Source organism: Canis lupus, chromosome 21 (assembly GCF_011100685.1).
Source record: "Canis lupus familiaris isolate Mischka breed German Shepherd chromosome 21, alternate assembly UU_Cfam_GSD_1.0, whole genome shotgun sequence".
NCBI classification, from domain to species: domain Eukaryota; kingdom Metazoa; phylum Chordata; class Mammalia; order Carnivora; family Canidae; genus Canis; species Canis lupus.
The window spans coordinates 38,524,721-38,813,078 of record NC_049242.1 but is presented as its reverse complement, the minus strand read 5'-3'; the positions used below and the strand labels follow the sequence as shown (position 1 = coordinate 38,813,078).

The following is a 288,358-nucleotide window of genomic DNA, read 5'->3' as shown; positions in this document are numbered from 1 at the left end:
GGAGTCCCTGTCTTTCTTTTTATCTGAGCTTTGATTTGAAACTATGATTATTTAATTAAATCAATTTGGAAATTTGTGAAATATTTTCCATCTTCTAGAAAAAATTGCTGTAATAATTTGACAATTGAAAGAAAATAAGAAAAATCATAATGGCCCAGGGTTTTTATTGAAGTTAAAGCTTTGACAATGATTGAAAAATGTTATTGTTATTTCTTGTTCAGGATTTTTACTTTTTTTTGAATAAATTCTGATGATCTTAAATTTTCCCAAAACTAGCAGAAGTTTTATTGTGACTATCAAAATGATAGTTTAGATCTTAATATATTATTCATTTTTTCCAGATGTTACATAATTGATGATGAAATTTGTAACCTGACTCAAGTCCACTATTTTATTTTTAATTTTAATATGGTGGCTGTGCTGTACATTATTATTCATTTTCAATCAATTTTGGTAAATGTCTCATGCTTTGTCTTCATCAGGTTTTTTTCTTTGTATAATTTTAAACATTGTTGACAGTTATAATTTTGTTGTATTGTAAAACTTATATAAATAAAAGTGTACTTCTCATCCTGTTTTTTCTTAAATTATTTTGATTTTTAAAAATAACGCAGTCTGGGGGATCCATGTGTGGCTAAGTGGTTTAGCGCCTGCCTTCAGGCCCAGGGCATGATCCTGGAGTCCTGGGATCAAGTCCCACATCGGGCTCCCTGCAAGGAGCCTGCTTCTCCTTCTACCTGTGTTTCTGCCTCTCTCTCTCTCTCTCTCTCTCTCTGTCTCTCTCCCCTGCTCTCTGTGTCTCTCATGAACAAATAAATAAAAAATTTTTTAAAAATAACACAGTCCCTGATTTTCTTTTATTTGCATTTGTTTGACTTATATTTTATTCAAACATTTGTTTTGCTTCTAAGTCACTTTCTTCATATATGATTTTTTTTCATAATTTGAGGTTTTCACTCAATATAATCATGTAACCAATTTGTATTTCCTATAATAACTGTTGAACTTCTATCTTTTTTTAATGTTTCCTGGGGTGTTCTTATGCTCTGTACAATTTTATATTTTAGTATTTTGGCTGAGTTCTTTTACTGATTTAAAACAGATAAATTGTGGTTACCTTAATACTGTAATAGCCTTTATCAAGGCTAATGATATATGAGTTTCATTTTATAACCAATTTTAGACTTGATTCTGGGTTTAAAGTCAACCACTGATATTTTCACAGAACATATTTTCCATTTGTAAGTACTTTCTGTTGTTCAGCTGGCTATGGCCCAGGTCTTCAGAGCTGGTTATGTTTACTTTGGGGAACGCCACGACTTTTCGAGGGCTAACTGGGTATAGGCAGTTTGAATACATACATATTCCAGATCTTCAAATTCTGTGTACACTTTTTTTCTATAATTTATCTACTTGAGAATTCATCTCTCAATGAGGCTTCAGACAAGTTCTCCTTCCCATTACCCTTTTACACTCATCTTTAGCCATTTTCTTCACACATTTAGCATTTTCTATGGTGTATTCCTCTATAATATAAACCTGTTAGGCATGAAACATGTTATTTTGAAATATGTGGTAACAGGGAAGCTCACTGAGACAAGACACCATGAACTCACCACTTCTGTCCATCTTAAGATCCTTCCCGATAAAACTACTTTATGTGTTTATTTTTTCAAATGTTTTAATACATTTATGTTTTTGTGTCATGGACACACCAATAATTATAATAATGATAAGTCAATTCAGAATAAATCCTTTAACACTTAGAGCCATATATTTCTAGGAAATAAAAAATAAGAATATTTATGTACATCTTTTTCCCTATGGAGATGTACAATGGGCAAGTTTTATATATAGTTCTAATAGTCCATAAGAAGTCATAATAGTCAATAAAAGACTCTCAAGGCTAAAAATGTATTACATTGGGATATAACTCTGGAAGATCATAGAATAAATGTTTAAGGGAAAGCAGAAAGAGAAGTGATACAGAAGTTCTAGTAGTTTTAAAAAGCTTATTATTTTATTATAGACAACAGCATGTAGCAAATCCCTGTGATTTTTATATCCCATTTGGATGCATTTTAAAACAGTGAAGAGTTTATTTTAAAAATATTCATATGACCCTAACCATCCCTCTCCTCAGTATTTATCCAAGAGAAATGAGAACATATGTCCATACAAAGACCTGTATGCACAAGTTCATAGAAGCTTTATTTGCAATCATCAAAAAACAGAAATAGCCCAAACAAATGGTGGCACAGTCATACAATGGCATACTACTCAGAAATAAAAAATAACTCCTGATACATGTAACGACATGGATGGCCCACAAATGCATTATGCTAATTGGAAGAAATGAGAGGCTACAGGCCATGTGCTATGTGATTTCATTTATATGCCATTCTGGAAAAGGCAAAACTAAAGAGACAGAAATCAGATCAGTAGTTGACAGAGGCTGGGGTGGAAAAAGAAGTTGACTACAAAGTGGAACTTCTGAGGATGATAAAAATATTCTATATCTTGCTTGATCAACATAGTGATTACATGACATGACTACACAGATTTCTCAAAACCCATCAGACCATACATCTAGGAAAGGGAATTTTACCCAATGTAAGTTATACTTCAATAAAGAAGACTTTAAGAAAAAAGTCAATATTTACTTTTTATATCATTTGCAACTATTATAACTTGTGATGCAAAATTTCAATGACAAGTTAAAATATGCAAAGACATCATAGTATTCTTTTTAAACAGTAGGCAAGTAAAAAAACTGAAAACCACTAGGCTTCCTAAAAAATGAATATCTGAGAATGTACTTCTGCTGTACCTATAGTGAATGATAACTTAGCTGGATATAGAATTTCTGACTCTTAACTTGCTGTCCTTCATAATGTAACAGTCACTGCTGTCATATGAAGTTCACTTTCGCACTGGAGAAGAATGTGGCCAGGCTAATCTATTTTAGGGAATTTTATTTTGTTTGTTTTCTGCCTGGATAAATATAGAGTGTTTTCTTTGCCTTCAAAACTCAGGTTTTCAATTGGACAAATCTGTTAATTGCTTTCAAAATAAATTTTGCCTGTATAGTTCTTTAGTTCTTTTCAGTTTGAAAATTGAGAATTCGTTTTGTAGATTTTGTGTCTTTTATTACTGCTTCAGACCCATTTTTTTCTGGTTCCTATTTTGGAAATCTCCAAATATCTGTATATTAGACTTCTACTCTCTGCCTTTCATATCTACCAACTTACAGCTTGTTGTTTTCATCTCTTTATCCTATTACTTCACATTTTAAGAGACATTCTCACATGTGTCCTCTATATCACTGATACGTTTTCTGCAATGCTGATTTTGGTCTTTAGGATTTCTAATACAATTTAAATTTTGCCATGACATTGTCAGCAGTCTTTGTCTTCTCCAGCTCCCTTTTGCAGTTTTGCCTCTCTCTGTCAGCTTCATTAGTTTCTCAGTCTTGTATCCTCTCACGTTGAATTTATCAAAACCCAAAGCGGGAAAAATAAACCGTTTACTTCTGCTTTTGCTTTTATTCTGCCCATCCAGAGCTATGTTTTTCTTTTTTATGTTGTAGATCACTTTGAATAGATGTTTTCTGTTATTGTCATCTTCCATATTCTTATTCTTGAATGATAAAAGCTCTTTCAAGACCAGATGTTTATCAAAAGGGAGAGTAGTTGGAGACATTCCCTTTGGATTGTCTCACTGTCCACCTGATATGGCTAGAATTTTCCTTTCAGATTGCAAGATGTAGGTCTGGCAGATGTAATTTTGTATGATTTGTTCAGAGATGCAGCCTGGGAGCCTCAGAGTTAGGGCCTGACCTGAGAGTACTCCCAGTGGGAGGAAGTATCTCTGCACATTCTGGTGTTTGTTGAAAGAGGCCACAAGGCCACCGGTCCATATTAGGCTTTTGTTTGGACTCACCTATGTTTCAGATACCCCTAACCTCTGGCTCTGAACCAAAGAAGCTCTGGCACCTACCAGCTTTTCTGTGGCTGCCTTATGCAACTTATTCATACATTGGTGATCTACTGCAGCAAAAGTGATGGCAGCTCGGCACTCCTCATTGTCATGAAATCATCCCCACAGCGCACCACTGCCATTAGAAATTAGGAAACAGCAGAAGTTTCTCAAGTACTGCGCTGCCAGGCCACTGTGTCACTTCCTCAGGAGGATATGTGGAGATCTGACTTCAGCCTTCCCTCAATTTGGCCCAGGATACATTCATTACATACAGCAGAAATTTCTTGAAACTTCTGTAGATGACACTCTCTCCGGTTTCTAAGCATAAGTTTCTATTTTATTATTATTTTTAACCATTGAAAACAGTGCTTAAACATTTAATTCAGGACTTGAAAATGGGACATTCGGTGTCACAACCCCCTCTAACTCAAAAATCTGTGTCTGCTTTTAAGCATGCACAGGTAAAAGTTTAGGTGAAAAATCAGAGGAGAAAATGGTGCCTGGATGAGAGCTTGGAAGCACTGTTGTGATAACCATGACAAAAATGTGATTTGCCATGGTGAAAAGAAATGCTCAGACCCCCAACCAGCACCTGTCCCAGCCATGCCTCCTGTGTAAAGTGCTTTTATCAGACCCCCATTTAACTGACTTACTGGATTAAGACACTCTCCAGTCCCTGTGAAACACTCTCACTGATTCCTCCCCACCCTGAATTCCTGTAGCCAATAATCTGCTTGCTGGCATGCTGCACACCACTGCTCCTATCACTTCGGTGTGCGTACACATATTCCCTTGTGCCAATTTCACTTGTTTTTAATTGTATACTAAATAAAATATCACACAATCAATTAAATGCAAACATAAGAAAGAATTTTGTTTCTACAAAAATTAAGTTAAACACTTTGGAAAAGGTGGAAACAAGAGTCACTGAACATACATATATTGATGTGAATTAAAAGCAAGACACTTCTAACAGATCTAGGAAGTTAAATAGTAAAAACCTAGAAGGATTCTTTTTTCAGACAGCTTTGAATGTATTATTAAGTCATAGATCCACTTTATTTTTTAAACTATTTTATTTATTTATTCATAAGAGATACAGAGAGAGAGGCAGAGAGACATAGGCAGAGGGAGAAGCAGGCTCCATGCAGGGAGCCCAATGTGGGAGTTGATCCCAGGACCCCAGGATCACGCCCAGAGCCGAAGGCAGACGCACTTAACCACTGAGCCAACCGGAGGCTCCATAGATCCACTTTAATAGAATGAAAACTGAATGTCAGGATGATGTACTATAGGAACTATTTGGGCAGGAAAGATGATTCAGAAATCCAGGTAAATGAGCACATACACAAGATCTTCATGGAAATTATGGAACTAATTGTCTTAGTCTGTTCAGGCTGCTATAACAAAATGTCACTACAGCATGGGTGGCTTATACACAACAGAAATTTATTCCTCATAGTTCTATAAAATGAGAAGTCCTCACGTGGTTGAAGGGGATTGGGATCTCCCTAGATCCTCTTTTACAAAGGCACCAATCCAATGTGTGAGGGCTCCACTCTCGTGACTTAAGCACTTTTCAAAGGCCCCACCTCCTAATACCATCACCTTTGAGGGCTATAATTTCAATATATGCATTCTAGGGGGACACAAATACTGTGCTATAGAATGAATGGATATTTATTTTGCTGGCTATCATTACCCCAGTGTAAAACAGTCCAAAGGTAGCTCCTCTGGACCAATCTTTCTTATTCCTGCTTCTCTCTGTCTCTGTCTCTCTCACATCTCCATCCCTGTCTTTCACACTCTGTCACTGATTCTATTACATTTGCTCTGCATTTCTCTGTATGTAACTTGTGTATTTTCACTTCTCCCACCTCCTCCCTCAGACACCAAATAATTGTTCCTTGTTTCAGATAACCATAGTATGACTAATGACGCATGAGTAGCAAACTATTAACAATGTAGTCTTTGAAGAACCACAAACTCAGTCAAAATCCACAGGAATTTTCTGGTAAACCACTGTCAAGCCAGGCTCTACCCCCTCTGTATCCAATATCCCAGCTCTCTTATTCAGAATCAGACCTGCATCTTGGGGTCATTACCTAGAATTCTGGCCTGGAAGTTTTGAAGAACAGACATAGAGGGGGCATATACTAGAAATCTGCATTAGTTGTTCAAAATGTCTATTAAAGTGTGGAATCATAACAATATACATATGTATTTCAGTCTATTTTGATGTGCAATTAAAACTAGTAAAAGATGTCCTTAAGGAAACACTGCCCTTCCCCCTAGGGGCCCTACTTAGACCTAGAATCAATCCTCTGCTCAACAGGTCTGGCTTTGATCTATACCTGTATTTCTCATGTGATTTTGTCTCAAGTCTAGAATCCAAACATACAATTTCTCAATCAAGGTGTCCAGTGTTGTGGAAAGAGTATAGAATTCCATCTGTAAGACCCTAAGACATTCTTTTACTTATCTCAAATTCCATTTTCTCATCTCTGAAACAGATATAATTTGCCTCACAGAGTTGTTGGGATTGAATTGAGAGTAAGATATGCATGATAACCAATTAGTTTGGCTTTGCAAATAATAGATCCTATAATAAGTATCTTTGCAATATATCCTGAGAGAATTTTCCTCTCTCAAGATTAGGACCAGTGTAGATTCTAAACCATGTGATCGAAGAACTTCAAATGCTGGGACTACCTGGGTGGCTCAGCGGTTGAGCATCTGCCTTTGGCTCAGGGCATGTTCCCAGGTCCAGGGGTTGAGTCCTATGTAGGGCTCACTGTGAGGGGCCTGCTTTTCCCTCCGTCTGTGTCTCTTATGAATAAATAAATAATCTTAAAAAAAAAAAGAACTCCAAACGCTGAGGTTCACTGTATACAGAGATCACAACATTAGGTACTGTGTATAGGGAGGCCTAGCAACTGAGTTCAGGTTCCAGTCTGATCCTGTGTAACGTGGTAGTGTCTGGGCTGACCATGTGATAGTAAGAGTTTTGCCTCTCAGATTCTTTCAGAAATATGGATAATATAATGGACACCACATGTGTTACACAGTGGTAAGGATTTGGGACAGAAATTCCCCTTCCTCCCTGCACAACTCTACACAAACATGATGCCCCAGAGGAAGAAGGATCATTTTTTTGTCAAGGGCAGGTAAGTAACTGTGCTGCCTTGATGGAAAATTCCAGACTTGCTCCTCTCTCTTCCCTCTTGAATACACACACACACACACACAGCATCTTATCAGTTGTATAAACAAAAATGCCTCTTAAAAATAAATTTCTGTGATAGTAGAGCAGCTATAGTAGAGCAGTAGAGTAGCTCAGAGTGTGGACTTTAGACTCAGATGCATGTGGATTTGAGTCTAGATTCTGCCACTTAACTAACTGTACAATGTCAGGAAAATTAGTCAACCTCTCTGAGTCTCAGCCAAACACCAAATGGAGCTAATAATACCAATTCTGTAGGACTGTTGTTTATTTTTTTTAAGATTTATTTATTTATTCATGAAAGCCACAGAGTGAGAGACAGAGGCAGACACATAGGCAGAGGGAGAAGCAGGCTCCATGCAGGGAGCCTGCTGTGGGACTCCATCCTGGATCCTGAGATCCCAGGATCATGACCTGAACCAAAGATAGACGCCCAACCGCTGAGCCACCCAGGTATCCCAGGACTATTGTTTAAATGATGTGATATCACAGCACTTGGTTTACAGTACTTGACACACATAGTAATATTTGATAAGTAGTAGTTGTAGTAGTAGTAGCAGATGCAATTCTCTTTTTTAAAGCTTTATTTATTTTGAGAGAGAGAGAGGGAGAGAATACATGGGGTTGGCAGGGGCTCAAGGAGAGGGAGAGGGAGAGAATCCTCAAGTAGACTCACTGCTGAATGTGGAGCCTGATTAGCTGCTCGATCTCAGGACCCTGAGATCGTGACCTGAGCTGAAATCAAGTCAAATATTTAACTAACTCAGCCACTCAGGCACCCCAGTAGATATAATTCTTACTAGTGTTGCTGCTGGTGTCACTGTCTGACTTGGGATCTAGGCAGCTCTTCCTCAGGTAATGAGTGAGGAGGAAACAAGGCAGCTCTAAATATGCTATCATTCCAGAATGAGGGCTCACTTGGACTTTTTCCCTTTTCTCCTCCTCTTTCAAAGGAGAATAGTGGATGCTTTCATGGTCTCCACAGGATGGGCACAAAATCTGCATCTAGTCCCCATGCCTGCCACCCATCCCAGGGATACCTGGAAACCTCGGATGCTTTGTGAGCCTCACACTAGCATTTTGGACTTTGAAATGAAAATGTTGGATGACTTTATTCTGTGCCCTGGCAATCTCAGCCCTACCAACAGTTTCAACAGCTTCTAGTCATAACCCTGTGATTTGAGAACAATGAATCTTAATATAATTGAGTTAACTGTATCATTTTTAATGTAAGACAATCTTGATTACAGCCAAAGGGCACCATTAATACGCTGAAGGAATGGCCGAGATTTTAGCATGTGAATGTTGTACAGAAAATAGAACTAATTAGCACTAATTTAATTCGAAGATTAAAGAAAATTCTGCTTTTAATTTTTAATTTAAGACAAACCATTTTACTCTGAACAAAGAAAGAATAATAAGTACATTTTTTCCATCTGACAGGCAATTTTTACTTTTGCATTATTACACTAATATGGGACTGTGGGAATCCTGACCCCATTAGAGATCAAATAATCAGCATTTAATTATTGACAGCAAATTAATATTTAATAAAGACACAAGGGTTCCGGTATATGAAAGAAAGGCACCAAGGTTCTGCTGACCCAGAAACGTCCAGAAGGTCCCTTAGTCAAGACGTGATCTCCTAGCCAAGGGTACAAGTCTGGATCCCCAAAGGGTCGTAGCAGTTTATTTCCATCCCAGCTACCAAGACGAAGAGCAGGAAGCTCAGAGTCTGAGCAATTGCCCCTTCTAGTTCCTGCTCCACCCCCCACCAGGTCTTCCTTAATCAAGCACTTAAGCTAAATAATACATCGAATGTCATAACCAAAAGGAGGACAGTCATAATAAAAAAATAATAAAAGAAGTGGCCAATCCCTCTTTTTATTCTGCAAAATAATACTGACTTTTCTTTGCTGTGGGACTGCTTGTCAGGGATAATTTCTAACCAAAGAAGACATAATGGATTTACAATGAAACGCTGATGCTTTCCCCCAGCCTCACAAAGATTCTGAAAATAAGTACTATTACATTAGCAGTCCTAGGAAAGCCAAGAAAAAGCTGTTAGCTGATTTCCCGAGAAAGCCAGAGCTGTGTGCAAAGAATGGCCTGTGGGTGACCTGGTATGGGCTCTAAAACCTACTCTGTACTCCCTTTAGATTTCAGCAGCAAAACTCAGACCAGGCCTCCTTTGACCTGTTGAACTGATGGCAGGTGCCCTGGAGTGGAATGTGCTTGAACCAGGACAGGGGGCTGAGTACTCACCATGGGCTGCCTGGCCCCAGCCCTCAGACCTTTAAATGATTTTTCAGGTAGCCACCTTCAGAGCTTGCCATTCAAACATACAAGACAGATCCAGCCTGACTGCTTGGACAGGCCACATTAGGTGGATGTGCTAGTTCTGTGCTCATAATGACCTAGGGGAGCTTTCACTGGGCCAATTCATCTGAGCCTCTGATTCTACTCTGTAGGACACCTCTCCTGAGCTCCACACCATGGACCCAGCACCTACTGGTATCTCCATTCAGGTGAGCCCTGGGCTCCTCACATTGACCATGTCCAATCCTGAGCTCCTACACACTGATGAGTTCTTCCTGTAAACAGACAATATAAGTGCATATCTTCACACTGCCTCCCTTCATTTAGAGTAGAGGGTATGGGATATTGCCTAGAAATGCAGTTTACTCTAAGATATAGTACAGAGTGCTCATTTGAAGACTTCTACATGGAGTTTGTGTGGCTCTTTACAGAGACTCTACAGGGAGTCAATACAGTATTGCCCAGAGTGCAGAGTCGCTGGGTACACATCCTCCCTCACTGCTTACCTGCTGTGTGACTTGGCCAAGTCATTCAGCCTGTCCAAATATCACTTGTTTCATCTATAACATGGGGATATGCATAGGTAGACTTGATAAAGTTAATCCATGTAAAGTGATGACATATAGTAAGTGCAAAGTTTACATTTGTGATGTGCAGAGGGGCCCCAAAATACATTCTATAAACCAAAGACAAAGGAAAAGAGGGTCTGACACTGCTTGGCACACATATGTACATTCTATTCCCTTTGGGGCCTAAGTGTCTAGACTATACTTCATTTAGGGAATTATTTTCCCTCAGCGTGGATCCAGACTTCTGCCTTTGGGATTCACATCGCTTTCCACTGCAGTGACTGAGTAGTGGAAGGGGTCGGGGAGGAAGCAAACTGGTACGTGGAGCTCCCTGAGAGTTCTTCGCTCAGACAGAGCTTCCAAAGTGCCCAGGGAATTCATCTGCCATGGCAAGAGTTAGAGGACTTTCTGCAAGTTAATGAAATTACTAAGCCTCAGCTGCTTAACCTCTAAAAATGGGATGATAATAGCACATACTTAGGGCTATTAGGAGGTGCCGAATTGGGTCTGGGAGACAGAGGGACAGCACACACCCCTGAGTATGTGCTGAATCTCAGGAGCCTTAAAACTGATATGCTCACTCGTGCCAAACTTTAGATACCCTGCGTCTTACTCCTACCACTTCCTCATTGACAAGCTATACAAGGAAAGTTAACAATAGGTAAATGCTCTAATGAGATGCTCTCGGCCAGGCTGCCTCCTTCTGTAAAGACTAAGGAAGGAATCATGTACACAGAAGCACACAGCAGGTGAGCTAACGGAGCGCACGTATTGTGGGTGTTTGAATTAGGGGAACAAAAGCGAGATGCATTGATAGTATTTTGTTTGCCATCTCAGTGTGTTAACTTTATAATGTTTGAATAAAGCAGGCACGGGATTTAGACTGAGAAAGCAATTGAATCTGAAATCCCAAGAGGCTCTGATGGATCCAGAAGCTGACAGTGACAGCAGCCTGCAGTAGAGGTATTGTGTACAACAGGCAGCTGCCAATAAGATCCCACAACTCAGCAGAGTCTCCCAGATCAAGACTCAGAGCCAGGGCGCAGATCTGCACTGCTTCGACCCATCTGGAGTTTTCACTGGGAACATCCCCCTTCCCCAGCCTGGGAGCTGTGGAAGTCAACTGATAAGGGAAACTGGGGCAGCACCAACTTGGATGCTGGATTGTGCTCTGTTTCAACTGGGGTTGGACTCCATACTCTCCAGGGACATCCCCAACTCTGAAGCCCTGTCTCCCTAGAGCACCCCTAACGTATTCCCGTGGACCCACTAGCAAAGACCAAGGACAAAATGGAAAATGCATCTGGAGGAGAATTCCCAAATGGTCATTTCTAAGGAACAGAGTTTTCTGGGTTGAGAGAGCACTGCTAGTGAACCAGTTCCTGGAACCCCCAACCACCTGTCTTTTCCCACAAAAATGAGCTCCAGAGCCAAGAGAGGCCTCATACTGTCATGAGCCCATCTGTCCAGTTTCATTCTTGCATAAAGTTATAGTTGTATCTGAGTAAAGCCCAGGCCTGAAGGTGACATGTATAGAACTCTGCAGATAAATTACCAGTTTTTGCCCAAACACTGCTAAGGTATCTGCAGGACTCTCTAAAGATGGCAAACTGATACGACTCAAGCTTTATTTACTTATTGCTCTACCCCAGGGGTTAGAAGCCTGTGGCTTATTCATTCCCACTGTCAACACACTATTGTCCTAGGCCTGTGTACCCTTGCCTTTTGTGCTGTGGGGGGTGAGGTGGGGGTCCTCTGGTCTTGTATCACAGAGGTCCTGACTCTGTAGGCTATCTTGCCAGGTTCCCTTATCCTCTAGCTTCTAGATGAATTCAGCCAGTGGGAGGCACCACAGGGAGACTGGAGGGCAGAAGGAAAGAGGGGCCTGATGTTTCTCTGCCTCAGGTAGCTTCTCTCACAGTAGCTGCATTTCTTCTTTGGTACCAAGTCATACTGGACAAGCTTGCCTTGGTTCCACATTTTGTTGGGTGACCCAAAACGCTGCCTCTTTCCTCTGTTGCTCCAGCCCCAGAACAGTGTAGTGCCTTCCTAACTTGCTAAGCTCTGGTCACAACACTGTCTTCTGTTTGACTTCTCAGCAGCTCCCAAATTTCCTACATTAAAACCCATCTACCATAAACACTTGAGAGTCTTTATTTTTACTGATTAGGTCAAGATTGATACAGTGACTGGGATATGGTATATCCAAGATATAATATTTGTATTTATCTTCATGTGAGTATATATAGGCCCTTATGACATCCATCAAAGGTTATAACTGTCAGCCCACCTCCCTAAGGAAAGGGAGACAGGGAATGGCACTTATTTAGTATTTTTTTAGACCAGGCCCTGCAGTAACTTCTCCATCCATCATATTATTTAGTCCTTATAACAATATCAAGAGGTAGACTTTAGTATCCAAATACTGAAGAATGAGAAAACTAGGGCCAAGAAAGATCAAGGAGCTCATCAAATGCTGTGTTGCTGGAGAATAAGGATTTAGAACTTGAACTCGCAAGCAAGCCAGTATCCTTTCTTCTATACCAGAATTCTAAAGGTATGCTCACTTTTGCTTTGTTTTATTTTTGTTATCATAATTGGCAGTCCAAGCCACTGGGCAAATATAATCTTAATCTGACTCCACTTCACAAAATTAATAAAAACTCCTCTGTTCTGATAGCTCTGGTAGGATCAAGGGTGGACCCTTAAACTTGGCCATCTCATCTCCCCACCAGCAATACCACAAGGGCTACTTGAACCACCTTGGAACCACTTATTCTTGCCCACTAAACTGACATGTATTTGGCTTCCTTGTATCATGTCTCTCAACCATGCTAGACTCAGCTGCCCAATTAACTTCCCTAAATCTCATCTTTAATCATGTTGCTCCTTGCTCAAAGGTGGCTTCCCTTGTGCCACCAGACCAAGAACAAATTCCTCTTACTGGCACCAATGACCCAGAACAGGCCGGTCGTTTCATGATCTACACTCTTTGTCTCCACCAGAAGAATTACATCTGCATTCCAAACATTCCCATATTTCCTATCCAATCTTCTTCCATATGATGTTTCCTCCTCCTGGAATACTTTTCCATGTACTTCAACTGGCACCTGCCAGCCCACCATTCATCCTTCCAGGGTCATTGTAATTCACTTCCTCCATGAAGCACCCCATCTGGGTGTGACCGCTCCTTTATGTTGGGTCCTAGATCACTTTTCCTGATATTCTCATGATAGTTTGACTCATATCACAGTTATCTGTGAGCATTTCCTATCCTTGCTTGACAGTTGAGAATCATGACTGTGTTTCCCACTGCTCCTAACAAACCTTGCATATTTTAGGCTTTCAGTAAGGGCTTGCTGAATTGAACAGACTTGGCAGTTACCTAGTTTAACCTAGTGGCAGGTCAGGAAAGCACTTTCTCCTAAATTGTAAACTAGGCCAAGTTTGACATCCCTCATACCATCCATGTCTTCTTTCCCTCCCCGATGTCCCTCTTTTTTGTCCTTCAAATTGGCCATTAACAGATCCCTGAAAATAAAACATAAGTTTAGGGATAACTAAAAGCTTGAAACTGGGAAGAGCCTTTCTCCAGCCTGCCAAGGAAGGTATCATCTGAGCCTCTCAGCCCTAATGAAGAGAAGCTGGCTGCTCACCACCACACACCAGAGAGCCCAAGTTATTGATGCTTATCATGCCTCCTCCCAATGATGGGCACCCTCACTCTTTTAAATGGGTCTGGGTACTGGCCTGAGGCATTCCAAGTCCGAGGTCAGTCAGGCTCCTTCCACTGTCATATTTGTTGTCCCACTGGTAAAGTATGACTCGTTCTGCTTCATTTTACAATCTTCATATCCTTGAAGAAAATGCTCCCTTCCTATTACTTTCACTCTCCCTTAGCCTCGTTCCCAGAGTGACTAGTTTGCTCACTCAGGGACTTTTTTGTTCGCTTTAGCAAAAGGACACTTAAAGTACAACAGGCTTCATGAAAGACAGAAATTCACTTGGAAGAGCTTTGTGTGTCACTTTCTTTCTCTCTCCACGTGGCTTCTCATCCCTGCTTGAGGCTGCTTCTCACTGCATCGTGGCTTTCTCTGACATTTCAATTCCCATTCTCCCATCACAGTGACAGAGAACACTGCCTTTGGTGTCTTGACATCAGTTCTTGACCTGACCCTACATGACCTTTTAGCTTTAGACCCCCCCCAGTATCTAATTTGTGTCTTTCTCTTTAGAACAGAATCTCACAATAGGGAATCTGGTTGGCTTGACCCAGCTCCTGAATCGATTACCACTGGCCAGTCATGTGTTGTCAAGGTCTTATGATTGCAGGCAGGGATGTCCAGACTCCTCTCTTTGGTGGAGGCCCTGGCTGAATTGTAATTTCAAAGGTGAAGCTATAGGTACACAACCTGAGGTACTAGTAGGGATCTCTAATGAGACTACTCAGCTTATGAAAACAGACTAGAGGGTGAAAGAAGAAAGGGAGAAAGGGAAGGAGGCAGGAAGGGAGGGAGAGGAGGGAGAAGGAATGGAAGAAAGGGGAGGGGAGGAAGGGAGAAAATAAGCCTAAAATGTGTTGAACCTCTGCTATGTACTAGGCACAAGTCAGGCTCTTAAACTTCTATCATCCTATTTTAGCCTCACAATAATTCCTCCAGGTAACTATGACCACTTCCTCTTCCCATATGAAAGGACTCAGACTCAGGAAATGGAACTGGATCATCCTGCAGTCAGTGTAAGTACAGCCGTTTGAACTGGGGGAGTATCTGACTTCAGAGCTCAGGCCTGATAAGAGTTTCATCAGAGGTGGAGTTTCTGTGTGATAAATTTGAAGAAATCACATCCAGAACGGTTTTCCTTAAAACAAAACAAGAGTGATTCTTGAAGACTGTTAATTGATATCTCACTGCACTGGTTACTTCTTTCTGCCTGATGGTTTAATTATTAGTAGCTCAGTGAGTTTCATCAGAGACCTATTGTGCCGCTGTTGGCAAAACAACACTGGCATCTCATGTTCAATAATTAAAAGCAGGAAAAACAAACATTCTCTTTGGAGCCCTGGATTTATAAATAGCAGTGGTATGTGATTCCTTTAATCAATAACTAGGCTATCTAGCCTGGTTTGGACGATGTAGACAATGTAGACGATGGGCCTTCTTGTTTCTTAATTCTCCTCGTCTGCTCTGAATTTACAAATCCAACTGGGCAGAGACTGGGTGGTTGGGAAGCCATGTTATCTTGAACCCTCCCTTTTGGCCACATGGCTGTTAAAAGATAATATTCTAAAAAGGCAAAATCATGACTTTCATATACACATGAATATAAAATATGTAATGAACATGTGCAAAGGAGCTGGAAAAGAGGCTACAATCTTTTTTTTTTTTTTAAGATTTTATTTGTTTACTCATGAGAGACACAGAGAGAGAGAGAGAGGCAGAGACCTAGGCAGAGGGAGAAGCAGGCTCCATGCAGGGAGCATGATGCGGGACTCGATCCCGGGTCTCCAGGATCACGCCCTGGGCTAAAGGCAGCACTAAACCACTGCCTGCTACAATCTTTTCAAAGGAGAAATCAAAGAAACATAAATTGATATAGAGGAAAAGAATGTTGAAATAAATTTACAAATTCTATTAAATTGATTTGTTTTGTTTTGTTTTTGAGGGTGTGAAGGGGGAGAGCTAATGAAACCTACACTGGACAGAATGCATTTGCATTTCTATTGACAATAATGATTTCGCATTGCTATCACCGATCTACAACTTATATTGTAAAATAGCTCAAGGACAACGAAAGGGCAAAATCAGATAAGCCTCAAACAAGTGTGCTCTACACAACCCATCACTTTCTGTCAGTTGTATCTGGTATCTTTCTTGTTTATTCCAAATTTCCTTACATGATATAGAAGATAAGTAAGATAAGGATTTCTCAGCACTCAGAGGGGCTGTGACCACAGATGGTATGTGTCTTAGGGTCAAATCTAGGTTGAAATTAAATATACTGCTGTTGAAATTAACTCTACTGCTCATTACTCAATTTCTATAGGTGACCTTTGATTGATTAAAGCTCTCCGACTCTCAGTTTTCTAATCATAAAAGAGGGGTAAAGTAACCCCTTTACAAGTTTCATCTGTGGATCAAGTTAATAACCAAGATCTTAACATAGTATCCAACACAAAGTGGTGTTCAGAAAGTGTTTGATCCCAGAAGCCTTTCCCCTGGCCATAGCAGCCCAGAGACTACAGAAATCAATCTTCACTTGGTGGTGGCCAGAGGGTTAAGTTAATAAAGTGGACATGAGACACCCCAGGGTCCCTACCTCTCTCCTGCCCTTGGCTAAATAACACAGAACCATCACATCATAATAAGCATGCTCCTCAGCCTGGAGCTGAGCTGAAATTCCAAAGGGAGCACACAATCAGATGCTCCTAGAAGCCTCCATCCTTGGAGAGCAAGAAGGGAAAGAGGCAGGAGAACCAACATGGCTCCCTGAGGCCCTTCAAGTGCTCAGAGTCCATACACGAGGGATTCAGTCCTGGAGAGGAGAGATACAGAAGAAAACGGAAATCCACCTGGTGTGTCTACCTGTCAATCCTAGCAGTGCTAACTGTAAATGCTATTAAACAGATGCTATTTCATTCAACAAATGCATTCATCATGCACTCTAGGACCAAAGCTAAAGGGCACTGTGGAGATGGTGAGACCCCAGAAGCAAGTAGATGGGGATTAGCTTTGCCCCTAACTCCGCCCCAGATTATCTCTGCAATCTTAGGTGAGTTCGGTCACCTCCTCAGCCTCAAGTTCCTTCTTGGGAAAAGAGATTAACAATAGTAATTACTTCAAGTACTTGCAGTATTCATGAGATCATTTTTGTGATGGGTATAGCAAGTAGATGAATCATGAATGGTACCTAAAATAAATAAAGATGGAGAGGGAAACTCTGCTCCACGCTGATCTGTGTTGACATTTGGTTAGGAGTTTTTACCACCAAAGTTGAAAACAGGACTTGAAAATCTAAGGGAAGAAGAACTAAGAAAAGGAGAATCTCCACTGTTATAGTTTCTCACCAGTACACAACCAGTGTGGTGGTTCTGAGGCTAAGGTAAGGATTTCTCAGCCATTCAGAGGGGCTGTGACCATGGATGGACAGCCGTATCCACCCTGGACCAACCTCGGTGTTCCAAAGGGGTACAGGAGGCTGAACCATTCTTCTGATTACTGAACAGGTGGCTAGAAGGTCTTGGTCCCAAACCAGAAAATAGGCACTATTGGAAGCAGGGCTAATGCCTCATGTCCTCCTGTGGATCTCAAGCCAGTAGTCCCCTCTGAAAAATCATAGTTTTGTTCTCACTTTCCTAGACCACTGATGTTGAAAAGCATCTGCCAAGCTATCTGCTAGTTGGGTTTCTGGTGCTCTGCTCTCAGCTGGGAGGTGACTCTGAGGGAGGGAGCAAAACCTCCTTCTGTGCCCATCTCTCACTTGCGTATGAAGCCCCTGTCCTTCCTTCTGGTACTTTGTATGTATACTTCATCTTTCTACCTAAGGCCTGTACCCCCTGTCCTGCTACCCCACAATGACTGATGAGTGAGTCCGGGGAGCAAACCCTCTGAGAGTTCAATGACACTGGCTTTCTAGTTCACTTTGCCTCTGTCTCCCCTGTACCATCCAGTGTCTGTATTCTCTTAAGTGTAGACACCAAGAATAGATTTTCTAGGCATGTCTAGTGAGCCATTCCCTCGGATGCCCACTCTTCAACAAATTCCAAATGTCCCTCAGCCTTGCTCTGCTAGGCTAGGTCCAAGAACCTTGGATGCCACAGTGAAGTGTTTACCCCTAATTCTGCAAGTCCCAGGGAGATACTAAAGACTTCCCACCTCGAGACTGGCACTATCTGAATAGGATTGTTGGGTGTGTCGGTGAAGGGGATCTGTTCCAAACCAAAAGGAAGAAAGAAATTTAAGTACTTAAAAAGGTCAAATGAGAAGGCCCTGTATGGGCTTGTTTATTCCAGAAAGGAACCAATGAAACTTAAACAAATGCTATTCTTCACAATGTGAAAACAAAAATACTTTCAGAGATAAGCGGATGACTTCTCTTTTCTTGTACATGTGACTAAACTTGCCCAGAAATCCAGTCATGGAACAACAGATCGTTTTGCTGAGCTAAAGAGCCAGGGAGAAAAAGAGTCAACAGATTCCAGAATGGACACCTTCCCCAGCGGCTGAGCCTGGAAACACTGGTTCAAAAGGCCAGACAAGTCACTCTACCCCTCTGTGAGCCCTGGGGCTGCTCTCGGTCTCCCTTTGCGGTCTAGCCCAGTGGGTGTCTGTGGATGGGTGATAAGTTAAGCAAAGCTAATGTCAGATCAGGCATGATGGAGAGTGTATATCCCTTCTTGAGACTCTTTATCACTCAGAGTGAGTGTTTTATAGCCCTGCATAGAGGTTGCCATAAAACACTATTTTAAGGAGCTTGAAACCATATTTCATCCATTAACGTCCTCTTGCCCCAAGAGGCAAAACAAACTAGCAGGTGGCTCAGGATTAACATCTTTATTACAGATGACCTCACTATTGTGTTCTCTATAAAGAAAAAATATTACAAAGCATTAACGCACTTTAACTATTAAATTAATACAGATTTACGGCTCATATCCGGATCTAAATTTCTTAGCTTGCAGGGTCGTTATTTTTCTGTGATTTTTTTTGACAATATTGCTAATGGGGACCAGAGCAAAATTGATATGAACTGTAATGGTGGATGCATGCATTCAGGGAGGCAGTAGGTTATGTCTCTTCATAAATCATTCGGATGGTAGTTTTGCACTAGAACTTACACAAGTATTTTCAATATTTGAGCAATAGCCACAGAAGGATATTTAGCCAAGAGGATGCAAGTATTAAGATTCCAATATTTACTTTGTTCTGACAAATGGCAAGGCACGAAGGCTGCGCTTTCATTACTTGGAGAGGCCTTGGCGTGTAACTCCCCCTCTCCCCACTCTCTCTCACTCACGCTTAAAGTAGCCATTACTTATCTTATCTCCATGCATCGCTATTGAATGTTGTTTGTTTTCATATGTGCTATAGATTGAAGTTGCCTTCATTCCCACACCTTTCTGGGATTCTGAATGATGGTAAACGCTGGTCACCAGTTAAGTAGGAAGCAAACTATCAATCACACTGTTGATGGCCAGCAAGCACCCAAGAACCCAACGTTGGGTAAAAATGGACTGTTGAGGGATCTCCAGGTGGCTCAGTGGTGGAGCGTCTGCCTGCAGCCCAGGGCGTGATCCTGGAGATCCAGGATCAAGTCCTGCATGGGGGTCCCCGCATGGAGCCTGCTTCTCCCTCTGCCTGTGTCTCTGCCTCTCTCTCTCTCTCTCTCTCTCTCTGTGTGTGTGTGTGTGTCTCTCATGAATAAATAAATAATTTTTAAAATAATAACAAATTTTTAAAGAATGGGCTGGTGAACAGGGCTTAAGACGGAGGCTGAATAGGGTCTTCCTCCTTCCCCCGAAGTGTAAACCTTGGGGACCTCACAGTCATCCGCACCTTAAGAAAGCAAAAGAGACAAACGACCCTCTTGCAGGCCGGCCTACTGATTGGGCCACGCAGGTGAGGAGGAGGCAGGGAGCTCCGGAGACCAAAGGTTAGAGACCCTTCCCACCGGAGCAGCACTGTCCTCAAAGGTAAGGATGTGGATCCTGGGCTCCCCAGCTTCTCCGCGGGGACAGGTGCGTGTGCACAGAGCTGCGGGGCGGGGAGACTGGGGGCCGCTTGCATCCTGAGGGAGGGCAGAGTAGGGGCCTCGAGAGCCAGCTTTGGGGATAAGACCTCGTAAAACCATGCAGTCTCATCTCCAACCCACCACCACCTAGCCCGAGTTTCCTGCGGGCGCAGAGCACATGCACCCTGGAGGTGCCTTTGAGCAGCTGGCTTCTTCCCGGGTCCATCTCTAAATTGCAGAAGCCCATTCGAAAATTGTCACAGCCAACAAAGCACTTTTCAAAAGGACATGTGAGACAGAGGCAGCATTTTTGTTTAGCCAAGAAGTAACTTCTAGAAAGGGGGGGGATACATATATATACATATATATGATTTTGCCAAAACCCAGCACTGATAATAATAGCTGCCATCAAAGGATTGAAAATCGCAGCTTCAGGAGTTTCCGAGCATGGAGGCCTCCTTCTTGCCCTGTGAGGATCGAGAATCCCTTTCTTCTTCCCCTTTCCATCCCCATCATGAGCCGGTCTGAGACCAGTCAGAGGAGAGAGCTTCAGAAAACATTTGAGCCATGCAAAGAAATTTTGGTCTCTGCAAAAGAGGTGAACAGGGGCATGCATGAGAGCTTTGGCCCTTGGTGTTAGGAGGCCAACTGAGAAAGAAATGATTAAAAAAAAAAAAACAATTGCATCTTCATGAGAGACAATATGGCATGTGAAAAATGCCTGTCGCTGATATTTCTTGATCTATCCCAAGAATATAATCTCAAGCAACATAAGAGAGCGTTCTCTTCCTTTCTCGTCCTAATCCATGGATATCTGTGTGCACGTATGTGTGCACACTGCATGTGAGCACATACTGCCTTCTGTATTCTGAGCACGCACGGGGAATCGGATGCTATCGGTGTGCTTGCACGTGTACCCCAGGAATAGCCAGGCATCCGTATGTCTACATGCGCATTGGTGATTAATGTATGCCTCTATGCGGATACTTTGTGCGCGCAATTCTTTATGTGTACACACCCAAGTGTGTTGTGTGTGATCTGGTAGGCATGTCATCATGGACATGCACAAGGGCACATGAGTCCTGTGTGTTTGTGTGAGTCTGGGTTCCTAAGCCCTACCACGCACCAGGCTGTTTGCAGCCAGTGTTGAGCCGCTAATGATTTTAATGAGAGTGCCTTCTGGATTCATATTTTTTTCATAAAATACATCACACTAAAACCAAATCAATGAGAAACATTAATTAGGGCCTTTGTAGATGCCTTCTGTGGTGGTGTTTTTCTTTTGAGAAGCACCAGACGAAGAATGCTGGGCTTTATTTAAGCTAAGTTGTTTGACATTTAGATGAGAGAAAAAAGGGGAAGAAACTAGCCAGCCCAGGAACCGTTTTTGACAGCTCTTTGTCATGCAAGGGAGAAAAAAGGCACTGGCTGTGAGAGTCTACTTTGAAGCCCTGGAAATTTGTAATGAAAAATTTAAGATACAAGAGAGGCAGAAAGATGAGCTATTCACGGGGCTCTGCATATATTAACACTTGTAATGCAAACTAAAGGTTTGCTATGTGTTTTTATAATTTGGCCGCTAATAAATATCTTCGAGAAGTGCTTTGATTTTCGAAGCTTCGGTATGGAGTTCGAATCCATTAAAAAGTAAAAGAAACAATTGGCATTGGACTCTGGTCCCTGATTAGGGGACCGTGCACATCAATTATTACAGACAGACCACTGACTGATTTCAAAGGAGGCTGGATGCCCTTGCGTGCTCAGAGGAAGCCATGCGTCTGTGGACACATCTCCTCCACTGCAACCAGCCTCCATGCTGACTTCTAGGTCAACTGGTCCCAAGCACCTTATCGCTTCCTTCCTCGGCCACCTGGGCATGATTACTGACAATTCTCTCCACAGGGACAGTCAGAAGCCAGGAATCCACTGAGGAAATTCTCAAAAAGTTAACATCTTCATTACCGAAAGGGTAGAGTTTCTGTGACATCAAGACAGCCTTTGCAAATTTGGGATACCGACAGCAAATCAATTTCATCCATTCATTACATCTCTGTGGGCCTAAATCACGCTCCACCTGCCCAGCCCTTTCAGCCACTGACCCTTCTGCCATGATCAGCCCAAGGTGTCTTGGCCTCCTCTTTTCTTTTTAGATAGTCCTACCCACCCTTTTAAATTCGTTCTAGAACTTCTGTTGTTAAAAACCCAACATCTTCACATTCATCAAAATTCTCTCTTCTTTGCCATATAAGTAGATATGCAGAAGGAGTATGGACTCGGCAGTCAGACTCACATTTCAACCTCAGATGGGTTTGAGGGGGTTAGAGCATGAGGCCAAGGAGTGGGGGAGGAGCAGGCTAGCAGGTTCCAGGCGGAGCTCAAAGCTTTGGCCCCCATGTCAGTGAGGCTCTGGGTAAAATGGATATTCAGTGCCCGTGGATTTCATGTCTCAGGTTTAACACTCAATTTTCTGACTCATGCTCTGTCTACACTGATTTTGGTCTCTCTTAGAAAAATTTTCATCCAGTATACTCTGAGTCCTTGAACCTTACCGATCAATCCCAGATGATACCTCAGTGGGTTTCTTCTGATCCCTCAAACAGAAACAATATGGCAGAGCCAGGTTTCTCAACCTCCCTTCTATTGCCATTTGGGGCCAAAAATTGTTTACTGTTGGCAGGGAGGGGCTGTCCTGTGCATTGTAGGGTGTTTAGCATCATCCCTAGCATATTTGTCTTCAAAATGGACAACACTAAGTGAATTGCAGGCCCTTTTGGCTATTCTCATGAGACCCAGTGTTGGGATCCAGGGTCCAGGCATGTCCCTCTTAATCATAATCATGGTTTGCTAGTCTGGAGAAAAATTACCAAAGGGTATAAACTAGAAGGAGTGGCATCACTCAGGGACCTGTAAGCAGAAGTAACGCTGAACTGGTAATTTAAGGGGAGTTTAGCAAAAAACAAAAACAAAAACAAAACTAGGTATAAAGAAGTGAGCAGGGTTTAAGGAAAGGAGAGACAGCACTCTAGGGCTGAGAACAGTTGGGAGTCGCTATCACCTAGACCTTAAGGGGATGGGAAGGTGGTGATTAAGCAAAACATCCGTATGCTTACAGATGTAAGAGGAGCTATGGAAAACAGGAGCTCTGTGAGGAGCTGTGGAAAACAGACAACCCTCAATGATCCAGAAGGGAAGGAACAGAGAAGAAAACTTCTGACTCCTATCTTCCCCAACCTCTTTCACTCCTCCAGAAACAAGGGAGACACGACAAAGTTCTGATGGGTCAGACCCCCAGAGAACAGAAGAAAGTAGAGGTAGAGGGAGTGAGGGATCCAGGGCAATGGAAAACATCCAACACAAGTGAAAAGAAGAAGAAAAAGGTGTCCAACAGATGATTTCTGGGCTGCTGCTATGGCTAGGGCATTGTCAGGGAAATTTAGAGAACAATTAGAGGCAGAGCCCAGATGGACAAAAGGCTAAAGAACCAGCCAAAAGTGAGTGGTGAAAAGTGACCTGGTCAAATTTATAATGCCTGGACCCAGCAGGGGTGGCTCTGTGTTAGCTGCAAAGCTCACTTGCCACAGGGGCAGGTTTGTTGGAAGGAGGCTAGAATGGAGGAAGACATTTCCAACCCAAACTCTTGGGCTGTTGGCTCAGAGTTTCTTGATCATATTTTATAATTGTCTGGCCAAAATAGAATTTTCTTTAGATTATACCTCTCTGGACGGTGGAAATCTTCTCTGATTTGTCTGTGTGTATTCCCCAATGCCTGATAGTTCCTGGCCAAAAAAAAAGTGCTGAGCTTTCAAGTGTGAATCTGAAGGTAGAAGCTCTGGGATTCTATTATCTGCCACATATAGTTCACCATGTGTGAGAAGATTCATAACATCCTTAAATAAATACAACTACAATTTGTTAATTACACCTCACTAGAGATAGAGGAGGGCAGGGAAGAGTCCCTGACATGTTGTTCTTTCTTCCCCTTCAGCAGAAAGGAGAATCCTTCCCATAAAGTGTGCACAGTTGAAGCAGGGTGCTGCAACCTGCCCACCCATCATCTATTTCTATTTCTCAGAGTACCTAGTAGCAGGGCAAGGGGTAGAAACTTGGGATGGCAATGTTTCTTACCCCACAAACTGAACAAATGGTCACTGGAGCCCATAGTTGGAAGTTCCAGAGTTTGGAAGGCCACTCAACTGCCCTTCCAAAATCAGGCCTTATCACTGTGGCTGGTCCAGCTGGTAGGAGGGTAGACAGAGGTGTACTTTTCTAAAAGAGCAGCACCTTGTTCTTTAGATACATGTCCATTTCTATGGCACCAGGACACCCAGGCTCCCAAGAGTGACAAGCTTCCCTTGGCCTTGACTCCTGCAACAAGCCTTGCCACGGACCACGCCAGCCTCCTGGAGCACGTTCCAATTGTCTGAGACTACTACTGCAGGAACTCTTTCTCCAAGAATTCTTTCCCTGGGCAGGGGGCTAGAGCCATAGCACAAATTGCCTCCACACAAAGTCCTTGTGTGTATCTGGAATCCCAGATTAAAAACATTTATTGCATTGAGCTCAAGTTCAATATGATGGGTGTCACTGAGAGATTTCAGAAATAATGTGTTGGTTCAAAGGATTATAGTCGAGCAGGAAAGGTTTTAAAAAAACTGTTTAAATTGATTCCCAGCAGAAAGGGAACAGTAGGGAAGTGCAGAAGAGAGACATCGGATAGGTAGGAGTCATCGTGAGATGGTGGGTATGGGCAGGTATGGAATTGGATAGAGAAGCCATACCTTGCCTATGAACAGACTCATCAGCGGGGACGGCCACATCTTTTGAGTCGTATCCAGTATCGAAGACCTTCCCATCCCTTCCTGCTGTCGCTTCTCCTAATTGTGATCACTGGAAAAATTTTCAGAGGGAAAAGATGTTCTGGCAATGTTGGTTAAATAGCTGTCTCTGGTTCTCCATTTGAAGCTGACTTCTTAATTAAGGCACCATTGCCTGGACATAAATGCATTTATGTATATTAATTTTTGCTCCACTTAGCAGAGTGGTCACTTAATTAGATGTCTTCAGTTGTTTTATTAGAAAAAAAATAATCCATCCCTCCCCCCCAAGGCATCCCTCCTGCCCACTTAGCTCCTCTGTTGTGCTGTGAATTTAAACATACTATTTGTTGCTTTCTGTTCAGTTCATTTGTAACTCCGATGCCCCTGCATTTGTAGAAACTGATATTAAAAAGTAATATCCGAGACTAAAGTCGCTAGACTGTTTAGTAGATTTTTAAATTGAAACCAAAATTATACAGATTTTTCATTCTGATAATTCCACCAATTCACTAATTCTTTAATCTTTACAGGTCATTGAACAGTTCTACATTAATGAGATGTAGTTAAGAACAAATTTTACACTTTTTCCTTTTTTTTTTCTTGAAAAATGTTTCCTATCATTTGTAAATTAGAAAGAACTTGTTCCATTTATGGTCCATTTATTTAAAATAATCGAATGCATGGGATCTGACTGAACACTGTGTGTAATGATGCTTTTAAACAAATTACCATTTATTTATAAGCAAGAAATAGACTTTTAAAAAGCACCCAGACTTGGTTACATTATTGATGGCTTTCTCCAAGCCCAACAGCTCTGGGGGTGTGTGTGTGTGTGTGTGCGCGCGCGCACGTGCATGTACATGTGCACACACACGTGGGTATGGATTTTATTTCCGTGAGAAGGTTGAGGATTTGGGAGTCAAAACAAAAATGACTGCTAGAAAAGCAGCATGTTTTTCCTTTTCAGCAAGTTGCAAATGTTGGTGAAATCCACCTATGATGAACCACCCATCTCAGCACAAAGCACCTAAAGCTCAGACCAGAATCAGCCCTCGTCTAACCTGCCCGTTACGCTAAGGGTATACAACGAACAGTACAAGTCCTCCAACCCAGCTGATGGAAACATGCAAGTAGGCAAAGCCCATCACTTTCACCAGTGGCCCAGGGGCTCCTACTTACAGAACAATTACATTTTCATAAAATGCTGTGGAGTTAATTGGTTGGACTCAAGTACTGTAAATTATTATTATTCCTTGCCATACTAGTGCAGGGAAGGAAAGTGGTTGTTTGTTCTGTGAAGTGATAGTTAAAGAGCTGGTGTTGCAGAGAACCAGGGGAGAAGACAGACTCCTCTAAGAATTAATGGGGGAGAGAGATGTCTGGCCTCCTCAGCTTTGGCCCTATCCATTCATAATACTGTTCTCATCTCCTTTCTCTTATTCCTTTCTTCTATACTGACCAACTGAAGAATAAATAAATAATAAGTAGTCCCTGCAACTTCCAATATTCAATCCCAGCCATATTCCCCCAACTTCCAACAAGAGTGCATTCCCCAGAGATCACTTGCCAACTCCTGCAAAATCAACTGAAATAGCCCTTTTTACAGATTTTTTTTTCTTTGAAAGGGGGAGTCTATAAGCCTGGAAGTGTGCACAGTTGAAGTGTTAAGGAAAGGAGTTAAGGAAAAAATGCATATACACTTATTGATGAAGATGCAAAGAGGAAGAAGAAGGTGGAAAAATATACATAAATCTAGGATGCCAGACGTATCAAAGCTGGTTATCAGAGCGATGTTAAGTTTCCAGGACTGAGAGGATGTGTGACTGGGATTGCTTCCCTACAAGGATTTTTAAGAAGCCATGAGAACAAATAAATAAATAACCAGAAGGAAAGGTGCTTGAAGACAAGATGAATGTATATAAAGACAATTCTTGTATTGCTAAGCACCAAGAACTATCTGATATATAAGAGATGAATGAATGTCTGATACGTATGAATGAATGAGGTTGTGTTGACTTTCAAAAAAGACAGAGGCAGATCTAAACACTAACCAGTTACTTCAACCACTAGCAAACCAATAATTGTTAAATCAGTGGTTTTGAAAGCTTAGAAAATAAGCAATAATGACCAGGTCCCATAAGGACAAATCTTACCAAATAAATCTAGTAGGAATTTTTTTCATTGAGTTGTCAGACCAGTTACACCTCATTTTCAATCAAGTGTTTGACCAAGTATATGTGATATGTCTGCAATCAGGAAATTTGCAGAATAATTGGTTGAACATTGAAAGTAATAAATAATAAAATTAATTAGTAAATTAATTGAAACGAAGGTGATAAATAATGACTATTAGATAAAAATCTCTAGTAGAATGCTGTAGGTCCATTGGCTATTTGTTGTACCAATAACTGAAGATACTAGAAGAGAGTTTTTGTGATTGGGACCTTCATAAAAAGATTCTGGTGTTTATGGCCATCCTTAGTAATAGGATTCTGTCCTTGGTGCCAATGTACTTTGTATTTCACCCGGAATCTTATATCAGATATAGACAGCATACCCATCAAAACCTGCAGATGACAAAAAATGGATAGAGTAGTTAGATAACTAAGTGAAATAAATCTACGTATCAACCTGACAAGGATAAACATCGTGTTTTCAATAGGTTCAAAAAGTCAACTTCTCATACATAGACATGGAAAATCTCTGGCTAAATGGCAGCCATTGTTGGAACAAACAAAAGCTTAAGCTATTTTATTTAATTAGTTACAAGTTTGATATACAAAAGCTGTATGATGTGATTGCCAAAAATCCAAGGTTGTTGGTGTTTTTATCCACAGAGACTATCCCTGGCAAATGGCAGTTTCAAGAAACCGAGAAGAGATGTGATACAGAATGGAGAAGACAAGCCTTTGGGAGGATATGGCTGCTGTTTTTAAGTATCTGAAGGATAGTCTTTTGGAAAAGAAAAAAATCGTGTTCTTTGTTGTCCCATAGGAAAATGTCCCTAGTGGAAATGTCTAGAAATGGAATAGGATGCTTTGTGAGAAGTCATGAGCCACTCCCTTGGTTGGAGCCTGATATCCTTTGTCAGAACTGTTGAGATGACCTAGTAGAGACCTTGTACTTCATTGCTAAGATCTCTAAAATTCTGAGATTACTTGATTCTCTGACTATTTCAAGATGCTCAGGATAGACTAGTGTCACATAGACTTGGAATTATATGTTTGTGTACCATTTAAAATAAATAATGAAGTTGGAGGCAAGTAATCAGGTTTTAATTTTTTCAACTTAGTACACTAATATTTAATAATAAAAATAAACGTCCAAATACCATATTCATAATTTTACAGAAAATCATTTTAAACACCAAAATCTAAGATGAAGAAAAGCCCAGAAAAAGAATACTTTTTTATATTGAATATCTTTGTATCATGAAAACCACTCTCTTTTCTCTACTTTTTTTTTTTATACTGCCACAAAGCAGTAGACATTCCTTCAGAGCCAACACTAGCATTTGAAAACCAGTGATACAAGCAACATCAGTGTGGCCATGCAACAGTGTCACTCATGAAGCTAGAATAAAAATGTTGGCTCATCCAGAAAGGATAAGTGTGGTTTCACAGTGGCTTCCCTCTGCTGTAACCACTGGAGGCTATATAAAACCCTTTCCTTAGACTTAGCTCTGTGTCTTGGTCCTCATCAAAGCAAATCATCAGCTTCATGCCTTTTTAGACATGTAGATCAAGAAATAGTGCAAGGTGGGAAAAATAATTTCATATCCAATGGGACCCTGTTATACTTCTCAAAAATAATTGCCAGTTGTGTCAACATTTAACCTTACACTATTTATAGAAAAATACAACTATTACCCTTTGGTCAGAAAAGTTATCTTTTTCATGTACTAAATTATCCTATATATATTATATTATATTATATTATATTATATTATACTTATCCTTATATATTCAGGCATATTTCCGGGATTCTATTTGATCAATCCATCTATTACTGCATAAGAACCAAACAATTGCAATTATTATGACCTTATTCTATGTATTAATGCCTATGTCTTGGTCTAATTAGGCTGCTATAACAGAATACCACAGACTGGGTAAAATTGGTTTCTCAAAGTTTGGAAGTTGAGAAGTCCAAGATCAAGGTACCAACAGATGAGAGCGGCTTCCTGGCTCATAGATGGCCATCTTTTTGCTATGTCCTCACGGGGCAGAAGGGGACAAGGGAGCTCTCTAGGATCTTTTTCATAAGGGCACTAATCCCATTAACAAGAGTTCTGTCCTCCTGATCTAATCACCTCTCAGATATCCTACCTCCTAATGTTATCATTTTAGGGTAATCCCCAATGAATGGGGAGAATACAAATATTAAGTCTATAGCAGACTGGAAGGGAAAGTTCACTGTTGTTCATATTTTTCAAAAATTTCCTAGTATTCATCAACATATATTCTTATAGATGAACTGTAAAATAGCTTAGTCACATTCAGAGAAAAAACTCTCCTTATATGTTTTTTAAACTATTAAAATTTACAGATTTAATTAGAAACAGTTCATACCATTCCCTGTTAAATCTTCCATCCAGAAACATGGATATTGTTTTACTTCCATTTATTCAGGGCTTCTGTTAGGCTCCTTAATAAATTTTGTTTACCTAAAGGTTTATATAAAATTTTGTTCAGATATAAGATGTGCAAAATTACTCTTAATATTATTCTCTGTCTTTTAAGTTTTTCTTACTCTTACAAATGGTACAATTTTTCACTACTTTTTTTTCTGGTATAGAAGAAATCCATTTTTCAATATCTTTTATAAGTGACCTTCTACTGAATCTCTGTATTAAAGTGGTGCTTTTGCTTGATTCACTTGGATTTTCAAAAAAATCTTTATGTCTATTCTTTGCTCATATTTATACCTTTTTATTTCTTATTCTTCAGCTAGAACTATTCAAACAATGTGGTAGAAGAGTGATTATGTGGACATATTTTAAAGGCTCATATTTATTGGTATTATTGCATTGTTTCTCCACCAAGGGGATATAACCATTGGGGGCTGTATAATAAACCCTTGGTATAGGGGAAGTGGAAGTAGAGCTATATGACATTCCCCATGAGATTTTGATAGGCTGCTCTAGGAGCGCTGACAGGCCCAATTTAGAATCATTGACTATTGATCTATCATCAGTACAATTTGTTGTACCATTCAGGTGTACCTGAGTAGAAAAATGTTCAGAGACTGAGAAGCCTGTGTTTTTGTACTTTGCTATCCATTTGCTGTTTGCTCCTCATGTAGAGTAAACATTCTATATGAATCTGTATGAATACTGAATATCTTCAGTACTAAGAGGATTTGGGGTTTTGTTTATGTTTTTCAGTATGGAATAGATGTGGGCTTTCATGAAATGGGTTTTGGAAATCTGACATGATAACTTAATTCATTTCCAAATGCTTGAAGAGTAGGTTCCTACAGTAAGCTGGTGGTGATGTCTTCACTACACAGTTGCTCACAGCTTGCCAGCAGTTTGTTGAGTTCTGCAGTTCTGTTCATCTGTAGATCCTACATTTCAGCCAACCTGATGTGTATGCTCTCAGTGTATTTTCCAATTTCTGGACCTTGACTTTGTTTACTTTCCTTCATTCACTTTCTTCTTCATTTCCATGTGCCCAAACCCAAATCAAATGCCACTGCTTCCATGAAAGCCTTCCATGACTGAAAACTTCAGTCATGTGTGATTCTTTCCCCTTCTACACTTAACCTTGTTTCTGCACTTTCCTAGTGACACTTATTTCTAGCTGTCATAATAGTTAATTTTGCTTCTGTATTCTCCTCGATGGTGAACTTCTTGAAGGATCCATGTCTTTTTTTTTTTTTTTTTTTTTTATGATAGGCACACAGTGAGAGAGAGAGAGAGGCAGAGACACAGGCAGAGAGAGAAGCAGGCTCCATGCACCGGGAGCCTGACGTGGGATTCGATCCCGGGTCTCCAGGATCGCGCCCTGGGCCAAAGGCAGGCGCCAAACCGCTGCGCCACCCAGGGATCCCGAAGGATCCATGTCTGAGTAGCCTTTATCTTCCTCACTGTTTTAGGATAGAGCTGAATAAGTATAGTCTGGACTCAGAAAACAGGCTGCCTAGCTTCCATTCCAGCAGTGCTTCTTTCTAGCTATGTGGCCTTGGGCAAAATACTTGACTTAGGTTCTTCTATAACATGAAATATCAATAGTGTCTACTTCATGGAGTTTTTGTGAGGATAATGAGGTCATATATGTAAAGCCTTTGGAATAATTACTAGCATAAATTTAGCCCCCAGTATCTTTTATTTATTATAACCTATTAGAAATAGCTTCAGGAGGGTGGCTGTCTCCTCTCTTTCACCACTTGCTGATTCTTAGCACCCAATACAGTTCTTAGCACATAGTGGGAATTCAATAAATATTTATTTAATAAAGTTTAAATGACTAAATAAAAGTGTGGGTGATAAAATTGTTCTCTGCAAGTTAGATTTTTTTTAGATTTTATTTATTTATTCATGAGACACAGAGAGAGAGAGAGGCAGAGACACAGGCAGAGGGAGAAGTAGGCTCCATGCAGGGAGCCCCACGTGGGACTCAATCCTAGGTCTCCAGATCACGCCCTGGGCTGAAGGCAGCGCTAAAATGCTGAGCCACCCGCGCTGCCCTGCAAGTTAGAATTCTAATGCTGGTTTCACTTCCCTATTATTTAACCCACAGAAAGTAGATCTCACACGTCACAGAACCCACAAAGTTCCACCCTATAATTTCTCTTTCCCTGGAAGCCAGACACTAGCCATAAGATAAACATGCAGTCAGGACAGAAGAAAAGGAGTTGGAGAAACTCTGATACTCTACTGAGCAAAGCTGGGACCTGTCTTCCAGCTGAGAAATACAGCTCTCTTGTGCCAATCAGTATCTCTGTGGTTATAATAAATAAACCCCTTCTTTTTAAAGTGTCATATGATTCAAGTTATTCTTCTGCTTTCTCAAATTCATAGAGGATTAAAGTTATATGGCAAAGGAGGGCGGGAGTAAGCCAAGTGCTAAGAAAAGAAAATAATCCTTTAGTAGCAAGGCAGTGGTTAGGACAAGGAGTCTTTGAATATAGACCTTTTTACTAACCTGTGAATAGTTATATCATGAACTACTTCAGGAGACTGGCACACAGAATTATTAAAAAAATTCTTACTTGTGTTCTATTTTCTTCTCTTGCCTCTGCATTTCTACATCAATATAAAAAAGAGTAGTCTCTAAAATCAGACCAACATAAAAATGAATCACATACAATCTTAGAAAGTAACTTTGGGATATATGGGTGTCTCAGTTGGTTAAGTGTCTGAATCTTGATTTCGGCTTAGGTATGATCTCAGGGATCAAGTCCCACATCAGGTTCCACGCTGTTGAGTGAGAGTCTGCTTGGGATTTTCCCTCTCCCTCTCTCTGTTCCTCTCCACGCTCATTCTCTCTCTAAATGAATTGAAGGGGGCGGGGAGGAAAGTAACTTCAACCAACTGAGGCTCTGCTTCTTCATCTTTAAATATCTACGTCATAGAATTATTGAAATCACTAAATGAGTAACATATATTCCTGGTCCAAACATAACAGGTGTTTTCCAGTTGTTAATGCCTTTCTTCCTTCTACCATTGTCACTTTCAATGTCAGTAGGAATGACATATGCTCGCCCTTCAGATATTTCCTCTTTGTTATTGTCATCACTACATTCAAAAAATTAAGGATTATTCTAATTCAAAGTACTGGAGCATAAAATACAGCAGATACCAAACATATTTGGCTGTAACTTTTGTGCTTTAAAATAAATGGTTGATTTGTATTGATCATTGATTATTTTGCTCTTAGATGGAACATGCAAAAAATTTTCAGTCTTCTACTTTTTTTTTAAGTGGAACAAATTGAAAAAGATCAATCATCCTTTTGAGTCAACACAGAATATTTTGAAATGACTATGAAAATACAATATATGACATTCTGTGGGATGCAGCCAAAGCAAAGCTTGGAAGAAAATGTATAGCATTTCGTGCTTAAATTAGAAAATAAGAAGAGTCTCAAATCAATAATCTAAGATTCTACCTTATGAACCTACAAAAAAGAGCAAATCAAGCCCAAATAAGTACAAGGAGGAAAGTAATAAATATAAAAGTAGGAATAATGAACTAAAACAGAGGGGGAGAAGAGAGAAAATGAAATCAAGAGCTGACTCATTGAAAGGAAAATTAAAAGATGTCAGGCCTTTCCAATTTGATCTATAGGTTTTTTGCAATGCTGATAAAAATTCCAGAATATTTTTTTCATGGATATCAAAAAACTGATTCTAAATTTATGAGAAGAGGTAAAAGACCCAGACTTTAAGACTTACTATAAAAATATAGTAATCAAAACAATGTAGTATTGGTGAAAGAATAAACAAATAGATCAATAGAATAGAATGGGGAACCCAGATGTAGATCCATATAAATATAGTCAAATGATCTTTGATAAAGATGCGAAAGCAATACAATGGAGGAATGATAGTTTTTTCAACAATTTGACATCCACATTTAAAAAAATGAATTTAGAAACAGACTTTACACCTTTCACAAAAATTAACTCAAAATGGATCATAGATCTAAATGTAAAACAGAAAACTATAAAACCCTGAGAGAAAACATAGGGGGAATCTAGATGACTTTGAGTATGGCAATGACTTTTTAGATGCAACACTACAGGTATGATCCTTGAAAGGAATAATTGATAAGTTGGATTTTGTTAAAATTAAAAACTCTGGTCTGCAAAAGATAATGTCAAGAGAATGAAAAGACAAGCCACAGACTAGGAAAAAAACATTTGCAGAAGTATTTGGTAAAGAACTATTACTCAAAATGTAAAATAACTCTTAAAATTCAACAATAAGACAAGAAACAGGGGGGCCTGGGTGGCTCAGTTTGTTAAGCATCTGCCTTAGGTTCAGGCAATGATCCCAGGGGTCTTGGAGTCAAGCCCCACCTTGGGCTCTCTGCTCAGTTGGGGGGTCTGCATCTCCTTCTCCCTCTGCCCCTCCCCCTGTTCATGCTCTCTCTCCTTCTCTCTCAAATAAAATCTAAAAAGAAAAAATAAGTCAAGTAACAACTTGATTTTTAACATGGGCCAAAGACTTAAACAAATACTTCATCAAAGAAGATAAGCAGATGGAAGACAAGCATATGAAAAGATGCTCCATATTATATGTGATCAGGGAAATGCAAATTAAAACAACATGAGATAACACTACACACATATTAGAATAACGAAAATCCAGAACACTGACAACACCAAATGCTGGCTAGGATGAGGAACAACAGAAATTCCCACACATTGCTGATGGAAATGTAAACGTACAGCCACTTTGGAACACAGTTTAGTGGTTTCTTGCAAAATTAAACATACTCTTACCACATGATCAGCAATTACACTCCTTGATATTTACCCCAGGGAGCTGAAAACTTAAATCCACACAAAAACCTACATATGGATATTTATAACAGCTCTATTTATTATTATCAAAACTTAGAAGAAACCAGATGTCCTTCATTGGGTAAATTGATAAATAAACTGTGGTATACCCAGACAATGGAATATCATCTAGAACTAAAAAGAAATAAGCTATCAACTGTGAAAATACATGAAGAAACTGAAATGCATATTACTAAGTGAAAGAAGCCAATCTGTAAAGGTTACAGGATTCATACTGTATGATTCCAACCAAACGACATCCTGTAGAAAGCAAAACTATGGAAACGATAAAAAGATCAGTGGTTGTCAGGGCTGGGTAGTGGTGATGGTGGCAGAGTGAATAAGGCAGAGTGTGAAGGGTTTTTATGGCATAGAAAATACTCTGTATGATACCATAGTGATGGATACCTGTCATTATACATTTGTCCAAATCCATAAGATTTATAATATTAAGAGTGAATCCTGAAGCAAAATATGAACTTTGGGTGATTATGATGTGTCAATGTAAATTCATCAATTGTAACAAATGTACCACTCTAATGAGGTATATTGATAATGAGGGGGGCTCTGCATATTTGGGCAGAAGATATATGAGAAATCTTTGTGCTATATCCTCAATTATGATGTGAAGTTTAAATTGATTAAAAAATAAAGTCTTAATTTTAAAAAGCTAGCAAATCAAATGTAGTGATATGTAAAATGAATAACCCATCATATCCAAGTAAGATATTCCCCAAAATGCAATAATGGTTTAACATTTGAAAATAAATCAGTGTGATTCATCATATTGACACACTGAAATAGAAAAATCACATGACAACTTCAATTGATGTATAGAAAGATTTAACCAAATCATTCATGATTTGTGAAAATACCTTCAGTGTCAATTTATTCAGAGTACTATAACAGAATACCATAGACTTAGCTTAAACAATTTATTTCTCAACAGTTCTGGAGGCGGGAAGTCTAATATCAAGGTATTAGCAGATTCAGTGTCTGGTAAGAGCCTGTTTCTTGGTTCATAGGTAGGCTTCTCCCTCTGTCTTAATATGGTTAAAGAGAAAGGGAATTTTCTTCTCCTTCTGGCTGTGTCTATGCCTCTCTCTGTGTGTCTCTTATGAATAAATAAAATTAAAAAAAAAAAGGCAAGGAGACTCCTAGGTGGCTCAGTGACTGAGCATCTGCCTTCAGCTCAGGGTGAGATCCCGAGGTCCTGGAATCAAGTCCCACATCTGGTTCCCCAGAGAGAGCCTACTTCTCCCTCTACCTGTGTCTCTGCCTCTCTCTGTGTGTCTCGAATGAATGAATGAATGAATGAATAAATAAATAAATAAATAAATAAATAAATAAATAAATAAATAAAATATTTAAAAAGAGAGAGAGAAAAGAAATTTTCTTGGATTTATTCATGAGGGAGCTAAACCCATTCATGAGGGATCTACCCTTATAACTTTTTTTTTTTGCCCTTATAACTTAATCATTTCTCAAATGCCCACTTCCTAATACTTTGCACTAGGGAATAAGATTTCAACATATGAATGTTGGGTGGAGGCATAAACATTCAGTTTACAGTACTCAGCAAACTAGAATAAAAAGGGAGCTCAATAGAAATACCCAGAACTAGAATAGTATTCCATGGGAAAAAATATATACATTTTCCCTAAGATCAGGAATAAAGCAATGACACCTTCTATTCCATATTTTGGGTGATAGCTTCTCTTCCATATTTTCCTATAGTCCATAGCTAGTAGGAAAACAAATGAAATTCATACAGATTGAAAAGAAAGAAATGAAACAGCCTTTATAAAAAGATGGCATGATTTCCTATGTAGATAAGCCCAAAGAATCTATGAAAATAATAAGTGAGTTTAGCAAAGTTGCAGGATACAAGATCAATATACAAAAATCAATTATATTTGTATACACCAGAAATAAATAATTGGGAATTGAAATTGAAAACAATATTACACAGCAACACCAAACCCCTAAAAACTTAGAGATAACTTTAACAAAACATGTTTAAATCTGTGTAGAGGGAACTATAAAACATTACTTAGAGAAATTAAAGAAAACCAAACTAGATGACAAATAATACATATTTATTGGTTAGAAGACTCAATAATATTAAAACATGAATTCTCCTGAAATGTATCTGTAGACTCAAGGTAGTCCCAATAAAATGTGAATTTTTTTTAGCTATAAATCTAGGCCAGCTGATTCTAAAATTCATATGAAATTGCAAAGAACCCAAATTAGGCAAAACTATTTTGAAAAATAATATTACACTCCCTGATTTCAAGACTTATTACAAAATTGGGACATTGATACAATGCAAAAAAAAAAGAAATATAAATTAGTGAAATATAATAAAGAGTCCAGAAAGCTCATAAATATCCTCAAATCATTTTTGACAAAGATGTGAAAGTATCTTAATGGAGAAGGATAGTTTTTTTCATTGGTAGAACAATTAGATGTTCCTATGCAAAAAAAAAAAAAAAGAAAAAAAAAAAAGAAAAAGAAACAGGAGGTAACAGAAGGAAGACAGAAAGGGGGCAAGGGAAGTGGGAAAGCAGAGATGAAGGAGGAGGCAGAGCACAAGGAAGAGAAGGAAAGAACCTCAACCCTTACCTCCTGTCACATATAGAAATTTGACACAAACTGGATCATAAACCTAAATGTCGAAACTAAAACTACAAGACTTCTGAAAAAACAGCATAATATCTCTATCACCTTGGTGTTGGTAAACATGTCTTTCATCTGCATTTAAAACTTAAAAGCTTTTGCTTTTTGAGAGGCACTGTAAAGAAAATGAAAAAACAGTTTACAAACTGAGAGAAAAAATTTGCAAATCACATATCTGATATATGACATGTATTAGAATATACAAAGAAGTCTCAGAACTTTTTTTAAAGTAGTATCTACACCCAAAGTGGGGCTTGAACTCACAACCCCAAAATCAAGAGCCACATGCTCCACTGATGGAGCCAGCCAGGTGCCCCAGGAATTCTCAGAATTTTAAATAAGAATGAAACAATCAATAAAATAATGGACTGAATATTTATACTCTTACCAAGGAATATATATGAATGGCAAATAAGCGCGTGAAAAGATGTCCAACATAGTTAGTCGTTAGGGAAATGCAAAGTAAAAGCGTGAGATCCCAACACACACCTGCTAGCATGAGTACAATCAGAAAGACATACATTTTAGGATGTAGAACAACTAAAACTCTCACAGCTGGTGGAAATACAAAAAGATGCAGCCACTTTGGAAAACAGGTTAGCAGACTCTTATAAAAGTAAATTTACGCTTACTGCATGACCCAGCAATACTATTCCTTGTATTTCCATATGAAAATATATGTCCACATAAAAATTTGTGCATTAATGTCCACAGCAGCTTTATTCATAATAGCCAAAACCAGGACATCACCATCAACTGGTAAATGGAAAAACAAATTGTGGTATATCCATACAATGCAATGTTTCTCAGAAATTAAGAGAAGGGACTACTGATACATCCAAAAATGTGAATGAATCTCAAGAGTATTATGGTAAGTGGAAAAAAATCAGATGAAAAAGACTGTTGTATTTGATCAATTCTTATGAAATCCTGGAAAAGGTGAAACTATAGTCATTGAAAGCAGATCGGTGATTGCCTGAGCTGAAGGGTGGGAATGGGAATGAGCTGTACAAGGGCATAAAGAAACCTCTTGAGATATGTTGATTGTGTTGGTGTTTACATAGTGTATACATTTTTCAAAATTCATCACACTGTTCATTTAGATTGGTGAGTTTTATACCTCAGTAAAGCTGATCATCAACCAATCAAATAATAACCACAAGTTAGATCACGTCATTCTCATCCTCAAAATCCTCCAATATCTTCCCATTCCAACTTATAATGAAATCCTAAGTCCTTGCCCTGGCTTATAATGCTGCACATGATCTGGCTCCTACATACCTCTCCAGCCTCCTCCAACCACTCCCCTCTATATGTTTTCTGCCCCTTTCGCACCATCCTTGGGGACCATAGAACACACCAAAGGTATTCCCACACCAAAGGTATTCCCACACCGAAGCATTTGCACATGCTGTGCCCTCTGCCTGGGATAGTCCTCTCCCTCATATTGATTCCTCACTTCTCTCGGGCCTCTATTTAACTGTCAGCACATCAAAGGGACCTTTCCTCAACATCCTTTTTATAATACCACCACCTGCTTCATCTCTTTCGTCTGCTTTATCTTTTTCTTCACAGCATCTATCATCAAGGACATTATTTTCTTCACTTACTCGTTTTCTTTCCCCCATTTGAATTAACTCCATGAAGGCAAAGATGTCTTAGGAGCCATATGTCTAGCCACTAGCACAAAACCTGGCACAACATAGGTCCTCAATAAACCCAGGTTATCCAATGAATGAAGGATAATGAAATCTCTACATATTGGAACCTATGTAACACAGCCAAAACGGTGCATGTAGCTAAACTCATACTCCTAAAAACTTGTATTATTAAATAAGAATGAAACTGAATGAATTAAACACTGAATTGAAGAAATGAAAAAGTAAATGAAACACTCCTAAGGAAAACAGAAAAAGGGAATTGATAAAATAAAAAGCAATAAATTAGAAAATAGACTAGGAATTGAAGTAACAAGTAAGTTCAAGAGCTATTTCTTTGGGGAGAAACAATAATGAAATAGGTAAATCACAAGCTTATTTATTCCTGAGTAAAAGAAATAAAATAGAAAGTAGATATAGAAAAAATTAGAAATGAAAATCAGGGAAATTATTATAGATAGAAGGGAATGTTTTTAATTATAAGAAAAATATTTGCTCCATATGAGACAAACATATTTGAAAACACAAATCACATTGACCCCCCAACCTCCCCACTTGGTTGTACATTCTTTGGACCCCTTCCTAACCACAGGCTCTCATGTGGCTTCATTCTGTCCTGTGGTCCCTGGGCCCATCTCTGCAACATGGGCCAAGGAGGGAGCTTAGTGTAGCAGCTATCTTAAGTTAGGTGATGCATGATAAGAACATCTCAATCAGGCTCCTGAGTCAGACCATTAACCAACCACATGACTTTACGTGTATCTCCAAATCTCAGCGTCCCTATCTGCAAATGAAATAGTAACACCTGCTTCACAGGTGTGGCTAAGTGAGGTGATGCAGGCAAGGTGTTGTGTGCATGAGTGCTCATTAGATGTGAGCTGGAAGACAAGTACTGTATGATATCACTTTCAGGTAGAATCAGAAAAAGTTAAACCTGTAAAAACAGAGTAAAATAGTGGTTACCAGTTTACTGGTAATCTCAATGGGGAGGAAGAGGAGATAAGAGTGCTGGTGTTTAAGGGTATAAACTTGTAACTACTGGTACATAAGCCATACAGACCTAATGCACAGGATGATGAGTATAGACAACAATAGTGCCCTGTAATTATGTATCATGATAAATGCTGCTATCTCAGAAATTATATTGGGATATATCAATATATCAAAGTAACACATAGCACACTTAATGTTGCGCATCAAATTCGTTCAATAAAAATTTCTTAACTAAAAAAATAAAAATAAAATGAAAACCTAAATGTCAGTTAGTCTTTGGTTGCAGGTGCGTTTCAAGTCTGGGTGGCAAAGGGTACCCTGGCAAGTCTGGAGGAGGTGATGGAAGCCTAAATCACCATACTTTCCTGGTCCTCTAACTCTTCAGCTAGCATTGGATACACTGCTCCTACAAACCTGTTCTGGGATGTTTAAGATGCACAGGCCTTGGTTCTAGCTAAAGAATGCCTCATCAGCCATGGCCTCTGCTCTCTAGGGACCTGGGCCTCCAGAGCTTGCAGAATATATTTACAAAGATGTTTTCTGGCACAAGCCACACCACCCACTGCCTCTCTTAAATGGAAAAGAAGAAATCTTACCAAGAAATGCCTAGAAGGAAGGCTCCCTTGATGTTTCCTCCTGGCTATCTTACCTCACCAGGCCACATGCATCTTTTCTGGACGGACGCAAGCACACACAAACACGAAGGGGGCAGTTAGCATCCCTCAGAGCCGCGCAATATTCACTTGTCCTGTGTGTAGTGCTGTGCAGAAATTGGACAGGACGGTTTCTAAAGCTTTTGGAGATTGTTAACAAACACAGCCAAGGAGAAACCAGCAATCTAAATAGGCATGTCCTAAGGCCGACTCACAGACTCCTGAGTCCTCCAGGGCCTGAACCAAACGGAAAGTTCAAGAAAAATGCTTTTTCCATCCCAAGCAATTTGCTTCCATGGGGTGTCAAGTAGAATTGAGTTGACAGTTCTCTGAGCAAGAATGCAGAGTAGAAGCTTCCAAAGGGACACAAGTTCAAGTGCAGTCATTCGTTTTTGAAGTTATTTAAAAATAAGAATTTAAATAAATGAGAAAAGAGAAAAAACAGTTGCCCCACAACCTTCCTGGAATCCTTACTCTCAATAAACTAAGAGCTCCAGCCCATTAAATGTGCCTTCAGAAAGCCCCTCCTTTTCACCTCTCATTTCAGAGCAAGGAGGCTGGGGCTAGAGCAGCGACCTGTGCGGGGTGTACGGCAGGTCAAGGGATGGGACCAGAGGGGAGAGACAGGGTCTCCCAGCCCCACCACACTGCCTCTCAAGGACACCACTCCACAGGCTTGCAACGACATAGCTCAAAAACTGCAAATTCTGAAATCAAGTGACCTGAACCACGTGGGAGCTTGAGGGTACCAGATGTTTGGCTCTTGGCCAGACGTTGTCAACTTGCTGGAGGAAGTTCTCAGGTAATCCTGTGATAAAGTGCCTTGGAGGTGAAACTGAAATGTGAACTGGGTGAATTTGATGGTCTATGTATTTCAGGTGACCCCGGACCTCCAGAGTCAGACAGTTTCTACATTGCCTCTGACTATTTCTTATTACCCTACTGCTAGCACTCTGGGGCCAGACACCCCTGTCCCTAACCTCTGTGCCTTACTACGATCCCACCCAACTGATCTCCCTGCTTCTGCCCTGGCCCTCCTACAGTTGATCGACACAGTAATCAGAGCAGTCCTTCTCCAACACATGCCAGCTATGTCATTCCTCTACCCAGAATCTTCTTGGAGAAAGAGCGTTCTTCTGTGGTCATGTATATCCCAGTGGTGGACACGCTCCCTTGCGAGGATATACCCCCTTTTATGGCAATAGTTTGCGTGTGAAAGTCAGATGCTTCCGGAGCCTTAGTTGGCAGAGTCATCTCCTTTGCTTCCCTCTCGCTCGGTGAACCTTCATGTGTAAGCCCCCCGACCGGAGGCCGTCCTCAATGAGCTGAACACAGGGGGAAAGCCTGGGCTCCCACTCTCTGACCATATTTAGCAGCGCCATCCTCAGAGCCCATTGCATCTACACATTGGAGAGAGTTTTTCTGATATTGGTAAAATGAAGAGGTTGTCATCTTCTGCTTAAAAATCCAGAAAAACCTATAGAAGTGCCACCTGTACGGTGCAGAGCACCACAGACACCCAAGCCCAGATGTGGGTTTGGACCCAGCTTATTAGAGTGAGTGGAAGAGAGGGAAGGACAGAGATATTCCCGTGATCCTGGGTGTTATACTCTATGTTGGCAAATCGAACTCTAATAAAAATACACATATATACAAAAAAATAAAATAAAAATTTAAATAAAAAGATTATGTCCCCAGTTTAAAAAAAAAAAAAGCAGTTATTTTTCAGAAGGAGATCCCTACAGAAGAACCAATATACTTGAAGCTCTAACATTGCTTGGATCTTTGCAGCAGAACAATCCAGAGAAAGGATGGACACAGCTACTGCTAGAAATGTTAAGCTATGCTTAAGCTGAGAAGTTGAGGGTGGAAAGACCGCGAATGACCTGCAATGAATAGCCATGTTGGCTACAACACAGCAACAAATTCAACTGATTTAGTAGAAGATGTGGAGGAGAAAGAAGAGCTGAAAAGAATTAAATAAAAGGGAAGCAGGTTGATACGGTCAGAGGGTCCCTGTGGTGACTGACCAGAGCTGTGCGTTGCCCACCATTAGCTAAGGGTTCCACCAATACTGCGATGAGGAAGGATTGGGGGTAAAGCCTGAATCCCCTTAAACTTCTCCTTAAGGGCTCCTGATGCTTCCATGTCCCAGTTCTGTGACACATTCGCTGGAGACGCTTGAAGAAGTGCAGATTCCAGGGCCTGCCCAGATCACCAGATCAGAACCTCTCCTGGAATCTATCTCGTTAATGAGCAAACCAGGTGTTTCTGAGGCAGCTGGACCTCATGTGGCTTGTAGGTAGACCCCACCTCGAAAACCTCTGTTCTCTCGTGTTTGTCATCTGTCGTATAAATAACGTGGTCCTGTGTATGTGCTCTTACACGAATAATTGCTTTAGGGAAAGAGTCACGAGACACACTGTTTTCAGTGATTACCCTTGAGGAGACAGGGTGAGGGCCAAAGGTGGTATTGGCAGCATTTTCCTACAATCGTTTCTGTTTAGCTTAATTTTTATTTAATCTATTTATATACTACTCATATGGGGACAGTAGGAATTATCTAGACAGGGAGCTTAGGGCCATCATTTTGTTTTATATCCTCTTTATTACTTCACAAATGGTAGCAAGTTTTAAATTCAATTTCTCTTTATTCAAAAAGTACTTATGAATGCCTCCTCTATGCCAGGCGTTGGTCTAGGTACTTGGGCTACAGTACAGTATTTCTTTGCTGGATCAATATGCAACGGGTCTAAACTACCTCCTTTGTAAATTAACTATAATTCAACCCTTGTGCATGATTAGCTATCAATGCGTTTATTTTCTTTGTAGGGTCTCAGGTTAAAAGACTTCCTCCAGGTGGAAGCCAGCTGACAAGTACAATCGTGACCCACGAGCCAAGGGCGTACATATCTGGGAGAGGCACCTTTGTCTACCCTGCCTTCACAAATGACATGTGGAAAGGGCTTACTCTTTTCTGCTGGGCTACATGTTATTCATACAGTAGAGCAGACTTTGGAGAACTGGAGTTATAGACTTCTGGCATTGGAACGTTTTGAACAGGATAAAAGGTGGGTAGAAAATGAATGAAGATGGGATTTTGAGCAACTTGCTCAAGAAAGAAGAGTCCAAATGTTTCTTCCTTTTTTCCCCTCCAGATTGAGCATTATTCATTTTATTTTCTTCAGAGAGAGAAATCAATGGCAGGAGGTGAGAGGGAAAGTCCCCCTTTGCAAACGAGCCCCTCTTCCCATAGTACACTCACCTTCAAAACCGTGTGCCAACCTCCCTGAGCAAGTAGATTTTGTAGTACATGTTGTGCAGTAAAAGAAAGGACTTCCAGGGTCTTCTTAGAAAATGCTAAATGCAGAGTTCTCAGAAATATACAGGTTTTTATTTATTTATTTTTTTTATTTATGATAGGCACACAGTGAAGAGAGAGGCAGAGACATAGGCAGAGGGAGAAGCAGGCTCCATGCACCGGGAGCCCGACGTGGGACTCTATCCTGGGTATCCAGGATCGTGCCCTGGGCCACAGGCAGGCGCCAAACCGCTGCGCCACCCAGGGATCCCTATACAGGTTTTTAAATTGAAATAGAAGTCATGAGTTAACTGAGCTCCCAGAAATAACAATCTTTGTTACCATAACAATACAGCTAGTTGCTATAATCCATACATACATTTCATCTTATTTGACCCTCACAGTATTACAAGATAAATATTGTTATCATCCCCATCTTTCAGAAGGGGAAACTGAAATACAGAGAAATTAAGCAACAGGTCCAACACCATTCACAATATTCACCATCAAATCATTGGCTTGTCTCCAAAATCTGCAGTCTTACCCACCAATTCTCCGTGCCTAATTTCCCATATAGGAAGGAACCCAGACTTTCCATGAATGTGTGTCCTAGAGCATGAAAGAGGGGTGGATGGACCCATATGAAAAAAGAGAGGGAAGACCCAGCTGTCAAGGGCCCCCATCATGGTCACAGCCAACTGAGCAGATAAGACTTCAAACAAGTCTTTACCAGGTAAAGCCACGCTGGACAATTGCTATCATTGGGCTTCATGAGAAACCTGTCATTGTCAGTTTATTTGCTAGCCAGGCCTAAAGCAGTCGGAATTGTTTTTCTGCAATCCAAAGAACTGACACTTTTTTCATCTCAATTCTCTCTTCTCTCTCTCCTATCCTCTTTTCCATTCTTTCTGTTTTCAATGACCAAAATATAGATCAGCAAAAGATACTTAAATTGTAGATTTAATGTTTTCAGGTTGAATACACCACCTGCATTCTCTTTTGCCTTAGAAATTTTTACCTATTTTTAAAAATTATTTAATCCAGGATTTCCCAAATTGTCTTACATGAAACACTGTTCCAGTAGATGATATCTTCTAGAGTGACCCATGGTCAAATAAGTTTGGGGGATAAGGCATGCCAGGGCCTCTTCTCAGAGCTCTACTATATACATGAGCATAATAAGACTCTGAGAAGTCATATGGTAAAGAAAACTGAGTTAAATACAATATTTAATTTGAAAGCATATTTTTGGTGCCTACTATGTGCTAGGCTCTCTTTCAATGCTGGAAGCACACAGTACACAAGACAAAGTCCCTCTTTCCATGCAACTTAATTGTACACAGAATTTTTTTGTGACAAACAAATGTCTTGGTCAATGTGTTCCATTGTTCACCAGTTTTGTAAAGGCCTCTCTAGAGACATGCAGTATTTATGTAATTTGAGTTTAAATCTCATGATGCTTGGTCTTGCATTTATCTGGAAGCTTTTTATGTGCTCACATTTCATAAAAGCCAAAGAGCTCACAGAAAGCAAATGAGATGTCTTTTCTTATAAATGAACATTAGAATTATTTTTTAAAAACAAAAATTACCAGATAAGACCTCATTGAAGAAAAATGTTCAGATTAAAGACAAAAATCACATCTGTAGCCTTACTTCACTTGTCTCTTCCTATTATGCCTCCACTAGATGTCACAGAGGCATCTTTTACGAGCTTTTTTTTCCCAAAGGTGTGGGCGACCACCAACTAGCTGGAGTAACTGAACCAAACCAGGCCCGGACTTGAGTCCCTCATTCACTCAAAAGGCTCGGGAGCCTAAAGGGTGAATAGTTGGTAGACGCTTGAGAAAGGGCTTGAGCAATGGTTCTCAGGGCTCGCTTGTACGTGATCACGTAACACAATAGATACAACTTATTCTGACCTAGTCATAAATGTAAATAAAGGTCTGTCTGTCCTTGCTGGTCTGTTTACCATACCTAGTATTCCTTTGAAGTATGCACATCTGGAGCAACAAGCTTATCTATTTACCAAGGTCTTCTGGCACCCGTGAGTCTGTCTTGCATGCTGAGAAAGGGGAACTTTGGAGGGTTTCACAAACCTGCTAAAAATAAACACTTTCTTGGCTTTGTTTTGCCCATGCTATAAAATGTTGTAAAACCTTGAATAAAGCTGGCACTGCTTGGACATCATCCACTGTGTCCCTCCTGTCCCCATCTCTTTACTTTTATTTTCCTCATCCCCTTATCCTCAAGACCCTGATCGTGTTGCCGCAGCGTGCGCAACACAAAGGTACTTCTTGGAGTAAGACACGGCATTGAGTTCTTGCTCCTACAGGTATGATGCCTACAGGTATTATGAGGCCAATAATATTTCCTAAGAATCTTTGGATTAGATTGCCCCACTTTTCTGTTATTCTTTATCTAGAAAAGTCTTTAGCTTTACAACTGAATAATGAGGAACACTTTCCTCTCTGCTACTCTATGCTGATTGGTGAGCACTGGTAAATCTGGGACTTTGGGCCAGAGCAGGTGTGAATAAAAGCAAATTGTCTCAGGTAACTAGGCATAAAAGAGGGTTAACGTCTACAAGGAGAATGGCCGCAAAGGATCAATAATTGATTAATAGGGCAACAAACACTCTCTTCACCTCCACCTGATGGTAACCCATGTGCATTACCCAAAGCTCCAAGCGAGGATCCCAAATGTTTTCCAGTGAGGGGGCAAGCAGGAGATGTTCATGGTCCCATTTGCTTTGAAAAACGATCCTTCAGGATCTCCTTCAGAGCAGGAATGGAGTGAACCTTAACCAGTACAATGGAAACAGAAGTGTTGGGGATCCCTGGGTGGCTCAGCGGTTTAGCGCCTGCCTTCAACCCAGGGCGTGATCCTGGGGTCCTGGGATCGAGTCCCGCATCAGGCTCCCTGCATGGAGCCTGCTTCTCCCTCTGCCTGTGTCTCTGCCTCTCTGTAACTTTCTCTCTCTCTGTCTCTCATGAATAAATAAATAAAATCTTAAAAAAAAAAGTGTCAGAGGCAGGAGGTATTTTAGAAATCTAGTTCATGGTCTTTCTGCTAAAGAAAGCTGTGAGAGACCCTTGTGTTCATGGCATCATTCATTCAGTTTGGAAAGCACAGATGTACGCAGTGCTCGACTGTCCAGCGACTACTTCTTTCAGTAAACTCTCTGACATCGAAGTCTCAATCCTAAGGATGAGCTTTTCTCCTTCACATCACAGTCACCTGAGTTCTAAATACCTGTTCTAACCTGAATCGTCCAGGTTTAACCATCTTCTGAGCCCGAATCCCATGACTCACAAAGCCTTCGCTCTTACTTGGTCAGCCAGTTGGTAATTCCTCCCAAGTTTTAGTCAGAATACAAAAGGAAAAACTAGACCAGTAAGAGCCCAGCAGATGCAGACAGCAGCCGAGCTTTTGTTTATGCAGTCAGTCATTCAAAACCATGTATGCGGCACCTGTTAGCATCCGGATGCCCTGCCAGGTGCTGGTCATGAAGTGTTGGCTAAGAGAGATGCGATCCCCCTCTCAGGAAGCCCACGTTGAGGGGAGGGCAGGCATTAAGCAGATGAACAAACAAGACAATTTCAGAAAAGTGACAAAAGCTCTGAAGACCATCAAACAAGGACAAGTGAGGCAGCACGACGGGATGGGTGGTTCAGAGAGGAGGGTGCCAGCGCAGGCAGCAGGGCCAGCAGGTGCAAGGGCTCGGAGAGGAACAGGCTCAGCGTGCTTGGAGACCAGGATGGAGGGCAGCAGGCCCCAGCACACCTGAGGCTGGCTCAGGAGCAGGTTGGAGAGGCCAAGGCCAGATCACGTGGGGGCTTTGATGGCCACGGTAAGCCCCAGGTAAGAATTCTATTCTGAGTGCAGGGCGATGTTATGGGAAGACATTTAAGGAAGGGTAGGATGTAATCTGTTTCATATTTCGAAGGACCATTCGGGTTGCTGTGGAGGGGAAGGGATATTAGTACAGTGAGGGTGAGGGTAAGAGAAGTCAGAAATGTGATTTTTTTTAATTAGTTTCCCATAACTCTGTAATGAGATGAGGGTTGCCCTTAAAATGAAACTAAACCACTAATGTCAATACTGATAAGACTTTTAAAACATACATTGACACACATGACATTAAAAAACATAACTTTTCCTATAAAGAGAAAAAGTCTTATTTTTTTCAAACTGTGTTTTTTTTTGGGGGGGGGGGGTGTTGGTTTTTTTTTTTTTTTAATGTATCAGTTGATCTGATAAAAGGCCTTTTCCCCTTGGATCTTTCATGAATACTTCACTGATAATTGCTTAGGTCCCTTCACAACAGGAAGAAGATTACCCAGCATGACATCCACTGCTGTCAGGAACACACAGAAATTGCTGATATTGAAGAGATAAATGGGGTGAAAATCGCTCCCACCACCGCCCACCTCCAAGGGGTGGCTGGGCCTCACCATCTGTGAGGGCTGGGGCCCACTTGGGAAAACAGTGTGGCCATTAGGTGACGTTCAAGTGGTCTAAGACCGTGTTAGTGAGGCCACAGCCTTCCACCTTCCAGATTTCGTTCACTGCCACTAACATTAGGCCACTGTTACTTCAGGCAAAACTGCAATTACAGAGGCCATGAGGATAAATCTGTTAGATCTTCCAAGAATTTCAGGGAATATCCCAACTAGGATAACTGAGGCTTGCCTAGCACGAGTCCTTTCAAAACCTGCTTTAACGCCTAAAGAACACATTTAGTGACTTCACTGATTTAATTCCCCTTTTTTCAAACAAGAATTTGAAGTGGCTTCTAGTATTTTGCTTACATGGGAAAAAAAAGTATTTTGCAAATGGTGGGACTGGATCATTTTAAGGGGGTTCACGGGTTTCTTCTTGATCCCTTTCACTATTTTCCTGTGTTGGTTATTCTTCAGAAACATTCTGGATGCAACATTCAGCACGATGGCAGCGTCAGTCCCATCCAATTCTGAACTTTCCGAGTCCCAGTGAAGGAGACATGGCATCATGTACACTGGTACGGACTACACATAGGTCCCATAGACAAAAGGCTTACAATTGCTGGGAATGTTTACCAAGCATTGATGAAGTATAATGAGGCTGGCACATAATCCAGGAAGGAGGACCTGCCCAAATAACTGAGGGACCAATGTTCCAGTGAGAAAGACAGTCAAGCCCTGAAAGAGAACTGGAGGTGAGAGGAAACTCAAAGATAATAAAATCCGAGCACCTCCTGGCATGAATAGCAAAATTGAGATCCAGGTAGCAGAAGACCCTTGCCCAAGATCACACAGGCTTAGGGACGCAATTCAATCTAAACCAGGACCTCCTGATTCCTGGGTGATTTCATGATTCTGCCTTTTCTTCATGAATCCTCAGATTTCACACCCCATGTCCACTTGGAATGGGCCCATCCTAGGGAAGGTAGGACCCACCGAGCATCCCATGAGCTGAGGTGGCAAGAGACAGTCACAGCCCTGTAACACATGGGAGACCGGAACTGATTGCTGCAGACATAGAAACCTCACCACTCCAACAAGGGCTCCCCAGCCCCCACAGATCCACAGGGAACCCCCACTGAGTTGCCACCACCCACCATTACCATCCACGGGGCTCCCTGTGGGTGCAACACTGCTATGAACCGTTTTCCTATAGGGTCTAAGTTGTCTTCACAGAAACCCTACAAGGTCAGACAGGTTAAGAGGTGGGCTCCAGACACAGGCAGGCTGCATTTGAATCCCATCTGCCCTGCTTAATAGCTCTGGGGACTCTTCCCCATGTCTGCTTCCTCTCTGTAAAATGGGTGCAAAACTGGTACTGATTCCAGGAAGCGGTCTTGACAAGTAAATGAGTGAGTTCGTAGAAAATACTTAGGAAAGTGCCTGATACGTGGTAAGTACGCTGTCACTGGTGTGATCGTTACTGTCTGTTTTACAGATGAGGAAGGAGGAGCTAATCACGACAAGTTCAACACCGCCAAGTAGCAGAGCTGCTGTTGACACGTGGTCCATGTGACTCCAAAGCCTGTGTTATTAACTGAGCTTCTAGACCACATACATCTGTCTAGGGAGACTCGGGTATAATTGGTGCTCTACATCCCCTGGGTTGTTAATCCACAGCAAGAAGAAGGGAGTGGATCTCCATGTGCCCCACTTGCCTTCCTTCTCTGGCCCAGCCCACCGTTTGTCTTCCTTCTAGCCCCCGCTGACCTCATCTTCCATGAACTCAGGGACACCACCTACCATGAATCAGCAGGCTCCATATTTTCATAATTCCATGCTTTTTTCTCAAGAGATCCCGCCTGCCTGGAGTTCCCTGCCCACTTTTTCCACCCAAAAAACTCCCATTTATCTTAGCCCCAATCACAGACTGCACAGCCACCGCCACCATCTGAAACAGAATTAGTTCCTCCCTCAGCAGAGCAGATAAGTGATGAAAAGAGAACTCCTGGGATCCCTGGGTGGCGCAGCGGTTTAGCGCCTGCCTTCAGCCCAGGGCCTGATCCTGGAGGCCTGGGATCGAGTCCCACATCGGGCTCCCTGCATGGAGCCTGCTTCTCCCTCTGCCTGTGTCTCTGCCTCTCTCTCTCTCTCCTTCTCTCTCTCATGAATAAATAAAATCTTTAAAGAAAAGAAAAGAGAGCTACGGTCAGTAGGGCAGACGAGCATTCAAGCTCCATTCCTGACACTTCCAAGCTAGGTCATTTAAGCAAAATGCTTTCTCTCTCAAAGACTCAGTTTTAGCACCTGTAAAATGGGGCTGGTATCTTCCTTTCTAGATTTTGTGGAGATTAATTAAATATGCTGTACATAAAACTACCTGGCATACAACAAATTCTCAAAATAGGATGGGCATTATGAGCAGACTTTCTATAGAATTTTGCCAAATGCCTAATAAAGAGGTAATACGTTGTTCACTCATGTTTTCACTCTGTTTCACACGGTAGACCATGAACTTCTCAAGCACAGGACAGTAACAGCTGCAGGACAGGGCACAAGGCCCGGCATAGAGTGGACACTCCATACATGTTGATTAAATTGATTTAAACAATCCATCAGTTCATTCGTCCATAAAACAGCCATTCAGAACTGTAGGAAAGAATGGTTTCAATGGGACTGTAAAGAATTAGAATAGACATGAAGTTACTTATTAAAGAATCCCCTAGATCAGGGGTTTTCGATCTTTCTTGGGGATTGGGATCACCAGGACGGCTTGTCAAAACACAGATTGCTAGGGCCCCACCGCTGGAGCTTCTGATTCAAGAGGTCTAGGAGTGGGGCTTGCTGATTTGTATTGCCAAAGGTTCCCAGGTGATGCTCATGCAGCTGGTGCAGGGGCCACACTGCGTGAACCATTGGCCCAGCCATTATGCCTGGTGCTATCTTTAAGCATCATCTAAGAAAAGCAGTTCAATTCAGCTCAACTGAACAAAGTTTCATTGAGAACCTAAAGCGTGCAGGCAGGGTGCAAAGGGCAGCCTTCAGGCTTTACTAGTTCAGGAAAAAGAACAAATCAATACACAAATGAGGTTAGCACCATAATTTTAAAAGGCCCCTCTTGAAAGAAAAGATCACCCTTATAACACCACCACCCTGGTATTAATTGCTGCAGGCAAGATTCACTGAATAATGCTAAAAATAGGTGAAACATCAAGGAAAAATAGGGTTTTTGCACAGTCTCAAAGTTTTTCCCCCAATTTATTTATTGCTGGTGTGGTTTTAACATTTGCTCACAAATTGTTTGATATTCCTCCCTCCTGGGGTGGGCTAGATTTAATGACTCACTTCTAACAAATAGAGTATGGAATGGGAATCATGGTAACTTCATAATGGAGAAACCTGGGAGATGCCACCCTCTTCCAGGGGTCACCGTCAAACTGGAGAGGAGTCATGTGGCTATCGTGCACCCCCTGACCTATTGTGCCGAGGGCCCTTCACCCCTGTGGTATTCTTCTCCTATACCCATAACCTCAGTCTAATCAAGAGAAAAGATAACTCAAGTTGTGGGGGTGGGGCATCTTATAAAATAACTGGCCAGAATTCCTCAAAACTTTCTTTTTTTTTTAAGATTGTATTTATTTATTTGAGAAAAAGAGCATGAGGAGAGGAGAGGCAGAGAGAAGCAGACCCCCCACTAAACAGGGAGCCCAATGCAGGACTTGATCCCAGGACCCTAAGATCATGACCTGAGCCGAAGGCAGATTCTTAACTGCCTGAGCCATGCAGGCACCGCCCCCCCAAAAAACTTTCAAGGTCAAAGGCAAAGGAAAAACCACCACCAGGTTAGAGGAGCCTGGAAGACATGACAACTAAGTATCACATGGCATCCTGAATTAGATTCTGGGAAGGAAAAAGGACAGTAGTAGAAGAATTGGTAAAATCCAAATAAAGTCTGCAGTTTAGTTACTAATATTATACTAATGGTAATGTCTCAGTCACGATAAGCGCACGTGGCTGTGTAAGATGTTAACCTCTCGGCAGGACTGGCTAATCTGGAGGGCCTAGTGTAAAATAAACATGTGGGGTCAGGGGCAGTCCCATGGCTCAGCGGTTCAGCGCCTGCCTTCGGCCCAGGGCATGAACCTGGAGTCCCAGGATCGAGTCCCACGTCGGGCTCTCTGCATGGAGCCTGCTTCCCCCTCTGCCTGTGTCTCTGCCTCTCTCTCTTTCTCTGTGTCTCTCATGAATAAATTAAAAATCTTTTTTAAAAATGTGGGGTCAGAATCACTAAGATTTCAAGGCAGTGACAGAGAAGAAAACCAAGTTGAGGCCCTCCTGGGCCTGGGGCCCTCCAGGGAGCCTGCCCGCCGAGCCACGCTGCTCTTGGGAAGCAGGGAGAAGGGCCTGGGCAGGAGGCAGGCCTGACTTCAGGGGAGCCTTCATCACTTGCTGTGCTAATCTCCGACAGGAACCAGCACTCCCCAGTTCCATTATGCCCCGTGGAACACTGAACTGGCCGACGGTCAGGGGAATGGGTACAGAGGTGGGGGTCACCCACTGTGGAGGGAGCCTGAAACCAGAGTCCCCGGCAGCTTTATGGGAGCTGGGGTGGGAGGGAGGGCTCTGGGGAAAGAGGTACTGGGTACCGAGTCCAGTGGGGAACAGAGTCTTCAAGTGCCCCCCTCCTCGGTGGGATAAAGAGCACCCCCTGAGCAGGAACGAGGGTCCCCGGGCCAAGAATGCAAGTGTGGGAAAGATCACCACCGGCCCCTTAGGAAGGCTGGTGGGACAGTCCCCCCCACGCCACCCCCCGAAAAGCCTCTGTGATTGTGGCTGCCCTCAAAAATCACAGGCAGATCTTTAACCTACAGCTGACTTGCATGTCATGCAAGAATTCTTCGTACTATTTTTGCAACTCTTATTAATCTGTAATTATTTTCAAAATAAAGTGGGTTTTTTTTTAAAAAAAGGCCCCTCTCGCCCTCCATCATTCTTCATTTCCCAAACCTATCAGCAGTGCTGTCTGCAACCAAGCCTCACAAACTAATTTCCTTTTTTTTTTTTTAAGATTTTATTTATTCATGAAAGACACACAGAGCAAGGCAGAGACACAGGCAGAGGGAGAAGCAGGCTCCATGCAGGGAGCCCGGTGTGGGACTCGATCCCAGGACCCCTGATGACGCCCTGAGCCAAAGGCAGATGCTCAACCGCTGAGCCACCCACGTGCCCCTCACAAACTGGTTTCTAAAACCGAGTTGGTCTGTCTTTCCACGGGGTCTTAGGCATGAATCGGAGGCTGGGCTGGGGGTCTGGGCAGATGTGGAACAAGGTGTGCTTTGCTGCTTGTCCCCTCCTTACAAATAAGCTCCTTCCCAAATGCATGTGATCAAGCCTGTGAGCCAGCGGCCCCCCATTCCATCAGACATCCCTGGACAGGTGGGGCTCGCCTCGGAGTCCGCCGCCAGGTGTTCCTGCAGCCGGCAGCCCTGGCCTCTCTGCACCCAGCTGTCCTTCTCCACCTCTGACTTCTCCTCTAGGTTCCCCGGAGCACCTCAGGGTAGGGAACTCATCAAGCCCAAATGTGCCCAGGAAGGTAGTTACCGCATCACTACCCACACAAACTGCTTCCCCCGACATCCGATCCTTGATGACAATTCCACCTTCCCAATCACCTGCAGCTTAGAACCTTACCTGCACCTTGACCTCACCCTCTTCCCACCACATTGATCCTGTTATTCCATAATTTCTGCCTCATTAAGGTCTCTCACCTGCCAACACCCACATCCATTCCTACGTCATGGTTTTGGAAATCTCTTTCCTGGCCTATTACAATAGCTCTGTTATTCATTCTATCATCAAACCTTGATGCTACATCTTTTTTTTAAAGACATATTTTATTTATTTATTTATTTATTTATTTATTTATTTATTTATTTATTTATTTTTATGGAGACACAGAGAGAAAGGCAGAGACACAGGCAGAGGGAGAAGCGGGCTCCCCGCGGGGAATCTGATGTGGGACTCGATCCCAGGATCCCGGGATCACACTCTGAGCTGAAGGCAGAAGCTCAACCGCTGAGCCACCCAGGGGCCCCAACATACAGTTTTGATAGCAGCATTTATTGAGTGGTTGCTATGTGCCAGGGACTAAGCGTTTTTCATGTATTAACTCATCTGATCAGCACAATAATTGTATAAGCTAGGTACGATGATTATCCCCGTTGTTAATGGGGAAACTGAAACAAAAATTAGTAAATTGCTTACAGTTGTACAGCTAAAATGGTGCAGACCGGGGATTCATAATAGCCGAGAGCAGGAAATAACCCAAATGTCCATGAGTAGGAACGTGGGTGAACAAACTGTATTGCATTTCCACAAAGGAATACCACTTGGCAGCAAAGAGCAATAAGTCACTGATGCAACAAGGGTGAGTCACAAAGATTTTTGTACTGAGCAAAAGAAGCCAGACACACACACACACACACACACACACACAAAAACATGTGCAATTTGATTCCATTTATACACAACTTTAGAAAAGAACATTAATGTATAGTGTAAGAGAGCAGATCAGTGTTTGCCTGGGGCTAGGGAATCGAGTGGATATTGACTGGGAAGGGGCACGAGGGAATCTTGGAGTGATGGAAATATTCAATATTTAGATTGTGGTAATAGTTACGTGGATGTATGTGTCAAAAATCGCGCTATCATGCCTTTAAAATTAGTGAGTTTATTTGATGTTATATCTCCATGAAGTTTAAATTTTTTTAGAAAGTAAAATTTAAAACTCAAGCAGCCTAACCTAACTTCAGAGTCCTTGTATTTAACTGCTATGCCCTCTAAACAGTGTGATATGTTCATTTATAGACATTATATCAAGCATCATGATACATAGTTTTGTTTCTGCCACTCTGGTTGACTAGTTTTCCCTCCATCTACCAAAATTAACATTGAAAATTTTGTAGAAGAGAAAGATATAGGTCCTAGGAACTAACAATAATAATGGTAACGAAACATGAGCTCCCTGGGAATGGTGCCTGGCAGAGTCATGTGTCTGGAGGTAGGTGGCTGCGGCTTAACGCTGAGAGCACTCAGAGATGGTAGCCACCAACATGTGAGAGGAAAGCTTCGGAGTTCTGTTCTCATCTCCCTCTGCCCTGCCTTGGACAAACCGTCACCTGCCCTTCACATCCCCTCCAAACCAACACAGGGCAGAGGGAAAGCCCCACTGGGGTAAAGAGCTGAGGAATTAAAACAGCGAGACACACCTACTAGAATGCCCAAAATCCAGAACACTGACAACACCAAATGCCAATGAGAATATGGAGCAACAGGAATCCTCATACATGGCTGCTGGGAATGGAAAATGGTACAGCCACTTTGGAAGAGAGTTTGGTGATTTATTAACAAAACATAAGCCGACTTTTACCATTTGACTGAACGACCATACTCCTTGAGATTCAGCTAAGGCTTTGTCTCTACAAAAACCTCCACATGGATGGCTTATAGCGGCTTTAAGCTTTCGTAATTGCCAAAACTTGGAAGTAACCAAGATATCCTTCCTTAGGTAGATGGATAAATAAACTGTGGTACATCCAGACAATGGGACATCATTCAGCACTAAACAGAAATGAGATATCAAGTCATGAAAAGACATGGGGAACTTTAAGTACATGTTGCTAAGTGAAGGAAGCCAATCTGAAAAGGGTACATATTGTATGATTCCAACTCTGAGACATCCTGGAAAAGGCAAATGGAAACAGAAAGAGATTACTGGTCACCAGTGGTGAGGTGTATGAAAAAGGGATAAATAGAACATTTTCAGGGCATTGAAAATACTTGGTATGTTATTATAATGATGTCATTATATGCATATGTCATTATGCATTTGCTCAAACCCATACAATGCGCAACACCAAGAGTGACCCCTAAAGTAAACTGTGGATTTGGGGCATTATGATGTGTCAGCGTAAGTTCACCAGTTGTAACAAAGGCACCATTCTGACGAGTCATGTTGATAATGGGGGAGACTCTGCATATGGCGGGGGGCAGCTTATGAGAAATCTCTGTATCTTCCTCTTAATTTTGTTGCGAACATAAAACTGCTGTAAAAAAAAAAAAAAAGTCTTAGGGAAAAAAGAGTTGATGAGAACAGGTTGGATCTGCTCCATGGTCCTTAGGCTTCTACATCTCCAGCCATCTCCTCCCCGACCTGGGCCTGGTGGACACAACCGAAAGAGACCACCTTCTCTCCGTGCAACTTCAGCCTACAGGTTTAAAAGTAAAACTCCAGCCGGTAGGCCTATGGGACCTTGACATTCTGCCCTGGGACTCATCTGTTCCCTCTTCTTAAACCCATGCAGACAAACACTTGAACTTGTCCTCCCTCCCCAGTTTGCATTATGAAAAGAAAGTAGATGAGCAATAGCCTCAGGGAAGCATGACTTCATAAACCAAAATAACTAGATTTGAGGATATAATTACTATAAAGAAAGACAACCCACAGAACAACACTGAAAGCAGATTTATTGAAACAAATGATCCAAAAATGTGAAATAACCATGCCAAAGACCCTCCAGGAGACATGGGACGACATAGTAGGAACATAAGCAAGAACAAGAAACCAATAAGAGATACCAAGTGGAAATGCAAGTATAAAAAATATAACTGAAGTAAATAATGAGATAAATGGCAAGATAAATTTGAAGAAAAATGAAGTGGTAAATTAGAAAATCAGATGGAGGAAACCATAGAAAATATAAAAGGAAAGCGTAAGGATATTAAAAATAGACTGTAGGTAGGGCAGTATCGTGAGACAGTAAAGAAGAGAATCCCTAACTTTGCCTGGAAAACCCAAGAAAAGCTTAAGGAACAGAACTCTTGAACCGAGATGTAAAGAATGGTAGGAGCTCGCCAGGTGGGCATGGAAAGCAAAACCATTTCAGGCAGAAAACACCAGTGCGCGCAGATGCATGGAGGCATGAACGAACATAATTGCTGTGATTTGGGAAGGGCAGGGAGGCTGGCGTGTCTGGAGCAAAGGCCACTCAAAGGAAAGTGACGATGGCTGATGAGGAAAGGCAAGCAAGAGTCATGTTGGGAGGATTCTGGGGAGGTACATAGTATAATTGTCCCCCATTTTAAATCTGAGGAAGCTAAGTGAAGCTCAGACAGCTTGAGTGAGTTGCCTCAGGTCAGGCCTCCAACTTGGGGGCTCAGGCTTTTTTACTGCCTCACAGGTCCTGAGGTTACTTAGCTTGGATCTTCAGGGTTGGGCAAAGTCGGCTAAAAAAAAAAAAAAAAAAAAAACCCACAAAACAGAAATGAGGCTGAGAAGTAGGTGAGCCATGAATGAGTTCAGGATCCAATGGGTTGTTCTGAGGTGTGGAGTGTCTGGCTGATGACTAGAAGTTCAGGGTTGAAAGGAAGAAGACCAGATCTGGCCATCACCAGCATCCGGAGGTAGGAGCATTCACGGGAGCAGTGGAGTTGCAGCCATAGGGCCCCTTGTAACGTTGGCAGACATTTTCTCAGGACAGAAACATTTCCCTGAAGAACTAGGGCATCACTGGCCTGGGGAGGACCCCGGAAAGGCCCACAGTCACAATGACTTGGTGCTTCCTCTGTCAGACCCCCTGTCCAGTTGTGGCATCTTCTCCCAACTGGACACTGCTGGCACGTGAGCTACTCCTGGATGGGACTGGAATCTGATGGCAAATTGCCTCTGTCAATCACCCGGTGAACCTAAAGTGTCCTTAGACCCGGACCATCAAAAGTCTTTTGAATTCTTTTGAGTCACAGCCCATCCTGGGATGCAGGAATAAGGCGTAACAGAGTCCCTTGGGAAGCCCAAGTGGGGAGGAGGTGTCTCTGAATTCCTGCGATGCAGAGAAGCATCCTTTTATCCAGAAGGTAAGTATCATTACTTCTGCCCTGTAGGCAAAAAAAAAAAAAAAAAAAAAAAAGTCTTAAAGAGGTTAGGAGACCTGCCCAAGGTCACACAACTATTAAAGGACAAAGTCAGGACTCCCATGGAGAGAATGATGGCCCCAGAGCCTAGGGAAGGGAAATGAAATTAAACTGAGTATCCAATGGACCCGGCACCCATTCTCGCTCTTGCTTCTCAAAGCCTGGTGCTCAGGGTGGGTCGGGAGGGAGAGGTCCGTGTCTTCTTTCCCAAGAAACTGGAGAATCCAGGTCACCATTTGATGAAAAGAGAGCCTTGCCCTGCAAGTCAGAAGAGCTAGGCCACAACTGGCTGTTGGACCATGACCAAGTCACTTCCCCTCTGTGGTCCCCATTCTCTCTGCATATGGAAGACTCTGGAACCCCAGGTCTCCGGGACTGGCAGGGAGCTTCCCTGAGACCCTGAGCCCCAGCTACCAGGGCTGGGAACACCCAGTTCTCTCCTCCCAATGCCTTCCCTCCTCTCCATTCATACCAGCCATTCCTGCTCGGGCTTCCCAGCTGAGGGCCGGGTGTGGATTGTTCGAAAAGACATATGGCATCCCCGTGCAGCCGAGAGTCCAATCTCGAGGGGAAACCATTGTTCATTCATCTGGACCGAGTGACATTCTTTATGCAAGAATAACTCTTGATTAAAGGGTGAGTTTTAATGGAAACTAATTAGGCAAACTCTTTAGCCTGGGCATAATGATCAAATGAGCTGTCACACCGTACCTGATACAATGATCTCACTCGCTACAAGATTTTATTCCTTAGCAATTACACTCCCACATGGCACTGCGTGCCGTTATTGCCTGGAGCACACATGTCAAATTAAAGACCAACTTATGCACCTGATATTTAATTATTGCCTAGTACTACAGACACCCGGGGAATGTCAAAGTGAGCAGTCCTGCTTGGGAGAAACGAAAACTGAAATCTTCTGCAAGGGAGTGAAAAAAAAAAATAGGGATAAAATATGTATAGGCTACTATGGTTTCTTATTCAGCCGTCTTACAATTCACAGTTACAAAACCTGCTCTCCCCAACCTTGAATAATTTACCATTTTTTTTTTCTTCATCCAGAAAAGTCAGCAGAAGGAGAGTTGTAGGTAAAGGCACAGGGGCCCTATTGGTATTTGTTTACCGATTTGATTGATGCGGTCCGGGTCTGGTCAAAGTTGAACTCTTTGTACAAGTCATTCTTTCCCTAATAGGCTCTGACAGGAAAGAGGGTGCCTCATATGCCTCTCTAGCCCAAAGGGAAATGTTTGCCCTCAAGGCTGAGCACTCAGGAAGCCCCATCTTGCACTTCAGTCACACTCAGTAACAAATCTGAGAAGTTGACCAAAGTTTCTCCCTGATGCATTTGTCCCCAGGTTGGGACAGTGAGCAGCCATTGGGATGTAAGGATTGGTCTCTACTTCGACTGTATGTTAGAAGAGTCTGGAGAACTTTTCAACTTACTGATGTTTGAATCCTATCCCAGACTAATTAATTAAATCTGGATCCTAATTATATCAGGATCTGGAGAGGAGGACTGGGCAATTTGTTTTTTTAAGGCTCCTGCGATGATCCTGATATTCAAGTGGAGCTGAGAACCACTGGTGGGGAGGCCACCAGCCAGACACTAACCAGTGCGGAGTGTTATGGGAGCTGCTTTCTGCCCTCAATAAGACAGACTTCCAGGCCTCCGTTCTTCACACATGCTGTTCTCGCCTCTGGAATGCTCTTTCCCTGTCCCTTCTTCCTACCTGGGAAACAAAAACGGTCCTCCAGCACCAAGTGCAAATGTTTCTTTCCTATGACGTCCCCCTGGGTTCCCCAGGAAGAGTTGCTTCAGCATCCCCCAAGAGCCAGACACAGAGCTCAAAGGATCATTGAACCGAATTGCTTTCCTTGGTGGGGGTTCAAGAAGAGAATCCCCATGTCTCTAGCAACCATCTGTGTGTCCCAGCTGAGCAAATTCTAAGAATGTCTTCGTCCCTTTTGCTCCAGATAAAGAAATTCAAATTACCCATTATCAGAATTGCACTGCCTAATACTAAAATGCCTTAATGTGAGTGCTTTTGTATTTAGTAAACTGCACAGCTTGTGAAAACCCCCTCCAAACATCTGGCAGGAGGCCCAGCAGAGGTAAGGCTGGAACCTCTAATGATGGCAACATGTAAACAAGTGTTTTGTCTCAACTGATCATCATTAACTTCCAGTGTCAGACTCACCCCCAGAGGTCTGGCTCCTCAGCCTTGCAAAGGCCTCTGGGAAACAGCAGCTGGGATGGGGCCTGTGCACAGACGATGGGGAGGGAGAGGGTGGGCAGGCTTGTCACTACCAACGTGGAGAAGCAGGAGGTGATGGGAGCAGCCTGGGAGCAGGTGCCTCTGATGAAAGGCAGTAGGAATCGGGGGGTCCCTACTATCCTCTCAGTGACTTTGGTGCCAGGCAAGGATTTACTCTCAATTATGCCATCGGCTGGCCGTGGGAAGAAAACCTCAGTTTCTCTGTCAAGTAGAGGCAAAGATTCCTGCTTTATAGGACAGTCGTAAGAAGTATGTAGGAAAATATGTGCCGAGGCTTCTGGCACAACACTGGCTTTCAAAAAGCAGATGACAGAGGGAATTTCTTTCTCCGTTCTTCCCTTCAGATGTTCCTAAGGGGGACCTACACCAGTCTGATGACCCTTTACCCAACTCAGAAAGTAAAGGGTCTGATCCTCACAGTCACTGGGCTGAAGTTTGTCATGTCTGTGCACATGGATACTTAAATAAAACTCCATAACAAGAGAACATTTTTATTCTCTCTGACTATTAACAAATACTGGTGCTAAGTAATCATTCACACTATATTCAAATCCAAATGTGAATTCATTGAGTAAATATTAATTAATTACTATGTTCTAGGCACTATGTGCACCAAGATGATTTAGGAGTGTGTCCACAGCCCGGATTCCTCAGAAAGAAAACCCTGAGACAGGCGTCTGCAGGAGGAGGTTATTACAGAATGTGTTTAGGGTCCGCACCTGTAAAAAAGAGAACTGTGTCCCTCCAAACTTTATGTGTTAAAAGCCTAACCCCCAGTGTGACTGTATCTGGATACAGGGCCTTAAAGGAAGTCATAGGGTGGGACCCTCACCTGCCAGGGCTGGTGTCCTTATCAGAAGGGGAGGGAACACTGGAGCTCTCTCCTTCTGTGTTCTACAGAGGAAAGGCCACGTGAGGACATGGTAAGAGGGTAGCTGTTTAAAGCCAGGATGAGAGGTCTCACCAGAAATTAAACCCACCGGCACCTTGACATGGGATGTATATAGCCTGCAGACCTGTGAGGTGACAAGTTCCAGTTGCTGAAGCCAACAGTTGGTGGGTATCCTGTTACAGCAGCCTGATGAAGGAAGCAGGGAGGGGTGGAAGCACACATTGAGCTATAATGCAGGCCCGATAAAGACCTCAAGTGGAAAAAAAAAAAAAAAAAGACCTCAAGTGAAGCCATGAGGAGCTCTGGAGCTAGACTGGCCCTTCAGAGTCATCTCCGGTTAGAATGAGGGCCCCCTAGGGCCTCTGTCGTTGGAAGCAGGCTGCTCTCGAAAGGAGGTGGTGTCTTTCCACCAAGGCAATCCCCAAGAAGGTCTGGCAAGACTCAGGCCATCACACAGTCCACGGCAGTGAGGGTCCCTAGGGACCTAATGATGAGTGCCTTTTCCCAGCACCCACCACGTGCCAGAAGCCCCACAAATGTCATTGTATTTGCTCTTCACAGCACTCCTCTGTGATGCTACCTATTTCCCAGAGAAATGAAACGTGTCCAAAGCCACAAAGCTGATAAGTAATGAAGGCAGAACCGAAGAAGAGGCCCCTCTTTCCCAATGACCCTACTCTTGCATTGACATCATGCTGCCTCCCCTTTAGAAGCTTCATCTTTTGCAAATACTCTCTGTCCTTTAGAAGTCACATGTCCCCACAGAACCCCGTGCCTCTCTCTCTTCAAAGTCTATAGAACTTTGCCCTATAAGAGTACTAGTTAACACTTAGTTAGCATTTACCATGTCCCAGGCACTGTTCTAGCACTTTCCAGATATTAATTTATATCATCTTTTCAAGAAGTATTTCCTCTGAGGTATTATTTTCATCACCCTCGTTTTACTGATGAGAGGGCTAATAAGACAAAAGCTGTTAAATAACTCTCCCAGTGCCCCCAGCCAGGGTTTGAACCCACACGATCTGGTTCCAGGTATTCTACTACTGTCTTGGGGAGCTTCTGCCTCCCTCTAGTCTACAAGCACTTGGAGAGCGTAATCGAGTCTTGTTCATTTTTTCCACCCTAGTGCCTTACCTGTGACATACACTAAGCTCTTGGTAAGATTTTCCTAAACAACTGAATGATGCCTTGCACGTGAACATTTTGAAAATCATTGGACTTGACGTATATGGACAAAGCCTAGAAGAAAAGACAGATGAATAAAATATGTTAGTTCTGTTGAGATAATTGATATCATGGGTGAATTGTTATTCCTTTACTATTTGGATATTGTTAGAATATTGGTCTCTAGGAGCTCAGATGGATGATGGCAAACTTTCTCTACATTCCCTATCACGTCACCAGAGCGGACACCTATTACATTTCTGATGGCACTGCCGCTGGGAATGCGGGCTTCCCCAGGTCTCTGGGAATCTGACCCAGATCACATCTCAGCATCACAGCATGGTGCAATGCCTTCCCAGGGATCCCATAACCAATTCTTAGATGAAAAGTTCAAAACTCCCAATGTCTCAACTCAGAGTGATCGATACCCAGCAATGACGTAAAGAATAGTTCAGTGGCCGTTTAAACCTACTTCGAAGTGAACTTAATGACCGAACATATTCCCAGACCTTCTGTCCACTAGGATGTTTAGATGAACAGAGCCTTATACACACCGTGAAGCTGATAATCAAAACGAGCCAATGGCCGGAGAGGCTCTCTGACAGAAATTACATGGTCTCCTCATCTCGCTCCCATACTTGCTGTTCACTTTATATTCACTCCTTCGTGCATGCGTGCATTCATCCATTCAGCAAATGTAACTGGGATTCTACTGTGTGGCTCTAAGGATACAACAATAAACAAGCCAAACGAGCTCCCTTCCTTCACGGAGCTTATAGTCCAGTTAGAAGATAAGAAAAATTAGCAAATAATATAACTTCAACTCGTGATCATTTCCACAATGAAAACAAAACAGGGAACTATGATGAAAAGTAAGCGAGCTGCAAGGAGAAACTGATTTTGAACGGATGGTCAGGGGAGGATTCTCTGAGGTGACGCTTGAGTTGAGACCTGAATAACAAGAGGTGCCAACCTTTGGAAAATTTGGGAGAACAGCATGTCAGGCAGATAAAAAGTACAAAGCCCTTGAGGGCAGGCTAAGCTTGCCAGTGTTACAGGGAGAGAAAGCAAGCCAGTGTACATGGGGCAAGTGGGCAGCAAGGAGAACTCGAAGATACAAGGCTTCAGAAGCAGGCAAAGGACAGACCATCCGGGTTCCTTCCAAGCCAAGGAGAGGAGTTTGGATTTTATTCCTAGCACAAGAGGAAACATTGGAGAGCTTTAAGGAAAAGAGAAACGCAATATGATTTAAGTATTTAAAAGATCACTCTGGCTGCCAAGTGAAGAATAAACCATAGGTAGCAGATGGAATTTTGGAGTTTTGGTTCACTTTCTATTAGAGGTCTGGTCTACTGATTTGGCTCCTGGTTCCAGCCTCAGAGGTCCTGCTGAGAGGTCACATTCTCTAGCACCCTCCCTCCCCATAGTACTAAACTGTTGCCTCTAGCCACTTCAGCCACCAGCCCACCTGCCCAGCTGGTGCTGCACATGTGGGGGTCAGATAGGTCTTCTGGATCCTGAAAGGCATTGGGTTAGCTTATAAACACACTTGTAAGATCTGAAGGTGCCCATTGCAAGATCCACGAAAGCCAAGGAACGAGTTGATACCGTTCACCAAGATTTTTCCAATGCTATACGGAGTGGGTGCTCCAAAGATACTGGTTGGGTGAATGGATGGGTACAGATGTGCTGGGAGTTCATTGTCAGGTTGGGATGGATGGGATGGAGGGGGTCTTCACTGGGAAGAAGTCAAAGGAGGCTGCAGTCCAGCAAATATCCCCTTATCTTAATGGCTCCACACCGGCTGGGGTAAAGCTGCCCAGAGGCCCCTTCTTGGATCAGGTGGGAACCACGAGGCTGCCAGGCTGGTTCATTAGTGGCCTGACATCACACATCTGCAATTGGGTAATTTCTATGTTAACTACTACCTCCCACTATAATGAGTGCTCATAACTATGTTTTATATGAAGCCGATTGTGCATTTGCACAGAGCCCATAAAGGGGCAGTGATTATGAACTGTGCTGGTAGTCTGTGGGACACCCTTCACCTACTACCCAGTCCAGATCCACCCTGCGCCATGCATGTGATCGACAAAAAATGGGTAGTTTGGAGGGGAGGCAGCGTGAGTACAGGATTCCTAGCAGACCAGGGAGAGTTTCTGGGATGTGCCCCTCTCCTAAAACACCCTAATACAAACCTATTAGTATTCAAGACAGATTCAGAGCTTGATAAAAACATTAGGTCTAGGAAAAGGTCATTTAAATTTTTTTTCTCTTTTTTAAATTATTTATTTATTTGAGAGAGAGAGAGAGAGAGCAAATGAGAAAGAAAGAAAGCAGGAACAGGGTAGGGGGTGGGCAGAGGGAGAGGGAGAAGCTGACTTCCCCTGAGCAGGAAGCCCAACTCAGGGCTTGATCCCAGGTCCCTGGGATCATGACCCGAGCCGAAGGCAGACACGTAACAGACTGAGCGAGCCACCCAGGTACCCTCCAAAATCTGTTTTTCTTAACTTCCCTGTTACTCTCTCACACAATTATATATAAGTGTAAAAACATATGCAGACTTGATTCTGCTTTTACTGAATTTTGTTCTTGAAAAGAATCCCCCTTCCTTGTGTCTGGGCTTGGCGATGGGACAATAAAGGGCCTCAGAGGGCCGGCATAAGGTCGGAATCCATAGACTTGGCTTCTGTTATAATGTCCATACTTCCCAGCTGTGCCACCGCACACAAGACCACCCTGGGTCTCAGTTTCTTCATTCATAAAGTGAGATCGCCATACCTGGCATTTTTGGCAGGGTTGTTTTGAGGATTAAAGCATAACAATGTGTATTGAGATTCATCAGTTTCAGGCACTTTCTATGTGTCCATTCATTCAAACCTCTCAACGACCCTTGCAGTAGATGCTGGTGACACCTCCGGTTTTGACATGTAGCAACTGAGAAGATAGGAGGCTCCTAAGTTAGGGAGTTGGCTCTGAAGTTAGTAAGTCATGGAGCTGGTTGATGGAGCCAAAATCTAAGCCCAGGCCGTCTGATGCCAGAGCCAAAGAACCCAGTATAGTGCCTGGAGCAAACGCTAGAAAAATAAATGACAGTTCTTATCGTCATTTTTACCAGCTTCAGGCCAATCCCAGCACAAATCATTATTACCATCATCAGACCTTGGGTCTGATTCCAGGTCCATATTAAAGGATATGGAGACACCCTGAGGGGCCTTGGCAAGGCAGAGCCAGAGCTACCTGGTGCCCCCAGAGTGTCTCCTCTCAGCCACTGAGGGGACAGAAAAAGCCAAAGGAGTGAGGCAGAGACCAGGACAGCAGGAAGAGGACACAGAGCAGATGACCAGAAATCTGGCTTCCAGTCCCTGACCACACTTTCCTGCCATGGCACCCCGAGCAGTGTCAGCTGCCCTCAGGAGGATGGCAGGGCTCTCTGGGCTGGCTCTAGGCCCAGATAGGAGGAGTGAAACTTGGGGCTGAGAAGTCCAGGATGCTCATGCTGAATTAGGACTTCGACTGAGCAGGGGTCATGGACCCCATCTTCCTGAGTTTTCTTCGTGGAGGTCACCCATCTTGACCAGATGGTCCAGCTCCTTCATCCTTCCGTGTCCATGCCAAAAGGTCAAATGTGGAGATCTTCCTATACGGGGTCAGAGAGCCGGAACTCTGGCCCTGCCCACCAAGGATCTGTGGCATACCCCAGCCCAGTGACAGCCCCTTCTGGCCTCAGTTTTTCCCATCTAAAAAATGAGAGTGTCAATAAAACACATTTTAATAGCTCTAACATCTTGAAAATTTCACATCCCAAACCTGACTTCATCCACAACCGTACACTAATATCCTTGGGGCAGAGTGATTTCATTTAGGTCAAATGATTTCCCTGCACATAAACAGGAGTGAAACAAAGGCCCCCTTTCTGCAAGTTGTTAGCTCTCTCACACACAGGCAGGCACGCATGCACACACACACACACACACACACACACACACACATACACCCTCCTAATGCTTATATAGCCCACCCCCCATCCCAGTCGTGCACAAAGGCACACACACAGCTCACAGAGGCACAAACACCTGGACTCTCTAAGCTGCTCCTTCCCCCACCCCACTCCTGCTTGCTCCCTGCCCCCCAACCCTTTCCAACTCCCCTGCTGAGAAGCTGAGCGCCCTGGTGGCTCTGTGAGCTACCTAACCTGATGGGCTGGTGCCACCCAATGGTCAGGCTCAGAAATGCAGCCTTGGTTCCAAGAGTCAAAAGGGATTGGAAAGGGTCCAGGTCACTGGGTCCATCCCTCTCCTAACAAGGCTGTATCCAGAGCTGCCATAGACAGAGAAAGCTTCCATGGTCTTTAAAACCCTTCAAATAAGGCATTCCTTACATGACATCCCTAGTTCTTTCCCAAAGATCAGGAGATTGCCATTGACACTCTGGGCAGCCTTGCCCTAGATCCTAAAACTTTTGGGTACAAGCTGCATTCAGCACCATTCTAGAAGCTTTATATGTGACATCTGTTTAATGCTCACAACAGCTAACAGCTAGCTTTTCAGGGAATATATTACCATCTTCATTTTAAAGACCTGTAACCAAGAAGGAAGGGTGCTCAGGTAGGACTCTGGCTCTAATTCAGTAGCCACTTGGCCATCCTGGACCTCAGTTTTGTCATTATTATATGATCGGTTCCAATCACTCATTCAATCATTTATTTCTTCAATGAGCATTGCCTGAGCACTTATTATAGACCAGGACCTGTGTTTAGTAGGGCTGATAGCAAGTACGTAATGTGTGATCTTTGCCCTCAGGAGATCCCAGACTTCTAGAATGGATGACAGCTTATGCGCTCCTAGGTCCTTGACTCTATAACCTTAGTGGCTCTATAACCTTAGGCCTTGCCTAAGGAGAAGCCAAGGGGAGGAATGCAAACAAGCTGTAGTGCAGAGGGACCAGGTAGCCAGCCCACAGAGCAGGAGGGAGGTCAGTGTCCTATCCAAGAGTTCTGCAATCCATGTCCTGCTGGTCCGGGGACTGGTGAATCTGAAAGTGCCTCAAACCTGTACAGGGCCCAGATCCATTTGAGAAGGGAGGGAAAGAACTGTGGTCATCTCTGGCTTCAGAGAAGGCACCAGAGGCTTCTGGGGGTATACAGAGAGGTCAGAGCCAGAAGAGGGGAAGCACATTAGAAACTGGGAGATGAACAGATAGAACAAAGCTTTAGCGATACCTGTGCTTACTACACCTGTGTCCTCCCAGGTTCACACTGTCCTATACTCTAATCCCTCACGGTTTACCAGTTCTTAACCTTCACTCTTTCTCTTACTAAATAATAGACAAAGTAAGAGAATAAAAGAATCCTAGAATGCCAAGCACTGGAAGACATCAAGTCCAAACTTTGTGAATGAGGAAAATAGGACCAGAAAGTGTAGAACTTGTCCCAGGTCACGCAGCCAATGAATAGTATGGTTGGGCCTAGCATTCAGATGTGAAGACGTTCCAGTATGAAGAGTTTTTCCTACTTTTTCCTCCTTCTTTTCCATTTATATGCAGTTAGGCAGTAATGAGAGTCTACTTCAATTCTGAAATACATTTTTATCCCTTCCTCTCTCTTAACTTCCTCTATAAGCCCCTTGAAGATAGAAATCTCTTTGTCCAAAACCTTAATACTTAGCACAAAGATTGGATAGATGAATGGATGGATGAATGGAGAGAAGGAAGGAAGGAAGGAAGGAAGGAAAGAAAGAAAGAAAGAAAGAAAGAAAGAAAGAAAGAAAGAAAGAAAGAAAGAAAGAAAGAAAGAAAGGAGAAAAGAAAGAGAAAAGAAAGAAAAAAGATAAAAGAAAGAAAAAAGAAAAGAAAGAAAAAAGAAAAGAAAAGAAAAGAAAAGAAAAAAGAAAAGAAAAGAAAAGAAAAAAGAGAAAGGCATAGAAGCACGGGCAAGTGAAGTCCTTTACATGGAATTTCTGTACCCAACTCTTACCTGATCTCCCTGTCTCCATTTCCCCCACAATCCAGCCTATCCTCTATGATGATGGTAAAAATCCTTTTACAAATAAAACAGAGTATTTCTATTTCCTGTAATAAAAGCACTTGAAGACTTTCCTATCATCTAATGAGTAAGTCAAGGCCAGTTATCTACAATACAGTCTAAATGAGTCTCGCAGCTACCACACCAGGGTCATGTGTTATTAACCATATAAACACATATATATTACACACCCTAAGCTCTAAAAACGCTTAACTTATTGTTCTATGAAGGAAGGATAGATGGCCTCATTTCCAGAACTTTCTTGTGCCATTCCCATATTCTCAGATTCCTTTCCTGCCAGGAACAGAAGCTGTTAAAATCCTAACCAACCTTCAAAACCCAATTCAAATGCCACCTCCGTGAAGTCTTCCCGAATTCCCTTGATGAAACTGCTATCCTCAGAGCATGCAGTCCTTCAGGCTTTGGTAAGCATAGCACACTTCATTCTGCCCCTCTGAAAATGACCTTTCAAGACCTTTATGCTGGACATCATAGTTGGTGGTTTTTATGTCCATTGCTCCCAACAGACTCTTGGCCACGGATCTGAGGATATGACACAAAGTAAGTGCTTATTTGGCATTTGTTGAATGGACCTTCTTCTTACTACACCATATGCTCCAATTGTCCCTGAGGGTGCAGTTATATTTTATTCTAAAACCACTTAAGCTACTTCCTATGCCATTAGAAGCAGGAGTCCTAGAGGAGCAGAACACAGTGTCTCCAAAGAGCCACAGCTCTAGGGCAGGGACAGGGTAGGGCTGTAGAGCTGGAAGTATTATGTAAGCCAAGGCAGATCGCTTAGGGAGGAGAGGCGTCCAGGGAAAAGAACTGAATTCCATTGGCGGAAGACCTGGGGAGTCCAATTTTGTCTCAACGTGGGATCTTATTCACGATTAGAGCCGGACAGCTACGGATCAGGCTGCCTCAGGGACTCGTGAGCCCTCTGGTCCTGCGAGTACATATGTAGTGGCTATAGATGACCACTGAGGACAAGTACGAGGATACAGGATGTTGCATAGGGGACCACAGCAACAGGAGTGAGGTCAGACCACGTGACTTGTAAAGCCACCGTCAGCACTGAGATTCTGGGATCCCATGACACCTTCCAAGAGTGGTGCAGCAAAATTACCAAAAGCTACAGTCGTCTTCTATTGCCTTTTCCCACCCTTAATTTCAGAGCTCACTCTGACCCTCCAAGAACTCTGTCACCACAGAGTTGCTAGGGGTAGGAGATGCTCCTCTTGATGCCCCTCTAATATTCCCATAGCCCACCCTGGGTGTCTCCTGAGTCTTGGTGGACAGTTATCATATTCACTGACCTCTCAAGAGGCCCTGGTGGGATCGGGGCCCAGGTACCCACAGCAGTGACCCGCTCACTAATTCAGCTTTCCTTGGCTTCTCTCCTTTCTTTGTTCATTCCCCCTGCTCTCTCACTGCTTCCTGGAATCACTTTCTAAATAATCTACTTGTACCCAAATCTTTGTCTCAGGGTCTGTATTGGGGGGATCCAACTCGTTCTTCATGGTCAGGGGCCAAACCACAGATTTTGTGGTTACTCAGCACTGAATAGAAAAGCCAGTTTGGTGAACTTGGGAGAGGTAATAAACCTCTCTGAACCTACTTCAACAGGTAACAAGAAAAAAGTTGCTGAGGCCTACTTCTCAGACTTCATAACGTTGTGTGTGACAGCTCTCTACAGTTACATTCGCGGAGTCCTTACTATGTGCTAAGATAAACACCACATATATAATCTCTAATCACTAAACCTTATACCAAACAGAAAGTCCAAAGAAGATTGTAGTGGGCTGATGGTGCCCACCACTGCTCACTCCCTGCCAAAAGATATGCCCATAAAAATAAAACGAAAAAACAAACAAACAATGAAAAAAAAAAAAGAGAGAGAGAGAGATGCCCATGTCCTGACCCCTGGAACCTGTGATCTTATCTTGAAAAAGGGTCTTAAAAATGGTAATGAAGTTAATGATCTTGAGATGAGAACATCCTGGATTACCCAGGTGGACCCCAATTCAATGAAGAATGTCCTTGAAAGAGATAGACTAGAAGACACAGAGGGGAAGGCGTGAAGGCAGAGGCCGAGATGGGAACGATGCGTCCACAAGCCAAAGGATGCTTGGAGTCACCATAAGCTGGAAGAGACAAGGAAGGATTCTCCCTTAGAGCCTTTAGAGGGTGTTCAACCTCTTGACCCCTTGCTTTTGGATTTCTGGCTTCTAGAACCATGAGGGAATATATTTCAGCTGTTTTAACACACCAAGTTTGTTATCATCTCATACGGTGTCCCTGAGAAAATAACATAGTAGTATTACTGTCCTTGTTTTGCAGGTAAGAATACCAAGGCTTACAGAAAAGTGACCTACCCAGAGTCATCCAGCCAGAATATGGCAGAGCTGGGATTTGAACCCAGGTCTATTTGACTGCATAGTGGCCCCTCTTAACCACCACATGACGGGAATTAAGCTGTGCCGTGTGCCTAGCACTGTGCCAGGTGCGTTACAGATGCTCGGAGAGTGTTCATTTCCCCCCTCTACACTTTTCCTTCCTGTTACCCAGACCACCCACTGACCTTTACGAGGTAGTCAAGAGTTAATCAGATAACCCTGTTCCTGCTAATCCATGAGCTGTCCTGGAGTGGGTTCCACTGGGATAGAATTACACATGCCGAGAAGGTCCTTAAGAATTGACTTGTCTGGGAAGCATTTCAGCTCCATGGCAGCTGGTGGAAAAGATAGATTGGGGCCTGTGCCTTGAGTTAATGTCAGTCTGAATTGAAGATGTGCCAGCATCATCAGGATAGATTCTTTAATTAACCTGCTAATCCTGTCAGGGATTGGGTTCACTCTCTTCCTCCAGAAATGTGTTAGGTGTCTCTTCTTTCACCACTTTGTCATTTGCTCTATTTTAGATTCAAGGTGTCCTTTTCGCTGTGCTGTAAAAGGCGCTCTGTTCCTCCAAGTCAACAGCTGTTGGGAAAGTGGCCCCTCAAAGCAGCATCTTATTACTTACCCACCACAGCTCCTCTCACGCTGTCTGCAAGATGCGACTCTTCAGCAATTTTGATGCAATGAATACATTTGAGCAACTATTTTGTGCTCGGCCCCGATCCATGTGCTGCAGAAGACCAATGAGTAACACTCAAGTCCCGCCTTCAGGCACCTGCCTGCAGAGAGAGAGAACGGAAAGCAGACAACTGTAGTGTTTGCCAGTCTTTTTACTTCATCGTAGGCATAAAAAGGTGGTAATAATTTTAAGAGGAAAAGTAAGAGAAATTCATAGGCTGCTAGTGGTCAGAGGCAACCGGCCCAGGGATTCCAATTTCCCAGGCCCCACCAAATCACCCTACAGGATTAGGGAACTAGTATCCCTCACCCACTAGTAATCCACTCCCCCTGTACCCTTTGGGAAGGCATGCTGGTAGAAAATCATAGCTTTCATCTGGACTCATTTGTGTTCCACCAGTTGAAAGTGGATTCTGCAGTTAAAATTCAGCATGGTCATGGGGATCCCTGGGTGGCTCAGCGGTTTAGTGCCTGCTTTCAGCCCGGGGCATGATCCTGGAGTCCCAGGATCAAGTCCCACATTGGGCTCCCTGCATGGAGCCTGCTTCTCCCTCTCTCTCTGCGTGTGTCTCTGCCCCTCTCTGTGTTTCTCATGAATAAATCTTTAAAAAAAAAATCAACATGGTCCATTCTTCCCCAACTTGTCGAATATGTGATATCAGTGATGAACTTCTCCTTAACTACAACCTTTTCTGCACCCTCTACCCCCACAATTTTTTTTTCTTTACAGCTTCAGACCCAGCTATCTCTAAGCTGCTAGACTGGGCTCACAGGAAACAGAACAAATGGGCCAGGACAAGTTATCAACAGGAAAACTCAAAGACAATAATGTTTGGTTGAACAGCTTGTTTTGCTTTTTGTTTTACTTGCAGACATGGGGGTGGCTTTACAGTTTGTTTTCTGGTATTTGCATTTAGAAAGATGATCTTTCAAAAATCTATAAAAGGGGCCCCAAAGCCAAGCATTCTACAACCTGAACAGTTTTTTGAAATTCAACGAAACAAAGTAAGAACTAATAAAATTGTCCCCCATTAAAAATACAAAGAAAGATGCTCTGGAGACTATAACATTCCTGTGTATGATGAAGAACTGATTTTTCCTCTCAAAGGTTGTATTTAGTTGTACTCGGTATTGCCCTGTCATTTTGGTTTTTTTTTTTTTTTAATGTTTTAAAACTTAAATTCTCTGTCATTTTTATCTACAGAGTGGGGGGCGGGGGGACAGGAAGCTAATGAGACAAAGCAGAGTCACGTGTGATGTGTTGGGAAGAGCACGCCAGAACTTCAGTGGTTTCCTGCCAGCGACGTACACTTGAATCTAATCATGAGAAAACATCAGGCCAACCGAGAGTGAGGGACACTCTACAAAACAGATGGCTTACACTCTTAAAAATATGTCAATACCCTCAGCCTCAGAAATCATTCCAAATAAAAGGACATTAAAGTTTCAAGATCCTGAATTGGATCTTCATCCAGAAAAAAAAAAATGCTATAAATGACATTGTTGCCATCATTGGTAAAATTTGAATAATGTCTATAGGTTAATATCAATATTAAATTTCTTGATTTGGGTAATTATATTGCAATTACATAAGGAAATACCCATGTTGTTAGGAAAAACACTCTGAAATAAGGGAGGAATATAGACATGTAGTAAGGAGGTAGGTAAATAGGTGGATAATGGGTTATGGCAAAAAATGTGGCAATTGTCAACAATTGGTAACCCGGGTGTATGGTATATGGGAGTTCTTTCACTATTATTGAAACTTTTCTATAAAAGTTATATATCCGTTATATTGGATTAAAGCACACCCAATGACTTCATTATAACTTGATTACCTCTGTAAAGACTACCTCCAAATAAGGTAACATTCCGAGGAATTAAGCATTAGGATTTCAACATATATGTATCTTGGGGGGCACACAATTCAACCCCTAACACCCACGTGTGAATGTGAAGTCCCAGACTCCATTATTTCCCACAGTCCTTGTAGCATTAACATTTTACATTTCTAGAAGTTCAAGAGACCCCCAACGTCCAATCAATGCTTATTGGCCGGCCAGACCTCTACTCCGACCCATTCCAAAGGTACTGAATTTCACATGCCCAATCCTGCAATGAGAAAACAAATCAAACTTTGGAGAAAACAAATTAGCAGCCCATCTCTACATCTTTTGAATTTTCAAAGTAGTACGATGGTGATGTTTAAGAAGACCATCCGGGCTTGATATCCACCACAGGTTTTTTAGTATACTTCCTGTGGCTGCTGGTTGAAAGATTAGCAAATCCTTTCGATCATTCTTTGCACGCAAACTTACCGAGTGCCTACTATGGGTCAGGCATTGTGCTAGTTCTGAGGCAAAGGCGAACAAGACCAACATTCCAGGAGAGCTTGCATTCTAGTGAGAGTAAAGAGGGCCATGCTTAATTGCCAACTAAACCCTTCTGTTTGGATGGAAGAGCTAATTACTTCCACATGAGGCTATTCCACTCACAAGGTGTGCCCTGGGGGGAGCTTGAAATGGGAAATGGCTGTGAATCTACCCCTCCCTCAGCGAGCTCAGTTCCCACTGACTTCTAATAACGGAGCTTCTTAACTTTCTTGAGTGTGACGGTGGGTGATTCTCAAGGATAATGTTGACTGAGGTTTGCCTTACACTGTGGAACTAAACACACACACACACACACACACACACACACACACACACACACACACACACTTCCGAAGCTGCAAACCAACTGATGTACCTAGTTTATGGGACTGTGATCAATCACCAACTTTGGTGGTTAAGGGTGAGAATGAGAGAAAGTGGACAATTTATAAGAAAGAGATAGCAAACTAATAAACTCTCTATTCCTCAATCTCACAAACTAGTGTTTTCTTGTTTGTCTGTTTCTTTGTTTAAGCAAGCAAAGACCCGTGCTTAGGGTAGGAGCTCCAGATATCGTGCCAAAGGACTTGACGTCTCCAAGTATAAATTACAGGGTGTACGAAATGGAAGCCTAACTGCAAAGCCAGAAAGTTCGGACAGAAATAAAGCCCGGACTTTTCTCGCAAAGGCATAGGGGTTCTGTCCCAATTCTGAATCCATCACAGGCCCTTGATTAAAATCTGTTGGTTAAAAAAAAAAAATCACCTTTCATTATGATGCATTTGCTCATTTTTCTTCCGTATTGAGAGTGACAATTTCCATTTGCGACGATCAGCCACAACATAGATGCAAATGCGCTAAGTAAAATTAGGTGTATCAGAGCGACTGTCTTATAAAAGACCATTTTACATCCTAACCCAGCAAGCGGAGAATTAGTCCTGCTCTCTGTACTATATGCAAATGCTCAGATTATAGCTAATTATATTGTTGCAAAGCAGAGCCAAGAAACTGCTACAATACTCCTAGTCTCCTTGGGGAACACGCCATGAAAAGAACTTTTTTTTCCTCCTTTGTAAATTACACTATGATATAATTGGGTCTCACTGTTCATGTAACACCCCGCTCCGGGATAGCGCAGGAAAAACGAACAATGTCTTACTAAGTCCCTGTTAAGATCATTAAATGTAGATCACAACACACTAGCAGGCGCCCAAATCTTAATGTGTCACAGTAACAAAACCGGGAAAAGAAAAAGTGACAAGTTGCGTCATATTATTTTTCTCCTACAATGGAGTTTAAGGTAATAAAGTGTTAATGAATTCGGCCCTGCGTAGTTGGCATTGTGAGAGAACTTCTTTTTATTTTTTACTACATTGTAGGAAAAATTGTCATATTCTGTTAGGCAGCTGTTTAGAGAAAAGCTTTGACAGTGTATAATTGACTCTATTTTTACTGCATTTTCATACGGCATTGTTAGGTTTATATACTGTACTGAGTTCTGCTTTTCAGTTTTACACACTAAGAAATTTTCCCCTTAGACAATTTTTTTTTTTTTTTTTTTCTGGGGAAGAAAGAGAGCCCGGCTAGCCACTCAAAAGTAGCACTTCCCCAGCTTCTCCCATTGGCCACCTCCAAGAGAGTCCTTGAATTATTGTCAGCGTGCTTTCCAGGAGAGGGGACCTCTAAGATCGTAGGCCCCCAGCCTCCAGCTGGAGGAACATAGAGGTACATTTCTAAAATGACACACGCACAGCGCACCACAATGGCAACTATAGTTCTTGGTTGGATGTTTTCTCCGGGAAATACGCATCGGGGAGGTGCGGGGCATTTTTCCTCTATGTACAGATGTATTTTTGCCCAAAGCCTCTTTCTGGGAGGGGGGGGAGTTTAGAAAGCCAGCCCCCCGACTCCTCTCCCTCCCAGGCTCTCCCTCCCAGGCTGAGTGGGTGCCGCAGACACACCTGGCGGCTGCTCTAGTCCCAAGATCGTGTGCATTTTCAAGTTTAGTTTTATTTCGGTTTCGATTCAAGTCATAGATTGGAAGATATTCCACATTTGTCTCTTTTTTTTTTCCTCCTATCTCCAATGGTAGCAATGTCACATTGCCTGCTGGGTGAGAAGAGCAGCGACAGGAGAGACCTTGACAGCCAGGACAGCAGGGGCCCACACATCAGTGGCTCCAAACTTCTAGTGCTGCCATCGGCATGTGTCCTGTTGGAACATCGGGCCGAGTGAAGACTCTGACCTTTTTTTGTTTTTGTTTTTGTTTTTTAAGATTTTATTTATTTATTCATGAGAGACACACAGAGAGAGAGAGAGGCAGAGACACAGGCAGAGGGAGAAGCAGGCTCCATGCAGGGAGCCCGATGCAGGACTCGATCCTGGGACCCCAGGATCAGGCCCTGGGCTGAAGGCGGCACTAAGCCGTTGAGCCACCCAGGCTGCCTGACTCTGACCTTTTGGAGTCAGAAAGGCCTGTGTTTTCATCTTGGTCCCATCATATTCCGACTGTGTGACCCCAGGCCAGTTAATCTCTTAAAGCCCTTTCAGAGGGTACCGACCACTGAACTACTCGCTAGGGTGTTCTGAAGATTAAATGAGATAACGCACTTATAAAGCACTTAGCAACATGCCCGACACATAGTGAGCTTTCAATAAGGCATTGCTCTGGCTGTTATGATCCATGACGGACAAGGACCCAGCGCATTAATTTTTTTTTTTTATAAAAGGGAGGCATTAATACTCTGATCTTGACAAACTGTAAATTGATTCTCTGACTCTTCCACCCCCACCCCCGTTTGTGCACCTTCCCCTTGTCTATTCATATTTTTCTGTGAACTTGTGGCTGCTGCCAAATGAGTAGAGCAAAATGGGAACTCAATTTAATTGAAAACACATATGTCAATGTCACAATGTGAGAAAGGTGCCATCGTTTGGGCCATCACTGGCCATCACGCACACACACACACACTGCGTGTGTCTGAATCATTCTGTGGGTCTCCTGGGGGGAAAAGAAACACCACTATTTCTCAGTGTAGGGGTGATCACATGCGGAGATAAAATGAATGCCTTTCTAACGGTCATAATAACAGCTACAACTTACATAGTGCTGTTACGTGCTCTTTATACAAATTAATAGATTTACCACCCACTGCAATCCCAATATCTATTTTACAGATAAAGAAATTGAGGCGCAGAGAGGTTAAGTGGTTTGCACATAAATACACAGAAAGTAAGGGATTGGGCTGGGATTCACACCCCCAAAAAAATGTGGCTTCGAGAACCATGCTTTTACCATTCTTTTATGATCTAACAGCTGCCCCTTATTGGACATTTCTTCTACCAGGAAGTCTGTGTTTATGGTAATCACATTTGCCCATCCTTACTCAACATCATAGAATTAGTAAGGAACAGAACCCAGATCCCAATGTAGGCCAAGCCGACTCCAAAGTCATGCCGTTAGGCCCTGGAATATACAAGCTCCCAAGTGAATGAGTGGCGACTTTTGAAGAAACTCCAGGCGACCCAACTCAAGTGCCGCCTCCCTCAGACACATTTCCATCCACACCTGCTTTTACTCAGCTCGCCTCGTTGGGAACCCACGCCACCCTTAGCACCTGCATCTCAAGAGTCTGAGTTCCATAATTGTGCCACATGAGTTACTTGAAGTTTCCTGAAGAAAAATTTAAGTCAGTTGAAAGCCAGGCTCCTATCTTTTTTTTTAAGATTTTATTTATTTATTTATTCATGAGAGACACACACAGAGAGAGAGGGAGAGGTAGAGACACAGGCAGAGGGAGAAGCAGGCCCCATGCAGGGAGCCCAATGCGGGACTCGATCCCGGGACTCCAGGATCATACCCCGAGCCAATGGCAGGTGCTAAACCTCTGAGCCACCCAAGGATCCCCCAGGCTCCTATATTTCCCCTCTTAAAGCCCCAGAGCATCCGGCACAGAATGGACACTGTCTCATGTTGGTGAAGACTTGACATGAAATCTAAAAAAATGGGGACAGCAAAGAAAAAGACCTGGGCAATCCTGGTGCCTGAAATTCTCACCCTTTGTCCATGCTCCAGTTATCCCTTTAGTAAGACAGAAACTAGTCGCTTGGTATCAACAGCAAACGCACAGAGCGGCAGAGACAATGCCATTCTCAAAATGACTTCTGATGATGAAGCAAGAGCAGAATCAGAAGGCAGCTCTCATGCAAATTTCCTGGCAATTATACTACAGAATCCATCAAACCAGTGCATTATTATGTGACTTTAACTTCTGAGTTTGGTAATAGTCATGTCTAATTCTCTTATAACAGCCATGGCTACTGCTTTTACCTTGGTACTGGTTCTCATGAGCCACTGAGTGGTCTCCCCATCTTAGTCTATGACCTCTCGCTTCTATCTTATGCGTGGCAAAAATAACCTTTGTGCTCACCAAATTCCTTTCCTTTTCCTTTGGGGCACATAGATGGATAACATTCCCAGCCCTCTGCAGTTAGTTAGGACCATACGACTGGGTTCTTTTTTTTTTTTTAAGATTTTATTTATTTATTCATGAGAGACACAGAGAGAGAGGCAGAGACATAGGCAGAGGGAGAAGCAGGCTCCCTGCGGGGAACCCGATGTGGGACTTGATCCCAGGACCCCAGGATCATGACCTGAGCTGAAGGCAGATGCTCAACCACTGAGCCATCCAGGTGTCCCTATGACTGGGTTCTGACCAATGAAATGCAGACCGACATCCTGCATGCAAATTCCCATGTGGCCCATAAAAATCCTCCACTTGTGATCTTTTACTATCCTCCCATAGGAGGTTCACAGTGACCATGTACTGATGCTGAAAATAGGATCACAAAATGGGAGACCCCAGGTTCCTGAGTCACCATTTGGCAAAGAGCTGCCTACCCACACTGAACTGTGAAGAAAGAAAAAGTAGAATTTTTATCGGATTATGTCACTGATTTTGGAGGGTCGTGTGTTACAGCAGTTGGTGGTCACTCACTCACTCTCTCCATTATGGCAGATGAGTCAGCCTCTAGAGGAACTCCAATAGTATCGCTTCCAGAAGTTGTCAGGAATTTTCAATCCCACACAGGAGCGTCTTCTACCCAGAGACCATGTCTTGGTCAGCTCTGAATCCCCAGTGCTTATCACAGGGACTGACCCAGAGGAAACCACTTCATCCAGTAAGTATTTGAGAATACCCACTGTGTACCTGACATTCTCACAGGCATGGGGAGACTGGGTGAACCAGACAAATTTCCTAATCTCCCAGAGCATATGTTCTAGTTCTAGGAGGAGACACAGACCATAGCATATGAACAAAAAATACCTTAATATTAATTCAGATACTAATATTTTGAAGGAAATGAAATGAAGCCAGATATAGAGATTGAGTTAGAATGGAGGACTTTAGTCCATAAGATGATCTGAAAGAGGCTTCTCCAAGGACATGATGTTTAAACTAAGACTTAGGGACGCCTGGGTTGGCAGCGGGACGCCTGCCTTGGGCTTGGGGGTGGTCCTGGAGTTCCGGGGTCGGTCCCCACATCGGGCTCCCTGCATGGAGCCTTCTTCTCCCTCTGCCTGTGACTCTACCTCTCTCTCTCTGTGTGTCTCTCATGAAAAATTAATAAAATCTTTAAAAAAAATAAACTAAGAATTAAATTTGTATATCTATACAATCATTTAACAAATAGTTCTTGAGCATTTAATAGGTTAGTAGCTACGCTAGGAACTAAAAATTGGTAGATGTTTGCTGAGTGTACTGCTGAATAAATTTAGCATGAAATCCAATTCTTTAACTTGACATTCATGATCTGGCTTCAAGTCACCTTCAACAAAGAAAGAAGATCAAGGCAGTGAAAGGGGAGAAAAAGACAAGGATAAAAGGTCAGAGTCAGAGACAGGACACAGAGGGGGAGGGGACACAGACTGGGGGTGGTTTGACCCTGTGCCATTCCATTCTCTTTGATCTTCTGCCCCTGCAGCCAGATGACAGGTGCCATCTAAAATTGTGAGGCAGCTCTTGTCTCATCTGACTCAGTGAGGGCACCTAGGATCCCACTCCTAACAACCCCTTGGTACTAGACCAGCCCCCTCAGCAAATGGTTCCTCAGGCCCACCCAGCCCTTGGTGTCCAGATGGGTCCCCTTTTCCTGACCTCCTTCAGAGAGCTCAGTCCCTACACCCTTCAGGTCTCTTCCAAGAACTGGCTGCTTCTGAATCCATCTTGAAGCATTCCTAGCAAGCCTTTGTCCACGGTCACTAAATAGCAGGGGAAAGTCCCAGCAACATTTGTTGAGGAAGTGAAATTCAACATTACCCTAGAGAAATTCTCAACCCCTCCCCACCCCCACCCCCGCCCGACAATGTCCAGGCTACAGAGAAAGGAGTAGTGCCTACCATCATGATGTTCATGCCAAAGTTTCCTCTATGCCCTGGAGGGTCCCACTGGCAGCTATGGGCTATGACTCCTAGAGGTATGACTTCTAAACATCCTGATGACACACAATCCATTCCACAAGCAATAGAAATATCCTGAAAATGCTATTGTGTGAGAGTCCAAACCACATGCTCTAACCTTTAGTCTGAGAGTGAAATATTCCTCTCGGACCATGGATTGCTACTGATCTGTCCTCCTCTCTCACCCTTCCCCGCCTGAGACCTTGTGTTTCCACCATAGTAAACTGTTCCCAGAAGCACCCTCTCCCGTCTCCCTGTACTCTTAAAAAAAATTGTATTTATTTATTCATGAGAGACACAGAGAGAGAGAGAGACAGAGACACAGGCAGGGGGAGAAGCAGACTCCATGCAGGGAGCCCGATCTCCAGAGCGTATGTTCTAGGAAGAGACACAGACCACAGCACATGGACAAAAAATACCCTACTATTAATTCAGATAATAATATTTTGAAGGAGATATCTACTCTTCCCAATCCAGGTTCTCTCTCTGCTGGACTCTCTGAAGAATTAGGTTTCTGTAATTACAGGCTGCCTTGGCTCCAGCTGGGGCCATTGTCTTCTATCAGCATTCCAGTCACTAAGAAGGCCAAGGGTTTTAGTTTCTTTCTAGGTCTTGGTATCAAACTTAAATGGGAGCTTGAAAACTTGGGCCGGCCCCCACCCCAACCCCCCAGTGACATAGCGCTGCTCCTTGAGACCTCAGCTCCTTGAAAGAAGTTGCTGGGTTTTATTTCTGTAGCTCTGCCCACACCCAGTTGCACGCAGGTGCATGTGGGAGGCTGGCAGGGAAATATTTGCCGAGTGCAGGGCCTGTACGTGCCACTCGAAACTCTGTGAGTGCAAGAACCCTGTCTGTCTCCCAGTGAATCTCCAAAGCTCTTAGCTCATAGAATGGATGAATGAATGGTGGGTTGGCTATAGCAGTGTTCCAAGAGTTTCATACATGTGGTTTCATTTAGCCCTTGTGGAAAACCCATGAGTCAGGTATGACTTCCCTAAATCAAATGGGGGAAAAACTGGACTTCAGAGTGATCGCTCTTTAACACTAAATCAAGCAACTAAAAAATGATGGACCCAGAGCCAAATTTAGGTCTGCTCGACTCCAAAAATCCATGCTTCACAGGTTTGCCCAAATTAATCGAGCTGCACTGAACGCTGCAGGCCTGATGATGACTGGTCATCTCAGCTGGATTCGAGACCTCCAGTGGCTTCAGGGACTGTTCTTCACAGAGGCCCTACTGGACTGTGAGACATCTCAGGGACACAACTGGGGCATCACAAGTCTTTCCTGAAGGGTGCTTTCATCTTTGGGTGGCTGCCAAACTCTTATCACACCCCACAAGGGAGGAAAGGGTCAAGAATTGGAAGCCATCTTTGAAGAGAGAACTCAACAGGCTGGATTTGGAAAACAGGATAGGGAGGGGGGCTTGGAACAACAGAGTTGAAGCTATAGGGTCTGGAGAAGACAACATCTGGAGGCCACAACACCTGACTTCGCAGACCTGCGGAGTAGTCCCATAGAAGGAGGTTTGGGCGTGTTTGGTACTGACCCAAGAGACCAATGAAGAACAAAAGATGTAAGTGAAGGCTCAGTATTAATAAAGAGCTCCTAATAGTTAGCACTGAGGAGGGGGAGAGGGAAAGAGGGAAGGAGGAAGAGGAGGGAGGGACAGGAAGGAAGGGGAGAAAGGAAGGAGGAGGGGGAGGGAGAGAAGCAAGGAAGCAAGCAAGTGGAGGGGAGGAGAGGAGAGGAGAGAAGAGGAGAGGAGAAGAGAGGAGAGGAGACAAGAGCTATCGTGGGTGGGTCTCTATTCCCTGTGCCCTATCAAGCCCGACTAGAACAATGTCCTGTAAGCCTAACGGGTGCTCAACGTGGAGTAGCTATTGTTGCAGTCATCACAATTCATATTTACTGAGGGAATCTGAGCATAGGGGTGCAGTTGGATCAGCTGATCGCTAACATTCCTTGAAGCCCCAGGAGCCCCTGGGTCTCACTCAGAGAGCCCCCGAGGACGACGCTTCCCTTCTTTGTAGCAACCTTGTCATCCCGCCGCCACTGCCCTTCACCGCTGTCTCTTCAATCTTTCCACCTCACCAGTTCAAAATACTTTCCTAACACACGACAATAAAGTGCAAACAGCAAAAATCAAGCCCCAAGTTTCTGTCAAACCACCTAATCACAAAACCGCCGGAGTCAAATCCAGAAAGTCTGCTGATTAAAATTCCTCGTTACAGCAATAAACACCTGACCCCGAGCCTCAGCAGGTGGCTGGGAGTGACATCAGCCCTCCTGACTCTGGACCTAAGTGATCTTCCAGAAACACCTCCCGAAACCATGGGGTTTCCTGGGCCTCCATCGTGGCTGTTCCAACACCACCAGAGACTGGCTGGGCAGGCCTGGGCTATTTTTTTTCTTTTTTCTTTCTTTCTTTCTTTCTTTCTTTCTTTCTTTCTTTCTTTCTTTCTTTCTTTCTTTCTTTCTTTCTTTCTTTCTTTCTTTCTTTCTTTCTTTCTTTCTTCTTCTTTTTTTTTTTTTTTTTTTTGATAAAAGCGCAGCCAGGTTGAAGCCCAAGGAGCAACCTGTGACAGCAGTGTGCAAACCCTTTGGAGAGGAATGAAAGTAAGGAGTGGTCCCTACCCAGAGTCCGAGGACACCAGAGATGTCCCAGCAGAACACCTCCATGAAGACCCGATCCCTCCTCCCCACCTTGTCCTTCCGAAGTCACTGGTTGTGCGGCCAACAGGCCCACATTCCCTTACAGTACAGGGTACTTACTCAGAAAACACTAACACCTACTGCGTGTGGGCGCACCTATGCACATACCCACGTGCCACAAACGTACCTAGATGGCCGCATAGGGTTACCAGGCCACACAGAGACACACAGACACACGCCTTCCACAAACATTGGCACATATATGAATATGCACAAATACACATGCAAACATAGCAGTGTGATACGCGCACATATATAGGCGTACAGACGCATGCGTATTACATTCGAGTCTTGTTGCGGGTGACAAAAGTCCAACTCACACTGGCTTTAGTTAAAAGAGGAATCTATTGCTTAAAGAATCACGGAGTAGAACCTCAAAGCTGGGTGCAGAGCAAGGATGTGGCTGGGCCTCAAGAAGAGCTAAACCCAGGACCACGGACTTCATCAAGCTCATCACCCACTGCGGTCTCTGTTCTTCTGGACTCTATCTCCCTCTGTGCCAATTTCTCACGAAAAGCATGTGTGGAGCCAAATGTGGGAAATAAGACTTTTACCCACTTATGGGAAGCAGGTAGCACATGCCCTGACCCCTGGCCATGGATACAGTAGATGGAAATTGCTACAAGTGTTTTCTGGTTCTATGACCAAAAGTCCAAGGGATGTGACGATTGCCTCCCATGCCCATTTGGTTTAGTTAGCATATGATAGGGTAGGCTGCATCCTAACCCCTGAGATGGCCAAAGTTGACTCCCAGAAGGATTTGCTCTTACTTGTGCCATATATTCGTGGACTGACTATGGCTCTCTCTCCACGGTATCTCCTTTCTGGGACTCGGGATGATAAAATAGCCTTTATCTGAATGTCACATGGCTGAGGGAAGGAGGGAAAGAGATGGCAAGTCATGCAAAGGTTCTCAGAACTTCTGTCCTACTGTGGTATGTGTCACCCAGGCTCTCATTCCATTGGCCAAAGGAGGTCATTCTTCCATTCCTGACACCAGTGTGGGGAGGAGACAGTGAAAGTTTTGAGCAGCGATGCAACCTACCGCACCATCTCCTGACCACCTGTGTGACCGGGTGAGTAGAACTGACTCATCCCTTGACACACTGAATTGAGCCAGGAGGCAGGACCGGATCGCGCTCCAGTGGTGGCTCCAGCAGTAACGCTCTGAATCAGTTGTCCCAAGTGGGTATGGCTGGGCAGAAAAGACCATTGTGTTACAGAGATAGCTGGGATGAACCACGAGCAGACGTGTGCCCAGCCCAACAGAACCACATGGTGTACCCAAGGGCACACACCGACTGACTCCCACGCACAGACACGGGCACACATATGCAGACATGTGAAGACTCGTGACCCTGTGGCGGTACCTGTGTGTGCGCACACAAGTACATGCACCATGCTCATGTTGGGGTCCGGCCTGCCCTCATTTGCATGCCCCCCTCAGGCCCACAGGCACACTGGCTCAGCAGGGAGAGGCTGCTTCTGTAGGACGGATCAAAGGCATCTGCTCGGGCTGCATATTTAAGGAGTCCCTGCTGCTCGCTGGTAGCTCTCAAGCTGAGCCCCCTGCCTAGCCAAAGCCCCACTCTGGGAAATGCCTCCCCCCACCAACCCCACCCCAGGGGAAAGGCCTGGAATCTAATCACTTACTTCCTCAAGCCATTTAGGAAGGACCCAGAAACAAGTCCTGGGCAGCATGGAAGAGCCCCTGGGTCCCCAGCTCCAGAGGCCAGGGCTAGGGTTGGGGCTAGGGGGCGGAGTAGAGGGGCCCTCCTGGGACAGCCAGGCTCAGTCCCAGGGAAGGAAGGACTGGCACTGCCCCTTCACCCAGGGCTCGTATTTCCTCTTGAGGATCACTCTTGCTGCCCAGACTTGATGTCAGGTTTCAGTCTTTGTGAAAAAGTCCCAGACAGGGAGCTGAACCCCAGGTCACAGTCCTGGCTTTGCCACAAACTCATTTGGACCAGTCACTTTGCCCTTGGCCCTCAGTTTCCTAGAGAAGTAGAAATTTAGAGCTACTAGAAACCATCCAATCTAGGAATGGCAAACACCTGGCACACCTGCTGTCGCCCAACCCCCTCTACGCCAAGGGAGGCGTCCCTGGCCTGCCACAGCACCACAGTAGCCAAGGCCAAATGCAGCCTCGGAATACTTTTGCACAAAATACTCTTTGTTGAGTTACTAATTCATCAAAGTAGACTCACAAGAGGAAATCTATCACCAGCCCTGATCTAACCCTAGGACTTCTCTAAATTGATGAAGAAAATGAGAGGAAAAACACTTCTCCTAATCTCCCTGAAGAGAACAGGAGGTCGAAACAGGGGAAGCCACAGCCCTGGCCTCCCCTTCCCCACCCCTGTTTTTATCCAAAAAAACACAAGCTGGTTTCATCTTGTTTGCAACTTCGGATCAATTGGCAAGAGTTGAACAAAACGCCGTGTTGAGAAGACTCCTCACGATCGTGCCCGGGCTCAGTAGGAAAGGGTATCATGATCAATCACCAACATCTGCCACCAGCACAGGTGTGCGGAGCCGGCCCCAGGCCTCATTCTAGCCGTGTTTACACTGAGGGTGAATGATGCACTTTGCCACACATGCAGGATGATAATCCCCACCCGCCTGTGAAAGGAATCCGTGGGACACCTAGGTGGCTCAGTCGGTTAAGCGTTGGACTCTTGATTTCAGCTCAGATCATGATCCCAGGGTTGTAGGCTCGAGCCCCCACGTGGAGCTCTGCGCTGGGTGTGGAGCCTGCAAAGACTCTCTCTTTCCCTCTGCCCCTCTCTCTCTCTCCGAATATATGCACTTGTGCGACCTCTCTCTCCTTCTCTAAAACAAAAAGAAAAAAGAAAAGGCCACTGCTCTGTAATAAGTAATGCAAAACAAACAAACAAAAAAAAGTAATGCAAAACAAACAGAGTTTTGCATTTGGGTGGGGAATGGGTAATGTAGGTGATGGAAAAAAAAGCCAAGGAGGAGATGAAGTCTTGGGTCAGCAGGCAGCCAGCATTCTCTTATTGCCCTGGGGATCCTGCAAAGATCTGTTTCTATTGCTGATTCAGTTTGCCCATGAGAAAAAAAAAATGGACATAGTATCCATACTGTCGGGTTCCTTTATGCAATAATAATACTGAAACCTTCACACAATAATAATAATAACAATAATAATAATTTATTGAGCATCTCCTATGCATCAGGTACTATGCTTGGGTCCTTACCCAAAGTGTGTTCAATTCTCTCAACATCGCTGCAAGCTAGGGTGTGTACTCACACTTTACAGATAAAGAAATGGACACTTAGAGAGTCGATGTGACTTGCCCAGTATCATTCAGGTAGCAGAATGGTAGGATCTGAGCCTATATCTGGACACCAAAGCCTTTCTTCTTCGTATTAGATATATTTTGAATCAAAATAAAAGAAAACATGAGCTCTATGAGTAAGAATTCCACATAGCTTTGAGATGGGAGCATAACAAATGGGAGAGTAGTACCCACATCCTGATAGCATTTTTCCCATCCCTCCCTTCTCAAATTGTGTGTCTACTTTTTTCTCAAATTTAAGGCTCATGCATGGGTACCACTCAAATTTCTAGGTTTTGGTAAACATGCTATGAAAATTTTATTTAAACTGCTAAATGCTGTTTATTAAGACTTTCATTCTCTCTTTTTTTTTTTTTACCACAAAAGCATTAAGCTGCCAATGAAAAAAATACAAATAAACATACAGGAAAAAAATAAGAAATACTCCCAATTTCCTAAATGCCCTCCCCCCAAAATAGACATTGTTAATACTTCAGGATATAGGCAGAGATATATTCCAAGACCCCTGGTAGATGCTGAAAACCACAGATAGTACCAGACCCTATACAATGACATTTCTCCTATATATATATATACATACATACTTATGCCAAAGTTTGATTTATAAATTATGCACAGAGATTCATAACAATAAGTAATAATAAAATAGAAAAATTATAACAACGTACTGTAACAAGTTGTATGAATGTGGTCACTCTTTCAAAATCGCTTATTCTGTACTCACCCTTCTTCTTGCGATGACATGGGATGATAGAGGCCTGCGTGATTGAGGTGAAGTGAGGTGAATGACGTAGACATTGTGATGTAGTGTTAGGTGACTATGATGTTCTGACTGTATGTCAGAAGGAGGATCCTCTGCTTCCAGACCAAGATTGACCACAGGTAACTGAAACTGTGGAAAGCAAGATCACAGATAAGGGGGGGTTGGCTGTATAACCTTGCAGAATTTTTCCGTATATACTTTGTTTACATGGTGTATTTATACCGCAATACGATCTATTTTTATTATCTACCTTTTCCTTCATGATCCCTCATTTTGTCACCTACTGCATTACTTATTTTTTTGAGAAAGAGAGAAGTGAGCAGTGGGGGGGAGGGGGAGAGAATGTCAAGCAGTCTCCCTGCTGAGTGCAGAGCCTGCTGCAGGGCTCAGTCTCAGCATCCTGACATCATGACCTGAGCTGAAATCAAAAGTCGGATGCTTAACCCACTGAGCACCCCCAATCTACGACATCACTTTAACTGACTGGTGAACAGTGCAGTATGTGGACATTTTACTTAACCAATAACTATTATTGGACATTTAGGTTCTTTTCAATTAAATGTTATCATCGTAAAAAATATTATAACTAAATCTTTGCACATCTTCATGGTAGGTAATTCCTAGAATTTGAGGGTCAAATATATGAATACTTTGAGGATATTGTTACATAATCCAAATTGCCCTCGAGAAAAATTTCTATCAATGTACCAATTCTACAGCTTCTCCAGATCTTGGCCAATACTGGACATTTTAGTTTGAAATTTGACTGCTTCTTAACACTTGTGAACATGAAGACAGAGGGATGCACTTTGGAGGGGATCCCATGGGGCACCCCATGGGACACAGGCGTTGACTTTGAAAATGGACATGTTGATTTATTTAAGTGGACATGTGTTAGCATCACTTGAAAAGAAGGCACCAATATACCAGATCATGTGAGGACACTTCACCATGCAAGAGTACTGCATAGACCCAGATATTACATACTGTGGAGTGCTGCCTCCCAAGCCAGAGAGCAAGGAAGGGGACCTAAACCATGTCTGTCTCTGCAACCTACCAAAGCCTCATGTGGAGCCCTTGCACACAGGTGATATCTCCGAATCTACTGTCTTCATTTCTGTCAGGTATGAGATCATTGTTGGTTGAAGCATCCAGCCTGAGGTTCCCCTAGAAAAACTAGGAAGGAGATGAGTTGGCTTCAGGAAGCAAGCATAGAGTTTGCATTTAGGAGTTATGAGTTCACATCCTGGGTTCCCTGTTTATTTTGGGCAAATTCCTCAATGTCTCTAAATCTATTCTGGGGAAAAAAAAGGGGGACATGACTACGACTCCACAAGGCTAGGTTAATTAATTAATAAGGTAATACAAGCGAGGAAGCCTTGCAAATGGCAAACATTGTACTCATGTTTCTTGGACTCTCATCAAACTCTGAGGGTTGCTTTATAGATGTCCCTCACTAGGGCAAAAATGCAAATTCAGAAATAATTGCTTCAAACTTTTATCCTCCTTCTAAAGATCCCAATAGGGCAGCACCGATGGCTCAGTGGTTTAGCGCCACCTTCAGCCCAGGACGTGATCCTGGAGTCCCAGGATTGAGTCTCCCGTCTGGCTCCCTGCATGGGGCCTGCTTCTCCCTCTGCCTGTGTCTCTCTCTGTCTCTCTCTGTCTCTCTCTCTCTGTCTCTCATGAGTAAATAAAATCTTAAAAAAAAAATAAAGATCCCAATAAATCAGGGTTAAGGTGTAGGCAAACTAAGTTGAAATCCTAGCTTTACCACTCTTTAGCTCTGTGATTTTGGGAAAGTAACCTAAATATTCTGAATCTCAAGTCTCCTTGACTATAACATGAGGATCATAACAGTGCCAACTTCACAATGGAAATCATGTACCTTGTGTGAGGCCCAAAGGAGATAATATATACATAAGTGACCCAGGCTGGATGTACAGCAGGAACTCAAGAAATACCTCGTTTTCTCCAACGACAATAAGTAGGACCTTCCTACCAATCAACCTCAGCCCCCTGTCATTTTTCTTGTGTTACATATCACCCCAAACTTTCTGGCTTAAAATAGCAGCCATGCATTTAGCTCAAAGCTCTATGGGTCAGCACTTGGACTGGGATCTGCTGGCTAATTCTTCTAGGCCTCTGCTGGGCTCATCCATGTGGCTGTAGTCAGCGAGCAGTGAATGGCCTCACTCGCATGTCTGGCAATTGGCTGTGCATCAGCAGGGGTAAAGAATATCACGGGGCCATGGGTCTCATCTTCCAGCAGGCTATTCGGGGCTCATGCACATGATGGCAAGTGTATGTTTCCAGAAGTAGCAAGAGGGAACGTCACTGTGCATAAGATTACTTATGCCTCTGTGGCCAAAGCCAATGGTCAATCCCGGGCTCAAAGTGTGGAGAAATAGGCCTTGTTTCTGTTAGGAGGAGCTCCAATGTCCTGTTGCATGGGGGTGTACATACTGGGGTGGGAAGAATCCATGACCATTTTTGCTATTTACCCCAGAGACAAGTGCTTCTTCCGTGGCTGTCTATACCCTATGACCCAGCTGCTCACACAGAAAGTCAATCTCCTCCATGAATGTCAGGAAAGTCTTCCATAACTTTGCCAGCATTCCCACAAATCAGTGCCACGATGGTGCCATGATCTCCAGCCTAGAAGCCTGCAAGCAGGAGACAGAGACAAAAGAACAAATGCTTAAATTATCTGATGAATGTCAGATACATTAAACTAATTTATGTAATAATGTAAGCACAGTGATGGGAAGGTAATATGAGAGACATAAATTATACATTATTATTGTCAGTTCTAGCACTTATCTTAGTAGCGTGTCAAAATACATCCTGATACGTTAGCATTTATAGAAATGAACAAGTGCTTGTGCTCAGGGATCTGGCAGTGAGAAGCTGGGTGTCATTTGCATGTATGCACCCACCCAGCCATCATTGTCTTTCCCTGGAATGATAAGGTAATGAGACGAGGGTGCCCAGGGTTCTTAACTTCCCTAGAGAGAGCCTGGGGCTCAGATCCCCCCCGGCATGTGTTCCGGGGTATGGTTGGAGTGGGAGGCATGAGAGGGCACGGCCTTGGGTCAGACTGACAACTTACCAGCTCTTTGATCCAAGTCATTTCACCTCCCCAAACCAGTGTTCACATCTGTGAAATGGGAATGATAAACCTACCCTCAAAAGATGGCCATAAGGATAAAATGATATCACCTTGTTTTTCTTCTCACTGAGGTACCTTCTGGTGCAATAAGAGATGTAGCTGAAGCAATCTTAGACATCGGGAGTCTGGAGGAAAACCATCCTGCCCATGGGAAGCACAGTCAATGACTGCCTGACCATGGTTTTGTCTATTTTCCTTCTCTCCACAAGATACTATCTGATGTCCCCCGTTTCCTGTTGTGTTATGGCCAAACTATAATTCACATGCGCTGAGTACAACACCAGAGTGTAACACTGATAGCAACCTCCTAGGGCTGGCAAGTTCTTCAGAGAAATGTGGGTTAGCCTTGGACACAACCAGGGCCTGGGCTCTGAGGCTGATGAGACTCAGGGTCTGAGAGACTCAGAAGTGTCCAGACACTAAAGGAACCGGTAAGTAGGACAACTCCTACTGGGACACACGGCCCCGGGGAGGGGAATCCAGTATAGAGGGTCAGGGGGGTGGGCAACCATCCTCAGGAGGGATGACCTAAGGATGATAGCCCATCCCAAGGGAGTCCAGGGTGGGTCCCAGCTAAGCCAAAGCCAAGCTCTGAGTGTAGACAACCCCAGGGGAGGGGAACTGAAAGGAGGGGCAGATAGACGCTTAGCAGAGAGCCCAGGCAGAGCACCATGTACAGGCCCCAGAAGCTTATCACGTCTAGCAAGTAGAGGTAAACCAAAGCCGTTTCAGTCGTGCCTGCCCAGTGTACCCTCTGGTTGGATGCACAAGCAGGCTGAATCGACACAAGGACCCTGAGCCCAGACATGAGAAGTTGGAGATGCAGAATCCAGAGGTGGGGGAGCAGCGATGGCCCTGGGGCTGGAATTTGGGGATTGATCTCTTTTCCCTTCTCCTTTCTTAAGAGCCCCCTGGCCGGGGTCTAGTGTTCTTCCCATGGTTCACACCCAGGCAAGTCCAGGTTCCCATCTCCGCTTCTCTATTCTGAACGGCAGCCAAAAGGCCTGGCCACTTAGTCCATTTCCCTTGTGGATCGGCCGCCTCCCCAGGGCGGGGACTAGAGTAGGGCCGGCGAGGGGCCCGGAGCACGACCTATAAGGAGGTGCTCCCTCTCTGGTGTGTGCAGGTGGAGGCCCTTCGGTGTTGCACCCTGCTTTCTTCCCTTGCCTCCCCCAAGTCCTGGCCCTGAAACTCCACCCACCCCCAGGCCTGTGTGAGCAGTTCTGGGGTGGCAGCAAGGAGCAGACCTGGAAGGCAATTCTCCGTGCTGCAGCATGCTCTACCCTAACAGGCCACACTGGGAAGGGGAGAGCCACTCGGATCCCTACCCAGACAGGAACACCTTACCTAGGTCCCTTATGGTCCCTAGGGTAATAAGCAGAGATATTTATGCATAAATCCAGGCTGTTCCTCCCCTGTCCCAAGGGCCTCCATGTCAACCCCATCACCCATGGAATAACAGCCAACAGCCTTAACTTGGTGGTCAAGGTCACTGTCCCAGCTTTTAGCACACTCTTTTGCGACCACTTACAGTATGACTGGACTGGATATTGAGCATCTCCAGGGAAAACATTACCTTCCTTCCCAGTGCCTGGCTCAACTCATCCGATGAGTTACTGAGCACCTGTCCTGTGCGGGTGCTGCGCCAGGTGCTGGGTAGACCACAGAAACCGCCACGGACCAAGGCCCTACTTTCATGGCACTTGTATCCCATTTGGGAGATACAAACAGAATACAAATGAAATATATAATACCAAAAAAAAAAAAAGAGAAAGAAATATATAACACATGTACATGTGCCAAGAAAGCAGAGCCTGGCAAAGAGACAGTGCGACAGAGGGAGGGATGCCGTCTTAAGTATAACACTCTTACTGACAGAAGACAGACTTCCTTTGGTTGAATGGATTCTGCTTGCTGCCGCCAGTCCGACCCATGACTTTCAACTACAGCAGGTGTCAGCAAACCACATCCCCAGGCCAAGGACGTCCCCCACCCCCGAACCATCTCCTGTTTTTATAAATAAAGTTTTATTGGGACAGAGCAACTCCTATTTGTTCACCTACCATCTGTGACTGTTTCCACACGACAATGGGAGGGCGAGCATTGTGACATAGACCATATGTCTCCTACAGAAAACGTGTGCTGACCTCCGAATTAGAGAATCACACGATATAATGCGTGGTCAACTGCAGCCTGCTGTGTGAACAGACCCTAAATGCTATGGTAAAGGCTCTCTGGGTCATTCCCTTCCTCTGCAGTAGGGACAGGGCTTTCCTCCACTCCACCGTCCTAGGCACCGTGTCGGTAAGTGATCACAGATCCCTCACTTCCCGAGGGGGCACGAAGGTGGAGGTGGAAGGTGCCCACCATCCCCGGCTGGTGGGGAGGCCAAGCCTCTTTTCATCTGATCTACAACCCCCCTGACACCCAACCAGCAATATCATTTTCCCCATCTCCCTGCAAAGCCAAGCAACTTTGCCCACCCATTTGCCATTCGACAAAGTCTTTTAAACAGATGACTTTTAATAAGTTAATCCATTCATTGTCTGGAGCTCTGAAAACTGACATAAAAGCACAATGACGCCTAATTAAACTTGTTCTGTGAAAACTAATTTGTCAAACCCAGAAGCACAGTTCATAGATAAATGCTAATATTTGAAAGTCAAATTAAAGTTGAAAAGGTTTGTAATAACAGTTAATTAACTCTTGTTTTGTTTTCCTTCACTGCAAACTGGAACCAACTGCATTGCGGGCGCCTCTTTAACATTTTGGACCACAAAGATAAAATTCAAAGCTTTGAGATACGCCTTTGATGTTGGTATTCTCTGCAGATTCGATATTATTTTAAGTCTCTTTGTTTAAAAATTCATTTTTATTATCCCTGCATGAAATGCATGGCAATTCCCCAAATAACGAGCCATCAGTGCAATTAACATCGTCGATCGACACCAGCGTCCTGATAATTAATACAGACGCGCTGCCTCCCCAGCGAGAACTGTGAGGGCTTGATTTTTCAGAGCAACTGTTCATTTACAGACTCAGCTTCAACCTAATGAAAATGGATTGTGAAACTTTAATGAACAAGACTTTGCTGTCATAATAATAAAGACTTTGAAACAACGCGGAGGCCTCCATAGCAAGCGTCTGGCGCTGTGCTTGTTGCTACGGTACATCAAACCAATTAAGCCGTATGATGAATATTTACACCGAGGTTTTTTTCAACTCTATGACATAAGATAAACTCGTAAAAGTGAGCATTAATTCTGCATCAACAGTTTCTGACATTACATCGCAGCAAAGATGCATCCACCCAGCCAAAAGGCTGTGTCTGCCCACCTCTGTTTTGTCTTAATAAATGTCAACAAAGGATTAGAACGTTCTGAAAATCCAATTTGCATGCGCAGGTTGTGAGTAAAAGTGCAAAGAAAATATCTTCCTTGAGGTGTGTGTGTGTGTGTGCGTGTGTGTGTTTTGCTGGTGGGTATGATAGTACCCAGGTGGGCCTGTTCTCTATGTTTGCATCTCTGTGCCTGGGGGAGTGTGTGTCTACCTTACGCGCATGGATCTGGGGTGGCGGGGGAGTCGGGATAACCGTGCATAAACTCATTCCTCTGTGCATAGATCATATTTGCGTACACAATTTTATCTTTAAGAATGTACATGTGGGAATGATTTTGTGGGCTTGTTTGGGTTTATATGACTATTCCATGATTTTAATTGAGCATCTATTATACTGGGTAATGTGAAGTTACAGTGGTCATAAAATCTCTAAAAGCATCTCTACTCAAGGGACTATGGTCTGAGGTGCGGGGTGGGGGGCACTCTCTATACATCAATTACTATCCAATCACAGCAAAGCATGTTAAGTGCTAAGATGGGGAAAGGAAAGAATATTTTGGGTGTGTAAAGCAGAGGCACAGAACATAAATGAAGGGCAATTAGGAAAGACTTTTCGGAAGAAGGGGAGCTTCAACTGGACTTGAAGATGAGGAGGAGTTAACCAGGCAAAGAAAGGGAGCCAGAGGAAGAAGCTGTACCTGAATGCCTTTGTGCGCATGTATGTACCGCGTGCATGGCAGTTGGATTTTGTCTGGGGTCCGTGTGCATGCGCTTGTGTGTGTGCTTTGAGAAACACATGTGTGCATGTCCTTCTGTATGCCCAGGCCTCCGTGTCTGAGAATCATAGCACTCCGTGGCAGGAAATATCTCAAAACCAGACACCACTCCTCTCGATTGTAAATGAGGCAACCAGAGAGCAGAGGGCCATGACTTTGGAAGGCTTAGGGCAGGAACTCGGTTTAAAGAACTGTTACCGACATTTCTACTCTAACCCAAGTCTGCAAATCAAGCTTTCACATACCCATGACTGCCAGAGGTTCATATTTACAGAGGCACAGAACTTCCCAGAGGCTAATGGAAGACGGATTTACCCTCTGATTTTACGCACAAGCTCAGTAGCTTAGGAATTTTCAGGTCAGGGGTTTCCAAAAAACCTTATCCTAGAAGGAAGAGTATCAGCCATATGTAAGTCAACCAAGTTCAGTCACTTCTGAACCTAGCTGTATTTCAGCGATACATAATCGTGCACATGTGTATGGACACAAAAGCACACCTCCTGACACTAGTATGGTTAAAATACAGAGTCAAGAAGTTAGCGTTGCTCCACGGCTGCCTCTGTGCTTCTCAGACAAGCTGCATCAGAGCAGTGTAAGGTTCCACAGTTTGTTTTCCAGTTGGACAATAGGTCATTACTTACACTCTGTGGGTCCAGAGCACATCCAGGTACAAGGAAGAAAGTAATCAAGATGGGAACTGGCCAAATGAGCTGTCACAAACCCATGTATTTTATCCATGGGGAGCCCTCTGGCATGTGGAAACACATTTTACTCACAAAATTCTTGGATGTTGTTTATCCCAAGCTACAGAAGGCGAGAGGCGGTCAATTAAAATTGTAGAGAAAACTACTATTCAGAGATGCATCAACAGGAATGATGAGGTAGAAATTTGTTCTGGTTCCATTTATCATGGTGGCAAACAGTCCTACCTATCTTCCCAGGAGTATGTCTGAGTACTGGTTGATACTCACCTAATGATGATCCCGAGTTCCTAGGACAAGGTTAAATCATAGACTAAAGAAAGACACTGCTAAAGAAAGACACTAAGATCTGTAGCTAAATATTTTTTTTTTTTTAGATTTGAATACTTAAAGGGTTGGCTCTTAGCTATCCAGAAAGTTCAACTAAAGAAAGACACTAAGATCCGTAGCTAAATAATTTTTTTAAAGATTTGAATACTTAAAGAGTTAGCTCTAGGCTATCCAGAAAGCTCAACTATCCAGGTTCAGATTCCCTAGCATATACTGAGTGCCAACGAGGCGTTGGGCTAGATATTTCCACTAGCTGATCTCATAGAGTCCTTATCAGAATCCTAAGCAGAATTTACTGTCCTCGTTTTAGAGATGAGGAATTGAAGCAGAGAGAATGGGGTTGTAAAGGGCAGGGTCGCTTCTTTTGGTTCTCACTTTTTCTACTTCCAAATATGTCTTCCGGAACAAGAAATTGCCCCAGGGCTCCAGAAACATGAGGTCTTACAACAGATGCTTACAACGTCCCCATACATCAATCAGCAGGTAATGTCATCACTATTCAGAAGGCCCTCTTCTCTTGGCATTACCCAAATCCTCTGTCAGCATCATAGTCCCAGCTTGGCATCCTTTTCAGGAGCAGCAGAAATAGAGACTTCTTGAAGAAAGCTATTAGTTTACTTGGACTGATGCATGAGAGGACGCAGACCCACTTGACACACCAAAAGGGCTTGGGGAAAGGAAAGTGACGTTTATGCTTTCCCCCTGTGCTCTCTCATTTAGTCTGCACCACCTCCTTGTAAACATGTACATCCATAATGTGCATATTACAGAATTCACTATGCTGTGCCAGGCACCACACAGGCATTATCTCTACTCTTTATGATGCAGCAAGTGGGTAACAAGACCCCAAGAAATCTGAGATGCAGAGAGGTCTAGAAAGTTGCCCAAAGTTAGAAAACATGAGTGTAGTGTTGAGATTTGAATGTAGGATGTCTGCCTCAAAGTCCAGTATTGTTTCCCTTGTTCTGCTCCCTCTGATAATAAATCCCTGGGCCCAAAGGGGTTAGCACATCTGCAAAGGTCCTTCCAGTTTGGGGTTCATGATATAGAAAAAAGGGTTGATTGCCTTTTATCAGGACTATGGGGGGCGGGCAGTTCAGCTCCCTTAGACTGGAGCCTCCTGAATCTTACAGAGTGTAGAGAGAAGACCTAGTTCTGTGCTTCCTGAAGGCAAAAGGGCTCATCATCCAGCCTGGAGACTTAGGAGAGAGATTCCCAGAGATCTGTGGACCTCAAGAATCATCTTGTCCAATCTCTTCGCAGTATCTCAAGGGCCGGTTTAAAAAACTATCAGTGTTCAGGTGCCTGGCTGGCTCAGTCAGTGGAGCGTGTGACTCTTGATCTCAAGATTGTGGGTTTGAACCACAGGTTGGGTGTAGGGATTACTTAAAACCTTAAAGATAAAACCTTTTTAAAACCAAAAAAACTATCGGTATCTGCAAATTTATCTCAATGATGTTCATTCTATCTTTATAGAGAGTTATTATTCTATAGAATTAAAATCTGTCTCTAGAGTTTTCACCCACTTGTCCAACACTGAGTCAGTCTTTCCTCCATGGGACCTCTTTTCTATTCAGAGAGTGGAAGCAGTGGAAGGACATAGACCCCTTTTTAGGATGCATATCTGGGGTCTGTTGGTTTCCATTCTCATTGAGCTTCAGTGGGTCTCAGACTTGCAGACCACCAGGTAGTCAGACTGCTGCTGAGCACTTGGATGATCTGAGTGGCCCTCTCTGCAGCCAGGCTGAAGGAAGGGAGTATGCTCTGGTCAGGCTCCAACCTCTAGAGCCTCTGCTTATCAGACCCTCCAGGAAAATCTCATCCCACAAGGCCACCTCTTCATCCTCAACATTGGGGTCCAGGACCTTTGTGAACCATCACTCCTAGGGACCTAAACATAAGTTGAGTGCTTAGCAAAGTACCTGGGGAGGAGTCCACTGAGTATAATATGGTACTAGTATTATCATCGTTGTTGTTACCTGGCAATAGTATCCGAGGGTAATTAGCAGGGGCAGGAACTAAGACTCACAGAAGGCCCTACAGTGCTTTAATGAACATAAATTGTGCTGATAAGGAAGTCTGGGTTCTAATTATAGTTCTGCCATTAAAGATGAGGAAGAGGAGGAGGAATAGAGAGATCTTGATAGTAAGGGTCACAAGAGCAAGCACCATTTCTACCATGCTCATAACCATCAGGCACATTGAATTGAATGCTTGCAACAAACATGTGAGGGTTTATTTACCCCCCCCCCATTTTACAGACGAGGAAACTGAGGTCTTAAGAAGTTAAGTACCTTGCCAAGGTCACATAACTGTAAGCAATGGGATTAGAATGTCAGTGGTCCAAGAGTCCTTGAGCCCTTGCTATTAAACACTCTGTGATATTTCCTGTTACTAATTTGCTGTGTGAGTTTGGGTAAGACACTTCCCCATCCTGAGCCTCAATTCTTCATTGCCCTGGGTTTTCATAGCTCCACTAAGCCAAAGAATTGACTTGAGAAAGACAGTGGAGGTTCCAAATCTCCCCCACTGGGCATGCCAAGCTCCACCTTCCTGCATATGAATTCCCTCTTGGCTGCCAGGGCAGCTCTCAGGCTCATCTGAACATGCAAATCAGAATTAATTATTCAAGACTGGGTCTACTTTGCATACCAATTCCATTTTCTTCTGTGTGGGAAGGTTCTCACCCCTTTTAACAGTTTAGAATAATGTGCATCAGACCTCAAAAATGAAAACAAAAGTTAAAAAAAAAAAAAAAACTGGAGGAAGAGGGGATAAATTGGTTTCTTTTGCTGGTTGTTCTCCTTGGCCAGGGCTGGAGAACCAGAGGCTGGAAACCAGAGGGCAGAGGCGTCTGCAGGATGGGATGCTCTCTATCATTAATGGTAGACAAAGGGTTCGTGAATTTCTGGATCATGTATATCTTTGAGAATCTGATGAAAACTATGGAGTCTGTCTTCCAAAAAAAAAAAAAAAAAAAGCAAATCTACAAAAAGTGACATACAACCATGGAGTGTTCAGGGGTTCAGCTCTGAACACTGATTAGGAAGATAGGAATGGCTCAAATCAGAAATATTGTGGAGATGAAGGAACCCATGGGGTTCCTGGGCATGCAGGTGTGTCAGTGAGAGTTAAGGGAGATGCCAGAGACCGTGGCCCCCAACCTAGCCCAGCACAGTTTACCTGACATGCCTAACACCCCTGTGTCCTTCACTGAGACCAAAGCCAACAAGGCCCATGTCCAGGCACCAGAGCCTTGATTGGCTCATGGGGGAGTATGTACTTAAAAGAAGATATCTCCAACCACATTTCTGCAGAAGATATAAAAATAGTATTTATAAACCATGCTATTGTATATGATCATAACTATAAAACTCACCACACAGAATCAAAGATGAAAAGAAAATAAATGAAACTTTAGTGGAAGTTATTGTTGAGTATACCCATGGGTAATGTTTTTCTTTTTTGCTGATTTCTACATTTTTCTTTTTTTTTTTTTTTAATGAGAAGTTTTGCCTTATGAGGGAAAACACCAAAAACTTACACAAAAAACTACAAAGGAAGACAAGTGAGTGGCCCATGATTAGTCTCTGCCAACAGGGACAGTAGACATGTGGACAAGTGGACAGTAACATGATATCAACAAATAAATAATAAAAGTTGGATTAACACGCAGGAATGGCTCTGATGGTCTGAATGCAAGCAGAGAAAGGAAAGCTGATCAGAGGAGAAACAGAAGGATGAACTGGGAGCTCAGAGAGAACCAGAGAGCAGAGCCTACCCTACTACTCCACCCCTGAAAAAGAGAGAGAGAAAAAATCCCACCCTGGCTCCTGACTCCCTCGGGGGACCCTACTGAGTTCTGTGACACAGCTTTAATCTTTCCACTCAATCCTATTCTTGCCTCGGCTGACTTGAGTGGGCTTGGTCTCACGTAACCAAATAGTACCTAAGACAGCGTGAAGCTGAGCAGAACAAGTGTGTCGACTCTATGATTGAGTGTCCGTGACATCTGAGTGAGTGTGGATGACATCTGAGAAATTATGTGTAACATCTGCATGGGTGTGTTTGTGTAACAGGCTGAGTGTGTGTAACATCCAAGCGTTTGTGACATCTTGAGAGTGTGTGTGTGTGAGATCAAAGTAAGTGTATGTAGCACTGGAATAAGTATGCATAGTTAGCTGGAGTCAATAAATGTTTAAATCTGTGACCTGTCAGTTGTAATTTCGATCAATTTCCCCTCCACAATCTGGGCTTATACTCAGCCCGAGGGTCTCATCTTTGCAAATCTCACCTGGGGCCAGTGCAGACTTTCTCTGGATGCTTTTCTGCTCAGATCCATAGGCTTGTGGAAAGAAGGGCAGCCAGTCATGTTCACCCCCTCCCTGCTCTTCAGGCAATGTCAGCTGATTCTTTGCAACTCCTTTGGACAACTGAAGCCCAGGGCCAAGGGGCAGGTCCCCCTCGATCTAAGCAAAAGGGCAGGATCTCATCCGATGCTCAAAACAAACTTGGGTCGTCATCAGGACAGAGATGGTGATTCCTACATCACAGGTAATTAAAACTGAGATCCACAGTGATGAAAACACTTGTCCAAGTCACATTGGTCAGAAGAAGTCAGGATTTGAACTCAGTTCTCCTGACACTAGAGCCTGTATCCTTCCTAGAATGTCACACCCCTTGCAGCTAGACTATGCAGATGTCATAATCATTTTTTCTCTACCCTGTTCACTTCCTGTCTCCCATCAAGAACCCCGAGATGGGCATCTGTTGCAACACAGAGTCTATGGTAGCAGGAGTGACTTCACTTGCCGGTGGCTTTCAACTCCCTGAGGTAGGGATTGGCTTAGGGAGAAAGGGCATTGAGCCTAAAAATGTACAAACCTAAACCTGAACAGTGCTGGAAGGGTAGATTCCTTCTGCTGGTTTCTTGGGATTGATCCTGTTTGGAGAACTGATGACATGGAATTGCTACATCACAAAGCCCCACTAGAAGTGTTTCATCAAGCTGAAGCTGAATCCAGAAAGCCCAGAAGATTGAGCCCACTTGGATACTTCCTATAACAGGGGTATGTTTCTAAAGCTTGACTGGGAAAGACTCTAGCAGCATCCAAATGATGCTAAGGAGGCATTTCACTTGGCCAAGGCCTAGAAGGAGAATGCATCATTTCATCAAGGGCTGAGGCTACCGGGGTCTGTGGCACTGGGGAGCTAACCTTGTTTTCATGCTGCTTCCTTCCCTGTTGGTCCAATGAGACCTGCCCAGCCCCTGGGGCTATCTGCAGTGACCAGTGAAATTGTGTGGTTAACTCCTATTCCGTTCCTCAAACTATGTCCACCTTTCCAAGATCTAAATTCCTCCAACTGAGCTTGAAATTTCAATGGGATGTGCCATCTGGAGGGAAACTTCTGGTTCTAATCCCATCCACCCCTAGGGATAAGACGAGCAGTATCTTTCCTTGACACGTCGCTGTGAGTAAATCCATCAGAGCCTTTTTCAAGAGCAGGATTTTATGGGAAGCATGTGGGGAGCATAGAAGGGACCTGGCTAAGGTGCAGGAGAGGTGGAGAATGTGAAAACACAAAGACTGCCAGCTGCAAATCCAGCAAACTGTACCAACACCACAATCTGCAGAAGGCCTATCCACTCACACTCCAAGTAGAGGTCTTTGTCTCTGAGCACTGATGAGATGATTTCTGCATGTTGCACACAGTTGGGAGCACTTGACATCCATGAACTCTCTTCATCTCTTTTCCCTGCAGTTGTTGGGCTCGCCAGTTTGCACCAATAAAGTAATTCACGGGCTGAAAGATGAACAAAATGGCCAAGACAGAGAGCCGTGAGGTGTGATAGTGACTCATTGAAAAGGAAGAGAGTGGCCCAGGGGGGTCCCTGACACGAGTTCTGAGATTTTTCTGCCCATATTCTCCATAAGCTATTTTCAGTGGATCAATTTTTATCCTGGCTGTCTTTTCCCTACTTGGCTAGGAAACCATTACATGAAAAATGGTAGATTTCTATTAGAAATAGAAGGCGAAATCACAAGCACCACTATTAATGAGGTGATTTAAAAATATATATATTCAATCAAGTGTAATTGGGGCTGAACATAGTAAGTCATGGAAAATTATAAGCTCTGCCCACTGTAGGGCATGACTGACTATTAAAATCTTTTTCACACCATTGCCTACAAAAAGCAGCTGGGCATCATGCCACCAGGGAGGTGGCAGCAGAATGGCCTCATTCCCTAAACAGGCTTGCAAAAAAAAAAAAAAAAGAGGACAATCGGTTGGATTGCTGAATCAAACTTAACCCTTTTTGTGCCACATCAAGTGGGGTTTTGACAAAGAGCAGTCAAGAGTTAACGCTTCAAGAGCCAGCCAGGCAATGGTTTTTCATTGGAGAAACATTTGTTGAACATATTTGTTGAGTGCCCACTATGCCCTTTTGCATCTGAGTCATCCCATTTCCTTCAATTGTCAAAACCAATCCCATTTTATTCACCTTTGTTCATAAAGGCTGAAACTGGAGTTCAGAGAAGCCAGGGTGGCACCCAAGATCACACAATCAACCTGTGGCAGAGCTGCAGTTGTACACTTCGATTCTGCCCCCAGAGCTCTTGTCCACGGATACCTAGCTTCCTTGTTCTGCATCTCTAGCCATGGTTTGATAAAGACCAACAAACCTCAGTTAACTCAAACTCCTGGCATTTTCTTTAATGTTCCCCATTTTAGCTAGTGTTAAAGAAAACCACTCGATTTCAACCTTGGTAGTTGCTTAAGTTTGGAACCACATCTGGGTGTCTTTTCTGTATTGGCCAGTTCAAGGAACGTGGTGAATTACAGTCTCTCTAGGAAGGGACTATTTGCACAGACAATCTTTGAACATATTTCTCCCCACCCAGGACACGAGTAGGGGGTAGGAATCCCAGAATCCCTGAATGTCCAACTTCTCCCAACTGGCTTTTGTCTTCCTGCCATTCCTTCCTTTTGTTCCACCCCCATCTTACAGATCAGGACCCAGAAGGAGGCAGGGACTTGGCTGACTTAGATATGGGCTGATCCTGATAGGAACCTTTTCTTTCTTATTAATAAGTCCATAAGATGAGACTGCTTCATTGTGTTGTACTCCGTATTTAAAAAAAAGGGGGGGGGGCAGAAGTAAAATAAAAATTGTAATTCAATGAAGAGTTGAAGTAGCCAGGATCTGTTTTGTCAAGTTTAGAGACTATGCTGTATGATGGAAAACTCTAAACCAAGAACTCATTCACAAGGATTTCAGCCTCAAATTCACTATTGCATGTCTAACCATGGGACATTTATTTAACCTGTGTATCATTTTCTTCGACTTCAGGTGGAACTAATGATACTTACCCACTTCACAAGATGATTGTGAAGCTCAAATACTGTAATGAGTATGAAAGTATTTGGAACATTTAGATGTGTCTTGTGCTTGCGACTTGGCCCAATAGAATCCCAACCTCTGATACATGTAATTGAAGCATTACCAGGACCATAAATGGAATAGCATGAAAAGAGCAAAGGCTTTGGGATCACATTGGTGCTGGTTCAAATGTTGAATCTACCACTTGCTAGTTGAATGCCCTTGAACAAATTAATTATGCCAGCAGAGTCTCAGTTTTGAAAAACTAAGCCATTGAAAAGAGCAATACTTTTCTCACTGAGTTGTAGAAAGGACTACAATGGTGTGCCAGTAAATGTTTACCGGCTTTCTGAATGAAAAAAAAAAAGCCCTGGTTTATAGGATTTGCTGGTTCCTGTGGTGTAACTACTCTCACCCCGGCCACTTCAAGTTGCCAATATGGCGTTGCTAGATGCCGAATGTACGCACTTGGCTCTTGCAGGCCAGCCTGAGCCAGTGCCAGCCCACCTCTCATATTAGAGGAGTTAATGAATGTGAGGACCTGGGATAGCTTTCCCATTTACTGGGAAATCAACATATGTACATTGACTTTATCTTGTTTGGGCCTTGTCCTCCAAATCCCAGAATCTGAGGCAGACACTGAGGCAAGCCCCAGAGAGAAAACCTATAAGCAGATTCATTCCTGGAGTAAAGGAAATGGAGGTGATAACCAAAGGGAAGGAGCATCCTGGTGCTAAAGTGAGAACCAGATACCACAGGAAGATAACCAGCAGGAGAAAGGACTCCTTCCTCCAAGTCCTGGATAGGATGGATTGGAATTCTTACCCAGCCCAGCCTTGGTATCCAGAGCCTCTTCATTCCCCCATCACCTAGGTAACTGAGGCAGTGTGGGATTAGTTGCCTGGCAACGATGTCCACCTCTCTATCAGTATGTACACACCCACAGGAGCTCACCTCTGGTGACATTCCCTCCCCGCAGGCCACTGCCTGTCCCAACAACACAACTCTCTACTGCTACTCCTGGCCCCTGGCTACGCCGGGCCCAGGGCCCACTTAACCAGAGTATGTCAGCCCAGAAATCCATAAGCCTGCTTGTTCTCATAAAAGGAAAGCACCAGAGGCAAAGAGCCCAGATCAAGAGCCAGGGGCCTTGGAGTCCAGGCTCAGCAACTTTGGACAGGTTGCTTGACTTCTCTGAGTTTTTGTTTCTTCACCTCCCAAATGGAGATTTCCTTCTCATTTGTACAATCGGGATTTTCTTTCATCTGCAAACTGAGGGATTATAATGTTCGCTAGGCCAATACACACAGTTGTCGTTAGTCTGTGTGTGAAGAGTCCTCTGACACACATCAAGTGCAAGGGGAGATGAGGTGATTATTAGAATCACCAGCCACGCTGGCATCCCATAGGCTTCCAGCCTCTCCAGAGTTCCCCAAAGCTAGGCTGAGGCCTTGGCACCAGGAGACCAAGGGATGAATGAAGCCAACCCTCTTCCAGGACAAAGCAGGTGACATGTTCTAATGGATTCTGAAGAGGGTTTGTGTTCCTGCCCTTAACCAGTGTAGAGCCATTTGTACAGGCCACCCGGAAACCTGCCCAACAGCTCGGTCTCTCGGAGAGGAAAATTGGCAGCCCTGGGAAGTGAGCAGCTCTCAGGTTGGACTTGATTAGGGACCAATTTGGGCCTGTTAGCCGAGCCTCCAGTATCATCTCGGCCAATTACCGGCCCAGCCCGGCCTGCAGCTGGCTGCTCCTTCCAAGCTGGACACTTTTATTTCCAGCAGAGCTCTCTCTGCGCCTCAGGCAAGAGACCAGGGCGACTGTAGCCCATTAAAAAGATGGAGAGAGAAATAACTCACTCAGTAAGGTAACAGTGTGGGTGGGGCTTGAGCTGGAGCTTTAATTAAAAAAAAATCTCAATAAACAGTCTTATGCCTTGCGTGTAATAAGTATGGGAATTTATAAACTCTCCAGCTATGGGGCTCTGATGGCTATTAAACTTCGCGTCTGGCAGAGGAATTTTGGCCTTGTGGGCAAACTGTGTTCTTCACCTCTGCCAAGCCAAACAGGCTGGCAACAGGAGGGAGGCGGGAGGGACCCACTGAGACTGCCCCCCAACCTTTCGAGAGCTTCTAGGGTCAGGTTGTCCCCCAAATAGTGCTGGCCCTCAGGAAAGCCACAATCTGCCAGAAGGAGTCTCCTCCCTGCCCCTTTCCCTGCCTCCGCAGGCACCTGGCACCCCCCCCCCCCCCCCCCCCCGCCTCCGCCAGCTAGAGCATGGCTCTCAGGAATGCAAGCAAGAAGGGTCAAATCTCCGAATCGCATGTGAGTTGCCTGCCCTCCCCGGGGCTGGTGTGGCCTGGGATGTCTAACAGCCCCCAATTTCCATCAGGGCATTCAAAGCCCCCCACCCCAATCTGACCCTTGCTTACTTTGTTCCTTGCCACTCTCTGCTTCCCACTTTTCCTCCATGCACTCTCTGTGCCATCTCTTGCCTTTGGGCCTCTCCTCTGTTCCTTCGGCCTCAATAGCCACCGCCTCCCTCTCTGGCCTGGCGTAGAGTAGTCTTACGGTGTGGACTCTCTGGCCAACCCAGAGCGGACATCCCAGCTCACCAGCTGTTTCAGTTTGGGTAAGTTTAACCTGTTAATGCCTCAGGCTCCTCAACTACAGAGTGGAGATGATGATACCTACATCACAGGGTTATGGTAAGGGTTGAGTGTGTGTGTTTGTGTGTGTGTGTGTGTGTGTGTGTGTGTGTGTGTGTGTGTTTGGTACCCAGGACGCATCACATAGCTATTTGTTGTTATAAAAGTCAGCAAGGGGCTCCTGGGTGGTTCAGTGGTTGAGCATCTGCCATTGGCTCCGGTCGTGATCCCGGGGTCCTGGGATCAAGTCCTGCATCAGGCTTCTTCCTCTGCCTGGGTCTCTGCCTCTCTCTCTCTCTCTCACTCTCTCTCTCATGAGTAAAGAAATAAAATCTTAAAAAATAAATAAATAAATAAACATCAGCAAACTGTGGCCTGCAGGCCGACTCCATCTACCTGTTTTCATAAACCAAGTGTTATTGGAGCACAGCCTCAGCCACACCCATTTGCTTATAGATTGTCCGAGATTGCTCCCTGAAACAGTGGCAGGGCTGAGCAGTTGGGACAGTGACCGTATGGCCCCCAAAGCCCAAATAATATACTATCTCCCTCTTTACAGAACAATTGGGTCAAGCCTTCCTTGAAGGCTAACAAAGATGCCGACTCTAACAGCCCCCCATCCCCAAGGCTGCATTAGGCCCCATCTTTTCTGTGCCCATGCGCACCCCATCCTTTCCCTTTCACACACTCAGCACCACTATGTTCTGCTGTGGTGTCTGCTTCTACTGCTGGGCCATGAACTCTTCAAGGGAAGGAGCCACTTTTCTTCATGTATTTTTCTCCGGCAGGTCATAGTGAACAAATTAGGAATAATGGATGAATGAGGAAGGGATCACGCCCTGAGCCCCAGAGAGACTCAGGCACAAGCCCGGCAAGCTGAACAAGACTGCCTCACTGCGGATGAAGCAGACCCAGCTTACTGAGTGGGGGCTGCTGGCACATTCACAGGAAAAAGCCTAGCCTTGTCTGATTCTTGTCCGTGCTTCCCAAGGCAGAGCCATTTCAGATCGAAGCAGCTTCAAAAACATGAGATGATGAGGGAAAAGGAAGAACCAGCTTGATATCCACACAGAAGTTTTCACTATTATTATTATTAGTTCTAAGTGTTTGAAACACTCATTTCTCCTTCTTCACTGTCTTTAGCCAACCTTGGTGTCGTGCTTATGAGGCTGCTACCAAGTTATCCACCTGAGGTTTGAGGGAAGTAGATGGTGGTGAGGCAGGAAGGGGACTGGAGACCCGAGAAACACAACAGGAAATGGCATTGGGATGATGTTATTATGGCAATTCCCAAGTCCTAAGGAGGCTAAGAAAATAGAAAGATGGCCAAGTCTGAGGTTGTCTAGAACTTTCATCTGCCTAGCCTTTAGTCAAGAAAAGGAGGATAGCTTGAAGATACAAGTGGGAGGCGAGAAAAAAAAAAAAAAAAACAAGTGCGAGGTGAGAAGATGCTATGACCTTGACCTTGATGAACACATTCATACAAGCAGGAGCCACTAATTCACAGCCTTGGAAGAAATTATTCTTTTGGCACCAGATATGGGAAACCCTCTATGTGTCATAGAGGGAAGGAGGGGACTTAGTAATGCGCAGGTGAACAGATACAGGTAAAAAAGGAGCCTCGGTCCCTGCCTTCAGGGAGTCCATCATCTAATGAGAGGTTAAAACCAGTAGGACCATTATCATCCTCATAAACCTGAGTGAAAACCCAACCAACAATGTGTACAACGAACCCCAGAGACTCAATCAGTTCCTATGACTGTGAAATCTCCGTTTAACCAAAGATTCCCAGCCAGTGACGCACTGACTGTAAAAGCAATATTTGAAACAATAAAACCTCCTGTAACAGGAAAAGAATTCAAAGAAGCCCTTGGGATCTTTGTAAAAAGGTTTGGCCTATATAAACACTTGCTGCATAATTGAGTACCCGAGCACACTGGGCAAAAGATTAGGTGAGATGTAACTTCGACAAAGTTACCAGGAGGACCAAGGGCAGCAGAAATCCCAGAACTGAAAGGTGCCACAAAGTCAGCATTTTATCAGTGGTATTCTTTGGACATTTCTAGATATCTCACCTAGAAATTGTCACGTACGTGTCCTTACAGTAGAATCTTCCGTGTTGGCTTCTTACGTAGTGTGACTCTTAGCAACTAGTAGAAGATACGGCATTTCTTAACTATCTTACATGTATGGGATCAGGAAACATGGTTTCTACAGAGTATAATCCAGCTTTCATGTTCTGCAGGGAAAATGATAAAGGTGTTGGAGATATTGTGAGCTCTTTGAGTAAAGAGTGACTCATCTCATCTGGCATTGCCAGTGCCCAGGAGAGCACCTGGCACACAGTGCTTAGAACATGTCAGTGGCATGAAACCAACCTTACCAACCAAGGTAAGAGGCTGATGTCCTGAGCTTCAGTCATTGATATATCACAGCCTCATGCAACCACTGACTTTCTACAGCACAGAGAAGCCATAGAGAAGTTCAAGAAGCTTCTCTGGTCTCCAGATTCCAACTGAGCTCAATTTAGAACACAGTGTTTTCCCAAGAAACTTAAATAGCTTGCCCTACCAGCTTCAAATAAAGGCTATTCTTCCTAGAAAGACGATTGAATCAGGTTCTTCTGAAATGGCCACAACCTACGGACTCTCTTTTAGAACCCGAAGTAACCGACCAGCTCATGACTCCCCCCAAGTAGCCATTACATAAGGAAAATGTCATGTTTCTCTTTCATCTGAAGTTAAAGATTTTCTTGACTGCTAACACATGAGAGAATATTTTAGTGGAAATACTCAGGGCAGATATAAATAAGTTTCTGATAATCTCATGAACAAAATTCTATTCTATAAGATTCCTGCTATTAAAGTGCCTGAAGACTATAGAAAAATTCTTTTATCGGCTACATTAATTTCCTCTGGAAACACCTCCACATATCAACTCAAAATAAATCATCAGAATTCTGCAGTTTCGGGATCCCTGGGTGGCGCAGCGGTTTGGCGCCTGCCTTTGGCCCAGGGCGCGATCCTGGAGACCCGGGATCGAATCCCACGTCAGGCTCCCGGTGCATGGAGCCTGCTTCTCCCTCTGCCTGTGTCTCTGCGCCTCTCTCTCTCTCTCTGTGGCTATCATAAATAAAAAAAAAAAAAAAAAAAAAAAAAGAATTCTGCAGTTTCATTTAAATATGTTAATAATCATAGGTAAACAAACCCAAGGCTGAAATTGTCTACAAAGAATGGAGGGCAGCTTGTTGGAGGTTCACAAACACAATGCAGGATAATTATACACCAAAACACTTAACCTTGGGAACACACAGAAAATTTATGAAGATCAATTGCTCACAAAAAAGAAAGAAAGAAAGAAAGAAAGAAAGAAAGAAAGAAAGAAAGAAAGAAAAATTAACCAAATGAGAGAGTTATCTAGTAGATGGTTAGAAAACTTGATGGGAATTCCTTTGATAACACCATTTTTATTTGATTAGTTGTACTATTTTTATATATCTTTAGTAAACAGAATTTGATTATTCTACTGAGCTCCTTTTTCTGCAGAAATAGTATAATCCTGTGAGCGGCTAAGAAGAAAGTGTAGAAGGAGAATTCAAATACCTTTTGAAAATTATGACCTACTCTTCTCTCTCTACTCCTTGCTTTTTTAAGTGATACTAGTTTGTGAAGGCTGAAGGTGTCAGCAGGGTGGGTTACTTCTGAGGACTCTCCTTGGCTTGTACATGGCTCTCCTTGTGTCTTCTCGTGGTCTTCCCTCTGTATTTACCTGTTTCCAAATGTCTTCTTCTTATAAGGATACCAGTCATATTGGATTAGGGCCTACCCTAGTGATTTCATTTGAATATGATTACCTCTTTATAGACCCCCACTCCAAATATAGTCACATTCTAAAGTACTAGAAGCTAGGACTTCAAAACAGGAATGCGGTGGCGTAAGGGGAAGACACAATTGAGCCCATAAGATTAGTAGGTAGTAACTTTTCCTTTCTCCATCTTTTAAAGGAGAGAACTTCAATGGCCTTAAAAAAATCTCCTCTTAAATATTCACATTCACACCGCATCTTTCACCTGTATCAAATTACAAATACTTCTATTGATTTTTTTTAAAAAGTTATAACTGGACATTTGTACCTCTTAATCCCCTATTTCTATTGATCTGTTATCTCCTAAATTTCTTATTTCTCTGCTTCAAGTCCTCATCACCCCTCAGTTAGATTCCTGCTGCAGCTTTTGCCCTGACTTCTAACCAACATCCAGCTGCCAGAATGATCTTTCTACATAAAAATCTTAGAGCCATTTCCCTATTTAAAGCCTTTCCTGGACATTTAAATGTCCAACTTTCTAAGAAACTATAAATTACACTCCTATGGGTTTATCCAAAGGAGGGAATCAGAAAATTATACAAAGATTTTTGTGACAGAATTATTTTACAGTAGAGAACATTGAAAATCTAACAAATCCCCAATAATAGAAAACTGGTTAACTAAAATCTAGATGTGCATCCATGCAATAAAATACTATATAGTCATAAGAAGAATGAGACCAGGGAATATGGTTGTTGACAATGGAAAAATGCCTATCCCGTATCAAATCTTTTTTTAAAGCTGAATCAGTAATCGTACATTTAGTATGGTCTTGTTTGAAGATACAAGTGGGAGGAGAGATGCTATGACCTTGACCTTGATGAACACATTCATACAAGCAGGAGCCACTGCTCCTGATGGATGAAAGATAGAAAGATTGAGAGATAGATAAACAGACCAACAAATGGAGCAGAAAACATACAGATCAAACTGTTACCAGTGGCTGTTTGGTGGTATTACAAATGATTTTTTAAATGTACCTGTGTTATCTAATTTTCCAAAAATAAATATATTTGCTCATGTAATAAAGAAATTAAAGTTTAAATAGAAAAACTCTGCTAATCCCCCCTTCCTCGCAGATAGAAGTCCAAGCTTCTTAGCCTGACATCCAAGCGTCTTGGCACTGAAGCCAGTCTGCCTCCCAGGTGCATGTCCTGTCACCCCACCTCACCATGCCCACCCCTCCACACCACCGCTCCCTATTCCCCCAGCGTGCTGTGTTGCCTCCTACCTCTGCGATTTTTTACATGTTTGCTCACTACTACTGAATTATCTTTCTCCATACTTTTTGACTGGCAAACTCCTATTCATCCTTTAAAACCCGTATCAAACATTACCTCTTTTGTGAAGCTTTTCTCCACCTGTCGGAACATAATGGTTTTCTCTTCCAGAACTTGAAAGCTCTTCATTCATGCTTCAGTCTCAGGATGTAACCTCTTTCATCTTGAGTATTCTTTTATGTTCCTTTCACAATTCTGGGGGAGCTTCAAAGACTATCTTAAGATCTTAGGAGCTAAAGAGGAGTTGGGCTTAGGAGCCCATGAGAAGTTGGCTCTCACTGCTGATGTGGTATCCTTGCTGTGGGGCAGAGGAGTGGGGGACAAAGGAAGTCTTTAGAACCCAGATCTAGTCTTCCTTCTGTAGGGCAAGCTTTTTCAGACCACCCTCAACCTTTCCTCCTGCCAGCCATCCCTCCTAAGACTCTTTTCTCCCGGGGGGGGTGGGGGAGGAGGTGCAGGATCCATGCATGCCCAATATGTTCTCCATTACAGCCCCAAGATGCATCACTGTAGGCGGGCAGGTATTTCTTGAGTATATGAATATGTGAGTAAAGCGCCCAGCCAGCTGCCTGGCCCACAACAGCCTCTAGGCAATGTGTTCTCTTCCTCTTGCCTTCCTCTGGTATAACCAAACCTGACTATCCCACACTCTGTTCTGTGCCTGAAAAAATCTCCACCCTCTACAGGAGGCCCTAGAACAAATCACATCACTATTCTCTTTCAGGATGATTTTGAAATATTTCCACCAGAGACCATTCTTCTGAGGCTGGAGGAAGCTCCGGCTCATGCCCCATAATGGACTGTGACATTTCTTTATAGCTCTTCCAGGAAGGACCTCTTTCAGGGGCATTAAGAAGAGCGTGAAAAAAAAAAAAAAAAAAGAGCGTGGACAAGAATACATGCAGCAGGAAAAAAAAAAAAAAAAAGGACCAGAAGGAAATACAATAAAGCGTTAACACTTTCTCAGGATGATAGGACAGTGTGAGAGATCCTTCTCCATACTTTTCTGTAATCTTTAAAATTTTCAATAATCAACATGCATTGTGTTCACAATAATAAAACAGTATTATTAAAAAAAAAAAAAAGACAGTCCTGGTAAGTGTCCAATGATGCATGTGTCAAATTGCTTCTCTTCATTGATATACATGGACACAATCCCACACCCTAGGAAAGTGAGTCCTTATTAGACAGCTGAGTGGGCTGCAAACGACGTCGGGTCAATCCCCTTCCTAGACCGTGGGCTCCCGGCCCGGATCAGAATCTGAAAGCCTGGGCCAAATAAGCCGGGGATGGTCCCTCCCCCCAGGAAAGCTCCCTGAGCCTCAGGATGAAGGTCACTGAGCTTCCGGAAGCAGAGAGAGTTCTCAGAATCCTGCAAATATTGGAGAACAATTTTCCTGGCCTCCACTCTCAGGTTGTCTTGTTTGCTTCATCTTTGCCAGACTAAACCTCCCTCGCTTGCTTCAACCCATCCCTTTCCTATGAACTTTTTTCCATCGCTGGTTACTTCCATCTGGCGCAGCTCCCAATATCAATTATCACTCTGAAAATATGCCTCCAGGGGCTCCTGGGTGGCTGAGTCAGCTAAGCATCTGCCTTTGGCTCAGGTTGTGATCCCAGGGTCCTGGGATCGAGTCTCGCATATGGCTCCCTGCTCAACAGGGAGCCTGCTTCTCCCTCTGCCTCCTCCACCTGCCGCTCCCCCTGCTGTGCTCTCTCTCTCTCTCTGACAAATACATACATAAAATCTTTAAAAATAATAATAATGATGATAAATAAAAATCAATGAAATATGCCTCCAGATCTGTCTCAACTGTGACAGGCTGTAATAGGGCCGTCGCTTCCCTTGCCTGGAACACTGGATCCTCACTGATCTCAAGATCCAGCTACAATGGACAGATTTGGAGCAGAAGTTCTGGAAGCAGACTGCCCGCTTCAAATCCCAGCTCTGATGCTAAACCGTGTGACATTGTCCAAACTCCTGGACATCTCTGTGCCTCCGAGGAAGGGCGATGATAACAGTACTGACCCCCGAGGGTAGCTGAGAGGATTAATGGGGTTTGTCCACGTAAAAAAAGTCTCTGGAACACTCCCTGGCACACAGAGGGCGATGCCAGGATCAACTATATTATTATGACCCCAACCCTCCCCACCCCAGTGTTCATCTGGGCCCTTCTGTTTTGCTTTTGCGATGACAGAGGAGTTTAGCTGCTGAAACTGCCCATTGGCTGATACCAAGCTTAAAGTCAAACCCCCTCAGACCTTGGACTTGCCCCAGTTTGGAATAACGCAATTGATTTTGGAGCCTAGAGGCAGCAAAAGGAGTTTGCATATTTCCCAAAGAGATTCCAAAGAGAAAGTGAGAGAGAAAGTGAGAGAAGGGCAGAGAAAGAACAGTGGCAGAGAGACAGAGATAGAGAAACACGACAGATTGAAACTGCTAGCCCGGCATCAGGAATGAGGGCCTCAGAAAAGCTGTTCATTTCCCAGCTGGGTTTTTTTTCCTTTCTTTTTTTTTTCTTTTTCTTTTTCTTTTTTTTTTTTTTTTTTCCTTTTGGCGCTGTCCTTTTTTCCCATTTGTGTTCATATTTCCCCCTCTTGTGGCTCATCAGAAAATCACAAGTGCTCTGTGCCTTCCAGTGGATTTCAAAACTGCAGAACAATCAAGGCTGGCGGTTTGGGCCAAGGCAGCCGGGTCAGACCCAGGGAGACGAGGCCTGGCTGGGTAGCAGCCACACGTGTCACCTGCTCCCTCGTGGAATGTCACCACAGGCTCCTCCCTCACATCGTTAAAGATTGAAGAGCTCCAGCCGTGAACACCGGTTCTTCTGGGGGAATGCCCCTAAAAGGCTTCGGGGTACAGGTCATGGGCTTATTTGGGACAGGCCAGTAGGAGAGAAAAACTGATAACAGCAAGTGCAAAGGAGAAGTGGACCTCTCACTGCTCATAGCACCCGGTTCCAAGTCATCCCCGTGCTTTTGCCACACTGTCCCCTACACTAAGTGCCCATCCTTCTAGGAGTAGGGTACATGGCACCCCTTTGTGATACTTTTACCAGCCTCTCCCCAGTCCCTTACCCCAGGTAGGAGTTTCTCTTCTCCCTCCCCACAGCATCTTATCTGGGAATCTACTGTGGCACTGGTCGGGTCTGCTTCTATTGCAATCATGTGTGTCCTTGTCATACCACCCTCCCCAACCCCCAAAGAGTGAAGAAGAAAGGGAAGAGGGTGGGTTTTATTAATCTCCAAAAAGCCAGCCCCCCACACGAGTTCTGCAGCAAAGGAGGGGCTTAGGAAACATTTGGTGAATGTCCTTTGGTCACGCACTTGGATGTCTCTGCTCCGGGAGAGAGGGGCCAGGTGAGGCTGAGCCTCAAAGTGCATGCATTCCTTTCCAGCAGGACTTCGGACAAAAATAAGTCCAGTTCTCTACATCCCCATCTCAAATGTATAGCCTGCCTGCATTTAGAAAGAATTTAAATGATCTCTTCAACTTCTTTTTAAACAATTCAGAAGAGAAGGATGGAAGGGAGGGAGGGAGAGAAGAGGGGAGGAGAAGAGGGGGAGGAAGAAAAGATCAAGAAGAAGAGGGGCTGGAAGAAGCAGAGGTGGGGGAGGGAAAGAGGGGAACAAGAGGAGGGCAAATATCGCAAAATAAAACAGTTGGTGACTCCACTTGCAGGACGTATGGATAGCCATTGTATCGGTCCTTCCACTTCTCTGTGGTTTTGAAATTTTGCAAAACAAGAAGTTGGGGGAAATGCAAAAAGCGAAAAGCCCAAAAAAATGCCATTTAGAAACCATTGGCAAGTTTGAAAATAAAGTAAACGTTGGCTCAATAAGAAATAAAATCAGGACACAAAAAATATTGTCAACCTAGGAGGCCTGCATGGACTCTAAGGGGTACAAAGCTCAGGAAATCTTAAGTACAAATGCTGCTGGTGCCTCTTCTAGGAAGTTTGTATCTTTCATTAGATTCTGGAGGGATTTATAACATCTCCTGCGCCTCGAAAATGTTAACCAAGGGAACCAAGAGAGTCACAGTGACCCGACACAGAAGCGGCTGTGCCATTGAAAAGCCTGAAGTCATCGGATTTGAGAGACAAGAAATGCTTCAGAGATCATGTAGCCCAGACCTCTAGGTCCAGATGGGGAAACCAAGTCCAAAGAAAGGTCAGGGAGTTTGACTCCAACAAATTTCACATGTTTCCCTGGCTCATAAATGACAGCTGGGCTCACGATGCTGCCCTTGCGCCCTGGGGACTTTTGTCCCCCCAGAAAAGCCACCCCGAGAAACATTGGCAGACGAGGGCCATCTGTGGGCCCTCCGGACAAGGCCGTGCACCTTGGTCTGAACGAGATGACCGCAGGCTTACAGAGCCGATGGCGGAGGGAGCTCTGTCGCGAGGGTGGCGGGTGTCTCGCTGGGACCAGGGCCACTCTCAGCTCTAGGGGAGAAGCGGGGCCGCTAACTAAGATTGATGGATGGTTCGAGCCCTGGCAGGCCGAACACAATGCGGGGCCGGCCAAGTGGGGGAAAAAATTAGTTTGCAAGATTAGGACGTATTAACACAAGTCAGACAACTGTCATGTCACAGCTCCTCACCGTAATGCTGATTGGCAGGCAAGCATTTCTGATTCTGATGGCCACGGAGGCGAGGCGTCTGCAATCTGTCTCGCATGACATCCGCCGGCTGGCAAATCCCCCCCTGCTGGAGAAGTCAGCTTCTCTTAGAAAACTGTGTCCCCCGGGTCTCGGTGGGCAGGCCCCAGGCCAAAGGTGCGCGGGAGCTGGGAGGAGGCGGGGACCACCAGCCTGTAGCCAAGAACTGCAGCTGAAGGGGAAGGAGCTGGGCTGCCTGAGCTCCAAGCCACAAGTCCTTCTGGATCTCTCCAGGCCCAGAGCCAGGAGGGGTCAGCAGGCAGGTGCAAGAGGCACGGGGCCCCTGACTCGGGGATGTTCAGCTGCCTGGGGGAGCCCAGTCCCTGCCGATGGCCGAGGGCCACAGTGATGCGACACAGGCCAGAGGCAGCAGGGCCACGGGTGCCAAGCCCCGAGCAGCCGACTCTGATGACACCCGCTGGCCTGGGCCCGCTCGCTCTTCTCTGGGCCCAGCGGGAGCCCCACAATTCCGGAGAGCAATTCCCACTACCATTTGATCCTGAAGAATTCAGAAACACTCATGACTGACTTTACACCCATCCCGGGGGGCACTTTCTCCTTATTTGCTTGCATTGTTCGAAATTTGTAGCGTGGGCCTTCAAAACTGGCTTTATTAAATATTGAGTGAACACAGAGAAGCTTTGTCAAAGTATGTGTATGAGTCCATAGAGGCCCAGGCTAAATGCAGTGACAGGCTACTCTAAAGTGGCAGTGGCTTAGCACAACAAATGTCGCTTTCTGACCTCTACGAAATCCACGGCTGATCCCCACACCTCTCCAGGGTCAGTCCTGTAGGAGAATAAAACTCAGTAATCCAGGCGGCTTGGATCTGTGGCTTCTCCATCGCAGCCTGAGGTCAAGAAGGGGGAAGAAAGAGCAAGCTGGAGGTCATCCACTGATGTTTTCATGCTTTGATCCAGAAAGCTCACTCACGCTCACACACTCACTCACTCATTGACACACGTAGCCCGCAGCTTATTGGCTTGAACCTGTCACATGGCCCTGCCTAATTTCAAGGGGATTGGCTCTGCGAGGAACAGGTGGGCCGTGTCTGCCACAATTGATGAGCATAGAGCAAACATCTTTGTACTCACCGCTGAATTCAAGAAAAAGAACGTTATCATGAAATATGCCCTGGCTGCCCTTCTCAGATCCAGCCCCTTTCCTTCCACCTCAGTGGTAATGATCATCCTGGATTTGACATTTATTATTTCCTTGTTTTTCTATATAGTTTGAATACTATGTTATTGAAGGATACAATCATATGGTATCCAGTTGTGCATTTTTTGAACTTCGTATAAATGGATGCATGTATTTTGTGACTCTAATTCTTCTGCTCAGCGTTATTTTACATTTTCCTGCCCAGCTAGAGTTCATTCACTTTTCACCATTTTATAGATTTCCACTGAAAGAATAAAACAAATTCTTTATCCGTTATACTGTTGCATGGACATTTAGGTTGCCTTCAGCATGGGATCTTATAGAGGCTCCTGCTATATACATCCTTGCACATGTCTCCTGGTGGGCTTGGGCAAAAGTTTACATAAAATTATCTAAGAGGGGATGTTTGAGATGCAAGTAGAAATGATAAGCATAGAAATCGGCAATCACATGACTCTAAACAAACTTTAACTATATAAAACAATATAATAATGTCTCATAGGTTAAAAAAAATAAAACAAGGAGGGGGCACCTGGTGCTCAGTTGGTTAAGTGACCAACTCGATCTCAACTCAGATCTTGATCTTGGGGTCATGTTCAAGTCCTGCATTGGGCTCCATGCTGGGCATGGGTACTTAAAAATGAAATGAAACAAGGATAAATATGCCAAAACAATAATGATTGTCTGGCAAGGATATTTGAAGACAAAATCATTACCATACTGAGTTCAGTATCATTGTTTTACATGACGTGACTGATAGTTAATGGGGATATTTTATCACAAGCAGCAGATTCAGATGAATGATTGAAGCTAAAATATCCTTGTAATGTTTGGGAGGATGATAAATATATGTTTAATTTTTGACTTTCACATGTTAACTATGCATGATACATTTCTAAGGTAATCACTAAAAGGATTCAGTAAAGATAAAAAACACAGTGAAAAATAATTTTAAAAAAGCAGGAAGAAAGAGAAAAAGGATAGGTGAGCCATATAGAAAGCACACAAAATAAGATAGAAATAATTATAATAATAGAAATAAACTGGGTCTATTTAAAGACAAATATTGTCACAGCAATTTTTAAGAAAAAAAAATCTTATTTTAGAGAGAGAGAGCGGGGACAGGCGGTGGGGGTAGGGGATTGAGAGGCAGAGGGAAAGTGATAGAATCTAAAGCAGAGCCCAGCTGGGGCCTTAATCTCACAACCCCGAGATCATGACCTGAACTGAAACCAAGAGTCAGATGCTCAACTCACTGGGCCACCCAGGCACCTCATCATAGTGATTTTTAAAAATCAAATAGCCTCTCTGATGAGGAGGTGCCTCTAAGAGAAGCACAAGGTACCCACACCAAGTTCTCGAGGACTGAGAGGTGACCTCAGGTCATGGATGGGTTCAAGGTGCCAGGGACAGAGTTTGTATTAAGGCTATACTGAGTTCTTGGAATAAACTGTGACCTTTCCATGTCTGTTCCTGGACTGAAATAGTTTCTGCACCACTGGATTTACTGTTTCTTTAAATGTTAGCCCCAACTCAGCTCTCAAACTACCTGTTTTGGTTGTAATTTATAGTTTCCTCATAGATGTAGTAAAGAAAAACCAGGCCCCAAAGAATTAAGGTGGATGTTTAGATGGAAGTTGGAGATAAGCAGATGTGCTGTTCAACATACTCTGGGTTATGAGAAAGGGAAGAATCGCGTATGGATCAAAGCCTTTCAGCCTGAGCACCTGCAGTTATGATTTGTCACCATCTGAGATGAAGCCAACTGTGGGAGCACAGGACAAAACCTTCCTGTATATGGAAAAGCAGCTAGGTTATCTAATATAGAGACTTTCATCTCATGAAAAGCATCTATATACAAGTCTCTGGTGAAGAATTTCAGAATAATGAAAAAGCCAGCACTCTGAAAATGCAGAAGATTATCCCCCTTGAAGATCTCAAGGTTAATTAATTATACAAAAGAACCATGATGATTTGCAAAATTTCATGCATATAGATAATCAACAATTTGGCCCTGGGGAATTTGAGGATAATCTGGCCCAAGGATGCAGTATCAGATAACCCTGGGGCACCATTTAAGTGTGCTGCAATTAAATGATGCCCCTGGGAACCATGCAACACAGTGGTCCTGACTTGACCAATCTAATTCTACTTGAAGAGTTGGAGAGAAAGGGGAGAGTGAACCTGTTCAGGAAGTACCTGCAATACAAACCCTCCTTGGTGAAAAGCAAACTTGTCATGGAGTCAAGTCTGGGATTGGCTTGGAAAGCCAATCCGACCAGGAATGTAGACAAGTTGTCAATACTGACAGCTTGTTTTTTTTATTCCCGGAAACCTACTGATCTCAGCTATGTGGGTAAAACTTTGACTTCTATGGAGCTAAACAATGAAGACTTGAACAAAAGAGAGAAGAAGATGTCATGTGCGACGCTCTTCAAAAGATGATTTGTTTCATCCATTGCAAATCACCTTCTTTTCACAGCGGGGTCTTTCTCACCACGGCTATTGAAGAAATTTCCATGAGAGTCTTTGAAGAAAAAGAAGCAAAATCCAAAAGATATCAGGAATTGCAATCGGCTATGGATGGAGAAAAGAAGCACCATATCACAGCTGAGGAAGGACAAATGGCCTCCCGAAATGGAGCGGCTGGTGTCATTACACTGTGGGTGCCTAAGGATGGTCAGGAGGCCTTGGCCACTTGATTACAGATTAGAAAACTAGACATTAGTGCCTCAAATGGAGGCTCAAAACATGTAGAAAAAGCCAAAAAGTCTCATAACTGCGGCTTATTGAATATTTAATAGGCTACTTTAATATATAATAGGCGAAGATTTAATCAGAATACCCATTCCAAAAGGATAACTGAGTATTCTAAATGTTTGAGCACCTGGAGGGGAAAAAGTATGGCTGTACTGATATAATAATAACTCCTAATGAAATAGCTATACCTTTGAAGACAAAATCGTTGACAGACTGAGTATGGTATCATTGTTTCATGGAGCAGTGACTGATAGTTAATTGGGATGTTTTATCACAAGGAATTCAGATTCAAATGAACGGAAAAATGTCAAAATTGCAGATTATCCTGTATCTCTCTCTGAATAACAGATGTTACATTTTCTGTACCAGTTTGAAGTTAGTAACATAGGGGTTTAGGCTAATTCTTATTTTCAAGTGGCATTTTTTTCAAGGAATGAAAACAGTAAGAAAAACTGCCACAGTGCACAGGCTATCCACGTAATCATATAAAATTTCAGCCTTCAGAACCACTGTTCAGGAGGGTTAGGTTGAGTTTACAGGACTGTCCTAAAAAATGCCGTGACTGCAATATCAAATTGAGCCCGAGTAATCAGATAACCCACTCAGTCTTGGGGTGAATGACAAGTAGCTTGGAGCTTAAAGTACCTACTTTCTTTGCAGCATTGTTTCTTCTGGATGGCTGAAAACACACTCCTTATAAAATGATATCTCAAATCATCTGTTTTAAAAGATTATCTGATATTTTAGAGGCTACCATATCGCTGACTTGCTTCTCAGATTCTTGAATCCAATTGTTTCCAACCTGGAAAGAATTAATAATCCTTCACTAATCAAGGATCCTATCTACCTAAAGGGAACAGTCTGAATGGATTCCATATCAACTATCAACTGTATTTTTATTATGTAATTATGTACTGAAAGATGACATACAAGCAAGAACAGATTTTCTGAACATATCAAGTCCTTTGCAATCAATGGCTATCTGAATGTCATTACTAATGGGGAGGAAACTTCTGCTTTTGATCAAGAGGTAATGTCATGGACTGGACTTGATGCCCACTTGAAGCAATTAAGCACTTGCACAAAATATATAAACCAACTCTTTTCAAACATAAGGCATCAATGAATGCAGGACTATAACTTCTCTGAGAGAGTAGAAACAAAAAAAAAATGAGACCTTGGACTGTTCCAGTTTACTACCTAATGAGAGTTTCCAGGCCACAGTGCAAGGAGGTGGAATGCAAGCAGAGCCTGGTAGGAAGGGAGACTTCCCTTAATTGAGAAGATAGAATTAGAGTACAAGACAGCTAACGTTCACAGGGAAAATTACCAGAGAGGAAAAGAAAAGAGAGATATCTATAGATTAGCTGGTGTCCCTAGAGGTTTTGGTCACATTGTGGTCAATGTGGACATGTGAGAAAAATACTGAGGCCTTTGGGAAGAATCATTCGAAAGGATTAAACAATGTCTAGTGCTCACACAGAGCCAGGGATATTCTGTGTTCCCACCATCTAGAATGGAAGAAAGTTATATTTCAATCACAAGATATCAGATATCTCTGAGTATGGAGTGCTCAGAAGAGCATTGCTTCAGTACGAAGAAGAATTTATCTCCAAACCAGAAGCTACTCTTTCTCCCTAACAAAGATCATAAGCAAGCTTTAAAAGACCAAATTGGGGATCCCTGGGTGGCGCAGCGGTTTGGCGCCTGCCTTTGGCCCAGGGCGCGATCCTGGAGACCTGGGATCGAATCCCACGTCGGGCTCCCGGTGCATGGAGCCTGCTTCTCCCTCTGCCTATGTCTCTGCCTCTCTCTCTCTCTCTCTCTCTCTCTCTCTGTGACTATCATAAATAATACATAAATAAATAAATAAATAAATAAATAAATAAATAAATAAATAAAAATAAAAGACCAAATTGTTTCCAAATAACTCAACTGCAAGCTAGCACAAAGTTCAAGAATATTTTCATTAGGAATGAAAAAATATCTAGTACTCCTCCCAAAAAAATAAAATTCACAATGACTTACATGAATTCAACCAATAATAACCTGGCAAAGAAAGATGAAACTAGGGCCCATAAGAAGAAAAATCAATCAATAGAAACAGATCTATCAATGGCACAAATGATGGAATTGGTAGAGAAGCATATTAAAATTGTTCCTATAAATACATTCCATATGTTCAAGGAGTATGTTAAGTCAAGCAGGTGGAGGAAAGATGGAGCATGTTACAACACAGAATATACTTGAAAAGACCCAAATTGAATATATAGAGAAAAAAAAAACTACCTGTCTGAGGTGAGAAAAGTACCAGATGAAATTAATAGCAGGCTAGACACTGCAGTAGAAAATACTATTGAATTTGAAGACATAGCAATAAAAACTATCTACAATGAAACAGATTGATTTTTTTTAACTAGTAAAAGATGAACAGATCATGAATGAGCTGTGGGAAAATTTCAAGCAGCCCAGGATGCATGTAAATGAAGTCCTCAGAGGAAAAGGCAGGGAGTAGAACAGAAAACGTATTTGAAGAAATGATGGCCAAAGCTTTTCCAAAGTTGATGAAAATAATAAACAGTTCTAGGAAGATGAAAGAACCCAAATCCTAACAATCATTTAAAAAATACTTCATGAAGGCATACCATAATCTAATTGTTTACAATAAATGTTAAAGAGAAAATCTTATAAAACAGCTAGAGATAAAAGATACGTGTATAAAGAGGAACAAAAAGAAGGATGACAAACAATGCAAGCTAAAAGATGGTAGAGCAAAAATAGGGAAAAAACAAATGAACTTAGGAAAACCTGCTGATTAAGAATTATATAAGTTGTGGGCACCTGAGTGGCTCAGTCTGTTAAGTATCTGCCATTGGCTCAGACCATGAGCCCGGAGTATTGGGATTGAGCCTGAGTCAGGCTCCTTGCTCAGTGGGAAGCCTGCTTCTCCCTCTGCCCCCTCCTTGCTCATGTTCTCTCTCTTTCTCTCTCAAATAAGTAAAATCTTAAAAAAAAAAAAAAAAAAAAGAATTATATAACTTGCAAGAAAAATACTTTCCAGACATAAAGTTAAAAGAATTCAGTAGCAGCGGATTATTCCTACGAGATACCTTAAAGGAAGGTCTTCAGGCAGAAGAAAAATGATACTAGATAGAAATCTGAATTTACATACCAAAAAAAAGGAAATTATAGAAAATGGTATCCATCTTTTATTTAATAAATTAACAAAGACTCTGAAGTAGCATGAAGCTCACTGTCTCTGAGGATCACCCCTTCCCCATGCTTGGACCCAATCATGAAATATTTCTTTTCTCAATTTGCTTTTAAAATTATATGAAGTGGTTGGGAGAGTGGATTGGAGTTACAACTGGGACTTCTGGAATATATGTGGAAAGATGTATCTTTCTTCTGGGACCTTTTCCAATTCATAATGAACAATGTTCAAACCGCCCAGTTGCTGTGTGTACTAGAACACTGCGTGGCTCACTAGTCTTGGCAACTGTAATAGAGTACTTTTATATCAATGCGATGTGGGATTTTTATGTACATTTATATAATGGATTTATATAGTTCTGCAATGGCAGCCAAAGTATATGGGGAACATATTGGCCTTTCTTCTGGCCTCTAGTTCCACCCATTTAAAAATAGTTCTACTTGCCCTTCTTAGCTTACTCTTTGTAAAATTTAGTGATCCATTCCTCACATATGATGGACATAATCATCAGGAAGTCTCATTTTAATTAAATGCACATAACAATAAGCGATCTGAAAATTGTTAACAGATCCCTATAAAGGCCGGTGCAGTTCCGAAGGCATCGGTAAAAGTTTCCGTTCTAATGTGTGTCTCTGACATTCAAAGCTTGAATCATGTGCAAAGTGCCTCTTTGAAATCACATCATGTCATCCATTGTTTGAATTTCATCCCTGACCAAAAATGAACACAAGTGTGACACATCCTTTAGATCTGTAATTTAAAATGTGGGTCAAGAGCTGATCTGGAGAATGCAGGATGCCTCCACTACTCCCTAAGAAACATCTGGAGCATATGAATCCACAGCTGCCTTTGTCTATTTCAATGCTTCCTTGATAACTGTTATACACATTTCTTCTTTGGCACACTCTGGTGAATGAACGTGGCATGTTTTATTGAAGCCGGATCCAACTCTGAACTTTCCTTCTAAAGCATATGTGCCCAAAATAGAGGCTGGTAAGGGCTTCCATTTATTCCAATGGGGCCTTTAAGAAATGTTTTTTAACATTTTATATTTAAATATTCTTAACGTATTATTTACTTAGTCTTATCTTGGTGTAGTCTCATTAGTGAAGGAATAATCAATATCCCATTTTATAGTACTTCCCCTACTGTATTCCAAAATTCCGTATCATTGATGCAAAAACTGTGAAGTCTTATTCTTCTACTCTTTTTGAGAAAAAAAATCCAAGGAATTACCTAGACACATTATGTAGATCTTCTGGTCCTATGGAGATATCCAAACTACCTTATAAAACATCTTACCACATTCCACCCCACCAAGGATCATGACCTTGATGATATCTCTCTGATGAACAGTTGGCAAGGTGCTACTTTTGGCCTTAGTTTGGTGTGATATATGGTAAAACCATCCTGTTTCCCTCTTCTCTTAGTAGTAGAAATGTGCCTGGAAATGCTTATAACAGCCTTTAAAACATCAGACTGGGCCTTGAAGAGTATCAGATGATGCTTCATTGAAGAACAGTGGTATTTAAATCTCTTTTATCCCTTCTATTAGTATTGGAGTATCTCATCTGCTCTTTTTAATGATGTATAGATGTGCAAATCTCTTTTCCTGTGATTTAAAGGGCCATTCCTTATATTTATCATGAGACTGTGGATTGGACTCCACCTTTTCACTGACGAATAACTTTAGAAACTATACAACAAATTGCCATGTCCATGTCCTTGGTCTTATTCTAGAAAGGTCTTTATTCTAAATAATTTATTCCCTTCTCCAAAAATACAAATAATCTACCACTAAGGATAAAACTGACTCTTGGGTAGATTCTTAGTTTTTCTCCACGTCTAAGAAGCATTTGAAACTTCATCCCTGGGATCCCTGGGTGGCACAGCGGTTTAGCACCTGCCTTTGGCCCAGGGCGCGATCCTGGAGACCCGGGATCAAATCCCACGTTGGGCTCCCGGTGCATGGAGCCTGCTTCTCCCTCTGCCTATGTCTCTGCCTCTCTCTCTCTCTCTCTCTGTATGACTATCATAAGTAAATAAAGTTAAAAAAAAAAAAGAATGAAACTTCATCCCTGTATTCTGGTGGAACATCTCTCTGTTCCAGGAAATCATGTCAGAACTTGGACAAATATCAAGTTTTTCTGTCTGTGGTCTTGGGCCTGATAGACTCTGCTTCTGAGTACCTGCAGGAACTTCTAGCCTAGAGAATCACAAGCCTCTTGGAAAATTTTATTTAGATGAAAGCTATGCACTTCTAAGTTTTATATACATTTTACTACGATGACTGAAAAATAAAAATATTGATAAAATATAAGGATAGAGGGATCCCTGGGTGGCTCAGCGGTTTGGCGCCTGCCTTTGGCCCAGGGCGCGATCCTGGAGACCCAGGATCGAATCCCACGTCGGGCTCCCGGTGCATGGAGCCTGCTTCTCCCTCTGCCTGTGTCTCTGCCTCTCTCTCTGTGTGTGACTATCATAAATAAATAAAAATTAAAAAAAAAATAAATGTTAAAAAAAAATATAAGGATAGAGAAAGATTACAAGTTAAAGAAAATTAAAAATTAAATTAAATTTTAATTAAATTAAAAATACCACACTAAAGGAATAATAAGGATTTTTTAAAATAAAATATAAAATAAACACAAAATTGAAAGACTATGCAAAACCATGAATTAGTTCCGGAACACACTGAATAAAATTTGTAGACTTCTGGCAAACTTGATCAATATAAGAAATAAAAGTTCAAAGATTCTAGAAATAAAGAATGGTTTGTAATTCAGATTCAGTAGAATTTAAAAAAAAATAATAAGGAGATATTCTGAAATTTGTGTGCCAGTAAAAGAGACATGAATGACAAAAACCTATCATCTTTCTTGCCACCCCCCCCCAAAAAAAAAACCCGACTATGGAAAAACTTTACCAAAACTGTAGGGGAAAAAAAAAAAAAGGTGAATAGTCCAATAACCCTTAAATAAATTGAATTGAAAACTTTTAAAAATCTCACAAAGAATCCTGAATGGTCTCATTGATTAATTTTACTGATTATTCAAAGTATTCCTATCTTAAAAGTTATTCTAGAAAGAAACACATCACTTCTATTAAGAGGATAGCATAATTTTGATTTCAAAACCTAACATAGATAACACACAAAAAAAATGATTGATAATGAAGAAGAGGTCTGCAGAGGTCGGCTTGGAGGTCAACTTGAAAGACATCCTTTATAGAAGTAAATTTGTGGGAATCCCTGGGTGGCTCAGTGGTTTAATGCCTGCCTTTGGCCCAGGGTGTGATCCTGGGGTCCCAGGATCGAGTCCCACATTGGGCTCCCCGCAGGGTGCCTGCTTCTCCCTCTGCCTATGTCTCTGCCTCTCTCTCTCTCTCTCTCTGTGTGTGTCTTTCACAAATAAATAAGAATCTTTTTTTTAAAAAGTTTGTTTGCATGCAGAGAACATTCATAAAGGCTTTACAATGTGTCTAATCCACCCCACCTACATTCACAAAACTTACTGTTATCTTACACAATGTTCAAGACTCACCCACATATTTGTCACTTACTGTCCTTTTCATTTCTTCATTCCCAGATTTTCCTTCTAGGATTACATTCCTTCCACTTACAGCACATTCTTTAGATTTCCCTTTAGTGAAGGCTGATGATAAATTCCCTTAGTTATTTTTCATCCAAGAGTGCCATGCCCCCTTTATTCTTGAAAAAGCTTTCCAAGCAAGTAGTTATTTTCTCTCAATACATGGTTGGCAAAATAACATCCCCTCTAAAGATGTCCTCGACCTATTGCCAGGAACTAGTGAGTAGGTTACCTTACATGGCAAGTGGGAGTTTGCAAACATAATTAAGTTTATTGATCTTTTAAAAAAAAAAAAAAAGGAGAGTGTCCAGGTGAGTCCCAGGTGAGTCCAATCCAACCGCAAGGGCCTTTACAAGCCAAGAAAGTCAGAGATACACAGAAGAGGAAGAGAGATGTAGCAAAGAGGAAGACAGACAGGTTCATGCATGAGAAGAATGAGCAGCTCTGTGGCTGGCTCTGAAGCCTAAGGACCCACGTTCAAGGAGCAGAGATAGGTCTCCAGGGTCTGAGGGCAGCCCCCAGCTGACAGCCAGCAAAGAAACCAGTCCTCAGTCTACGTCTGCTGGGAACTGGATGGTCCCAACCCACCACAGCGCACCAAGAAATGGTGCCTTCCCCTGGCCTCCCAGTTAGAGGCCACCTGAAACCACCTTGGTTTCAGTCTTGTATAACTCAGGGCCGAGAAATCAGCTGTCCGCCTGGACTTCTGACCCAAAGACCTGTGAGACAGTACATTTGTGTTGTTTCAAGCTGCTAAATTTGTGGTAATTTGTTGTGACAGCAGTAGAAAACCAATACATTGACAATAGCATTCCACTGATGGCTTTCCTTTTTGCTGTGGAGAAACAAGCTGTTGTCCTAATGATCATTTTTGTTAGGAGTTATCATCTTTCTCGCCCCCCTCCCTACTTGTAAGATCTTGTCTTTGTCTTTGAAATTCTGTGGTTTTATTTTTATATGTCTTCATGTGGATTTCTTTTCATTTGTCCTGCTGGGAAATCGATAAGAGTTTCTGAGTGAGGAAGTGATATCTTCCGTCGGTGTTGGAAAATCTTGAGCTCTGATATTTTTCAAATATAATCACTGCCCCATTCTTTCGTCCTCTACTAGAATGCCAGTTCAACATATGTGGAGCCTATTGACATTTTTCTTTTTTCTTGACCTCTCTTCCACATTGTCCACCAAAGATTCTTCTTCTTTTTTAAAAAATGTATGTATTTATTTGAGAGAGAGAGAGAGAGAGAGCGATCACAGGGCAGAGGGCAAAGGAGAGAGGCAGATGGGGAGAGAGGGACATGCAGACTCCAGGCTGAGTACAGAGCCTGACTTGGGGCTCGTAGGGCTCGATCCCACCACCCTGAGATCATGACCTGAGCTGAAACCAAGAGCCAGACACTTAACCAACTCAGCCACCCAGGTGCCCCTATCAAAGTCTCTTCCATGTACACTTTTTTCAGATATCTCTTATATATCTTCCAGTTCATCGGTTCACTAGCGCTTCTTTTTTTAAGAATTTATTTATGTATTTGACAGAGACAGAGGGAGGGAGGGATTGCACAAGCAGGGGGAGGAACAGAAGGAAAGGGAGAAACAGGCTCCCCACTGAGCAGGGAGCCCAATGCAGGACTCTATCCCAAGACCCCAAGATCATGACCTGAGCTGAAGGCAAATGCTTAACCAACTGAGCCACCCAGGTGCCCCTATTCAGCAGTTTCTAATGTGATTTTTAAATCATCCATTGAGGGGTGCCTAGTTGGCTCAGTCTATGGAGCAAGTGACTCTTGGTATCACGGTCCTGAGTTCAAGTCCCAGGTTGGGCATGGAGCTTACTTTAAAAAACAAAACAAAACAAACACCATCTATTGAATTCTCATTTCACTTTATTTTTAAAATTTCTTTTAGAAGTTTTATGGTTTCTATTTTAAATCCATTTGGTTATTTATAATAGTCTTGCTCTTTTCAAATGTTGTGAATCCTCTTTTTATTTCTCTAAAAAAATAAATATTCTTATTTCTATTCTGGATTTGGTGATTCAAATATCTATATTCAGTGTAGGTCTGGTTCTTTCTGCCGTTGTTTTGGCCCTTTCTCAAAGTGCTTTATTGCTTTGTGTTTCACATGGTTTTTTTTTTTTTTTTTTTTTTGACTGACTTCATCTATCTTAGAACTTGATCTGTAGAAATGCTCTGAGGCCTTTGAAATTGTTTCTTTCACAGAGAATTGTATTTTTATCTGATTAAAGAACGACTTTAATCAAAATCCTTGACCTGGAGATGATAGATAGATGATAGATAGATAGATAGATAGATAGATAGATAGATAGACAGATTTCTCTCATTCTTTCTTTTTTGTTAATGTTTTTTGTTTTTATTTTTTTTCCTTTTTTTAAATAATAAATTTATTTTTTATTGGTGTTCAATTTGCCAACATACAGAATAACACCCAGTGCTCATCCCGTCAAGTGCCCCCCTCAGTGCCCGTCACCCATTCCCCCCCCCCCCCCCCCCCCCCCCCCCCCCCCCCCCCCCCCTCCTCCCCTTCCACCACCCCTAGTTCGTTTCCCAGTTAGGAGTCTATACGTTCTGTCTCCCTTTCTGATATTTCCTACCCATTTCTTCTCCCTTCCCTTCTATTCCCTTTCACTATTATTTATATTCCCCAAATGAATGAGAACATATAATGTTTGTCCTTCTTTCTTTTTGGAATCACCCAAACAATGTGAATCGACTGCAAATTCGTGTGAGCGCCATCTGGTGGCACACACTTCCTTGTATCGGTGCCTGGAACCAAGCCCAGCATTTTTCCTTCCACCCTCCTGGGTTGGAGGCTCGGACTTCTTTCTAGTTCATCCTTACACTGAGGGTGCAATTCTTTAGAGCCCCCACTTTGTGCTGCTCCAGGCACGTTCTGGACTTGGTCTTAATTCAGCAGTACCATGCGAGGCTCCTTTTTATCTGGTTTAGCAAATGCCCTCCTGGTAAAAGCCTGCCTCTTGGGTTTCTACTTTCACTTGGTTCATAGCTTCTTATTCTCTTGCCAGCTCATTAGAGCCTGTAATAAGATGTTGTCTATAATTTATACCCTGTTTTCAGTGAGGGCCAATCAGGGTGCCCGTATCTGGCACACTGCTGGAAATGGAAGTTCCAGGCGCTCTTGCCCTTTTATAAGATTCACTCCCCCAAGGGGGAGCACAAGCTACCACCTGCCTTTTTGCTTCTCTCTTGTGGGTGTCCTCTGAGGCCATCGGAGCCAGCAAGATGGGGGCCTGGCCTGCACTCCAGAGATGAGGAGAGACTCACCTGTCTGCTTCAAGGAGCTGGTCCTGCCCGTCCCCTCCATGGAGGCCCAGTGCCACTGCTCCTCTTGTGCCTGACATTCCCACCACACCTGCTCTGCAGTTCTGAGTCTTCCCCATCCCATCTGTTCTGCGGATCCAAATCAGTGCACCTGAGCCACATGCGAGGCACACAGGTGGGTGAGCCTGTCATTCCCGGGGGCACCTGGTCAATCATCGCCTGTTTCTTTTCTAGGAGCTCCCGTGAACTTCCCCATCACTCCTGATATTCCTCTGGACAAACACTGCCAAGTTCTGTATCCTAACTTGTGCTGGAACCAAGTGCTGCAGCAGTAGGTTCCAGAATGCAGCCATTTGGTAAGAAAGGAAGACGCATGGCCTTCGAGCCCCAACATGTCAAGGTTTGCATCCCAGGTCTTCCCCCATCCGTGACCTGCCACTCAAATTCTCTCAGTCTTCATTTCCTCCTTTATAAGCACATCTTTGTCAGATCATTCAAAGTACCAGAGGAGATGTGTACAAAGAATCTAGTACAAAACAGGTGATTAATTCAGTACCAAACAGCTGAAAGGAGCCAAGCAAAGGTTTCGGTGGTGGGGACTGTGTTCCTTTGTACTTTGAAGCCTGGACTTTGAGCTGTTGCCCAAAGAGTGAGAAGTCAGCTGCTAGGTGTTGGCTCTGATGGAGGACAGTGGAGTGGACTTACCAAGGCTGAGAAAGGGAATGTGCACTAGCAGGGTGCAGGAAGGGCTGACAACCCTTAACACTTAACTCAAAATTCAGAATATGGCAGGAGGAGAGAGCTCAGATCAGGGCTAGTAACAATGCCACAGAAACAGATGGTAAATACTGACGTTTCTTACATTACTCCTCCCTCCCTCAGCCCCAGCAGGGATTACTAATTAATGTTGATAATAATAAATAATAATAATAGCAAAATACATCACTATTCTAAGCTCCTTTACAAAATATTTTATTTATTTATTTGATATAGAGAGCAAGAGTGAGCGCAAGCAAGGGGGAGTGGGGAGAAGGAGAAGCAGACTCCCGGCTGGGCAGGGAGCCTGCCCTATGTGGGGCCCAATCCCAGGCCCTGGGATCATGACCTGAGCCAAAGGCAGATGTTTAATGAACTGAGCTGCCCAGGTGCCCCTATTCTAAGCTCTTTACTAAATTAACTCATTCATTCCCAACAACAATTCCATGATGCAGGTAACACCACTCTGATACACCGTCCCCGAGAGAAGGGTATGCTTCCCTCCTTATTCAGGATTCCTGCCAGTGTATCTGCGCAGGAGACCACTACCAGTGATCAGAGTTGATACGTGAAATAATATCTAATCTCCACCGTTGGCCTCGAGATTCCTGGCTTACAGCTTTATTCTCCTGAAGTGCGTTGGCGGAAGCAATAGGCCCCTGATGTCTTTAGGCCCTATAGGATGTGCAGCTTTTATATATATATAAAATATATATATATATATGAAATTATATTTACATTAACTAATAATCAAGCGTAAAAGGTGCTCCCGGAACACTGTGCCCTGACCTCAGTCTCGGGACCTGTCTCATCCTGTCCTCGGGACCCGGTATGTGTCCAGCTCTGATACTGGAGGTACACTGCTCACAGGCTCCAAGGGGCAGATTCCCTATTCTTCCTTTTTTTTTTTTTTTTTTTGTCCCTGAGTCCATCACAGGCCCTACCACATTAATAGAACACAATAATCATTTTAAATACATAATTTTAAAATGCAATAACAACCCACATTTTGTTCTATACCTTCAGTGTGCTGGGCCCTGTCCTAGACACATCCCGTATATTGTTTCCAATTCTTACAACAACCCTGTGAGCTGGTGTTATTCTCATTTTACGGATATGTTGCCGCGATGTGAAATAGTCCTAGATTAAATAGTAAGTGGCTTAGCAGGGATTTATATCTGGATCTAGATGGCACATATACCTGCATTCTGTCCTATGACATCAAGAAGAGGGACTAACCATTTATGAAAGAAATACATTTGATCACACGCTTCATTATATGCATGCTTCTCTGCTGCATTCTATTGTTGTCTTTTAAAGAACCCAGTCTGGAGGCACCTGGATGGCTCAATCAGTTAAGTGGCTCCCGTCAGCTCAGGTCATGATCCCAGGGTTCTGGGATCGAGTCCCACATCGGGGTCCCTGCTCAGCAGGGAATCCGCTTTTCCCTCTGCCCCTCCTCTGGCTCATGCTTGTTCTCTCTCTCTCTCTCTCTCTGTCTATGAAATAAATTTAAAAATATTTTTAAAATAAATAAAAGAACCTAGTCAAAAGCACAGTAGATGGAGTGACCCAGGTGATATTTACAGTTACTACCCTATGTCCTGGAAGGGAAGACTGGGTTAGAAACTTGCCTCTGGCATCTCAGGTCAAACACTGAGCAGGACTCGGGGCCTTGGGAGTGTGGGCCAGGCCTCCCCCTGTCAGGCTGGGTTAGGAAGCGTCCTCCCCACTGCCCCACACTTATAGGATCTGTGCCCACCAGCCAAAGCTCCACCTCCGTTCCCATCAACTTTTTGCCTATTGATTACTCTGCCGTTTTCACCTTTTACTTCTCTCCCACATGAGAGCGCAGAGAAAGGATTTGATTCTGAACACTAAGAATATATGTATTTCAATTGCTTAGGTGCACAAAAGAGAATTTGGCAAGTGTTTGCCTCCAGCAATTATAATCAAGTACAGACAATATTCTAGAAGAGAAAGAGCATGGGCTTTTGAGTCCCACGAAACTGGGTTCCTATCCTGGATTTGTTGCTTGCTAGTCATGAAATTGAGGGCCAACTATTGAACCTCTTTGACACAAAGTGTCTCATCTGTAGAAAGCGCCTAATAATATCCTTTAAAAATAAAATCCAAGGATGCACATAAAGTGTCAAGCACCTTGATCAATTTTATCCCTTTTCCTTCATCATGTCTCTTAAACAGAGTGGATCTGAAAACTGACTTCCATCCAATAGTAGAAAAATAGGAGTGAACTTTGCTTTGAAATCTAATTTTAACTCAAATCATACAGCTCTTTTTTATATTGGGAGACTATGGGGTAGAAGGGATAAACATTTAGATATTTGTGTCATGATCCGTAGTTTCTTTACAAGAGGGGAAAGAAAAAGTAATTTCATTATTATCTACAGAAATAGCTTTTAACGTTTATACTGCAAGGGAATGAAAGGGAATTCCTTTCATTAATTTTCAAAGATAATCCCACTTGTAGATAGAAATCTCCCTGTCAAACAAGCCACAGTTATCAAGTAGTAATTCACCTTCTTGTCTTTATTAAGCAACAACAAAATCCAATGCCTCTTAGAGCTTTTAATCGCCATGCACCCTGCATGCCCCAAGCAAAGGAGCTGGGTTTAGTTCTCTGAATTGCCTCTTTTTGGTTCTTGGGCCTCCACTGATACCTTTCCTGACTCCCACAAGGGCCCATAGAACCCAGTGGGTTTGGAATTTGATTCCGGAGAGATGTGCAGACAGTGAACTGACACCGAGAGCCCAGGGGACCAGAATCAGACAAGATTTCCTTTCCAGCTCCACAAGAGCAAGAGCGATTGCTGAGTTGGGGCCTCGAAACAAAAAGGACTCTATTTTGTATGGTTACCACATGGCCCCTTCCTCTCAGCGTTGGAATTTGACAAGCAAATTGGCATTTGTGTTGCTGAGACTGTCATAGAATAGTGATTGTTAATTATACCCTAGATGTCCTGCCTCATTCTGTCAGGGACACATTATGCGAAATGTGTACAATGAGCAAAAGATCTTAAATTTGATTTCAAGTTGCATATCCAGCCTGCTACCAGACCCGCCCCAGGGCAGAGAGCTCCTACCGCAGCCTGTCGGGGGGCTGTGCTCCAGAATTCCTGGTTCTAACTCAGACCAGGAAGTGTTCAAAAGGTCCAGCAGATGTCAGTATGAATTCTTGCATGTCTCCAAGTCGAGTATTAACACATCAAATGGCATCACTCCCTGCCCTGAAGAGCTGTGTCCACACAGGGTATTGTGCGAGCTTTAGCTTCAGAGACACTATTTTCCATAAGGATCTGCTGCTCTAATTGGTAAAACTCTGACCTTACATCTCAACCCCAAAGCAAGATGAATGATGCAGTCTCAATTATAAAGAACCTTCAAGGGACTAACAAGTAAATAGGTGGCTGCTTCTAAAACTAAATCGCATTTGTGCCAGCTATCTGGTTTCCCCCACACAGCCCCCCTGGATTTCTCCTCGTCTTCAGCCTCTTCCCCTTCAGCGCTAGAGGCAGGGCAGGGCTTTGGGTTTATTGCAGCTTTAGAATGGGCAACGAGGGACAGCATACAATGCTTGCCATAAGTGTGCTCATACACCCCTCTAAATAGCTTTTTGATGCATTTTGGGACACTTTACATATTAAGGAAAGTACAGAGAATAATATACAAGCATCCATGTGTTCACTACCCAGGTTCATTAATAGTAAGATTTTACCATAAATACTGCAGATCTTTTATGTTATTATTAATGTAATAAAGGTCTTTATACGCCTCCTCAATCTCATCCCCGCCACTTCCTTCCCAGGAGAAGAATTCTCTTGAAGTTCAGGTGTATCCTTCCCACCTGTGTTAGTGGCCTCAGGTTGCCACTGTGAAATACCACAAATTGATTAGCTTAAATGACAGGCATTTATTGTCTCTCAGTTCTGGAGTCGAGACCCCAGAGACCATTGTGTGCACAGGGCCATGCTCGAAGGATCCATTCCAGGCCTCGCTTCTAGCTTCTGCTAGTTCCTTGGCTTACGGTAGCAAAACTCCACCCTCATATGGCATTCGCCCTGCATTCCTCTGTGTCCATATTTCTTCCTTCAACAAGGTCCCCAGTCATATTGAGTCAGGGGCTCACCCTATTCCAGTATGACCTCACCTTGACTAATTACGTTTGCAATGACTCTATTTCCAAATAATGAGGCACTGAGGTTAGGACCTCAGTGTATGACTTTGGGTAGGGGATCAAAATTTAACCCATCTCGAACTGGAGGGTATTATGCTGAGTGAAGTAAGTCAGTCGGAGAAGGACAAACATTATATGTTCTCATTCATTTGGGGAATATAAATAATAGTGAAAGGGAATGTAAGGGAAGGGAGAAGAAATGTGTGGGAAATATCAGAAAGGGAGACAGAACGTAAAGACTGCTAACTCTGGGAAACGAACTAGGGGTGGTGGAAGGGGAGGAGGGCGGGGGGTGGGAGTGAATGGGTGACGGGCACTGGGGGTTATTCTGTATGTTAGTAAATTGAACACCAATTAAAAAATAAATTAAAAAATAAAAAAAATTTAACCCATCTCACTTCCCATGCATTAATATTTAAATTAAATTTAGTGTAATTTTATACTGAAATATAAAATATCTACAAGGTTCAAAATGTCACCTGATCAGCAAATAATAACAGCAAATAACAGCAAGTCTTTGGCTTGAACGACACGCATGAGTCCTTTGGTTCTAGTCCTTGTCAAGATCATGTGGATCTTTAGCTGTATTTTATGATCCTGTAATTACATGATTTCAGGCCTGAGGGTTTTCCCATCATTTGGGAATTTTCTGGCAGCAGGGGGAGAGCCACGTAACTGTTGGGGAATATGGGTAAACAACAAAAGAGAGAAGGAGGATATTTTAATTGATGAATAAGTATTAAAAATTTGAGTTTGGTTTGAGAGAGCCCTGGGGTGACAGCTAGGGGTCCCCGGCCCATGGGACATGCCAGGAGGATGAAGGCACATGCTGGAGATGAGCTCTGTGTCCCATTCCCCGACTCTCCTAGAATGGTCTTTGGGGAAGGAGGTTGACCCCACTGTGCTTTGCTCAATAATCCTAGTGAGAAGCCAACTCTACAAAAAGAAATTAAGTGGCAACATGAAAGCTCCAAACTGGCTCCTGTGTCTCTTGCAAGTGAGCCTCCCCAAGCCTCAGCTACTTCTCTGGGGTCTCCCTTGCCCGAGCCAGGACTCAGCTGAGGTTCAGCAAAGTGAAGGAGGCCTTGATCTTAAAGGCAGAAGACACAGCAGAGCTGAAGGACACACATGTGACCAATCGTGGGGAAGAGAGAAAGCACGTGTGAGTACTCCACGTGGCCGTCAAACTCAGGGGCCAGGAGATAGACGAGGGCATGGCCATCCTGGTTGAGCTCTTAGAAAAAGTGAAAATGTCCACTGGTCATTTGACTCAGAGGTGCCAGCATGGATGGGGTGATGGGAGCCTTCCTGATGAGGGACCTCAGAGAGGTTGGCTGCCTTCACCCAGGGCCATTTCTTCCTGTTTGATGGCGTGACATCTGACACCCGTGAGCACCTTCTGCTTTTGTGTCCCTACATCTTTGTCATTATCTGAAGGAACCCCTAAGAGAACTCCATGTCATTCCCAGATACTGGGACCCTTGAGGAAAATGCTGGAAAATCAGATGGGATTTATCTTTTGGAGGGGAGAAATGAGGTTGGATGTGAGTTTTAAGGAAAGACCTTCACTTCTCTTGCCTGCTATATGCCTTTTAGTTTTTTATGTTTATTTTTTAACGATTTTATTTATTTATTCATGAGAGACACAGAGAGAGAGGCAGAGACATAAGGAGGGGGAGAAGCAGGCTCCCTGCAGGGAGGACACTGGGATCATGACCTGAGCCAAAAGCAGACACTCAACTGCTGACACCCAGATGCCCCGCTATATGCCTTTTAAATGTCTTGTTCAAAATTGGAAATTCTATGGATCTCCATAAGGAAAGTGCCACCCAGGTCCAAGGCGAGCGAATTACCTTAGGTGGGTCGTATGAAGCAATTCTCATAACCATCTAAATGGAACGCCCCAGATGAACTTTTTTTTTTTGTATATTTTTTTATTGGAATTTGATTTGCCAACATATAGTATAACACCCAGTGAACTTTTAACTTTAGAAGTACTCTAAACGGGGACGCCTGGGTGGCTCAGCGGTTGGGCATCTGCCTTTGGCCCAGGGTGTGATCCCGGAATCCAGGATCGAGTCCCACATTGGGCTCCTTGCAGGGAGCCTGCTTCTCCCTCGGCCTGTGTCTCTGCCTCTCTCTCTCTGTGTGTCTCTCATGGATAAATAAAATCTTTAAAAAAAAAAGTACTCTAAACGTATAGGTCGTATAGGTAAGGTCATTATTACATTTTAATGTGTATGAAGTCTAAAGAATAAATTTTTCAAAGACCCCTGAAAACAGCATGCTCCTCCCCCACCTTGTACCCAAAGCAAGAGTGGATTTAGCAGAGAGTGCAACACAGCTCGGGGCAGTGGGGGGCAGCCAAGCCCACAAGATGGAGCTGAAAGACACCCTGAAAGCTTCTTCCCCAACTGACCTTCCCTGAGGGTGGAAGCCTGAGGAACCTCACTCATAAGTAGTCACACCCACATCCCTGGCTGTCAAAGCGGTCCCTGTGGCCTGCAGGAATGGGAGAAGTGACTGTTTTCAGGCAGGTGGTGGAGCATGGCTCAGTGAGACTAACCCAGTCTCAAAGTGGAAGAGAAGCCACAAACTTTAAAGAAAATGGCATGTAAATGCTGTAGGTAAACTGACCAGATTCTTGTTTTCATGTGATCCAAAATTTGAAAACATGCAAATAGCCCTTTATGGATTTTTCTATGGATTTCTATTTGGACCCCATGGTTTCCTTGCAGGGTCTCAAGTCAGAGACAATCTCCACCCCCCTATCTTACACACACACACACACACACACACGCACACACAGACACACACACTCTAAGGGTATAGACAAATAGGATCTCTACAAAGGGACCATCAGAAATCTCTAGCAAAAAGGAATTTTAAAACAATTGTTTTCAAAGGCTGTCATTGCTTTAAAAATGGAATTGATAACACAGAGCATCTACTTTGATTTTTCTTTGATGCTTTATTCTGAAACTAGACGAAAGAGTAGCTGTTTTAGACAATTTACTGGTATTGATCAGGAACTGCCTGGGATTTCTATTTTGATTAAGTTGTATTTCATTGTCTCACTCCTATTCTCTTTCCCTCTGAAATTAATCTTCGTATCCGTTACTGCCATTTTAAGAAGTGTCAGGGCTTAAAAAGTATTTAATTAAAAATGAAAACTATTTTTTCTCAAATAAGGAGAAAGTTTAGAATTTGATAAAACGTTGTACTTTTATTTATTTTTTTTTGTACTTTTATTTTTAAGACGAAGCATGGTGTTTGGGGTTATGTGCACGTGGATGTAATAAAATGTATGTGCGCCAAAGTGTTATGATCACGGCTTTGGGGCCAGATAGTCGTTTTCCATGGCCATTTATGTGACGTTGGGCAAGATATAAAATCTCTCTAAACCTCAGTTTCCTTATTCATAAGAGGGGATTAATAATGACTACTTAACACAGTCATTTTAGAGATTTCGTGAAGTCAGGTATGTTACAGTGCCTTGGCACAGAACAGGTGCTCCAAAAATGCCAGCTCTGGTGATAGTAGGTGTAATTTCTTGGTTCCAAGTCCCAACTCTTCCATTAATTTGCTGTGTAATTCTAGGCAAGTCTTGTTACTCCTAAGTGTAGGATGTAGAGATGGGACTAGATAGTCCCTACATCCTTTGCAGGATTAAAGTCTGTTCCTAATACACTATGGGTTTATATTTGAGGCACTGTCAAGAGGGACCAGGCAACTGAATAGATGCAAAGGTGGGTTTTGGGGGATGATAACTGCAGCCACATTTATTGAGCATTGGTCATAAGGCATTATTCTAAGCCTTTTCCATGTCTTAATACATTTAATTCTCACAAGGGCTCTATGATTAAGGCACTATCCTTGTCCCATCTTACAGACGAGAAAACTGAGGCACAGAGAAGTTATGTGCCTTTGCTTAAAGTCACACAGTGAGTAAGGGGTAGAGCCAGGATTCAAAATGAAACAGGCTGCGGAGCTCATATTTGTTTTAACCATCATGTTTTACAGCTTTTCTAAGGGCACTGGCTTATTGACAACTCAAACCACAAGTAATCCCAGCACTTACTCATTTTTACTTTTCTTTCCTGGGCCGCAGGGCAGACCCTTATGGTATGTTTGCTGAAGGATTAAGATTCTTCGAAAGTCCAGAGCTGTATCTACCTTCTAATAGGGGCCTCATGCTAAGTGCCTGCTTTCTTCCCAGTAAACAAACGTCTGAAGTTAGACAGACGTGGGTTCAATGCCTGCATCTGTCTCAACAATTCGATTTTGGCAGCATTACTTAACCTCTCCAAGCCTCATTTTCCCATCTGTAATGGAAGGTATAAATAGGAATATTAACAGTAATAACTAATTCACAAATGTGAGAATTATGAGAGGGGATACATGGCAAAATGACTGCAGGCAGAGGCCCACACTCAATGGGATCAGCATTCGCTTGGCCCCGGGGGCGAACTTCAGGTGGAGCCACTGAGCTCCACTGAGCTGGAAGGAAAGGCTCCTTCCTGCCCACCTGGCCCTGAGTCCTGGAGAGGGATTCCCTGCCCCCGGGAGCCCAGGAGCCGTCACAGACACAGCCAGCCCCCGATCTGCACTGCAGGCTGCTGTGGGATGGAGGGACGTGGAGGGTCTCCTCGGCTGAGACCACGTCACACCGTCCTGCCTCCCACCCGTTGCAGCCTGCAGAGGAAGGGCAAGGCGCTCTCCTGCTACTGTGGATTTTAACTATAAATTCCATCGTGGCTTGATGTCACCCTTTCATTCCCACTTTCAAATGTTCTTTTTCAAAAGTTCTCTCTTTCCGAATAACATTATTAAAAAGGAAAAAAAGAAAAACAAAGCCTTTAAGTCTTTGGCCTGAGTTTGGGGTCCAGCTTCTTTTTCTTCCTCCTCCTCTTTTGATTTTTAAATAAAGTTCCCCTTCTGTGTAACATCATGCATTTGTAGGTGTTACAAAAGATGTTGTCACAGGTACAGTAATCGTTCTGAAGTTGAATATGGCCATAGAAAGGACGTGAAAGAGCTGCAGTTCCCCTAGGGGCCCAGTGCTCTCACCCAAGGAACTTTCAGTTGGAAGCTTCCATTGTGCCATTTGCGTCCCAGCGCCTTTGAAGAGGCTCTTCGTTCCCTCGGTCTTGGAGCTTCTCTTCCTATTCTTTATTTTTATTATGAAGACTTTATTTCTTTAGCTTAAGGTTCACAGCAAAATTGAGAGGAAAGTACAGGGATTTCCCACATACACCCTGTCCCCACACAGATGTAGCTTCCCTACTGTCAACATCTCCCACCAGAGTGGTACATTTGTTGCAACTGATAAGCCTATACTGACACAATCATCATCAACCAGGGTCCAGGGTTTACACTGGGGTTCACTCTTGGTGTTTGAGCAAGTGTATAATAACATGATCTGCCATATGGTAGGTATCCTATAGAGCGTATCTTCACTGCCCTAAAAATCCTTTGAGCTCTTATCACTGCCCCCCAAACTCCTGACAACTATTGACCTTTTTACTGGCTCCATAGGATTTTTTTTTCCAGAATGTCATATAATTGGAATCATACAGTAACCTTTTCACATTGGCCTCTTTCACTTAGTAATATGCATTTAAACTTCCTCCTTGTCTTTTCCTAGACTAAAAGCTTATTCCTTTTTAGCGCTGAATAGCATCAATTGTCAGGATGTATCAATTTATCAACTCACCTACTGAAGGCCGTGTTACTTCCAAGTTTTGACAACCATGGATAAGCTGCTACAATCATCCATGTGCAAGTTTTTGTGTGGACATATTTTTAATTACCTTGGGTAAATACCAAGGTATATGATTACTGGATTGTATTTTAAGAATATGTTTTGTAAGAGACAGCCAGACTGTCTCATGATGTGACTAGTACCATTTGTTTTCCCATCAATAATGAATGAAAGTTCCTGTTGCTCTGTATCCTTGCCAAAGTTGGCATTGTCAGTGTCCCAAATTTGGGCCATTCTGATAGGTGTGTAGTAGTATCTCATCATTGTTTTAATTAAAATTTTCCTTAGGACATGATATAGAGCATCTTTCCACTTGCTCATTTGCCATCTACCTTCTTGGTGAGATGTCTGTCAAGGTCTTTGGCTCATTTTCTAATAAGGCTGTTTATTTTCTTATTGTCAAATTCTAAAAGTTCTTTGTATATTTGGAAATGAGACCTTTGCCAAAGGTCTTTCACAGAATTGTCTCCCAGTCATGTCTTGTCTTCTCATTCTCTTGGCATGGTCTTTCGCAGAGCAGGAGTCTTCGACCTCAATAAAGTCCAGCTCAGCAACTATTTCTCTCATGGGTCATGACTTTGATGTTGTATCTAAAAGTCATCACTGTGCCCAAAGTCATCTCAATTTTCTGCTATCTTCTAAGAGTTTTATAGTTTTGTGTTTTACATTTAGGTGTGTGATGCATTTTGGGTTTTCATGAAGGATATAAAGTCTGTAACTAGATTCATTTTTTTTTTCCTTTTGTATGTGGATGTTCAGTTGTCCCAGGACCACTTGTGGGAAAGATTACCTTTGGTCCACTTTACTGTCTTTGCTCCTTTGTCAAAGATCAGTTGACTATATTTATGGGGGTGTGTTTCTGCACTCTTTATTCGGTTTGTATAATCTATTTGTCTATTCTTTCAACCATACCACACTGTCTTGATTGCTGTAGCTTTACAGAAAGCTTTGAAGTCACATAGTGTCAGTCTTCCAACTTTGGTCTTCTTTAGTATCATGTGATATTTACCTTTTGTCACTTGTTGCTGTTTGTACTAATAGTACGAGAGCAATGGTAGGTAAAATTATACCTTGATATGATCAAGGTAGCAGTACCAACCTGTTCTTACACTCATCGTATTCTTTACTGTCACCACTTAACGTACCTTTTTCAATGACCAATTTCACTTAGAAATATCCTTGGTGAAGCAGTACAAATCATGAACTTTATTAAATATTGACCCCTCGGTAGACATCTTTTTTTTTTTTTTTCATTTTCTGGGTGCTAAAATGAGAATTACACTTAAGGCACTTCTGCTGTGTGCTGAACTAGGATGTGTATCAGTTTCGAGAAAAAAAGCCCTTGTGTGATTGTTTGAATTACAGAGGAAACTCATTGCTTCCCACGGAATACTGTTTTTACTTGAGAGAATAATTGACAGAAAAACTATGGTTACTGAGACTGCAATATTTGGCAGACATTGTCACAAAAACAAATAAAGTGAGCTTGTCACCTCCAGCACAACAACCGACAGTGTTTGTTGGCAATGATAAAGTTTGAGTTTTCAAGCCAATGGTGACATCAGAAGTGATACTAATAAAATTTGTTATCATATGAAGAAAGGTGTCAATGTCTAGATAATTTGCATAACCCAGTGAAATATATCAAAACTCTTATTCGAAGAAGCTTGGCACAAGCACTCTGAAGACCTTAGCTTGAATCCAGGACCTGCCATTTACTTACTATATCAGCTCCGTTGTCTCAAGTAAAAAAAAAAAAAAAAAAAAAAGCAATTTCCTGTTTCCTCATCTGTAAAATGGGTAGAATAACTACCTCACAGAGTTGCATAAGGATTTAATAAATAATATATAGTAATAAAATTAATGTATTAATGTATACTCATAAGAATATATAGAATGATATTAAACAATTGCTTGGCACATGTTAAATATTGTATAATAACTTTGCTATTGTTATGACTATCACCATTATGTTCATCATTTCAGGTGGAAGGACGCTGACGTCACCTTCGTCACCTAGCGTAGGACTTCAGAGCATAGGTTCTGCTAATAGACATTGCTGGGTTCAGATCCTAGCACCACTTACTAGTTAGTGATCTTGGGCAAGTGATTTAATAGTATAGTGACATCTCATGTGATTAGTATCAGAATAAACAAGATAATTGAGTGACATGCTCAACTCAGGACAGGATACATTAGGATAACTCATTTAGAATAGTAATAGGAATTCAAGAAATGTTTCTTGAATTGTATAAAATCATATCACTTATGATGATATTAAGCCTTTCAGAAGGATTATAGATTTCTGTGATACTTTCAAGAAATGATATTGGTAAACCAGCTCTCCGGAAAAAAAAAAAAATCTCTGAGTTATAACATCATCTAGTTTCTGAGATGTAAATACTCTCACCATTGCCAATCTCAGGCTACCAAAATGAGATCACTGAATGCAGAATGGGGGAGACATTCTCACAGTTGTCCCTTGCAAGCTGATATGAGCCAGCTCCAGCACACTTTCAAGTACACTCTCAAAAAGATATCATATACTAACACCTCCTCTGAGGATCCTAGTCCCCAGGAAATTATACAAGAGCAGAAAAGCATACGGAAACTGAGTTTGTGGGGACTTTTGGAAATCTTTCTGATTTCTCACTAAATTCTCAGAACTTGACGCATTCATGCACTTGTGAAAACGATACAACTCTCTACACAGTTTGAATAGTTAGAAAGGATTTTGTGACATGACACCTTATAAATTAGGAACTTAGTCTAAGATGTGATTTAATCTGAAAATACAAGACACATTTTGTACGATTTCATCTATTAAAGAATAAAACCTTCCTTCTAGTGTCTTCTGTCCAACTATGAAATTTATTTAACATCTTTTAGAAAGGAGTAAGCCAATGTTTAAAAAAAAAAATAAGCCAAAAGACTGCTGGGCAGTGAACATACTCTAGTTCCAAACGGGAGTGGAAATGAGGCAAGATTATATAGTGAGAGTAGAGAAAGCAAGATGAAGGGAAATTGCCCATGACAATAGGTCGTATTAGGCATTATGCATTTCAATATCTGTAACTGAAAAGTCACAGAAGTCAAAAATAAAAACGAAGAAGACTCCCAGGCCCACACACTGCCTGCTGGTGTTGCTAGAATATTTAGCCCTCTCTCCATTTTGTATAAAAAATAAATTAAGTATAAATAAGGAGGTGAGGAAGCTGGTGCATACTCAGGTGTGTTCACAGGTATGTACTCAGAGAGGGCAAGAGAATGGAGCCAAATGTCTTTCCTCTCCCACGCTTGCTACACAAAACTCTCCTCCATGTTGCTGCAGAGTAAGAAAGAGTCCACGAGCCGGGGCTGGACCAGCTGCTGGAAGTCAGAGTCCTGCAGGCCTTCAGGGCAGACCCCAGCCAGTCTACGCAGAGCAGCCTGGGGAGAAATAGAACAGAGGACACAGGTCAGGCCAGGTTCTCTGCTCGGATGCATGTATTCCCTTCAACTGCCCTGGGAGGTGCTTTTCTGGAAGTGGCACATTGATCAGTCAGTTTGAGTCAATCATCACCTTGGTCAGCTGGCACCTTAAGGACGTGGTCCTTTTGGTCACCTGGTCACTATGATAAGTTTATCACTTGGTCATCTGGTTTGTACCATGGTCATTATGGTGGATGTCATCTGAAAGCCCTCATGATCTTAATAATGGTCTCGCCATTTTGGTTTTTCAATCAGCTCAGAAACCTGGTTGTCCTAAAGATCTGTTATTTAAAAAGTCTGGTCAACTTACTGACTATTTAAGTTCAAGATTTGTTCATTCCAGAGACCATAACTACCAGAAGCTTCAATGGTATTACAGCCTTGTTTCCAGGTCCCTAGAGTTGCTTGAGAATAGCAAGGGATATTTATTGATTCATAAATTCAGCAAGGTTCTGACAAAGTATTATGGGAGGGGAAAGAGAGAGGAAGGAAGGTCATAAAGCTGCAGGAGATGGAGATTCTGCACGGGAAAGACAGATGCTGGCAGAATGACACCACTGCCCAGGTCCCCCTGTGCTGGGCATTTCACTCCTCGCTGAGTGCTCTATCCTGCTTTATGTCCACATGCCCTTGCTTAGCATTTCTCCATGGCACAAAGTCCCTCTTCACTCTTTTCTAGCCAGCGGGTACATTCACCCTGTGAGGGCTGGCCCACCATCATCTCCTCTGTGAAGCCTTCCCTGATTCCCTGAAGCAGAGACAGTCCTTCCCTCTTCTCTACGCTCATGGCCCCTGGGCTGACCTGAACCTTCTCACCCTTGACTGCTACTGGGTTTTTCGGTGTTTGTCTCCCACACTAGACTCTTAGCTCCTCAAAGATAGGCACTCTGTTTTATTTTTCTCTGTATCCACAGAGGAAGGACAGGGTTTGGCACAGGGCTCAATAAATGTATGTTAAATTAAAAAAAAAGAAAAAATGAAATGCTTTAAAATGGAGTTTTATTGCTAGAGCCACCTGAAACTGTAAATGTGGGCCGCGCACCTACCTCCGCCTCTCTCTCAGTCCGCTGAGGCAGTGCATACTAAGTGCTCAATGACTGTGAATTCCTTCCCTCTTCTGTTCACAGCAGGGAACAAGGTGAGAGCTTAGGGGTGCCCTTGCCCGAGAAACAAAGAGAAGGGAATATCTGGAATGGCAGAAAAAGCAAAAAAAAAAAAAAAAAAAAAAAAAAAAGGAATACTAATACTTACTGCATATCTACACATAGTATTTCATTTAATCCTTACAGGATACTACAGGGTAGGTGTCATGATCTTCAGTTTGGAAATGAGGAGATGAAGGCTCAGTGAGGGAAAGGGGCCTTCCCGAGATCACCCAGCAGCAGTCCCACTGCAGGACCCTCACACCCGTGCACACGGTAGGGATGGAGCAGACCCAGGGCACGGGGTTATACTGAGTACATGAGCCCTCATGACCTATACCTATTGCTGAGAAACCACCAAGTCAGTGAAAAGAAAGGAAGGCTTAAGTTGGTTGTTGGATGAACAGGGGCTGCCATGTTCAAATTGGATCAAGGAGAGGGACCTGAGCGGGGTTTGGAATGCTAGTGGCAAGAAGTAGACTCTAGGAGACTGTCCCTCAGTAGTGTGTCCTGCCTCTCCTGGGGGCTGTTTTCCCCCAAGGGGCTACAGAGGCTGAACTCCATAGCACTTTCTGATTCCTCTTGGCTCCAACTGGGAAAAATAACTCTATACCCTTGACTTGTCACAGTAAAAAATGGAACCTGAGTTCTTCAGCAGAGGAGCCTAGGAAGCCATTGATATATTTTACATCATAATCATAAAGCAAGAGGGAGGGAGCAGTGAGGAAAGATAAAGAAATGGAGAGAAAACAGACTCACGAGGAGAATGAGATAGAAGAAGAAAATAGAGAAACAGAGAAAAAGAGACAACAGAGAAGTGGGACAGGAAGGCAAAGTTAAAACAGAGAGGCGGAGATGAGCTGGTGAAAGAAACATCAAGCCTGACAGAGAGATAGAGAGAGAGAGAGAAAGAGAGAAAGAGAGATGGTGACAAAGAAAACGAGAGTGCCCAGGGAGGGGGGAGAGGGGCAAACAGGAGGGAGGGAGGAGAAGGTGAGGAGCCATAAAGGGAGGAAGGGGAGAGAGTGGGGGGGGCGGAGAGAGCTGAGGGGAAAGAAGGAGAGAGAAAAACTCCTGAAAGAAGTCAAGCTCTGGAGGAGAGAAAAGCAAAAAATAAAATGAAGAGGGAGAGAGAAAGGGAGGGAGAGAAAGGGAGACAAAGTGGGGCAGGGGCAGAGGCAGAGGGAGAGCATCTCAAGCAGACGCCCTGCTGAGCACAGCCTGATGCGAGGCTCCATCTCACCCACTCTGATATATTGCCCTGAGCCAAAATCAAGAATCAGACGCTTAACTGACTAAGCCACCCAGGCACCCCCTGGCCTGTGGTTCTTTTTTCTTAGAGGGAGAGAGAGAGAGGAGAGGGAGAGAGAGAGAAGGAGAAAGAGAGAAAGAGAAGAGGGAGATAAAAGGGGAGAAGAGGGAGAGGGAAAGAATGAATGAACTAGAAACAGACCTGGAAACACAAAGGTCAATGGACACCCTCATCTCCCTGGGGTCCCCAGAAGGCCTGCAGGACAGGAATCCAAAGCAACTCAGAGCACCCCCTCCTCAGCGTCCCAGAGCTCAAAGGACCCTTCCCCCTTCTGAAGCCTGTCTCTGGGCTTCTGCTTCCCAGGGAGGGTTAACAGCCAGTCATCCCAGGATCTCAGTCCCAGACAGTCTGAAAACACCCAAGCATTAAACAAGCCCAGCAGCCCACTGACAGCCGCCTCATTAAGGAAAAATCAATTCTGTTTGCGCGAGGCAATCTGCACTGCCATTCTCCCAGATGTGGGAGACAATAATTGAAATGTCCTCCCTCCACCTGAAGAGAGCCTCTGACGCTGGGAAGAAGGCCTTGGGGAAGGCAGGAGATGTAGCCTCCAACTCCATCTGCCAGGCCAGCCTCCTAGCGGCCCCTATCTCAGCAGCCAGGGGGCCACACTCAAATGTGGAACCCCTTCTGGGAGCCAAATCACCACCACGTGCAATTCTGGGGCCTCGGGGTGGGAAGAGAAGTCTATCTGTCCCTCAACCAGGCAAGAAACAGTCACCAAAGCCAAGGTCCTATGGAGATATCAAGGGCTAGAAAAGGTCCCCAGCCCTAAGAAGGTTCCAGACTAAGGGGGGGAAGAAAGATCTGCCAAGAGCCAAGGGAGCAAGACCAGTGCCCTAAGACATGGGGGAGAAGGCATGACTGAAAACAAGAAGGTCTGGCCACAAAGCCAAGACCTTCAGCATTAGGCAGGCCTGTGTTTGAATTCCAAGACCCTCCCCTTTTAATACCCAGCACACGAGATCCCATAACCTACCTCCCACTGAAGATAACAAAATCCAAGCCGGCAGGCCCAGATGCCCATGTACTCCCTGTCTCTGAGCCACAGGCATCCCCCAGGACACTTGACAGAGGAGATGGATCTGGGCCCCAGCCCTGTGTTCGAGCCAGAAGGCACGGGGCTGTAGACAGTAGGCCACAGATCATGGGGGACCATGGAAGGGCCAATGATGGAAGCATCGTGACTGTAAAATTAGAACTAGCCCAGCAGCCACAGGAAGGGTCGATTAGGGAGGGAGAAGCTCTCTTCAGCATCCCATGAGCCATCCTCCAGGGGAAATGTAATACCTTTTCCATTGGAAAAGTCCTTCACGTGACTGAAGATGGTGGCCAAGCCCTTGTACATGTTTTATTTCAAACTAACACTATGGATGGACAAAGAATTGTGGCCACAGGCCTGCATGGAGCTTTCTGGTTTCCCACTACAACCTGAGGGCGTCGTGGTGCTGGGCACTTGTGGGCGTCCCGAGCGTTGGAGATAATGGCGATTGGGGCCAACGATTGTGTTGGCCCAGCATTAACTCTCTCCACTTGACTCACTGAGCGAGACAGGATTAAGAAGTTCTCTCAACTGGGGAAAACATTACCTCGTTACACGTACTAACCTCCAGCTGAAGCTTAGCCTCCCCTTCAGTGCAGCCACCAACCATGAAGTCACAGCAATTCCTGCAACTTGTGTGCCAAGGAAAGTCACAGATCCTCTCATACCCCAGTAACTCTTGCTGGAGGTACCCTCAGATAGCATTTATGCTCATTTCTAGTCAAGGTTATAATACTCATTAGACCCACTGCTATCTCTCTTAGTTAACATGTTAATTAAAAGTACATATGTTAATTATATCACATAAATACTCCAATAATTATTGTAATAATTCCTTCTTAATTCTATATATTTTGGTTTATGCATTTAAAACATTATTCTTAGAAGGGATCCAGAAGCTCCAACAGATCACCAAAGGCACCAAAAAGCTAAAGTTGTTCTGCATGTACCAGAATCAAAGTCCCATGAGAGCAGAGATGTTTGTCTTTGTCTTTCCCACACACACACACAGCTGTGTCCCCATAGCTCAGAAGTGTGCCCAGCACACAGAATCACTCAGTAAATATTTATTGAATAAGATTTACAGGCACTTAGTGACCTACTCACTGTCCCGCAGCTCGTTAATGGCAAAACCAAGACAGGTGTGTCTGACCGCAATGCCCTCCGGTCTCTACAACCATACAATGCCTATCAGGAGCTCCCAAAAATGAGATGAGCTTCGTCTAAAAAATGATAGAGTGTGGAGGGGGCTTTACAGAGAGGAAGAGGGAGAGAGAAAGGAAGGGGGAGAGACGGAGAGAAAGTGGGGGCTTGAAGGCCCTCCAGATCCCTCACTTCCCCCCTCGAGTTCTTTAAGGACCAACCAAGAATTGGGCACTCCCTTCTGAAAGTCAAATGACCCATTTATACATTGGTTTCCCGGCCTCTTCACGCTTCCAACTGGAAGCAGCTCTGTTTGGGGATTCAGTCCAGCCCCAGCAGGGAGGAATGTAGAGACAAAGCACGCATTCCCATCGGTACAGTTGAGTCTCTCATGGTGGCTCCAAGCAGCAAGAAGTTGGGTGGGGATCTCGTGAGATGCGCTGCTTTGGTTCAAGTTGAAGATCTTGGCAAATAACACTTTCTGTCCTGTCCTATTGCTGCCAGTCCTACTCTACAAGGGAGGGGGGTGGCTACGAGGCTGGAAGAGTGCCAGTAGAGGGGCCCTGTCGAAGAGGATGGAAGGCTTCTCTCCCAGTGTCCCCTTTGGAACAGACACGAGACCTCCATACCCTACCTTCCATTGCTGCAAGTACCATGTATCACTACCACCTGCCAACATTCTCCCCACCAGCCACCCTGGTCTTGAGCTGCTGTTAAGACTCCTCAGAACCTCAAACGTTCATGGTTATTAAAAGTATGTGTGAGGGATTCCCTAGCCCCCCCATCTTTCACATATATGACCTCATATCATTATCTTTCATCTTTTTAAAGATTTATTTATTTATTTATTTATTTATTTATTTATTTATTTGAGAGAGAGACAGAGAGCGCTCAAGCAGAGGGAGGGGGAGACAAGCAGGTGCCCCACTGAGTGGGAAGTCAGAGCCTAAGATCATGACCTGAGCCAAAATCAAGAGTCAGATGCCCAACCGGCTGACTGAGCCATCCAGGCATCCCTTTTCTTCACAGTTTTGTGAATTAAATGAAACACCTTTATCACCATTTTAAAGAGGAAAGTTGAGTGCAGAGAAGTCTCATGGCTTACTCAAGCCAGCCAAGGCATCGCCAGTTCTCCTGGCCCCTGGTCTGCAGCCCCAAAGCCCAGGGCGAAAGCCGGGGGGATACGGGGAACTCACCAGGCAAGCCACGAGCACAGCATCACTGCTGTTCCTCTCGGAGGGCGATCTGCAGAGCTCGATGAGGCGGGACATACCTGCGGGAGACACACAAGAACAAGGATGGGAACGGGCCTGGCCAGGCCTGACCCAGAGGTGCTCCCCCTGGCCCCACCCACAGCTTTCTGGGTCACTCCAGGGCCCCACTAGCTCACCACCTGGCCAGAGAAAAGGTGCTGAACCCACCTGGAGGAGCTTGTAGTGGAGACTTTCTGTTCCCCTGGGTCTGAACAGACCCTGCTCAGGGCCAGTACTGAGCTTAGGAGAGCTGCAACAGAACGTACTGGGACCTCTGAGAAAGAACTTCCTGTGTCAGTACTTCTGATTTTGCCAGAACTATATTTAATGCTTATATCATTATCAGCAGGACTTCCCATTTTTCTCCCAATTGTCTATTACAGTCAGAAAATGTATTGCTCCTAAGATTATAGAAAACTCCAGATTGAGGAGGTTAATATTTCCTAGGCCTTTATAGAGGAAAGGCAAATAAATGACTCTGCTTTTCAATGTAAATTGGCTTTTTACAAACTCCAAAAAACAAAAACAAAACAAAGAGCCAACTCGTAAGATATTAATAAAAGGTGTACAGACACATTCTATGTGTTTATCTTCCAGAAAGTCTTTCTGGAGCCAGAACCTGGGGCCACCTCATGCTATTTGCCAGGTACCTGCACGATAGGCAACAACACCATCCTATCCTTGGGCCCCTTCCTGGGATACATTCCCCAACCATCACCCTGGAATAAAGCCTCAAACCACAGCTGAAGGCTCACCTCCCTGCTAACACATTCCCCGAACCACCCGGAAAAATGTGAGCTGCTTCCCCCCTGTGCCAAACGTGGCTCGGACATGCTTTGAACACTGGCCTATGGTATGCAAGGGCACCTTTGTCTTTCCATATCTGCCACCCCATGAGGCTGTAAGCCCCCGTGGTCAGGACAATGCACAGTCAGGGTGTTAGGCCGAGCACTCAGAACCGAGTCTAGCAGGGAGTGGGTGCTTCGAAAAGACTCGCTGGGGACATGTAACGAACTGAATGCACAAGTGATTTAATGACTGAATTAATAAATGAATTAAAAGTGAATAAAAGAAGCAGTGAATGAGTGCACGAATGAACAAAAGCATGAGTTCATGAGTGAATGAATAGATGAACAAGTAGATAAGTGAATAACTGAGTGAAGGACAAAACAGAACAACTGCATGAAGGGGTAGGGCTCTCAGCGGGGAGTCTTGGGTGAGTGGCTGTTCCATCCGACTTCAGCCTCCCCAGGCCCTGATTCCCTCTAGTTTTGGCCCCAAACTTACCAGCTAGATGGGGGGCCACATGCTGGGCCCCCATGCCAGCATTTTCTGGCACCTTGAGAGTGGGGTCACCTCGGCCAGCGGGGCTGTGAGTCCCCTGTCGCCACCACGAAACTGGGGGTGCTCCCATCCCAGGCCCACCTCCCCACTCTTGCCACAGCCCGCCCCACTTACAGCTCAGCCGCACGGCCTCCCGGGCCACCTCTGGGTCTCGGCTGAGACGGGCCAGAGTCACCGCGGCCTTCTGCTGGACTCGCTCACAGGCCGCCACCTCGGCAGGGGTTCCAGACCTTGGCTTCTCGGACAGCATGCCCATGATAAGCTGGACCCCTGGGCAGAAGGCAAAGGACAGTTGGCACCTGCCCCCGCGGGGAGCCTGTCCCCCACCCCGGGGCCAGCTGGATAGGTGGCTGCAAAAGCCCGAGACTTAGGAGGTCTCAACCATGGGAAGGCACTGGATGAGGCCACCGCTTCTCCTCCTGCCCTGGGGCTATCTCTGATTCCATGCCTAAGTCACTCTACTTGGAAGGGACATCGGGAGGGCCTCCCTTCTGATTTTTTAAATGCTATTACTGAGCTTTTATTATGTGCATGACACTGCACTGAATGCACAATAAATGCATGATCCCTAAAGCCTCCCAATAGTCTCTGGAACTAAGTATCTGTATAATTCACTGTGAGGCCCAAAGAGAAGCAGGGTCTCTTTTCCAGGGTCGCACAGTTAGTAGCCAGGGAGCTGGTCTCAGAACTCAGGTAATCTGGTTCTTCTCTGTCACTACTTCGCCTCTGATCCAGCTGCATCTGAGATGGGTCGAGAGGTGATGGGCCCCCCGTGGGAGGTGAGCCAAACCTTAGGCTGGACAAGCAGCAGATCAAATGTTTTAGGGGCTTCTAGCACTGGCGGAGGATGGAGAGTTGAATTGAGAGGTTTGGGTAGGGCCTGAATTTGGTCAGCTGAGCATTCTTCCCACCCTCCCATGAAACCAGATCCATCTTCTGATTGTCCTACAAACCCATACCCACATTCACTCTCACCCTCTGCCCCGGCCACCTAATTTTTCCACAAGGATATCCTTTTCCCTCTCACACTCCAACTAAGTAATTCCCATCCTGCAGGTTGTAGTAAAAGTCCGTGTTCTGTGGGAGGTACTTCCTAACTGTCTCCGCCCACACCCCCTTCCCTGCACTGGGGTGGGGGGGGATGGGAAATCTTGCCAGCACAGACCTTAAACCAGACAGGGCCCGTGGATATATTGTACTTTGCTCTGTTGCTCCACACACTAATTTTTTTAAAAAATCTTGTTATTATGAAAGTTGGGAAGTTTCCATTAAAACCCAGATTTCCATTAAAATCCAGCTTCCAAAAAATTACCTCCTATCTGACATGGGGGCCACAGCTCCTCCTGACAATGATACGCTAAAGCTTATTAACAGCTTGCTATTTTAAATGAGATTGGCCCAGTCCCTGCTGAGCCTACATCATCCATGGATAGTACCTGTCTGGTTCTATAGGTATCTAAGTTTGCAACCTCTGACTTAGACTGGGGAGCCAAAGGGCCTTTAGAGATCTAGCCCAACCCCACTCTCCACCCTACCCCCCATTTCACAGAAGAGCACCTGAGATCTGGAGAGAGAAAATGATTTCCCAAGTGCACACAGGAGTTAGCCCCAGTCCAGGACCTCAGCCACATGCCTCTGTGAATCTTACTTGAACCAGATGTCATTTCTAATTCTCCTGGATCTCAACGCACAGGGGCTGTTAAGTTACTTAGTTATGGCCCCGAGATTATTCAGTCCTGGGGAGTCGGGAGGGGTTCTCTTTCTGATGAGTTTTGTTAAGTACCCATTTCTCCCTCCTGCGGGCTCAAGGGACCCAGTCTCTAATACCTCTGCCACCACACACACTAAGCTTAGGGCAAGGTGCTTCTCTTCCCAACCCTCTCCCAGGCCACTGAATGAAACATAGTCTTCAGGCTCCCTATGCCCACAATGTCCCTAAGACAAGGTCACGACCATGAATATCCAGAGGTATGTATGTTATGGCCTGTGGGCACATGAACAGGGGACATCAAAATGACAACTTTAGGAAGTGCCACAGGCTTAGGAAGTTTTACTAACTCCGGGTTCAGGTGCCCACAAAGAAGCCACTTTCCCAATTCCCCCTTTGCACCTGCAAACTGACAAGGAATCAGATAGTTTCTCATACACCAGCAGGTAAGCTCCAGGGCACAAGGGCGTGTGTCCATTTCCTGCATGGAAATAGATGCAGTACCTAGAAAGCGGCTTCACGCAAATCTTCAGTCAAATTGCTCACTGAATATCAAATGAATGAATATGAATGCATTCAGGTGAAGAGTCTTACAAATGTATAAAATCCAAGTTTCCTATAAATATATACTTCTGTGGGAGGTATTTCCTAACTGCCCCTGCCCACATCCCCTTCCCCGCACTGGCGCGGGGGTGGGGGGGGGGGGAGAATCTTGCCAGCACAGAACTTAAACCAGACAGGGCTCGTGGATATATATACAATATATAGTATATAAATAAAGTATATATATATATACACTTCGTGTATATATATATACACATATATTTATATATATAAGTATTTATATATATAAATATGTATAAAATTTATTTTTATATAAATATAAGTTATATATATAAATATATTTATAGTATATAAATAAAGTATATATATACTTCGTCGGGACGCCTGGGTGGCTCAGCAGTTGGACGTCTGCCTTGGGCTCAGGGCGTGATCCCGGGTCGGGGGATCGAGGCCTGCTTCGGGCTTCCTGTGAGGAGCCTGCTTCTCCGTCTTTCTATGTCTCTGCCTCTGTGTGTGTGTCTCTCATGAATAAATAAATGAATAAATCTTAATATATATATGTATATATATACTTCATCTGTCTTAACTAGAAAAAAAATAAGATGCCATGAAATTGAGCTTCCTAGAAAAATCTAGACTGTGTTTCCAAAGGCCAGGCCAGGCTCAATGCCAGAAAGGTTGCCTGGAGGTTGGGAGTTACAGCTTCGGGGACCAGCCCCCAATGCCCTGTTTCCCCAACACTCTCTCCGGCTCAGTCCCAGCCTCTGAGGGAGAAGTCGAAGGAAAGCTATTGATGTCATGGGGTTGACAGTTAAGAGCTTGGGCTGCCCTGACCTGCCTCCCAGTGTAGGGGTGACAGCAGCCGGGCCTCCTTCCTCCAGCCCCATCACCAACACTCACACACAGTTCGGGGCGGGACAGGGACAAGATCACCAGGCTGCATTCAGGGCAGGACACATCAGTCTCATGCAGCCTGGTAAGAGGACTGCTTTTCAAAGTCCGGTTCTCCCGACAGCGCTTGTCCCCTTCCGCCCAGGATCCCACTGAGCTCCAGCAGGCCCTGGCTGCATCACCACCCCTGCCCTGCCGGTCCCTCCAGCTCTGCCCACTGTTGTACTCAATCTCCTCATCGAAGGCTCTTCAGCTGAGCCTGCCAGTCTCCTGAAAGAGCAGGTGCGCTTGGCACAGGGCCCATTCTGCCCTAGATACTCTTGTAACAAGCTCCGTCTTCATCCTCCCGGCACCCTGCGAGGTAGGTGCATTCCCATTTTGCAGATGGAAAAGCGGAAGTCATACAGCTAGTAACTGAGAGGGCCAGGATTCAAGCCCAGTCTGTTTCCAGTTTCCCTGGTGGCAACCCCCTGCCCTCTGCTGCAGTGTTTTATTGTCGATCTTACACTATGTCATGTTATCACTTTTGGGCTCCAGTTGGGCTCTCCTAGGACAAAGCCAAGGATTTCTTCATCTCTGTGTGCATTTGTTCAGTGCAATGCCAGGCATGTAGTAGGTCTCTAACTGCTGACTGAATGAGCCCATCAATAGCCCTTTGTAAACCATCAAACCCTCTACAGAGGCCAGATGTTCCAATCCCAAATCCATGGGCCTCTGGATATCCATTGCCGTTCACCACTTGAACTTAAGGCTCTGAGTGCGGACAGAAGGGGCTGCGAAGGATGCTCCTCAAGTCTCTCAGTCTCAGCTGGCTCAGGAAAGTTTTTCATTATTACCTCAACCACATGAAATTAACACAAAATGATGTCTTTCAATTAGTAATAGGGCAATGGAGGATGGGGAATGTGTGTGTTTGTTAAAACAGCAGGGGCAACCTGGGGGAAGGGGGATTAACAAGAGCAGAAGCAGCTGGCCCAGGGCTCTCAGCTCACTCGTCCTCATTAGCGTCTTGGGTTTCCGACCGGCTGCTAATTGCTCCCTTATTTCCCAGTCACAGGAAGCCCTCGCTATTCTGCGTTCCCAGCTGCAAGGTGGCAGACCTGTCCTGGCCCCTAGTAGAGGCAGAGACAGCACAGGGCCGCTCCCTGGCCCACCTCACCCCGACTCTGGTGACACCCTTGGTGCAAGGTGGGACCTGGGAGCCAGTGGGATGGCCATGTCCTCGGGTGAGGGGTCCAGGGGTCAGGCTTGCCCTGACCTGCTCCCCCACCCTCACTCCTCTTCAGATGCTTCAGCTTCCTAAGTGAGGCCAAATCCAATATGATAGGAACAACTTAAAGTCCAAATGCATCCTCCGGCAGGAAGAGATTTTTACTTTTTGGATCATAATGAAATACTCGTCTACCCTTCATCACCCTAATTAAAATAGCACCTGCTAACCCCCTCACCTCGGGTCTACCTTATACCCTGCCCTGCTTTATTTTCTGCATCCCACTATCGTCATCCGACATGCTCCATCTTCTCATTCATTGCCCCATGGAACTAAAGTCCCTCGAAAGCAAACATTTACCTATTGGCCCAGCTGTACACATAAGCGCACACACATATATACGTATATGTGTGTGTGTGTGTATATATATATATATATATACACACACACACACACCCTCACGTAATTGTGGAGACACACATGCCCACATTTCCATACCAGCACACAGCTCTTCACACAAACACAAAGGCCCATGGTCCTATATAAACCATATAATCCATGCCACGTGCACACTGCTGCAAAGACGTACCATTCTCCTGAATGATGTCAGAGGCACACTGCTCTAGGACAGACATGTTTGCCAAGATGGTCACAATCTGGAAAAGAGAATTGAGAATCTGAGAAAATGCGCACACCTGAGCCGAGCAGTGTTCTTTACAGACAGCTGAGCCAGGAGCAATGAAGCTTTCCTGTAGCCTGTGGTTCTTTCCCATGGTATTTTCTTCCATCCTTGTGGGCACCTGCCTCCCATATGTATTTCCCCAGTGACTGGCTCTCACTTGTCAGCATGTGGTGCTGGGATGGCCCCCAGGGGCCCCAGGACTCCATTGGAGAGAACAGCGTGCCTGAGTGAAGCGGGGACCCACCGCCTTTCTGCAGAAATGCAGACAGATTGGCAGACTGCTGGCTCGCCCTCCCCTGGACTGGGTGCCGCTCATCCTAGCCTCTTGCCCTGATAGTGAACCCCACCTACTTTCAGCCTGAAATTCATGGACAGCAAGGTCAAGTTAGAGAACATAAGATCAAAGGGCAGCATCACACCCCAAGTGCCATGTATTGTAAGGAACCTGGTGCGGAAGTTCTTGCTCAGCTGGCTTTGCAAGGCTGCGGTCCACAAGCCTTGCCTGTGGGTCATCTCTGAAGGGCTGTGTCTGTAGTAAAGAGATGCTGACACCAGGTGGGCAGCAAGCCTTGGCCACAACCACACGGGTTGGACAGCCAATAGCCCACCCCACCCCGACCCCTTGGCCAGGGTCAAGGCTGCAGGGAAAATGCACCACCCAGAACTGGATTAAGGAACAGGACCACCAAGAGACGGCTTACAGACCCCAAACTGTTAGGTGCCAAAACACCATTGGAAAATGTTGGAAACTTGGCACCTATTAACTCAGATACCACCCAAGACACTGCTCCCGGGGTAAATGGCAAAATGAAATCCACCCACTGCCACAGAAGCAGACAGCACCCTCGAGTGGTAAATAAAATAAAATAAATAAAATAAAATAAAATAAAATAAAATAAAATAAAATGGAAAACACTCCTTGCTGGTGCAGTCCTCCCTCTCTCTCGAAAGGGTTCCTCAGAGCTTGTGGCACATTATAACTGGAGACCATGTCCCCACCTCTGAGGCAGCAGCTGACAGTCTACCGAGCACGGCTCATGCAGCTTAAACTCTGGAACTGGATAATGCATAGTAATGTGAAGTTTGCCAAGAGAGAGTATTATCTCGATTTTAACTGGTTTGACACTGGCATATTATCCTGCATAAATAAATGCATATGATAAATCTCTTCTTCTACACAGAAAGGAAAAGCGTTGCCATATGAATAGATTATCTATCCCCGTCCCCACCGAACACACATGTTGAAAAGGGACCTGCGTTCTTTGGCGGCTGTGTGTCAGGCCCTGGTGACTCAGACCTGGTCAGGGGCCTGGCTGCGTAAGCATGCCTGGGATGGGCTGTCGGGGTGGGGGGGGGCAGAGAATCCCCCAAAAGCTTTCTCCCACAGGCAACCCTGCCCGACCAGATGTTCTATGAAGGGAGTGGAGGAGGGTTAATCCTTAGAAGTTTTTTCCTCCCCTTGGAAGACTGTGTGTAAGTGCTGAGAGGAAGGAGTTAGAGGAAATATATGGGTCAAAGACACAGTTTGAAGAAATGGAAGGAGGGATGCCTGGGTGGCTCAGTGGCTGAGCGCCTGCCTTCGGCCCAGGGCGTAATCCTGGAGTCTCGGGATCAAGGCCCCCATCGGGCTCCCTGCAGGGAGCCTGCTTCTCCCTCTGCCTGTGTCTCTGCCTCTCTCTCTCTCTCTCTGTCTCTCATGAATAAATAAAATCTTTTTCTTAAAAAATGGAAGGAATAAAATTTAAATTAAAAAGAAAGGAAAGTTCCCCAGGAGGCATAAAGTGCATCGTCCTACAAGGAAGCAAACAGGAGGCCAAGTCCAGGGCAGAGCGCAGCTCACTGGCCTCAGGCCTTGGGTGGCCCATTAGCGACAGCACGGAGCGCGGCCTCCGGCCACACGGAGCCACCACATGCCACCCTGAGCAGCCACCCTCAGCAGCTGGCCGTTCCAAAAAGGGGAGGGAGGACACGAGGAAGCGAGGCAGGAAGGACAAACTAAAACAGGAAAAGGAAACCTCTGTCTGCAGCCCCAGGTTCATTACCCACGATTATTAGCTGTGTCGGGCACAGGTAGGTCTTTGTGTCAGACTCATTTAGATCCTGTTAATGAAAATTACTTCCTCTTTGCAGAGCCTGTACCCCATGCGGTTTTCTGAGGTTCAGATGAAGTATTCAATTAAGCACAATTTGAATAAATGCCAATTACGCCCTGCTTGGAGTCCCCCTTCTGAAAGCTCCATGTGTGCGCTGTGAAGTAGCGGGAAAGGGGCATCAATACCTTTCCTTGATGTCAGGCCCAGGGATGGGATCTTAGGGACAACTGGTTTACCTTGTTGGGGACATGAAACAATGCTCTCAGGGGACAGAGTGCAAGAGCCAGGCAGACAGTTGCCCCCAGCCCAGGATCATTCATTCCTGTCTGATGACTTTTCAATGAAGTCCTATTCCTCCTGAGTGAAAGGGCACTAATCGCCCCGCAGTTATTTGGGGAGTATAGGGGGGTATCAGCCTCGAGGGAGGCCCTCGGTGAGAGGCAGTGCAGTATGATGGCTCAGCACATGGGTCAGCCTACTTCAAATATTGGCTCTAAAAAAAATAAAAATAAAAATAAAAAAATATATATATATATCGGCTCTATCATTTCTTTTCCACAGGATCTTGGCCGTGTTATTGAATTACAAACTACCACAGGCTTAGTGGCTTAAAACGACACAATTTTACCTTGCAGTTCTGGAGGTCAGAGAATCCACGTCCTTGCCCTTTCTGGTTTCTCGAGGCTGCTCCCATTACTCAGCTCTCAGCCCTTCACTCTGACCTCTGCTTCTTCACTCATGGCTCACTTTCTGACTCTGACCTTCCTACCTCATCCTCTAAGAATCCCTGTGGTAACATTAGACCCACATCAATAATCCAAGGTAATATTCCTATATCAAGACCCTTATCGTATCCACAAAATCCTTTTTGGCCATGTAAGGTAAAATCCAGGTTTTGGGGAATAGGATGTGGACCTCTTTGGAGGGTCATTATTTGGCCTACAACAGCAGATAAATAGATAATTCATAAGACGGTCACGAGCATTCAATGAGTTAATGTTTTGTCAAGCACCCAGAACATTTGGTGAATAAAATGAGTATAACTTCCTTCTGGGAAACAGAGCCTGAAAGTATCCAGAGCTTGAAAGATTATGTCAAGGAGTCCTAACCAATGCAATGCCCGCCGTTGCCAAATGCACTGTTAATGGGAGATCATTCCTGAAGGGAGACAAGATCCCAGAGCAGAAGGAGCCCTTCCCAGCAGAGAACCAAAAAAACTCTGGCTCATTACCTCTGTGGCATTTTTTTTTTTTAGATTTTATTTATTCATTCATAAGAGACATGGAGAGAGAGGCCGAGACACAGGCAGAGGGAGAAGCAGGCTCCCCACAGGGAGCCCGATGCGGAACTCGATCCCAGGACCCCAGGATCACGCCCTGAGTCAAAGGCAGACGCTCAACCGCTGAGCCACCCATGTGCCCCACCTCTGTGGCATTTTAAAATCATTTATCCTTTGGCCTCCCAAAGACTGACTGCCTTAGAAAAATTGAGGCGAATAGCAAACTGGCCAGAATAGCAGGGGACCTCCCTCATCACTGATTCAAGAAAAAAAAGGCCCCCATGTGGTAAGAAGAAAGTTGGCAAAGCCTTTTGATGTCAGCACACACACACCCGGAGAGAAAAAGGTTTGTTCCGGCGCTCGCCCAGGGCAGGTGCCCCTGGAACACTTGTCACTTGTCTGCAACAGATCCCAAGGCAGGAACCGGGCTTGTCTCACATCCTCAGCAACATTTGCCTGTGATCACACTCTGACTCTCTCTCTCTCTCTCTCTCTCTCTCTGTCCCTTTCATTTTCTACATCATACACTAACACTTTCTATATTGTGGACTAGGAAGACCATCCCTTATAAAAAAAAAAATCAAGTGAGGATTATTCTGCACAGAAGCAGGTGTATGACAGAAAATCTAAGACGCATTTAATGAAAAGTTATGATTGCTTCTATGCTGTGCAGTAATTAGGACAGAAAGGCCAACATTTCATATGACTGCAATTAGAATTACTCTTTAATTGCTAGATGGAGTATTTAGATGTCTACCATCTCCAGGTTAACTCCCTGAAAGCTAGCGCAAGGGTGTCGACAGCCAGGGAGAGCAGCCCGCAAAATCTCTTTCAGCCTCTAGGGGGAGCACAGTGCCCTTCTCTCTCTCTCTCTCTCTCTCTCTCTTCTCTGTCTCTCTGTCTCTCTCTGTCTCTGTCTCTCTCCCTCCTACCATCTTCCCTCCACTTCACTTTTTTTTTCCTTCCAAAAAACCAAAAGAGTCAAGACAAGGAATGGGTCTGAAGCAGGAGGGGCAGGAGGGGCCTCAGGGAGGAAGGATGTGGTCTCTCTGAACAACACTTTCTTCCCCAAGGCCAGGGAGGCGAGGCAGTGCCCGGGAAGGTGCAGCCTCTGCTGCTCTCTGCTGAGCCCCTCACTCCATCTGCTAGGAGTGGTCAGGGGTCTGGAAGCGGGGGGCTGGGGGCCGGCCAGGCAGGGACAACAGGAGCGCGCCTGCCTAGGCCTGGGACAAGCACACCGCCCCACGCTCGGCCACTCGGATCGTCTGGGCCCAGCCTGCCTCCTCACTACCAGAGAAGCCAGACAGGAGGAGGACTGGGGTTTGGGCTCAGGAGAGAGAGCCACACAGGCCGCACCAGGCGCCTGGGATGTAGGTCCCAGGCTGTGGGGGAACTAGGCCAGAGGACTGTCCCCGGGGATTGCATCGAGGTTGGGGTGTGCGCCTCCCAGAACCAGGGACCACGTGCTCTGCGCTTCGGAAACTAACCCTTGGCTCTGTAGGAGGAGCTTCTGGAGCAGGTCAGGACTGGGTGTTGCGATCCTGGCTTTACAGGCTTTATCAACACCTCCCACCTCCCACCCCCAACACACACACACAACGTGCATACACCCCCACACCCAGCCTGGAACGACACATGCATTGCCTCACTCCGTACTACACTCCCCACCACCACATCCCCTCCACGTCTGGCCCCACCTTCCTGCCCCAAAGCTGACAGTCCCTGTCACTGACCCATCCCAGTCCCTGGTTCTACCACAGACCGCAGCCCCATTCATTACTGAGTATCCACCTTGCTTCTAACTACTTTATGAGCAATCTGTCATCCCATCATCATCGTCGTCCCGACGACCCTAGGACAGAGGGAATAGATGGTCCCCATTACACGACCGAGGAGACGTGTGGCTCCAAGTTAAGCGATTTGTCTAAGGTCACACAGCTAGAAAACGGCAGAGCCAGGATTTGAAGTCGGGTCTGTCTGAACCCAAAGCCTGTGCTGTTTCTCCTCCATCATGGGCATCACATAGGTATATAAAAGGGTTTGGGGGCAGCCGGGGTGGCCCAGCAGTTTAGCACCACCTTCGGCCCAGGACCTGATCCTGGAGACCCAGGATGGAGTCCCACGTCGGGTTCCCTGCATGGAGCCTGCCTCTCCCTCTGCCTGTGTCTCTGCCTCCCTCTCTCTCTGTGTCTCTCACGAATAAATAAATGAAATCTTTAAAAAAAATAAAGAAATAAAAAAATAAAAGGGTTTTGTAAGGATTAGAGGATTAGAGGGCTTGGCAACGTGAGTCAAAATTATACTCCCTACTAACTGGCATTTCTGATAATGGACTCCTGATGGTGATATTCACGGTGAGTTTTCAGAAATGCCACAAAACCTGAACATTCTAAAATACCAAGCAGGCAATGTGTTTTGTTTTGTTTTGTTTTGTTCCATGGGAAGCATATAGCAGTACCTTCACCTCTAAGAAAGCAATTATTTCTGAAGGCGAAAAGAAGTCACGCTCGGTGAAAGCTTCTGTTGTGGCCTGGACAAGATCCCTGGGTCCCGGTCACCCTAGGGTGTCACCCTGGGAGGGTGCTGGGAGGCTGTAAGGTGGGGGAGCACAGACCCCCGGCGGCCCTCACCCCTGTCCACACCCCAGAGGTGCTGTGCAGACAAGGTAGGCGCGGCAATGAGGGTTTTTGTTAGACAAAGTAAGGGAACTGGGCTTGCTGGGGTGACAGGGGTGCTCATCGAGATGTCCATGCGGAGGTGGACAAAATAGAGCTCCAAGACCCAGCGGCTCTGCACAGCCCTGGCGTCACTGGCAGATGCATTACCGGAAGCCTCACGGCATTTAATTCCCTAAGTGTTTCAGGGGGCGGTGAGCACTTCAGAGCCTAATTCATCTTCGTTGTCTTCATTACAGAGAGCTCTGTGATCACTTTAATCCTCCCCCTGCCACAGGAAAGAGCCATTTGTTTCCTTAATGGGTGCGCTTTCACTAGCTAAGTGGTTGCTCTGAGTCACGGCAGTAGGTGGGCAGAAGGTGAAGCTGTCCTGAGGATGTGGGGGGCTGGAGGGGGGAGGATTGGTCGTGCCTGGCCCAGACTTGGGGGGGTAGGGAAGACCTAGGAGCCCGGAGAGGGAAGGAGGGAGGGGGGGGATGATGGGGTCGGGATTGGGGGATGTGAGGAGAGGGGCAGGAAAACTCTGAGCTCCAGATTCAGAAGGAGCAGCCACCTGCATAGAGTTTGACCCCATTCTCCCTGGGCCCTGACCCCCCCACCCCTCCGTCTGAGGAATCCACAAGGTTTCAGAAGGGGGCCAGTCACTTCTCATGATAAAGGAGGGTCTCTGCACACAGAGCTACAGGATGCCTGGGCTGGAAGAGACAAGCCCGTATCACGACCTGGAGGTTCCCCACCCAGGGCCATGGGCCACACATTCAATGCCACACGTCTGCATTCATTCAGTTAGTTAGTTATTTCAACTTAGTGAAGTATGTTGTATTGAACCCCATTTGCAGGGGAGAAAAGTGAGGCTCAGAGTGAATTGCCCCGAGGTACATGATTCGAATAGCAGAGGAGCTTCTTCCCCCCACCCTACCCCAGAGGAATCAACCACATGAAATAACTAGAAACGAATAAATATCACTAGGAAAGTCAACACCGCACTGTGAGGTGTGGCCTCCAGGAAAAGGAGGTGATGCCAGGTGACTGGAGCCATCAGGGAAGGCTTTCCAGAAGTTTCTGGGGTAGGAATCAAACGGGAAGCTGTGGCAGCTTCAACTAGGTGTTGAGGCTGGGAGAAACAGAGACTGGAGCTAAGAGGTAGGCAGGGATGACTTGGGTGGGAAGCTGGGGGATCATCTAATGGGGGGGATCATCAGCTGGGGCACCCGATGGAATTCACAGACGCCTAAAACCCACCGGATTGACCACCCCCACCCCTTGGTAGGGAAATGGGAGGCTGAGTATATAGCAGCAGTGGGACAGGATAGATTTCTGTAACCTCAGAGCTCAAGGCTCTGAAAAGCCCCTCATTCAATGTTTTTTGAACACGTTTAACAATAAAATCCCTTTATATGTGGAGCTGTATGTGGAGCTCAAATATACAAAAACATTGAGAGTGATAGAGGGGTTGAGGTCCTGAATGAAGGCTCTGCTCTGCAGAGGCAGAGAAGGGAAGAACCTCTCTGCAGGGAGGGAACAAGCCAGACAGGCCGCAATGAGACTGGGATGCAGAATTCCAGAGGCGGACCAGGGACACCTGGGGTGTCTGCCTTCTGGCCAGACCTTCTGCACTGATGTGGACAGAGATTGAGGAAGGCCCTAGAATGCCTGGCATGGAGGAGTGGGGCAGAGAGTGGGCTCATGAAGATGCTCCAAGGCCAACGACGTATGTTGAGAACATTTTCCTTTACCTAGAATGTGACTCACAGGATGGACTGCGTGCTGGCATTCCATGTGGTCTCCCTCTCCTCCAGAACCTTCGCCCTGGCCTCCTGACCTCTGTCTTTATGGCTACAGGCTCTGTGTCTGCTCCCCTCTGAGCCGCTCACCTGATCCCGGGTGTAAGGCGTATCCACTCTCTGCTTGTCACTGCAAGCTTCCAGGAGGACCCGGATGGCATTCAGCTGTAGAAGCATCTCGCAGGCCATCGTGTCAAAGAAGGTGATGTTGGCCAGGGCCGCAGAAGCCAGCAGGAAGACCTCCCCAGACGAGGCCTCTTGGCACAGTTCTGGATGGTGAAGAGGAGGAAATCAGCCTCCCTGCCAGTGCTCTCCTATCAGTTATCTCACTTGACTCCCGCAATTGCCCTGGGAGAAAGTCTGGGCAGCTGTTATGATGCCCATTTCACAGATGAGGAAAGCAGTTGCCAGAGACGGAAATTTATCTGTCTACATAAGTAGCAGAGCTGGGATTTGAATCCTGGTGTAGAATTTCTATTTCCTCCTGTATCCGTTTAGTCCTTTACCGAGAGAACACTACGTGTCAGGCACTGCTGGTGTCTTGGCATGGCGCGGTGAACACACAGATCAGGGCTGTGCCCCTGTTAAGTTTATGTCCTAGCAGTAGGTGAGAGAAAATGAGCTTTTTAAAAATTAATAAGATTATTGTTGCACATTCCAATGTGAGGGAGAAAACAAACAAGTGCTAAGACAGGGAATAACTCAAGGCCTGGCGGGGTGCATACGGAAGATCTCCCTAGGAATGTGACAGCTGAAACTTTAAGGAGAAAATGGGGCAGTCATGAGAATACTTGGGGATCAATATGTTCCAGACCAAAGGAACAGCAGCATGTGCAAAGGCCCTGAAGCACAGAAGAGCTCCTGGTCCGTCTGTATCTCCAGCAATGTACATTAGACTGCTCCTGAATTTGCCTTAAGAAATTTGCCTTTCTTAAGAAAGAAGCTGAAGTTAAAACCTATGACTCTACCTTTCCAGCAGCCATCAGCAGAGCTTCAGGACCTCCTCTGGTCCCAGGATAAGGGTCATATGACTGCGGAAAAGTCCTACACCAAGCCCTTGGATGGTAGGCTCTTTCTTTCTGATCCTAGTGGCCATAACCCAGACCTAACCAGAGTCCCCCACTTACCATCTCTAAATGATGAATCTGATGGGCCTTTACAGAGGAGAGAACTTCCCCCAAACCCTGTAATCCTCCACCATTTAGCCCATGTTCCCATGAGCTCCACTTGACCCAGAATGGACTCCTGCCTCGGCAGGAGGTGTGCTGGCCACCCATTCTAGTGGGCCGAACTTCTGACCCTCAGCACCAACTTGAGCATCATTCAAGGTGCTTCCTGGGTCCAGGTCCTCTCCTAGTGACAACATCTCTATGAAAACACAGAGAGAGGAAACCACACTTCAGGAAAACACCTGCAGGAAGAGTTGGGCCATGTGCAATCCTGATCCCTAATCCTGGCTCCCAGACAAACAATCTGTACTTCCAGCTTCTAACATTGAAGCTGGCATGTCTTGGGCCTTTGAGTGAATGCAGTTACTGGCCCTACCTAAACGGGGATGGAAAATAATATTAGTTGGGCCACCTGCTGTGTGCCTTGCTCTGCGTCATTAAATTCTGAGCACCCTTAAAGTAGAAGATGATCGCCTCCATTTGCAGACGTAGAAGCCAAGGCTTAGGGAAGCTAGTGGTAGCAGAAACACTCCCATATACTCTGCGTGAGGCACTGCTATACATATTTGACCCCTGAAGCTATTCCATCCTTACTACAGCCCAACTTTCTACCACAATTTCATAGCTGTAGAACTGAAGATTCAAATATTAAGAAATTTTCCCAAAATTGAGGCATCGAGGAGTATGCAGACTCAACCCCAGGCCTACCTAATCCTGGTCCCCATTCTTTCTGTGTCCCTGGCTGCCTCTTGTCCCTAAGCCTCTTTGACTTTTCCCAGTGGCACTCCTACAGATTTCGGTGTCAGGCCTACCAGGGAGGCAGGGGCTGTCCCTGGGGAGCACTGTGCCCCTCAGCCCAGGTGGGACCAACTAAGCAACTCAGCATCTTGATCTAAGCTGCCAGGGCAGGGCAGCAGATTCCCCCAGGAACTAAGAATTCTCTCTCTGATGGTTCTATTCCAATGGCTGCCCCCTCCTCTAATCTTTGGGAACCCCTGGGGACAAGCCAACCTCTTCCAGGCCACCTCCCTATACCCAAAGTTTGGAGTGAAACCACAGGAGTCACTGGCCCACTTTGCCGTAAAGATTTCTTCTAGATCCAAACACCCACACTAATTCTCATGCAGTCACGGTTGCCGCCAACGCAGCAATTATTAACACAACCACCTAAGTGCCTTTTAATTTGGGTGCACATTTATTTAAACTACAGTCTGAGTCACCTGGGATGCGTTAGGAAGATTAAATTGAGGATTCCAGTGACTCATTTATAAATGTTTCCAGGGAATAGCAAGAAATTGGAGGGCTATTTCCCACCAAAGAACAGAGCCCTGGCGTCCAGCCCAGAAAATATATCCCATCTGCTGACTCTCAGAGCAGACTCTACAATGTATCTTCATAAGGAGAAAATAAATAGAGAGGCTCCTCTTCTTCAGGGAGAAATCCAACCCCGGGCAAAGAAGTAGAGATGGAGATACGGTAATAGGGAAAAACGTGTTTCGATTATATAGATTTCGGTATGTTGATTTGTTTCAAATTTTTGCTATCACTTATGCATTGGGAGATTTTCTACAAAACTTCGGATTTTTGTCTTATCTTTAAAAATTGGCCTTTCTGGGCAACCCAGGTGGCTCAGCAGTTTAGCACCTGCCTTCAGCCCAGGGTGTGATCCTGGAGACCTGGGATCGAGTCCCACGTCAGGCTCCCTGTGTGGATCCTGCTTCTCCCTCTGCCTGTGTCTCTGCCTCTCTCTCTCTCTCTCTCTGTCTCTCATGAATAAATAAAAAATAAAAATCTTTTAAAAATAAAAATAAAAATTGGCCTTTCAAAAAATTTAAAAAATAAAAATTGGCTTTTCTTACACGGCTATGATCAACGGGAGATTAATAGTGACCAACCTCCCTTTTGTCAGGGCTTTTCAGTTTCCTACAGGGTTCAAATTTTCTTCTTTTCTTCTCCCATCTGGCCCTCTTCAATCATTTATGTATCCTGCCTGGCACTAGTGGAGGACTGACCATGAGCTTCCTGGCATAAGTGAATCCTTACTCGGTTATGTTGCCTTGAGAAGGTTCCTCAACCTCTCCTGGCCTACGTTTCTTTTCCTATTGAGTAAGCACTGAACTTTCTGGTCTTTTGAGTTCCCTCCAGCCAAGATCTTCAACAGTTGGCTTCTGTGTTTTGTCAACTTTGAAGAAACGTGGATGTTGGCGAATTGATGTATCTCAGCCTGGCTTGTGGGTGCCACTGCCCCAATGACCAGAATCAGCCATAAAACCAATTTAACTGATGACTCCTATGTTCAAGGTCCTTGCAGAGCATACAATTCTAGAGCTAGAAGGACTCAAAAGAAATGGCTCCAACCTCATGTTTTCTGTATTAGGAAAACTGTGAAGTAGCCCCACACAGGATTGCTGGTCAACAGCTCTTTGTTAAATGGATGAATGAAAAGACAAAAGCTCACACTCGAATGTTCTGACTCCTAGTCTAGTTTCTGTGCTGCCCCTACATTTGTGCTATGCCAAATCTTCCCAGCCTTGGTTTGAGAATTCCAAGAGTGAATGCTAAATTTTCTGATGAGAACAACTTTCATTCCGTTTCAATCAGACATGGATATGGAGACTGTGGCAGAGGTAAGGATAGAAGTAGAAACACATATCCTTGCCAGGACTTATAGAAGAAAGGATGTGGTTGGCAAAACAAGTCTCCTGAGGGTTTTATCCAGACAAGTACCAGCTTTGGCAGTTGCAAAAGAAAGCTGGAGGGAGAGAATATTCTAGATTGCAGACTATGATTCTCCAGTCGGGAGTACATAAGTCTGAATAGGAAAACTTAGAAGAGGGCAGCCCGGATGAGTGGTTTAGCGCCGCCTTCAGCCCAGGGCGTGATCCTGGAGACCCAGGATTGAGTCCCATGTCAGGCTCCCTGCATGGAGCCTGCTTCTCCCTGTCTGTGCCTCTGCCTCTCTCTCTCTCTCTCTGTCTCTCATGAATAAATAAACAAAATCTTAAAAAAAAAAAAAAAAGGAGAACCTAGAAGAGTCACAGCTTTCAAGGCCCCACGATGTAGGTGCAGTGGGGGCTTGCAGGTGGCAGGCTGGTGTGGACCAGTGCTTGCTGAGAAGCTGTTTGCCCCATCATTCTGTGCATTCATTGGCTGCAATAGTCTGAGACTTCAGAGACAGAGCCTACCAGAGTCTCTCTGGCCAAGGATCTAAACCTCAAAATTCAAGGTCCTCTACTTCCCCATGGGCTTGTCCCGGTCTCTATTCAGAAAGGCCAGTTAGTCCCAATGTGATCTCAACTCAAAGAACTCAGCTGCATGCATTTCAATCAGAGACTTGGCAACAAAGTTCTTTAAAGCCTGACTCTAATACTTTAACTGTGGGATTTCAGCTAGCGTGACATCAGTGTGGGAGCTACATGGGGTGCAGTGTGTGTGGGTGTGTGGAGGGGGGAGGAAGGCCTCCTTGGCCCTTCTTGAAGACAACTGTGACAAGTCCCACTCACGCAGCAGTCCCCTCCCGCCCAGGGTGACTCACTGATGAGAGCTGTCACGATTTCTTCCATGCTTTCCAGAAAGCTGCCGAGGTGCTGAGTAAAGGGCAGGTGTGGGGAGGTGACCTGGGCAACCACAGCCGCAGCTTCAGCCCGTGTGGCCTCTGGGTGGCTGTCATCGGTCAGGATGTCGGCCAAGCATAGAACACCGTCCACCTGCAGGGGAGAGAGGGCATGGCCCTGTATGTCCTGGGAGAGCACCACTGCTCATGACAGTAAGGAGACAGACACAAGCCCCCTATAGGGTCCAGCCTAGATTCCCAAAACAGCCCAGGACACTGTGTGGAGCCAGGGACAACCCTGGTGGCAAGACCCCAAAAATGACCCCAAACCTGGCATCAGAAGACGTGTCCTTTGGCTCCAGCAGAGACCAGGGACCTTTCCTGGGCTTCTTAGAGTGCAAGCATCAAGCCAAGTGCCCAGGGCTAGCCCCTGACCATCCACTACAGCAAAACACAGTGTAAAGAACAGTCACTTAGAATCCCCACATCCCCGAGCTCCAACCCTGGCACCCTCTTACTTGAACCGTATGACTTGGCCTCCATCACTTAGCCTGTCCAAGACTGTATCCTCATCCACCAACAGGGTGTTGGGGGTTAAGGTGATGAAGCAGGTGATGCGGATCCAGGAAGACAAATGTTGGCTCCCTCCTCCCTTCCTCGGGTTAGCGCTAGGCTGAGCTCAACATCCTTCCCTCCCCATCCCGTCTTCCACCACCCTCCCCACTAGAAAGAGGGCTGCTTCCCTAAAAGCTTGCTCTCTCTGCCTAACCAGAGAGGAATGAACCTGGGCGTGGTGGGATGGGAATGCCAGAAAAAGACTTCAGTTTCCCAGTTCTGCCCCAATCAGACTTACTCATGGCACAATAATAGCTTCTACTTATCAAGTGCTCACTATGTGCCAGCCAAACTTTCAAATGCCGTACATATACCATTAACTCCTTGTAATGATCCTCTGAGGCCAGTATTATCGGTATCCCCATTTTACAGATGAAGAAACTGAGACACAGAAGGATTCATTGACTTGCCACAAATCACAAATTTAAAAAAGTAGTTGGTTTGGAATTTGAACCCAAATTGTGTAGCTTCAAAGCCCATGGTTTCTATCAGGACATTATACTGCCTCCTGAGAAGTGACACCTGAACCTCAACCTCCACCTCCATCAGGGGTCACTAGATGAGGCTTTCTGGAGAATGGCAGGGGAGGGATGGTGGGTAGTAACTTATCAGTTAGCTCAGCTGGGTCCCTGCGGCTCCTTAGATGCCCCAGGCCACCAGCCTGCCTGAGGACCCTGTCACCAAGCACCAAGAAGTCCTTCCCCTGTTGGGGTGGGGGGCAGGGACGAGACCAGGGAAGAACCAGGGAGAGGTGAAGTGAGGAGACACCTGTGCCTCTGCTCCCCACACCTGCCCACACCGGCTCCTGTCCCTACACCCTTACTTCCTGCCACTCAGCTCAAGCAGCTCTCCAGAGGTCAGTGTTTCTCTTGACTAATCACCACCACTGACTTCTGGGCCTCCCTTAAATGGCTCTTGGGAGCTGTAAGGTCCATTAGCTGTAAAAGCCTTTGGCAATCTCAGACTCAAAAGGAGACGAATATGGGAACAGGAGCTGGAGGAGCTGTCCGCAATAAAACTCACCTGGATGTGCCTAATTAAAAAAGAGCAAACAGCAGCCAGGCAGCTGCGGGCAGGACTGGATTCATGCCAGATGTCTGACTAACAGGCCTTCAGAGAAGAGCCTCGCTTGGGCCCAGGTAAGGAAAGGGGGCTGCTCTGGGCCTGGAAACAGGAAGCAGCCCTATTGCCAGCCTGCCAACATAAGAAACCTCTTAGACCTGTCGGATTTTTATCCCTTTCCCCCTTCCAGCATTATCCAAGGCTATAGCTAAGGGTCACAAGTATCTGGTCTCCTCAATCTGACCTTGGATGCAAATGGAATTGTATTCTCAAACCCGGTTTGAGAGAAGAGAGGAAGAAGATAATATCATAAAGCTCCCTGTATGCAGTTTTTGATCTCAAAGCTCTGCCTTTCCCTGTTGGATGGGCCACTACCCTGAATTTTGTGCTATTATTCCCTGTTTCTTTAGAGATTTATTGCATGTGTATAGCTTTTCAAGGTTTTGAACTTGACATAAATGGTATCATGGTGTGTACAGCACTTTGCTCTTTCCCCCCAGTCAGTTTGGGAAACTCCTAAGGTCTATTTTCACTGCTGTGTGGTATCTCACTGTATAAACCAACTGTTATTCATTTATATATTCTCCTGTCGATGGTCATTTGAGTCATTCCTCGGTTTTTGCTATAATATGCAGTACTTCTATAAATGTTCTTCCAAGCGTCTTCTGGTGCATACATGTCAGATTCTCTAGGGGTCTCAATCAAGGAGTGGAATTACTAACTCATAGAGCCTGCACATCTTTAATTCTACTAGTGTTGCCACGTTGTTTTGCAGAACAGCTGTAGCAGTTTATATCCCTATCAGCAGTGTATAAACTCAACTCCATACTCTTGCCAACATTTGGTACTGTCAGATTCTAAAGTTTTGGCACTTTGGTGGAGGTGTAAAATTTTTATTTTAATATGTATGTCTCGACTTTCTACCATGAAGCTCAGAGTCCTTTCATGTTTTCATTTTAGTATGATTAGGTCTGGTTCTGATTTTGGGTTTTGCCATTTGGACTTTTTCTCCGAATGGCCTGTTCATGTGTTTTGCTCATTTTTCTATTTGGTAGATTGTCACAGTGGGTCAATTTCTTGGGCCTTTGTGTCTGATGCTTCTGATCTGCCACTTAGCCTGCTGTCAGCAAGATGCCACTAGCCCAAGTTGATTTCCCTATGCATCACCATCTCAGCAGCTCCAACCCAGCCAGCTCACTGCAGTGGGAGGCCCTGAAGGGGACCACACCACTGGACTCCAAGCTTCCCAGTGCATGAACTAGTTCCTGTAGCATCAGAACATGCACAGGCTCTAAAGTCACACCTACCTGGATCTGAATCCAGCTTCTGCATCTTACTAGCTGCACAATTTTTGTACTTATTTTGAGTCTTTATGTATAAGTGGGGGTAAAAATACCCACCTCCGAGGATGTTGGAATTTAACAAAGATAATGCATGTATAATACCTGCCACATGGTGGTGCCATCATCCCACCTCTTCTGCATCTGATGCTTGCAGCTATCTAGATCTGGGGCCCAGAGTCCTACTCACTTTTCTATAGGCTCCTCTGGGACTGACACTCCGCTGGGAACCTCAGCCCTTCGTGTTAGGGCCCACAGGCTTTCCTACTTGTTTGGACATCTCAACTCATGCAGCCCAGAACTAGAACTTTTAAAAGGAGAGTGACTCCTATTTCAATTCCTGACCAGCACCAATAAGATGAATAACTACAATAGCTCGGAAGAGAACAAAGAGAAAAGTAGCACAATCCCTGCATCTCTTTATAGCTCATCAAACATTAATTGTGCACCTACCTTGTGATGGGCACTGAACTAGGCACTGGTACAAAGATGAATCAGGAATAAATAAGAAATGGAGAAGCAAAGACAGGCACATAGAGAAATAAAAGATGAAGGAGGGAGAATGAAAGAGAGAGAGATCATATATTTAAGAAGGATTTGGGGACTTGTCTGGTGCAGATCCCAGCCTCCCTGTCCCTCTCTGACTTGGCCTCTATAACACCTCTCCCTGCTGGGAACCCTCTCCAACTTGGTGCTCTCTCCTGCCTGGGACTCTATGACATTGTAGGGGCTCATCTCCGCCCTAACTACCACTTATCATTTGCTCCTTTAGTCTGTCTTTTGCATCCACCTAAAGTAGCTTACACCAGGCTCCCCCAACAGCCCACTTTGTACCATCTCAGTCAATAGCACCTAAGTCAAGTGGCCTCAGTGACTCACTAGGATGACCCCAAACCTAGCTCTCCAGCTCTGACCTTCTTTCCTGATATCCACATATACATTTCCAACCTGCCACTGAATCTTTTTATGTTTAACTCCAAAATTAATTTGCCTAGATATTCCACAGGGACCTCAAACCCAGTTCACCTAAAGCTTGGATGGTCTTCTGTGAACACATGCCTGCCTCCCTCAGACAGAATGTCTCTGTCCTCCCAGCTGCCATACCACTCCGATCTGATCACAACTAGAGCACTTATGGTGTCAGGTTGCTCTCATAGGTTTGTATGTCTACCCTGCACTAGATGTGAGCTGCTCTGGACAGCTCCTGTACTGAATCATCTCTAGTCTCCAGCACCCAACTGAAGCCTGACACATGGCAGTTAACACAGCAGGCTGAATGACAAAGAGACAGAGGCCTGGGGAAGGAAAGAGATCACCAAGGCCATGAAGCACATTAGTGCCAGGGCCAGGACTCCCACCCTGGTCTCCTCATTCTTTGCCCTGTGCTCCTCTGGACAGCCTCTGGGAAGGGCAGTAAAGGGAGAAGTTAGTGAAAGGGTCAGGTCAAAGAGAGTTGCTTAACTTAGCTCGTATGATGGGCCCAGGAGTGACCCAGCCTGAGGCCAGCTTCTTCAAACACTAGTCTCATTTCTGGAAAGTCTCCATCCTCAAACCACCCCCTTCCTATCCCTGGACATAAACTTAATGATGCCAGGAGAACAATCTAATCAAAGCACTTTCACATCCCTAAAGAAATTGCTGTTGGAAGCACTTATATGTAATTAGCTTTTACATGGAAAAGGATGGGCCTGGGCCCAAGGCCAAGCTTTCCTCATGGGAGAGCATGCAAGTGGTGATGAGGATGGTCTAGCCTGGTCATCCCCTGGGAAGCAGGGCTGCTGCACCTGGAGTCTGGACATAGAGGGAGCTGGAGAATGCTGGGATTCTCCCTGAGGGGTGTTTGAAGGAGGATAAAACCCATGCAGTTGAGGAACCCAAAATATACAGTAAATATCACATCATATTTAGAAGCAACATTCTCTTACTAGTTATTAGAGAAGCATCACTGGTACCTTTTATGCAAATATCTCAAGAAACGGGGCTAGTCCATAAAGACCCATCAGATATACCGGTGCTGGGCTACTATTCTCCAGTTCTGTTCTGCATGTTTAGTTTTTAGGGAAAGGCAGAAGGGTTGTTGGTTGCTGGGTTGTAACAGTTAAACAGAATCACCCAAATATGGTGGTAACTAGCCACAGGAGAGGGAGTGTGATCTAAAGATCTCCAAATTTCCTCCTTCACCTTTCTGTCCACTCAGACACCTAAAGTCTGTAGGGGGGAAAAAAAGACAAGTTGGGACTACAAAGCAGGTGGGATTCTGCTCATGTGACCAGACAGGGCAAATCTGTTTGCCCAGGGTATATTTTGCCCAGAGAAAATTCAATCATAGAGAGGGAAACAAAGGTCATGTCCAAGAAAGCAAAGACAAGTATAGAGCAAGGGTCAGGGCACAGCATTAGGTGTGATAAATGAATCCATCCCTCAGAAGCAAGATCTGAATGTGGAATATAAGCCAGATCACAGCACAGAATCTGTGAACAATGTAAACAGTTAAAGGCTCACTTTACAAAATGAGGTATTTGTTTTAAGGAGTGTTGGTAGAGCTGACAATTTAGTAGAAAGCAACAGAAGGTAAAACAGGCCTCCAGGAGGATAATATGATCCTCCTCCCAAAGGAACATATCCCAGACAGCGCTCAACCTCCTTTACTATTTCAAACAAGAATCTCTGATTAAAAGCTAAGTGTCAAAATGGATAAAACAATTATTAATATGTAATAGGGAATGGGACAGTGGATGAAAGGGATTATATAACCAGTTTGGAAAGCAAGTCAGTGAGGTAGAGAGAGGTGAAATATTGCAGTGGAGGGAAATCAGGGATTGCATTCCTTTACTTTACTGACAAAAAATCATTTCAGACGATTTTCCTTAAGGTGGACTGTCAAACGGATGCAAAATGAAGGCATTTGAGGGTAGAAGGAGTGGAGTTTGTGAGAAGGTATCAAAAGGCCAGTAAAAACAAGTTCACTTCCCTTTGGGTTAGGGTTAGCATGCCTGAGCTGATGTAAAAACATTAAGTTTTCAAGCAAAGCACTGCGGGGCACAGCTCAGGCGGGAATTGTACTAAAAGTACTTCTAGATCTTAGCCTGGTTCTCAGATGATTAGAATCATCTGGGAAATTTTTAAGCTACCAATGCCTAGGTTTTACCACCAGAGAATCTGATTTCATTGATTCAAGGTGATGTCTTGGTATCAATATTTTTAAAGGCTCCTCAAATAATTCCAATGGGGATCCTAGGTGGAGCACCACTGTTCCAGAGGCACCTGTGGTTTTGTAGAAGCTGCATAATTTTAGGAGAGAGAAAAGTCTGGCTTCACAATTCAGCTCTGCTACTTGCTGACTTGGTGAAATGAACTAGTTACTCATCTTCTCTGAGCTTGTTATCTAATCCTTGAAATGATACTGATATCATGGTTAATAATGAAATCGTTAATGAAATATTGAAAGGATTCCTCCCAAATCAGAAACAAGACAGATATCTATTATCACCACTCCTATTTCGCATTTTACAGTGGCCCTAGCCAACGAAATAAGACAAGAAAAAGAAATAAAAAGATAAAATCATCAGAAAAGAGGAAGCAGAGCTGTAATAATTTACAGATCCCATGACTGTGTACATCTGCACACAATCCAAGTCTATTTAAAATCCAAAAGACTCAGTATACCATTATATTCAAACTTGTATTTTCGGGGTGCCTGGGTGGCTCAGTCAGTTGAGCGCCTGCCTTTGGCTCGGGTTGTGATCCCAGGGTCCTGGGATCAGACCCCACATTGGGCTCCCTGCTCAGCGGGGGAATCTGTTTCACTCTCTCACTCCCCCTGCTCATGATCTCTCACACTTGTTCTCACTCTCAAATAAATAAATAAAATCTTAAAAAAAAAAAAAAAAAACCAAAATTGTATTTTCTATGTATCGGCAACTTAGGGAAAAAAAGGAATTCTAAAATAGCACTTAATTACCATAAAAACATATCCAGAATTAAGTCTAAAAAAGATGTGCAAGATGTTGACACTGAAAACTCAAGATATAGCTGAGAGAAATTAAAAGCAGTCTGCATAAATAGAGGTGCGGTACATTTATTGATTGGAACACCCTATACTGTTTAAGATGTCAATTATCCTAAAATTTATTTATAAATTCAAAGAAATCCCATCAAAATCTTAGCAGGAGTTTCTGTGGAAATTAACAAGTGGATTTTAAAATGTACATAGAAAGGCAAAGAACTTAGAATTACAAAGATAATATTAAGGAAGAACAAAGTTGGAGGATTTATACTACCAAATGTCAAAGTTTCTTATAGACTACAGAGACTCAGTGTCATATTGGCACAAGGATTGACAAAAGGACTTATGGAATACAAAAGGAAAAAAAACCCTCCAGAAACAGACTCATGCATATATCATCACTTTACCAATAACAAAGGCACCACTTTCATCACAAAATGATGAAAGGTAGTCTTTTTGGCAAACAGCACTGGCTCAGTTGGATATCATATGGAAAACACTGAACCTCAAATACCATTAAAAAATTAATTTAAAATGTATCATAGACCTAAATGTGGAGTGTAAAACAATAAAGCTCCTAGAAGAAAATATAGACGATCTTCATGTTTTGGGGGTAAACAAACATTTCTTAAATGGACAAGAGAAGCACCAGCTACAAAAGACTAGATCAACAAACTGGACTTTATCTCTGTTAAGCATTTCTATTCATCAGAAGACACCACTAAGAGAATGAAAAAGCAGCCCACGGGCTGAGAATGTATATTCTCAATACATATAACCTGACAAAGGATTCATATGTCGAATATTTTTTTCCAAGTTTATAATTCAAGTACAAAAACACAACAAGGTCACTTTTCTTTTTCTTTCTTTCTTTCTTTTTTTTTTTTAATGTGTAAAAGTCTTGGACAGACATTTCACAGCTGATAGCCAAAGGGTTGATAAGGATGTGGAAAAATGTTCCAAATCATTGCTCATCAGGAGAATGACAGTGAAAACCATCATGCGAGGTCCCTCTATACCTGAGCAGCTCATAATCGGGGCACTCACTGCAGGCCCAGCTATTGCAAAGCTGCAAACTGCCCCAGACCTCTGAAGCAGCCCAAAGGAGAATGAAACACTCCTTTTGGAAACTTTGTGCGTTCCTCTGTCTTCCCGTCTCCCCTCCCTCCCTCCCTCATGCTTGTCTCTTCCTCTTTCTCACCACCCTTCCCTCTCCTGGTCTCTTTTTACGTCTTCCTGGAACCTGAGAGACACCATTGCTTGCTGGCAGGGGTGGAGGACACTGGTTCTGGCTCTGAGCTTTGAGAGCAGGCCTGACCCCCCCCCCCCTTCCCGTGCCTGACTGTTCCCAGGAAGTGGGTCTTCCCTAGTCAAGTCTGCCCCAAACCTACACCTTCTGCAGTCCCCTCAGCCTCCTCACTATCTCCCCTTCTGGCCCCAGCAACTTCCTTTCCCAGGCTCACCTCCAGACTAGCACCTGTCCCTCTTCAGAAGCCAAAGGAGAAGGCAGTGCTAGTGGTAGAGGCTCCAGCCCTACACCCCGTCCAGTACCCCAAGGAACCCTCGCTTCCCCATGGCACAGCTTCCCTTCTCCCCAGCACTAGCATCATGTTTACATCTGACTTCTTATTTATTTTCTGCTCTCACCAGATTGCTTGGGGTACAGGCGGGAAATGCACCTCAGCCCACCCCACACATGCACGGAACCCGCAGGCCTCCATCTGTAAATTCACAGGGGAGAGAGGTGCCCTGGCAACTCCTAGAGGAACATCGCCCCCTCAACACATACCCAGTCCTGGAGAAGAGGCACCAGAATTCCCAGCCCAGCCAGCTCACCGATTCTGACTTGTGTTCATCACATTTGTCTTCCTGAATGACTTCATATGCCAAACAGTCCCAGCAGAACACACATGTCCCTCCACCAAATGAGAAAAATTGAGGTTCGTAAGGGCTAGAGAGCTTGCTTGTGAGTTCTCAGCAAACCAGTGGTAAAAGGAAGGGCTGGCCTGGGTTCAGTGCACTAACCCCCTACCTGGGGATGGGTCTGTTGGGGACTCAGGAACATGAGCTCAGGGCCAGAGGGGTGAGAGGGAGAGGAAGGAAAGCTGAAACAAATGATCAGGGATAGATGGTACAAAAGGGGGCTCAGGGAAAATCCCACATACAGATTTTGGGGCATTATGTCCTTACTGAAGGGACGCATCAGTGTTTTCATTCCCCACTCCCACCCCATACCCGGGGCTGAAACAGCTCACAGAGGCCTGGCCTGGCTGTGGCTGAGTAAAGTCACATGACCTGCGCTCTGACCTCAGATGCGCTGCTCACAGTGGGAATGTGGGTTGCACATCACCTCCCTTCTCTGGGCCTCTGCCCTCTTATCTGCCACGGGCAAGAATGCACCAGAACTCTTGCAACAGTAGTTATCCCCACATGCAGCCAGCAAGCACTGTTGCCCTGGATGTGAAATCTGTTTCCCCGATGGGCTAAGGGGTAGGCGATACAGCTTAGGCAGGGCTCCGAGGCTGGGCAACGTGGGGCACGCTCCAGGGGCAGCACCCAGTACAGTGTGAGCACCAGGAGTGAGGACAGTGGTCGGGAAGGCTGACCAGGGAAGGGCATCCGAGCAGAGCGCCCGGGCCAGCCCCACCTAGGCAGGTCCTCCCCGGCAAGGAAGCCAGGAAGACATGCAGTGGACGACTCTGATGGGAAAGGGAAGAGAAACTCACATTCATGGCACGTGGACTCATTTCCTCCTCACGGCCTGCAAGGCAGGGACTGTCCTTCCACTTTACATATGACAAGACCAGGGCCTAGCGGGCCGCACAGTCAGTATCCCCTAAGTGCTCAAACCGGACGTGGAGCCCAGGCCCGCTCACCAAAGGGACGAAGGGCTGGAGGCAGGCTGCTCACAGGCACCTCTGTGCCAGGATGAGGGGTTTGGGGCCTAGCGAGACCTGGGGGCTGGGGGTGCTTAGGGAGGGCTCTGGGGGTCAGCCCCATGTTAGATGACAAGATGCCTCCACATGGTCCTCCTGGAGGAGGCTGGGTTGGCACGAAGATGCTCCCGTTGCCTGGAATTTGCAGATCTCTCCCCCCCAAACCCCCCCCCACACACACACACACACACACACACACACGACATACGGGACACACTGTGCGGGATCAGTAGGTTGGGACCCCAGCCCACCAGCCTCGCCAGCTCCAGGAGAGCCTCCCGCCGCCGCTCTCATCCACCAGGGGCCGCTGTCACACAGCCCTCGGGGACCGACTGCGCCCGACCAAGAGAGCGCCAGCCCAGTTGGCAGCTGCACGGTTCAGGCTGTCGGAGGGCTCGTGCCTGCCACCTCAGGCTGCAGCCCCCCAAGCCAGCCAGGGCCGTCCTTCAGTGTGAACAATACTGGCCTGTGATGTCAGCGTGAGCTCTTGCAGGAGGCTGGGGCGGGGTGCAGGGAGGTGGGCCCCCTCGCATCCTGGCCGCCGTCCAGTCCCCGGACCCGGCTCCCCAGGCAGACGGACAAGGTTGGGAGCCTCGGAGCTCAGGGCAGCAAATGAACCCCGCTCCCTCCAGACAGCCCCCTAGCGGAGACGGGAAAGCGCCCGTGGGGGTCCCCACCCCTGTCTGCCTGCGGTCACAGGGGGGACAGCTGACCTGGCACCCTGGGGCTCCTTGTGCTGTTCCAGCCCATCCCCAGGGCAGCTGAAGGGGTGGGCAAAGCTGCTAAGCCCTGCGGGCTGAGCCTGGGGCGGCAGGGGTGGAGGGGGGCGGTGGGGTCGGGGATCCTCCACTCACAGGTGTTCTCTCCCTGGGTAAAGAAGGGGCTGCGAGTTAAATTCAGCAAAGATTTCTTGCCCCACTCTCCCCACCCGCCCTTACTGACATACCAGAGCTAACTCCCCCGGGGGCAGAGCCGCCTGGAGGCCTGGGGTCTGCACCCCACAGCCTTTCCAGCTAATGAGAGATGGGGGAGGTTGTTGCAAACAGAACCTACAGCTGAGAGCAAAAGATCAGGGTTCTCATGCAGGCTCGGCCTCCCCCACTGTCTCAGCACCGTCCAGCATCACCTCTCCCCTCTGTCAAATGGGCACGACCATCCCTCTCGGCCTTCCTTACAATGTGATTGCGAGAATCAAATGAGCAGGAGAAAAGAAAAACTGGCTTTTGCGGGGAGGGGCGGGGTGAAGAATATGATCTATTTATGACCATCTGTAACCCTGCAGGGAACAAGCGGTGGAGGGAACGTCCTCACTGAAATGCCAGCGGGAACAGCAGACTCTCCCCCACCGGCCCCCTTGCACCCTGCTCCCTCCTGCCGAGGGTCTCTGGGATTTAAATAGCTGGATCCAGGCCCCCCTGCCGCCAGCCTAGCCCTTCAAATGTCAGGGCATCTCAAGCCCAAGAAGCTGGCCCAGGAGACAGGGGAGCGGTGGCGGAGCTGCGTGGAGAGGCAGCAATTTTCCCATCCGTCGCCACTGATGGTTTTCTTCTTGGACTTGAAATTGAGCTTGAGCCCTCGTTCCCTCCCTCCTGCTCAGCTTTAATTTCTCTCCATCTTTAATTTCTCCATCGATTTTCATTAAACTCTCCCTTTGGCTCCAGCACAGGGTGAACTCCTTATTTGAAAAAAAAAATGAAACTGGGGGTGGGGTGGGGTGGGGGGAATAAAAGGAAGCTCTTCTGAAAGCAAGATTGTCTCTGGTCTCAAGGCTGGAAGAGGCACGGACTAGGACTGTGTCTGAGGCTGTCTCAGCATCGGGCTTTGAGTGCCCCACATCCCCCCCTTATGGCCCCAGACCCATAGGTCCCTGCCCCTCAGATCCTCAGATTCCCCCCCACTCCCAGACCACAGCCCCAGTCTCGCTCTAGCCCCCAGCCCCCTGCAGCCCCAAGCTGCACCCTGGGCCTGTCCAGCCCCTGAGCCAACGGTGTCCCGACCATCCCTGTAACCACGCGGAACGTCTGGAACTCTGCTAGCACTGTTGTAAAATCCCCAGGACTCTGCCTCTCTGGGGGTAGGCAGAGTTGGTCCAGGTCAACCTGATGGGATGGAGACGAATGGGCCAGGAGGAGGGACGGGAAGCAGACACAGGCCGAGTGCTCCCTCCCGCAGCTGCACTGCATCATCTTCATCCTGGCAGCTCCACCAAGGAGGAGTCATCTCCTTGTTATGAAGAAACCAAGGTTCAGAGAGGGATGACTTGCTCCCTAGCCCCCTGCCAGCCTCTCTAATCCCTCTAGTCCCCGCCCCCTTAGTGATGCCAGTCCATCCACCTTCCCTGGCCGGTCCTCCAGAAAGGCGGCCATGACCAGTCCAGGCAGGCTGGGTTGTCTGGCCACCCAGACCGAGTGGGGGCCATCTGCTCTCATTGGGGCTGTGTGTCTCTGGGGCCCTCACTCCCTCCTGGACCCTTCTTTTCTTCCTCCGGTCTTCTCCAAGGTGGGGTCCAGAGAACACTGTCTCTTCTTCCAGGCTCCCCCAGTTCATTGAACACAGAGCTCCCAGAAGACCTCCAGCTCCATCACCAACCGGTCAGCTGTGGTGTCCCCCTGCCTTTGCTGAGGCCACTTGCCCTTGGTCTGCCTGGCCCTCCTTGGCCCTGTGAGCCCAGCTCCACTGCCTCCTTATTGCTGGCCCCACCAGGACCCCAGGCAGAGGTGGTGCCACCAGTCCTGTGGCCTCTGATGGCCATGGGACAGCCCTTTCCACTGTCTGAACCCCTGGGCTTCTCTCCAGCCACCCCCACGGGGAGGCAGGGAGCATAGCTGCTTGTCTCTCCTCTCCAGAGCCCAGCACAGGCTATGCGGAATGAGGGGTGATTGTCTGCCAATGACACAAGGGAAATAGGATGGATTTCCTGAAACTCACTGGTTTGGAGGAAACACAATGCGGGGGAGGCTGTGGCCAGGCTGAACCAGGCCTCTGAAAAGAAAGGATAGATTCTTGAAAGACCCTTCAGACACCTCTGGAGAGGTCCTTTGCTGTGTTCTGACATCTTACCCCTCCAGCTCTCTAGAGGGAGTGTCCACGTCTGCCCCTGGCCCAAGCCAACCCCCCCGGCTAGCTCCCAGGAAGCCATTCCTCTGCAGTCCCCACCTCAGAACCAGCCAGCTACAGTTCTGAGCAGTTTCCTCATCTGTAAAACAAAAAGGATATAAGGACTCGTGCTCCAGCCCCACCCAGCTTCTCCATACTATGCACCGAGCAGCATTCCCCACCATGCTAGCCCCACCTCTCGCCAGGCCAGCGCTCCCCCGTCTACCAGATGGTAGTCTTCCCCAGGCCACTGATTTTCAAAACCTGGGCAATTCGCTTGGTACCAGGCCCAATCACAATAGCCTCCCTGTGTCATGTGTACAGCACCATGGTACTGCACATCTATTCTCCTCTGACAGTCCTAGGAGGTGGATTTCATCATGCTCCTTTAACCGAGGACACTGACCTCTGGGAAGGCAAGCAAAGTCCTCAGGGAAATGTGCCCAAGCTCATCGTGGAGAAGCCTGGGCTCCAAACCAGGAGAGCCTGACCATCAGAGGCCATGGCTTCCCCCACTGTGCTGGGTGGCTTCTCAGCGGATGTGCTAGGAGGGAAGAGATGAGTGGCATGATTGGTGGGTGATGGACTGAGAAAATGAATGAACAAGCGAGTGGATGACCAGATGACAGAAGGAATGAGGACTCGGGTGCCTAAGTGACCTCATGGAGTGAATGAATGAATCCATGGCTGAATCTAGGACCACATGAATGCCCCAAGCCCGCTAGAGCTCGGGCGTCACCAGGCATCACGCGGCAGGGTGTCTGGTGCCCTGGCTAGACCCATGCCTCTGACAATGGGATCTGTGCATGATTTAATGGACATCTCCAGGGTTGGAGGGAAGTGGGGAGCCGCATGACAAAGATGAATTTCACCAAATCTAGCATATTTCTCACTGCCAATTAATTAAGTGGGCCTCAGCAAGGAGCCCAGGCCAGTACATCAGCAGAAGGCTGGGACTTTGACATTATCTAACTAGTGCATGAGTTGGGCCTTTGAGTGGGTGGCTAGCAAGAGTCCCTGGGCACCACGCTCCCCATCCTGTCTTCACCTCACCTGTCACGCTGTGGTCTCTACTCTCCAGCCTGTCTCTGGGCCTCTTCACCCTCCACTCTAAACACTAACAACGGCCAACCCCATTGGAGCCTCAGAGGCCAGCACTCAGCAGCCCAGATCGCATAGTGGGGCAAGTGTGAGCAGGACCTAGGGGAGGGGGGCTGGCCAGGGTGGGAAAGACCCTTGCCTCTCCTGGGTATAGAACTTCTCTCAAGCTTGGAAGCAGCATGATATGAGGAAAAGAACACGGATGGCAGCCTCACAATATCAGATTTGAGTCCCGGGTCCATGGAATGGTTCACAGCCCAGGTTGGCTGTGGCCGAGCACACCGCTGCACCACGTATTCGCTGTGTGCTCTTGAGCAAGTTGCTTCACTTCTCTGAATCTCCCAACCTTCTATAAATAAGGAGGATAATCACAGCACCAGAAGAGTAACGATTACATGACACTGTGAAAGGAAGGGCTTAGCAAAGCGCTTGCCCGAAGCAAGTATCCGATGCGTGGTAGTTATCGTCCCGTCCGTCATTGTCACAATGTTCTTATTACCTGTTAGAGCAGGGGTCAATAAACATTTTCTGCCGAGGGCCAGATCGTAAATCTTTATGGCTTTGTGGGCTGTAAGGTCTCTTACAATTATTCAACTCTGCTACTGTAGCACAAAAGGAGACAGTCAATACCTAAATGGAGGAGCGTGCCAGTTCCACTACAACTTTATGAGTCAAAAACTTGAATTTGAACTTCTAATTTTCATAGAACACAAAATGTTATTTTTCTTCTGATTCTTTTTTTAACCATGTAAAAACGGGGGGGAAAAAATCTCAGCTTCCTGGTCCTACCGAACCAGGCAGCAGGCTGAGTGTGACCCACAGGCCATGACTCGCCACCCCCTGTACTGGAATAGAAGCTCCAAGAGGACAAGGGGGGTTGGTGGGTTTGTCCACTGCTAACCTCCCAGCATCTAAAACAGTGCCTGGCAAAGGGCGGTCAATAAACAGTCGCCGATGAATGAATTACATGCTGTGTGATTCTGGGCAACAAGCCATGTCGGCTCTCCGGCCCTTGGTCTCTTCCTCTGTGCAACGGGGTCGCTTGCACACTCACTCGGGCAAGCATCAAGTGTAATTTGAATGCACGGGGAGCCAGGAGGCCAACACAACTGCTGAACCCTGCCGTTGCCGTTCTAGCCACCGGGCGGCTCTCTCCCAGGCTGGTCTCCCCCCAGCTCGGGGCCTGGCACAGGGGTGTTCAGGACTGCTCCTGTATGCAAAGTGATCTGCCCTGGAGGAGTGGGGGGGTGCCCAGTTAGGACTACCCTCTCCTGTGTTATGTGGGGGCTGGGGGGGGTGGCTAGCACATTGGCCAGGAGCAGCAAGGCAGCCCTGGGTGTAGCTGCAGGGACTTTTAGGCACTCAGGGCATCTGTAACACCAGGGAGGCAGGGAGGGAAACTGAGCATCAGACTCAGACAGACGGGGTCCAAGTTCTGACTCTAGAATGTACTTTGTGATTTGAGGCAAGTCACTGCAACTGCCTGAGACTCACTTTCCTCGTCTTTAAGACGGAGAGGTAAATAGTGCTCCCCTCGCCTCACAGGGTTCTAGTGAGTTAAAAAGGGATGTATGTTGGAGGCGAGGTCAGGAAAGGTGCACTCGTGCCTTCTGGCTTTGCAGCAGCAGCAGCAGGAAGGTGGAAGGAAAAAATCGCCTCCAGACTCCCCAGCTACACAGGTTTTCGGCTCTAAACAAAAAAGCTCTGCTGTTTTTCTTCCCCGGATTAAAAATTTCCTGCTGCTCTGCAAATTCTCGGAAGCCAAGAAATCCACTGCTTTTGGAGGACTGGGGAGTTCAGCCCCTTCTGTTTTGTTTTTTTTTTTTTCCTGTTCTTCCCACTAACCAGCATGAAAGAAGATGCAAAACAAAACCAGTCTGGCTATGTTTCCACTGTCCCAGGAAGAAGAATTTATGGAAGGAGACCATTCAGCACACAGCAGGAGATGTCCCATGCATTTAGTTCCTGGCCTGCCTGCCCATCTATTTTGTCGCCGCCGCCTCCTCCTCCATTCTGCTCCCCGCGTAAGCACACACATAGGAAGGTTTCCAATCCTGCGGGAAGGGGACGCTCTGCCCAGATACTCTGGCACTGGCTCTTCCACCATCCTGCTTTGTGACCTCACACAAACCACTTCCCCATTTGGACTCACATCCTTCCCTTCCGTAAAATGAGCAGAATCCCCATCCATCCTCCATCCTCGGCTAAAAGGGCCTCTAAGCCCATGGTCCCTGTCCTGTTACCCGAGCAGATTTGGAAGAGGCAGGCAGAAAGTGCCATAACCATCTGACTAGGAGTCCAGACCAAAGTGAAGAAGCTGGTAGGGTGTGGGTTTTCTGGGAGCCAGGACCAGACTGTAGGACACGGGTACTGAAAGAGGGAAACATTTTTTGTGCCATTCCCCATATAGACCCGACTCAAGGCATCCACCCCCAATCCTGAGAGTACCACGACCATTACCAGGATATTCCTGGCCTTGTACCTCTCTTCCACGAAACTGTTCAACACCTTTCCTTGAAACTTGGTTGAGAAATCTCCAGATGTCAGCCCCAGTCTCCCCAACCATCCAGGCTACAGTCCCTGAGGGCCCATCTGCAGGCCTCAGAGCCACTCAGGTCTGGGCCTCGGACTAGCAAGCTCACCTCTACAAACTGGGGAGAGTGGGGGTGGTGGTGGCTGGAATTAGTCACATGGCCCCAGGTTGGCCTGGGGCTGAGGCATCTGGTCCGACCAGCTCTCTACCTTCCCTCTGGCCCTGCCCACCCCATGCCATGTTGACCCAACATACACTTGGACTTAGGCTTCAGCTTCCCTTACCCAATCCCTCTGTCCTGCTGGAGCCTCACTGCCTGCCCAGGCCAATGCACATCCTTCTCTTGCCACTCAGTTCCCCCAGGGAGGAGGATCCCCCTCCTTCCACTGGGGTCCTGCCATGAGTGAAGGACCAAAAGCCCTGACCTTTGACACTACTCCGCACTCTACTTGCGCGCCTCTTGCTGCATTCTGCCCCTTGGACTGTTGGCCACTCCACCCAGAAAGTGCTGGGTGCCCCTTTGAGCCCTGCCCTACCTGGCCAGACTCCTCCTCAGTCCCTGTCCTCTTCGTCAACTCCCAGAGTCAAGATCCCAGCAGCCCTAGTGGAGAGATGCCTGGGAAAAAGTGGTTCTCAGGGAAGAGGCCCACGTGCCCAGCAGGTCTATGCCACCCCCCCCAACTCAGGGACCTCGCACCCTGCCCAGCCAGCTCTCTCACCTTCTCCAGCTGGTGGACACCCTCTTCCACGCAGCAGATGGAGGCCAGTGTACGTAGCGCCTGGGGGTACAAGCACCGGAAACTGTCCTGCCGGCAGACCTTGAAGAGTGCCACGACCCCACCCTCCTGCCAAGAAAAAGAAGATGTCACATGACCTCCCCGTGTCAACATTCCTGGGGCTGATGGGAGAATAACTGGCATCCCTCACTCAGCTGGTATGCTTGCAGATCTGGAGGGGAGCAGAACACACCACCCCAAAATATGTCACTTTGGCGTAAGGATTGTTTTGAGCTGAAGGTAACTGAAGAAGCAGATACCAGAGATCTCTGCCCTCCCCTGTTGGCCTAAAAGGAGGACATACATTTACAGAGATAGCCCCTTCCCCTCTCTACCAGGAAGGAGAAAAGTTAATCACCAGAGGCAAATTCAGACCCTTCCAGCATGGAGGTGGCACCAGGGGAATCCTCTCGACAAAGCTGACTAACCATCCTTCATCTACTATTAGTTTTCCATAGATTTGCCTTCCCACGGTCTGCCACCCCTGGAGATTCAAAGTTCTTTTCAGTTCTTTATTTCGTTACTTCTCTGAAAATGTATTGTTCTTTTGCTAAGAAGCTACATAAGTGCAAGTTCTAACCAACCCTGTGACTCACTCATCTCTGACTGCTCCCTGTGTCATCGTGATGCATATGCTAATAAACTTTTGTTTGCTTTTCTCTCTACTTAATCTGTCTTTTGTCAGCCCAATTTACCAGCCTCTGGTACCAGCCAGAGAACCAAAGATGGTAGAAAAAAAACAATGTTGCCTCCCCTAACGTTCCTATATACCCTACACACACACACACACACACAAACACACACACACACTCTCACACTTCCATGCTCAAATGCATGCTGCAATGAAATGCTACCTCCGCAAGAGATGTCACTCTTAATAATCCAAACTGGTGATGGGACTTTCCAAATGCTTCTGGGGCTGGGGTACCAGGGGCTAGGGCCAACACACTTGAGAGGGCCAGGCCCAACACCACTCAACACTGCTCCCACAGAGCTTGCAGCTTCCTCGAAGCAGCCTGCTGTGGAACAAGCCTGGAGTCATCAGAAATAGATTCTAAAAGCAAGCCTCAGGCAGATGAGGGGAACTGAAGTCTAGATGCCCAGTGCTGGCTCTCCTTCTGCCGGCAACCACCACTACTCTGCAGACGCTCCCAACCACCATGGCACGCATACAGAAAAAGGAGTCTTATTTATATCAATAAGAGAGTTTATTCCCATTTTGTGAGGGAAAAAAAATGTAAGTCCAGATGGGTGAAATAATTCACTCAAATCTACACATCCTTGTTTTCCCTTCTTTACTCTAGTTTGTAAGAGAAAAAAAAAGAAAGAAAAAGAAAAGAAAACCCTTCAAGAATGATCCCCCCTAGCTGAGTGTGGACACATGTACTTCTTTTGTGACAGTTGGTCACAGAAACACCTTTAATTTGTGGAGACTTCACAAGCGGTCTGGTGGGACTTCTGGGAAGAAGCCCAGGGTGAGACACTCATCCCAACTGGTCATATTTATTCTATAAAAATCACTGGAGCCACGCTGGCTGGCTCTCAGAGCAAAGTGGGAGAGCCAACAGATCACAAAGCAGACCCACCGGGGTGCCCAGCAAACCAGTGGCAACGCCACCATGGATGTCCAGAGACGTAGAAGCTGGACACCCCATAGCTTTGCCCTGTTTCCTCCCTCTCCCCTTCCCCCAGGGCTTCCCCCAGGGCTGCAAGGGTGCCTGCTTCTCTATGTCTCTGTGTCTCTCATGACAGATGGATAAAATGTATTAAAAAAAATAAAATAAAATGTATATACATACATATATAAACACATATATAAACATACCTTCCTATATAAGTACTTCCATGTATCTAAATATTTATACGTGGAGGGAGCTCCATGTGGCACCAGGGGAATCCTCTCGACAAAGCTGACTAACCATCCTTCATCTATTAGTTTTCTAATAGTGACTGTAGAGAAGACGTGAAGACTGATGCCACTCACCTTTAACCTCACCACTCCTGACTCTACCTAAACCTGTTGCACCCTGTTCCCCAAACTGGAAAAAAAAAAAAAAAAAGTTACAGGAGGAAGAAGAAGGTGAGTCCAGCAAAATACCATTCCCTGTCAGATTTTTGGGACCTCTCTTCAACACACAATATACTTCTCACCAGGCTTTGTTTCATGTTCTGGGGACATAGCTGTGACTGCCGGTGCAGATAATGAGCGAGCAACTGGAAGAGGCAGCAGCATGGCCCCCCTGAATCTTCCCCACCCGGCACCGCACAACAATCAGCACAGCAGCCCTCTTCTTTCTGAGAGTTGTGCTGCTTATCATGGCAGGAACCAAGATGATTTCATAATTCCTGACATTTTATGATCAGCTGAGAGCGATCCTTGACTTTCATCTTCCCACTTCCTTTTGGGGTTCATTTGTTGGCAAAAGGGCATCTTGTATACAGTCGGCAAAGTGCTTCAACCCGCCAAGAACTATTAATGGTGTGTCAGATGCCAGACGCTCTGGTAAGTACACTGAGCAAGATTGTCCATATTGAACTCACGGTCTGACAGCAAATGAGTCATGGGATGGAAGAGCATTTTTAAAGCAGGAAGAAATCTGGGAAGGAAGCAATGGAATGAGGAGGTGCAGGGTTATGGGAGCACAGAGCAGGAACTCCTACCGTAATCTGAAAGGAGATCGTGGAAGGGTCAAAGAGAGGTGCTCTGATTTTCAATGTACGTCACTACTCTGATAAAGATATACTCCAGTGGGTGACAAGGCACCCCCTGACTCCTTGCTCCACAATCCTTTATCCCCATCTTCCTACTTTCTCAAGGTCTCAGAGACATCTGACGAGGGTTCCACTTAAAGGCCTTGCTCAGAGTCACTGAAGTAAAATCCAATTACTCCTTGAAATGAGAAGAAAAGAAATAGGAATCCTAAGGTCTCCCCAGTCAGCCCTGCTGGTTGTGAATGAGCTCCCTCCACGTATAAATATTTATATACATGGATGTACTTATAGAGGAAGGCATGTTTATATATGTATTTATATATGTATGTATATATTTTATTTTTTTTAATAGATTTTATCCATCTGTTCATGAGAGACACAGAGACATAGAGAAGCAGAGACACAGGCAGAGGGAGAAGCAGGCTCCATGCAGGGAGCCCGATGTGGGACCCCAGGATCATGCCCTGGGCCCAAGGCAGACGCTCAACCGCTGAGTCACCCAGGCGTCCCTGTATATACATTTTACATGTGTATGTTTATCTTTAGCCATATGCAGTACAAATATTATTTATATGTACGATGCTAGAGATGCTAGATAAATAGATACGTAGGTAGATACACAGATACGTGGATAAATACGACAGAAAGACAGGAAGGTAGGTAGGTAATTCATATCTGGAGCAGACAGCAAGGAAATGGTACCAAAGAACACCAGACTGAGAGTCAGGCCCAACAAGGCAGCCTTCCTTTGGCTCCGGAGGCACTGACCCCAGCATGACTATATTTAAGCCTCTGTGCCCATTTGCATTGGATTCTCATTACATTGTTTCCCAAGCCTGGGAAAAATAGCTTTATTTGCATTTTTAGCTACTAGGGAAGCTAAAGGGAGGAAATCCTAAACCCAGACTGAGGGGATTCTGGTTCAAATCCTGACTTTGCTGCTGGTCAACTTTGACTAAAAATGGGGTCACAGCAGTGACACAGCCAAGCTATTGGGGGAACAACTGAGTTAATGCATGTTTAAGGGCCTGGCACCCAGTTCTGGACAGCCAGGTGAGGGTCAGGCGGTGGAAAGCTTCCTGGTTAGAAGAGTGTCTCAAACCCTCATAAAAGGTATCCCAAGAGTTGGAATATGTGGACGGCAGAAGGAGGAAGGAGGTCACAGAGAAAGGGAGATGGATTTGTTGTGTGGACTACCACCCTGAAGCCCCCTCAAGGACCCAAGAGCAGCACTCATCTTAGAGTAGAGCCGGGAATCGCCTGAGCTAGCAGAATTGCACTGTTGGCTAGAGCTTGTTTAATTTTATAGAAAGCTATGGGCTCAAAGCCAAAGTGTCTAATGGTATGTATTATTCAGAGAGACTTGGGATAAACTGTCATAAAGCTAAGGAGGCCACTTGTGGGGTGCAAGGCCACTGGTGGGGGGAGTAATAGTGGAACAGGATAGGGGATAATTTTGACAAAGCACAGGGGAGTTTGCTCTATTCTGAACTCAGGAAAGGATGGGGCTTAACATTACCATCACAGGGAGGGCTGGTTTTGTTCCTTGGCTTTCAAAGGAACTCAAGAGCCTGAGAGGACAGACTTCAGACAGGCTTCCCAAATCATCTTCCGGAGGCATCTCAGATGGATGAGGGGCCCAAACACAGATCCACGAGGAGGTGGGTCAGGCAGGCCACTGCGAGTAGCTGTGGCACATTTGTCACAATGTTGGGTCCACTTAATGAGCATCAACAGTGAGGATGCTGCATAGATGCTATATAGAGTGTACCAGGGACTCCCAGCTGCCTGCATCACTTCAGGACTGAAGACCCAGACACAGTGATTCCACTGGAGGAACGAGTCTCACCATCTTCCAGGCTGGAAAGATGGGAGTCATCACTGAATCTTCTCTTCACTTCAGCCTTCTATCTACTCTCTCCCAAGAGCCAGAGACATAAGAAGATTGAGATTAAGGTTCTGGAGTCAATAGATCTGATTAAAATTTCAGCTCTGAGCTTAATGCACATGCCCTCAGACAAGTGATTTACCTTCCCTCTGAGCCTCTGTTCCCTCATCTTAAAAATGGGAACACATCATAAGATCATTGGGAAGATCAGATGAGACCATTAATGAACAGCTGAGCACAGGGCTTGGTGAAAAGAAGGGATGCAGCAAATAATGTAGGTTGTGGAAGGGGAGAGAAGGGCACAGGGAGGAAGAAGAGGAGAAGAAGAAAGAGGAGAAGGGTCTGCTAAGAGGCAGCTACAGTAATGAGCAAGAGCATAGCCTTTGCTGCCAAGCAGGCTGTTTCAAATTCCAGCTCACCCACTTACTAGCTGTGTGACATTTAAAGCTCCCTAGTGATTCTAATATGCATCAGGGTTGAGAATGTCTGAGTCACTCTTTGGCCCAAGAATCTGAAGGGCCGGGATGGAACCAGAAGTCACCACTGTGGGCTTTAGGATCATGAGCTCTGAATTAAAGAGACTTGGGTTCTAATTCTGACTCCATTCTTTATCAGCTGTGTGACCTTGAGTAAGTCCCTTAAACCATTTCCTCAGTTATAGATGAGAACAATGTAATACCTACTTCCTAGGATGGTTTTATAATTTAAAGAAAATCATGTCTGTAAGGCATTAAGCACGCTGGACAGCAACACTCAAATGTTAGCTATTGCTGTTATATACAATTTACTTCTCCCCTAAGCAGAGTTGACAAGCAGTTACCCTCCTCTTCCAGATTTCTTGAAGGGCTTAGATGAGTGAATCTGAGAGTGGCCATGCCTCGGAATTACCTGTAGGGATTGTCAAGATGTAGATTCTCAGGTCTTACCCCAGGACCTCAGTAAATTAAGGTGGGGCAAAAGTATCTGTGCTTTCCAAAACTCCGTGAGGGATTATGACACAAAGTCAGGACAGGGAACCACTGAGTTGGAGCATCTTCCTGTGACTGCCATCTTAAGTCTGCTGGAAGACACAACTTTGCTTCCAATTAGATCACTGCTTCTGTCTCCATGGCAATGTCATCTCTCAAGTTTAGAAAAACAAAACAATAGTAAAATCGAAACAAGATCCTAGAGAGAGCCTAGGGTTATCAATTGCCTGTAATTGCCCTAAGTATTTGGACCCCAAGTATAAGGGCAAATTAACCGTGAAGATAGCAAATTTAAAATTCCACGGTGGGGCGCCTGGGTGGCTCAGTGGGTTAAGTGTCAGATTCTTGATTTTGGCTCTGGTCACAGTCTCAGGGTCATGGGGTCGAGCCTTACATCATTGGGTTCCCCACTCAGTAGGTAGTATGCTCAGGACTCTCTCTCTCTCTCTCTCCTTCTATGCCTCCCCATTGTGCGTTCTCTCTCTAAAGTAAATAAATCTTTAAGGAAAATCTTCCATTGTAATTGATGAAAACCACTGTCCTCAATTTTGTCTTCTCCTCATGTAGTATTGCAGTGGTTGCAAGCATTTTGGGGGATCCATCAAGAACCTGAGTTGGGGAGATGTGTTTTGTGTGGATGTGGTGAGATATATAGAGACGAGGAAGGAGGCTTGATATTTCTAACAGACACCACATGAAAAGAATTATACTCTGGGGGCACCAGCTTTTCTCTCAAGTGGGAACTGAAATCAGAAGGCCTGGCTACTATTAAAGATGAAGACATCAAGGCCTAAAGAGGGGAGGTGACTCTTCCAAGATCACAGAGCAAACAAATGCTAGAGCCAGAGCCAGCTTTCCCACCAAACTAGCTTCCTCCCACTCTCCCCAGGCATGTCACTTTGGCTGCAAACCATGAAGCTCACCTTGGCTATGATGCGGCACAAGGGAGCCCCCTCTTGGGTCAGGCTGAACAGGTTCCCTGTGGTGGATTCCGTGGTGTAGATATTGTCTGAGGCATTGATTTTTCTCACCAGCGCCTAAGAAAAGAAAGCAAAGTCTGATGGTCACTCACTCCATCTGTCCTCCACTAATCTTCTTAATGGAATACCAGTGGGTCCACGCTTCTAGAATCTATTATCTGCCCCATCCACAGTCCCACTATGGGGGTGATGAGGTCTTCTAGCTTTGGGAAAGACATGAGGTCTAAACTACGTTTCAGAAATATAGGATAATTTCAAACCCCAGGGACACGGACAACAAATGTGCCCTGTTCCAACTGATCAGAAAATCGGCTCTCAATACTGATGGTCTCAATAAATACTTCTTTGTTGTTTACTGGCTTCAGATGAGAACAGACACCATCAGTTAAATAAATCATCAAGTTGAAAACCAATGAGTTGCTACAGCTATGACCAAAGAATTGGTTCCTTCGCCAATGGCAAACTCTAGCTGGGTAATGGGTTCAGGGGTTGAGTCAAGAGAAGTAATCTACAGTAGCTTACTGCTTGGGGAACATTTGCACTGTGTGTATAGCCAGGCCAAAACAGCAACCCTGGGAACCCTGTCAGGGAGTGGGTAACTGGGGAATGTCGCACTGCTCAAACTGATGAAACAAAGGCTCATGGTGAGAAGGCTGGAAATGACCGAACATAGGACCCAGGGAGAACTAGGAAGAAAAGCAAATGGAAAATTCATCAACAAATGAGACATAAAGATTAGTTTAGCTTATTTCTGGGAAAAAGCTTTTTCACATATCTTGAAACTACTTCATAATCAGCCATTTGCTTTGAAGCATATGATTCATTGATTATAAATGATTCCTACCTGCTAATTAATTCTAGCTGCTTGAGTTTCTCCTGGGAGATGTGGAGATAGTGATTCAGAAGAACTGCCTTAGGGGGGCTTCATGCAAGAAAATAACACCTCCAGAGCTCGTGCTCTGGGCAGCTACTCATGCAGTTTCAGTTGCTATGTTATTTTAAAATATAAAAATGGATTTGTTTTTTTAATTAAACCTAGTGTTACAGAAAAAAAATATTAAAAGAAAATGAGGAGATCCGAGTTCTAGTGCCAGCTTGCCTTTTTTTTTTTTTTTTTTTTTTTTAACACATTATGTTGATGAGGAATTGTGTCCGAAGTTGAAAGCAGGGACTCTGGAGCCAAACAGCCTGGGTGCAAATCCTGCCTCTGCCATTCTGTCCATGTGCCCCAGAGCAAGTAACTTAGCCCTTCTATACTTCAGTTTTCTTATGTGTAAAATGAGGGTGAAATAATAGTGTCTATTTCTTACAGTGGCTGTACCTATTTCTTAAGGTAGCCAATGTATGTATATAAAGGATTTCTAAAGGTACCTGGTACATGGAAGCAAAATAAAATTGTTCGCAGTTATTATTCTGTGATCTTGGGCAATTGAGATACACACCGTAGGCCTCAGTTTCCCCATCTGTAAGATGATTCAAATGAAGTGGGTTTAAGGCTCAAGGCATATGGCTCTCCCCTTCTCTTTTTTATTCAAACTCATAGAATTCTTCACACACACAATATGCTAATCTTCTACATAAAGCAGTCTAAGATTAAGTGCGTATTTAATCAAACTACATTAAATGTAAAAATTATTCCCTAAGATTTGATAAATGCCTCTTGTAAGAGATTCAACAAAAGGTAAAATTAATAACCAAAATTTGTCATAGCAAATCTCTGTAATGAACATACTTCTTAAAATCTTCCCCCATCATACCATAAGCGGTTATATAAGTGAACTAATGCTCTCATGAAAATGCCGATTTCATATATTGAGGTCCTGCACCTAAATCATAATTACTCAGTGTTCCTGATTAGTGTTTGCACTTCAAGCAAATTAGCATGACGTTAAACAATTCAACCCAATGTCTTTTGCAATCACCTGCTAACATCAGACCATTTATGTCTGAGAATAATTTCTTGCTAATGCCTATACACACATACACCGTAATTATACCTCAGATTATCTCACTGAATCAGCTCTCTGACAATGAAAAGTTGTAATCATCCTTTTCACAAAGATAAATTTGGAAGAAATATGAGATCAAAGGCCCCACTGAAATCGTCAAGGGCCTAAGCATCACAGTGTGTAAGGGCCGGAAGGGCTCTCAGCTGTCTTGTCCAACCCTCACTTCACAGGAAAGAGAGGCAGAAATCTGACCAAGGTCATGCATGTGATACGTGGTGGAGTTAGCTGGACCTTAACTCCTGTGAATCTGACTTCCTGTTTTTCAAAGTCAGTGGATCCATCTCCTTCAAAGATGGCAGGACCTCACCTAGACTAGCAAAGATGGAAGTCTCAGGACAAGGAGAATATCCAGCCTCATTAGCAGCTCTCCCTCCTGGCCCCTTAGCATCTACAGCCCCCTGCCCCATGGTAGCCAGAGCTCCTGATGCAGGGGGCAGAGTTGACTGGGAGCCCCCAGCTGCTGCACCCCCCCCCCCCCGGCTCTACCCCTGTCTTGATTGAGGCCATACCTCCCTGAGCCACTCCCAGATGTGACCAAGTACAGCAGGCAGGGGTCCTAGTGCAGCCTGTGGCTGTTAGGGGGCACTCCTCCAACAGGTGACTTTGGCCTGAAAATTTCAAGTCTCTTCCATCCAAGTCTTCCCTTTTATTTCTGTTTTCAGACCTGAAACATGGTTTTCTGTGCCTGCCCCCACTTCCTCTCCTTTATCCTTGACAGGCATTTATCACATCCTCTCTTGGTGTCAGCTTCAAACTACCACAGTCTCTAAAATCAAGATTTGTCAGGCAATCAAGGAGGAACTGAAGAAGTGTCAAAAATATGCCTCACCCTGTATCGTGAGAAGAGTGGCGGAAAAGAGACAAAATAAAGGAACAAAGATTGATGAAGCTGAATGACAGAAATATTGTTTTAAAGACAAAGTAGGCAGAGAAGAAACAAAGAAACTAGAATCTTGAAAACCAGGAGAAAGGGATAAAGAAGAGTTAGGGAGGTGCACATAATCTAGCTGCTTTAAATAAGGAATTCGAAGAGGAAAAAATATTTTTAATTGTTTCTCAGTCAGAAAGAGTGACTGCAGCCCAGTGAAATTGATCAGGAGAGGTAAAGGCTCCCACATCAGCCTGGAAAGTTCCTCAGAGGGAGCCAGGAAAATACTGTGAAGGCTCTGCCTAAAGCTTCAGACAGAGAACCACAGCTGGGCAGTTAGGGCAGCCCAGTCATGCAAAGGGCTTATATACATGTGGGCTGATGTGACGGGGTGTAGCAGATTAAACCCGGCCACAGATTCTTTGCTACTCCTCCCTTAGACAGGTGGGCTCTACTACCCCGTGCCACCACCACCTTTTAAATCTGGACTGGCCCCAATGACTTGCTTGACCAATAAAAGCCAGCAGTTGGTAGAAGTAATGTTCCGGGACCTCCAAGGCTAGCTCATGAAAGACCTTGAAGCTGCCACCTAGGCTTCTTAAAACATTCTTTTCAGAGTCCTGAGTTGCCATGTAAGAAGTTTGTAACTCTAAGACTGCCATGCTGGAGAAGCCACGTGTGTAGGATCCCAGAGCAGTACTCTCAGCACACAACCAGCTGTCCAGCTGTCCCCTCCAAGGCACTACTACACTACTCCAAGGCACTTAGACGAAGCTTTCTAAGACTCTCCAGACCATCTGCCAGCTGACTACCACCACGTAAACTCTGTTGAGGCCACGTGGAACAAAAGAATCACTCTGCCAGGCTCTTCCCACATTCTTGATCCTTTGGATGATACGATATAATAAAAATGGTTGTTACGCACTGAGTTCTGGAAAACAGGAGAGGGCTCCAGAGAATAGCAGGAGATATCTAAAGGATTGCTAGATAAATTTCTAGGTGAAAGGCTTTGAATATGAGGATACAGTATTGCTTGTGTCCTCAGAGAATGTAGTGGAGAAACACATGAATCAGGTGCCCCTGAGGAAAGGCACAGAAAGATTGGACACCCTGGAGACAGACAAAATCCCAACTAAATCCAGGCTCGGATTAGCTATTGTTGTGATGGGAAAATATCTCCTGGATTGGAATGTCCCATTTAGGGAGGCAAATGTGGATAAGATGTCTTAGAATTGGAGGTTTGGGGCAAACACAGACCTTAATTGATTTCATTTCTCTCAATAAGGCAAATTCCAACATCCAGAAGATTTTTTTTTTTTTGAAAAATGAAATAATGTGCCAGAAAGGAAGAAGTCAATGTGGTAAAACCACTGAAATCCAGCAATTAGTGCTCATTCTAGGAGTTAGTGCTCATTCTGGGAGTTAGATAAGGAAAGAGACCAACATGAGAAGCAGGGTAGAGTGACAGAAATTCAACAGAGTCTCCCTAAAAGGAGTCAGGGATTAAGAAAAGGAGAAAATCCTGGAGACATAGTTCATTAGTGGGGGGAAAAAAAAAAGAATGTAGCAGAAAGAAATGCTACTCAAGGTTAACATACTCAAAAGGTATGGAAAGACTGTGTTCTAAGAAGCATATAGCAGAAGGACTGGTCTTCACGAGGCCTATAAGGATCCAAACTTCACGAACATCACAAGGAAACCTTCCTTAGAAAGACAGGGATAAAAAAAAAAAAAAAAGGAAAAGAAAAAGAAAAAAAAAGAAAGACAAGAAAGACAGGGATCTTAGGCTTAAGCAGTTCCCTAGCAAGAGGCAAGGATAACAGCTTTCATGATATAGAACTAAAATGTCTATGTATTCTAAGGCAGTTTTTAATTTTCTTATTTAGACCTAAAGGAATTTTGAAAAATATATGACCCCTTGCACATTTTTGATTTGATGGTTAAAATTTTTCACCACCAGTTTCAAGAACAAAGTTGGAAAGGATGTAATTTCCAGCAGATTGTAGATACTCACATAAAATAAAAGGATTACATCACTCTTTTTAGATGTAGTCAGTGGAACTTAAATACCAAAACAACTTGATGCCCTCATCATCCTCTTAAAAATGTATGAATAATCCCTTTCTTTAACATTGTCAGCATTTTGCATCTTTTCATCCTTAAATTTATGTTCCCATCCAATCCCTCCTCAGAATTTTCTTTTAATGTAATACATTTAAGTTTCAAAGTGTTTTATGAAAAAAAAAAAAAAAAAAAAAAAAAAAAAAAAAAAAAAAAACAAAGTGTTTTATGGATCACCCTTGTCATATTTATCACTGACATTTGAAATTTCATTTTTTTCCTGTGCCTATCAGGCTCTAAGTATTTAAAAATACTCTCTTCTTGGGGCATCTGGGTGGCTTAGTTGGTTAAGCGTCCAACTCTTGGTTTGGCTCAGGTCATGATCTCAGAGTCATGGGATAGATAACAGCTTCAAGCCCCATAGGGCTCGGCGCTTAGGGTGGAGTCTGCTTGAGATTCTCTCTCCTTCTCCCTCTGCCCCTCCCCTTGCTCGCATTCTTTCCTTCTAAATAAATAAATAAAATCTTTTAAAAAATACTCTCTTCTTGGTTGAGTTACTAATTATTATCAGTACAATTGGCCAAAGCAACATAGATTACAAATTTTGACAAATAATCATAAATTACAAAAATTTAAATTTTATTACAAATATATGTCCTGATGAGATAAATGAGGCTTTGTATTCTTTTTTAGGCTTTCTCATTAATTCATATATACATGATTGAATATTGACTTAGTGCTCTATTTTGAGACGTAAACCCTGAAAAATCTTGTTCCCATAAATACATAGAGAGGAATGGGAAGAGTTTATATAGCCAAGTTGCTCAACCCTTTGAGTACATTCTGAGTTATGCAATCACATAGTGATCCATCATCAAACACTATTTTTGATGATCTGTGAGCTGATAACTCCTCTAAATTGGTAAAAGCAAAGAATTGGAAATCACTTGACTTGCAAAAGCATTTGTCACCCAATCATTAGAGTTGTTCATTCACTATCTCAATTTCTGGGAAGAATTCCAAATGTACTTTACCAAGACTTATCAAATAATTATTAATTATACCCATTTCTCTTTCACTTGGAGCACCTTGGGTTATCCAAATTATGTAGAAAGGATTGGGAAAATCAAAATATTATTACTTTCATTGCCAATACAATTTTTAATAAAAATATTTGTGTGTGTTTCAAACAAGTTTTATCAAAACCTTGACACTAGAGCTTTTGCTTATTTAAATTATGGAAATGCCCACCTTATATCCTAATTGGCAAAGACAGTTCTTTCAACCAAGCCAGTCAGCCAAGACAACTTTTTCTCAATATAGAACTAACTACATTTTTAATTATAAAATGTTTTGATATGTTTCAAGAAATGCTAAAAAAAAAAACACTGACAAATAATTATAGAAATCATTCTCCAAGGGAAAATGCTAAAAACTGGTAGTACTAAAACAATGTAGAGATAAAATAAAATCTGGTTTATTTGTATATGTTATAAAGCCAAGATAAATCAATTTACTAAACTTTTAATAATGCAAAGTAATATGTAGCTAACATTGCAAATTACTTATAAATCTAGGAATATAGTAAAGAACATTGTATTTTTTCAGTAAATAGGTGGGTATATGTATTGAAATTTGGTGTTCATTATAAGGAATAATTAAAATTTGAGAATAAAAAATTAGAAATCAGGGCGCCTGGGTGGCTCAGTGGGTTAAGGATCTGATTCTTGATTTTGGTTCAAGTCATGATCTCAGGGTCATGAGATGGAGCCCCATGTTGGGCTCTAGCCTTAGTAAGGAGTCTGCTTCTCTCTCTCCCTCTCTCTTTCCCTCTCTGCCCACCCCCTTATGTGTGCATGCTCTCTCTCTCTAATAAATAAATAAATCTTAAAAAAACATTAGAAATCATTTGATTATTTTTAGTAGCTCTAATGATCAAACTTCCCTACATATTTAAAGAAGGAAAAAGGTATTTACTGGTTAAATCTAATGAGTCCAGCTGCCAGCAATTAATTTTATCTTTTGCTAACAAGAAGTAGAAATTAGCATAAATATTTCATAAAATATGTTGACAAAATAAGCTTTAACTGCTTTCTTAAATAATGTGCACCAAATCTGAAAAAAAATCATGTAAAATTTGTATCTGTGGATTTCATCCAATATATCTTGAAAAATTTAGTCATTCTCTAAAATACTCCAGCATTTAAAAGAATCAGGATCATTAACCTTTAGAATCTCTGGCTCTTCAAAGATGTTTTCTAGCCAATGGATGACATATCCTAGGGTTGAGTGTGAGATATAGTTGCAAGGAATTGCTTGCATTTAAATATGTGCCCCCAAAAGCCACTTTGAGTGCTTGATGTATCCTATCAGTTCTCTCTTTGCTTTGTCTAAGGAGAATGTCCCTCAAGAGCCATGCATAGTCTGGGAGTAAATAGAGATGGAAGGGACATAATAAATTGAAAACTTTCAAAACCACCCTACCAACACACACACACACACACACACACACACACAACCATATATCTCCACAATGGGCAAAACACACAATTTCTAATACCTTTCTCAATGGAAATATGTAAGAAAAGCACAGAAATAATTCATGGAGGCCTATGGGTTATAGTTCAGGAATGAAGGCTTCTTTGATCTCCCCAATCCTACTGCCACTCCAAGGCTTTACACAGCAGGGCAATGCACTATAAGATTTGGGATGGATGGGAGCACATCCCTCTTTTGGAAAGTAATAGAAGGGATGTTTGAAACTGTGTATTATTGGGAGGATCATTTCTAGGAATGAAACAAAAATTGGAGATCTGGACATTGATTTCCTTAAAAGTATATATGCTTGCATTTCTCCTAGAAAATCTTTGGGAACCTGGAGAATGTGATGCCTTTGAAGTGGTTTGAAGAATTCTAGCCTAAGTTACTTCAAGCAGCCCAAATCAATGCAGCCTGGGATGGCAGAAAAACAGTGTTTGGAGGGGAGCTAGAAATTAAGAAATGTTAAAAATGCTGGGTGGGAAAGTATGCAAACCAAGCAAGTCATTGGGAAGAGATTACAAATATCTGACTTTGCGTGAAGAAGTAAACATATCAAATGCCCTTCTATAAAAAAAGGAGACATTTTTCTCCCATATATAGTAAACACTGTGCCACAGTTAATCTATGGTAGATGCTTCCCCCCAGTGAATGAATGTTCAGAAAGCCTTGTGGACCATGGACAACTGAAATAAACTGATGTAATGCCACAGGTGCCACCAAGATGGTGTCTGTTCCCTACCCTCTTTCACTCAACTGCAAAGAAGTATCTGTTAAGACCGTCAGCAACCCTAAGACGGAGTCCTAGCATGAAATGTTGCCTGGAACTCGTCCTTTAGGGACTGAGGATTGGCCTTGTTTTAACTTTCTGTGAGTGCAGGAGTAGTGCTGTGATACTGCTGTGTATCCACGGTACTACCTCTTTCAAGCATAGCTGAGAAAGACCAGTACAAATTGGGAAGCCTGAAAAAAAAAAAAAAACAACAACAACAAATTGGGAAGCCTGGGGGATGCCTGGGTGGCTCAGCGGTTAAGCGCCTGCCTTCAGCTCAGGGTGTGATCCTGGAGTCTTGGGATCGAGTCCCACATTGGGCTCCCTGCATGGAGCCTGCTTCTCCCTCTGCCCGTGTCTCTGCCTCTCTCTCTCTCTCTCTCTCTCTCTCTCTTTCTCAATCTCTCTCTTTGTGTCTCTCATGAATAAATAAATAAAAATCTTAAAAAAAAAAAAAAAAAACTGGTAAGCCTGCAGGGAGCCCCTCCCCTTGCTGGAGAGACAGACCAGACTATAGCTTCCCAAGGAAACATGACCACACACACTGGGATGAGACCTTTCTGGCTAAGATGAGCACAGAAAGAAAATGGAAGAGAATTAGATTAACCTAAGTATTTGGGACTTTGAATTATTCCTACAGGTAAAGGGATGCAGAGTTTTATTTTTAAGTTTTTTTTAACTATTTTCTCTCAGAGAACTTTATGATAAGACAGACAATTTCTAAATTTTAGAGATCTTTATGTACAGATTATCTTTATGTTACGACTTAGCTGCATTGCAGCCTCTGATTACCTATACTGAACAACATAACTGAGCAAGATCTGAGAGTGGGAAATAGGACAAAAAAGCAAATTTTGAGCTTTAGTTACAAAACCTCCTTAGAGCTAATTTAATGGATGTAATATCATGAGTCATTTTCAAGCCTTCAGGAACAGAGTCTAAATTTCCCACTGTGACTCCAGAAGGATCTACAAAGAAGTAGGGGTTGTTATTTGGAGGAATGGCTTCATGAAAGTGAGAAATAATCTCCCCGCTGGCAGCTGACCTCCTCCCCCAAGGGGCTCAGCCGCCCTCCTGCCTGACCACAGCCCAATGGATAAGGCCAATAAGACAAGTGGGAAAAATTAGAGAGGGAGACAAAGCATGAGAGACTCCTAACTCTGGGAAATGAACAAAGGGTTGCAGAGGAGAGGTGGGCAGGGGGATGGGGTAGCTGGGTGATGGGCACTGAGGAGGGCACTAGATGGGATGAGCACTGGGTGTTATACTATATGTTGGCAAATCGAACTTAAATAAAAACAAATGTAAAAAAAAAAAGGCAATAAAATAATAGGGCAAGAAGTGTCAACTACTAAGGGGCCGTATGTGGTTCCCCACTATTCCTCTCCCCTAGGTAGGGATTTCAGCAACACACCTCTGCTAGCTTTGCTCCCTACCTCCTTCTGTCCCCCTACTGAGACGGTAGGAATGAGTATGTTCAGCTTAGCACCTGTCTCTCTTCTCTTATGAAGTGTCGCTCTGCTCTGAGCTCTGTCACAAGCTAAGTGCTTGTCCCTCAGGGGATGCCTGAGGCTGACCAGCAGGGAGGGGAAATTTAGCTGTGAGATAAAGTTTTAACTAGCTCACTTAGCCACAGAGCCAAAGCTGCATTCCCTAATCAGTTTTATTAGAATAAAACTATTCTATTTTAAACTAAAATCAAAAATAATTGATGGAATGAAGGATAAATTAATATAACTTCTACCCACATGAAGCTGAGTCAAGGTACAGTTTAGAGTCAATTTATTTGATAGAGAGTCCCTTAGAAGTCATTTTTAAGTAAATCATTTTTTATAAGTTAAGTTTTCTCTTACCTCCCACATAGCTAATCCTCTATCCCCAGATAGATTAATCATCAGTGTTCATTAATTTCCTATTGGTGGCTCCTAACATTTAAACTTTAAAGTTTTCCATACCCACCAAGTAGTCAAATTATCTTAATAAACAATTCTTTAGGTGACTAGGGGGCTCTTTTAGCAAAGCACACTGTGAGCTTCTCTTAAGGTAGAGCAAGTCTTGAGTGAATAAAGCTGTTGACACTGTCAGAAGAGTGCCACCAGTTACTCTTGGCTTGTCTCATTTAATCCTAATGACAACCCACTGCAGAGGTGAAGGACATTAAGTAACTGGCCCAAGTCTGCAAATCCAGTAAGTAGCACCACCAAGATGTGAACCTGGATACTCCAAACTCCACACAATCCTCTACCCCACAACACCCACATTCATAGATTTCCATGCTACCAAGACTGGAAGAAACCTTGCAAGTCACTCATCCCCTGCTAATGCCCCCCAAGCCTGACGTGCTTGGCTCAGGGACAGAGAGTCCCTTCAGAAAGGCAGCCCCTTCCACTGCAGGGCAGCAGCCCTGTTGTTTCACCAACTCCTTGCTACAGAGAATGTCCTCTAGATCTGGCCCTGCTGGCCTGAGGCCCTTCTCCCTGCAGAACCCCCAAACACAGAACTTTGGGGGTAGCAGAGTGTCTGTCCATCCTTAGATGAAACACCCTCGGCTCCTCCACCTATGTCCCACATACCTTGATCTTCAGCCTTTCCCCCAACCTTGTAGGAGCCTCCTCTGAGCACAGCCATTGCCAGGGAGACATCCGGGGTCTGGAACTGGACGTAATACTCCAGAATAGAGCGAACCAGATCAGAGTAGTGCTAGGTTGTCATTGCCCTCATTGTGAGCATTGTTCTATTACATAGTATTTTTGTGGATGGTGGGGAATGGGGGGCGGGGGGGTGGCGAGCACTGTTCCTCTGCTCAAGAGCCTCCTGAGAAAAAAAAATTTTTTTACTAAATTGCATTTCCTGAAATGCCAGCATGCCACAGTAAGTGATCAGGTGCTTTAAGAATAATAATTTTAAAAAAAGATTCATTGTGACTATGCAAGTTTGGAATATACTGCTTAATATTCATTCATTAATAAGTCTTTATTGAGTGCCTACTGTATGAAAGGTACTATCTTAGTGGCCAGATATATATCCGTGAACAAAACGAACCCAAATCCTATCTATGGAAGCTATAGGCCTGACAAATACTATGAATGTGTGGAGACCTTTTAAGAAGACTCTTGATGCAGAAGAGCACATGATGGAAGAAATCCCAATGCAAGGCAATAGGCTTAAGTTCCTTTATGTGGAGATACCCCCAAATATGATCCTTATATAATTACTAACATACCAGGGATTGGTACCAGGGTCCTTGGGTCACCAGTTTAAGAAGCACATGCTTACAACACTGAACACAAATCACCTTGCCTTCAGCCAGTGTGTTTCCTATGTCACTGCCATCTGTATGGAAACGTCCTAACATAAAAACCAAACAAAACAACAAACAACCTAAACATCAGACAAAAAGTATTATGAGCATGGCAATCCTGACCCATAGGAGGGCATAGAGGGGGCCACCAAGATGCATAGAGGGGGCCACCAAGGTGCATGCTGGGAGGGAAGGGGGCTTATCCGAAGCTAAGGAATATGTGGGACAGACAAGGGGAGGGAGGCCAATGGGTGATCAAATTCTAAGAGAGGAGCAGCTGATCCAGCTCAGCTCCCAAACCAAGCATCAGTGACCCAGGTGGTCAGACCTGGGGAAGGGCAGGACTTAGCCAGGGAAACAGAAGGACCAGATCAGGAATCCCACTGCGAACAAGATCGGGATGAAGGAAAAACCCAGAATGGACCCAGCACTGCCCAGGAAACCAGCAGGCATGGTCTACAAGGTCCAGGCAGGCTCCTGGCAGCCCAGGGAGCTTTCTCCAGGATTCTGACACAGACCATTGAAAAGACACCTTTGCCTCCTGGTAGATTGACTACTTCCAAACCCAGCGGGCTTCTGTTTACAATCCAACATAACTCTTCGAGCTTAGCCCTTTTCATTGAACCTGCTACCTCCAGGCAAAAAGGCACAGAAGTAACATGAAAAGTATCAGTAGGTACCATAGCCCTGCTCAAAAATACCTCCAGGCTCCCTTCCTTCCCAGATCTTGCCTTCAATATCCTCACTCTTCGCCCCCTTGACTTTTTCACCCACTTTGGCCTCATGTTCCATAGGGTCCTTCTGGGATTTGAGAGCTCAGTTTGGGACACTGGCCCCAGCTTGAGCCACCACCCGCCCCTATATGTGCGGGTCAGCATTTGCACATCAATGCCAAGTACCAGCCCCAGCAGCCCAGGCTTTGGCCCTTCCTTCCACTCATCCTAGGCTCTTGGGACAGAGTGGCCTTTGCAGACTCTCCGGGGTTGCGGGGTGAGAATGCATCGGCCCAGCTGCACTGCCCAGCAGCAGGTGGGCCGGGTCAGAAGAGCCTGTACCCTGTGTAAAATGAGCCAGACACACAGGAAGGAGAAAAAGGAAGCTCCGGGCTGCGTAGAAAGGCTGAGTCTGGAGAGAAGCTGATAGGGAAAGGGACTTGCTATTTGTGGAAGGCTTTTATTTGGTGGTGGGAAAAGAATGGCAAATATGTAACACAATATTTCTGTAACTATAAATAACATGTAAATACCTTTCATAATGAAAACCTTATGGAATCCGCTTTTCTGGGAGGCTTTTAAAATAGGAAAAGGCAACAGAGGGAAATAACATATATTTAACCCATACTATGATGTTTGCTTAATCCTCTCACTTTTCTTCTGGGGAAGGCTTTCACTTTGTGGATGAAGAAAATGAGGCCTTTTGGAGGTTAAGGACATAATCAAGGTCTCACAGTGAACCAGAGTTTGAAAGTAGATCTATCTGGTTCCAAAGCCCTCGTTCTTTCTAGAATCAAGCACGACCCTGCCTAGAGGCAGGGGCTGGACTATATATGACCTTTCGAGATTCTTTTCTATTGCCGGGATTTCTGGAATTGGTTTGTTCCCCACAGGTACCTTACATCTTTCAGGACACTAGGGACCCACTGCATGTACCGTGGACAATAAGTACACGGAGATTTAAGGTGGTAGGAACGATACTGAAAGTGCAGTTGGGAAATGCCAACTTCTGCGTGGACTTGCTCTGTGCTCTGTGAACCTTAGGTAAGTCTCTTCCCTCTCTGGGTTCTAGTTTTCACATCTGGAAAATGGAGATTTGGGCTAACATGGGAAGCCTCGAGCTCTAACAATCCTGTTTGCTAGGTGCCGGAGTTCACCTTGGTAGTCTGAGGCTAACCCCCCCCACCCCCGGCCCCGAGAAAGGACTTTTTAGGGCTTCCCACGGCCTGGTGCACACCTTTCCTAACCCACACCCCCACCCCAGGGGTCTACATGAGCGCCCCTCTCCGCAGCCCTGCCCGCACTGACCTGCACTTCCCGGGTCAGGGCCAGCTCCAGCAGCTGGCCGAAGTGCTGGCCCAGTGTGCTCAAGGTCTCACTCACACAGGCCTTCATTGACTTCAGGACATGTTCATTCTCAACCTGGAGGCACCTGGGAGAAAGAAGCCGCAGAGTGGGGCCACTGGGAGGGGCAGGTATCCAGCCTAGAACCATCCCAGGGGCCAGATCTGGGCCTGCTGCAGGCCTGGGGGTGGTGCCAGTGGCCTAGGGAGAAGCCATCAGCTCCAGGGGAATCAGAGATGGAATATTCCATAACAGGTTCGTCCTTCTCTGGCCTGCTAGGGTTCAGAGAAGCACTGCCTGAAAAGGGAGCTAACAGTCCATGTCACCAAGAAGAAAGGCCATCAGAGAGTGGTCAAATTCATACCTCTGGGCTTCTCCCTGAGAGAATCTGCTCTCATTGCACCGGGGTCTAGGGATGGGGATAGGAGCTGCAGAGGAGGGTGCTGGTGTGCCAGGCAGGCCAGGGCTCACTTGCAAGGTGTATGGCAATATGTGTGACCCTTTAAGAAATGCTATTCAGGGGCATCTGGGTGGCTCAGTGGTTGAGCGTCTGCCTTTGGCTCAGGTTGTGATCCTGGGGTCCTGGGATCGAGTCCTGCATTGGGTTCCCCACAGGCAGCCTGCTTCTCCCTCTGCTTATGTCTCTGCCTCTCTCTGTGTTTCTCATGAATAAATAAAAATCAAGAAAGAAAGAGAAAGAAAGAAAGAAAGAAAGAAAGAAAGAAAGAAAGAAAGAAAGAAAGAAAGAAAGAAAGAAAGAGAGTGGGCTGTCTACAGAAAGGAGCTTTAAAAATGTTCTCCCCAGGTAGGAAGAACAGGGGGTGGATCAAGTTTGAATTTATCCCTATAGCCTGAAATGTTCCGCTGGAAGGCCAAAGACCCCAGCAGGAACCCTAGGGGATACCAAGTCCCATGTTTCTCTTGCAGGGCATGGGGGCTGGGAAGAGTAAAGGAGAGTGTTAACATACACCTGGGTGTGTATACATGTGAGGCTGAGTGTATGTGTCTGCGTGTAAACGTATATATATATGTTTATGTGTGTGAGATACAGAGAAGAAGGTGTGGGTGTATTTCTGTGAATATATGAGTGTGTGTTTATATATCTATATACAGGCAAGTGTGTGTCTGTGAAATCCTTGTCTATGTGTTGTGAGTATAGGGTGTGATGTCTGCTGTCATCTTGCCTTGACTTTGGGGGATTGGGTGGGGCCTTCCCAAAGCTCTGGGAAACCTTTTCCTTCTTACCAACCTTTACCAATCCTCTCTCTTCCTATGCCTGGGCCTCTCCTCCTTTACATTCTCCATAGGGCCTGAAAATGGGGCAGAAAATCCCAAGGGACCCTTTCAAGGTCGCTGATAAAAGTCAGCAAAAGTTGGCTCCTGGGCCACCACCAGGCCTCCCCACTCACGCTCTCCCTCTGGAAGAAGATGCCAGCCCCTTCCCCTGCCTGAGGACAGCCTGTCCAGTCTTAGCCAGCATCCAGATTTTTACCTCTCTGTGATGGCCGAGAGCTCTGAGCATTTCTCCATTAGCAGTTTCTCGAGCTGTAGAAAAAAATAGAAAAGTCTATTTGAGTCAACAAGCATAGGTTGAGGACCAACTACTGTACAGGGCCCTCCAGGGTATAAAGATGAATCAAATCACCTGATTTTGGAAGCAGGCACATAAACTGTAACACAGTGCTATATGGATGGCAAGACACCATCATCAGCTTCTTTGGGAGCTCAAAAAAGAAAACCAGGCACTGAGTTATGCTGGGGGACCTGGGACGCTTCAGAGAGGAAGGGACATTTGAGCGGGGCTGCTAGGGATGAATAGGAGTTTACTGCCTGTGAAGTGGAGCAAGGAAAAGGGTAAAGCACTGAGCTGGGGAGTGAATGCCCGAAGAAAGAAAACCAGATGACAAGGCGATTTTCAATGCTCCATTATAGGCTTAGAAAAGAAGCTTCAAGATCATGGACTTCAGAATCAGAAAGAGACTGAATATGACTTAACTTTGGGCAAGTTACTTAGGCTCTCTGAATTTCTGTTTCCTCATCCATACGGTGAGGATATCATACTAGCTAATATTTTTCAGCAACTGTTTTTCATGTTTAACATGTAATAACACATTAGTCCGCACAACATATGTATGAAAAATGTGCTATTATTATACTCATTAGGGTGATGGAACTGGGGCACAGAGAAGGTAAGTAATTTGCCAAGGTCGCACAGCAGAGCTGACACTTGAGCCCAGTCTGGCACAAAAGTGGGTACACGGCACCCCTGAACAGCCTCTCGCAGTGGCTATGCCTGCCTCACACGTAGTGCAGGTTAAATGAGGCGTGTGTGGGCAAGCACCTAGCTCGGTGCCCAGTACGTGCTAGGTTCTCAGTAAAGGTCCTTACTATCTTCCCTGCTTCTCAGAACAGGAGGGAGGCCCTGGAGCAGGAAAGTTTCAAACACTTTGGACACTTCGGACCCATTCTTCCAGAAGGCATCCCCTTCCAAGGGCCCGCCCCTGCCCATGCCAAGACAGCCGACCTGACCCATCTCCTGCGAGGAGCTCCTGCTGACCGCGCTGTACTCGCTGACCATGGAGCGGGCGTGGCAAGTCAGACGCACACTCATGCTGTGGACACGTGCCCAGCGGTCCTGGGCCAGCTTCTGTCCAATCCTGCGCAGCTCGGTGCTGATGACCCAGCCCCTCTTGAGAAGCAGCTGCAGGGGGTCTCCGGGGCCAGGGCCGCCGGCCAGGATGAGGTCACTCTGTGCATCTTCCTCCAGGCTGATGGGCTTTGCCTGCAGGACGCACATGCACTCACACTCGGTCATGAGCTTCAAGTCCTCCATCCAGCGCTGGACCGAGTCCACCTGCATCAGGTGCAGCCTGCAGCCAGGGAACAGTGCCACAGTGGCCATCAACACCCCGCGATCGCCCAAGGTTTCCATTTCAGGCCATCAGATGTTTACTAAACACCTCCTATATGTTCATCAGTGTTTCTTGTGTTCACTTACCATGGTAACCCTCTTATTTTCCACTATCTCCATCTTACAGATAACAAGACGGAGGCACGGAAGTTTTGGAAGCAGATGACCAGACAAGCAACAGGCAATGAATCTGGCACGTTAGCAGACTATATTCACCAGAAGAAGAAGGAAAGAGAAAAAGCCTAAATATCAAGGAGTGCTTCTGTTGTTATGAGCTATGGTACAGCTACACAATTCTTCGATAGTGAACTACAAAGAGCAGCCCCAGACTCACGCGATCAGAAAGGGGATAGAGAGGATGGAAACACATATGATCATCGTGTTCTAGAGCTAGAAAGCTAAGCAACCTGGCCTAAGAGCTTCTAAGAGGAAAGACGTGAACTAGTCTCTGGCTCACTGACTCATTCACTCCATAAACACTGCAGTGGACAGCTGTCACTTTTGTCCTTCTAGCGTCCTTCCTCCTTCCGTCAAAGGCAGAGGCAAGTTACATTGCTGCCTCTTGGTGTGGCGGCCTGGGCTTCAGCTGTTCCCTCCTCCCAAACACAGGGGCTGCGAGGCTGTGAAGGCACAGTGCCTGGGAACCAGCATGCGGCACCTGTGGTGCTGGGTGGGGAAGAGCTCTGGGGCCCTGGGGGGCCGGGGGGGGCGGGGGGACACACTCATGCCCCCTTCCTTCAGGCCTGGAACGGAAAGGGCCATGGAAAAGCCAAGGAGGGAGAAAAAGGGAATCAGTGCCCCAAACTTCCCCTGGCTTGGGCCCTTTCCAGAAGGCCTGATGAGATTCCAGACTCCCCTTTTTGTCACCCCCTCCGCCCCTGTCTTGCACAGAAGTGTGCTCCATTCTCGTTCTTTAAGATCTTTAAGAACTAGAAAGAAAGTGGGATTTCAGAAGCCGTGTTAATTAAAACCCTAGCTGATTTATTGCTCGGCTGGTAAGAGAAATGGAATGACAAAACTATTGATTTCTCTAGTATCTGCGTTATTAGGGCCTGTGAGCGTCTGTTTGTGGATATGAACTCATTTGGGTGTCTGTCTATATTATCTGTATGCCGGTGTCTGGATGTCTGGCTTGGAGCTTGTGTGTCTCTACCTGCGCAAATAGTCAGATGATTGTGTGTGTTTACAAGCCTTGCATCAGATAAACTCGATGACTAAGAACAGCTGGGGTGGGCCTTGAGCGTGGGCTGCATTTAATGACTCAATTCCAAAGTAAAGTGTGTAGAAAGGGGACAAAGAAAAAGTAACTTTGCAGCAGAGAAACCTGACATAACCTCATCCTACTCAAGAGATCTAAATGAACCTCACTGCTCATCAGCCGTGTTGACCGCGTGGTACCTCTGATGAGATGTGATGAAAAGGCCGTTCTTCCCCCAAATACATGGCCTCAGTCTCATCATGGGAAAGGCATCAGGGGCCGGCTCAGGAACACTCTACAGAATACCTAATCAGTACTCCTCAAAACTGTCAGCGTCATCACCAACAAGGTAACACTAAGAACTTGTCATAGGCCAAAGGAGACAGAGGAGACGTGATGACTAATTATAACAGGATCTCCTGGATGGAATCCTGAAACAGAAAAGAACCTTGGGGGGGCACCTGGGTGGCTCAGTGGTTGAGAGTCTGCCTTTGGCTCAGAGCGTGATCCCGGGGTCCTGGGATCCAGTCCCACGTCGGGCTCCCCGCAGGGAGCCTGCTTCTCCCTCTGCCTATGTCTCAGCTTCTCTGTCTACCTCCCATGAAAAAATAAATAAAATCTTTGAAAAAGGAAAGAATCTTCGTAGAAAACTAGTGAAAGCTACATAAAGTCTGGAGTGGAGACACAGCCCACCGTGTCAGGGCCTTGAGCGTAAGAAAAGCTTCCACAGGCCCAGGCCAACAAGGCTTATACATTCGCACATGGGGGCCAACAGAGCTGGCTCTGCTACTCACGGCCTGTGTGGCCAAAGGGAAGCTGTGGCTGCTTTATTTTTTTTCCTTTTTCTGAAATTTTTATTGAAATATCATAGGTACATAAAGGTGAACAAATTATAATATCAAGGGACAGTTTGGTGGATTTTCAGCATCCAGGGAGTCTCCCTTGTGCCCCCTTCTGGTCACTCCCCAACCAGGATAACCAGCCTCCTGACTTAACAACACACCTTAGTCTTTTCAGTAACTTAACCTCTCTGAGCCTCAATTTCTTTATCTGTCACAAAAAGATAATAATTGAAACTTCCATGCCAGGTAGATGAAAGAACTACATCAAATGGTTGAATGTGAAGGACTTAGGACAGTATGTGGCATAAAGAAATGGTCAAAGAGGCTAGTTCTCCTTGCTGCCCTTCCCCCATGTAACGCTTCAGCACCTCCAGAAATTACTAACCTACTGGCTAGAAGTTTCTGAGCACATTCCACATGTTGAGCACTGTGCCAAGTGCTTTACATGAATTGTTTAATTTATTCTTCAAGACAAGCATCTGAGTTAGTAGTATTGTTATCCCCATTTTACAGATGAGGAAGCTGGGACGAGAGAGGTAAAGTCACCCGGATAAAAAGTAGTAGCACTGGCACTGAAATCTTGGTCTCTCTCACTCCAGAGTCTACTCTTAACCTCTTTGCTTTACTGCTTCCCACTCTGAGAATCCTTCAAAAAGAAAAAAAGACCTCGAGGAGCAGAGAGCAAGATGAGACAACCTTAACACAGGGAGATGGGAAGAACAATTTTTCCCAAGCAAAGACTATTGGGGCTGCATCTGTGCAACAGGAAGAGAAAGGAAGCTGTGAGCCACTGGCTCTGCCTAAAGCTCTGGGGTACAGGGAGGCCAGGATCCTGGGCCCCAGAGATGCAATCGCTGCTTTCAGGCTAAACCCACTCCCGGCTGCCCAGTTGCAGGAGCTGCCTTTCAGGGTGATGGCCGCAGAGACGCAGACAGACAGGGGCGCCTTTGGGGGAAAGCAGAATCTGGTTTTCTTTAAGAATGAGCTTAAAATAACTTCTGTTTCTAGAGATGGTTTAGACAAATACCTCCTCTTTCTCCCCCAAGGAGCAAACAAATGTAAAAAGAATAAACTGAGCAGATTAGTAAACCCATAAATCCCTGCCTCCTCTTAACCTCACTCCATGACCAGGCCTCAGGGCCCATCCAGCAGCAGGCCCAACCACGGCCAACTCTGATAGGGCTGGGAGGACATCAAGAGGTTCTGACCCACCAGCAGGTGGAGGGGAAAATGGGTTGGCTGCTCAAAACCTGTATATACGTCCCACCCAGCCTGATTTTAACCAATATGCTTTGCACCCAAGCTGCTCAAATTACAGCTAAACCGTTGAGGTTATAAGATAGTTGTGTGTGGTATAAAAAAAATAGAGGATTGGATGAAAAACTGTTCTGAAGGCAGAGGAAAAGGGAAAGTAGACAAAACCCACCAGTAATAATAATTAATATTTATTGGACCCCTATAGTACCCCAAGGGTTGTACAATTATCATGCATTATTTTATTCTCACAATATCCTGATTAAGTGCACACTTTCCTTGTCTCCATTTTACGGATGGAAATACAGAGATGCAGAAGATTTATAGGACTTAGCCAGAACTCTCTGCAGGCAACCTACTCCAAAGATTGCCCGAAGATTGTCTATACTGACCACATTATATAGTTTCTCCACCTGTCTCTCTCTTCCACCAACTTTGAGATATAGCTCAAAGGCAGGTATTGACCTACCTCAGCATTGCCAGCACTCAGCCCGACACATATTAAGGATCAATAAATATTTAACTGATCTAGTAAACCAGAAATTGCCTGGTAAACATGGATTATAAGCCTTCCCACAAAAGCTGGAAATATTTTCTGGACTTGTAGGGGTGTTACAAGAGGAGCACTTAGGAACCCCTTGAACTCACCCAGTCCTCTGTTCTGAACTACATTTCAGGAGATGTGGCTTCTATCGTTGGCCAGTGTGTCAGATGTAGTGTAGATGGGTTCCCTGCAATGTGGTACAAGTGTAAGAGTTGGGTAAGTAAGTACCTTCTACAAAAGACATCATCATAAAGACTTCTATGTTAAATAGAAGGTGTCAGGAGAACCAGAAAAATCTTTTGTTCAAGTCATTTTATAAACATTTCTATGTTCCACAAAGCAGTGCTCTGGTTCCATAAAGCTGGGGCCCTTAGCAACTACTATCCCAATTCCCAGAACTTTCAGGCAAATGGTAAGGCGGGGATATAGATACTCAAGCCCTGGGGGACGTGGCTAAAGGGAGACCTTAGTTCCTATGGGAAAAGCTCATCCCCATAGGAAACCAGTAGCAAACACAAAAGATCCTCACCCAGTTCGATAAGGCTTAAAACATTAAGCAGTGCCTCTCAGACAACCCCTGCTTGACCCGATTCATTGAAGCGCTACTGATGTTGAGCATGTGCCAGGCTTTGTGCTGGTGATCCCTCCCCTCGGACACTCGCACCATCTAAGAGGAGAAACAGACACCAATAAATAGAACCCAACCTCATTCTCATCCCAACACCATGTGCCACACATCTCAAGCATTTCCAGGAGTCCCCAGAGTTCACCTTATACACAGTTGACCCTTGAACAACCCAGGTGTGGACTACACGGGTCCACTTATCTGTGGATTTTTTACAGTGCAGTACTATCCGCGTATTTGATCTTCCTTAGGATTTTCTTAGTAACATTTTTTCTCTATTTACTTTATTATAAGAACACAGTGTATGATATATAAAACATACAAATTATGTGTCAGTCAACTTTATGATATCAGTAAAACTTCCAGTCAATAGTAAGCTATTAGTTAAGTTTCAGAAGAGTTAAAGCTTACATGTGAATTTTCAACTGGGTGGGGAGTGGGTGCCCCTAACCCCTGTGTTGTTCAAAGGTCAACTGTAGATTCTCCCCACAATCTGTCATCTTTTCTCCCTTTAGCACCCTTACCCCGGGTAGCACCCTAGCTGTCAGGTCCTGCCAGGCCCACCTGCCTGGCCTGGCTACCTTTCCTTCCAGGGGTGGTCATGCTGTCTGGCTCCCCTAAATATCTCAAGCTGGTCACAGTCACCACTTCTTCTCTTACTGTTCTGTCTTCTAGGTACCATCTTGCTACCATCAGAGTCAGGCCTGCCACTGGGTCTTCTAGGCATCACATGGCTTCCGTGCGGTATCACTATTCCCATCAGACCATTAACTCTGGAGCTGGATTGCCTGTATTAAATCTCAGATCTGCCACTTGCTACCTGCTTAACTTTGGGCAAGTTACTTTATCTCTCTGTGCGTCAGTTGCCTCATTGGTAGAAAGGAAATGATAATAGTACCCAGCCCCTAGGCTTTTTGTGATTATTAAGTGAAGTGAATATATACATACACATACACATGCATTTATGCAAATGTGTGTATATATTTGCTTAGAATAATGCCCGACAGGAAGTATTATACATGTTAGTTGTTATTAGAGAAGTTTCAACTAAAGCAGTTGTCTCAACAGAATTTAATTACTTCAAAGTAGAGAAAGAAGGAAAATTCTGGGAAGATGGCAGTGGTGACAGCAGTTTTTAAATCTCTCTAAATTCCCACATGAAAATTTGACAGAATGACAAAGTAACAGAACTCAAACCCTATGGATAAAATTTACAACAAAACTAGATGGTAAAATATCCCCATAAACCTCAAAATACAAGCAGGTGGGGATCAAACACTCACAGCTACGAGACCTGCATAGCATCATCTGTACAAGAGAAAGGAGGAAGCAGGGAGGTGGTGTCTGATGAATATGAGAGAGAGGAGAACCCCCAGTGGTCACTGGGTATTTGTTAAGAAGCACAGAATGACAATCTGAGAATAGTAGCTGAAACCTCTGTTGGGGATTTGCCTCTCTAATATCAGGTGGTTGCCTGATACCTGATAGTTACCTACCAAGAACTCTCAAAACTGGCCCAACAGGAATCTCTTCTATAATAAAGTGTCACATGGAGAAGAAACTTCTGAGAGCAAAACCAGAATTGAGCAGGACAGGGATCTCAGAGACAAGGGTGAGAGGTCTGTAAGGGTTGGAAGCAGAGTTAGGAAATCTCAGAAAGCAGATCACCCTCCTCTGAACCTTACACAAAAACAAAAGAAGATGGAGCTATATGAATTTAGAACAGCTTTCCTGAACCCCACTCCCCTCTAAAAGTTCATGAAAACTAATTTCACATAAAACTAAGCAACACAGGGGCAGACCTGGTGGCTCAGTGGTTTAGCACCGCCTTCAGCCCAGGGTGTGGAGACCCACCCACCCTCCAGGATCCTGGAGACCTGGGATGGAGTCCCACATCGGGCTCCCTGCATGGAGCCTGCTTCTGCCTCTGCCTGTGTCTCTGCCTCTCTCTCTCTCTCTCTCTCTCTGTGTCTCTTGTGAGTAAATAAATAAAATCTTTAAAAAAAAAACTAAGCAACACAAAAATTATTGAAGTCTCATCCCGTGCATATTTTAAAAAGAGAATAAATAACAAAATAATATCCCTACGATGTGAAAAGATCAGAAAAATGTACTCACAAAAAAGAAGGAAACTATAATGTACTATTTAAAAATGAACTTAAAATTTTTAAAAATGACATAAGATGTGAAAGAGAAGCATAAAATCTCAGAAAAGAAATAAGCAAGAAAAGAATTAGAAATGAAAAGGAAATTTCATTTTAGAAACAAGATTAAAGAAGAAAACATGGGATAATGCTTTAAGAAAATCAATTGCAAAAAAGAAAAATGTTTTAAAAAATGAAGAAAGAGATAAAACAGGTTTGCAAGAAAGTGACAAATATTAAATATAGGCAAAGAAGATCAAGCATACATACAGTAAGAGTTCCTGAGGACACCTGGGTGGCTTAGTCATGTGACTAAGTTGGGCATGTGACTCTTGATTTCAGCTCAGGTCTTGATCTCAGGGTCATGAGTTCAAGCCCCTATTTTTGAGAAAGGAACTCAAAACACAGCAACAAAAAGCATGTGAAAAGCTTATAGCTGTGAAAAGCTGGGAAAATGTTCCCAGAAAACAAAAATACTGTTTAAACTACATATTGAAAAGAGCATGCTGTGTACATGAAAACAAACACAGAAGACATATTCTAGTAAGATTATTGAACTTTTAAAAATAACTAAAGGATTTTTGTGCATCTAGGAAAAAATGTGTGTTACTTGTAAGGGACAGAAAATTGTGCTATCATCAGATATTTTGTGTGTGTGAGAGCAATGCTTTATATTAGAAAAAAGTAGAGTGACATACTTAAAATATTTAGAGAAATAAAGTGTGAGCCAAAGACTTTATATTCAGCCAAATGACTTTCAAGTATGAGGTGAGAAGGAAGCGACACCAGTGCCGTGATGTTGGAGGACAATCACTCTAGATGGTCCTTGATTCTGGATCAAGGGGTATGGGTACTGAGCAATCCAGGTAGTGCAAAGGCCCTCCTTAGGAGTATGCCTGGCTTGTTTGAGAAAGGGTAGGGCCATACATGTGTCTGGGGCAAGGGAAAGATTAGTAGGATTATTAGTAGGATGTGAGCTCAGAAGAGAGACCCAGGCTAGATCACACAGGGCCTTGGAAGCCACTCTGAGCGCACCAGGCTTTCCCTGGAGGGAGATTCCTCTGGAGCATGAGCATCGAAGGAATCTTGTCACCAGATGTCAGCGGGTCCACCTAGCCCCCACGCCTCTCTACAACCCAAACCGGAAGGTTCTCTCACTTGAGCCTTGTAAAAACAACGCATAATCCATTTAGAGTGACTTAACCTCACCATGCAGTGAATTGTAAACTGTTTACCAAACAGTTAATTTAAGAACAATTATTTATGCAATAAGCTATAAATAATTTACAGTGTGGTTAGGGTATCAGCTTCCAACCCCTCCTCACAAAGGAGCCGGTGAGGCCTCAGCCACTTGGAGCTGCTGGAGGAAATGTTGCTTCTCTGATCTTGTTCAAATCTGCCAATGTTTTCATTGCCCTGCTTCTGATCCACCCTGAATCCCATGCTGAGCCGCATCGGACAGGCCTTGCTGTGCACTGGGGCCTGGCAACGCTTGATCCCTAAGGGCTCCACGTTCACACAGTCGGTGCAGAGCCTTCCTGGCATATGGTGCTGGGCAGCTCAAAGAAGTCCTGTTCTTAACCTGCATCGGCCCCTCGTGGGCAACGCCGGACCAGGGTGGAGGCTTCCTCTCCCACAGTGGACTCTGCAAAATGCCTCTCGCATCCACCTATTACGCCGGGGTTGGTCTCTTCCCGTGTGACCTCTGTGTCCTCTGCCGTCTCTGGTGCGGACCCTCTGCTCCAAGCTGTAGCCCTGGGAAGACTTTTCTGCTTGTTTTCTGGAAACCCTCACTTTCATTATTCACCCTACCCACTTTGATAGATGTGTTCCCTAGCATTTTCTGAAATGAAACAGTCCAGTATCACACGGTAAGAGAGAGTTAATCCTACACTTTAGATATTTCCAGGAGTATGGGGTAGGGGAAATGGAGCTCCCCCAATATACCCCGAAGCTAATAACTAGGAATAATTTGTGAAGGGGGCACGGATAGGGCCACTCTAGTCACTTTGCCCCATTTGTTTCTCCAGGTTGTGGCCTTCCATCAACCAAAGGTGGGTTTAAAGGCAGAGAAGAGATCTGACCACTTGAAAAAAAAATCAATTTTTAAAAAATCTTGCATGATTCCAAGCACTCTATAAAGAAAAGTTGGAGTATCCTGCACGAGGCAAGCACATACCAAGTGCTTGCACATACGATCTCTGTCTTGGGTTCACAGAAACCCTATTTAGTAGCCCCATTTTACAGAGGAGGAAAAACCAAGGCTCAGGTTGGTCAAAGGCAGAGCCTGGACAGAGTCCCTCCAGGTCTACTAACTCCAAAGCCCGGGTCCTCACCACCTCCCAGTCCGTCCAGGACCCCAGTGGAGGGTGTTGTTTTTTTCTGTTTCAGAAAGCCAAGGAACAGGAGTTTGGCTCCAGGTAACAGTTTCCAATCCAATAAGCCAATATGTTCATTTGACAGCTGCCCACTCTCTGATGACTCAGAGCCCATCTTGTTAACTCTGTCAAACTCAGGCATTTTAGACGTGCCCCAGGGAGAAGGGGTGCTAATTAACATTCCCTGGCCTTTCATTAACTAAGGGAATGACTCATTTTTAACCTCTTAAAAGGCTCCATGTGTGTCTAGGCGTTGCCAGTACGTAGGAGAGCCGAGATGATGGCCCTGACAGCAAAAACACCTGATGACACACCATCCCCCGGGGCCCCTTCCCACCTCCGCCTCCTAATAGCTGTGTGCCTCGCGCACGACGCTTGCCTCCGCACAGTCACGATTTCCCTGACCTGCCTTCCCCCTCATTCCCAACCTCTGTCCCAGCCACGTGGAGTTCTTTCAGGCCCTCTGCTGTGACTTCCAGCCCCCTGGCCACACGCTGGCCCCTCTCTCCCCATCTCCTCTTCACCTGGCTCATGCCTATACAGCCTTGAAACCTTGCCTAAATGTCTCTGCTGAAGCAGGTTGCTTGGACTCCGAGGGCAGCTTATGTCCCAGGTGTCCCATGTGTCCATAGCACCCTGTCTTCCCCCCATCGTGATTACTATCTGGATTACTATCTGCTTCGTCCACCAGACTCTAAGGGCAGGGCTCGTGTGTGTCACCCCCTGGCCCTGGCCCTGGCACGTTGAGGATGCTCTGTGCATACTTATGGAACTGAACTAGGTGTCGAAGGGGAATAACAATAATCAGTACCATGGTGCGGCCCCACTGGCTCGTTGTGAGGGGCAGGATAAAACCCGGAGTCATTCCTGCCCACCTTTACGGAGGCTGGGCTTCATGCCAACTCTCACGTGGATGGCTTCATGGGCAGGCATCATCTTCTTTGCTTCCCATAAGGACCCTAACGAGGAGGGCATCCTTATCATCTTTTTTTTACAGTTCAAGAAACTGCAGCTTGGAGAGGGAAAGTGAACTATCCGATGTCACCCGGCCAGTGAAGGGCAGAGTCTGCCCTGAATCTGGCCCATCACACCCCAGGCCTCATGTGCTCAAGAGCTCCTCTAGGCTTTAGGAAAGGCCATGCCCTGTCCAAATGGCATGTTAAGTAAGCACCGTCAGGTAAAAATTACAGATGCATTTGCACACACACAGGTTCAGCATTAGCCTGCCCTCGACCTTCGTGGCTCTCCCCCAGGACCTGATATGTAGACAGAAAAGGGTTTAGCTTCGTCTTTCCCATTCTGTTCTCCTTCCTTTGAGTAGTCTTTTCAGGTGGCAAAGTGAAATGTTTCAAAGAACTCACAGACTGAATGTGTCAGTTGCCATCCTGGTACCTTCACATAGTTCTGGAAAATGCAGTTGACAGCAGACAAATCGCCACTAGAGGGTTTTCCAAAGCAGGTTTACACTATGGGCAAGACTCCCTAGACTCGAGAGCTTCCAGCCCCCGCCACTAGGACCCCCTTTCCTCCACCACCCCCTCGCTCCACCCACAAGCCTCAGGCTTAGACTAAGGTTCTCTCTCCCCAGTTATGAACAGACCCTGAGGACCAGAGATCCCTCACCTTGGGGCTGCAGGTACAGAGCTGCCTCCCAAAGGGACCCCTAGAGGCAGAGAAAAGTTGCCTGTTCCACCAAGTCCCACACCAGGGTGTGCTGGAGCCAGGCCTGGAGCCCTGAGGTCCCGGGGTTTTCGTGTCTAGGAGCTGAGGACAAAACTCACCAGGAGAAAACTTCAGCATTCACAGAGCTCAGCTAAGACCCCGAACAGGCAAGAGAGCACCAGGAACCCAGTCCAGGGGGAATTACAACAGCAGCTGACGTGCAACGAGCCAGGCAGTGTTGTAAGCCCTCTCTGCGTATTATCTCTCTGTGTATTATCCACCCCCACCCCCAAATCTGAAAGAGAAAACTAGTATTGCCCCTATTTATAGACGAGGGGACTTCAGTCAGAAGAGGTCCCATGCTGAGTAAGTGGTAGAGGCATTACTCAGACCCAGTCTGAGTCTCTGCTCTTATCAACTAAACCCCACACTGCCATCACGAAGCCATCCAGAAGCTGTAAGCAGGATCACCGAGGACCACAGGAGACAGAGGACTTGACTTGGCCTGGGAATATGTACACAAAGGAAATGACATTTGCCCTCGGTTCTTAGAGAAGAAGAGTTGGCCCAGATGACAAGGGCAAAAAGACCTCCACACAAACGTGCAAAGGCCTAGTGGCATAAAAACAGAAATAAGCCAAGGAGTTTCACTGGACTCAGGCATCAGGGGCCTCTGGTGGAGTGGCCGGAAAGGGTCTAAGGGGAGAGACAGAGGCCAGGTGATCAAAGTCCCTAACTTGATTACACAGTTAGATTTAATCTTTTGTTTAAAGATTTTATTTACTTATTCATGAGAGACACACAGAGAGAGAGGCAGAGACACAGGCAGAGGGAGACGCGGGCTCCCTGCGGGGAGCCTGATGTGGGACTCGACCCCCGGGACCCCGAGATCACGACCTGAGCCAAAGGCAGATGCTCAACCAGTGAGTCACCGAGGTGCCCCCAATTTGAATTTAATCTTAAAGGCAATCGGGGGCTACTGAAAACATTTTAGAGCAGGGCAGTGACATCATTGTGCAGAGAGTTAGTTAGAAACTGGAGCAGAGCAAGGTTAACTACCAGGTAGAGGTTGACCCACCGGGAGATGGTGGGTATAAAGCAGAGAGGGCATGGAAGCCTTAACTTGGCAGTGACACCAGAGAGGGAGTGGCTGGTCTGGGAGGGAGATGACAGGGTGCAAGGGGGAAGGAGGGGAAGGAGCAAGGCCCGCTCCTGGGCGTCTGGTCTGGGTGACCGGCGCTGCCCCGGCTGAGACAGCAAACCCACCCAGGCGAGAGCTGGTTCTCATTTTGCTGGGTTCTAGGGTGAGGTAGGATGACAAGTGGGGTATGCAAGGCCACAGTGGATGTGGGGGCCAGGACCTACAGAGAGGTCCATCAAAGACTCCCCAAGCTTTCCCAGGGAGACTAGAACTGGTGAACCCAGCACGGCCCCGCCACAAGTCGGTCCACTCCCAGCCCCGGCCACCCTGCCGCCACATAATGAGCCGCTCTTCTCAATTTTGGAGTCTAGGGACTGCAGCTCATTAAGGTTTGGACCGTGTTAGTGCTGAGCATCCCATAATTGCATAGCTCGCCTGACTCTCTGTCATTAGCTCTCGGCTCCCTGGGCTCCACCTCTCCTATTGGATTTGCTGATTGACCCCAACATAGAAAGTCTGGCTAAACAGGGCAGCTCTCGCTGTGCAGTGGGGACTGCCTGCCGTCCCTGAGCCTCGCAACTCCCAGTGGTTCAAGCCATCCTCGGCCATAAAGTTCGGGCTGCCATTTCCCTATGCGTGAAATCTTTCCTTTGCAAGTCCAAAACGACTGATCTGATTACTCACACAGAGAGAGGGAATTGAAAATTGAGGTCAAAGCGGATGGACTGGCAATGAGTCACATTCCCTGCATGGTGGAAAACCACCACAGTCAGGACTCGGTAGGGTCTCTGGCCAAGGAGCCTGAGGGGCCAGGGGCCAGGACTGGGGTTGGACTTTCTAGGTCTCCATCGTGAACTGGAATGTGAGCCTGATGCTGTCAAGACTGTCCCCAGACTGGCCGGGGGAGCAGGGAGGGCATCACAGACACTGAATGGGGCTCCCAGGAGCCCACCCGGTTCTCACCAGAGCCCCCGAGAGAAGCGGATGCCTGTTCCCTGAGTAACCTCCTTGCTCTCTGATGGCAGCTTTCCTGGACATCTGGAAGAAGGTGACCAAGGCCTAAAATCTGGGTTTTCTGCAGTCTGGCAGATTCCAAACACAAAGCCAGATGTAACCACAATCATCTTGACATACCAGGGTACTGGGAGGATGATTTTTTTTTTCTAAGCTGGAATTATCCAGGGTGGAGTTGGAGTAGGGGAAGGGAACAGCATAGTCTCATGCCGAGAAACTGCAGTAGGAAACAACGGGCCCTGAAACATTTCTAAAGTCAGGGGGAGTTAACTACCCACACAGCAAGCAGGAAGGCTTATCAACAATAGAGCATTTTCCATGCAGCCCCTGACAGCACTTTGATGCTTGGAGAAGATCACCCTCCCCATTTTATGGACGTAGAAAGCGGCTCAGAAGCATTGTATGACTTGTCTAAGACTCACGGCCTATAGTGATCATAAAGCTAACATGGATCAAGTATTTATGACATTCTGGGCACTGTGCTAAGGGCTTGATTCGATCTTAACTGCTCGCTTAACTTTCTAAGTAATTCCATGAGGTCCACATAACTGAGGTTTGGTAGGTTAAGTGACTCAGCCAAGGTTACACGGTGGACAAGTAGAAATAAGAATCCAGGCAATCTTAGACCAGAGCCTTGCTCTTAACGCCGATGCTATCCATGCTCTTTGATGTCTTCAGCAACTGGACTGATGTTCAAACCCCGAAATGCAAGCCACGGCCCTCTCTGCTACGGTAGGCTGCCATTCTGCGATATATCGATAACTTCTTAATACTCATGATCATTTAAAGACTGTGGCGTGTCTAGTCGCTTTTCAAACCCTTGCCCCATTTCTTTCTGGGGGAGAATTAGATGTACGTTGTTTAAATTCAGGACAGAACTGCTGGCCTACTGGGCGCATCACTACGTGTCTCTGACAAGGTTGCACCAGAAGTACCACCAGAGCAGGGAAGCCAGGGAGACCGTGCAAACGGAGTGAGGAGTGACCTCCAGCTGCAAAGGGGTCCCCTCCTACTTCTCCCTGCCCTGCCCCTGCTTCTTGCTCTTAGGTTGCCCCTTCATTCATCAGAGCTCATCACCGGGGAAGGGTAACTGTGCCTGACCCTTCGGAAGCCAAAGGGAACCACTTTTCCTAGCTCAGCAGATCCACGCCCTGGCGTACCAGCTGCTGGTACCAGTTCCTCATCCCCAGCTAATCCTACTGGCCTGGCATCCAGTGCTCCCCAAGACTCTGGGGGTCAACGGTTTGCAGAAATCTATGCCTACACTCTTGTTGGCTCATTTTAATCTCTTTTCACTGAAGAATGGAACTTTATTCCTTCCAAGTCCAGAATTCGGATTTCTCTGCCTTACCCTATTCTACCCACTATGTGGAGAGTTTTCTGCAAAAAAAAAGAGAGTACTTTACGATGCCAAGAGCACTTGATAATGGCCTCCGAACCTCCCTGAGCACCCTGATGTGCCAGGCACTAGGCTAGGTGCTGGGATTACAGAGGAAGAGATGGTGGGAGGAAGACCTCCAAGAGCACAGGGCCTCCACGGTAGCATACTCCCTCCACCCAGGACGACGCCTGGCACATCACAGGCATTGACAAGTAGTTTGCACGAGTAAATGAATTAATGGAAGTAAGCAATTGTGGCTCACTGGGCTACATATGGCACTTTGAGGCAAGCAGAGGAGACGGATGCTTGGTCCAAGCTATGGTTTCTGAGAAAGCTCCCCAGGCCGACGCTGGAAGGGTGCCTTCAAGTTCCTCAGGAGAGGAAGCAGAGTTGGAAGATGTGGGGTTTCTGATGAAAGAAACAGCATGTACAGGGAGTGGAGGCATGGAACCACATGCTGGGAAAACAGCAAGTTTTGAGTGCAATTGGAAGAGTGGAAAACAAGGACTTTAAATTATAAAGCACACTGGAGTGCTGGGCTGCATGGACTTATCTGCATTGCATCCCATCAAAGCAGGGCACCTTATTCCCCTATAGGACATGTCTCTTGGATATACCAAGGGGCTTCCATAAAATCTGAACAGGGCACACTCTCAGACGCTTGAAGGGGCTCCCAAGCTAGTATGTCCTGCAGTTTCCATCCCAGCTTCAAGGGCAACACTAGACCTCTTTGTGCATTTTGTAGGAAGGAATGAGGAGATCTTGTTTTTGGTCAATAGGATTGCTTTCCCAGCCCTAGGCACTAAGGGGTGATGTTTTTATCTAGAAAAGGGGACAGATCATCCAAAATTCATTCCCAAACTCCTGGCATATAGAGCTGGAAGGGTCCCTGGGGAAACTTTTATCTACCTCATCTTCAGAAGAAGAAACTAAAGCTCAGAGAAGGAGAAGGACTGTCTGATAACACACAGCAAGTTGGGGCAAAGCCAGAGCTGGGAAGGCAGGCAGGAAGGAAGAAGTGAGGGAGTGTAGTGGAGAAGGAGGGAGGGAGGAAGGAAGAAAGGAAGGAAGGAAGGAAGGAAGGAAGGAAGGAAGGAAGGAAGGAAGGAAGGAAGGAAGGAAGGAAGGAAGGAAGGAAAGAAGGAGGAGAAAAGGGAGAGAGGGAGGGAGGGAAAAGAGGGAGGGAGGGCAGCCTCTGGTTTCTAGTCCATGCTTCCCACTGCCCTATGTTCTCCTGCAAGAGATTTAATAATGAAATTGCAGACTTTTCTTCCCAGTAAACATAAAACTAAAGACTAAAAATATTTCTGAATTACTTTCCTTTAGAAGAAAAAAAATGTCTCTCCAGCTCTCTGACTCCATCAACCAATTAAATCTTTGGCTTCTACTCAGAAAGAGGATTTAAATTAATCAAGGTAAAACTAGCTTACTTTTTCCCTCCCAGCAGCAACTTTCTACCAAAAAGAATGAGAGCAGTTTGCTGGAGACAGGAGTGTCTTGGGGAAAGAAACAAAATCCAAGCCATTGAATTTAACTTCTCACACTCACCTGAGACTCCTCAGCCATTTGTCTGTCATTCATTTATCAAACATCTATTAAATATTTATTCATGCAACAACCACTTATTGAGCTCCTACTGTGTGTATTCTAATCACAGGAGCAAAGATACGAATCAGAACATAATTCGGCCCTCAGGACATGGACATTAATCATTGAATAGGGTGATGACATTTACATAAATCACCCTACAACCCAGGGCCTGGCCCAAAGTAAATTCTTAGTGTAAAGTAAATCTCATTTGAATGAATGAGTGAATGAATGAAATTGGGGTCTACTACAGATCACTGTCACATGAGAATTCCACTGGGGCTAGGACATAGGGCTTCTAGAAACAGCTTAAGGAACAGCTCAGAAAAAGCAGCACTCTTTCTGACAGCTCCATTCCTTTCTCTGGGCCTCAGTTTCCCCACCATCATGACGGGATCTGAGGAAACTTCCAGCAATAACATTCGATGCTTCCTTGAGCCCAGTTCCCGGCACTGTGTGGAAGTTTAAACACAATCTCTCTTCCTAAAAATAACTATTGAATCATTGTCCCTCTGCCTTCTCGAGGTCATGCCTGTGTTTCTATGGATTTCTCTTGGGAGATGAGAGAAGTGAGGGAATTCGATTCTAACTCTGATCGGCTTTCCTTTCTGTTTAAACAACAGAAAAATATCCAATTATCCCATTGACAATTACAGTCTGCACATTTCACCGCAGGCATAGAAAACAGGCCAGCAGCAGCAGGCCAGCCACAGACCAGGGGTGCACACATGCAAGCCATTATCTACTTGGAGACAGGCTGGCCTGCGGTGGCCCCCAGTGGCTCAGAAGCTGGACGGCTCCTCACCAGCAGGCCAGGCGATCGGGGAGGCTGCGTGCCATTAGCTGCGGCAGCACCCAGGCTGGCTCACCTCAGACTCCAGGCTGAACAGAAGGCAGGTAAGAAAGTGATTCACCGAGTTTGATCCCAAACCAAAGACCCGAGCTGTATCCTTGTTATAGGCCTGATCAGGGCAAGAGATAGATCAGTGAGTTCTATGAGGGAAGGGACCGTGCCCAATTCGGCCACCAACATGTGCCTAAGCACACGAGCATCATACAAGGCACATGATCTGCACTCAGGACATAGATGTAGAAAGATTTTGTGGGAGGCTAATAATGAGTAAATGACTACTTGAATGAATGAGCGAATGGTCTGTTTGTGCAACGCCCCCAAGAACACTGTGGAAAAGACAGACTGGATAGGGTATTGGCCAGCGCTCAGGCTCAAGCATCATCTGGAAACATCTATCCCACCTCTGCTCCATATAAGCTCTGACCTTGGGCAAGTCTCAGTTTCCTCGTGGGGCAGGCGTATTGCTGCTCAGATTCCGCTTTACGAAAGAACTTTTTGTCTCCAGTTGCTGGGAGTATCATTAGCTAACAGCCTCCAGCCACCAGGCCCTCAGACTGTCTCAGAGCCACCTCGCCGAAGGTCATGCCCTGCTCACAGCTGCCCACTCGAAAGACATACCAGCGGGACATGAAGGCCCTGGCCACCCTGGCCAATGAACAGAACTGTGATTCCAAAGCTCCCTGTGAGGACAGCTGAAGTCATTCAGCTCACTCTTCTCCTTCTTGGTCCTGCCTCCGTCCTCTCCCTCCCTCAAGTGCTGGTCCCAAAAACATTCTCTGAGAAGCACCCTGAACTCTCAACTCCATCCCAGGGCTGCTTCCCAGAGAACCCAAGCTGTGACCTATCATTTGCAAAATAGAGATAATAACTAGCACACAGATGTGCCATCTGACGGGCAGGGTCAGCGGGAGCCAAGGTCACACGGCTGGTAGGGAGTTGAGACCATGTCTGGGACTTGAGCCCGTGTCTGAGTCTTATATGCTTTCAACCCTAGACCCACGCTAACATTTCTAAGAGTAGGGTTCTGTTCTTTGGCTTGTTTATTAATTTTACATCTGAAAGCCTTCCAGGAGATTCGGATGCACTTGGAGTTGAGAACCCTAATGCTCCCTCTCCAATCACCCACACAGGTCAGCATGGGATCCCAGCCCCTGCACTGGGATGCCCATGCCCCCCCGCCCTCAACTCTCTCCCAGGAGCTCATGCCTAGATGAGTCTTTTTTGAGGCTATTTATTCATAAGGGTCTCAAATACCAAAGGCCTAACACGTATGAATCACTCAAGCTGCTGGAAGATCCCACGCAACCTGACGGCATTTATTGATTTTGCATATTGATGCGAACAATGGCACTTCAGAGTGAAATTCAGTTTCAGTGGAACACGACAGAAAGAAGTCAATTATCCAGCATTAATTATTTATGTGGTGACAATAACCATGGTGTTATTCCCCACTCCAGAGGCCTCTAGAGCCTGGAACAAGAGGAAAGAAGAGGTAGCTGCTATTATCTGTCCACAAGGCAACATCGGATTGGAGACATTAACCCCTCTGACATCCTGTGAATACACGTAAGCCTTCCTTGTGGATGCGGCTCATGCACGTGCCCCCAGGACACACACAATTAATAGGCCGGTAGGCCCAGAGATTGCATTCCCCCAATATCCTGGCCAGGCCAGGCTCTGAATATATTAAAAGAAATAATCACCTTCCCTCTGCAGCCCACCCTGCCCTATCAGAACACTAGGGCTGAAGACTTTCTTGTTTTCTTTTTCTTTTTTTTTTTTTTAAGATTTGATTTATTTATTCATGAGAGACACAGAGATAGAGGCAGAGACACAGGCAGAGGGAGAAGCGGGCTCCATGCGGGGACCCCGGCATCACGCCCTGGGCCAAAGGCAGACGTTCAACCACTGAGCCCTCCAGCCACCACTGGCTAAGATTTCCCAAGCAAACCTCTTCTCAGGTTGCAGCTTTGCCATCAGCCAGAACTGCCTGTGTCTCTGCCTCTCTCCCTGTGTCTCTCATGAATAAATAAATCAAATCTAAAAACAAAAACAAAAACAAAAACAAAAAAAACCCAGCCTGCCTCCAAAAGAATAGGAATTCAATTTCTAAATCATTGTCATGTAATTTAACTTCCTTTTATCCTTAAAACTTCTAAGGGGATTGGAAATGAGAGGGATTGGAAATGAGAGAGAAAAAAAGAGAGAGAGACAGTGTTCCCCAAGGCGGAAAGGGTACCAGGGTCTGATCTATGTTTGCCCCACATTCTCTACTCTGGGGACCTAGTCCTCATCTGAAGAGGTTAACACTGATCGAGTGGTTCCTGTGTGCACGCAGGTGCTTTAAACACATTATCTTAAATTCTCATCATAACCCAATGATGTAAGTACAAATATCCCCATTTCATAGACAAAGAAACTGAAGCCCAAGGTCACAATGAATATGCAGCAGCACCAATAGTGAAGTTGAGGCCCTCCTGACCCTTAACCACTGTCCTAAACTGCCCTGTGGCAGCAGCTTCCCCACCGCCAGAACAGGTGCTGGTGTGACCATCCCAGGACCCATGAGGCTCTGAGGAGGTGACCCAAAACCCTGTTGTGTTGGGCGAGGTCATCGAAAGGACGTGGTCACCAGTTTACCCATGTGCAGGACCCCGGGCATCGAGGCTCCCCACCCCCTCCCTGTCCTCGGAATGTGCATTCCGCCTCTGAGAGTGGGGCTGGTTTCGGATTGCACCTGGGAAGCTCCCCAGGTGCTTATGAACCAACACATTGCCAGAGCTGTTGCTACCCACCTGACACATGGGTACCAACCTACTGCTGGGGCTGGACAGGAGCCAGGGGGGCTACAATTCCACTTCATCTAGAACAGCTCCACTTTCTCCTGGCTTAAAATATTAAGCGGCTGGGAGTGTCCATTGGTGATTTCTTATTTTCTCAGTGAGGTCACTGGCCAAGAAGAGTCAGGGAAGGGGTTTCTAGAAGACTGCCCTGAGATCACAGTGGACCTCTGACATGCAGTGGGCACTCAACAAACAATAGAGCCCCCTATGTAGCTTTCCCTGAGCGACAGACACGTTGCACATACTAACTTCTTCAGTTCACACATTACATGAGGTAGGTACTCTCTTCATCCTCGTTTCACACGTGAGGGAACTCAGGGGCCGATGGGGTGCGAGAACCTGCACAAGGCCACACAGCTAGTAAGAGATAGAACCCGGCTTTGAAACCGGGCAGTCATGAGTTCAAAGCTGATGGCCCCTGCTCACCCCATGAAAGGCAATCAGCATTTCCAACACGTGTATCCTGACGGGTTTGCCTCTCACAATCTCTGAGCTCTCTTTAAACACACACTGTATGGAAAGATATTTGGGGGGCACCTGGGTGGCTCAGTGGTTGAGCATCTGCCTTCAGTTCAGGGTGTGATCCTGGGGTCCTGGGATCAAGTTCCCCATTGGGCTCCCTGCAGGGAGCCGGCTTCTCCCTGTCTGTGTCTCTGCCTCTCTCCTGTGTCTTTCATGAATAAATAACATCTTTAAAAAGAGAGAGAGAGAGAGAGATTTGGGTCCCCATACGATCCCTTATCTCAGTGTCAGGCTGCACAGAAAATTCCTAGCTACCTCTCTAATAGTGTTTCCCATTCTAACTGGCACCCATGAGCTGTATGTCATACCCATAAAGCTTGCCATAATGATGACTTTGGGGAGACACTGATGACTTCATAAAGGTTAACCCAGTACTAGTAGGCTTCTAGCAAATATTCAACATTTTTTCTGATTTTTTAAAGCAACACATACCTAGAAAAATACTCAAAAATCAAATAACATAGAAATGAGTGATATGATAATTCAGGTGTGGGGATTAGGGATAGAATGAAGGTAAGATGTCAGTGATACCTGTAATATATAAAATAAAACATACAAAACAAAACAACAATGACCTGACAGTCTGGCTAGGGCTTAGGATTTGGTTGCCTCTAAACAGCCCCATCAAAATGTTCCCGGAAAAGAAAATAAGAAAGAAAGAGGAGCAAAACAGAAGCCCTGAGCACCCAGTTGCATAGCTCCTCTGTAGATCAAACCTGCATGAGACGCTCGCCTGGGACGCAGGCATTCTCAAAGTCACAAAACTCTCAGGGCCAACACAGTCCCGGGGCAACTGGGACAGTGAGTCACCACAAATTTGCTGCCCTGGTACTCCCCTCTTTGGTTCTGGTTCTGGCCTCCAGGACCAGCCAGGGCCCCACAGCCTTCAGCCGTGTGAAGGCACCTCGGGTGCCCCCGTCTCTCCCTCTTCTCCCCTCATCATCTGGGCTTCACCTGCTGTTCGGCATATTCCTGCCTCCTCCTCCCCACCTCTCTCCCACACCCCACTGAGGGCAATAATTATCTCCTAGGATCAGCTCTATGCTCTGTGCCCTCCCTGGCGCTGTGGGAGAAGGAGAAGACACCTAAGGGTAGACCGTCCCTTTCAAGAGGCTCAGAGAGAAACTTCCATGACCCCAAGGGCCCCCAGTGACTCCAGCCTCCTAGTCAAGGTGGGATTGGGAGCCTCCTCTGGGCTCCTCTATCTTAGCAGAACACCCCATTCAATTATTTGTTTCATTGTCTGCCTGCATCTTAGACCCCACCTCCTTAGGGTACTGGACGTGCCTGATTCCTGCACATCTCAGGGCTCACTTCTGTCAGTATTGGCTGAGTCAACGTGGCATCCCCAATACCTTGTCTTAAGCTTTCTCTCCAGGACAGTGCATGGACAAGTGGGAGCACCTGTAGCTTCAAGACCCTGGAGCTGGGCCTTAGCTAGAGGATGGCCTCAGCCAGATGGAGCAGGCCTGGCCCTAAGGAACAGGACTTACCGCTGACCCGGCAGAGGGATGGAGTCCAGGTGGCGGCCTCCAGGCAAGGCCATCATGTTAATCCCAATCTGCAGCAAAGCCTGGCTGCAGTGGTCGTGACCCTAGGAAAAAAGGAGGCAGAACAAGATCAATGGATGCCTCAGAAAAGAGATACAATCTCTTTTTCTCCCAGTTCATGGCTACAAGGAGCCAAGGTAGGTATAGAGGGAGGGCCTTTAACCCTCTTTGTTTTTTTTTTTTTAAGATTTTATTTATTTATTCATGAGAGACACAGACAGAAAGCCGAGACACATGCAGAGGAAGAAGCAGGCTCCTCACAGGGAGCCCTGATGTGGAACTCCAGGATCACGCCCTGAGCCAAAGGCAGATGTTCAACTGCTGAGCCACCCAGGCGTCCCAACCCTCTTCTTTCTGAACCAGTTTAGACTCTACTAAAGTCCTCGTACAAGTAGTGTTGATTTAGTCCTAAGTCCCAAGCTCACTATGAATCCCTGTAAGTCTTTTATCTCCTATTATCAGGCATTTGCCTGACCCATCTTGCCTTGACCCCAACACTGGGACATGCAGACCAGCAATTATTGCATGGAACGTACTTATACTTCAAAAGTATCTATGGTTTATCTGGAATTCACATTTAACTGGGCATCATGTATTATTTGCTAAATCTGGAAACTCTACATGCTCATTCTCTATAACCATCACAGCCCTGGGTTATTCACTTTGATTATCCCCGGGAAATGTGACTCTGTAATGAGCATGGTGGTTGCTTCCCCAAATCCATTGCACTTCAGATGATATCATTTCACCCAAACTGCTAGTAACTGGTTCAGGAATAGGCATGGGACTCAATTCAGACCAATGAGCCATGACAGGATTGCTTCCAAAAAAAGTTTTCTTTCTCCTAACTGCAAACCACAAGGAGACAGTATCTCTCCCATTGGACCCGAACATGGAAGTACGTCACTTCATGGCTGCTGGAGACCATCTTGCAATCAAATGGGGACCCAGCTGGGAGAATAAAGCTGGCACTTAGAGAATAATAAATCTGGGTTCCTTGATCATGAAGCCACCGAATCAATGAACCCTGGAGTCTGTCCCCCCTCTCTTAGGCCTATCTATTATGTAAGATAATAAAGTTCTTGTTGTTTAAAATGATCATTTTGTTAGTGGACAGACAGACAAAAGCAGCCTATCTGATAAAGGTAAACCAGGTTCTAGGGGCTTCCAGTCTCTGCACTGAGGACCCACCTGGCTTGTCTGTGCCTCACAGATTGGACCAAGACGAGAGTGTCCTTCCTCCTGCCCACCTGTTTGACTCCTCCTGTCACCTGTCCCCTCTTCGATCCTCCCTCTCTGCCACCTCCTCCTCCAAGCCAGTGTGGAAGCCCTCCCTGAGGAAAAGGGACATTCTATCACTTTTGCCTGGGTAGAGGAACACAGGAGAGGACCGGCCATCACCTGGCAGGCCCTGAGCTTGAGGACCGCAGATTGTCAAGACTTTCATAAAAAACACAAGTATGAACTTGTGGGAAGATAACAGCTAAGAAGGGTAAGATCAGTCCAGAAAAACTAAACTCTTCCTCCATGATTACAAATGACCCTTATGAGAAAAGAACGGAGGAGGACTCTAATTAACAGTGATATCGCTGGACATAAAGTGCCCTTTATGAGGCTTGGAATAAAGAATAAGACAGTCGATCTGGAAAGTATGGGAGCCAGGAGCTCAGAATAAACTAGGGCATTATGTAATTCCAGAGACTGATGGCCACTGCCTGTTTCCGGGGCTGTAGGGCCCACCACCCTATGACCCCCTGAAGGGCAGGGACCCTTTGTGCTCCTATCTCTGAGCCAAGGGCCAGCCATGCAGGCAGCCCTCCATGTGTCTGTTGAAAAGAGGAGTGGAATACGTTTTTAAAACCTTTATGCTGAGACCCAATTCTCTATCTGTAACTGAGAATAACACTCTCTATTGTATTGCTCTGATAGCAGTGACCTGAGATAAGGCATGTGCAAGTGTCAGGCCAGGGTGAGAGCTCGATAGATAGTAGCCTTTGTTATTCTCAGTCCCCGAGAGTCTACTGTGCACGCAGCCCCGTGGTCTGCTGTGCCGAGGGAGATGCCAAAAATGAGACAAAGCATATAAAGCTTTGAGAGTGCTCGACGAGTCCTCAGCAGCAGCAGCAATATCGCCATTGTTATTTCTAGTGTTATTATCATGATTGATAAAGTATATTCTTGGAACCCAGTGAGTCAGCAGCCTGAAAAGGATGGCACAAAAGAGAAAGCTAGAAACAACAAAAAGAGGTATAACTGTCCCTTTTCTGAAATGTTTGATTATAGAACCCCAAAGGGAAATACCAACTTCTCAGAGTGGATGCAGTGATGTCATCAGATAGCAGTGGGCAAGCAGATCTTATTTTACCTCCATCTCCTTCATAAAGAAGAAAGGGATGCAGAGCAAAAACAGCGAAGAGGGAATTCAAGCTCATGGCAGGCGAGGACACGGAGAGAGTAGGGAACTCCAAGGCCCTTCAAAGCGTGATCCAGTTAGGGTTCTGTGAGGAGGTGAAGCAAGTCCTTGGTCTTGGAGGACCTTTGGATCTGATCAAGTCATATCTGATGCACCCAGACAAGGCGAGAGTTCTCATGAGCAGAAGCCTGGATGCAAGAGAATGATCTGAATTTCTAAGAAGTAGCTCTTAGAAAAGAGCTACCTATGTTTTCTAGAAACAGCCTGATGACCATGAAATTCTAGAACAGATTCCTAATTGCTGATCTGTTGAGCCCTTCAGACGGAAGCCAGCCAGAGCACAGTAGGAACACGTTATGCCCAGATAATCTGCTTCCTTTTCATTAGGGACCACTGGGCCCCTAGCAGAGGGGAATGGGACAATAAACCTGATATATCTTGATTTCATTAAAATGCCCTGGTGAGGTGTCCTTGTTCATCGATTTCACCCACAGCCTCCCAGCAGTTATGCCAGTGGAGCCATCCAGCAAACAAAACCTTGTTTCCTGTGATTGCATGTTTTCCCAAGGGCTGAGGAAGCCTTTGAGGGACATTTGGGCTGCATCTGTATCGCTGCCCTGTTTACAGACTGAATAATTTATGCCTGCCTCTTTCTCCCAGTGGGACAAGGCTCCTTGATGCCTGAAAGCACAACTTGCTCAATATGGGACTGGGCCCAGTATCTTACATGATGACCTGCATGGTCGAAGCCAGAATTGTGAATCAGATTAGCTCTCAGAGGAGCCATAGCTCATATTTGCTGGGGGTGAAGAACAGGTAAGAGAGACTATCTGGAAGGTGAGATCGGAAGTACCAAGAGTTTAACCCAACTGATATTTATAAAATGTCAATAATAATAATATTTATTGAATGTGTACCAGAGGCCAAGCACTATCCTAAATGCTTCATAGAGTATTAATTCATTTACTACTATCATCATCCCCCTGTACTGATGAAACTCTGAAATTCAGTGGACGTGTGTGCATTGCTCAAAATCACACTGCTGTACAGGTGATAGAGGACTAGGATCCAGGCTTTAGGATTTGGAGGGGAGGTGCTGGAGCAGATGGAGAGGATGATGGCAACGAATAAGTGGCACACGTCCTGCATTTGCTAACAGGAGGCCCGACTCCATTCCATGGTGTCAAGCACCCTCAGCCCCCAGCCCTCAGAGCCAGCCAGCTCTCTTCGTTCTCACCAATGCCTCCCACTGCCCCCACCTCCCGGGCTGGGAGTCCTCCATCTTCATCTGGTGCTGGCCCTCCATGACACAGCCAGAGGACAGAAGAATAGTCCTTGGAAAAATGAAGCAGATTGCCAACACTGCACTCAAACGGTGGAAGGAAGAGGGGCACAGAGAGTGGGCATGTCTCTTCCGGTTCCTCATTTCTTGGTTCCTTTTGTGAGAGTCATGTGGACAGCTGTGGGCCCTAAAGGAATCAGGGGATGAAACAGTCCCAGCCAAAGCCTAAAGCCATCACTAGCTTTACAGGGAGACCTGTTTCAAACATGCAGCCGTCAGGGAAGCCCCCACAGCCTGCTGCCCCGACAGACACGTTCCTAAGCCCTAGGCTGGATTCATCCTATTGAGCAGAGGTTCCAAGCACAATGCCTCCAACGCTATACAGCAAGTCAGGAAATTGGATTCAAGGTAATCTCTTTGCTCCCCATTGTCTGTCCTCAATGGTGTTGCAAGAATTTGAATTTTGGGGTCTGATGGATCTGGATTCAAATCCTGATTCTGTACTAGATTGGTACGTGACCTTGAGAAAATCACAAACCCCCATGAATGAGAAAATCACAAACCCCCATGAATCATGCCTGCCTCCTAGGAGCTTCTTCATGAGGATTAAATGTGATCACTTGCAAAAGCCCCTAATAGATCGAAAGAAAAGATTCGTGTGTTTGGCACATGGTAGCCTCAAAGAGGAAGTGTTCTTCCTCGTGGAAGGAGGGCTTGAGAAATGTATCTCAGGGCAGAGGGGCTGCCCTGCCCACGAGGGAGGTGGAAAGGACAAAGGCAGGAGTGAGCAAGAAAGAGGAAACTCCATCACTTGCATCCTCACCCCCCAACCCCACCCAAGGCCCTTCCTAACTTATGGGAAAGCTCACCTGGAGGCCGCGGCCTTGGTCCTGTGGGGCTCTCGGCTATGCCTCCCCCACCAGGAGAGGCTGGGTCACAAGACAGACCCGAAGCCTTAAGTGTCTCTGATTTAATTCAATGCCCTCTGTGACAAGCGCTCATTTGGACAGCTCATTTCGGCTCCCGCCTCCTATTACAGGCCGCCCTTGCTCACCTCCGTTTGGCTAACAAGCCAGCCTGGGCACAGAAGGAAATGGCAGGCGATTTACAGTAAATTATTCAATTAGAACAAGGACCCGGGCGGCTCCTGCCATGGTCTAATGGGCCAACCCCAGGATGGCTCGAGGCTGGGCTGGGATTATTTAATCTGCAGAACCCATTAGGGCTGCCAGCAGGGCCGGACAGTGAATGTCATGGTTAGCAGTTAAGCAGTTAAGGCACCGGGAGGAGGCACTGGGGGACTCGGCAGAGGAATGAGACCTGGGGGTTCAGTCAAGTCCCTCATTATGTGATTCCCTACCCCCTCATTGTTTCTCCTCCCTAGAATTTATCACAATTGCAATTAAACAATTAACCGAAATTAGCAGCTTAACGTTTTCTCCCTTGAGGCTCCCGGGGGCAGGGACAAGAGGCCTATCCTGCCCCACTGTATCCCCCACCCTCCACCTGACAGGTGTCTGGTGCACAAAGACCAGATCGATCAGATTGACTGACTGGGTGGGTTCTTCCCAAAGGAACCCCGGCTTCCACGCTGGTAAACCAGAGACAAGTGCCTCTTCTGTTGTGATGAGTACTCCTAGTTGCGAGCGCTGTGGGAGGGCCTTTCCTGCAGGGAAAGGGCTCAGAATCCCAACACCCACCGAGACAAAGCCACCCATCTCTCCTGAGTCTCTAGAGTCCTGGCTGGGCAGGCTCCCCCCCCACCCCCAGCTCCGTGCTCTGCTAGGCATGTACTTCCAGACAGACAGACAGACAGACAATAGATAGTTGCATGACAACTGCAAACACTGCAAAAAAAAAAAAAAAAAAAAAAAAAAGCCAAGGGGATGCTGAGGGAGGTCCAGAGGGCTTCCCAGAAGTACTAGAAGGGAATGGAAGGTGGGGAGAAACAGTCATGGCAAGTTTCTCAGGTCATGACCCCAAAACTGACCCTTGCTAGAGGAATTTGGAAACAGAGGAAAGGGCGACGTGGCAAAGAGAAGAGCTGGGGGCAGAGGGGAAGAGCATGGGAAGATTAAGGAACTGCAAGTGTTTCTAGAAGGCTGCGGAGCACCCCAGGCTGGGGGTGGAGTTTAGCGGAAACTATCCCAGTGGCGTGGGAATGCAGAAAAAGGAGTGACTACTTGCAGCTGGGGAAGCAGACCAGACTTCTCAGAGAAGGCGACATCTGAGCTGGGTCTTAAATGCAGGGTGGGATTTTGCCAAGTGAGGACGGGACGAGGACATTCAGTGCCAGGAGAGCATTGTGAGTGGGGGCAAAAAGACCAGAAAATGAAGCGAGTAATCGGGGACCCAGGCCTCTCCCAGGGGGCTGGAGGGAAGGTACCTCTGTGGTCCTGCACATGAAAGGAACTGATTCTTTGGACTCTATCCTGTGGATGACAGGGAGCCTTTGAAGTTTGTTTGATAGGGGACTGAAACGACTGGAATGGAATTTCAGCTCGCATGGTGACCAGTAAAGTGGATGGACTCCAGGGAGTAAGGCCAGCAGCAGGGGTCCATTTAAGAGATAGATGCAACTCCCAAGGGGAGCACAAAAGCCCTGAGGTTGGAGCCATGGGGCCTTGGGGTAGAAAGGAAGGTGACTGCAATAAGCTTTGGGAGGTGACAACAATGGGCTTCCCTCCTTGCCCCCACTGTCGATCTGTGGGAGGACGCCAATAGTCATGGAGACATTGCAGTACTGCTAGCCGGGGTGGTCAGCATTCTGCAGCCATCAGATTCTTCAAGAACCTTCATTCCCAGGAGAGGCACAAGAAACTAAGCAAGCTGTCTCCCAGCTCTACCGAATGGATGGGGCCTCATGAAATACAGACGGAGCGACTCTCTAGAGGAAGCCCGAGTGACCCTTTACAGCTAGCTGTTGGGCACCAGAGTCCAGCAAGTGGGTGGAATAGACCACAGGGCTCCCAGAGCTGGGTTTGCCCCTGGAGCCCTGAAAATCCTGGCTGGGCAGGGGTAGGGGCCCCCCAGACCTCATCCCTGCTCCTCGATTCCAGAGCCAGAACCATTTCAACAAACCACAGGCAAGGCCCCAAGCCTCCCCCTGATTAACCGGATACACCTGCCTTCGAGGCTTTACCTGAAAGGTAACAAGAATCCCACCTGCACAAATAGTCAGGGGTAAGACTACAGCCTCCAGCCACAAGCAAGGCCGCCTTCCCAAAGGAGCTCACATCGAAATGCTAGAGTATTAGAATTAGTAGGAGGCCTTAGAGATGCTTGCCTCGTAATGAAAACCATAATGATAACAATCCTGATGAGTAGGAGAAGAAGAGGGAGAAATATTTAGGGTGCTAACTATGTGTTAGGCACTGTGGTCAATGCTTTAAACTTCGTCCTCGAAATAATCTTGCTATCCCCATTTTTCAGATGAGGAAACTAAAGCACAGAGAGATTAACATGCGCAGATGGAGAGACACGTTCAGAGAGGGGAAGAGATCTGCCTGAGGTCACGCAGCAAGCTGAGCTACAATCTGAGACCCGCATCCAGGTTTCCTCACTGCCATAAGCTTACCCATGGGAAATCCAAAGAAGGCTTTGTGTGGTTAGTGCCCTGAGAGACCCACCGAGGCTCAGAGTGATTTACCCTAGGGAATCAATGGTTCCAGCAGGCCCCAGTCTATAAAACTGGGAGAGTTGCTCATCCTTTCTCTTTTGCTATGACGATCAACACAGAGGAATGAATGGTGGAGAGAGAAATTGCAGGGATTCCTAGTCTAATTCAGCTCAGTCTCAGAATGAGACAGGCAGGCTGATGCACAGATTGCCCATGAGTCCCCCAAGGTCTGAGTGAAAGGAGCCAGAGTCAAGCTCTCCCTGCGGAGGCCCACGGGCCCCAGTCCCTGAGCAGTAAGACCACCCAGCCTCTAAATGGCTCCAACTTGTCAAAGACAACCCCCCCAGCAGCCTCTCCTGAAGGAGCGCATATGACAGTCCAGAAGAAAGGCCAAATTCCTGGAGGCAGGAAAGCCATGCTGCCCCCATCTTCCACCCCAGGGTGGGCTCTTCCTGGCTCCAGGGCTTTGACACCCCAGCTGGGTGTCAAAGGAACATCCAGCCCTGAACCCACAAGGAAACTGTAGTAGCTGGCATCTGGGAGCTGGCACTGAGCTACTGATTTTCTCAAGGTCAGAAGTGAGCAACTAGCAACCCAGACGTCCGGGACCTTAGACAGAGTGTAGGCCCTGAGAGTTGCTAGGCTGGACCTTTGGGGCACTCCCATCCGGATCTCTGTTGCTTAAAAATGCAGATTCAGAGTCTGTGATTAGCTGTGTGATCAGGGGCATTAAGTGTCCTTATCTGTAAAGTGGGGTATATAATAAGGATAACAAGTAATGGCATCCTCCTGGCACTACTGCATGGATCAGTGAGATCACATGCGTGAAGTACATGGCACGCAAGGATACTCAAGATAAGACTGGTTCTGTTTGTCTTCTGGTGAGGACAAGTACCTCGCAGTAGGGGAGCAGCCAGATGGAGGCCATTTTACAGCCTCCTGAACTATATCCAGCTAGTCAACTGCTTTGTACTCTTTAACTTTTTAATTATCCCTTCTTACTTTCTAACTTTTCCTGATGTGAATGTTAGCCAACTGCTCAAAAGTTCCTTAGCTCTGATTTGCAAAAGCAAGAGCCCTCCCTCACTGGGCCCAGATCCCAGGGTGCTAAAATTAACAATCAGTATACTTTAAGCTAATGACTTACTGGTCGTGACTGCCACGAACAGACATAACTCTCAGATAAAAGCCATTAGAGAAAATTGAATAGCTCCAGCGTGGTGAAAATTTGGATACATCCTGTTTCATAAATCACGCTTAGAGGTTACACTGGGCAAGCTGTTTCCCTCTCTGAGTCATGATGAGGCCCCAGGTTGAGGGGGTCTATATACCCTTGGGAAAGAAGACATAGGGGAGAGAAGTGTACAATCTGGGGCATCGGATGAGTCAGACATTAAAAAAAAAAAACAAAAACAAAAACAGCCCATTCACAGAATGCTGTCTTATCAGGGCTCATTTATGCCTGGTTTGCCGCATGTCACAGTAGCATCCAAACAGTGCACCACATGGTGTCTAGTTCAGAGTAAGAGCTCAATAAATATTAGTTATTACCCAACAGGGGATTCCATGGTTCTCCAAAAACTTCTTGCTCTTCCATAATGGTATGCATTGGTCATAGCACCCCAACACGTCCAGACCAAAATCTCCTCAATTCTTTTTCAATCTCTAGGTAATACCAACATTTCAGATCTCAGTCCTAATCCCACATCATCTGAGAGGCCTTCTCCAACCACTCTAACCTATAGTAATTTCTCCTTCTAAAAAGTTCCCTAGGAATCAATAAAAGTGTGAGGTCTTGAACAGTTTTAAATGATATTGTAATAGAAGATATGTTTTCTCCATGTCCCTCTCTCTTTCCCTATCTGTCTGTTGAGTGATGCCAGAGCAACTGGAAAGCCACAAGACAGCAAGGCCAAAAGATGGAAGAAGATGAGTCAACAGTTTGGAGTAGAGCCACCCAACTCACATCAATCTGGAGGGTAAGTAAGAAATACACATAATGTGCTAAGCCACTAATATTTGGGGGTTGTTTGTTATAGCAACTAATCTGAATTAACCTAATTATGAAGACTAAAGTAAATGCTATACTTAAGGCATCTGTGTGTTAGACACAGAAGTCTCTTAAGGCATCTGTAAGTGTGTTAGACACAGAAGTCTCTCGGCAAATAGAAGTTCCTTTTCCCTTCTTCCTCAGCCTTGGAAGAGATGGTAAAATATTGTGTTTGACCATTGGCCCTGGACACTGACTCTAGTTCATGCACAATACAGCCAGAGGCCAGTAGTTGAGAGTAGGATGGAATAAGTACCTAGAAACATTTAAAGTCCCCTCAATTCTGAGACTAAAATTGTTTCAACCACTGCTTTCTCTGCTCATAGGTACCCATGCACAGTAACAGCTAAATTTTATTATACTCAGGTCATTTTCAGATGCTTTTTTTTTTTTGTATATTAACATCTGAAATTGGGATGCACGCCTCAGTCAATGGCATCTTGGCATTGTGTCACAGTTTAATTGAAAGCATATTTTCTCTTTTATGAAGTAACAGGGCATCTTACAATCTATAGCATCTTAAATTCAATGAAATATATAGTATTGGGCACTTAACTATGTGCCAAGCACTCTTCTAAGTGCTTTGCGTAAATAAATTCATTTATTTCTCAAAAAATCCAAAATAATCAGTACTACTCTTATCCCCATTTTAAAGATGTGGAAATGAAGACCCAGAGACATTCAATAGTTTGCCAAGTACACAGCTAGTAAGTTAAGTGAATAGAAAGATGACACCCTGTCTTTAGGGAACTTCATACTATGCCACTGTTTTTTAGTGCCTGGATTTTAGGCGACAGTTGAGTCCCCTTCTTAGAGAGAAAGTTCACACAGGAATTATGTGTTTGGCAATATGGTGGACCACATATTCTGAAATACTTCTCCATAGGAAGAATTGGAAAGGACTGCTAAAGATGTTCTTGATGTTTGTAAAACGCGTCACTGAGCTGGCAAAAAGATTAGAAATCTGGAGAGGCCAGCAGGAAAGCAAAAGCAGGAACCAGGGATAATGAGCAAGAACCGAAGGGAATTTTTGCCCTGAGAACATCTGCTGCTGTGTTCCTTAAGCTTCCATTTCACATGTGTATGGGTTAGGGAAAATGAGGCAGAAAGCCTAGAGATAAGGGAAAGAAAGAATCAAATAGGAGTCCAAAAGACCAGAAGCTCAATGTTAATGGTAAATGAGAAATAATCTTCCATACAGAAGAAAAGTGTCCCAACTCTGGCACTGGGTAAAGGCAAGTAAAATCTCTCTCAAGAATTAATAACCACAATATGGCCTTCATATAAGTTTGTGGCCTGAATTCACACTATCTGGCGGGGGGGGGGGGGGACTCAATTAGAGAATTTAGCTTCAAGAAATAAAAGAGAGCCTTGGAAATATTTCCAAGGAACAAGGGCTATAAAATATGACCAAGCAGATTTGAGAAAGAACCAGATTTGAGACGGAACTTCTATAAATTAAAAAATGTAATAATTAAAATGAAAAACTCATTGGACAGATTAATCACAGCTAAAGAATGAATTAGTGTAAAGATAAGACAAAAAGAAATGATCCAAAATACAGCTCAGAAAGACAAAGGGAGAGCAAATGTGAGAGAAATAAAGCTAAGGAATAAAGAGTAAAGTACTCTACAGAGTGTTTAATCAGATTTCCAAAGGGAGATAAGAAAAAGAAGAGGGGAAAAAATGATATTCAAAGAAACAGTGGCTGAGATTTTTCCCAGAAATTTTGAAAGACAGAACAACTTCCTTTTTTAAAAGATTTTATTTATTTATTCATGAGAGACACAGAAAGGCAGAGACATAGACAGAGGTAGAGGCAGGCTCCCTTTCGGGAACCTGATGCAGAACTCGATCCCAGGACCTCAGGATCATGACCTGAGCAGGCACTCAACCTCAGGTGCCCTGACAAAACAACTTTCAAATCCAGGAATGCCAATGAATTTCAAGCAGGAAAAATACAAAATATATAGGCACCCTAGAAAACTCATAAGACTAAAGAATACCAAAGACAGAAGATTTTGAAAGCATCCAAAGGAGGCAAAAGAGAGACAGAGACACAGAGAGACGGAGAGAATCAGATCAACAGGTGACCACTTAAGAGCAATAATGAAAGTTAGCAGATAATGAGAAAATATTTGATTATAGAAAATAACTGTCCTAAATTTCTATACCCAGAGAAGCTCTCTTTCAAAACTAATTATGAAATAAAGATGTTTTCAGGTAAAAATCCCACCAAGGAAATTCTAACGGACTGATTACAGGCAAAAAGAATATAATGCCAGATGGAAGATCTGAGATACAAGAAAGGATGATGAGCACACTTACTCGTAACTATTTGAGTAAATCCAAACAAATCTTAACTATAAGAAACAATTATACCTCATTTGTGGGGTAAGGGAAAAAAATAAATCTAAAATACTGTATGCAAATTCAAAAGGGGATGACTAAAGTAAGTTAAAGTGTTCTAAGTTTCTTTTATTTGAGGAAGAGGAAAATAGAGATGTAAATTAACTTTAGTCTTATTGGTTATGATTAATGCTGTAATATCTAGGGTTACCTTATTAGGTTATGATAAATGCTATAATATCTATGTATAACTAAAAGAATATACATAAAAATAAAAGTAAATATTACCATTCAAATAAGTTAAGAGGGGAAAAATAAATGAGTAATTTAAAAAAGCAATCAAAAAGAAGAAAAAAGTTCGGAGGGGCAAGTATTAATGAGTAATAGTAATCACAGGAAGGGGGAGATGAATTAAACTAGCTAATTGTAAGCAAAGATTATAAAGTGTGCATTATACTCACACACACACACACAGAAAGAGAGAGAGAGAAGTAGAGAAAAAGAAGAGAAAATGTGCTATGTTCTGGCTACAATACTCTAAAACAAAAAGACCCAAAACAACTTAAAGACTCCAAAAGATATACCACAGAAATATTTACCTAAAGACTTCTGGTGCTAATGTATTCATATAATACAAAACAAACTTCAAGACAATAACCATTACAGAAACAAAAAAACTGTTACATAAATATAAAAAGACTGACCCATCAAGAAGATATAACAGTGAGGATGTAGATAATAACACCAATAATCTTAAAATATACAAAGCAAAAACTGACAAAATTTCAAGGAGAAATGAACGAGTCCAGAATTACAGATGGAAAGCCCAACACAATTTTGTCATTAATTGATAGTTCAGGCAGAAAGATTATCCATTGAGGAAATAGGAAATTTGAATGACACAAGTTAGATTAGTGTTTATAAGTAGAACACTGCACTCAACTTACCAGGAATACACATTCTTTTCAGGGATTCATGAATTGTTCTTTTTTTTTTTTTTTTAATGACTAGTGACTAGATCATAAGCAAGCCTCCACAAATCTCAAATGATTGGTATCCTATGGATTGCAATCTCTACTCCAGTATAAATACCTCCATAATTTGGATATTTTAAACATATAAATTAGAGGACAAAGAAGAAATTATAACAGAGATTAGAAAACAAACCCAAATTATTAGGAAAATACATATATAAAAATCAGATGGTATACAGATAAATAAAATCAAAAGCAAAAATTACAGTACTAAACTAGAAAATAAAATATAAAAATTAGAAAATTTTTAACTTCTCACAACATGACATTTTTCAACGATTTATTTATTTATTTGAGAGAGAGAGCATGTATGTATGCATGTGGGGGAGGGGCAGAGGGAGACAAATCTCAAACAGGCTCTTCTCTGAATGTGGAGCCCCACCTGGGACTCCAATCTCAGGACTCATGAGATCGCAACCTGAGCCAAAACCAAGAGTTGGACACTTAACCTACTGAAGCCACCCAGGTGCTTCAACATATGACATTTTAGAGAAGGGGAGAATAATTCCAAAGAAATTAGCAGAAGAAAAATAGTTAAAATAGGAGCAAACATGAAGCAAAACACAATGAAGACACAAAATAAAATGTAAACACAAATGAAAGATCAATAGAGTTAAAGTTAGTTTTTGAAGACACAGATAAAATAGATAAACCTCTGTGAAGAACAGAAGGAAGAAAGGTCAGAAAAAAATAAAGGAAACACAAACAATATTAGCAATAAAAAGGAATTTATTGCTACAGATGCAGCAGAGATAAAAGAATATTATGAATAATATTATATGGACAGGAATATTCTGCAATATCATTGATATCATAAGTGTTAGACAAATTTATAGTGAAATACATTAGCCAAGATTGACTCAGGAAGAAATAGATTTATAACCATGAAATAAATTAATCTTCCCGTAAGGAAAACACCAAGCACAAAGAAGTTCACAGATGAGTTTCTATCATTAAAAAAAAAAAAGATAAACTCACCCAAACTTTTCCAGACAATAAGAAAAAAGAAAATACACTTCAAATCATTTTATGAGGCTGACATAATTTTGATACAGAAACTAAGCACAAACACAAGAAAGGAAATTTATAGGGCAGTCTCATGTATGAACATAGATGAAAATATACTAAACAAACTATCAAACAACCCAGCTGTATGTGAAAAGGATAATATACCATGGCCAAGTTGGTGTTAGCCTAATGTTTTAGCTGTTTTAACATCAGAAAATAGATAATGAAACCTACTACATTAATAGGCTAAAAAAGAAAAACCTTATGATCATCTTAACAGATGAAGAAAAACAACTTTATAAAATTGGACAGCCATTTATAATAAAGCATTTTAGTAAACTAGAAAGATAATAGACCTTCTCTAAATTGATTAAAGGGCATCTACCAAGAAAAAAATATACCAGGACTGACATACTTCATGACGACATGTTGAAAGCATTTCCTATGAGACCAAAAGCAAAATAAAAATGCACAGTTCCCACTAACTTCTATTCATTATTGTACCACAGATCTTAGCTAGCATAGAAAGAAAGAAAATGTATACGAATGGAAAGAAACAAAACTGTCATTATTTACGGTTGATATGACTCTCCACAAGGCTGCCACATCTGCCTAAGCAAACTAGCACACAGCCAAGGGAGTGAGTGGAGGCTGCATTTGGCCTCGGCTGTGCCCACCCAGTCACACACCTTACACAGAGCTGGGCCCACCAAACACAAACCTGTAGCCCACTTGGCAAGCCAAGTCTCCAGGGGTTCATATTTCCCTAGATATGACATCATTCTCTAATTTTTATTAAAATGTAGCATAAACTAGCAAGTCGCTCTCATTGTGAACATAGAAAACTCAAACGTATCTACAAGTAAACTATTTTAATTTGCAAAATGGCTTAGAAAGTGGCAATAAATGAATATACAAAAGTCAAGTATATCCCAGACACTGGCACAAATGTAAAGTGAAATTTAGGGGAAAAAACATTAACAAGAGCAACAAAAACATGTAAGGTAGACACAAACTAACCTTAAAATGTACAAGTTCCTTGATGAGAAAAAAATTAATATTATTGGAAGATTTTAAAGAAGGCCAAAATAAATGAAGAGGAATTTCATATATATAGATAGGAAAATGTCAATGTACTGCAAACTGATGTATAGGTACAATGTAATCCCAATCAAATCCCCACAGGATTTTTTCCCCCAGAACTTCATGAATTAAATCTGAAATGTATAACCAAGATTATTCCTGAAAAAGAAAAAGAAAGTCTAAGGTTGAAAACAAGACAAGGGCACCCATTTTCAACACTGTTATTCAACATAGTACTAGAAGTTCTAGCCAGAGCAATTAGGCAAGTAAAGGACATAAGAGGCATCCAAATCAGATAGGGAGAAGTAGAAAGGACTCTGTTGGCAGATGACATGATGTTATTTATAAAAAACCCTAAAGAATACAGCAAAAACCTATTAGAACTAATGAATGAATTCAGTATAGTTTCAGGATTAAAAATCAACATATAAAAAAAGTTGCATTTCTATGCACTAATAACTATCTAAAAACAAAATAAAGATAAAATCTCATTTACAATAGCATCAAAAAGAACAAAATACTTAGGAATAAATTTAACCAGTTAAATTTAAATTTAACTTACAAATAAATTTAATAAATACTTAGGAAAAATATGTACACTGACAACTCTAAGACACTGATGAAAGAAATTGAAGAAGACACAAATAAATGGAATGACATACCATGTTCATAGATGAGAATAATTAATATTGTTAAAATGTCCATACTACACAAAGCCATCTACAGACCCAATGGAATTCTTACTAAAATTCTTATAGCTTTTTTTCACAGAAAGATAAAACTAGCCTAAAATTCATATGGCATCACAAATGACCCAAAAGCAATCTTAAGAAAAAACAAAACTAGCAGCTTTCTGATTCCAAACTATATTATAAAGCTATACTATTCAAAACTGTATGGGACAAGCATAAAAACACACAGACAAGTGGGAAAAATCAAGAGCCCAGATATAACTCCCCATGTATATGGTTAACTAACAGGAAGCTAAGAACACTCAATGGGGAAAAGAGAATCTCTTCCATAAGCAGTGCTGGGAAAACTAAATATTCACATGTAAAAGAATGAAAGAGGACCCCAATTTATACTACTCACAAAAATCAATTCAAAATAGATTAAAGACTAATTTTCAGACCGAAACTCCTAGAAGAAAGCATAGGAGAAAAACTCTTTGAAATTGGTCTTGACAATGACATGGCAGCCACTCAGGGCTCAATGGGGCAATGAGAAAGATTGCAATGGTGGTGTAAGGACTTCCTCCTCTCTCATCCTCTTACCCCTTCCTTTCTACCTCCTCCTTTTCATTCCAAATCTCACCCACTTCCCCTCAGGGCACTCCGATCCTACATAAAGGCACAGCTTCCCAGCACTGCAGGGAAAATAGGGTGCAAGCCCACACCTATTGCCCCATCACCAGTTGTGGAAAAACTGATTTGAAGGCATCTCCTGATTTGAACAAAGGAAAGGGCAGATTTAAAGCGTCTCTGGTTTTGCACTGGAGACCCTTCATGGCTTAATATCAAGATGAAAAAAAACTGGAAACTGATCGTAACCTTATTCCAAGTCAGAATAAAAAGATTTGTAGTGGCAGCCCTACCTGCTCAAAACCATTCTAAGATTTTTGTGTGTGTGTGATGCCCCTGAGTTTGGAGGTGAGCTGCACAAAGATGGAGGAAAATTCTTCTTCCCTCCATGCAATGTGGTTCTGAATCATATTCACAAGGTTGCCATTAGTGACCTTCTTAAGTTCAAGGTTCATACCAAGAGGAGGACGGAATTTGAAGAGCGGAATGAGAATGAAGCAGAGGCCCCTAACTGCATCCATTCAGTGCAAAAATACTGCACAAACAGAGAAAGTCAGTGTTATCCAGGACTTTGTGAAAAATGTGCCTGGAAGCCCACTCAAGCTCACATCCCACTTGAGAAGGCTGGTCATCCAGCAGTCCATGTTTTTCTGTCTAGCCATGTGAAGAAAAGAGGCTCCATATCTAAATCAGACCAGCTGAGAAAAGCATACCTGCCTGATGGATCTGAGAATGAGAACCAACTCCTCAACTCATGAGACTGTTGACAAGGAGGTTGCCACAATCATGATCAAGACAAACGTGGAATATTAAAGTTGAACAACAGAAGAAAATATAAGCAACAGAAGCAAAAAACAAACCAAAAACAAAAACAAAAAAAAAACCAAAATGGGACTACATCAAGCTAAAAAGCTTCTGCACAGCAAAAGAAACAGTCAACAGAGTGAAAAGGGTAGAATGGGAAAAATATTTGCAAAGCGTACATCTGATAAGGGGTTAATACCCAAAATATATAAGGAGCTCCTACAACTCAATAGCAAAAAAAATTAATTTAGAAATCAGTCAAAAATGTACGAAAGGCTTGAATAGACGTTTTTTTCAAAGAAGACATACAAATGACCAACACATACATGAAAGGTGTTCAACCTCAATCATCATCAGGGAAATACAAATCAAGCCACAGTGAGATATCACTTCACACCTGTCAGAACAGCAACAAAAAGACGAGCGATAACAAGTGTTGGTGAGGATGTGGAGAAAAGGGAACCCTTGTACACTGCTAGGGGGAGTGTAAATTGGTACAACCATTATGGAAAACAGTATGAAGGTTCCTCAAGAAAATTAAAAATAGAACTACCATATGATCCCGTGATCTCACATCTAAGAATATATCTGAAGAAAATGAAATCAGTATCTCAAAGAGCTATCTGTACCCCACATTCCTTGCAGCATGATTTATAAGATCAGAGACATGGAAATATTACATTTTGTGTGTGTGTGTGTGTGTGTGTGTGTGTGTGTGAAAGCTGCAGAGGGTCTGCTTTTTGCCCTGGCCAGCCTATGGGTATCCAGGCACAGGGGCCAGCACAACCCCTCAGGCCTGAGCCAGGGGCTGCCCTGGCTTAGAACACTTTAACCTCACATGGCAGAGGGATGTGGGGACTCATGCTCTTATCCTGGTACTTCTGCACCTGATAAAAACCACAGCCCCCATCCCATACAGTCCTTAGAACCCCTTGCCAAACCACCCAGAAGGTGGCACAAAAAAAACACACAATCCATCAAGACACCAACAACCACCTCTCATCTCTGCCGGTAACTAACCTTGACAACTCTGTCAAGTTACTAACCTCTCTGGACCTCTTTTCTCTTATGCAAACTGGAGATAATAATACATATTTGATTATCTGGCACAGCTGTTGTAAGACTAATGATACATAAGAATGGAGTTGACGCTGCTTTGTATCTCTATATGACGTCATAAATGTAAGAGGCATTTGGTTAGGCAATATGGTCTATGGAGTAAGAGTCTCTTAAAAGACCCAAAGGAATGAATCTGTAACAGTAGAATTTCAGGCGAAGTGAAAAATGAGCCCTGGACCAAGATAGAAATCTAGAAGTTGGGAAAAAAAAAAAAAAAAAGAAATCTAGAAGTTGGGGCCTAACCAAAAAATCCCTTTTAACATAATGTAAGCAAGAAACCTGGAATGTTATGGGAGGACAGATCCTCAAGAATTGTCTCGTCCAATCCTGCAGCTTATGCGAAGGGAAACCGAGGCCGGGAGAAGGTGAAAGACTTATCCAAATAAACAGCAAATTTGTAGCTGAACCCAGACTAGCATTCAAGTTCTTTCTTCCTTCTTTCTCAGGTTCTGTCCTGATACTGGCCCATGATGCTATGCTGGTCCATTCTGCTCTATGATGCTACCTTGGAGAGAGAATATAATGACCTGACATCTGAAGGAAACACCACTACCTCCCCCAGGGTACTCACTGGGGGGGGGGATGTTGAGCACCTATTTTCCTGAATCCAGAAGTTCAGTTTGCTCATGAGTCTAAGTCACTCTCCTCTGCGTGGAAACCCTCTGCGACTCCACAGCACAAGACAAACAGAATGTGTTGACCAAGAGCTTAAGAATCAATTACAAATCCAATACTGACACAGACCACAGGGCCGGGGCTGGCTGGAGCTATAGCCCAAATCCCTGTGACTCTTCAGAAAATTGTCTCCAGTTCAGCCCTCCCAACAAGGATCCTGAATGTGGGGATGGGGGTATGTCAAAGGACCTTCCATCTGTAATCCTGCCTTTTAGTTGCAGACTTCTGCGTGCTTTGGAAAGAGGACATGTTCTTAAAGAAGTGGCCTTTAGCTGGTTAGGACAACAGAAAAGCAAATACGTGGGTCTAGTGAAGTCTCTGGACCCCGAGCCTCAGGCCAGACCAAGGACTGGACTTATATCCCAAATATGTATCCCAGGTGTCTATGTGGGAACTGCTAAACCCCCTGAGGGATGCTCTCTACCTCCAGCTGGGCAAGGACTTTGTCCCCTGCAGTGGCCTCAGGCATAGCACACCCTGGCCCATCACACACCTGTCTCCTTACCCTCTCAGCAGTCATCTGCATGGCTGCTGTCCCACTGACTCACTCACACCCATGGTCCCCAGTGGGCCTTTGCCAAGAGCTCTGAGTATGACTGAGCTAGAAATTGTCCCAGGCCAGGTCACATAAGCGCATGAGGAATCCAGAGCCAGCTCTAACCCCATCAGCAGGCAGCTCTCCCTGAGCCCACATCTGGCCCACTCTGAGGCCCACCTAACACTTTCTTGGTCTGGGTCAAGAGGGAAGACAGTATGGTCATGGGGTGGGGCAGGGTATCTGCTCTGTATCAGGCCTCAGCCAAATGACAGAGAGGTAAATGAATAAAACAATTTTCTTTTTCTTAGAATTTCCTTTTCCATTGAAAGAAAAATATAAATGTATAATTCAATCTAGTAATTCCTCCAACAGGGCTTCAAATAAGATGCTTGACCTTTCTCTTGCCACGTGTGCTCTAGATGGTCTTGAACATTTTATGCCCCTTCTGGGCTTCCAATTGCCCCATCTGGAAGGGGAGAGGAGTGGGTTAGATGAGCTTCTATTCTGAACCTTATGTTCCTACGCTCCAATCCCTCCCCAGAAATATCTATAAGAGTCATTCATGGCTAGAGGTCAGATGAGATCCAAACTATTTTCCAGATTGCTCTGCCCAGAACTCAGATTTCTCTGTGTTCTTTGCTTAAAGGTGAGTTACAGGAGACATCTGAGTTTGTCCCAGGGACAGCCACTCACCTCACCTTGCTATTCTTGGCCAGTAGAGCCCCCACATCATCTCATCCTTGCCCACTGTGCATCTGGGGAGCACTGCAACAGTATCTCCAACCTCAGGGACGCTGTGGGTCATGAGCCTAAGACTTTGCCTTTCAAAGGCAATTCTTTTCTTTTTGGCCTCCAGCCTTCAGCCTCTCTTGCCATTCTGGTGTTAGTTTCAACCCCTTAAAACATAGCTCTCATACCATCTCTTTGAAAACCTGTTACATCTCCCCAGTATCTCTTTTTTTTAAAAAAGATTTTATTTATTTATTCATGAGAGACACAGAGGGAGGCAGAGACATAGGCAGAGGAAGAAGCAGGCTCCCTGCAGGAAGCCTGATGCAGAACTCGATCCCAGGACCCTGGGATCACTACCTGAGCCAAAGGCAGATGCTCAACCACTGAGCCACCCAAGTGCCCCATCTTAACTCAAGTCTAAACTTCTTAGCCTGGTGCTCATGACTCCCCAGACCTTGTCTTCAGTCCACCCCACCCCACCTCTTTTGGCATTACCACCCTATACCCCCCACACACACTATGTCCTTTATGTTCAAGCTTCAAGGCACATTCCTTGCTATTCTTCAGAGCTGATCTGCTGTCCCCACCCATCAAGATTCAACATAGATTGAATCTTGAATTCCTCCATGGAAGCGTACTCATACTCCCCAAACCACAAGGCACCCAAAATACTAAAGTGCTGACACCATTCATACTGGGCTTGCCAAGGCCCACTTGGTTTTCTAACTGGTGATCTCCCATGGGTGCATCTAGCACCCCCTACTGGGGCCCAAGTCCCAGAAGAACATGCCCCTGTCAACTGGCATCTAGTATAATGCTCTACATGTACTAGGTAAAGACTTATAAAGATTTCACTTGTAGTAAAGGTAGCTGGACAAATGATGGAAGGACAAAGGAGCAGATGAACAGTGATGGAAAGTCTCAGACCAGAGGCCATGTTGCATTGGTGGAATAAAAACTGAAATGGATGGAGGAATAAATGAGTAAGTGGACCTTGGTCATGGCCACCACCGTCTCTCACCTGCGTTAATACAATAGGTTCTTAACTTGCCTTCCTTCCTACTCTCAATAAACCACCATCGTAGCAGCCAGAGTATGTCATTTCTCTGCTCAAAACCTTCCAATGTCCATCCATCACCCAGATTAAAAGCCAAAGTTCTCCAAATAACTCACAAGGCCCTTCATGACCTCGTCCAGATTATTGCACTGACTTCAACTCTTTGGCTTTGATTTCACTCCAGGCATATGGACCTTCATGTTCCTCCTCAAGTCTATGTCACGGATTTTATCTTTAGTCTTCCATTTGACTGCTCTATCCCCAAATATTCACACAGTTTGCCCTTCCACTTCCTCCTGTCCTCTGGTTAAATATCTGCTTATCAGAAAGAATTCCCTGACTCCTTACCGATGTATAAACCCTCTCCCACCCTTGGGATTCCCTTGCCTTCCATGTATTTCTCCATAGTGCTCAGTACCATTTGCATACTGCATGTCAACCTCCTTACTGTCCATCTTCCCACACCAGAAAGCAGATTATACAAGAGCATGTGTTTTGCTCACTGCTGTATCTCCAGTGCCTAGAACAGTGCATGGCACAGAATAGGTACTAGGTAGAGAGTTGTTGACTGGATCGAGTGAATGAGTCTGTAACTGAGATCCCTGGCACCTTCAGGCATTTTTTTAAGATGCTCTTATCTGGTATGGTTGCCATTGTCCTGTGTCTGCTCAGTTCCAATCCTGTCCAATGTCACAACAGATGGACAGCACTCGTTCTTAGGGACTCTTTGTAAACGGCAAACTTAAAGAACTGAAAGAGCATCTTCTGGAGGGAGTGGGGCCAGGATTAGTCTACTGCCTGGTTCCCGATGCCACATTTTAAAATCCTCTTCTCCCTCCTCCTGCCAGCTGGTCTGCAAATCCCACAGGGTTAAAAGTACAACTCTGCTAGAAAATGAAGAAGAAAACAAAAGCATTCTCTTTTCCACGGTGGAGCTCATAGGGAGCTGTGTTTCTCTTTCCCCTTTGGACCTCAGTCCCAAGCACCTCTGCAGAGCCCAGCTACCACCTTCCATCTATATGATCAAGGAGCCTATTTCCTAGCTCTCTTCAAATGGAAAAAAGGGCAGGACCCTAGAAGAGCAGAAAGTGAGATAGGAAGAGCAATCCTCATGGCAGCTTCTGGTTTCCCTTTCTTCCTGTTAACAGCCTGCAATCACACATGGCCCTCAAACAGGACAATGAAATCTCCCCACCCCAATGGTCTCTTCACCTTGAGCTTCTGGGCTGTGAGAACCAAGTGAAAGAAGGATATAGAAGAGGAGGCATGCAGGTGATTCACCAGCCTTGAGTCCTGTGATAAATCCAACATAAATTCTTGTCTGTGGCTGGACAGTTGGGTATTAGGAGGGGTGAAAGGAGTAAGTGACTTAAATGAAGACAAAGTAGATCATTGAATGAGTGAGTGAGGAATGCAAGAGCCAGTGAACCACAGTGATGAATAGACTGTCTGTCCCAGTGCTAATGGCCTCAGCGCAAGGATGGCTCGCTCCCTGGGCGTAGTAAGACATGCTCTCTGAGTGCTCTTGTAGGCCTAAGTCTAGTGCAATCTCAGGGGTGGGGAGGAAAGTGTCAGCTCCTGACCCATGTGATGTATCCTACAAATAACTCTCCAGCTCCAAGGAGCCTACATAAGTTTCTAAAGATCCTTCATCAAAGCAGCTGCTGTGGAGCCAAGTCAGGACCACTGAAGGCCCCTCGGATCTCCTGTATCCTCTACAAACCAGGGTAGATGGGGAAGCCATAGCTCAAGGATGCCTTATGACTTAGGTCCCTCCTCCAATGAGCTCTTTAGAATCATCTAGGGATTAGATGTCATAGATTACCAGTCTCCAAAAAGCTGCTGAATGACAATATAAAGTGTTTGCCCAGAAGATGGTAAGATCTTTGGGGGGAGGGGCTGATAGGCACCTCAAATACCCTATGTCCTAAAATGACTTATTATCTTCCTCCCCAAATCTACTTCTTTAGAATTCTTATTCTACTGATGGCATGACCATCTATCTGGTTGCTCAGCTGATACAACTTCATTCATTCATTCGTCCAACAAATATTTGTGGCATGTGTCAGTAACATACTAACTGCTAGGATCAAACAATGAATAGCCCTCACAGAGCTCATAGTCAAAGAGGAAAAAGAGGCATTAATTATCATGTGATAATTGTAATAAATCTAAAGTTACAACTGTGATAAACCCTTGAAAGAGGTAAGTGGTGTTTTAAAGCCTTAAAAAATGGGATTGGACAGAATTGTGGAGGTCACAGAAGTGACAACTGGGCTAAGAACTGAGAGATAAGTAGGAATTCAGTATGTGAAGATATGAAGGAAGAGCGTTCTAAGATATGAAGGAACAGCAAATGCAATGGTCCATGGTAGGGGAGGAGCCTGACAAGCCCAAGAGACTGAGACAAAGCCAGTATGGAAGAAAGGAGCAAGGGAGGTGCTGGGTAGGAGGATGTAGGAGACGGTGGTAGGGTCAGACAAACAAGACTTTGTGTTCGGTCTTTATCTTAAGATCAACAGGAAGCAACTGAAGTATTTTCAAGGAGGGAAATGACATGAACAAGTTGTGTTCTGAAAGGCACTCTAGCTGTGTGTGGTGAACAAACTGGAGAGAGCCAGCATAGACACAGCTGGACCAGTTAGGAGGCTCTGGTGGGGCTACTGCACAAAGATGAAAATGCTGCCTTGAACCCGAGGGATCCTAATGGAGACGGACATACAGAAGTGACAAATTTCAGAGATACTTACAAGAGAACATCAACCAGACTTGGTGAGGGATGACACACAGGCTCGGAGGGAGAGAGGTGCTGAGGAGGATTGCCAGCACTCCCGACGTACGCAGCTGTGTGGATGAAAGAGCTGTTCAAGGAGATCTAACATATATGACGAGGACCTTGTCATTAAAACAAACTCCAGCCTTTCGTTACGTCTCACTTCCTCAAAGAGGCCCTCTCTGATCACTCAATCTAAAGTACCTGTATGCTACTACTCCCTATTTCAGTCCCTTGTGGGGTTTTTTCTTTCTAAAAATATAAATAATTTCTTGTACTTTTAATCATAAAAATAAATATGGACATATACCTATAGGTCCTATATAGGTATATGTCCTAGCTTTGTTTGCTAAGAGGGCATAGAAACAATGGCACACCCAAAAGCAAGGAGCACATATTGCCCCAGATCTTGGTTTCCAAATACCATTCTCCACTAAAAGGATCCAGGGCTTCTTGGAGAAACAGCTAGTTCCAGGGTCAGAGCAAGAAAAAAGTAAAATGAGCCCGGAACATTAGTAGCTAGTAAGCAAATGCTCAGAGCATCATGGAGACAAGGGAAGAAACAGGAGCCAGTTCACAGAGGAGCTTCCCACTGATCAAATCTGGGGCAAGTTGAAGATCAAAATAAAATATATGAATTGATTTGGACCCACTGAATACATTTTAAAAATTTAGTTCATAGTGATGAAAGAAGGGAGCGGTGGAAAGAGAAAGAAAAGGAGAAGGGAAAGAGCTGGACTACCCTAGGATGCCAACTAGTAAACATAGAAGAAACCATGCATTCAGCAGTGTCAATGATGATAAAATTAGTGGGTAAAAGTTTGAGAGTATTTACATAATCTCAAAATATCTTTCCACAAACTACTTAGTAATTACAGAGGGTACAACAGTCATTTCACCATGGAGAAACTGGTGAACATTACCTTAAGCAAGAGATGAGGGCTTCCATCACCAGCACTGGGACAGTCCCCACATCCTGTGCTTGTGAAGATGATCACTTCACTTTGGTAGTATTGCTGCTCAAAAATGCATATGCTAATCAGGTAGTGCCATCAGGTAAGCCCCAATGGAGGGATAGCCAACAAAATAACTGGCGTCTTCTAGTCAAAAACATGAAGGTCGGAAAAGACAAAGCAGAGGAATTGCTCCAGATGTAAGGACACCAAGGATACAAGACAACAAAATGTAATCTGTGGGTTGGATCCTGAATGGGGCAAGGAAGGGAAAGCCACTGTCGGGACAGAAGTGTACTGTGGTAAGAGAATATCCTTTTTTTTTTAGGAAATGCACACTTAAGCATTTCGGGGTGAAGAGGCATCGTGTCTCTAATTTACTCTTAAATTCATCAGAAATGAATATTGTATATATGTATTCATATATGCATACATCATAAAACAATGAATATAATAATAAACAATAAGATACATTATAGAGAACCGAGATATGCATAAATAATAAAAATAATGTATTTTTTATATTATTGGAGAGAGAATGAAAACAATAAAGTAAATGAAGCGTCCTAAAATGACTAAGGGATTTGGATAAAGCAGGATTTCTTTCACCAGCCTTGCAACTTTCCATTAATTCGATATGGTATCCAAATTAAAAGTGACATACATGGCGCCTTGGGTGGCTCAGTTGGTTAAATGTCTGCCCTTGGCCCAGGTCATGATCTCAGGGTCCTGGGATCGAGTCCTACATTGGGCTCCCTGCTCAGTGGGGAGTCTGCTTCTTCCTCTCCCTCTGCCCCTCCCCTTCCCTCCCCTCTCCTCATGCTCTATCATACTCTTTCTCTCTCTCAAATTAAAAAAAAAAAAAAATGAACAAGCAACATACAAATTGCTTGGTTCTTCGTTTGTTGAATGAATGAGTGAGCCCATATCCAACCATGACCCTCCCCTGCTTCTAGCTTCAAAGCCCCTAGTGCCTGCCTATGACTGTCATGACAAAATCCAAACACATTAACACAGCCTTCAAGGCCTGACATCCACCCTCTGTAATGTCTCCCATCTCACTTCTCATCACTCCCAATGACCCCATACCACACACTCCCGTCAGACTGCCTCAAGTTCCCTGATCTTACCACACTAGACGACACTCTTGTCTTAGCATGTGCTGGTCTCTCAGCCTAGAATGCCCTCCTCTGATCCTCTTAGAGACCTCCTGTTATCTTCCCAGATCCAGACCAAGAGTTTCCACCTCGTGGAAGGCCTCTCTGATTGCCCCAGTAGGAGACGACATTTCCTCTTCTGATACACCAAGGTGTCCAGGACCCGCTGGGATCATGTTCCACAGACAAGCCTGTCACTGCTTACAAACCACATGGTCTGACTGCAGTTGGAGGACCAGGATCTGCCCTGCTCATCTCTATTCCCTGTGCCCTGCACAGATCCTGGCACACCACAGGGTCTCAGTTGGGATTTGTGGTGTGAATAAACGAATAATAGTAATTGAACTTTCTGAGAGAGACCCCCTTGACTTCATTATGTTCAAAAACTACAGAAAGTGAGAGAAATCTGTTCTTCCCTTATTTTACACACAAGGAAAGTGAGACGCAGAGGAAGTAAGTTAACCCAGTGTACCCAGAGGCTGAGCTAGAGTTGGAGTCCAGGTCTGTTGCCCATCAGTCTGGTGGTCTTCCCCAGAAGGTGAGTGGGATAAGGAGGAAGGATATGCCATTCGTGGTTCCCCTACCCTACGTCAGAGCCTACACTTCAGCAAACTATCTAGTGCTAGCAATGCCAGAGCGTTATAAGGAACCCCATTATACAGACAAGGAAACTGGGGGCTCCAGGTCAGATCCCTCTGACGACAAAGCCCATGCTCTTTTCTCTGCACACTGCCAGCCCGTACAGCCCTCCTCTGACCCTCTATCAGAGGCAGTGAGACAGCCTGAGTCCATCATTCTGTCTCTCAACCATGTGCTTTAAGCCAGCACCACACACAGGCCCACAATGCAGCCCACACTCCCCGACCACAGGCTGTATTTTACATGGTTTCCAAACCCAGGATATTTGGGTTGTAAGACAAAACCTCCCTTTCTCCAGCAGAAAGTGAACACCACACACAATAACCCAGCCAAACTGCTGATGCCTATAGACACTGCATCATGCCGTGATGGGGTCTGGTCTGCCCAGAGACGTCCTCACAGGATCCTGGACTCCCCCAGAGCTTGGCACCGAGGGGACCCTGGAGGGGGAGGGAGACTGAGCTGGCTGCATCGCAGAGTCTGGGTGGAGGCTCCATTCCCAGGGCAGGGGAGAAGTGATCCGGGGGAGAAGTAAAGCCACAGAAGCCCAGTGCTGCCCACCCCAAGAGAATGGGGGTGATCCCTGCCAATCCAAGCAAACTCCCGACCCCACCCCTGCTTCCCACAGAGGGGCAGTCTCCTTTGAGCCTGGCAAGGCCTACGATGCTGATGTTCAAGTCCCAGGGCCAGAGAAGTCGGGCCCTTCGCCCTTCTCCGTTGTCCCAAAGGGGTGGATTTTCCCGTTTTTGAACCTTTTGAACCAGAGGTGTCTGCAGACACTCACTACAGACTCCGACGTCAGACACACCTGGATGTAACGATGGCCAGTTCTTCAGCTTCCCCATCTTCAAAACAGAAGTGCCTGTCTCACAGGGTCGCTTCAGAGGTTTCATGAAACAAAAGATGCAAAGAACCCCACGAGGGGCTGGCCTTTAGCAGATACTAAATGAATGGGAGTAACCGGGAGTTAGCCTTTCCCCCAGCCACTCTGAGAGCCAGGCCCAACACTGTTGCTGGATCTTAAACCTCTTCTCATTTGGTGACGCTAAAAGTCCTGGGAACACCTCAAATTCTCAGCAGAGACGCAATCAAATCTGTCTTACCTTTTTGACATGACGTGTATCGGGAAGGAGGAAACCCCTCACGTGCACCAGCCCACCTGCACATCACTTAGTACCAGGTGTTTCCCAGGACCTCAGGCCAATGACTCCTCCTTCCCACTTTGTAACCAAATGCTTTTGGGAGAATCAATGTTAAATGTGGTTAACAGCCACCAGTGTGGGTGGGGAGGCGGGGAGGGGGTGACCTCATGCATACTGAGAAGCAGAACCCCACTATAGTGCCTGAAAGCCCACCACTAGAGTCCTTCTAACCATTCTTTAGTGCTAAACACTGCCCTCCACTGCTCCCCTTGCCAAACATTAATGGCATCGGGCAGAGTAAAATAATCAGTCTTGGAGTCCATTAGTTACAAGTCTCAGCAACTTCCAATGCAGCCAGAGCCCTGTCCTGCATTCAGAGGCCCCTGGTGGCCTACATCTCTTATAGGTAAGAGGTGACAAATAACTCCCTAACCACTTGGTAGACTTGAAACCCCCTCATTGGGAAGGAGAAAAAAGTGAGCATTTGTCTATGACCTCATAGGTCTGGGAAAGGGGGCAGAAAAGCCTCCTTGTATGTCCCTCCACATTCCGGAGCCCAGACTCCCCAACCTGAGCTCTGGTTCCAGAAGAGCCATCCTGATCAGAGACTATGTGGTCCATGCTGGGGGAGGCAGAGCTCAAGTCCAAGAGACACAGACCTCCCAGCAGAGCCCTGGGCCTAGACAGGGTCATATGAAGAAGGGGTGGCCTTGGGGCCAGGGCCAGGCTTAGGGCAGGGGTCAAACTCCTTCGGGCGTCCAGACACTCAGGCTTTTGAGACAGGGAGGAGCTGGCAGCTGAAGTACTCAGAGCAAGGGGCATTTATCAATGGCCCAATTCATTCCCAACAATCCCCATTGTCTGAGCCAGCACAGAGATGGGCTTTATCTCCCCGCGCTGCTAGAAAGAAAAGCCCCAAGACATAGTCATGAGTCTGAGTCCAAAGATACAAGAAGCCAAAATTAAGACATGGTTTGAAAACCAAGTGAAATATTTGAAATTGGAAGTGTCCCCCCAAAAAATCTATGCAACATGCTTCCCATCCTCACAGGCAAATAAAATGTTTAATTGCCGGCTGTTCATTTATTTATTCTGATCTCTTTCTACAAAGAATATGGGAATTTGCATTCAAAGATGCGTGCACCACATCGTTGTTAAAGCAGAAATTAAAGGTAAAGCCAGGGTTCCAGTTAACACAAGTACTACTGTGAAGCAATGTGATGAACTTAGAGCTTCCTAGCAGCCGAAGTAGGAAGAGAAACACACAGGTTATGTCATGAGCTCAGGGGTCACACAGACCTATAGAAATCCCTTGAGCACTCTCAGCCTCAGTTTCCTTGTCAGGAAAAAAAAAATGGGACTATTAACCTAAGAAGGTTGTTGTGAAAAGTAAAGGAAATAAAGCATATATTCAAGATTCAATAAATACGTTTCTATTACCATTCTTACACGTCATAATTGCTATTATTCTGTTGTCTGATTTGTCCTCCTTAAACTGGAACTATGTTAACCCTGTGGGGTTGCCCTGATGCTCTATGGCTCTTCATTGTTGCTCTGAAGTTCTGGACTAGCAGGTATATGTATTTGATTAAGAGAGGGGGGTTGGGGGGAGAGGAAATAGACCAGGACTGAGATCACCATGAGTCCCCTAGTTTTCTAGTCTTTTCTTGAGTCCTATGGTGGCTGGGGCCCCTACAAAGGGGAAGGCTAGGGAAGGTATGCAGACTTCCTTCACTCTGCAAGAAGGCTGCCGGGCTGACCAGAGCCTGCCCTTACTGAACCATCCCCAGGGGTCAGGCTGAGGACCAGGGCAGGGGAGAGTAGCTCCCTGCACCCTGCTCAGGAAATGGCTGAAGATCATCTCTCCCCTGCATATAAGGAGACTTGGTGGGGTGAGAGCTCAGACACTCCTTGGGCTAAACCATAAACAGTAAGATAAAGCCAATGTCATCTAACTTCCCAGGTGAAGGAGCACATAAGTCTGGGCCCCTCACTGAAGCCTGTCCAGAGAAGAATGACATGGATGGAAGAGTTCTAGAAGCCATCCTAACAACAATTCCTTCGAGCACTATTTAGTGTGTCCCCGGTGGTCCCCGGGGGAAGGAGGCCAGGGAGAACAAGATTCTATCAAGCAAAGAGACAGCCACTGGGGGAAGGGAGAGGAAGCAAACCCAAAGCCAGCTCTTGCAGCCTAGCCTGAGATGGGAGACTCAAAATAGGGTTGATTAAAACCAAAGAGAAAGAATCAGCCCAGCTCGACTCTCTGTGCTTCCCTGTCAAGTGACAGCGGCGTGGCCCCAGCCCCCAGAAGGCTCATGGCTTTTCTACAGCAGGGGGAATCCGGAGCAAACCAGAGCCTGGAGCAAACTGCAGGCGCCTCTCTCTGCCTCAGTCTGCAAGCCTGGCCTTTTCATTTGTAAGAGGGTAAAAGCTGCTTCTGAGTCCAGGACCCTTAAGCCCCAGGCTACACCGGCAGCCTCAGTTTAGACCAAACGGGACCCCCTAGAGGCACTGTGTTATCCAGCATCTGCCCAGAATCCACAGCCAAAGTCCCTTACTTAAGATAATCCTCACCAGGGGATCCCTGGATGGCTCAGAGGTTTAGTGCCTGCCTTAGGCACAGGGCGTGATCCTGGAGTCACAGATCGAGTCCCATGTCGGGCTCCCTGCATGGAGCCTGCTTCTCCCTCTGCCTGTGTCTCTGCCTCTCTCTCTCTCTCTCTGTGTCTCTCATGAATAAATAAATACAATCTTAAAAAAGAAAAAAAGATAATCCTCACCATGGCCAGGTTCTCCTTGGTCCAAGCATACATAGGCTAAAGGGGACCCAGAAAGGAGGTCTGGAGGCTGAGAGCCCGTAAGAGGGGGGCATGTTTGTGCATATGCACAGTGCACACACGGAGGTACGTGTTGCATACAAGTCACCGTCCACAGGTACACGTGTTGAAAGCATGCGAGTGTTTGCGTGGACGTCCCCACTGTAAGTGCACGCAAGGCTGGCGCGTGTGGGTACAACGTGTGTACACAGGAGCGGCTGGGCGTGGGGGTGTGAGTGCCCTATGGGTGCTGGTGAGCGCACACGACGGGGTGGTCTGCTCAACCCCCTCACTGTCCTCTCATGTCCTCCTGCCTCCTGGGGCGGCGGCGGCGGCTCCCCCACGCTGCGCCCTGGCCCTGGCCCCCCCGCCGGGTCCCCGGAGCACCACCGCCTCCGGGGTCGCGCAAGGACTCCGAGCTCCCCACCCCCCGCCCTGCTTACCGCCCCCGAACGACCCACAGGGGAGACATCCCAGCTGGGGACAAGCTCGGCCACCCGCGAAGTCTGCGCGCAGGCACCCCTGCGCCTCCGCGCGTCCACCCCTGGGGCCGCCGCGCCCCGGGCCCCCCCGCACGGCGCTGCCCGCTGCACCTGAGCCCCCGCTCGCGCCCCACGCGCTCTCTCTCACTCACGCACGGCCTGGGACGCGCGCTGCACAGCTCCCCGGGCTCGCACCGGACGGCCGGGCTCCGCAAGGGCGCGTCGGGGGTCTCCTCGGGCGGGAGCCGGGCCTCGGAGGCGGGCGCCGCGGGGCTCCCGAGGCCGGGCCGGGAGGGGCCGCCCCCGCCCCGCCCCCGCCCCCAGCCCGCCCCCTGCCCGCTCCCCGCCGCGGGACCTTCCACGCCCGCGCGCCCCGCCCCATCCCCGCGGGCCGCGGAGCTCTTTCGGCGGCCCCGTCGGGGCGCTCGCTCCCGCCTAATTAGAGCCGCGGCTCGGCCCCGGGGCCCGCGGGAGGCAGGACTGGGGCGCACCCCCGGGGGCGAGGAGGCCGGGGTGCCCACGTGCGCCCCGCGCGCGCCAGCATCTGCAGAGGGGCCGGGGGGGGGGGGGGGTGATCGGCGCGGTTCCCATGCTCTGCGGAGGGAGCCGGTCCCCAAATGCCTGGCGTGCGACTTGGCTTATGCGCCGCAGGTGCTTCCCTTCGGGATCTAAGCCGCCCAGGTAAGGTCACCGACCTCCAGACCACCGACCTGCCAAAAACCACAGAGGCTGTGGTTGAGACTCCTTTCTGGCTCGGGGCACACCAGACTTCCCCTCTGGACTCCTCTGTGTCAGATGGCTAAGTCTAGGGGAAAAAAAGGCCGATTCCTACCCAAAAGCTCAGGAATGTTGCATTCCTGAACGGGAAGGAAGCTGCAAGGTCATTCCATCCAATTGCCTCCGCCCTGCGGAGGCATAAATCCAACCCGGCCTGAAGGGCCCCTACCCACTCTGGGGGATCATGAAGGTAAGTCAGCCCCGAGCACCCCCCAACCCCCCACCGTCAGGCCCTCTTCCTTCCTTGCACCCTCTAGTTGGCAGGAAGTTCTCCTTGGCATCTAGCCGAAATCCCTCATGTGTAAACTATATCAATATACTCACGCTCCGTGTTCAGAAGAGGGAAGGAGGCCAGCTCCAGCTCCAGCTCCATGACACAATGGCTGCTCCAAGGTCCCATCTCAGCCTTCTCTTCCCTGATGCTAATACCTTTGTTCCCTTTTCCAGGCCCTGGCTAACAAGGACAGTTGCACCCAGACCCTAGACATGTCGCAGCTCCTGACATTAACTCAACTGCCCCAGCTCTCTGGGAACGCCAGGCTCTGGGGACCCAAGTCATTCAGAGGAGCCAGCTTCACCGACAGCTTCCATCTATCCAGGGGAGCCTGATTCCACCACCCCCCACCCCAGCCCCTGCAGAGGAGCTTGGGTTCCTATTTCAACCACATCTGTCTCAGGGTCTGGGAGCAGATCTTGAGGCCCCAGACACCCACATGGCTGGGCATTTAACACTGGGGCCTCGGCCTCCCTCAAATGAGCATGGTTTGCGGAATCTTTTCTCTGAGTCCATTTCTGGTAGGTTGGATTGTATAATAAAAATAGTCTGGGGGCGCCTGGGTGGCTCAGTAGGTTAACCATCTGCCTTCAGGTCAGGTCGTGATCTTCAGGTCCTGGGATTGAGCCCCACATCGGGCTCCCTGCTCAGCGGGGAGTTTGCTTCTCTCTCACTCTCCTTTTGTCCCCCCTCCCTGCCCATTCCCACCCCCTTTCTCTCCCCCTCAAATAAATAAATACAATCTTTAAAAAATAAAGTCTGGACTTTCCATCCTGCCTTTACTACTTTCTAGCTGGGTGTCCTTGGACAAGTCACCTAGCCTCTGTATGACTCAGTTTTCCCCTATTTACAATAGGAATCATAATAATCTGCCTAGCTCAGAGGGCGTCACAAGTGTGAGATGAGACCAGGAATGTAAAAGTACCTGGAAAGCCAAGATATTTTTTAGTATGCTAGTAATGGAATGAGGCTTAGGTCATAAACAGGATAAGTACTGAAGTACTGGCAAAAGCCTCAGAAACCTTTTATTTCCAGGACCAAAATTTGTGCCTGGGTTTCAGAGCAAGAGAAGAACAGACTTGGTTTGCTAGAGGTTCCTTTAGGGCACTTGTATGAATGTCCCCCACCCTGCATTCCCCAATAAACACACACACACACACACACACACACACACACATACACACTTTCCCAGATACGTACTGTGCAGTCCAGTCTCCTGGCCTCCTGTCGGCCCCATAGGCCCCAGCTGCCTCTACCCTCGCTGGCCGCCTCTCCATTCCCCGGAGGCCGCCTCATGGCTGCAACAACTCCAAATCTCCCTACAGAGGCCCCTGCGGGCAACTCCTCTCTCCTCGCTCATCCTTCTGGGCCATGGCTCCACCAAGCCTGAAGTCAAGGCGAAGGTGGCAGAGGCCTTCTCCAAGGCAAGGCAGTTCGGAATTGAGGCCGCCCAAGGGAGCTCAGAGCTGGAACACCATCCCCCTTGACCCCCTCCTCTCTGTCTGCCTGGCTTCCCAGTGCTGTCCTGTTTAATTCTTAATGGAAATTCCATCCCTAGCGCCGGCCTGGCTGGCTTAGGGAGTCCAGGCTTGGGCCAACAGCAAACTCCACCCAGAGACAAGAGGCCCGTCTGGCCATATAAACACAGATACACCATAGGCACATACGTATACACACACGAGCAGAGACACTTGCCCAGAGACATTCACAAATTCAGAGATTCTCGCCCAGATACACGGCATTACAGTCACTAAGACTTAGGGCACGGTGCTAAGTACTTTGCCGATATCAACTCCCCTGATCCCCACAATAATACTGCATTCCGGTGTTATCCCCAATGTACACATGAGGAAACTGAGGCATAGGGAGACTAAGCCACTTGCATAAGGCACCTAGTAATGATAGCCTAACGCAGGAGTACTAAGAACTGTGGAAGGGGCTTATGTGCATTCTCGTTTTGCTACAAAAAGTCGTCACTTTTTGTGGAAGTTACTATTATCCCATTGTACAGACAAGGAAAATGGAGGATGAGTGGTTTAAGTCACCTGCCGGTGGCCTCAGAGCTTGTGACATGCAGGCCAGCTTTATACAGATATGCACGGGAAACCTCACAGATGAACATGAGACACACAGGCAAGGAGATACATGCGCACCCGAGCACGCACTCAGGCACAACCATGGTTGTGCACAACCAAAAGAAGCCTCAGGAATTGTCTAGAGCTGCCTTAGGCAAAGGTCTCCTGTAGCCTGAGTCCGTGCTCTACTTCCCCTCCAGCTCCACCAGCTTCACAAATTACTTTAGTAAGGGCAAGTTCAGACCTAAATGGAGGGAAGATTTCGGGTTTACAGTTGAGCCAGCCAGGTCAATAATCAGCCCCCCACCTCAGCTCCAAATCTGCTTGGCCCAACATACCTCAAGGTCAGTGGTAGAAGGCTAGGGTGCACTTTTCTTTTCTTTTTTTTTTTTTTTTATTTTTTTTTATTTTATGATAGTCACAGAGAGAGAGAGAGAGAGGGGCAGAGACACAGGCAGAGGGAGAAGCAGGCTCCATGCACTGGGAGCCCGACGTGGGATTCGATCCCGGGTCTCCAGGATCGCGCCCTGGGCCAAAGGCAGGCGCCAAACCGCTGCGCCACCCAGGGATCCCCTAGGGTGCACTTTTCTGAAGGGATCTGGAGGGAATACCTCAGAGACTCTGGGCACTGTTGGGAAGCTAGCCTAGGAGGGCTCCCGGCCCCCAGGACCAGATGAGAGACAACAAGGCCCCAGTCAGGGTACAGTAGGAGAGCCTCAGATAGAACAGAGCATGTGTTGCCCGAGGGAGCTGGAACCACATTACAGTCATGGTCAGACTTCGGTGGGAGGACGAATGGAGGAGAAGACAGGGCAGGGCCATGATGTAGGACAAGTAGCAACATCCAGAGCCCAAAGTCCAGGGAGTTAAGAGAACAGACCTGCAGAAGGAGGGAAGCGTTTGGCATCCAAGAACTTGTCCACTGCTTGAAGCTTTCACACGACGCTGGACATCTCCAAGCAGAGTCTGTGCTGGCCCTGGGCCTCCCCCCAGGCAGCCCCACCAGAGAACACCCAGGAAGGCCTGTCATAATCAGGCTTACCTCCGTTGTCTGTTGTGGTTTCCCACCCTGCACCCCCATCCCAGAATCCCCTGTTTGTATTCTCACAAGCTCATCCACTCCGTGGGCCCAGGACAGCTCAGCAGGGCAGCCCCATGGGCCATCTGGATGGTAAAAAAGTTTTAGGAAAAAGGAATGCCAAACTCCCACAAGTTAACCTGGAATCACATCATCAGGCAAGGGATCTAAGAGGCCTTAGAGCGATTCTGAGTCAGAGAATTTGCATTCCTAAAAAGTTCTCTCTCTGTGTGTGTCTCTCATGAATAAATAAATAAATAATTTTTAAAAGATTTTTAAATTTATTTATTCATGAGACACACACACACACACACACACAGAGGCAGAGACACAGGCAGAGGGAGAAGCAGGCTCCATGCAGGGAGCCCGATGTGGGACTTGATCCCGGGTCTCCAGGATCACGCCCTGGGCTAAAGGCAGATGCTCAACTGCTGAGCCACCCAGGCTGCCCAGCATCTGGAATTGTAACTGGTCAGACCAAAGGTTATTAGTGGCCAGATCACTGAACTGGAGTGCCCTGGACAGCAGGCACATGAATTCCAGGCACTGAGGGCCTCAGGGCTAACTTGCCCTTCCCAAGCCTGAATTGTTCAGCTCTTCATTGAATTCAGAGAGATTCCTAAGCATCCTCCCCAGAAGTTCCCTGCCTTAAAGTAATAAGCTATTTTCCATTACTTGCAACCAAAACCACCTTTGGAAATAAAGCCACAGGGCAAGTTAATAGAATTAAGAACCCAGGATCCCCACCCCCTTGCCTTGCCCCTATTTCCAGCTCTCAGATGGGCTGCAGAAGAATGAGTAAGCATGGAAATAAGCCATTCCTCAGGGCAGTGGTTTTTACAAGAGGATCCCAACCAGTGACCCTGGGCTTGTATAGGAAATGCAAATTCTCAGGTCTCCCCTCACAACTGAGGAATCAGAAACTCTGGGGCTGGGGTCCGACAAGCTATGGCTTCACAAACCATCTGGGTGATCCTGATGCCCACTAACCTTCGAAGACTGCCATTCTAGAAGGAGGGGCTATAGTTTCTGCTTCCATGACAATGAACCGAAAGCTGTTTGGCTCAGGAGGAAAGGTCATCAGGGTGCCAGACCAGCACCAGCTGTTTGGCCTGTCACATGCCTTCCTGGCCAGCCTCCTTAACCCCAATGCTCCTGGGGACTCCAGCATCAGAGCTGTGGCCATGCATTTTGAGCTAAGACAGAGGCCCTCTTTCCAAAGTCTAAGGGGCCAACGTCTTTCCAAAAACAGCAGGACAATCTCATAAGAGATACAGCAGAGAAAAGTTCTGTCATTGTCTCAGTGTCTAATTGAGGGAGTGACTCAGTGGACATTGCTCGACCCTTTGGGTCTCAGAAGCTTGCTCTGACTGGCCTGGGGACAGCTTTAGAAGCCTTCTAGAAGGAGGCCTATCAAGGACCTGGCTCTAGAAGCCACGTCAGCCTCTCCAGTGTCGGTCCACTATTTTCTCTGCTTCTTGGGCTCCCGGGTTCAGAAAGAAGAAAAGATTTGAGGGTAATTTAAAAAGTGAGGTCTTGGGGTACCTGGTTAATTCAGTTGGTTGAGCATCTAACTCTTGATCTCAGCTCAGGTCTTGATCTCAGGGTTGTGTGTTCAAGCCCTACACTGGATTGCACACACACACACACACACACACACACACACAAAGTGAGGTCTTAAGAAGAGGAACAAAATAATAAAAAGAACTACTACTACCATATCAATAGGAATTGACTTCTTCCAGGGTATTATGGTTTACCTTCTTTACGTCTCATCATGATCTAACGATAGTTATACTATCTGAGAGTTATTACTATCCCCACTTTAGAGGTGAGGAAACAGGGACTAAGCAAGACTAAGTAGCTCTCCCAGGATCACACAGGCAGGGAGTGGAAGATCAAAGATTCAAACCCAGGTCTGACTGACTCTAGGCCCCACAAGCTTCACAAGATATAACACAAGAACATAGGTACAGAGGGCAGAAGGAAGTACACCTGCTGCTGAGACAGATGGTCAGGGGCTAGCTCAGCTAGGATGCAGAAGGAGAACCAGAAGCGTCTTTTCCTAAAGTGGGGGGCCAAAATAGGAACAGAGCCTTGAGGAGTCAAGGAAGAATCATCCCAGCTCCCCTGGGAGGTGGGGGAAGAAGAAATTAGGAATGACAATCGTGGCCAGGTTAGAGGTGAAAAACATACATTTGAAAGGAAGCCAGCGAGAGCAATTACACGAGCCAGATCTCAGTGATTCTAGATCTGAGTTGGAGACAAGGGCTGAGAGGTATCCTAAATTGGGATTGCAAGGACCCTACCATCTATGGGGGAAAGCCTAATGGCTGGGACTCTGCCTCACTATGGTTGGGGGTGCCCTAAGTGGGGCACTGTGTGGTGCTGCTCTGAAGAACTTGCTCCCAACCCTGGAAGAACATGGCCCAGGTTCCCAGACAGAACGGAGTCTGTCAATAGAGAGGTGGTCAGTGTGGGCACAGGGAGCCAATGAGGAAGCTATGGAGCCTGGTGAGGAAAGAACTTTTCCCATCTGGAGAGTGGAAGGCCCTGGACCTGGTTATAAGTTGGAATCAAGGCAAGTTATTAAATGGTACCACCTCTGCCCCGCTGATCAAAAACAAGTAAATCAAATAAAAAAAATAAAAGTCATCTTTTGATTCCTCTTAACTCATCACCACCCCCAACATCCAGCTTGTCAGTCCATCCTGTCTGCTCTACTTCCATATTGAATCCATAACCATCTAGACTCCATTAACCACAAAGCAGTCAGAGTCATCCTTTACCAATGTAGATGAGATCACATCCTCCTCCAATATGTCTTCGACAGCTTATTTTTGCCTTAGAATAAAAATTCTAGACCCTTTACTCTGGCTCACAAAACTCTATATGATTCTTCTCTCTCTCAGGATCACATCTTCTCTCAGGTCATGTCATATTCCTGAGAGGGGTCTTCCCTGACCTCCCAAATGAGAAGAACCTTCCCCCGTCATCCTCCTGTTTATACCAAGTATCACTCTCTGAAATTTCTTGGTCTATTTATCTGTTTGATTATTGCCTTATCTCTCACCCTCTGCTCCACAAGAACGGAGGCCCTATCTTATGGTGCAGTGTCTGGCACATAGTAGAAATTCCAGACACTTCTGTGGAATGGTTCAAGCCGGGTAGAACCCAATGTAGCAGAGCAAAGAAGTGGCAGAGATCATTCAGGAACCAGAGGCTGAAGAGATAAATGGAGCCAAATAGAATATCCGGCCCCTAAAAGGCAGAGAACTTGGGTTTCCAAAAATTTTCCCTGAGAAGAGCATCTAACAGCTTACCTGACCTGGAAGTTCCATGAGACACATCTATATTCTAACAATCTCTTTTTAAATTTCTCCTAAGCTGACTTGAGTTTTTGTTCCTTCTGCTTACAAGTAAACAAGTCCTAATTTATACATCCTCTTCATGTCACTGTGGCATCAAGAGAAGGTCCAGGAGTTGGTAGGAAGAGCACAGCACGGGAGATAAGGATCCTACGCTTATCTTTTACCCTGTGACCATACATAAGTGTCTTTCTTTCACTGGGTTGCTGACTCTATAGCATCTTAGATCTGGTCTAAGAGTCCTCACAGGTGTATTGACAAGGACTCTGAGGCCAGGAACTAAGGAAAGAGATCATCATTCAGCCATAATGCATATCCCATTTTTTTCACAGTCCTGGCAGGTCCCAGCAGGAAAAGAAATCCACTCAGATGGGATTTGGAAGACAATTCAATGAAAGGCTATTTATGTCAAGGTAAAGGGTAAAACAACTGTTTTGAGGCACCCAGGTACTGATAACTAGAGACGCTGTGGTCTAAGCCTAGAGAAACGGGGAGGAAATATCTTGCTGGTGTCCCAGTGGAACCATGGAAGAGGCTGTGCAACCATGGAAGAGATCATCTCAAAACCACATCAGCAAGCAAGGAAGGAATTTCCTAAACTCTCTTTTCTCCTCCTTATGATCTCCAGCCAGTGACTCCATTGAAAGAACCCAACCAGAGAGGCCCGGTTGGTGTGCTCTGAGGACCAGCTCTTTAGGACACAGAGCAGGTAAAGATGGAAAAACTGGGGGGGGGGGGGGGGGGTACATAGTGCAAATGGAAAATAATCAGAATCCAGAAAATAATCATGATCTACAAATGCTCTCAATCCCCACATCTTCTTTCTCACTTAAATCTCTCTATAGAAGCACTAAACTGTCCAGGAAGCCACTAAATTGCCATAATGGTCTTGACAGACCTAGATTTACAGCTTTTGACTAAGAGCTTGCCAAAGACAGTGCAAGAACTTTAGCAATGCCATCAAACACAAGCAATAGCTGCCACAAGAGCTTCCAGAAAAATTTCACCAGTAAATGAAAACTCTGACAATTTGAATAATTGAAAAGCCTTAATGCCAACCTCCAGATACATTATTGAGGATGAATGGATAATTAGCCAGAGAGAAACCTTCTAATGGAAACCATACCCAGTCTAGGACTTTACAGGGGAAAAAAAACCCAACTTTAAATTCCCTGCAATTAATACCCACCTTTGGTTTAAAAGGTCTGGCCTCAAACACACCCCTTCTACTTGGTTACAAAAAAATCTCTTCTAAGGCTCTAGATTAAAAAATAGTAGGAAAACTAATGACCAAAGTACACAAATCTTGGTAATGCAGAATGTTAGGTTTCAACCTGGAACTAAGAATATTTCTGAAGGCAAATGTTCAGAATATGCAGAAAGTTTCCATTCCCCTAACTCCAATCTTTGGCCCATCTCAGCAGGAAATAACTAGAATGGTCATCATCCCAATTCTCTCAAGGATGAGGAATGATCAAAGGACAGTGGGGACTGAAACCAGTAACCAAAGGGTTAATGGGACTGCTCACAGCTTCAGACTAATAAGCTCAGCTGGAGCATTTTACCCAGACCTTTCATATGCCTTTAAATTTCTCTGACTATCCTTGGGTGAGGCAGATTTGAGGCTTGCCCTCCCATCTCCTCATTTAGATGCCTCTCAAATAAACCTTTTCTTTGCTGCATCCTTGATGTCTCAGTGATTATCTTGCATCAAGCAAGATGAACTTGGATTTGGTTATACACCCAGGTCATTCTGTCTATTTCTACAAGAAAGTATTTTGGATATGCAACTCAACCCCCCTCCAATTACATATTTCATATGATAAAATGTCTTCTCAGAATTTAAAAGTAAAATGGAAGGTATGTGTCTGTTACATTAGTTAAAAATTAAATTTAATTTAAAAAATAAAGAGTGTGGCCTCAGACACATCCACTCTTCCCAGAGGGAACTTCTTCTGAACCAGTCCATGCTCAAGCCCCATTAGAAAAGCTGGAATGAGAGGAGAGGAGAAGTTTTAGTCCAGAAGACACTAAGGCTCTTCTAAGAGAAAGAACATTCTGAAAGAAAGAATGTGCCATTTCAGAACATAACGATCTCACTATTGCTGGATGAAGTTTAGTCCAGCAATGAATGAAGACCAGCCCTGTGCCTGGCACTATGCACATCACATGGGATGCAAGTGATCAAGGCAGCCTCTGATCTTGGGATGCTCACAGTATAACAATAAAGAAACAAATAAAGCATTCCCATACTAGGAGATAATAAGAGAGGTGTGTCAAAATGTCTCACCATAATTGTAGATTTCTACTTTATATATTCTGGGGCTATGTTATTAGGTGCATACACATTTAGAATTCTTACATCCTGTCAAAAAAATGTTAAGCTTTGTTATTATAAGGGCTTCATTATCTCTGTGATGTTTTTTGCCTTAAAGTCAATTTTATTCAAAATTAATATAGCTACACTAGCATTATTTTGGTTACTGTTTGCCTGGTAAATTGTTATTCTTACTTCTGCCCTTTCTATATTCCTACATTTTAGATGCTTCTTCTAAAGAACCTATAGTTAGACTTTTTTTTTTTTTAATCCAGTCAAGGTAAATAAAAGTGAGGGGGTTATGTGTTACACAGATGGTTATCTGGGAGAAGAGCTTTCCAAGAAAAGGGAACAGTCAAAGCACAGGCAAGTATGAATCTGACTTTTGAGCCAGAGCAAGAGACTAGAGAAGTGGAGCAGGGTGAACAAAGGTGGGAGGGAGGGGTATAGGAGAGGATGAGAGCAGAGATAGATAGAGAATAGCTGGAGCAATGCCCTTGAGTAGTGGAAGGGGAATGGGACCTATTGCACAAATGGAAGAAATGACTCTAGTGGGGAGCATGGAATGTTCATCTATGGCAACTAGTGGAAGTACCAGGAATCAGATACCAGTGGAGTCCATGGAAGGTCTCTTCAGATTGATGCCATTTTCGCAATGAGGTAGGAAGCATGGTCAGGAGCTGAGAATAAAGAAGGTGGAGGAGGTGTTGGGATTTTGAGGAGAAGGTGTGAAATAATGGTCTAGAAGTCTATGGGAGAGTGAGTGGATTAAAGACATGATTTCCTGGCAGCAATAAAAAATCTAATTAAGGCTCAGGCTCATGGATTCATGGATTTTAAATGAGGCAATCAGTGAATGTGGTTGTGTGTTTTTCTCCAGGCATTAAAGGTCCTTGATTTAGATGCCAAGCTGCTTAAATCTTCTCCACCAAATTCTGTTGAGTGGTCATCTGGCCTCTCTTTGAACACCTCCAGTGACAGGGAGCCTATGCTATCACTAGACAGCTCTAACTGTTAGAAAGTGTGTCCTCATCTCTTCCTATTTGTTCCTCCTATATTTTAGCTGCCGTGTCTATTCTATGTCACTCTATCTCTCCCTGTGTCAGGTCCTCCAGAAATTTGACAATATATCCAGCTGGCAAGACTGGGAAACACAAAAAATCTCACACATGGCTGGCGGGAATGCAAGATGGTATATTGTCTATATCTAGCAAAATTAGATATGCATTTACTCTTCCCCTTTATAATCCCACTCCTAGAAAAGATTTTTAAAAGTGGTATCATATTAGATTAAAATTAGATTAAGGGGGCACCTGGGTAGCTCAGTGGTTGAGAGTCTGCCTTCGGCTCAGGTCCTGATCCTGGGGTCCAGGGATTGAGTCCCACATCAGGCTCCCTGTGCTTCTCCCTCTGCCTGTGTCTCTGCCTCTCTCTCTCTCTGCGTGTCTCTCATGAATAAATAAAGTATTTTTTAAAAATTGGATTAAGGTGATCCCAGATTGTGTCCATGCACACTCCCTCTAAGGAAATAAGAACATTTTGCAAAATTTAGCTCCAAAGCTGATTATTGCAGCATTTTTATAATAATAAAAATCTATACGAAAATAAAAATATACAATTTACATGTATATGAGAGATCTATTAAATAAACTTTGGCACATTTCTTCAATGGAATATGAAATAGACATACAAAGTGATGCAGTACAAGAATTTAAAATGGCATAAAAAGATACACACTGAACAAGACAAGTTTCAAAGTAATAAATTTGGTGTGATAACAATTTCATAAATATGTACACAGAATATAAAAGAAAGAATATATACTAAACTTAGTAGTGGATTTCTTTGCCATATGAGGTAACTAACAAATGCACTCCTACTTTTTTTTTTTTTTTTTTTTGGCTTTCTTGTACTTTCTAAATTTTCTATGTTATTTTTATTTAATAATTACAAAAAGAAGTTGTTGAATTTTTAAACATAAACCTTTATTTTTAAAACAATTTTGGATCTCTAGAAAAATTCCAAAGATAGTACAGAGACTTCCCATTTACCCTGTATCTGGCTTCCCCTATTATTAACAGCTTACTATGGTATGGCACATTTGTTACACTTAATAAGCCACTATTGATACATTGTTATTAACTAAAGCCCATATTATTCAGATTTCCTTAGATTTTACCCAATGTCTTCTATTCTAGGTTCCCATCCAGGATACCACACTACATTTAGTTGTCATGTCTCCTTAGGCTCCTCTCAGTTGATTTTTTTTTAATTAAAAAAAGTTTTTAAAAACAAAACAAACCCTCCCAACCCTCCCACATTGAGTTCAATACTAACTCCTGCGTAAAACCACCACAACACCTAATTTTTGTCTTCCCCCAATCCCCCAACTCTAGCCAGGAGGTGATCTTTATGCCTCCTCTCAGCTCAGACAGCATTCTGAAATAATAAATCAGAGAAAAGACAGGTTCAGAAAGCAGACCGGTCCTGTGTCAGAATGCATGATGCCAAGTTCATGCCCTCGGTGCCCCCCACTCCCACTACTCCTCCGTCACTGCCCCAGCCTGTGTCCTTTGAGGAAAATAAGAAGGTAACCAAACCAGTCTCCCTATGGCTGCCCTTTCTCCAGTTCCTGGGCATCTTAGACAAGGCCCCCAGAGAAGGAGAAACTTCCACCCTCCCTCTTCCCTAAGGACTACCACCTACCCCAGAATCCTGAATACCTTCGAAAGGATGTTGAGGAAGGTGTCATCATCCCAAATTTACAGACCAGAAAACCAAGGCCTAGAGAGGGAAGAATGGGAGGTGAATCTAAGGGACCTGCGGGACACACTGGGTGGAGGGGGGCCAGACAGAGCAAACTTAAGCGCCTGCTTCGTGCGCCCTCTGGTGGAGAAGGGGCTGTTTTGCACTCAGAGGAAGGGACCGGGAGACAGGGTGTTTTAAGATGTTGCCCAGCCCCTCCTCTTCCAGTGTTGACATCCTCATCCTACATCATATTAAAATGCACCTGTATCTAACATTACATATAATTTGTATACAACAAGAGTTGAGTTGAAGTAGACCGATGAACATGTAGATATTTAAAAAAACATGTTTCTAAATCTGTTTTATAATTTTCGTATTTTGAAGCCAATCGCTTACTTTGGAAACTCAACCATTCTCATGGGTTTGAAAACTTTGAAAAGTTTTAGCTCATCATTCTGGGATCTGAGTGATAAGGAGTCCATCCTTGCTCCAGTCCATATCAGCTCAGGTTTGGGTCTCAGAAGGCAGCAGAAACACGGACCAGAAATTGGCCCCAGCTTGACTGGTGAAGTCCCACACAGATGGGGTGATGTCCCAGGCATGACTTCAGTGGTACTTAGAAAGGTATGGTATATGTTCATGCTTCCTCATTCTGCATTCCCAATGCAAACACCCCACCAATCAAGAGAAAGTGGACTATGGTTTCTCCAGTTCATGCAGAACACGGTCTCTTCTTTTTAGGCACCCAGGTGAGACTGTCCAGAACTTACATAGATGATACTGAACCCAGATGGAGAATAACAGGTAAATAAAAGCTGAAGAAATAAGAAGTCTGGCTTTACTGTCCAAAGCTGGGGTTACCACAAGGAGCTCATTCCCAGGGCTCAAATGCCTATAACATTTCACTTCCATCCTAGAGAGATTACCATCAACAAGCTTCAAAAGATTAGACAACCTCCTGGGGCCCAGCCTTCTCAGCTCCCAGCCTGCCTTCATATGGTCAGTGTCATCTTGACACCCAGCATCAGTGAACCTCCTTCTAGGCATCCTAACATCCCTCCCTGAGATCAACCCCAAAGATGAGATCAATTCCCTTCTTTTTATGTGGGACTCTTCTCCCTAGTACTAGTTTCATCTAAGAAGCAGGTCTATTTCCCCAGATAACTGGAATAAGGAATAAGCTTACCCTATAGGAGAGACCTTATCTCCTACAGAAGGGCTCTGGATTTTTCCTTTCCTGTCATATCCCTGTAGGTGAGCTCCATACACAATATTCATTGAATAAGAATTAAAAGTTATACAAGCAGAATATCATTCCCTAATACAAGACATACCAAAACATTGGAAATTTTTTCTATTGTCTGCAATAGATTAAAGTATAAAGACTTCTACTATCTTTCTAGAGGTTCAAATTTGAGGCAACTGAAGAATTATTAGATGATGCTATTATTTAGAAAGGACTGTTCTTCTGCAAAACAAACTTTGAAAGACACTTGCTACATTTGCATTACTTTGTATTCAAATTCCAATGACTGCCACATCTAATTATGCAACATAGGCCAATAAGAGCTATAGATTGTGTTAGCCACTTAGCAGCCTCAACTCTATATGACTATATAGAATATTGTCTATTGACTGATGTGTCTAAGGTCTTTTTTGAGGGAGAGGAGAGACATCGAGCTTTAAACTTTTCTTTCCTATTGTACCCTAACCTCCCATTTGAAGAATTCCTTGTTGTGTGTAGTCTTGGTGGAAGGTAGTGCTTGCTTCTCACAATGGAACCTGAATGTCTCCTTAACGCATCACAGTGGGGATGCAAGCATACGCAGTGGGCTCCGAAATCTCTCAGGATTCTAAATCTTGAGTAAGTGACTTAACAATGTAGAATGAGTGAAGGTCGTATTCATCACAGTGGCAACAATGTAAAGATCTCTGTTCCCACTGTGACATTTTCTGAAGTATTACTGGCTGGCCCTCAAGAGCATCCCTGTTTTCTTCTTGTTTCCCAGCTTTGTTCTCTACTTCCATTGTAGTAGGGAGCCTCAAAGATGGCCAACAATGATTGCTGCCCCTAGTATTCACATATTTGTGTAATTCCCCCCACGTTATACTAGGGTTGGTTTGGTTTGTGTGATGACCAGAATACAGCAGAAATAATTCAGATACGAAAGATACTGCAGCTTCCATCTTGCACTCTTATTCTCTCCCCCATCCCAGCCATCTTTTTCTTCCTTCAATCAATTGTTCTGGGATAAACCATGACATGAACCTTATGAAGAGGCCAACACGACAAAAAACTGAAACCTCCTGTCAGCATTCCCATGAGTGAGGTTAGAGAAGATCTTCCAATTGCATTCAAGTCTCTGGAGACTGCAGCTCTGGTTGACATCTTGACTGCAACCTCAAGAGAGACCATGAGCCAGAACCACCAATCTCAGCCATCCCCACATTCTGAGAATTCAAGAATTCAGGGAGGTTCTGATTTTCTTCCAGAAAGATTGCTTTCCAGCTTGACAGAACCCAAGTCCATTTCTATTGCTAGCAGCCAAGAACTTTGACTGATACACAGATTAATGCCAGGAGATTGCAGGAGACAGATACTCAGGGAAATGTTCATAACAGGGAAATTTAGGATATTTATTTATCTGATGGGTGGTAAATAGCATAAAAGCCCACTCACGGGCAGCCCAGGTGGCTTGGCGGTTTAGCATCTGCCTTTGGCCCAGGGTGTTATCCTGGAGTCCCGGGATTGAGTCCCACATAGGGCTCCCTGCATGGAGCCTGCTTCTCCCTCTGCCTGTGTCTCTGCCTCTCTCTGTCTCTCAAGAATAAGTAAATAAAATCTTTAAAAAAAAAAAAAAACTCACATTCCAGAATGGAAATCCAGCAACTATGAAACAGTAAAAAACTGGTTACCCAGAATCAAGTTCCCATTAAATGCAAGGATACGGGGAATCCAAGGATCTCAGGGTGGAGGTGCCCCTAAAATCCCCAAATAAGTTCAAGGTTGAACTGAAACTCAAGGACTTTCTATGATGGTGATTAAAAAAATTTTCTCATCAATTGTAGGTTTACAATGACCCAAACTTGAAGTTTGAGCCTGCCTTTATGAAATTGTATCATATGATCACCAGGTGTCATATATGAAATTAAGACATCAGGAATGAGGATGATCCTGAGATTTTTTAAAAGAGATATGTGGATAGATTCAGGGGATGTTAAATATTTAAAATCCCTATTCCTCTACTGAGGATCTTATATCTCATACCCAATTCAGGAGGCTTTTTTCCTTTACTTGAAGATACTTCTACTTTGCAAGGGAAGGCCTGTTTCCCTCATGTCTACTACATGTGATGGGTGGTAGATAGATAAGGAGATAGATAGATAGATGATAGATAGATAGATAGATAGATAGATAGATAGATAGATAGATGATAGATAGATAGATAGATAGATAGGTCGCTCCTATATATAGGATAAAATGCTACCCCTTATCAATAATATGTGTTACAAATACCTCTACTAGTTTGCCAATTGTTTTTCTTCACTTTCATTATTATACCCTTTTAAAAAATAGAAGTTTTTAATTTATTGGCTTTTTCTTCTATGGTTAGCACTGCGAGGTTAAGACAACTTCTTTCCCCTGAGGTCAGAAAGACTTCTCTTATATTTTCTCCTAAAGGCTCTAAGTATTTCCATTTCACAGTAGAATCCCTAACCCATCTTGAATTGATATTTTTTCAAGGTGTGAGATAGCATCCAAGTTCATATTCTCCTCCACAGGTATAAACAATTGCCCAAACCCATTTATTGAGTAGTTCCTCTGTCATAGGCCACAATTTTACATATGCATGAATCTATTTCTGGGATCTTGATGATTTTCCATTGATTAATTGCTAGATCAATACCACTTTGTTTTAATTACTATAGGGCAAGCAATTGCCAAAAACATTATTTTTCAGGAGTATTTGCCTGTTCTTAAACATTTCTTTCTCTAAATAATTTTAGAATCAACTTGCCAGATTCTAAGGAAAACTATTGAGAAATTTCTTGAATTTGCATTGAATTTAATTATGGGATATTTGACAACTTTAAGATACTGTCTTTTCAACCATGAACATAGTACGTTTCTCCTATTATTTAGCTTTTTGTTGCTGTTGTTGTCAGTGTTTCTCAGTAAAATCTAATGATTTCTCAACACATATTTTGTTTAATTTATTCCATATATATGTATATATATATATATATATTGCTATTGTCATTGGTTCTCTTGTTTACAACATTTTCAAATACATTTACTATAAATCAGTCAATTTAAGGTTTATTTATCCCATAGCCAGCCATTTTCTAAATATTCTCACTAATTCTAATAATTTTATTGGTACATTGTTTGGGGAATTCAGTATATAAGATTACAAAATTATTTTCCCCTTACCTTTAAATCTCTTCTCTTTCTCGTTTTAGTGAATTAGCTAGAACATGTTGTAAACTGCTGAATAGAAGCAGTGATGGTTAGCTTCTTTACTTTTTACTTGATCTTAAAGGGATTATTTCTAATGTTTATTCACTAAGGTTGATAATTGTTGCAGTTTTTTGGCATGTATCTATCAACAGATTAGGAACGTTCCTTTCTGGGGGCCTGGGTGGCTCAATTGGTTGGGCGTCCATCTCTTGATTTCAGCTGGGGTCATGACCTCAGGCTTGTGACAGGCAGCCCCTCATCAGGCTCCATGCTCAGCAGGGAGTCTGCTTGAAATTCTCTCTCTCCCTCGGCCCCTCTGCCTTCTCTCTCTCTTTCTCTTTCTCAAATAAATAAATAAATCTTAAAAAAAAAATGTTCCTTTCCATTCCCTGTTTACTCTAAGGTTTTCTCAGATCATTTTATCTAATGAGCTAATCACAATATTACTAAACTTATTAATTTTTTATGGATTAATGGATTTTCAAATGTCAAATCACTCTAATGTTTGGGAAGCAAGCAATTGTTGGTCATGATGCATTGCTTTATGCATACTGTTATATTTTGTTTGTTATCATTTCGTTTAGGATATTTGCACCCATGTTGATGAGTGAGATTGAACTTATTTATTTCTTTCTCATAAACTTATGTTCCGGTCTTATTATCTTTGTCACACTGGCCTCCTAAAATGAGTTAGGCAGTATTTCTTCTTTTTTTATTTTTGGGGAAATTCTGTATATAAGTGGAATTGGTTTCTTGAATATTTGGGTGAATTCATCTGTAACTTCAACAAGTCTGTGGTGGTGTTGTGATAAGATTTTACAAAACTGATTCAATATATTATAGCTTTATACTTATTCAGGATTTCCACTCCTACTCAAGGGAGTTTTAATAGTTTTATGTTTCCTAGGAATTTGTCCATTTCATCTACATTATAAAACTTTTGGCATAAAGATAGCTGTAGTATTTTTTTCCTATCATTTCATTTCTGCTGTATCTATAGGCAGAAATGTTCTCCTTTTTATTCTTGGTATTATTTGTGTCTGCTCTCTTTTTTTTCCTGATCAACTTCAACAGAGGTTTGTCAATTTCATTAGTGTTTTCAAACAACAAACTTTTGACTTCTTCAATCCTCTATTTAATCCTCATCTAATAGTTAATTTCTTATTATCTCCTTTTCACATTCTTTGGGTTTTCTCCATCTTTCTTTTCTAATTTCTCAAATTGAACACCTCAATTTAAGTGTTTAATTGAAAATTTGAAGTTTAGCTCATTACAAAAACAACCAAAAAAAAAAAAAGAAACAGGTAACAAAATGACTATAAATACATATCTATTGATAATTACTTTGAATTCAAATGGATCAACCACTCCAATCAAAAAACATAGGGTAATGAAATGGATTAAAAAACAAAAGACCCACTGGGGCACCTAGGTGACTCAGTTGGTTAAATGTCTGACTTCTTATTTCAGCTCAGGTTATGATCTTGGGGTTGTGAGATTAAGCCCCATGTCAAACTCTGTGCTAGGTGTGGAGCCTGCTTAAGATTCTCTCTCCCCTTCTCCCTTGCCCCTCCCCACAGCCCCTCTCACTTTCCCTCTCTTAAAAAAAAAAAACAAAACAGAAAACAAAAAACAATACCCATCTATATGCTGCCTTACAAGAGACTATTTCAGACCTAAAGACATCTACAGACTGAAAGTGGGAATGAAGAAATATTTTCACGCAAATGAATGTCAAAAGAAAGCCAAAGTAGCAATAGTTGTATCAAACAAAATAGACTTCAAAACATGGATGGTAACAAGAGACAAAGAAGGGCACCATATAATCATAAAGGGGACAATCCAACGAGAAGATACACCAATTGTAAATATTTATGCACCCAACATGGGAACACCTAAGTAAATAAAAGTTAATAACAAACATAAAGGATCTCATTAATAGTAATACAATAATAGTAGGGACTTTAAAATTCCACTTATATCAATGGACAGATCTTCCGAAACAGAAAATCAACAAGGAAAGAGTGGCTTTGAATGACACACTGTACCAGTCGGCTTTAATATATTCAGAACATTCCATCCTAAACCAGCAAAATTCACATTCTTTTCAAGTGCACATGGAACATCCTCTGGAATAAATCACATATTAGGCCACAAAACAAGTCTCCTCAAATTCAAAAAGATCGAAGTCCTACCATGCATCTTTTCGGACCATAATGCTACAAAACTAGAAATCAACTGCAAGAAAAAGTCTGGAAAGAGCACAAATACATGAAGGTTAAATAACATGCTACTAAACAATGAATGGGTTAACCAAGAAATCAAAGAAGAAATGAAAAATTACATGAAAAAAAAATGAAAATGAAAACCAAATGGTCCAAAGCCTTTGGGATGCAGCAAAAGCAGTTGTAAGAGAGAAGTTTATAGCAATATAAGTGCCTCAAAAAATTTTTTTAAATCTCAAATAAATAATCTAACCTTATACTTAGAGAAGCTAGGAAAAGAACCCCAAATCCAAAGCCAGTGGAAGGAAGGAAACAATAAAGATTAGAGCAGACATAACTGACATAAAACTAAAAAATAAAAAACAATGGAACAGGTCAGTTAAAAAATAAAATGTAGCTCATTAAATTTTACCCATTTTTTTCTTTTCTAACATTATTCTATAGGGTTATAAAATTTTCTAAAGTTATCACTTTCACACATCCCCAAATTATGAGGTATTATCATTCAATTCTAGATATTTTACATTTTGCATTATGACTTCTTCGTTCATTTCTGACTTTTTTTTAAATCTTACATAATTTACAAGTATTAAAAAATTATTACTATTGTTATCTTCTATCTTGATTGCAGTATAGTCAATAAATGTGTAGACCAAGATGCAGTAAACCACGACAACCTGTGTCTCACATGGATTACTAGTTAAACCTCCAGACAGAATATAAAAAGAATCTGGGATCCCTGGGTGGCGCAGCGGTTTAGCGCCTGCCTTTGGCCCAGGGCGCGATCCTGGAGACCCGGGATCGAGTCCCACGTCGGGCTCCCGGTGCATGGAGCCTGCTTCTCCCTCTGCCTGTGTCTCTGCCTCTCTCTCTCTCTCTCTCTCTCTCTCACTGTGTGCCTATCATAAATAAATAAAAAATAATAATAAAAAAATAATAATAAAAAATAAATAAATAAAAAAAATAAAAAGAATCTACCTCGGAACTCTTCAAAACAATCAATGGAGGTACACTAGGGAGGAAAAAAGAATGACAAAAATGCTAGTAAGTTTTCTTTTTATTTTCTTTTTTCTCTTTTAAATTTAGCCCAAGGGTTGTCTCCATCGTGGAACTGTGCAATGGGCACAGACAACAAAACCCTGAGAAAATTCCCCTTTCTGGCCAGAGGAACAAGAATAGGAGCCTCTTCAATCTAGAATCTCCATTACTTTTTTTTTTCTTTTTTGCTCCTGGCCCTGTCCCAACACCAGCCCCAATGTCAGAGCTGCACTGCCACAGTGATGGTGACAGTGCAGGCAGCTAAAAGCTGTATCTTTGACAAAAGGCACCATAAAAGGAGATCTTTGAGTTCCAAATATTGTGGGGGCAGGGGTTCTTTTTCCTTTTCCTCTCTTGTCTCTTGATACTTTGTCCAAGGGTTTGGTTTGAAGTTCCACAAACCCAACCCTTGCAACGGCATGTTCTGTGAGATATTAGCAAACACTCTTAAAATCAATAAAAAGATAGCTGTGATTAGCAGAAAAATAAAAACTATCTTAAAAAATGAGTGAATGAATAAACTGTCAAATGGGATATTTTCAATGTTAAAAACAAATGAGTTACTCAACAACACTCAACATCAGGGAAATCAAAACCACAATGAGATACCACCTCATACCAGTCAGAATGGCTAAAATAAACAACTCGGGAGACAATAGATGTTGGCAAGGATGCAGAAAAAGGGGGCACCCTCTTATGCTGTTGGTGGAAATGCAAACCTGTGCAGCCACTCTGGAAAACAGTATGGAGGTTTCCTAAAAAAAAGTTTAAAATAGAGCTCGGACCCAGCAATTGCACTATTAGGTATTTATCCCAAGGATACGAACATAGTGAGTTGAATGGGCACATGCACCCCAATATTTATAGCAGTAATGTCCACTATAGCCAAAATATGGAAAGATCCCAGATATCTATCAACAGATGAATGGATAAAGAAGAGGTGAGATAGATGATAGATAGATGATAGATAGATAGATGATAGATAGATAGATGATAGACCTAGAGATATATATAGATATAGATATAGATATAGATATAGATATAGATATAGATATCCCACCCACTACACAATGGAAGAGAACTCAGCCATCAGAAAGAATGAAATCTTGCCATTTGCAATGGCATGGAAAGAACTAGAGTGTATTATGCTAAATGAAATAAGTCACTCAAAGAAAGACAAATACCATATGATTTCACTCATATGTGGAATTTAAGAAACAAAATAGATGAACACAGGAGAAAGAAAAATAAAATATGGTAAAAACAGTGAGGGGGACAAACCATTAAGAGATTCTTAACTATAGGAACCAAACTGAGGGTTGCTAGAGGGGAGGTGGGTAGGGGCTGGGGTAATTAGGTGATGGGCATTAGGGAGGGCATTTGATGTAATGAGCACTTGGTATTATATGCAACTGATAAATCACTAAATTCTACCTGTGAAACAAATAATACACTATATGTTAATTAAATTGAATGTAAACAAAAAAATTTTTAAAACAAAACAAATGAGCTACCAAGCCGTGACAAGACATAGTGGAATGTTAAGTGCGTATTACTAAGTAAGTGAAAGAAGCCAATTTGAAAATGCTGCATATTGAACAATTCCAACTATATGACATTCTGGAAAAGGTGAAACCATATAAACAATAAAAAGATTGGTGGTTGCTAGGGGAAAGATGAACAGACAGAGCATGGAAGATCTTTAGGGCAATAAAATACTCTACATGATTATAATGATGGATATATGTCATTGCAGTCTTCTCCAAACCCATAAATGTGCAACACCAGAATGAACTCTGAGGTAAACTATGGATTTTGGGTGATTATGATGTGTCAATGTAAGTTCAGCCTTGGTAAAAAAAAAAAAAAACCACCATATATATTTATATTTAAAGAAAAAAAAGAGAGTTGTTGTGATGAGTAATGTTGATAACAGGAGAAGCTTTGCATGCATGGGATATGTGTGTTTAGGGCGTATATCGGAAATCTCTGTCCCTTCCTCTCAATGTTGTTTGTAAACCTAAAACTGCTCTAAACATATCAAGTCTTTATTTAAACAAATACGGCATAATATATACAGTATGGAACTATGTAAAATATACATATAAAAGCAAAACAATAAAAAAAAAACATGGTGGTTGAATTAAACTTACTGAAATCTTTTACCATGTCTTGATTTTTCGGTTTCTATAATTCATTTTTCTTACTTTACTTAATTAAGCAATATAATTATGTTTTTATAGCATCTGTAATAACAAGTAGAATACATGATATTATGCACAGATTATTTGGTAACAATGATCAAGAATGTAAATGTATATGGACAGAGATTAGAAGGTAACTATAAAAATAAAAGACTTTCTAAGAAAAACAAATAAATATACTTGCCCAATGACACCAATCCCATTCCTTGGAACCTAAAAGAATAAAAAATTATTATATTAGTTTCCTAGGGTTATCATAACAAATTGCCATAAACTTGATGGCTTAAAACAGCAGAAACTTAGTCTCCCATTCAAGAGGCCAGAAATACAAAACTTAGGTGACAACAGGGCTCTACTCTCCCCAGAGACCCTAGGGAACATCCACTCCATGCCTCTTGTAGCTTCTAATGGTTGCTGGCTAACTTGGCTTCCTCAGCTTGTGACTCTCTGCCTCTGTCTTCATATCACCTCCTCTGTGTGTATCTTCTCTGTTCATCTCTTATCAAAACATATCATTGGATTTAAGATCTACTTAGATAATCCAAGATGATCTCATTTTAAGATCCTTAATTTAATTTCATCACCAAAGACCCTTTTCCCAAATAAAGTAATATTCACGTGTTCCAGGGATCAGAGCAAGGATATATATTTTGGGGGTCCCTCATTCAGCCCATCACACTTCTTTTTCACTCAAAAATCTATACACAGACATTTATAGGAGCTAAATTCATAAATGCCAAAAACTGGAAACAACCCAAGTATCTTTCAACAGATAAATGGATTATCCAACTACAGTACATGCCTACAATATAATACTGCCCTGCAATAAAAGGAAACAAATTATTCATACATGCAACAACATGGATAAATCACAAATGCATTATGCTAAGTAAAAGACTCAAAGCTACGTAATGATTTCATTTATATGACATTCTGGAGAAGGCAGAGGATCCGAATAGACATTTTCCAAAGAAGACATACAAATGGCCAACAGGAACATGAAAAGGTGCCCAACATCGCCAATCACCAACAAAATACAAATCACAACCACAATGAGATATTACATCACAACTCTTAGAATGGGTATTATCAAAAAGATACAAAATAGCAAATGTTGGCAATAATATGGAGAAAGGGAACCCTTGTGGACTGTTGGTGGGAATGTAAATTGGCACAGCCACAATGGAAATGGAGGTTCCTCAAAATATTAAAAATAGAGCTACCATATGATCTAGCAATTCCACTTCTGAGTATTTATCTGAAGGAAACAAAACCATCATCACAAAAGAGTATCTGCACCCCCATGTTCACTGTAGCAGTACTTACATAGAAATGAAATAAATATCTATCTACAGATGAAGACAATGTGATATGTATATGTCATTTATATACGCAGGGAGATAAACATATAGATATAGATGTAATGGAATATTATTCACCATAAAAAATAAGGAAATCCTTCCACTTCTTATAACATGGGTAGACCTTGAGGTTATTATGCCAAATGAAATAAATCAGACAAAGAAAGACAACTACTGGATGGTCTCACTTATATGTGGATTTGAGAACAAAATCAAAAACCAAAATCAAACTCAAAGAAACAAAATAGATTTGTGGTTGCCAGAGGTGGGGGATAGCCCTACCAAAATTGGTAAAGGGGGTCAAAAGCTACAAACTTCAAGTTATAGGATGTAATGTACAGCATGGGGACTACGGTTAACAATACTTTACTGTAAATTTGAAAGTTGCTAAGAGAGTAGATCTTAAAAGTTCTCATCCCAAGAAAATATAATTATGTGTGGTGATGGATGTTAACTAATTGTGGTGATCATTTCACATTGTCTACAAATATCAAATCGTTATGTCCTATACATAAAACTCATACAATGTTATGTGTCAACTATATCTCAATTTTAAAAGATAATATATTTTTATATTTATACACTATATGGACAGAGACATAACAGTTGTTAGCAGGGGTTGAGGGGGCGACTGCAAAGGAGAAGCATGGGAGACTTTTGAGGAGCAATGAAACTGTTTTGTGTCTTTATTGTGGTGGTGATTATGCAACTCAACGTATTTGTCAAAATTCATGGAACTACACACCAAAGAGAATCGATCTTTCTCCATGTCAATTTAAAATATGCTGAGTGAAATAAGTCAATTGGAGAAGGACAAACATTATATGGTCTCATTCATTTAGGGAGTATAAAAAATAGTGAAAGAGAATAAAGGGGAAAGGAGAAAAAATGTGTAGGAAATATCAGAAAGGGAGACAGAACATAGAGACTCCTAACTCTGGGAAACGAACTAGGGGTGGTGGAAGGGGAGGAGGGCGGGGGGTGGGGGTGACTGGGTGACGGGCACTGAGGGGGGCACTTGACGGGATGAGCACTGGGTGTTATTCTATATGTTGGCAAATTGAATACCAATAAAAAATAAATTTATAAAATAAAATAAAATAAAATAAAATAAGGAAACTGAATGGGAAAAAAAATCAGAGAGGAAGACAAACCATGAGAGATTCTTAACTCTGGAGAACAAACTGAAGATTGCTGACGGGGAGGTGGGTGGGAGGGATGGGATAACTAGCTGACCGGCATTACGGAGGGCATGTGATGTGATGAGCCCTAGGTGTTATGTGCAACTGATGAATTATTGAAAACTACATCTGAAACTAATGATGTAGGATATGTTGACAAATTGAATTTAAATTTAAAAAATAAAGCAATATGGTTAAACAGAGCTACTGGAGCTGGGCCTCTGCAAGCGGCAGGTTCCTTCATCAGGTGGATTTCACTCTGCCAGTTGGGGACCCTCAAAGGAGACAAGAGGGCATGAAGGAAAAGAAACTTGCTCCTTCCTATTTTGATTTCTGTCAGCATCGCCCACAGAGTCTCTTTATTCAGGCAGGGAAGTTGTTTCCAGTCTTGTTTTGTTTTCCCACACTCCTTAGTAGCTTTGCCACACCCCTTCAAAGATCCCGTATGTATACAATGGAATATTCCTCAGCCATTAGAAACAACAATACCCACCATTTGCTTCAACGTGGCAACGTGGATGGAACTGGAGGGTATTATGCTGAGTGAAATGAGTCAATCGGAGAAGGACAAACATTATATGTTCTCATTCATTTGGGGAATATAAATAATAGTGAAAGGGAATATAAGGGAAGGGAGAAGAAATGTGTGGGAAATATCAGAAAGGGAGACAGAACATAAAGACTCCTAACTCTGGGAAACGAACTAGGGGTGGTGGAAGGGGAGGGGGGCGGGGGTGGGTGACTGGGTGACGGGCACTGAGGGGGGCACTTGACGGGATGAGCACTGGGTGTTATTCTGTATGTTGGCAAATTGAACACCAATAAAAAATAAATTTATTATTAAAAAAAAAAAAAGAAAAAGATCCCGCATGAGCCCGCCTCCCTTCCCAGGAACCTGAGCATCCTGCCCCAAGGTTCTAGATGCTCAGCACCCCACCTTTCTCTTTGTGCCCCCCCTGCCCCACCCTGAGGAAGGCAGCTGCTTCCTTCACTTCCTATCAACGCACAAACTCTAGTTCTTTTTCGTCCCTTCAGAACTCTATGACCTGCTTCGTCAAATTCTTAAATTAATCTTTCTGTTAAATGTGACTGATGTGGCTTCTGTTTTACTGCCCAGAAGCTGATAGGAAGCCAACGTCCTTCCTATGCTCTACAAGATCCTATGTGATCTGCCCTCCTCATTACTTCTCTGACCTGGCCTCCAACTTCTGTTTCTCCTCACTCACTGATTCATAAGAAATAAAGCAGATAAAGGAGCATGTTAAACCTCACCACAGAAATGTAGTCATCAAAGTTCAAAGTATGGAAAGCTCCTTTGGATAAATAACTTAGTTTCTCCAACAAATAAATTGTGAGGGGGGAAAAAGAACAATGGAGTGGCAAGCTCCAGATTGGAAGGGCCTTAAGAACATATAAACTAGTAAAACAAAAAACATTATAAACTGGCAGCAATGTGAAGACCTAACTTGAGCTCAGGTTTTATTTATATATATATATAAATATATATATAGTTTGTATTATATATATATTTATATTATTATCCATATAATATATAAAAATATATTATATTATATATATATAAATATATATAACATATATTTATATTATTAATATGCATCCTTTATATATTTATATATAATTTATTAAAATAATGGAGGAATTTAACCATGACAGGATATGAGATATAGGAATTAAGAAATTACTTTTAGTTGTTAAATGGGACTGTGCTTATGTTTAAAAAGTCCTTCCCATATATGGGGAAGTACTTATGGATACATTGATGTCATAATACATGTGGGGGGTGTAATAGATGGGCATAGATGAAACAACATTGACTATAAAAGAATCATCGTTGAAGCCAAGTGTCTTAGTCTAGTGGGACTGCTATAACAATGCCACAGACTGGGTGGCTTATAAACAACAAATGTTTATTTCTCCGTTCAGGAGGCCATGAAATCCAAGATCAAGGCACCCACAGATTCTGCGTCTGGTGGGGGCCCCTTTCCTCACTCAGAGCAGTCTTCTGGCTGTGAC

The 288,358-nt window shown here is 44.5% G+C and overlaps 1 protein-coding gene and 1 long non-coding RNA gene across 3 annotated transcripts; both read right to left on the bottom strand.

The window, feature by feature from the left end:
- Positions 1-56,513: 56,513 nt before the first annotated feature.
- LOC111091612 lies at positions 56,514-95,922 on the bottom strand. Of its 2 annotated transcripts, XR_005375374.1 has the most exons (8): positions 95,608-95,922; positions 89,419-89,580; positions 87,972-88,090; positions 86,876-87,043; positions 71,229-71,382; positions 68,535-68,747; positions 62,153-62,257; positions 56,514-57,814 (listed from the first exon to the last, which is right to left on the bottom strand). It is a non-coding gene; the product is annotated as an uncharacterized LOC111091612 (long non-coding RNA). The 2 variants fall into 2 exon arrangements; XR_005375375.1 differs by lacking the exon at positions 68,535-68,747.
- A 46,737-nt stretch (positions 95,923-142,659) lies between these two features.
- Positions 142,660-261,444, bottom strand: INSC (INSC spindle orientation adaptor protein). Its single transcript, XM_038569125.1, has 13 exons — positions 261,328-261,444; positions 230,134-230,234; positions 208,266-208,611; positions 207,234-207,286; positions 205,706-205,829; positions 192,079-192,192; positions 185,531-185,656; positions 168,105-168,276; positions 163,491-163,669; positions 155,477-155,543; positions 150,629-150,784; positions 149,114-149,190; positions 142,660-143,236 (listed from the first exon to the last, which is right to left on the bottom strand). The coding sequence occupies exons 2-13, from the start codon at positions 230,187-230,189 to the stop codon at positions 143,108-143,110; spliced, it is 1,599 nt and encodes a 532-aa protein (XP_038425053.1). The 5' UTR covers positions 230,190-230,234; positions 261,328-261,444; the 3' UTR covers positions 142,660-143,107.
- Between the last annotated feature and the right edge of the window lie 26,914 nt (positions 261,445-288,358).

What these genes read in the sequence shown, in the direction of transcription:
- INSC (XM_038569125.1), bottom strand. Translation starts at nt 230,189, where the DNA reads ATGATGGCCTTGCCTGGAGGCCGCCACCTGGACTCCATCCCTCTGCCG. An exon ending in CGCCTTACACCCGGGATCAG is followed by an intron (nt 155,544 to 163,490) that starts GTGAGCGGCTCA and finishes TCTCTTTTCCAG; the next exon opens with ATTGTGACCATCTTGGCAAA. An exon ending in CTGTGCTCGTGGCTTGCCTG is followed by an intron (nt 143,237 to 149,113) that starts GTGAGTTCCCCG and finishes ATTTCTCCCCAG; the next exon opens with GCTGCTCTGCGTAGACTGGC.